At 38.8% G+C, this 288358-nt stretch overlaps 1 protein-coding gene across 2 annotated transcripts; it reads left to right on the top strand.

The window, feature by feature from the left end:
* The first annotated feature begins 47429 nt into the window (after positions 1 to 47429).
* LOC149184029 (uncharacterized) lies at positions 47430 to 280517 on the top strand. 2 transcript variants are annotated; one of them, XM_089418825.1, is made up of 4 exons: positions 47430 to 48008; positions 70482 to 71110; positions 217300 to 217372; positions 279872 to 280517. In XM_089418825.1, the coding sequence occupies exons 1-4, from the start codon at positions 47673 to 47675 to the stop codon at positions 279902 to 279904; spliced, it is 1071 nt and encodes a 356-aa protein (XP_089274951.1). In that variant the 5' UTR covers positions 47430 to 47672; the 3' UTR covers positions 279905 to 280517. The 2 variants fall into 2 exon arrangements, with proteins under 2 accessions (XP_089274951.1, XP_089274950.1); XM_089418824.1 differs by having other exon boundaries at positions 47432 to 48008; positions 279814 to 280514.
* Positions 280518 to 288358: the final 7841 nt, after the last annotated feature.

Raw genomic sequence — 288358 nt, 5'->3', positions numbered from 1 at the left:
TATGTTATCAATGATGACTAGCACTTCTTTGATTCACACAAATTTGGGGTAGAAATGATGGTCAAAGAAGTTCTTTTTTTAGTTATTTATTTCTTCTCACATGTCTATAATGATATGTTTATTTTTTAGTTGTTTATTTAAAAAATATGTAATGATACAAAACAAGCAACATGGAATTCTAGGCATAAGGCTATTTGATTCCCTCAAAATATACACACAATGTATTTTTATTTTGACTATAAATAAAAAAACGCGTTGTTTTTCCTTAGAAAAAAATATAACATAATAAAATATACCAAATCATAATCATTAATTAAAACAAAATCAAATATAACAAGTTTAAATGTATACAAATGCCATTAAAGTATGATGGATATTGTTTAATTTTTATTAAGGGAAGCCACAATAATATTGATCCTTATCCTTGAATGATATGCTTATATCCTAGGGTATTAAAAGATGTAGTCTTTCTAATTACAAGAATAATTTATGTAGGAAATAGATGATAAATTCATCAAAAGGGTTTTTTTAACACCACTTATGTTATTTTATTTAGATTGGACAAGCCATAAATCATGAAGGGTTAGGGTTTTTTTAGCAACACTTACGTCATACAAATGATATATCATGAAAGGTTATGGTTTTTCTAGCACCACTTATGTCATCTTATTTAGATTCGATAAGCGATAAATCACAAAGGGTTACCCTATGTAAAATGGCTTTGTTGTAAGGTTAAAACAATATATCGTTTAATGTGTTACTTCATTAAAAAAAAAAAACCACACAAATCTTCCACAAGGTACCACCAAGGTACTCATGTTATTAGTTTTTTAAACATTTAATTCACAAGTACCTTCAACCTTGTATTAACACAATATAATTATCCATTTTAAGATGGGGGAAGAGAAATTTGAATTTTTCATCTCTCTTATTCAAGGACATGAGAGTAGGTTTTAAGAAGTATATAAGTATGGGATTTAATCCACATATGTGGATGATGATAATGCTACATATGACTCACACATTTAACCATTACATTTAGTTCCCTATGGAAATCTTAGGATACCATAGGAAAATATCAATTCATAGTCCTTGAGGTGATTATGGGGTGGGATTTGATCTACTTAAATGTGTGAGTGGTAGTTTTATCCACGCCTCACTTGCTTGACCCCAACCATAAGATGTTCCATGTATAATATAAGTGTTGAGATTGCAACAAGATGATGGAGCTTAGTGAAAAGAGTCGCCTTCACTAAGTGGGCCCGCAGGCTATTTTTGGCGCAAGTCTATTTTTAGACTATGTCTATTTTTAGACATATGGATCATGTCTATGTTTATGGATGATTGATCAAGTTGGGAAAAATAGATGGACTTCTATTTTTGATGAAAGTGTGAGTGATCACAGTGTGAGTTATCAAGTCTATTTTTAGACTGGCTGTCAAAAATAGAAAAGTCAAATATTATTATCTCACAATAATATTTGGAATATAAACTTAATCTTATTCTCTTGGAGCACTTCAGTTTGAGCTACGGAAGTGGCACATACAGCTGTCAGAAGGAAATTCGTTTTTCTTATGAGTCAGTTGAGTTGTTGCATGCATGACTTCAGTTAGAACTCAAGTGAGTTGAGTTTAGTGGACTGGAGGTATAGTTGATGGAGTTGTGTTCAGTTTAACTTAGTTAAACTGGTTGTAGTTAGTCTAACTGCAGATAGACTAATGATGAGTTGTTAAACTAATTATTAACTCATAATACAACTAAAGAATACATCAGTTAACTGAGTTGCATGTCAGTGCATGTTCAGTTCAACAGGGACAGGTGGTAGAGAATCAGATTGCTATCAGTTGTGACTATAGTTGTGCACCAGATCTTGCACAATCAAAGGATTGAGTATGCCAATGAGTTTGCTCACGTATTTGGCCCACATTTTAGCCTTTGCTCACGTCCACAAAGAGTGAGTGACTATTTTGCAGGTGAAAATCGAGTTTGGGAAGCCAATTCTCATCAGTTCTTGAGCAGGTATTGAGCAGTGGAGGCAGGCAAGCAGTGGAAGAGATTTGGAGATCAGATCTGAGCTGTATTGTGTGTAACAGAGGTGGAGATACTTGTGAGAAGTATTATGCTGTGTAATGTTACATGACTCAATCATTAATATACAGATAGTGTGGGGTTTTTAGCGAGATGCTTTCCCCGTGATACATACTGTGTTAATGTGTGAATGCTCTTGATGTTTTATTGTTATTGATGCTGCTATATTCTTGATCAACGTAGAGGAGCTTATGTATTGTGTATTTTTTCTGCATTAGTACATGATCAGGATAATCTCCATTGAATATGTGTTAAATTATTCAAAATTTCTACATGGTATCAGAGCTAGATAATTGTAGAAAAAGTTTCTACATGGTATCGGAGCAGCTTGATTTGTAGAAGAGATTTTTACAGGATATCAAGCGAGGGTTGATCGAAAGCAGTTGAGTTGGTTGCTGGTGGAATTCGAATTTGCAGCAGTGTTGTTGAAAATGTCTTTCAACGGATTGCAAGTGTTATTCCAAAGCAAGAGCGACTTGGCGCTCAAGGATAAACTCAGTAACAATAAAGGTGAGAATGGATCTTCATCAAAGGTATCTGATGAAGAGAATTGTGCTTTGGCTACCAAAGCAAAGAAAGGGAAGAGCAAGAAAGCTTCTCAGTCTGGTGTGAAAGGCAAGAAGCAGGATATGTCCAAAGTGAAGTGTTTTCACTGTCACCAGCATGGACACTATGCCACAAATTGTCCGCAGAAGAAGAAGAACAAGCAAGCTGCTGGATCTACAGGGGGAGGGGCTTTAGCTTCTCAGTTTGAGCTTTATTTTTCATTGATCGCATGCTTGGTTTCAAGTGTGATGGGATCAGTATGGTTCCTGGACAGTGGTGTGTCTTTTCACATGACGGGAGATAGAGATTTGTTCTCTGATCTGGAGGACAAAGATCTTGGAGTGCACATCGAGATGGGCGATGATGGTAGATACAGTGCGACCGGTATCGGTACCATTTCCTTTGAGAGGGAGTCTGGTAAACCCTTTGTATTGAAGGAAGTCATGCATGTTCCAGGATTGAAGAAGAATCTCATCTCAGTGGCGATGTTAGAAGACAAGGGGTATGATGTTGTTTTCAGTGAGGGAAAGGCCTTCCTGCGCAGCAAGACAACTGGTGAGACCCGGAAGATAGGGGTTCGAGTGAGGAACCTTTATCAGTTGCATGTAGATGGATGCGCAGCAATGGCAGGCAAGGCAGAAGGATTGGTGAGCCGGGATGATGGCGAGTTGTGGCACAGGAGATTCGGTCACCTTCACCATGGAGCCTTGAAGATACTGCAGCAGATCACTACAGGGCTTCCTAAAGGCACACTTGCGCAGTCAGATCAGTGCAAGGGGTGTACTTTGGGGAAGTTTGTGAAAGCCACCTTTCACGAGAAGGATAGTCGCGCCACGACGATCCTTGAGAGAATTCACACAGACGTGTGTGGACCTTTCTCAGTTGCTTCGACAACAAAACACAGGTATTATGTGATTTTTGTTGATGATTTCTCTCGTAAGTGCTAGATCTTCTTCATGCAGAAGAAGAGCGAGACATATTCAAAGTTCTGTGAATTCAAAGCACTAGTCGAGAAGGAGTCGGGGAAGAAGGTGAAGGCTCTTAGGAGCGATAATGGTGGTGAATACATCTCGGACGAGTTCAAGGATTTCTGCAAGGCAGAAGGGATTCGTAGAGAGCTCATAGCTCCCCATAACCCACAGCAGAACGGGGTAGCTGAGCGGAAGAACAGAACGATTGTGGGTGCTGCACGGGCAATGTTGCATGATCAGGGCCTACCCCTTCACTTGTGGGCGGAAGCATGCAATACAGCAGTTTATGTGCAAAACCGTTGTCCTCATAGGATACTTGGCATGAGTACACCCGAGGAGGCTTATTCTGGTAAGAAGCCTGATCTTTCTCATTTGAGGATTTTTGGTGCTAACGTTTACATGCATGTGACGAAGGATGCCAGAAAGAAGTTGGAGCCGACTGCAGAGGTTGGGATATTTTTGGGGTACACTGATACGCCCCACAACTATCGTGTGTATTTGCCAGACAGTGGTAAAACTGTTGTGCGACGGGATATAAAATTTCAGGAGGAGAAAGCCATGAAGTGTTCGCTTGAGAGGGAGCTACACTTGCATGCAGATGAGGAGCTATTAGTTCCTAAGGATGAGCTTCAGGACGTGGATCAGCCACAGGACGAGGTTCATGGAGTGGAAGAGACCACTCATGCAACGCCAACGATCAGAGGGCGAAAGCGCTTGACAGAAGCTGAGCGACTGGCTCAAGATGCAGAGAAAGTTGTAGGACCACCTACAGCCCAACGCAGGCAGAGACAGTCACCTGATCGGTACACTGGATACATGGCTCTTATGAGCAAGTGTGTTGTGACTGAGCCATCCTCTTTCGAGGAAGCTGTGGAGGATCCCACATGGGTAGATGCCATGGTGGAAGAGTATGATTCTATTGTCAGAAACAGTGCATGGGAGATTGTTCCTAGACCGGAAGGGAAATCAGTGGTGGGTTCGAGATGGATCTACAAAGTTAAGCAGGCAGCTGACGGGAGTGTGGAGAAGTACAAGGCAAGATTTGTTGCCCGAGGCTTTTCACAGATTGAGGGGATCGATTATGAGGAGACCTTTGCACCTGTCACAAGGTATTCTTCCATACGGACGATTCTTGCTCTCTCAGCGCAGATGGGATGGCACATTCATCAGATGGATGTGAAGACTGCGTTCCTCAACGGAGTCATTGAGGAGGAGGTGTACATTGAGCAACCCGAAGGCTTTGAAGTCTTCAGCAGCGAGTCGCATGTGTGCAGGCTCAAGAGAGCGCTATATGGGTTGAAGCAAGCACCACGTGCTTGGTACACACGGATAGACAGCTATTTCACAGGACTTGGATTCTCCAAGAGCGAGGCGGATCCGAACCTATACCAGATTGTGGTGGAGGGTAAGTTGCTTATCATTGTACTGTATGTTGATGATTTGATTCTAACGGGTGATGAGCTGTTGATACTGTCATGCAAGAAGGATCTTGCTACAGAGTTTGAGATGAAGGATTTGGGCCTCCTTCACTATTTCCTAGGATTGGAAATATGGCAGCGCAGTGGTGGACTATTTGTTTCTCAGGGCAAGTATGCTCGGGAGATACTGGAGAAGTTCAACATGCATGGCTGCAAGCCTGTTGATACTCCTCTTCCTGGAGGTTGGAGGAAGGAGGATGCCACTTCGGGAGAAGAAGTGGATGCCACTGTTTATCGACAGTTGGTGGGGTCGCTGATGTATTTGGTCAATACACGACCTGATATATGCTATGCAGTTAACCAGCTTTCACAAGCTATGGTTAAGCCTACCAAGCTCTTCTGGAAGGCGGGCAAGCATGTATTGAGCCACTTGAGAGGCACATCGGGATATGGATCTTGGTACAGACAGGAGGATGAGGTGAAGCTATGTGGCTTCACGGATGCAGATTGGGCAGGGAGCCCAACGGACAGAAAGAGCACATCAGGAGGGGTCTTCAGTATCGGATCGACAGTAGTTTCTTGGTACAGCAGGAAGCAGAGATCTGTGTGGATGAGGATGATTCTGGTCGGGTTTTTCAGGTCCAAGCACATCAGGTACCATCATATCAGAGATTGTGTGCAGCGGAGGATCATGTTACTTTCGTACATTCCAACGGAGGATCAGGATGCTGATATTCTGACGAAGGCTCTCACCAGGAGAAAATTCGAGTACCACCGAGGCAGGATAGGGGTTGCTGATAATCCATATCTTGTCGAGAGGGAGTGTTGAGATTGCAACAAGATGATGGAGCTTAGTCAAAAGAGTCGCCTTCACTAAGTGGGCCCGCAGGCTATTTTTGGCGCAAGTCTATTTTTAGACTATGTCTATTTTTAGACATATGGATCATGTCTATGTTTATGGATGATTGATCAAGTTGGGAAAAATATATGGACTTCTATTTTTGATGAAAGTGTGAGTGATCACAGTGTGAGTGATCAAGTCTATTTTTAGACTGGCTGTCAAAAATAGAAAAGTCAAATATTATTATCTCACAATAATATTTGGACTATAAACTTAATCTTATTCTCTTGGAGCACTTCAGTTTGAGCTACGGAAGTGGCACATGCAGCTGTCAGAAGGAAATTCGTTTTTCTTATGAGTCAGTTGAGTTGTTGCATGCATGACTTCAGTTAGAACTCAAGTGAGTTGAGTTTAGTGGACTGGAGGTACAGTTGATGGAGTTGTGTTCAGTTTAACTTAGTTAAACTGGTTGTAGTTAGTCTAACTGCAGATAGACTAATGATGAGTTGTTAAACTAATTATTAACTCATAATACAACTAAAGAATACATCAGTTAACTGAGTTGCATGTCAGTGCATGTTCAGTTCAACAGGGACAGGTGGTAGAGAATCAGATTGCTATCAGTTGTGACTATAGTTGTGCACCAGATCTTGCACAATCAAAGGATTGAGTATGACAATGAGTTTGCTCACGTATTTGGCCCGCATTTTAGCCTTTTCTCACGTCCACAAAGAGTGAGTGACTATTTTGCAGGTGAAAATCGAGTTTGGGAAGCCAATTCTCATCAGTTCTTGAGCAGGTATTGAGCAGTGGAGGCAGGCAAGCAGTGGAAGAGATTTGGAGATCAGATCTGAGTTGTATTGTGTGTAACAGAGGTGGAGATACTTGTGAGAAGTATTATGCTGTGTAATGTTACATGACTCAATCATTAATATACAGATAGTGTGGGGTTTTTAGCGAGATGCTTTCCCCGTGATACATACTGTGTTAATGTGTGAATGCTCTTGATGTTTTATTGTTATTGATGCTGCTATATTCTTGATCAACGTAGAGGAGCTTATGTATTGTGTATGTTTTCTGCATTAGTACATGATCAGGATAATCTCCATTGAATATGTGTTAAATTATTCAAAATTTCTACAATAAGGTGTGAAATAAAATCCTCATGAGAATTGATCTTGTGTTTGATGAGCCCCCAAATTGGGTAACCTATTGGGTTCATTTTTCCTAACTATCCTTGTTCAGTTCTTGTTCAATCCTCCATTTTTCATAGCTTATGCATTATTTTTTAGTATGTTTATGTCATTTGTACGAATAAGGGTGGTCACTCTTCCTAGGTGGCTAACACATGCTTATTTCGGGTTTTTTGACACATGTTGGAGCAAAACCGAGCAATCATGGGCTAGAACACAGCCAAGCTTAAGGTGAGGATTCGTAGGGGGGTTGTCTATGACATTAAATAGCCCTTCCTCGGGATCTTCACCCCCAAACTCCAAGCTCACAGGCCACCAAAACTGGATCTTGAAGGCAGCCAAGCAGATTTTGGAAAAGGGACTGTCTACTAACAGTTGGACAGCTAAGTCCCCCAGATTTATGAGGCCTACTAGGGCCCTCGTGGTGTATAAATGATAAGGCCTCAGCCTTCGTAAGGGACTTTTTGAAACCATTGCATATTTTTGCACTACAGTGCTGTCAGCTTTAGCTCGTTTTCTTGTAGCCATTTTGGCATAACTCTTGACTGATGACTATTTTTTGATAATGATAAGCAGTCCTATTTCATATCAACTCTGAGTTTTCTATAGGAGCCATAGCTCTCAGGGTTGGGCCCAACCTGAGAGCCTAGGGCCTCCTTTACGTACTGTTATCTTTCCTTTAAGCATCGTTGTTTTCCTTTTGTGCATTTGCAAACGTATTTTTGTTAGGCAGATTAAGTTGTGTGGATTAACTAGGTCACTGTTTATGAATAGAATGCTTCAGATTTTTAGAATAGATTGGTAGGATAATAACAGGAAAAAGGCTCCAAAAAAGGGTCAACAAACACTTTTGGTTTCACCTCTTCCTTATTGGATCAGGGGCTGGAATTGAAGTAACCGTGTTGTCCCAAACAAAAACACTAGTTTGCTTTACCATGCAATCCTTAGTGTACTGTTTTCATTTGCAGAAGTTGGTTATGTGTTCAGATCTCTGAAATGTTTCATTGCATAGTTGATATACATGGTTCTCTTTCAAATAAAGTTGTTGTTCATTCACTTTATTGTTAGTTAGATTAGATTAGCTAGGACTTTGATTACTTGCGAGACTTTGTTGATTCAGTTGAATGTATACGGTGCAGAGCATCTCTACCACTCTTTCATCCACCTAAGCTTCATCAGAGCCATCTGCTCCATCTCCTAGCTAGGTTCCTCATCTCACATCTGTCCTCTTGCCCACGTAACCCTACCTTTTTGTGCAATCATTGTTTCAGCCTTCTTTGAGCCAATTTAGCCATCTACACCTTCTCACCACTCCATCCACCAATCCCTGGGCCACTTCAGACCCCTATCCTACCTCCATATCCATTCATGCATCTCCCCTCACTCACCCATCCTCCAAAATCCAATTCTTAAACATCCTGTAAAATTTCTGAACACCCTGTAGAAATTCCTGAACAACCTGTAGAACCCCTGCAGACTTCCTGTAGAAGCTCACAAATGAGGTTTCTTGATAGCCAAACTTTGTGAAACTCTTTGTAAGGGTGTTAGGGACTCCTTAGACCCTCTCTGAACCTTCCCGACCTCTTCCAAGAATTTCTCCTCCTTGATCCACCCCTACACAGTCAAAGAACAGTGAAAACATATGCATGATGAAACTGACGACTTAATCAAAAATACAAAAAGATTTTTCTTCAGATAGAGGTAGTCTAGACACATGTATTTTACCTTCATAGAAGTAATGGCATCTCTTTCAGTAGTTTGCATTCTCTCCTTTGCATCAGTAAGACTAGCTGGTAAAATTAGGGTTTGCGTTGTCCTTCAGTTTTTCAATCTCTTTTCGCAAATAGATTAGCTTCCTTCAAGTTAGCTTTCATCCATCAATTAAAAAGCTTCTTCTAAGAGATCATAGAAGTTGGCTTAAGCTCCTAGCGGACTTGTGCCAGCTGACCAAGTGACAGCTGCAGCAAGAGCTAATACTTGTGCATACAGCACCGTCGCTTCCAAGTTTGTTATGAACTACCGGGTTGATAAAAGTAAAGATGGGAGTCGCAGGAGTTGCAGCATTATTGCTACAATACTGGAGCCCACCATCTTTTTGGCGTCATTGCCGGGGAAGCGTCAGAATATTTGTGATTGTTGTTTTTCTTCTATTTTCCTACTCTCGCCTTCTGCTAAGTAGTTATTTCATTTCCATTCTGCAATTTCATTTCTGCAAAAGTAAACTAGACATTTCCTGCTTTCGTAGATTAACCTTTCAATTCTGCAAGCGTAGAATAGAATTTCAATTCTGCAAGTATAGTCTAGTATTTCCTTCTCGCAATCTGATTTCAGCAATATAGATTAGTCTTTCCCTGCTTTGATTTCAATTCCGCATTTTCATTTCTGCAAGATAGATTTTAGTTAGTTGCAATTCCATCTGTTTCAGTTTTGCAGGTACAAGCAGAAAAAAAAAAAAAAAAACAAAAACAAAAACAAAAACAAAAACAAAAACAAAAACAAAAAACAAAAAACAAAAACAAAAAACAAAAAACAAAAACAAAAAACAAAAAAAAACAAAAAAAAACAAAAAAAAAACAAACAAAACAAAAACAACCAAAAGTCCTTTCATGCCTCATAGGAACAGAGATAATACTGGAAAATTCCTACCCAACACCCCCACCACTTCACTAAGTCACCCTTCACTCTTCTTTGGTGGTAGTGATCCAGAAGAACCTATAGGTGAACCTCCTGAGATATACGAAGATCCTATAACAGAAGAAGAGCAAGAAAATATTCCTTGTGAGACTATGGCTGACAACAGAAATGGTAGAGACGATGATGAAAGAATAGAAGGTACCTTCCCCATCCGAGAGACTAATGGGGACATGAAAATGAAGAACATAAGTCCCTCAGCCTTACCTCATTTCCATGGATTGACCACTGAAGACCCTGATACCTTCCTGTTTGAGTTTATTGTCCTTTGTCGAACTTATGACTATACAGAAGACGAGAAAAAGTTGAAACTTTTTCCCTCCACCCTCAAGGATGCAGCATTATGTTGGTTCATGGGGTTACCTGGAAATAGTATCACTACTTGGGCTCAGATGCAGCAAGCCTTTAACAACAAATACCGAGATTACTGTAGGTCAAAGGAAACCAAGGGGGAAATCTTTCGAATGACCATGGGAAATGATGAGTCTCTAGAGGACTATGAGGAAAGGTTCCAACTTATCTATAAACGGGCCAGGTGCACACTTGACCCTGAATCTCTAAAGCTGGTTCTGCTCCGAGGAGTCCCTGAAGACCTTCTAGATACCCTTCACATGCTAGCTGGAGGAGATATTTACCAACTACCTTATGAGTATATAAAGACTGTGTTTAGAAACCACTCTAGGGCAACTCGGAAAAGAGGTAGGGGGAATCCACTTTCAGCTAGTACTACCTTCTCCAAGCATGAGTTTGCTAATCAGCTAGAAGACCTCAAAAGTGAAGTGAGACAGACCATTGCCATGCAACTTGATACATTCCAAATCCAACATAATAAGGAGGAAGTTGAGAGGGCTTTCGCCATTTTCTGTCCCAAATGTACGAGGAAGCACCCTAAGAACGAGTGTCCATTACACTCGGTGGAGGTATGTTTCGTTTGTGAGGAGAACCACCCTATAAACCAATGCCTAACCTTGCCCGGATTCAAAGCCATGTACCAAGGGACTGAGGCAGCCACTGAACCCCTCTACTTCCTCAACCAAAGGCGACCGCATGGACCTAGACCTTACCAGCAAGGGATGCAAGGGACATCCCAATCTTATTATAGCCCCAACCAATCTGCTCACATGCCTTCTTGGGGTTCCCATTCTCATCCTTCCTGGTCTGCACCTCCTCCGTGGTCTTATCCACCTCAATACCATTCTCAACCCACTGCTCATTCGTTTCACTCACATGTCCAGCCACAGCCTCAGTGGAATGCACCTCAACTGGGGTGGAGGCCCCAATACAACTCTCCTCCTGCCATTCTTCCTCCACCACTGGCTCAACCACAACCATTACCTCCTGCTCCTCCAAGACAACCCCAGATGCCTGCCCAACCGAACCCGAACCCCAACAACCGACAGGCCCAGCAGGTATACACTGGGGAAACAACATGTCCTACCTATGCTGTGGAGATCCAGGAGATCAACCTGCGATCCGAAAAGACCCTTCTAGATCGCCAACCTCCTCCCCCAGAGGACGAGGAGGAGAAACAGGAAAGTGAACCCAAAGCCATTCCACCCTTTCCTGAGCGACTAACAGTAACCACACAACCAAACCCAGAGGAGACTGAACTTCTGGGGGAACTAAAACAGTTGTGTGTGAAAATACCCCTTCTCCAGGCCATCAAAGATGTACCGATATACAACAAATTGATTAAGGAGAAGTGTTTCAGGCACCCAGGTAGGAGAAAGAGAGATGCCTCGACGATCAATGTCATAGGACAACTGTCTGATCTAATGTTGGGGCAAGTAATCTGTCCAAAGTATTTGGACCCTAGGAGTCTTGTAGTTGATGTCCACATCAATGGCACCATTATCCCCCATACCTTGATTGATCTAGGGGCTGCCATTAATGTGATGACCAGGGACACCATGCTTCAACTCAACCTTCTGGGTTCCTTAAGGAAGACTTCGACAGTCCTGCAATTGGCAGATCACTCCATCGTGACTCCCGAAGGGATTGTGGAGAATGTCTTGGTCTCGGTTGACTCTTGGGAGTATCCTGCGGACTTCTTAGTCCTTCAACCAAAGGCAAAGCTTACTGGATACCCTCTCATTTTGGGAAGGCCTTGGTTAGCCACTGTGGATGCTTACATCAGTTGCCAAGCTGGAAACATGACCATAAAAAATGGTCCTATGTCCAAGCAGCTAGTCCTATACCCTCCTGCCCAGCCCCTGCTAGAACATGACTTACCGCTCTGGCTAGAAGAAGGAGATGAGGATGAAGTATACTCTGCACCCTTGTGCACCATAAAAACCACTAGGGGAGGTCGTTAAACCGAGGATGATTTGATTGAGACCTTGATTCAGAATCCACCTCCCAGTGCACTGTCCTTAGAGGAATTGGTGGAGGATACCCAAGCCAGCACCTTAGTGGACCTCTGTGTGACTGATCCAACCACTCCTAGAGTTAAGAATGTGGATTTTGACCCTGAAATAACTTTAAATATCAACTCCTCTCTCTCTCCCTCTCAGGAAAAGGAGCTATGTAGCCTCTTGACCCGCCATTTGGAGGCTTTTGCCTGGAACTACAAGGAAATGAAAGGAATCCATCCCTCGGTCTGTACCCATCATATTTACATTAAGGAGGACTATAAACCAGTCAGGCCTTTAGAGGAGAATGAATCCAGCCCTTAAGGACATTGTTAAAGACGAAGTGAAAAAATTGTTGGATGCAGGATTCATCTATCCCATCTCAGACAGCGAATGGGTTTCCCCTTTGGTGTTGGTACCCAAGAAGAACGGGAAGTGGAGAATCTGTGTAGATTACCCGGAACTTAACAAAGCCACTAAGAAAGACCATTTCCCTTTACCTTTCATAGATCAAGTGTTGGATGGACTGGCAGGGAAGAAGTTTTTCTCTTTCCTAGATGGGTTCAGCGGGTATAACCAGATCCAAATCAGCCTGGAAGACCAAGATAAAACCACCTTCACCTGTCCTTGGGGTACCTTTGCCTATCGTGTCCTTCCCTTTGGGCTATGCAATGCTCCTGCCACTTTCCAGAGAGCAGTATTGAGCATATTCTCTAAGTTGGTTCATGATTCGGTAGAAATCTACATGGATGACTTCACTCCTTATGGGTCCAACTTCCGAGAAGCATTGACCAATCTGGGAAAAGTTCTAACCAAGTGCATTGAGATGAACCTGTCCCTTAGTCCTGAAAAATGTGAATTCCTAATGACTGAAGGGACCGTGCTAGGACATACCATTTCTCGCCAAGGATTACAAGTGGATCCTAATAAAATTGCTATCATCCAAAGGGTCCCACCTCCTCAAAAGGTAAGGGATGTTCGGAGTTTCCTAGGCTTAGCAGGATATTATCGAAGATTCATTAAAGACTTCAGCAAGCTAGCCTCGCCTTTGTTTGGACTCTTAGGAAAAGATGTTGAGTTTAAATGGATTGACGACTATCAAAGGGCTCTGAATGAGTTGAAGGATAAGTTAGTGTCCGCCCCAATTTTGAGAGGCCCAAACTGGGCCCTACCATTCCACATCCACACTGATGCCTCGAACAAAGCCACCGGGGCAGCCTTAGGACAAATTGAGGAGAAACTCCCATATGCCATATACTTCGTCAACAAAAACCTGTCCAAGGCATAAATGAACTATACTGTAACCGAGAAAGAGTTCCTGGCCGTAGTCCATTCCCTAAACAAGTTCAGACACTACATCACCGGTTATCAAACATTTGTGCACACTGATCATGCTGCGATTAGATATTTAATGAATAAGCCTGATGTGAATGCTCGTATTATTAGATGGTTACTTTTGTTGTAGCAGTTTGATTTGACTATCGTTGACAAACCAAGTAAAGAAAATGTTGTTGCTGACTTCTTGTCTAGATTGGATTTGCCTGCAGGTGAAGAAGGAACAGTGGATGACTAGATGCCAAATGAACATCTATTTGCTATCTCAGTACTCTCTCCATGGTTTGCTGATATAGCAAATTACTTGGTCTCAGCACAGTTCCCTCCGCATCTGTCCTCAAAAGGGAAGAGCAAAATTGTAAGGAAGAGTGCCCCGTTCACATGGATCGGGGGAAACTTGTTTAAGCTTCGTCCAGATCAGATCTTGAGACGTTGTGTTAGGGAGGAGAAAGTCTTTGACATCCTCCTAACCTGTCATGATGGACCTTGTGGAGGCCACTTTGCAGCAAAAAGGACTGCCTTCAAAATTCTACAGGCAAGCTACTATTGGCCTACTCTCCATCAGGATGTCAGAAGATATGTCAGCCAGAGTGACCGATGTCAAAGGATGGGGAAACCGACTCTAAGAGATGAAATGTCTCTCCAACCTCAAGTGACCTTTGAGCCATTTGAGAAGTGGGGCATGGATTTTGTGGGTCCTATCAACCCTCCTTCAAAGCAACGGTCTTACATCATTGTGTGCACCGAATATCTGACCAAGTGGACAGAAACAAAGGCAATCAAAGCAGGAACAGAAGAAAAGGCTGAGTTTCTGAGGGAAAATATCTTCTACAAGTTTGGCTACCCAAGAGAGTTAGTCACAGATCAAAGAAGCCAGTTCACCTCCAACCTGATTGAAGATTTGCTCGCTCATCACAAGATCAAGCACAAGACTTCCACCCCATATCATCCTCAAGCAAATGGGCAGGTGGAAGTCACTAATCGAGCATTGGAAGGGATTTTGACCAAGATTGTGAGCAGCAATAGAAAGGATTGGGCAGATCGCCTGGTTGAGGCCACCTGGGCCTACAACACCACTTGGAAGACCACAACCAGTTTCACACCTTATGAGTTGGTCTACGGGAAGAAATCTTTGTTGTCCATATAGTTCGAGTACAATACATTGAGGGTGGTAGCTCAGCTGGACCTAGATCTCAACCATGCTCAACGTGAGATATTATTGCAGCTGAATGGGTTAGACGAACAAAGAATGCAGGCCCTCCTCCACTCAGAAGTAGTTCAACTCTAGAGGAAGATATGGTATGACCGACACCTTAATGAGAAGCAATTCTGGCCGGGAGATTGGGCGCTGCTGTATGACTCAGGATACAAGGATTTCAAAGGGAAGTTGAGGACAAGATGGTTAGGACCATATACAGTGGAGAAATGTAACGAAAATGGTTCCGTCCTTATCCGGACCATTGTTGAAGAAGCCATCCCCATGCTTGTCAATGGGCATCGACTAAAGATCTACAGGAAACCTCTTTTGAGGCAAGAGTTCATCGAAACTGTGGAAAAATCAGTGCTGGTAATAGAGAAGGGTTCTGCCTCTGTTTTGGCCACACCTTGAGCATCATCATAAAAAATAAAATAAAATACAATAAAAAAGATCCTTGGGTGAAAACCTCTCTGAGACGCCCAACGCAGATGGTAGGGGTGAAAATCTCATTGAGGCACCCCTGCTGTCTCTCTGAAAAATAATTTGAATAAAAAGACCCTTGGGCGAAAACCTCTCTGAGGCGCCCAAGGCAGATAGTAGGGGTGAAAACCTCATTTAGGCGCCCCTGCTGTCTCTTTAAAAAAAAAAGGGAGAAAAAGGAAAAGAGAGAAAAAGAAGGAAGAAACAGAGAGAAAAAAAATAAGTTTAATCCCTAGAAATTGTTGCAGGTTGCAGGAACACAATGCAGAAAGGAGGCCTCCCAACACAAGGACAAGGGTCCCTACCAAGTTACCAGGCATCCTCACATCCACTCCCTCCATGAACACTCATTTTTTTTCAAGGTTCGGACACAATCTAGTCGTGGTTCAACCTCCTACAGGAAGCTACAGGAAGTTTTGTATTTCTGCAGGAAACATCCTGTAGAGCCTTTGGGCAGGCCAGAATCGATTATGGAGAGGGATTTGAAGATTGAAGTTCGTTGAGGAGGCATGCAACCACTCCTTTCTTCCATCTTCCACTTGTTTCATCTCCTTTCACCACCATTGCCACCATCTGGTTGAATATACCTGCACAGTCATACCAAAACCTTGTTTTCGCAGATAAAAAAAAAAAAATTCAAGTGAAAAATAAAGCATGCAGAGGCCCTCACACTGTACCTGTCAAGGCACCCTCAGGACCCTTCATCCGTGAATGCAACTTTTTTTGTTTCAGCATGCACCCCAGGAGGAGAAACGGCTACAGGATGTCCTACAGGAATCCTGTAGCAGCTGATCCAGTTGGGGCACATACCATGGAGACACCAGTAGCTCACATCAAACGAAGTCGGTGCATGCATCATTCACCACCAGAGAGTCGGGTCTCAAGGTCTTGGAACCAGCATCAGCCAATGGAAGAGGAGCTCCAGCACTCTGCGCGAAGCAGCAACAAGCAAATCCAGCATTCCTCGTCCTGAAGCCTGGAAAAAACGTCCACGACCGCACAGGTAAGTGCCTAACCTTATTCGTCGAATTACATGAACTATACTCTAAAATTTGCATGACTGTGAGAATGGGCGGATTGAACAAGGTTGGTGGCCATTCAACTAGCCACCCACAGCCAGTCAGATGGCCTCGTAGGATCCGAATGGGCTTGGTTATGCCAAAAAGACAGGCAGTTGACACGTGGGAAGTGTCCAGTCAGGGAGAATCGGCAGTATGACAGAAATGGCGGCAGTGAATGTAGAGGGAAGGATTCGGCGGTGTTATAGACATTTTTGTGCCTTACAGCTCTAAGCATGAAATTTCCATAAACCAAGGGCTCCTAAGTCCCTAAAAGTGTTATTCTGACTCCTAAAGGAACAAGGTCAACAAAATACAGCTTCTCCCAGAAGTTCTCCACCAGAAACTGCTCAGAATAAGTCAAATCAGGATCATTTCAGCTGCTCCACTAGCCAAGTGCATTGCATAGCACCTAGGTCCACTAGCTAGGTGCGTTGCAACGCACCTAAATGCACTACCAGGGTGCGTTGATTAGGAAGTGACAAGTGGCAGAGTCATTCCACGAGGTGGAGAGACAATGGAAGCTTCCAGAATCTTCTCCAATGACACTTGCCTCACTGAATTCGACCAAGGATGAGTAAGAGGCTCTCAGTCTCCAAGTGGAAGCAAGAACTGACAGAGAGAAGCCACTAATCAATTCATGAGCTGACTCATCCTCCTTGCATACATCTATATATGGATCCCTCATCCCAGAGATCCAGAGGTTGGAATTTTGCACATTGTAAGGAATTGTTGTTGGTTTTGAGATACATATCAGAGAATTGGGTGATCTATGCTTTTTTGGGGTTGAAGAAGGAACTTCTTTGCTGGGAGGTTGATGCTGGGTCAGGAATCATCGGTTGTAACTCCTCCTGGATCTTCTTGTATATCAATAAAACTATTTGAGTTTCTTCTCCATGCTTGTGTTTCATTGATGTTTGTTACATTTGTATGGTTAACTTAAATCTGATCCTAAGTTATTTATGAATATAAGCCCATGTCTTTGTATAGTTTCTTCCTTCTGTGATCTTGCAAGTACTTGGTGAAGTTGGGCAAGCAAGGGAGTAGGTAGCTGGAAGCTGTCAAAGAGGAGAGAGATTGGATCGAAGGACTAGCGCAAGACACAGGTTGGTTCATCCAATTCCTCTTCGTTTATAGTTCATAAATAAGAATACAAAAGTAGTTTTCTCTGTTTGTTTCTAAGGTAGCTGTCACACCTTAGTGGGATAGAGTAGATCTAAATGGACACTTTTCCCGATAACAGGCGGTCAGAGACATGCCGAGGAATGATGGCTATGACATCGGCCAACAGATCGACCTAGACAGCTCACCCCTGCGCCATGAATTCTGCAGCATTTCAAATTGGCCGGTCGAATAACTCACGGTAAATTGTTGTCATTCACACTTGCAACCATTTTTGCAGCCGAGTACGCGTCCTCCTCCTCTGGAAGTTGTTAGACTGAGCTTCTCGATCTGTTCCAACGTCCTTCCACAGCTCAGACTCGTCCAGAACCACCGTAACATCCTCCAGAAGCTGGGAAAGCTTTCTACAGGATGGTGCGCTACAGGAAGCCCGACATTACGAAGAAGCTTGGACTGTTCACGTCGAGGGTGGAAATTCTCAGAGAGGTAGGCCTGAACATACCTTTCCCATGCAAAATAGTTCAAAAGGTGGTGAATTCGATGTGCTGGGGTAGAGAAAAACTTAAAAGAAATTCTGTCTGTGAATCCAAAAGCAGTTTAATTATCGTTGCATGAAATTTTCTTCGTGGTTTGGATCCAAGGTTTTCTCCACGAAGTCCTGATTCAAATTCCTCCTGTAGAGCAATGAGACACTGTCAAGGCTAACCAGTGGAAAAACTGTGAATTTTATATGATTGTGTGTATGTTGGAAACATAGCCCTACACTCTGTTTAGAGAAATCCCGAGTCGTCCTTTTGTATACGAGCAGTCAGGTTTCAAAATGGAGGAACTGATACGAAGAGGCCTGCAGATACCGTTTTTAACGCTCTGAGAAGGAAACACACCTAGAATTCCCTTTCTGCTCAAATCGCAAGCAAAAACAGAGTCTTTTTCACCATTCCAGGAGAGTTTATCCGAAAGGAACCCTTAGACTCCAAGAAACTCCGAGAAACCCCTAAGGTGGTAGACTTATTTTCCCGTGCACACTGGATGACATTCTGTGACAAACTTCAAGGTCACAATGACGAAATTACAGAAGAATTCCTAAGGTCCCTGAAGCCGAAATAGAAGACACTAGCCATTGTCAACTTCAGAGGATTGACCCTAAGACTCACCCCACAGCTCATTAGCAGAGTCACTGATCTACCGATGGGGGTACCCTGGGATAAGGAGGAGAGAAAATTGGGTCAAAAGGCTAAAAAGGAGTTCTTCTTGCAAGAGGAACAATCTTCAAAGGACAAGAATGGGGTCCGAAGAACCAGCCTACAACCATTTTAGAGCGAAGTCAGCCTCCAAATTATGAAGTATATTACCTGTGAGGGGCGATTCATCATCGTATATGGTTATCATTTCCGTTTGCTAACAGAAATCGGGCACCAAATGGATCTTCCCTCAGAACAAAAATTGAGCATTCCCTTCTTCCTCCTGCAATCCTTGATTGAGTGTGCCACAAAGCTAAGGGAGGGGACACCAGACCAGCTGGCCCATCATGGGCTTATCAAGCTCCTCATGGAAGATGCACTCCATACTTACACTGTCTCTCTCTCCTGGGAAATTTTTCAAAATATGTCTAAGGATGACGACATCCGAATTTTGGCCGAGGAGCTCACTTCCTCCAGCAGCGAGGAGAAGGAGAACACCGAGGCCGAAAAGAAAGCTAAAGGTCAAGAAACCTCGAGAAAACCACCAAAGAAAGAACAGAAAGAGCCACGAGAAAAAGGCCAAGTTGCTGAGGCCAAAACAGTGGGTGGTAAAATAACACAAACACCCAGGGAGAAAAGACTGCAGAGCAGGGCAGAAAGGACCGAGAAATTCCAAGCCAGTGAAGGCACCCCTAAGGTAGCCTCAACCAAGCTAAAGGAAAAATCACCCTCAGCCAAGCAGGCTAAAACAGTTCCAACTGGTTCTACAGGAAGCCAGAAGGCCATTTCTACAGGAAGTCTAAAAACTACTTCTACAGGAAGCCAGAAACCAACCACTACAGGCATTTCTACAGGAAGTCTAAAGAAAGGGCAGCAGAAGGAGAAATCGGCTGAGATTCTAACTAGGGAGGCAGCAGCTGTGCTGGCCACCCTAAGCACCTCTCCCAAGCAGAAGGAAAAGCGAAAGAGGGAGCCTCCCCTGTACTTTAAGGCAAGAAGAAGTGTAAGAATTAAAACCGGCAGACCCCAACCTCCATCCAAAGAACCAATTACCATTGTAGACACCCCTACCACACCAAAGGAGAGGTCCCCCTCCAAGGCATCCATCACTTATGAGCGGGGAAGCCCAAAGACGTCCACCTGGAGGGAGAGAATGGAAAGGTTGGACACAAAAACCTCTCTACAGGATGTTGAAACTATTCTACATGAAACATTGGCTAGACTGAAGGAGACCAAAGAAATGGAGAGTGAGGCAGCCAAATCACCACAGAAGGAAGAAGTGGTTGAGCACATTATAGAACCTAGCCCCCAGCCCAGCTTGGGCTGCTATTATAACTTCTTTGAGGCCGGAAATATCATTCCTCAGAAATTCACAGTGCCACTCTTCCTTGCACTAGAGGAAGAGAGGGTGAGGACCCACACTTGGATGAAAATCGCTAAGTCCAAGGGAGTAGCAGATATAGGTCCTCTGGAGGAGCAGCTCAAAGAGGCCAGAAGAGAATTGGCTATGGTGCGACATGTGGAGAGCATCCAGCGGGTCAGGCTACAGGAAGAAAATGAGCAGCTCAAACAACAGCTACAGTCACAGGGACAGAGGCAGGAAGACAGGCCTCACATCTTGGGGGAAAAAAGCAACAGGAGGGGCCCACAACAGCCACAGATACCCCTTATGAACAACAAAGGAAGGAAGGGACACAGACTGAAATTGAGGCACTGAACCAGCAGCTCCAGGAACAAGAACTACAGATACATTCTCTAAAACAGCAGCTGCAAGAAAAGGAGGCCCAACTGGCCTGCATGGCCAGCTGGGCAATGGAAGCTCTGCAGTGCAGGCAGCCTGCCAAATCCTATGCCCTTTACCTCAAGGACCAATGGTTACAGTTTCAAATCAATACCTTGGCTCAAAGGGGCATCACCCCTTTCCAAAATTATCATCAGTTTGCAGCTTTATGTGGCAGCAGTTCATCTGAGGATAGGGCCAAATTGGCAGAGTTCTACTTGCACAACTTTTCCCTTCCAGACATGAATGCATGGGATCCTAACACGGTGATAGGGGATATCCAGCTTATGGCCATGGCCTCTTGGATGAGCCATGAGGAGAAGAGGGCAGCAGAAGTCCGCAATATCATAGGCAGAGAGCTCAGTGAGCCTCTCATGATCAGAGCAAAGCCAGATGACCCATCAGCAGTGATAAGCGCCCACCAGCACTCGGCCAACAATCCTCAGGATCTGTCGGAATACATTGAGCAACAGGCTCAAGCCATTACCCATTTTGAAGACATGGACAGACTACTGGGAGAAAACTGTATGCATGCCTGCACAAGGCGGTGGAACACACTGCCTCACAACCTGAAGATAAGGGAATACCATTCTCCCACTAGGATGAGGGAGGCCTTGGCAAGGGTACCTATCTACAAAAAGTTGATGCAGAACTTGCAGGCCAATTGGATTGGCTTGAAAGTCAGTCCTCCTTTACTTCTGGGATTGCTAGAAGGAGTAAAGGAAGAGGAGGAAGGTAGGCAATGGGAAGAAGTGGAGAGGAAGGCAGGATTCCACGACCGGGAAGAGGATATCACAGCAGAGTCTTGGGACGTGAGGGAGGCAATCAAAGCCATGAAGGATGATGAGCTGGACTAGTTTCTCGGAGGATGAGCAACCGATTCATCAAGGGCTGATGATGAGCCCCCAAATTGGGTAACCTATTGGGCTCATTTTTCCTAATTATCCTTGTTCAGTCCTTGTTCAATCCTCCATTTTTCATAGCTTATGCACTATTTTTAGTATGTTTATGTCATTTGCACGAATAAGGGTGGTCACTCTTCCTAGGTGGCTAACACGTGCTTATTTCAGGTTTTTTGACACATGTTGGAGAAAAACCGAGCAAACATGGGCTAGAACACAGCCAAGCTTGAGGTGAGGATTCATAGGGGGGTTGTCTATGACATTAAATAGCCCTTCCTCGGGATCTTCACCCCCAAACTCCGAGCTCACAGTCCACCAAAACCGGATCTTGAAGGAAACCAATCAGATTTTGGAAAAGGGACTTTCTACTAACAGTTGGACAGCCAAGTCCCCCAGATTTAGGAGGCCTGCTAGGGCCCTCGTGGTGTATAAATGATAAGGCCTCAGCCTTCGTAAGGGAATTTTTGAAACCATTGCATATTTTTCACTACAGTGATATCAGCTTTAGCTCATTTTCTTGTAGCCATTTTGGCATAACTCTTGACTGATGACTATTTTTTGATAATGATAAGCAGTCCTATTTCATATCAACTTTGAGTTTTCTATAGGAGCCGTAGCTCTCAGGGTGGGGCCCAACCTAAGAGCCTAGGGCCTCCTTTATGTACTATTATCTTTCCTTTAAGCATCGTTGTTTTCCTTTTGTGCATTTGCAAATGTATTTTTGTTAGGCAGATTAAGTTGTGTGGATTAACTAGGTCATTGTTTATGAATAGAATGCTTCAGATTTTTAGAATAGATTGGTAGGATAATAACAGGAAAAAGGCTCCAAAAAAGGGTCAACTAACACTTTTGGTTTCACCTCTTCCTTATTGGATCAGGGGCTGGAATTGAAGTAACCGTGTTGTCCCAAACAAAAACACTAGTTTGCTTTACCATGCAATTCTTAGTGTACTATTTTCATTTGCAGAAGTTGGTTATGCTTCAGATCTCTGAAAACATGGTTCTCTTTCAAATAAAGCTGTTGTTCATTCACTTTATTGTTAGTTAGATTAGATTATCTACGACTTTGATTACTTGCGAGACTTTGTTGATTCAGTTGAATGTATACAGTGCAGAGCATCTCTACCACTCTTTCATCCACCTAAGCTTCATCAGAGCCATCTTCTCCATCTCCTATCTAGGTTCCTCGTCTCACATTTGTCCTCTTGCCCACGTAACCCTACCTTTTTGTGCAATCATTGTTTCAGCCTTCTTTGAGCCAATTTAGCCATCTACACCTTCTCACCACTCCATCCACCAGTCCCTGGGCCACTTCAGACCCCTATCCTACCTCCATATCCATTCATGCATCTCCCCTCACTCACCCATCCTCCAAAATCCAATTCTTAAACATCCTGTAGAAATTTCTGAACATCCTATAGAAATTCCTGAACATCTTGTAGAACCCCAGCAGACTTCCTGTAGAAGCTCACAAATGAGGTTTCTTGATAGCCAAACTTTGTGAAACTCTCTGGAAGGGTGTTAGGGACTCCTTAGACCCTCTCTGAACCTTCCCGACCTCTTCCAAGCATTTCTCCTCCTTGATCCAACCCTGCATAGTCAAAGAATAGTGAAAACATATGCATGATGAAACTGGCGACTTAATCAAAAATACAAAAAGATGATTTCTTCAGATAGAGGTATTCTAGACACGTATTTTACCTTCATAGAAGTAATGAAATCTCTTTCAGTAGTTTGCATTCTCTCCTTTGCATCAGTAGGACTAGCTGGTAGAATTAGGATTTGCTAGGGATTGCGTTGTCCTTCAGTTTTTCAATCTCTTTTTGCAAATAGATTAGCTTCCTTCGAGTTAGCTTTCATCCATCAATTAAAAAGATCCTTCTAAGAGCTCATAGAAGTTGGCTTAAGCTCCTAGCGGACTTGTGCCAACTGACCAAGTGACAGCTACGGCAAGAGCTAGTACTTGTGCATACAGCACCGTCGCTTCCAAGTTTGTTACGAACTACCGGGTTGATAAAAGTAAAGACGGGAGTCCCAGGAGTTGCAGCATTATTGTTGCAATACTGGAGCCCACCAATGTTAATGGTGAAAATTATGCGTTCCTTGCCATTTGATCCCACCAATTTGGGCATTGACAAGTGTCACTAATATTCTTTTGCACCAAAAATGTCTACTTCTTCTAGTATTAACTAAAATAATATATTTTTTGTTCGCTTGTCACCCTATACATAAATGCATTTCAATCTCTAGCCCTTTAATTGAAGTGTTACTACTATTCTTACACCATTATTAGGATTTTATTACACATTAGTGATAACCCCTCTTCTAATACATGTTGCATCTTTTTTTTGTCAAGTTGTCTGTGATCCTCCAGGCTTGCCCTATGGCTCGAGAAACCGCGACCCAGGGGCATCTAATCTATCGAAGTCAGCCGCAGATCGCACCTGGTCTGGTCCACACCAACCCTAAGCTAACTGGATTTTTTAGCATGTCTCCTTCCCTTAGCACAAGCGCAAAAACATTTGCGAGGTTTGATCTTGGGTTGCCTTGCTAACGAGACCCATCCTCAACCGGTTATGCTAGTGGGACTTGACATAGATGTTGCATCTTTGCTCTATGTGTGATTTACTAATTAGAAGTGCCATCATATTTAAAATTGTAAACATGAGTTAGTTAAACTGGCAAAAGTCTTTAATTGGGTTTAGCCAAACCCAATTGAAGAATTACTAGACCTTTAATTGAAGTGTTACTATTGCCCATACATCATTATTGAAATTTTTTATATGTTGCATAAGATAAACTAGTGAAAGTCTTTAATTGAAGTGTTACTATTACCCATACATCATTATTGACTTTTTTAATACGTTAATGACAACCCCTCTTCTCACTCATGTTAGATCTTTACCACTAAGTATCCTTTATTAATTGGAAGTGTCATCATATTTAATATTGTAAACATGCATAAGATAAATTGGTGAAATTCTTCAATTAGATTTAATCCAAGTAATTGTTATCCTCCCACCCAAGTTTAATTCTTGAAAAGAACATGTTAAGCTTTCAATAAATATATTATTGTGATCACCTTAAACATTGTATTGATAAATCCATTAACGTTGTCCAGAATCCAATTTAGCTTCAATAACATTCTCGAAATAAAAAGAAACACTTAATAAAAGTTCCCTAAAATATATATTAATAAATAAAATTAATGAAAATCATGCATTCTCTTAAAAGGGATCCATGTTCAAGTCCATAAAAAACATGTTTATTGAAAAATAACTCTTAAAACAATACATGTGATGTAAGGTTCATCGACCCCAAAAAAGTCAAACTTGGTAGGGACTCAATTGATCAAACTTTAAATCAGTTACATCTCCCCATGATAAAAAAGCAGATATACTGATGGTCAAATTTTTAGCAAATATGTAGGTTTTGATGATTACAACAATAACTTAGTATATGTTGTTGCGCTCTACGACACAAAATGGGTAAGATATGTCATGTATTTATGTATAACGTTTCTAAATAAAAGTATATGTAATGCAGAAATATATATAACAAGGCCGCATAGCTAGCGTTTCCCTGCAGCTTAGTTCAATTATTGAATTTTGAAATGTATAAACTAACTATTGTATTTGAACAAGGGCTACTTTGTAGATATTCTTGCTTATTTTAAGTATCCTTAAATTAGAGGCCCATGTCACAAATGTATTATTATAATAAACATACATAAACACATGTTATAAACGTTGATTAGGGCTAACCTAATTTTAAATATTAAATTAGTTTATTTATATGTAGGGCCCTAATAACGTGAAAGTGTTTATAAATAACTTTATAATATCAAATAATAGATATTATATAATTTAACGTGAATTTTAGTAAATTAACCATCAGTTATACATGTTTTAGGATAATATGTACTTTGGCTGATTTGTAAATAAACACAATAATATCATTAGATAGTGATAATATTATAATATTATTATCTCCATAGGATAACGTGAAAGTGTTTATAAATAACATTATAATATCAAATAATAAAAAAATTATAACCTTTTCATTTTTTTTGAAATTTTAAACATTAAAATATAACTTTTAAAGAAAAATTGAACAATTTCCAAGGCATCTTAATGATATAGATTTCTAATTGTGTTGGCCTTTTCCACGAGGAATTTCTATTTTATCAACAAAAGCTCCACGCTATGCTTGGAGAAGGAGGCCAAATAAATTAATAATGATGGTATGTGGGAGGTATTTTGTTAGCTTGAATTTCCAGAAAAGGGGCCCACAATAATGATGGTGATTGCTCTAGGTCAATTATTTAATATATAGTTTTTAGATATTTATGTGGCTGAGAATGAAGCACATACACATCGAGCCTGACGATTGTGAAAGATGGGACCCGAAAAGTTGGTATGTAGTGTTGTACTTAATGCGTAATCCAATGGGGATAACGACTTTACTAAATGAATTCATTATGTGTACATTTGAATGAATTAACATTTTATTTTATTTTTTAGTATGGAGTACATCTCTCATTTTATAGTGGAAGTTGTACATTAAATTGTACAATATTAATTAATAGTGAAGTACATCTGCCATCATTACATAATAAGAGGTGAAAGAATTGAATCAATAATATTTTTGATAAATGAATTTAAATATGGTTTAAAAATAATAAATTTTAATTTATAATGTTAAACTTTGGAAAAAATTCATAAATTTTTGGACAACTTAGATTTAATGTCAACATCAATTTTTTTTTTAATATGTTATTACCCTGCTTAGTTTAATTATTGAACTTTGAAAGGTATGAATCAACTACCACATTTGAACAAGGGCTAAATTGTAGATACTCTAGCTTAGCGTAAATAAAGTTAAATTAGGGTCAAAAACAAAACTTTCATTTAGGGTGATTGAGAGAGATGTAATCATAATAATAAACAAAGTACAAGCTTTAGTTTTAAATTTTATGTATGTAAAACTTTGAGTTTGATTGTATTAATCTTCAGTTAATCATATTTTTCAAGTTCGTTGTTTTGACCAAATATACAAAGTCGTAGACTGTACAAGTACATACAGACATCATATTACATGTAAGTATCGAGGATTTAAACCAGTGGCATTAGAATAGAAAATATAATATTATATATAATTAAATAATAATATTAAAAAGATTTGTTTACATACATATCATATATTGAATTAAATTAACAACAATAATAATAAAATAAAATAAATTATAAAGAAATCCAACTTGATTTAAAAATGGAGTTAATCTAATTTTTCCTTATACTAAGTAAAGTTTTTATTAAATTAATAGAAAATGATATTAATAAAAGTTGTGATTAAGACTTAATAATTATTTTATTATTAAAATAAATATTATTTTAAAAATATGTTTTTTTCCCTAGTGAAATTTAGTGTGGGTTCATGAGAAAATGAAAAAAGATCGCTTTGAAGCTCTGAAGAGAAACGAGAAAAGATTGCTTTGAAGCTCCGAAGAGAACTGCTTAGCAATGAAGCATGCATATATCCAATCAATGCAAGAGATTTGTGAACACATTTACATCAATATAAGTCACCTCTCCAGCTCAATATGTCATCTGGTTCTCTTTCAAGGTCAAAATGAAATCTCTCTCGATTCGGTTGTCGTTTTTCATTACTGCAATTTGTGGAAATAATTTGTTGGCATCTGTCAAGCACTAAAAGACAATTTCAATTAGATCTGCGTATGTCGGTTCCATACTTGACTAGACCTTTCGCATCCTTCGTGTTCATGCCTTCTGGCAGTGCAGCTGTTGACTGCCAGGTGCCTGTCCTTCCAGAATGTTTGGAATCCCAACCCTCGTTGTATTGAAAACGTTACACAGGAAGATCATCTTTTATCGAAGTGACACGTGTCCAACGAGATGATGTCTGTTTGGGTCCAAAGTTTACTCTCCAGTTATGTGGATGACGGTGATGTGACCTTTGAAGTGTCACTTCGCAGTGACATGTAAGACGAATCCCAAGGCATTAAAGTAATAATTCATCACATGGGAAAATTTCCAAGGCAGTGGTAAATCGATGTCGATTCTCGAGCAATCAAATCTTTTGTGATTGTCTCGACTTTATTTTAATAAATACTTTGTTTAGTTTCATTGAATATTCACCCCAAGTGGCCCCTATGAATTATGGATCCATTTTAATATTAGTAAAGTACACTGAAAGAAGGAGGAGAACAATTCATTATTATTCAAGTACATCTGTCATCATTACATAATAAGAGGTGAAAGAATTGAACCAATAACATTTTAGATAAATGAATTTAAATATGGTTTAAAGATAATAAATTTTAATTTATAATGTTAAACTTTGGAAAATTTTCATAAATTTTTGGACAACTTAGATTTAATGTCAACATCAATTTTTTTGAATACGTTATTACCCTGCTACTACAGGGAATAATAATAATAAAATACATTTTTGTTGTTACACTCTACGACACAAAATGGGCAAGATAGGTCATAATAATGTTTTTAAATAAAAGTATATGTAATGTAGAAATATATATTACAATAAAATACGTGATTTTGTTTTATATTAAAAAATTTAAGCGTTAAAAGTCGTGTTTGGATTTTTTTTTTAAGGTAGTGTTTAATACGTTTAGGAATTAAATTTATAAATTTTAAAAAATTATAGATAAAAATGATTTTTTAAATATTAACAAATATTATTTTATTTTAATTTTAAATTGAATCTTGATTTATTTTTTGTTTTTCTTAAATCTATGTTAATTACGTGTTGAAATATATCTTAATTTTGGATTTATCAAGTTTAAAAAAATAAATTTATTGAGTTGTAAGTCTTTTATATATTGCAAAGGATTTTGATTCTTCTTTATGCTTGATAGATAGAGTTTTAAAGAATTATTATTCAATTTTATGAATTTTTTTCATTACATTTGTTCACTATGAGGGACAATCTCATTTCATATTAAGTAGTAGAATGAATATCTAGTCCAATCATCATAAAACAAGTTATTAGGCTGAGAGACACTTAATAGCTCAATATGAGAGAGATGTATAGTGACAACTAAAATGAAATACTAGATAAATAATAATAAAAGAACAAAATGTCAACTCATGAAAAAAATATTAATAAAATTACAAACTCTAAAACATACATATCACATTAAAGTAAATTTAAATAATAATTATTCATATTCGTAACTATAACATTCTAAAACATATAATTAATAAAAATATAAAAACTTAAACTTTATTAAAAAAAAAAATCCCATGGAAAAATCGTAATTTTATTCATATTGAGTAAAACTACATGTTGTAGATGCTGAAATAGCATATGCTTTATCAAAACTTGTCCCGTTGGAAACAAGATCTAAAATGTTTACTGTCTATCTATGCTTTCCTTCCTTTCTTTTTTTCCACTTTCCGCCAACCATCATTGTTGGGCGTCGCTGTTACAATAGACATTTGTGCTTCGTTTATGGCAGTTGGGATTTCTTTTTCAGAATCTGAGCTTTCTGTAGAGTGTGCTCGCTTGCTACCACCTATTTCTTGCCCTGAGATGCGATTCTCACTTTGCTGTTGTGGATTGGTTGTCTTTAGAACTATTGCAGATTCAATCTGATTTTCATCATTCTGTGGGTTGTGTGGAATGCTTTTTTCGCTGAGTTCTGGATTATTTCCTAGATATTCTGCTTCTTGAAATATGTTGGTAGTTTCTGTGTTTTTTCCTCTTCTATGTCATCTGTCCATGTGGCTGAAAACTGCCATCCTTTCAGCTTTGGTGGTTGTCTTCTTTTCCTGTCTTTTTTGTTTTGTGGGCACGCACTTTGTAGATGACCAATTTGACGACATATGCGGCATCTGAAGGCAGTGTTTTCATAGTCCAATGGCTAGGCCCATTGCTTTTTGTTGTGGAGTAAGAGGATGTGGTCTGGTAATCCTTGACAACCTCCACACAGATCCTGGCAAATGTATAGATATCCTTGGAAAGGCGCTCATTGTCTACTTTTAAGAATTTCCCCAAGTCGTTTCCAATGCCTTCTAATACTCTGATGTGCCAAAAGTGCAGATGTAAGTTGTATAGATTTACCCACACTGGCATTTTGGAAACCACCATGGTGTTTGGGTCAAATTCTGGAAACCAGGATGTCATAAAAAGGCCAGCATTACCCCAGAACCATGGTCCCTCATTCAATGCATATTCCTTGTCATTTACTGTGTCGAATTTGACAATAAAAAACCCTTTTGAACAAAGGTGGACATCGCAATTTTTTTTTCCATATAGAGTAAATCCATTGACGAAGAGCTTCCGGTTTGGGCCAAAAACCATTAAACTTGCATATCACTGCTTTAGATAAATAATCAGAATGAATTTCATTTACCTCGGGTATAACAATTGTTAATGCAGGGTTCTGAGTTGTCTACTCGATGATGTAAGCACCAGGGGTTGTAGCTTGTTGTTTTGTTTGTGCTTGAGATTCCTTCTTCCCTTTTACTGCATCTTTGAAAGAAACAAGTCCTTTTGAGCTAGTGCCGGAACAACCTCCGCGGAGTCTTGTGCTGAGGCAGATGGTTGAGTTGTTGCCTATGTCGTATTCTTTTAGTTTGTGCTCCTCCTTCAAAACTTTTCCTGTGTAGATCAGGAGTTTTTTGCAGGGTGGGATTCCTATCTTGTCTTTTATCGTCTATTTGAGTGTTTGTATCTCCTCCCATCTCCCTATCTTGATGCATATTGTGTTCCCTTCCATAGATCTAATAAAGAGGGTACTTTGTTTACCTTCGATCATATCAGGAGCGGATGTTTCAGGATCCAAAGTTGGAGTGTTTGCCTGTTCCTGCACAATTGTCGCATCTCTCTGTTTCCAGATCTGATCTACGATCTGGGGCTGTGATCCAGGGCGTAGAGGAGACTTTCTGTGAGCAGGCCTCCAGATCTGGGTTTGGTGTGGGTTGTTCTGTTTATTGAGCACCAAATCTATTGGATCAGTGGCAGATCTGTGGTTAATACAGCATTTCGGATCCCTTGCAGTTTCAGGAAACACCTGATCTAGGGTATGGTATCGAATCCCCTAGAAATTGTTTAGAGTCGGCGCCCTGAGGTCGTTCAAATAACAGGATCTGCCCTTAAGGACTGCATCAGTCTGATCTGCGCCATCAGTTGTGAGGTCCTCCTTTGATGCATTTTGTTTGTGTACAGTTCCCGATCTAGATCCGAGCGTATCCTCCAGCGTGGGTGGGGTAGTTTGGGATCAGAACCAGCTATATGGGGAGACTAATTCCTCTGCGGGATTGATGGCAAGACAGTCTGCAGGATAGAGGATGGGCTTTGTTGGCTCTTTTAGTAGATTCGGAGTGGAGGCGTTCCGGCCAAGCTCTGCAGCAGCTGCGTTTGCCAACATCTTTGTTCCCTCTTCAACAATCTCAGAAACACTTCTCCACCTCCAAGATTCGATCTGCCATACGAGTACAGCGTGGCCTGACTGCTAGATCCAGTGTTGGGCTGCCAGATCTAACACTATGGACACCAGATCCAGTATTTTGAGTGCCAAAAATCCTTTGTTCTTGTGACTGATACTGTGCAAAAGCGATGACTGCAATAACCCTTACCATCTCTTTCATGTGCGCATCATTTCCTGCATGCCCATCACTTGTCAGGCTGCTCTAGTGGCCGTCGCTGCATCCCATTGTCACCTCTCGAGCTGTTGTTCCACCTTCTGCCTGCCCCAATGGGTTCTTTGTGCTCAAGGGTATGGAAAAATCCGTAGGTCGCCAGAGGATTCGGGCCATGGGCCATTCTGCATGAGGCTCGGGCGTCATGCGGCCATTGAATCCGCTTCTGCTCGATGGCTCCCTTCCCTTGTGACCTGTGAGCAGGCCTGTTGGCGCGCAGGTGATCCTCGGTGCTGCCATCGCAATCCCGTTTCAGAAACTCAGCCGCAAATCACCAAGGTTCTACTTTCTGAGATTTCCAACTTAAACTTTATTAATATTTCTATATATATAAATTGTGAAATATATATATAATATAAATACTAGCTATACATTAATATTCATTTTACCATATAAATTAAAATAATGAATCACATTCACAACCATTATAATTATAATTTTATATTTAAATTTCATTAATAATATATATAAAAACTTAATACATACAATAAACTCTTTTACTAAGTTCTATATATAATTAATGCTATGCATATCACATTAAAAACTTAAATTGAAAAAATTGTAAAATATGTTAAAGAAAAGTCCGTATAGCTATATATTTTATTAAGGTTTGGATAAAATTAAAAATAAAAATATTGTTATATATAAAGACATGGTATGTATATAAATATAAACTAGCCTAGATCTATCTTAACTCCACATTTATCAAGGTTAGAGAGAAGTCAAATCTCTCAAGGTGCAAACCTCCTTTTTTAGTGCAAAATCTGAGGAAATGTTTGAAGCTCTAGAGATTTGATTTCTCTCGGAACTTGATAGATCCTAAGTTAATATGGATCTAAGTTGTTTTAATTATTAATAATTATAATTATTAATTTTTTATTTTATTTGTAAGACTCTCTACAACCTAGTATGATGGAGAAGCTGTCACATAAGGTTACATTTAAAAATAATAAAATAATGCTTACATTAACTACTACTACTTTTACTAATAGTAATTCAATGTGGGCCATAAATAAAATCTTCAATTTCCACATTAAATTTATATTGATAGATAAAGTAATTTAAAGTAAATAATAATAATAATTTACTTTTTGGTACAAGGGAGACATGTAATTCCTTTGCTACTTATTTTGTAGTAAACAAATGACCTGTGAAAATACAATTATTGATAGTATATGATCTTTAATCAATTTTATGTTGACATGTAATATTTAAAACAAAAATATTTTAGTAACAAACATATATATAATTTTATATAAAGAAAAAAAAAAAATGGATTAATTTTTTTCTACATTTTCAGTATTCATTCTAAGGGAGATGTGTAATTTATTTTACTTCTTATGGAGTTGATATATAACATTTGAAAAATATTAATAACAAAAAAGGGTTTAATGTGGATTACAAATCAAATATTTCAATATGCACACTTACTAAAAGATTTTAACATCAAATGAGAGAGATAAATAGTGAGAGATTTCTTGTTCCATTAATAAGTGCTTTCTAATTCAAGGTAGGAGGAAGATTTGCAATTCCTTCAATTGTTGTTGACATGTAACATTTTAAAAGATATTAATAACAAAAGTAATTCAAGTTATATATAGCCCATGAGGTCTAGAGTAGAGGGTGACAAGGTGTTTTATTAAGGCACTCACATGGTGTAAAGGTCACCAATTCAAAACAATGTGGGCAAAAATCCATCCATGCTAAGGGTTGGTGTTGCGGGTGCGATCCATGGGTGATTTTGACAACTTAGATGCCCCTAGGTTACTACTACTCAAGCGAGAGGTAAGGCTTGTTAGTCATCTCATGACTCACATAACCCATCAAACAAAAAATAAAATCAACGTGTACCTGAGTGATTTTTTGACATTTTAGACGCCTCTAGGACATTATATATATACATCTATATATATATATATATATATATATATATATATATATATATATATATATATATATATATATATATAGAGAGAGAGAGAGAGAGAGAGAGAGAGAGAGATGTTTTCTACTTATGAATGTATTAACATTTTAATGTGGAGAATCTAAATCATAAATAAAATATTTTAGTGTCAACTATTCTTGCAGTTAAAACATTTTATTAGTGTGTTTCTCAAAAGAGGGATAGATCCATCTTAACTTCATATTTACTAAGAGAAGATAAGAATCAAATTTATCGACGCACAAATCTTTCCTCAAGTTTTGCTTTCAAAAAGAGGTTTTCATTTTGAGAGATTTGATCCCTTTCGATGCTTGGTAGATCCAAAGTTAAATGGATCTATGCTAGTGTTAATTTTGTTTTAACTTTTATGTAATTTGACCATGTCAAAATGTTTACATAACATAACCTAACCTAACCTTACAACATCGCTTCCTTATTGGGTTGGCGAGAGCACTTCTTGGCACAATAATAACCTTATTAATAACTAGCATAAATGTATCTTAACTACTGATTTACAAATATTTAGAGGAATCAAATCTCTCCAAGTGTAAACCTTTTCTCAAGTTTTACACCCAAAAAGAGATTTGCATCTTAAAGAATCGATCTCTACATAGTGGATCAAAAAATTAAGACGAATTTTTGATAATCTTGTAATAAAATAATTATCTTCCAAACCATAATTTTTTTTAAATATAATTAAAACTCCACCATAATTTAAATTTAACCTAATTTAACCTAAGGTAAAATTCTAACTTTATAAAATCACATAATGCATCTAGATCCCACTATGTCGAATAAAAGGAAGCTGCTATAAAACACGTGTCATCACACCTTCATAACCCTCTCACTATGAGAAATAGCCTTCTCTTCATTATTCATTGTGTCGTCACATCTTCATAACCCTCTCGCTATGAGAAATAACCTTCCCTTCATTATTCATTATATCTACTTATGAAGGAAACTCTAATTCTAAATGCACCCAAATGATGAAATATTCAATTGAAATTTCAAGATAAATTATAACTTTATAAAATCACACAATACATCTAGATCCCACTATACCAAATATAAGGAATAAAACACAAATTTCCAGAAAACATGTGTTGTCACACCTTCATAACCCTCTCGCTACAAGAAATAACCTTCCCTTCATTATGCATTATGTTTTCACACTTTCATAACCTCTCGCTATGAGAAATAACTTTCCCTTCATTATTCATTGTATCTATGTGTGAAGACAACTCTAATTCTAAATGCACCCAAATTATAAAATATTCAATTAAAATTCTAAGATAAAATAATAACTTTATAAAATCACATAAAACTCTAAATCCCACTATACCAAATATAAGGAAGCCGCTATAAAACACAAGTTTCCAGAAAGCAAATGTGTCGTCACACCTTCATAACCCTCTAGCTATGAGAAATAATATTCCCTTCATTATTCATTCTCTCGTCATGCCTTAATAACCTTATCCCTACCAAAAAAACAACCTTCCCTCCTCTATGGGTCAAGACAACTCTAATTTTGAATGCCCCCAAATTATAATATATTTTTTTTCAAATAAATTTAAATAATATTTTTATTATCATTAAAAATTAAAAATCAAAGTAAATAATAAAAAAATCATTAAAACCCTAGGGAGAAACCTCTCTGGAAGAACCTCTGAGGTCATCCAATGGCCATGGACGCTTTCCCATCGATGACCCAGATCACCTCCTCTTTAGCACTCAGTCATAGCACCTATTCATATGGGTGCATTAGGCTCAAGTTTAACCCCATGGCACTTAAGGCCTCCAGCCTTCACCGCGCCTAAATAAGTAATATAGCACTGTCATCATGACCTCTGCCCAAGGCCCCTGGAATAAACACATATTTATATATCTAAACTCCTCGAGCCCATTCTCATGTACACTACTTGCACACAACCACAATCTCTCCTTACCTTAGTAACAACTCGGCTCGGCATGCAGACATACAATTTTGTGTGTGTATGTATAAATGAATGGTTGTCTCTCTTGAGCTTAGTTAGGCCTCATCCCAATCTGATCTCACACACATATACACTATATATGAAAATAGGAGCACTATCCCTTCGAAACTTATAATTTTTAAACCAAGGCATAACGACCATTCTGATAATAGAACAATAGTTATTACGAAGATCGCTCTGCACCCTGACACTTGAGCAACTCAGACATTGCTCCAAACTTAAGAAATAACCAATTTTCATATTCAATTACATACATGAGTCTTAATTGGAATTTATACTTAGACTAACAAAGGGACTTAACTCATTCCAAAACCATGCATGAATTCAGTTCTCTTTGTCATACATCAACTATACCTCACAATATTATCAAGGTTATCAATCACCAACATATTTAAAAAGTATTAAACACTCAATGGATTTAAATGAGTTCAGAGTCATATTAATACAAAGATCCACCAATCTATCCCATTCAAGGTTTCAATCCAACATCTAGGCTCTAGAAGAAGACACCAAAGTCAATCCACTCTTTATATGAACAAACAGAAGTCTTTGAATCCATATTGGTACAGGAAATCCCATTCTTGGCATTAAACCATGCCTTGAGACGTTAATTGAACTCATACATAGCATTCAATAGTAATGGGAATACACAACAAGCATCCATTTGGAAATTTAGGTACACAAGGCATAAGATACACTCATAGTATGATAACCTAAATCAAGAATTTTGTGTGCTTATAGGTTGTAATAACACTTATATGAAAATGAAGGAATCCAACAACTGATATTGGGACTCTAACTCTTCACCCAACCTTAGACACACCACAACCAAGCCTTTCTTGCAATAGTCACCCCTGAGCTAGATTCCAAAGCTTAAGGATGATTGCTTAAGGGATCAAAGAAATTCTTCCGGCTAAAACAATGACTCTAGAGGATTATCCACCTCCACCTACCAACTACTTCAATAAGAAATTGTGACTCTAACATCACAAGCTGAAACAGGGAATCCAGAGGCTCACCTCCACCCAAAACTGAATGATTGCTTTGATCCCCATGTTCTGATAGCAGCAGAGAGATATTTACTCTTTTCCTCCTGCACTATGGCTTTCTTTCTATAGCATAGTTAATTCTCCTCCTCATCTTTCTGAGAGATTTTCTTCTGTCCTCCTCTAGCAAAGCTCTCTTATATTCTTCATTTTTCTCTCTATCTGAATAGTCTATCTCGGTTCTTGAAGTGCGTTGGATGAGAATTACCTCCCCTTATAAATATTAAATGATCTTTACTTATTCTCCTTCGCCAAAGCCTCTCTCCCTCCACTGCCTTCCTGTTGTAACTGACTAGTCACCCTTGTCTTTTCAAGGGTCTTGTCCATTACCGTGTTGCAGCCATTTCGATTGCATGGGTAGAAACTCTTGTCACTTGTCCATGACTCATCCATGATACTTCTCTCTTTTTTGAGTGGTGGTGGAGATGATATTGTGCCAACACTATGCATCCCTCTCCTATTGGTTAACTTTAGGCTTCCAATCCTGCCTACTCTGCCCATGTTTCTTCTTAATCTTCTTATCCTTTATGCCTTGTGAATTTATACAAGGAATGCATGGTTCCTTTATCATTGTTCCTAGCTCAATTAATAATTTGATCGGCCCAATTTAAAGTATACCTACCATCTATTCATGGCTATAAAACAAGTCAAGCTTCATTCAAATCCCATGCAACCTCCTTCTTCAAACTCTGGAATTTGTGTCCCAATTTTCAAGCATTTTTAATTATAATCAAAATATATTAAATATCTATAATGAATGGGAATCAACCTAGGGCTGTCACAAATCCCCTCTCCCTCTCCCTCCCCTCGATGGGTCCTACAATTGACTCGTTCAATTAATTCATCCTAGAGCTAGGTGGGGGTTTGGGTGCATCTGAGGATTTGGGGCCCATCGGTCTGGGCAAAGGAAGAAAATCTTATATTTCTATAGCCACGAAGCAAGCTTCATTTGAAATCCATGAAGGGAAGCATAAATCAATAGTTGGGGCCCTTAGAGAAAATTCCCCTTCGAAGGGTGTTGAATGAGACTCCTCTCTTACAACATTTGACGTTTGGCAAACCTTGCAAAAAAATTGGCTCTAAGACACGTCATCTACTTACATTCCCCACAATATCATTTTTATTAAGGAAACTATGATCGAGGGGTCCATGGAAGCATCTATTTTATCTACTCTTCTTCATGCTTGATCTTTCCACTTCACGAATGTTATTGGATGCTTAGGAGGCCTAATTACAAGATGGAGAGAAATTTTGTTTATTTGCACGTTGGCCTAGTCCTCATGGTCTTGCCTAGCCACTTCCTTCTTATCCAAGGACGATGTTATATCTTTCATAGGCCTAAATATTTATGGTCCCTACTCTGATAGGAAGTTGTTTTGGTAGAAAACATTTAATCTCCCATGTTTCTCATTTTAGAAGTTCATTGGGCCTGCTTATCCTGAGTTCCTCTAAACATACTTCATAAGATAAATCAACTTTCATTGCATTTTCTTTGGGTATGGAAATAAGAGAAAGGGCCTTTTTCTTTGACTGTTTGGTCTACTATTGCTATTCTAAACGCCCTACGTGGATGTGGAATAAAAATCCTTCTATGGTTTTCCAAAGCCTTAGTTACAGAAGATTTCTAGACATTGATAAAATGATCACGCCTTTGGTCACATGTTATGGTGCAAAAATATGTATCTCCTTCCACTACTCTTTATTAGATCTAATCCCCAAGGAAATATGCACATAATGGATACATCATTTTGAAATCTATAATCAACTCTTTCAACATTATTGAGAATGGCCTCAGATGGAAAATTGGAAATGGTACTAGGCTCCTCATTGGAAAGGATCCCTGGATTGGTAGCCAAAATTCACATCTTTTCTCGACTGAATTGATTTAGAAACTAAATGAATAAGGTGTTTTTTTATCTCCATCAAGTCTCCAACAAATTTTGGCTTGTTGGCCCACAAACTTGGATCTTCCTAAAAGTTCTAAATTTGGAAGGAGATATGGTTGCAGAATGGTTGTCTTACACTAGCTCTCTACAACAATCCCTTTTCACACTATCTACCTCTGAAGAGTTGATCGTTTGGTCAATGATCCCCTCTGGAGAATACACTCCAAAATTTGGTTACATACATTCTCCAAAAAATATCTTTATGTGGCTAAAATAGATGTCTTATTTACCTTGAGGAATCTGAAATGACACCACATCTTTTCATTCATTGTCTCTTCACGAAAATTGTTTGTAAAGAAAGTCAAAGGAAAGAGGTGAATCAACAAATCTGGCAAGGGGAATCTATTGAATACTTCCTCAAATCATGGCTTGCAACAAGACCAAAAGAACCGTTAAAGGTGTTTCCTTTGATAGTAAATTAGGGAATATGGCTGGAAATAAATAATGTTATTTTTGACAATCAAGGAAAATCATAAATCCAAGTAACCATCCACAATCTTGCTCTTCAAAAATCTATCCCACTTCACACAAAACCTCAACATACACATAACACATCCAAGGTGGTCTTTCAAAAGGGTCTCCCCTAGGCATTTTTTGACGGAGTGACCCAACATAATCCAATTATTGGGGATATTCTATTTCTATAGGATGTGCACAAATTCTCATTTACATGCAATATTTGTTGTAGTACAAATAATTATGCTAAGTTATTCACTTTAATACTCATTCTAAAACTTGTTGAAATTTTACACATCCTCTCTCTGTATATTTATGGTGACTCCAAGCTAGTGATTGATTGGATGAATGGCCTGCTAGAATGAGGAATCACACTCTTATCCCTCTTTATCATAATTTTATTGAAAGAATGGAAAGGCTCACTCTTGTTACTTTCACCCACATCTACAAATCAAGAAACAAAGAAGTGGACATTCTCTCAAAAACATGATTGGAAATGGACAAAGAAGTGTGGAAATTTACAAAAGACCAAGAAGGCCACATCATCGAACATCTTCACAACCCATGGGAATTATTGACATCTATGCACTACTTATATGTATATTATATTGTCTACATGTAATTACAACTATATTATCAACGATGATTAGCACTTCTTTGATTCATACAAATTTGGGGCAGAAATGATGGTCAAAGAAGGCCTTTTTTAGTTGTTTATTTCTTCTCACATGTCTATAAGCATGGTTTATAGAAGAACTGTAAAATTTGAGAGTTATGAGCTCCATGAATGGTTTTACAGGGATATTTTATGGACTGGAAAAGAAACGAGCACATCAAACCAATGTAAAATTTTGCAAAGAAGAATCATTGATAATTTCTTTTGTTATTTAGAAGATATGTAATGATACAAAAACAAGCAACATGGAATTCTAGGCATAAGGCCATTTGAATGCCTCAAAATATACACACAATGTATTTTTATTTTGACTATAAATAAAAATACATGCTTTTTTTCCTTGGAAAAAAATATAACATAAAAAAATATACCAAATCATAATCATTAATTAAAATAAAATCAAATATAACAAGTTTAAATGTATACAAATGCCATTAAAGTATGATGGATATTGTTTAATTTTAATTGAGGGAAGCCACAATAATATTGATCCTTCTCCTTGAATGATATGCTTATATCCTAGGGTATTAAAAGATGTAGTCTTTCTCATTACAAGAATAATTTATTAAGGAAATAGATGATAAATTCATCAAAAGGGTTTTTTTAACACCACTTATGTTATCTTATTTAGATTGGACAAGCCATAAATCATGAAGGGTTAGGGTTTTTTTAGCAACACTTATCTCATACAAATGATATATCATGAAAGGTTATGGTTTTTCTAGCACCACTTATGTCATCTTATTTAGATTGGATAAGCGATAAATCACAAAGGGTTACCCTATGTAAAATGGCTTTATTGCAAGTTGAAAAAATATCCCATTAATGTGTTACTTCATTAAGAAAAACCACACAAATCTTCCACAAGGTACCACCAAGGTACCCATGTTATTAGTTTTTTAAACATTTAATTCACAAGTACCTTCAACCTTGTATGAACACATTATAATTATCCATTTTAAGATGGGGGAAGAGAAATTTGAATTTTTCATCTCTCCTATGCAAGGACATGAGAGTAGGTTTTAAGGAGAATATGAGTATGGGATTTAATCCACATATGTGGATGATGATAATGCTACATATGACTCACACATTTAACCATTACATTTAGTTCCCTATGGAAATATAAGGATACCATAGGAAAATATCAATACATAATCTTTGAAATGATTATGGGGTGGGATTTGATCTACTTAAATATGTGAGTGGGAGTGTTATCCACGCCTCACATGCTTGACCCCAACCTTCAGATGTTCCATGGATAATATAAGGTGTGAAATAAAATCCTCATGAGAATTGATCTTGTGTTAACAGTGAAAAATATATGTTCCTTGCCATTTGATCCCACCAATTTGGGCATTGACAAGTATCACTAATATTCTTTTGCACCAAAAATGTCTACTTCTTCTAGTATTAACTATAATAATATTTTTTTTAATTCGCTTGTCACCCTATACATAAATGTATTTAAATCACTAACCCTTTAATTGAAGTGTTACTATTATTCATACACCATTATTGGGATTTTAATACACATTAGTGATAACCCCTCTTCTAATACATGTTGCATTTTATTTTATTTTGTAAAGTTGTCTGTGATCCTCTAGGATTGCCCTGTGGCTCGAGAAACCGTGACCCAAGGGCATCTAATCTGTCAAAGTCACTCACGGATCGCACCCAGACCAGGCCACACTGACCCTAAGCTAACTAGATATTTTAGCATGTCTCTTCCCCTTAGCACAGACGCAAAAACCTCCGTGAGGTTTGATCTTGGGTTGCCTTGCTAATTAGACCCATCCTCAACCGGTTGTGCTAGTGGGACTTGACATACATGTTGCATCTTTGCTCTAAGTGTGATTTACTAATTCGAAGTGCCATCATATTTAAAATTGTAAACATGAGTAAGATAAACTGACGAAAGTCTTTAATTGGGTTTAGCCAAACCCAATTGAAGACTTACTAGACCTTTAATTGAAGTGTTACTATTGCCCATACATCATTATTGAAATTGTTTATACGTTAAGTAAGATAACCTGGCGAAAGTCTTTAATTGGGTTTACTAGTCAAACCCAATTGAAAACTTACTAGTCCTTTAATTGAAGTGTTACTATTACCCATACATCATTATTGAAATTTTTTATACGTTAATGACAACCCCTCTTCTCACTCATGTTGTATCTTTACCACTAAATATCCTTTATTAATTAGAAGTGCCATAATATTTAATATTGTAAACATTTGTAAGATAAATTGGTGAAAGTCTTCAATTGGGTTTAGTCCAAATAGTTATTAGGAATGTTATCCTTCCACCCAAATTTAAAATTTAATTCTTGAAAAAAATATATTAAGCTTTCAATAAATATATTATTGTAATCACCTTAAACATTGTATTGATAAAGCCTTTAACATTTTCCAAAATCTAATTTACCTTCAATAACATTCTCGAAATAAAAAGAAACACTTAATAATTTTTCCTAAAATATATATTAATAAATAAAATTAATGAAAATCATGCATTCTCTTAAAAGGGATCCAGGTTCAAGTCCATAAAGAAACATGTTTATTGAACAATAACACTTAAAACAATACAAAACATGTGATGTAGGGTTCATACACTCGAAAAAAAAGTCAAACTTGGTAGGGACTCAATTGAAATCAGTTACATCTCCCCATGATAGAAAAACAAATATAATGATGGTCAACTTTTTAGCAGATATGTAGGTTTTGATGATTACAACAATAACTTAGTATTTGTTGTTGCACTCCACGACACAAAAATGGGTAAAATATGGCATGTCTTTATATGCATAATGTTTTTAAATAAAAGTATATGTAATGTAGAAATATATATTATAATAAAATACGTGATTTTGTTTTTATATTAAAAATTTTAAACATTAAAAGTTTGTGTTTTGATTTTTTAAATCTATAAATTAAAAAAAAATGAAATTTCTTAAAATGTATATTTTTTTAAAATATGAATTAATATATATATATATATATATTTTTTTAAATTGAATCTTGATTTATTTTTTATTTTTCTTAAATCTATGTTAATTATCTGTTGAAATATATGTCTTAATTTGTTTTAATTTTAGATTTATCAAGTTTAAAAAATCAAATTTATTGAGTTGTATGCCTTTTATATAAGATAAAGGATTTTGATTCTTCTTTATGCTTGATAGATAGAGCTTTAAAGAATTATTATTCAATTTTATGAATTTTTTTCATTACATTTGTTCACTATGAGGGACAATCTCATTTCATATTTAGTAGAATGAATTGCAGTCCAACTATCCTAAAACAAATTAATTAGGCCGAGAGACACTTTATAGCTCAATATGAGAGAGATGTATAGTGACAACTAAAATGAAATACTAGATAAATAATAATAAAAGAACAAAATGTCAACTCATGAAAAAAATATTAATAAAATTACAAACTCTAAAATACATATATCACATTAAAGTAAATTTAAATAATAATTATTCATATTTGTAACTATAACATTTTAAAACATATAATTAATAAAGATATAAAAACTTAAACTTTATTAATATTTCATTAAAGTAAATTTAAATAATAATTATTCATATTCGTAACTATAACATTTTAAAACATATAATTAATAAATATATAAAAACTTAAACTTTATTAATATTTCTATATATAAAAATTATGAAATATATATAAAATATAAATAGTAGCTATAAATTAAGATTCATTTTACTATATAAATTAAAATAATGAATCACATTCACAACCATTATAATTATAATTTTATATTTAAATTTCATTAATAAATATATAAAAATTTAATACATATAATAACTCTTTTACTAAGTTCTATATATAATTAATGCTATGCATATCACATTAAAAACTTAAATTAAAAAATTGTAAAATGTGTTAAAGAAAAGTTGCTATATATTTGATCAAAGTTTGAATAAAATTAAAAGTAAGAATATTGTTATATATAAAGACATGATATTTATATAAATATAAACTAGCCTAGATCTATCTTAACTCCATATTTATCAAGTTTAGAGAGAGGTCAAATCTCTCAAGGTGCAAACCTCCTTTTTGAGTGCAAAACTTGAGGAAATGTTTGAACCTCCACATATTTGATCTCTCTCGGCACTTGATAGATCCTGAATTAATATGGATCTAAGTTGTTTTAATTATTAATTATTATAATTAATAATTAATAATTTTATTTGTAAGAGTCTCTACAACCTAGTATGATGGAGATGTTGTCACATAAGGTTACATTTAAAAATAATAAAATAATGCTTACATTAACTACTACTAATAATAATAAATCGATGTGGGCCATATATATATATATACAGAGGAATCAGCGACTGGAGCAGCCTCGCAACTCGCGTTACACGGGGTCGATTTTGACCGCTACCACTATAACCCCTGGAAAACTGCGCTCGCCCCTCTCCACAGCTTCCGGGCTAGTCCGGGGATTTGAACTCATGACCTTCAATATAGAGCCCGCCTTTCTAACGAACTTCACCGCATTGTGATTACCAACTCGCCTACCCCCGTGGGGCTATAAATAAAATCTTCAATTTCCGCATTAAATCTATATTAAATTTATATTGATAGATAAAGTAATTTAAAGTAAATAATAATAATTTATTTTTGGTATGAGGGAGACATCTAATTAATTAGTAGTAAACAAATGACCTGTGAAAATACAATTATTGATATTATATGATGTATAATCCATTTTATGTTGACATATAATATTTAAAACAAAAATATTTTTGTAACAAACATATATATATATATATATCTATATACCATGATTTTAAATAAAGAAAAATAAAATAATTGGGATTAAATTTTTTCTACATTTTCAGTTTTCATTGTGAGGGAGATGTGTAATTTATTTTACTTACTATGGAGTTGATATATAACATTTGAAAAATATTAATAACAAAAAAGTGTTTAATGTGGATTATAAATCAAATATTTCAATATGCACGCTTACTAAAATTTTTAAATCAAATGAGGGAGATAAATAGTGAGAGATTTCTTGTTCTATTAATAAGTGCTTTCTAATTCAAGGTAGGAGGAAGATTTGCAATTCCTTCAATTGTTGTTGACGTGTAACATTTTAAAAGATATTAATAACAAAAATAATTCAAGTTATATATAGCCCATGAGGTCTAGAGTAGAGCGTGACAAGGTGTTTTATTAAGGCACTCACATGGTGTAAAGGTCACCAATTCAAAACTCTAGGGGCAAAAATCTATCCATGCTAAGGGCTGGTGTTGCGTGTGCGATCCATGGGTGATTTTGACAACTTAGATGCCCCTAGGTTACTACTACTCAAGCCAAAGGTTAGGCTTGTCTGTCATCTCATGACTCACATAACCTATCAAACAAAAAAATAAAATCAACGTGTACCTGAGTGATTTTTTGACGTTTTAGATGCCTCTAGGTCATTACTACTCAAGCCACAGGTTAGGATTTCGAGCCATCTCAAGACTCACATATTCTATAAAAAAAAATCAACGTGTGTGTGTGTGTATATATATATATATATATATATAGAGAGAGAGAGAGAGAGAGATATATATATAGAGAGAGAGAGAGGGAGAATTTATATATATATATATATAGAGAGAGAGAGAGATTTTCTACTTATGAATGTATTAACATTTTAATGTGGAGAATCTAAATCATAAATAAAATATTTTAGTGTCAACTATTCTTGCAGTTAAAACATTTTATTAGTGTGTTTCTCAAAAGAGGGATAGATCCATCTTAACTTCATATTTACTAAGAGCATATAAGAATAAAATTTATCGACCCACAAATCTTTCCTCAAGTTTTGCATTCAAAAAGAGGTTTTCATTTTGAGAGATTTGATCCCTTTCAGTGCTTGGTAGATCCAAAGTTAAATGGATCTATGCTAGTTTTGATTTTAATTTAATTTTTATGTAATTTGACCATGTCAAAATGTTTACATAACATAACCTAACCTTACAACATCTCTTCCTTACTGGGTTGGAGAGAGCACTTCTCGGCACAATAATAATCTTATTAATAACTAGCATAAATCTATCTTAACTATTGATTTACCAAAATTTTAGAGGAATCAAATCTCTCCAAGTGCAAACCTTTTCTCAAGTTTTACACCCAAAAAGAGGTTTGCATCTTAAAGAATCGATCTCTCTGGATACTTGGTGGATCAAAAAATTAAGATGAATTTATGATAATCTTGTAACAAAACAATTATCTTCCCAACCATAAATTTTTTTAAATATAATTAAAACTCCCCCATAATTTAAATATTTAAATTTAACCTAGGGTAAAATGCTAACTTTATAAAATCACATAATACATCTAGATCCCACTATATCAAATACAAGGAAGCCGCTATAAAACACATGTGTCATTACATCTTCATAACCCTCTCACTATGAGAAATAACCTTCTCTTCATTATTCATTGTGTCGTCACACCTTCATAACCCTCTCGCTATGAGAAATAACCTTCCCTTCATTACTCATTATATCTACCTATGAAGGAAACTCTAATTCTAAATGCACCCAAATTATGAAATATTCAATTGAAATTTCAAGATAAATTATAACTTTATAAAATCACACAATACATCTAGATCCCACTATACCAAATATAAGGAATAAAACACAAATTTTCAGAAAACACGTGTTGTCACACCTTCATAACCCTCTCGCTACAAGAAATAACCTTCCCTTCATTATTCATTATGTTTTCACACCTTCATAACCCTCTAGCTATGAGAAATAACTTTCCCTTCATTATTCATTGTATCTATGTGTAAAGATGAAATATTCAATTAAAATTCTAAGATAAAATAATAACTTTATAAAATCACATAAAAGTCTAAATCCCACTCTACCAAATATAAGAAAGCCACTATAAAACACAAGTTTCCAGAAAACAAATGTGTCGTCACACCTTCACGACCCTCTAGCTATGAGAAATAATATTCCCTTCATTATTCATTTTGTCGTCACGCCTTAATAACCTTACCCCTAAAAAAAATAACCTTCCCTCCTCTATGGGTAAAGGCAACTCTAATTCTAAATGCCCCCAAATTATAATCTATTTTTATTATTTAATAAGATTTTTAAAATAAATAAATTTAAATAATATTTTTATTATCATTAAATAAATAAATAAATTTGAATATTATCATTAAAAATTAAAAATCAAATTGTTATACAAAAAATAAAGTAAAAAAAAAAAAATATTTTTTAGAAATTAAAATTAAGTATCGTTTGAACCTTTGTCTTCACGATGGGTCTTGATTTAGAGACCTTTGTCTTGACGATGGGTCTTGACTCAGTCGACATTCAAAAATGTGTATTATGGAGCAATTTTGACATCTCACATTCTAAATAAATCAAATTATTAAATAAAACATAAATTAAATAATAAAAAATTATAATTATCATAAATTAAATAAATCAAATTATTATACAATTTAAAAAAATGGTCAAATTATTATAAGATAAATAAATTAAATGATCAAATCATTATCTAGAAAATAATTCATTATAATATTAATGGAAAGCCATCTTTTTTTATTTGTTTGTCAAGTTGTCTGTGATCCTTGAGCTTGACATGTGGCTTAAGGCGGTGCGACTCATGGGCATCTAATGTGTCAAAATCACCAAGGGATTGCGCTCGCATGGGCCACACCAGCCCTAAGCTGATTGGATTTGCATCTAATCCGTCAAAATCACCAGGGGATTGCGCCCGCATAGGCCACACTAGCGCTAAGCTGACTGGATTTTTTAGCATGTCTCCTCCCTGTAGGACAAGGCATAACCACCCTGTGAGATTTGACCCTGAGTCACCTTGCTAACTATACCCATCCTCAACCTATTGTGATAATGAAACTTGACAAATAAAAAAACATTTTACATCAATATATTTTCTAATTAAATTTAACCTTCAATTAAATTATTTTATTAAAATTCATTTACAACTTCACTTAAATTATAAATTAAATAATCGAATTATTATATATATATATAAATATAAATAATAAACTAAATAAAAATCTATTACGTTTTAGTTTTTGGATTAAATATAGCTTCTAATTAAATTATTTTATAATATTCAATTAAATTTGACTTCTAATTAAATTATTTCATTTCATTTCCAGCGTTTAAGATTAATTTACAACTATTCTGCATCATAAAATTAAAAAGCCAAATTATTATAAAAATAAATTAAATAGTCAACTCACGGCAGATAATCCATTGGAACACAAACCAAAAAAAACACTTATCAATTTATTCTCCAAGTAAATTAAAGCTCAGCGAGAGATTCTCCTAAGCTATAGCGTATTTATGATCTTCCCAGTGCAATAAAATATTTTGATATTAACATTTTACATTATCATCGGAGAATACAACATTTAAGTTAAAAACATTTAATCGTCAGCGAACCCGAAGTCAAGAGAGTCGAACCTGCGATCTATGTCTTGTCTCGAGGCTTCCACGTTCAAGCTTGAAGTACAGCTGAGTGGGTAAATGGAAGACACAAGGATAGTTACTACGACCGTGCGAATTTAATTTCACCTTATCAAACAACTGACCTGCCATTTCCTTTCATACGACGTCACACAGCGATTTCTTTCACCACCCAACATTTTTCATTCACCCTGCATGCATTTCACTATGCCATCACCGTCTCAGAATCCTCAGAAGCCCACCCCGTTTTCCTGCAATTAGCTGCTTCTGAATTTCAGCATGACCCACGCCTGCCATCCCAGGAGTGTCGACAGTGGTCTTGAATTCCGGCCTGGCAACGGTGACGATTCATGGTACTTCGTTTCCCTTCGGCTGCAGTATGGCAAACTCATTGTTCGTCACGAAGGTTGTTCTGACAAACGTGGCAAAGAGTGGGAGGTTGCGGATGTGAAAAACGGGAAGGAATTGTATGACAAGTTCCGTCCTCCGTCGAGGCGCCTTGAAGATGAGAACTGCCAAGAAGTAAACCCAGGGTGTAAAGTCTGCGTGTCGTGCTACCCGGACGAGCAAGAAAGCCCCGAGAGCATTCGGTATTTTGACGCTGAGATTGAGAAGGTCAGATTTTCATTAATTCCTTTCTTTGAAAATTTCAAGCTGTTTTTAGAGTTGATTAAAATCCTTGAGCAGCGTAGTGTCTAAAGCTCTGGAGACCCACATTCCAAAATCCAAGACAGGGTATTGTGCTCCCTTATTTGAAAACTTTTAACCTGTTTTTAGAGCTGTTTAAAATAATTTGGCAGTAGTGCCTAAAGGTCTGGAGACTCTTCACCATCCAAGACAGGGAATTATGCCCTGGATTGTGGGCCTCATTAGGGTTAAAGTTCAATGTGTAAAATGAAAGAAGCCTAAAGATTACTAGAGAAAGCTTAAACGAAGGGAACTAAAACTTACTATAAGAAGAAGCTTAATGGAAAGGAAGGAAGGATGGCCAACTTCCCGATTTTATTGCTAAAAAATTGCGAAATTGCCATTTTCCTGGCCGAGATGAAGTTTGCTGATTTTTACCAATATTTCAGTAATATCTTAATTTTGCAGATGTTTGCCGATTTTTATTGCTATTTTCTTGATTTTTTAGGAATTTTGGAACTTTTTCTGGCGGAGATGATGTTTGCTGATTTTTACAGTAAAATCTTAATTTTGCAGAGGTTTGGCAATTTTTATTGCAATTTTCTTGATTTTTAGGAATTTTTGTTTTTTTGGACCCTTGCGGATTTTATCCCGATGCCCTGTTTGCAACATTCATAAAAGCTATTCCAAGATGTTACGACTTACAATCTAGGTATATTTGACTGTTATTATCCCTGTAAGGATATTTTATTGTCATAGAAGCTATTCCAAGAGGTTACAATATATAGGTATATTTGGCTCTTATTATCCCCGTAATAATTATTTTTGTTACACAAGCCACACAGAGGAGGAAGAGGTAGGCAGGGGAGGCAAACATGATTTTTTTTCAAAGACAAAAATTCTTTATTCGATATTTTAAGTTTGAAGAGGTAGGCAGGGGAGGCAAACATGATTTTTTTTCAAAGACAAAAATTCTTTATTCGATATTTTAAGTTTGAAATCAAAATATACGTTGTTCTGCACAGAAAGGCCTCACGTTGTGTATTTTTGATAAAAAATACAGCATTGTAAGTTATTTCTTCAGTTCTGTGCCTACTTACTGATATTCTTACCAGGCTCCTATGAGGCACCCTTTACTTCTCAAAAAATATTCTTTAAGATCTATGCCTACAACAAAAACCAAAAACCAATAAAATTACTGAGATAGCGTCTTTGTGTTACATTTACAAATAAAGAGAAGATTTCATGATAGAGATGTGGGTCCTTTTCTGAATTCCTGATTAGTTAAGGATTACTTTTGCATTGGCACAACTTCTTTAGATAACTGATCAACTCCTGTGCTGAATTCTCTATAAATGCGCACAAAGGTGTAATGTCCCAGTTTCAACCCTCTGGGATAATTTGAATTTAATTATGTTGAATTGTTTTTGTGTAGATATTTTTATTACTATGCCTTATTTAAACTATGAAGTAGACATGCCATGGTGATTTTGAATATTTGTAAACATTGTTATTTGCATTTAATAAAAAAGCAAGGCTAATTGATCATGAACACCTAAAGAAGTTATGATACCAAAAGAGGGGAAAGGTAAGGGGGTTGAAGGGAATTTTTATATGCCTAGTTACCTATATCTGTCTTCCTACTCACCTTGCCATTACTTGAACCTTCACTCTTCTATGATGTTGATGTTGAGCCTAACCTATAGTTTAATAGGAAATGTGAAAAGTGGATGTAACCATCCCCTAGATCTAGGAAACCTGAACCACCTCCAACATTCTCGTATCTTGCTCCCCTTACATCCTTGGAACTAGGAGGATTTAGATTAGGACTCTCTTGTCACCTTTCGCTTATACCAAGAGAGGAAATTCGAATGGAAAAAGAGGGCCTGCTTTTGGAGAAGCATAGAGAAGAGAAAGAGGGAGTTTTTTGTTTTGTTTAAAAAATAGTCTCCATGCTATGTTATTGGAGAGATTAGGGCTGCAGGGGATCCCTCCCCCCTTCGCACCTGCTCTTGAAGTGCACTTCGAATGGAAGTGCCTAGGGAGTGACCCAAGGAGTGCGTTCTTGCCAAATAAAATTCATTCCCTGGTTGCTCCTGCCAAAAAAAATTCACTCCCTCCCTAGTGCTTTCCCAGGTGGTTAAGATTCTCAACCCTAGCAATGTTGGCTTTCCTTTATCTTTCATTTCATCCTTTTACTAAAATTTTAACATTATCCTGAAATGACTCAGGATGTTTGAGAGTGGTTTCTACCTCATTGGATTTCATATGGAGAAACTAGATTTTTAGATATCACTCGAAATCTAGCAGACTTAATGGTTTCGAGATTTCAAGATTTAGGGGATTGCAATGTTTCCAATTGATTTTGTCATGCGTGAGGGTATGAGATTGGCATTTGATCAAGAGCATGAAGCCCTTTAAGTACCTTGATGTTGGTGTCATTGATTGTTGAACTTCGTTGATGTTGGTGGTATTGCTTGTTGAACTCCTCTACCATGGCCTTAACTAAAATGTACCCTTCACTCAAAGGAAAATAATTGGTTAGGCATGCTAAGATTTTTCTACCATATTATAAGGTTGAGGAGATCCTTCACTCAAACCTAAATCATTGGTTACGCATGTTAAATTTTTTCAATTTCTACCATATTATAAGGTTGAGCAATCCAAGTCTGAAGACTTTGAGCTAGATGATGTTTATGTAGCTCTTGTTGATGATCCCATTTCTAGTAGTGTTGAATCAATGATGAGTTTCATGAGTGATCATGTTGATTAGTGATTTGTAGTTTTGATGTCTAGTTTTGCTGCTATTACTACTACTGAGGTTGCAAAGGAGTTTGGGTAGTCCTTAGACTCTGAGCCATATGATGTTTATGTAGCTCATGTGGATGATCCCATGTAGTGGGATCCACTGTTGATGATCCCATGTCTACTAGATGATTGATGTTATACGGTTTAATCCATTTTTTATGCTTTTTATAATTAATTCATCATTCCACATGCTTTTGTTGACATATATGCATCAAAATACATATTATATAAAGTTCACTCTCTATTCATTCCCAATCACAAAGCTTCTGAAAATTGTCGCTCCCTGTTCCCGTGTCTGCTTTTTCTCCCCTCTTCCGCTCCCCTCTTCTAAGCAACCTTGGAAGAGATAATGAAAGAAAGCCATTAGAGCCTTGGGAAGAAGAGGAGAAGGGAGGAAACCATAGAGAATATGAATGAAGGAATGTTGTGTGTCAGGCCTGGCATTGGTAACTTCACAAATGGTGCATTCTATTTGGAAAATCATGAATATATACAAGGAGAGGAAGACTGTTGGAATTCATATTCCAATATCTCTTCATCTTCTCATTCTCATATTTCAATTATTTATAATGTTTTCCTAAAACCTAAAGATTAGGTGTTAACATTCCCCCCCCTTAATCTAAAAGGATGTTGTTGAGTCCAAGCATCATTCTGAATCTTTCAAACTTTTATCTTCCAAGTGCTTTGGTGAAGATGTCTGCAATCTGCTCTTTTGTGGAACAATGGCATAGTTGAATAGTCTTGGCCTCAACATGATGTCGAATCAAATGATACTTTGTATTGATATGTTTGGTTCAATCATGGAACTTTGGGTTCTTGGCCAATTTTATTGCAAAAGTATTGTCAATCAAAAGAGGAGTAGAATGCACTTGTTTCTCTTGCAAATCTTCAAGAATTTTCTTGAGCCACACAATTTCTTTCATTTCTTCTGCAACTGACACATATTCTGCCTCTGTTGTGGACTCTGTTAGAATTGATTGTTTTTGTGACCTCCCGGAGACAACTCTTGATCCAAGACTCATAACATAACTTGAAATAGATACTCCATTTTCTTTATCTCCATCAAAGTCGGAATCAGAGTATCCAATCAAGCTGAAGTCATCCACCTGTGTATACTTGAGTCCAAAGTCTTGAGTTCCCTTCAAGTACCTTAAAACTCTTTTTGCAGCATATCAATGGCCCTCACAAGGCTTTTGCGTAAACTTGGAGAGCATTCCAATAGAAAATGAAATGTTTGGTCTGTTAGTAGTCAGGTAGTTAAGACTTTCTATGAGCTGTTTGTACTTTGTTTCATCCTCAAATTCATTTCCTTTAGTGGATGTGAGCTTTAAATTTTGTTCCATTGGAGTGGTCAAAGGATTGCACTTAGCCATGCCAAATTTTTCAACAAATCTCTCATGTACTTCTTGTTGCCACACAATCTAGCAGGGCCCTATGCGGGGAACCTATGGGACAACAACTAGAGACAACAATGGGACAAAGATCCATTGTCACCTCAGTCAATGTCCCCTGCTCACGGACTTCCACCGATGGAAGAATTCCCGGTAGGAGGAAATCACTCGAAATGGATATGACTATGTATACAATGATTTCACAAGGCCTATTCAAGGAGAGACTCAGTTAGGGTTAAATGCTTCAAAGATGCTAAAGGCTCTCCAAGAAAGACCTAGGAGGAAAATATAGACTTAGGGCTTGAGATAGTCAATGATGATTGAGTATGCCTAAGGTCAACACTTCCAAGATGAGGTAAGACCTCTCAAGAAGCTTTGGACGATGATTGGACACTTTAAATAGGCTTTCGCTCCCCTTGAAAGACCTAATTTAGGGCTTACGCTAGACTTAAAGTTTTTAGATATGACGTGGGAAGATATTCCTCCAAAGTATTCACTAGGTCAAGGTAAGACGAGAAAGGGTCTTGTAAGATTTATTCTACCGAATGCTAGGTTCATATGACCCTTAAAAAGACCATCTTATAAGGAAAACTAACTAGGTTTCCCTTCTAGGGCACACATAGGGCGTAAGAATTTCTGGAGAATTAATCATGAGAATTCCACCAAAATTTGAGGTCTCCAAGAGGAAACACTAAGGAAGAGTTATATCCAAGTGGAATATCAAGATTCCTTCTCTAATAGATTTTCGCTGGATGTCGTAGGGAGCCGTCTAAAAAAAGGGGCCAAAATTTTTGGAGAGAAGAAAAGAGAGGGAAGGAAAGGTTGATCACCAATTTTTCTTGGACCAGTGCCTAATCCTTGGGCTATGGAGTCTATGATGATTCAAGATTTGCCAAAATCGTCTTCAAGGAGGCCAAAGAATGATGCCCTAGCAACCACTCTTCAACAATTACCTACTCAATATCTATGGCTTTTCATGGAAGAAGAACAAAATCCCATCCACTAGGAACATTCATCTATTGTCATGCAATGAGTAACATGTGCAATTTACAACCAAATAACCTTCTACAATGATATTCAATAAATTAGGGCACAAGAGAATTAACTAGTTGCAATAATTCCACACATTATACATTAACCAAGAGAAATATCAAAAAAATGTACTTAAGCTGACAAGAGATATGTACAACCATAGAAAAAGATATCTAAAATTTATCTTCCAAAGATATTGAAATGCATCAAATAATATCCAAGTAGCATCTCCAACAAACCACTGATAATCTTTTGAACAAGTTTAATTTCACTCAGGAAATATGGTTCTATGTTCTGCAGTTTTTGGGCATTAATGAAGATATGAAGAAGTCTTCTTTTGAAGTAACTCTTTTTACTTGGGTGAAGAAGTACAAACATCTTAGTACTCTGCCTATATTTGTTGTCTGGAGTATTTGGCTGTTGAGAAACAAGATAATCTTCAGAGATGCTAAGATATATATTCTGGTTCTAATCTCCAAAATTGTTTCACATTTCAGGGAATTTCTTCCCCTTCAAAAAGCATCATCATTGAGAAGAGTCCAATTTCCACTCTTTCCACAATATCTGCCGATGGGTTTCTTTGATGGGGCAGCTCAAGGGAAAGTGTGTGGAGGAGGAGGGATGATCAAGTTGACCGAAAATAGATCCATTCATTTTAAAATTGGAATTGGCTTTGGATCAAATACCAAGGCTGAATTGATCGCTGCATGGACTCTTTTGATGCTTGCAAAGCACAAAAACATTAATCATTTGCATATTCTCGGTGACTCTAAATGTGTTGTCGATTGGATGAAAGGAGCGACTTGCCTGGAGCTGCTTCATTTAGAAGCATGGAAACTCAGAATAAGAGAAATAAAATCAAAGTTTCAAGCTATTAGTTTTCAACACATTTATAGAGAGTTCAATTCCAAAGTAGATGTTCTCTCAAAGAGAGCTCTGAAATTGGATCCTGGTTTAATTATCTTTGAAGAGCTCATTGACAACAAGAGTCAGAGCTCCTACTCCATTACAATTGATCACTTTCCATAAAGCACATCACTCAGTGGTTGTAAATTGCATCAAATATGATCCAAAGTCTACAGGCCAGAATGGACATCACATTATAAAATGCTTTATTAAGTATCTCTGTTAAATGGCTATATTATCCAATTCTGTACTTGCTGTATTCTCTAGCTGTTCCAGGAACATAACATTCAGGTTATATTGTCTTTTTATTTCAGTCAATATAGCTTCATAGGGAGCATAGATCAATGATTATCATATGGGTATGAGTCTTTTTCTCTACTTTGCTTCTTATAGAGCCATGCCCAGTATCTGTCTGGATTTTTTTTCTAACTTTGAAAATGTGTACTTTTTTTGATTCATAATGAATAACAAAAAAGTAACTCTTTACAGTGAAAAAAAAAGTAGCATCTAAGAGAAAAGTGAAAAATTCTTGTACAAGAGAAAAATTCCAAGTGGTGATGATGCTCTCTCACAATGAGAGCTAGTTCTATTTACATGGGACCTTTAGGAGGTCGAATTCCTATTCTAAGTCCCTAACATTAGTTTAATGTGCAAACTAACAAGGCCTTGGTGACAAGTCCACCAAGTAACTTCATAATTATGAATAAACCATCCAATAGTAGGCCAAAAATGATGACGTCATGACGAAATGAGGCCATTGGAAGGCCGAGTTGAGTCCTCTAAGTGCCAAGATGAGAGAGAGGGCTCCATAAATGGTGCACGAGGGGATGACCCCTTAATGTCCATGTGAATCATCATGTGGTGCTCCAAAGTGGCTTTAGGGCACAAATACTGGTCCCATGAGTCTCCTAGTGAAATAAACATCCATATCAACAATTGAATCATATTTGTCTATATCACCTCCATTCTGTCTAGTAGAAGTTCTCATTCCAGTCTTTCTAACCTCATCAGCATGAACACTTTCAAGTTTCTTTGTGAGCCATTTTGGAGGACCTTTCTGAGATGGCCCAGGCTATTCAGTTAACTGAGATGACGCTGAATCAAGATCGAACCTTCCAATTCTCTCAATCACATTACTCAAAGCGTCTTCTTGATTAGTGTTTGGAGCTTCATGACGGGGAGAGAGTGCCTCAGAAGGAGATTCCATAGATTGATTTAGAATAGGGTTCCCCCCTTCAAGATGTGGAATCTCATTATCAAATTCCTGAAAAGATTTTACATGCCCAAATCTATCCAAGCGATCAAGCTACCGCTCAACAACATTGTTAGTCTTGGAACCTTCAAGAAAAATTACATCTTTAGATAGTATAAACATCTTAATTACTTCATCATAGAGATGATATGCTTTGGAGGTATCCGAGTACACCACGAAGATACATTTTCAACTCCTTGCACCAATTTTGTTTCTCTGTTCCTTAGGTATCAAGGCATAATAGGTGGAACTAAAAACCCTGAGATGCCTCACCAAAGGAATGTGGCCTTACCACATTTCATAGGGAGTCTTGTTTTTGAGAGCATGAGATGGATACCTGTTCTTAATATACACTTGACATGGAACTGCATCAGCCCAGAAAGTCAACTTTACATTTTTGGAAAACATCATTGAATGTACCATATTTAAGATGGTCTTTTTCATTCTTTTAGCTACACCATTATGTTGAGGATTGTAAGGCACTGTTGTTTGATGTTAGATCCCATGCTGGCGGGGATAGTTTTCAAATTGATTTGAAGTATATTATTTTCCACTATTAGTACGAATAGAGCCAATATGAGATTGTGTATTATTTTCAATGCATGTATGAAAGTTTTTGAAAGTTTCAAAAGCTTCAGATTTTTTCTTCAACAGATATACCCAACACATTTTGGTATGGTCATAAAAAAAAGCCATCATATATGTATTTCCATTTGCAGAAGGAACATGCATAGGGCCACACAAGTCAGACACAATCAATTCAAGATTCCTATGTGCTCTGGAATGAGAATCATGAAATCACTGTTTGTTGTGTTTTCCTAAGATACATGCATCACATTACTTAAGTTTCCTAGGAATGGTGGCAAACCAGTAACACCATTTCTCTTCAATAAACGAAGACTGTCATAGTTCAGATGCCCAAATCTAGCATGCCATAAGAGATTGGATGGTAGTGTACCTTCATCATACTGAGAACTGTATGCACAATTTTGTGCATGAGAAGAGGTTCCTTGCAACTTCAAGACTATTTCTTCTTCTAACCAGTCATGACAAGTGAGTTGTTTGATGATTTACTCACCTCAACCCTACCATCAAACATGTGAATGGAGTGTCCTTGCTGGCGAATGTGAACCAAGGACAACAAATTTCTCTGCAACTTTGGGAGGTAGAGAACATCATGTAGAAGAAAGTCAGGGAGTCTAGGCAATTTGAGTCTGATGGTGCCAAGTCCAGATGGCTTGAGTTTAGACCTGTCTGCAAAGTAGACTACTCCATCTACACTGTCACTGAATTCCTCAAAGAAATATCTTCGAAAGGTCATGTTGTAGGTTTTTCCTGAATCAAGCAACCATGCATCTTTTCATGAAGCAAGTGAAGCATTAAACGAGTCTTCAGTTACTCCAATATTGCAATGTGCCACAATATCATGAGCGGATTCAGGTGCTTTACCTTTCGCTGGATCTTGTGATTTTCCTTTCTCTTCATTCTTTTCTTGTCTGATTTCGTCCAAAGAGAGCTTGCATGTGGAAGAATCATGTCCATTTCTATTGCATTGTATACAATGAAGATCAGGACTTCCTCCTTGATAATGTTTGTGTTGAAATTTGGTACCGGAGGACAGGTGGTTCCCTTAGGCTTTGATCTTTGGCCTAGGGAAAAGTGTCCAAAAGAATTTAATTTTTCTCCTAAAGTAACTTTATAATTTTTATAAAGTTAAATCTAATTTAAAAGTGACTTTAAGTGATAAAGTTACTAAGTCTAATTTTAAAGTGACTTTTATAAAGTCATTGAAAAATTAGAAAGGAAAAGTGACTTTGGAAATAAATGACTAAGTGGGTCTTTATTAAAGTGGGGTGAATTAAAAAATAAAAAGTGAGATTTAAATGAGCATTTAATCTCAGCCTTAGATCTCAATCTATTTCAGCCATTGGATTTAGGGATCACCCAAAAGTCACTTGCGGTTAGATTAAAGGAGGAAAAGGAGGAAAAGGTCATTCATTCTTTCATAAGCAGATTGGGAGAAGGAGAGCAAGAGAGCAAGAGAGATTTCTGAGCAGGGAGGAGAAGGAGACAGCAACTTGGCACACATTCCAAGGCAGCGGTTGAGCAGATTTGTACAACTGGTTCAACACATAGTGAAAGACATATTTTGGCACGATTTTCGAGGAGTGGTTTGCACAAAAATCGAGGAGCAGTTTGCTGATTTTTCTGCACACAAAACGAGGGCCATACAGCGCATTTATTACAGTTCGTACAACGCATTTAATGCTGGCCATACAACAGCATTTAATGCTGAAAGTGGGCACGAAAATCGAGGAGGCCGTACAACATTTATTGCTGTCCTGTTTGCTGTAATTTCCAGTTTGCTGTGAGGCATGGGAAAAGAGATAAGTTGTAAATTTGCTTGCTGATTTTTTTGCTGAATATTTCTCACTGTGAAAAAGGCAATTTTCAGAAATAAAGAAGAGCTCTCAAACTGGTTTTCCCCAAGAGTTGTAGGGGGTTTTTCCAGGGTCAAGTTGACCAAAAATCTCAGTGTTTAAATGTGTTTTAATGGCTGTTTATTACTGCTGATTTTTATTTCTGCAATTTCCAGCGTTCTGTAAAATTTCCAGAATTTGTGTTTTCAGCAATATTTATTTTTTTCAGCTTGTTAAATGTATGGTTATGGGAAAGGGCATTTAACTACATGGGAGAAATAAGGTGAAACTGAAAACCGGGGTGGGAAAACAGAAATTTCTACAGTTTGCCCCCTGCCTCTATTATTCTTCTTTCCACGTCCTCTTCTGCCACCTCTTCCTCTAGAAGAATATTGTGCATGATTCTTCTCTTTCTATGCAAGGTACACAACTTCTTCAGAAGATCGAGCAACTGTCTTCTTCTTCCCAAAAGCTTTCTCTCTTTCTGCAAACTTCTCCACAAGAGAGTTGAAGGAAATCTCCTTAAGTTTTCCACTAGCTTGTAATGACTCAAGATAATGAGAATATGTGGGATATAATGCCTTGACAAACGTTGTGAGAGAAACATCTATTTAACTCCGGTAGCTTCTATATCATGCATAATAGCTCTAATTTCAGAGGCTAGGGAAAGGGGATCATCATCTTTCAATTCAAGATTGAAGAGTTTGATCATTAATTGGACTACTTCAAGCTTTGAGTGTGAGTCATATAAGTCTTTTAGCTTCTTTAAAGTTTCAAAGGAATTTGTAAATGGTGCAATGTGATGACTCACCTCTTCATTGACTGATGCAACAATCAAGGCATAGGCCTTACTGTTCTTGTTCTCCCATATGGCAAGTCCTTTGTATGAAGTGGGGTTTCAGGTGGATTCCCAACTTCTTCACTTACTCCTTTCCACAATTCATTGAAAATGAGGGTTTGCTTTATTTTTATGGACCATTCATGGTAGTTCTCTTTGTTAGAGAGAACTACTCCAATGATAGAAATGAGAGAATGCATCTTTAACAATAATTACACCTCACAGTACATCTTCCTTCCTTGAGATTACAATTTCAAATTGTATACTTGTGCTATCCTTAAAAACAACGCTTATGAAAATAAAATGCTAACCAATTATGCTAGCTTTCAATTCAACCATAACTCATGGCTACAAAGAGCACGTATATACCAATTCAACACTGCAAAGTTTAACTATTCAACTGACATTCAATTGCAGGACTCACGACATTCAACTCACCATAAACCAATTCAATGCACCATACATATGATTTAAACCAACCAACCAACACACGTTACACTATAATTCAACCATATAACATTGACCAACGCAATCAACCGATGTATATGACATACTAGCATATAATAAGAACTGACGAACACATACTAGTGCTGCAGATAAGGCACAAACTCAATGCTGCAACCAGTATACACAACAACCAACATACATGACAACCAATGTATGCAACAGTGACCAATTGCACAATGTCTTAACCACAATCCACAACATTCAAAAATAAACGCAGAGAATGGATAGTGCACAACTTTCAACATAGGGTTCTAACCAACAATGACCGACATATTTAAATAGAGCGACTAGCCAATACATACCATCATACCAACACATACCTCGACCATTAAAATTTCAACGCATAGAGATGCAATACTACATTGTTGCATATAACTGAGGTGTTCAACGCAGAGATTGACCAACATAGAGAATCACACAGAATATAAATAGCACTAGCGTTCAAACCAACGTTCTAACCAACGGACCAACGTTCTAACCAACATTGAGGAACAACGTTCAACGCAAATAATTTAGCAGAGAATTCAACAAATAATTAATGCTCCAACACATTTTATTGACTAACGACAACACATAACTCAACACACAAAAAATCGACTAAGATAGATTTAATCAACGCATAAGGAATTAATCGCTTCAAGTTTCACAAAGGGACAATGGACAGAGTAGGGACAACTCTGAATGGAAGTAGAGAAAATGGTAGTAGATAGGAGTTACCGGGCAAACAATGCTAAAATGGGACTCGTGCTCTGATACCATGTCAGGCTAGGCATTGGTAACTCCACGAATGATGCATTCTATGAGGAAAATAATGAATATATACAAGGAGATGGAGACTATTCGAATTCATATTCCAATGTCTCTTCATCTTCTCATTTTCATATTTACATTACTTATAATATTTTCCTAATCCCTAAAGATTAGGTGTCAACATTGTGAAACATCATAGGTGAAGTTGACTTAAAAGATAATCTTGTTATTCCAAGAAGTTGATCATTTATCCAAGAACCAAGAAAATGCCATTGGAGTTTGTTATCGCTTAATTTGTCATCTTGAATGTGTAAAAGCCCTGAGCACTAAGATGGTAGACTTTGGTAACTAGGAGGTTGGCCACTGTCTAGTGTCACCTCACCAACCCTCCTCTGTGCTTCAGGCCAGATCTCCTTTGGCTCAAGGAAGGCTTCCCTAATGAGGTTTTTTGGAAATTAAAGCTATGAAGTGCAAGGTGATGTGAAGGGTAATTTTCAGCAACGCTGGTTTGAAAGTTGAAAGAAAAATGAAAGGATGGTGGACACAGGTAATGAAATGGTCTCTAAGAGAGTCAATGATGATTTTCTTGGCCTTGATCTTACCCTTCTTGTACTTGGTCTTGGCACTGGCATTGGCATTCTCAAGGGGCTCAACTACATGACCCTGTACATATTCCATCACATCATTTTCTTCAAGTGTGAGATCTAATCTAGCCCTCCATGCTGCAAAGTTGGAGGCATCATTCAGCTGTCATCTATGCACAAGACATTTGATCACCAATCAGCAAAAAGAGTGTCTCAAAGGGGTGCTTTGAAACAAACAAAGTTAGTTCTTAAGTTAAACACTCTAGAAGATTTGGAATATGTAGATCTCCATTGAGATACAATAATATATATTATAAGGATAAATAAGAATTATGATACAATGAGAGTGAGGGGCCTGCTTATATATTAAGTAGGTGCCTCTTCATGGAGAGTCATGTCCCATTTAGACATGCCTCTTCAACCTAATTACTAATTAACTAATCATTATTACAATTATCCTCATTATTTATATTTATATTATTTATATATATTTTATTCGTAACATTGCCTTCCTCCTCAAAAAAGCTTTGTCATCAAAGCTTGTTGATGCAAAAGGTTTGATCTCTTTTTCGGTTTCGAATGTCTTCTCGTCTTGGCACTGTCATCTTTGTTGATACAAGTTGACATGATCTTCTAAGTGTTAAACAAAATTGTCGCATTGAGAGGGGATCAGACCATCCTTGATTAATCTTCTGTGGAATATTCTGATCACTGGAATTTCATAGCGAATTGTCATCATAGAACTAGATTGAGGTTACATCAATATTCTTTGGAACATTGGTTTCTTGTTTTTGTTCTGAATGGTCCCGATACATAGCTTGGTTGAGTTGTCTACTCTCATGATGGAACTTTTTTGGTTTGACTTTCCCTTATTAGGTGTGTGGAATTTTTTTTATTTTCTTCTCGTGAGGATGTTGTTGAGTTGGTTATAGAACCTTCACTTGGGATGTTCATCGTCCGAACTGCAACATCTAAGTGTGTATTTTCTTCAACTTGCTTGTCTTCTTCTTGAGTTGTGATATTCACTAGATTGGTATCTGCTCCCTTATCTTCAACCTGGACTGTTACCACTAGAGACTTTCATACTTCTTGAGCAAGTTGTTCTAACTTGCCTTTTAATGACTTCTTGTCATTCTTAAGCTTTTTAATTTGTGTTAGTAATTTTTCGCTATGATCCTTAAGTCGTAAGACTTCTTTATTTCTATCAACAGTGATTTTGTCAATTTCATTTTGCATATTTTGTAATACTTTTTTACCTTGAGAAATTACTTTTGAAATATCTGATATATCTTATGGCGTTACTGAATTTGGCTTTAGTGTAACATCTTGGAGTGTTATTTTCTTCTTCCTGTAAGAAAATGTTAAAAACTTTTTCTTCGTATTTAAGATGACGGACCCTACCGCTTCCATCCAGGGTGACCCCAAAATAATGTCACCTTGATTGCTCCATAGGGTTTGAACTGAGAATTGCGATATAAATGTATAATCTTCAATGTTTAACTGTAAATTAGTTATGTCATTTTTTTGTTGCCAAAGCAGTCTAATTTTCGATTATATTGGACTCCGAAATCACTAATTGGTTCGTGATTTTAGTCGTTATATAATTTTTATCTTCGGCGGGAGAGATAGAAAGAGTAACATCTTTTCATGCGCCTTAGCATAGCTGGGTAAGGTTTCTAAAAATCTTCCTTCCTTCAATTCCGAATTAGATGTTAGTTTTCTTTGTCAAGATAAACTTACTTCAAATTCCTCCAATAGCCTTTGCCTTCCTCAAACATCTCTCTTCAATATTTCAAAATAATCCCTTTCAATAAAAAAAAATCACCTTTTTAATAAATCAAAAAATTTAATAAATTTTTCTTCTTTTATTTTTTTAATTGCTCCCTGTTTTTTTAATAATAATTTATTTCATCCCCTCAAAATACCTAGTTTCACTTTTCTAAATAATTATTTCAAATGGAACTTTTTGTAACTTCAAAGTGATGCTTAGAGAATAATTTAATTAGTATATATTCTAATATAGTATCCAATTAAGTTTGAATGGTTAATATTCAATGTGAATTAGTATTTTTTTATTTTCTAATTAATTTTTCACATATATTTAGTCGTTGAGTGATATACCACCATGGAGGGGCGTGATTTTTCACAGGTTTTCAATACTGCCAACCTACGAGACTTCCACTATTTATTTGATGGTACAACCTTTGGAAAAATCTATGAACTGCATTGTTGTACGGTCGATTTCAAATTTGTCACTATTTAATTCTATTACTATACGGATTGATTTAAATTCATATGATGGTCGCTGTACTAACACAAAATGAACGGTGGCCACTTGTTGAAATGCGAAGACAGGGGTCGTGTGGGGCTTGATGGTGGTAGTGGAGGAGCAATCGATCGTTGGAGCAGGCAGCCAGGAGGATGGTGGCAGCGGAGGAGCGGTTGATTGTTGGAGCAGGCAGCCAGGAGGATGGTGGCAGTTTGGAAGGCAACAAGGGTGGCTGTGCTATTTGAGATCAACATCAGCTACTTTCAAGTGGCTGCGGGCTGGTGGCGACTAGTTGTTGGTAGTGAGCGAATTGCGTAGCAGTTAGTTGTGGCAAGGTGAATGGACGATGATGGTTCGATGAATACGTTGGATTGGGTGGCGTAAGGTGGCTGCAAGGGTCTGTGTGGTGACTATGTGCGGATGGGGCTACAAGGGTTGAATATTGCGGCAGGGATGGCTGGATGATGGCGTAGGCGGGTCTGTGAACGATGGCATCTGCAATCCTGCGTGGCTTATCCACGATGGGTTGTCAGTTGATTGGATATGTTGAGAGTAGGGGTGGCTGTAGATATAGCACGTAAGAGGTAAGTGCGATTTTATTATTTTTATTTATTTATTTTTAATCCTTTGTTTTATATATATATATATATATATAAACTGTTTTTTCGATTTTTTTTTAACCAATTTTTTATTTTTTATTTTTTGAATTTAATATATTTTTTTCTTTTATGGCCAAGGGCCTATTGGTGAAGATGGAGAAACTCCAATTTGTTTAGCAAATGCTTTAGTCACGACGGCAACAAGGTTGATGGTTTTTATGGCCAAAGCCCTGGATCGAAGAATGAGGCTCTTGTGCAGCGATTGAGCTTGCTAGAGGATCGAACGCCTCTGATACCAAATGAAGCGAACAAAGTTTGTTCTTAAGTTAAACACTCTAGAAGACTTGGAATATGTAGATCTCCATTGAGATACAATAATATATATCAATAAGTATAAATAAGAATGATGATGCAATGAGAGTGAGGGGCCTGCTTATATATTAAGCAAGTGCCTTTTCATGGAGAGTCATGTCCCATCTAAACATGCCTCTTCAACCTAATTACTAATTAACTAGTCATTATTACAACTATCCTCATTGTTTATATTTATATTATGTATATATATTTTATTCGTAACATGCTCTTTGGTCTCCTTATGCTAAACTTCACCTCAGCTCTGATACCATGTTAGTTTTTCACAATGTTCTATGTTGTTATAATCACTTTTAGACAATTTATTCCAATTTCAATCACACCAATAACAAATACGAAATTATAGATAGAACAATAATCAATAAATTCACAATAGAAGATAGCCAAGCACAATGAGATGCAGATATTTGGTTAAAGACCAGGAAAAAACCCCACAAGGGGGAAAACCCTTAATTCTTCTTCTTCTTCTATTAGTCAATCAATGTTTAGCATGAGATACATAGTCCAAATAGTACATCCAAGAACCAGTCAAAGTCAAAAGCCCTGACTTCGCAAATCAACCAATCCAAAATAAGTCAATAATGAGAGAGAGTCAAATGTGGTCCAAGGTACCACTCTGCAATTTTTCAGCCTGTGGAGGAACAGGCAACAGAGAGTCAACAGTCTGCCCTAATCAGTCAAAGTCAATGGTCTAACCTGCTCTGAAAAATTAGGTCAACCCATCAATAAATTCGGCCTTCCTGAGTCAAACTTGGTCAAAACAGAGAAAATTCTTCTTGCAATCCTGTCAAAGTCCACTGTCAAGCCTGTGGTCGAACCCTAGTCAATCCTGCGATCAACCTCAGTCAAAGTGCGCAGAATATTTTGGTCAAAGTCTCCCTGAATTTGGCCTCCCAAAACATTCAAGAAATTCAGTCAAAACAGAATCAAAGTGCCAAATTCAACACTGGTCAAAGAAGCCCAAAACAGAAAGTCAACGCTGGTCAAACAGAAGTCTCTCTCCTCCTTCGCATATGTGAAGACTCCCTGCGGTATCTCAGATCAGATCGAACCATTTGATGTGTGAGTGATGTGATGGATGAGTCTCCAAATGAGGTCAATGATGGTCAACATATATGAGAGTTTGGAGGACCAATTTCACATGTGGGGCCAACTTGAAGAATCATGAGGCTGACCTGTCAAACTCAAAAATAAGAATTTTCCTTTATGTTTTGCCAATGAAATTTTGACTGAAGCTGCCCAATTTTCAACACCTCTAAATCACTTCATCCAATGTTGCTTGGGAGCGGGAGCGGGAGCGGGGAGCGGGAGCGACCATTTTCAGAAGCTCCCGGTTTGGGAGCGAATTCGGGAGCGATTTTTTAAAAATATATATATTTTTTTATATTTTTTAATTTTTGATACATATATGTCAACAAAAACATGTAGAATGATGAATTAGACATAAAAAACATAAAAAAACATAGATTGATCATTGAACCATATCACATCAATAATCTAGAAATTATAATCGTCATCAACCATGTCCACAAGTTAGTAAAATACATATTACAACTGCAACATATTGAGTCTCATCATCATGAATCATGATTCATCAAATTCAATCTTAAAGTTTCAACTTCAAGCTTTCAAAATTGAAAATTCAATAACATTTATCATCATTGATCACCAAAGTTGTACTTGTAAGCTAAGTTTAACCATTACAAGAAGTAATATCTAAGATATTTCTAAATCCTACTTCTAACTGTTAACATGATATGAAATGTTATAAATTTATAAAATGAAACATGAATAATGAAATGAAATGAAACAACTTTAGTCTTTCACAAAGCATCATATTCATAATTCACATCATTACCAATGAGTTATAATTGCCAAGGCCCAACATCAAACTTCAAATTTTCATTGTCACAGTGATATATTGTTTACAAAAAATATCATTATGATATGAAAGAGTCAAGAGTCAAGAGTCAAGGACTCAAAACTCAATAGTTATGAAAACTAAAGTCTAATAGAAACTAAAAAAGACAAGTAAACTGTAAATCAGAATCTACATGTGGCCCTTGCCATGAGAGTCTCCAGGAGTATAAGCAGGTCGTGGTGGTCTTCTAGGAGTCTCCCGCACAGACCGACGACCAGAACTAGAACCTCCACGTGAGGGTGTAGATGGAGGTGGCGACAACAAAGGAACAAGACTCGGACCTCGAGCACTGCTACTGGATGGTGGAGGTGGAGGTGGAGGTGGCATGGCTGTTGTAGTTGCTTCATCTTCATCCCCTACAAGTTCCTCTTCCAGTTCTTCAATATGTACAATGCCATCCTCCAAATTGTCATCCTCTGGGTGATTGTCCCAAACTTTATATGTGGGATCCTCATAAGCCCGATCACAGTAATGACTCAACAACCTCAAGTTGTAGTGCACATAAACCAGGCTTTCTGCTCAGTTTTCATTGAGTCTATTTCTTTTCACATTATGTATGTAGCTGTAGGTGCTCCAACACCTCTCTGCAAAAGAAGTATTTACAACCTGTGAAAGAACTTTTTTTGCCAATTTTGGCAAAAGTCCATGCCCGCCATATGTTTCCCACCATGTGAGAGTGTCAAATCTATCTCTGTCGTCCATTGCATGGAAGATACCATACAAACCAGTGCCACTGAAGTATCTGCCTATTTCAAGGCGCACAGCTGCACATTCCTCTCTGTTAGGTACCAACTTTTCTAATGCTTCCAAATATCCTTTAGTTACCTCTAGATCTAAATGGGGTTTGGTCCTAACCCCACCCCCTGCTGCAGGTTGGCCCAACCAAGATGTAGAGTAGTATTTTGGCGTAAGGATATACGCCAAGCAATGTAGTGGAAGATTAAGCCTATTCCACCGTTCACACACACAATCATGAATCAGTTTGTACAAGTTGGGATCTCTATTATGAACAATGTCTTTTATTTCCCCCAACATGGTATCCATTTGCTCATACACCTCGCCAATCACTGGTTTGTCTGTATCTGCAAACCGAATCATGTGATAAATTGGCTTGGTGAAATCCAATACCTGCCTCACAGTTGTCCAAAACTGCCCATCAAGAGCGGCCTCCTCCACCATTTCAAAACCTGCCATTTCAACTACATTTGTAGCCCTTTCCTTTAATACCTGCCAATGTGGACTTGATACCATGCTAGCTAATGCCTCTCTTACCTTCAAAAGGCGCCTGAAGGTGAGGTAATAGCTACCAAATCTGGTCTTCGCAATCTTCAACAACTCCAATCTCGAGTGACTGCGGAAAAGGCCATGGGTATTGCTATGATTTGTAATAAATTTTATCATTTGTCTGCCTTTCTTGTACAAAACACCAATCCATTGGTATTGTTCATTTTTGTTCTTGACAATATCATGCAACAGAAGGTTCAATGTGTGAACCAAACATCCAGACCAAAATATGTTCGGGTATTTATCCTCAATAATTGTTCCCGCTGCCTTACAATTAGGAGCATTATCAGTGATGACTTGGATGACATTGTATGGGCCAATACGCTCAATTGTTTCAAGTAATGCTTCGGCAATGTTGATGGCGGTCTTGAACTTGTCTGAGTAATCATGTGCAGCTAGAAAGATGGGACCACTAACAGACACAGCAAGAACACTTATCAATGGCTTGCCTTTTACATTTGTCCATCCATCAGATACAATGGACACCCCATGGTCAGTCCAAGAACTTGTCATTCTATTCAAAGAATGTGATATTTTTGCTTTTTCATGATCAAGGCCAACGGTTCTTGCCTTGTCATACCCAGGGCTCTTGTATCCTTTAGGGGCATCATTTATGGCAGAAACCATTTCGTGCCAATAAGGTGAGCGAAGAACATTGAATGGTATCCCACATGCATAGAGAAACCTGTAAACCTTTGAATCCACATAATTCCTACACCCCTCATCAAGGAAATCTGATATGGTTCTACGCCTTAAAGATGATGACCCTGTGCCTCCATATCCACTGCCTTGGGAGGATGCTGAAGGAGTTCTTTGTGAGTGTGAGCTTGGTTCAAAGAAACCCCTTGATTTTTTTGATCTGTATTGGGCTTCCTCCTCTTCTCTTATGTATTTGGCTCTATCCGCCGCTGACACCGCTGTACAAGTTTTGATTCCTATTTGTTTGTCTCCATCCCATGGCCTTTTCCCGCAGAGGTGTCTTCTAGCACGGGTGTATGAACCTGTGTAATCAATGTTGCAATGGGGGCAATGAAATTTAGTGGTTCCACCCCCTCTCCCTGTTTCAGCCCTGTTAACATATTTCCACAATGGAGTTTGGTCTTGTTTAGTTTTTTGAGGGTCATGTTCACCCTCCTCCAGCTCCTCACCGGGGTTTTCACCAATTTGACTTTCTCCAGCTTCTTCATCCCCCTCTTCAGTTTGGCCCCTCCGTTTCCTACTCTCCAGCACCATAATAACCATAAAAGGGATTAGGAAGAGGAAAATGCCAAGAAATATAGCCAGGTCCATGGTGTTTGATGTTTGTAGGGTTTTGATTCCTGAATCTGCAAATTAATTTAATTTATTGGGATTAATTAATTTAATTTATTAATTTAATTTAAATTTATGATTTTTAAACTCAATAAACTAAATTAAATTAACTAAATCACTACTTAACTAACTAAACTAACTAAATTACTAAGTTACTTACCTTTGCAGGCTTGCTCCTTGCTTCTTGGCACTTGCTCCTCGCTCCTCAGCACTTGCTCCTCGCTCCTTTGCTCTTGCTCTTGCTCCAAACTCTTGCTCAATGAAGTCACAATGAAATTTTTTAAGGCCCATTGGGCTTTTAAAACCAATTTTTTTTGTTTGTTTGTTTGTTTGTTTGTTTGTTTTTTCTTGTTTGTTTGTTTGTTTTTTCTTGTTCTGCCGGATCGCTCCCGGAGCAATTTTTAACGCCCGAGAGCGATGGGGGAGCGATCGCTCCCCGATCGCTCCCAGGCGTTAAAAATCGCTCTGGGAGCTCCCCGATCGCTCCCGGGCGTTAAAAATCGCTTTGGGAGCGATGGAGCGATCGCTCCCTAAAACGATCCCGAACAGGGCAGGGAGCGTAAATTTTTTTTTAGGGAGCGCGCTCCCGAGCCGCTCCGGCCCGGAGCGCGATTCGGGAGCGGGTTCGGGGGGGGGGGGGCGCTCCCCGCAACTATGACTTCATCACTTGCTCTGAAATTTCAGTTGCAGAGAAGATAAATTTGATCACAAGTAGTTATTTTTAGCTCTAGGCCTGTGGGTGGAGAGGTGCTTCGAAGTTGAGTGCTTCTAGCTCTAAATGGTCTTAATGTAGGAGTTGGGACGTAACACTTGGAAAGAAGCATTCCCATAAGTAGCAGCTAGACAATTTCTATTTGTGCGCAAAAAATTCCTGCAGGGAGCGTAATTTTTTTTTTGGGAGCGCGCTCCCGAGCCGCTCCGGCCCGGAGCGCGATTCGGGAGCGGGTTCGGGGGGGGGGGGGGGGGGGGGGGCGCTCCCCCGCAACTATGACTTCATCACTTGCTCTGAAATTTCAGTTGCAGAGAAGATAAATTTGATCACAAGTAGTGATTTTTAGCTCTAGGCCTGTGGGTGGAGAGGTGCTTCGAAGTTGAGTGCTTCTAGCTCTAAATGGTCTTAATGTAGGAGTTGGGACGTAACACTTGGAAAGAAGCATTCCCATAAGTAGCAGCTAGACAATTTCTATTTGTGCGCAAAAAATTCCTGCATGCATTTAATGGAAGTAAGAATGAATGCATGGCCTAAAAATAATTTAAAAGCTACTTTGCAAGAAAGACTCTGTTGTGACTTTTAACAAGTAAAGGAATGCTATTAGTAGCAGTGCCTAACATGGTAGTAACAAATGGATTTAGCTTTGCTACTAGAACATAGGAATACAAAGTTTAACATACTTTGGAGCTAAAGCCGTAAGTGTCAATCATGTGTGGTCATAGGCATTGGTCGCTCTTGGTAATTGCTAAAGTTAGGGTTCTGGTTAACAGATCTGGGTCTCATCCATGAGAGATACATGATTGTAAACAAGAAGACAAACAATTTGTTGTAGCACACAGATACAATTAGGACATCTTTTAGAATCATCCGAGAACATAAACCTCAGTGCATACATACTTTTGTATGCTTCTGCAAACAAGTGAAGCTCTGAAAATACTTAAGAAAAATAAATCATAAAATATCTAAGAAGGAAAGGGGGAACCAAAATAAGAAGTTTCTATGGCAAGATTCTGGAAGCCAAAGTGCTCTGGATGGTGTTGTTTGGTTGATTTAAATTTTAGAGACTACTTCGATTTATGTTAGCTGTCTCACATTCAAAAGGATTCTAGAGACCCAATTTAAATTGGGACCAAAATCATCGTGTGATGAGACTTCTGCTGTTTTAATAATAATTTTTTCATGTCATGGGAACACAATGCTGCTCTTCTTGTATTTCCCACTTTGAATCATTGTGAAGAAATAACTTCATGCTGCAACTTATTGCCTTCTGAAAATTGGGATTTTGTGCGTTTGAAGTTTGAACACCCACTCTAAATCTGAGTTACTGTTGTCAGTTTCTATGTTCTACTAGGAGATGTAAAGTATTCTACTGCCTTGCTAAATTTATGATAATGTTTGAAACAATGAGTTTGTAGGTATCTATTGTTCCCTTAGCATATAGCAATAAATCTGTTTTATTTCATGCTTACCCAAAAGTAGTGACAATTGAGTATTGCTGGGTGCAGATCTCCCGGTTGAAACATATTATTGTGAGTGGTGAAGCACAGTGTATGTGTACATATGATATTGTATGGCTTGCTGGCCCCAAAGAGGGGCAAGGAGACACCGTTCACTGTGAGAACATATATTTGCTACAATCTGGTAGTGTTCAAAGTCACCCTGTGCTCAAGGACTTTGTAAAATTCTTACGACATAAAAAGGATTGTAAAGCACAATATATTGTTGAAAAATCTATGATTAAAAGGTACAACTTAAGGAATGCAGGTAGACCTCAAGCAGATGAGTTGATACGTACGAAAAATGGTTATGGATGGAATATTGCCCCAACACCTGATTGCTTGAAAACACTATATTTCGATGGTCATGAGAGGGAGGATATGAAGAGTGAGGAGAATTTCTTTCCTCGCTCCCAAATTCTTTTGCTAGATAATTTGGAGAAAGATGTGACCCCATCAGATGTGTTGGGCGTCATTCATCAAGCAACTGCAAGTTGGGTAAAGGTTTATATTTCACCAAGCCGTAAATTTGAACCTTTTACAAAAGGATTTGTTTGTTTCAAAGATCAGGCAAGTTTCCAAAAGGCGTATGACTATTTACGAAGTGAAAGAATTTCTATTGTATCTTCAAAGGGCAGGTACTTGCTTATCACACGAGATGATTATGCTTTCAAAATAATTGCTAAAGTTGGATTGTTGAGCAGAAACTTGATGAACATTAGACAATAGATGGTATGGTATTATGCTTTTCTAGCATTTGTTAAATAAATGGATTTTGTGCTTTATAATTGATTGGCAAAGCTTGGTATGCTGTTTCTCACTAATTGCATCCATATGATTGTTAATAATCTACTTGTTAAATCTCGATAATTTTTCCTCGTTGCTGCTACAACCAAAAGATTCTTGATGGAATTAGTATGAAATATACAAGGTTTGGAATGTTGTTGCCATGTCTTATGTCTTGGTATGGATATGTGTGTGTTTGTGTTAATTATACTTGTATGATTGTTGATAATCTACTTGTAAAAACTTGACAACTTTTCCTTATTGTGTCTATAGCTAAAAGATTCTTGATGGAAATACTATGAAATATATGGCATTTGGAATATTGTTGCCATGTCCATAGTTTTAAAATCCCACGGGGTTGAACCAGAAATTGGCTAAACCGGCCAATTAGAGGCCCGAGCTTGCTATCTGGAGCAATAAATCCGATTCATGGGCGGTTACGACCGGTTTGTGGAATTGCCTCCAAAATGGATACAAAAACGAACTTGCAGGCATTGGTGTTTTAACTCATGAAAGCACGTAAACAGAAAGAGTGGTTAAACAATGGTCATTAGACTAATCAACTTAGTATGAGTACATAACTTTAATAATGCTTGTATCCCAAAGCTTGTACTAGAGCTTGTATTCGAGCCAAGTAAACTAACAAAAATAGTAGAGATACACCCATCATGCTTATTCAATGGGAATAGTAGTATAGGGGTCTTTATCATCCATGATTTTGATCACTTCGAAGTTCGTTGTAGTCTTTACACCGGCTAAGTCAACTTCTACGTACCAAACGGGTCGTAACCGGTCATGAATCGGGTTTATTGCTCTGGTTAGCAAGCTCGGGCATCTGACCGACCGGTTTGGCCGATTTCCGGTTCAACCCGGTTGGTTTTAAAAACTATGGACGTGGAAACAATATTTCAAATCCCATAGATTTCATAGTATTTCCATGAAGAATCTTTTAGCTGTAGACAGAATAAGGAAAATATAATCAAGTATTTACAAGTAGATGTTATGTCTTCGTATGGAGAAGTGTGTGTCTATGGTAATTATACCCGTATGGCTGCTGATAATCTACTTGTAAAAACTTGATAGCTTTTCCTTATTGTGTTTACAACTAAAAGATTCTTGATGGAAATACTATGAAATATATGGGATTTGGAATAATGTTGCCACGTCCATAGTTTTAAATACCAATTGGGTTGAACTAGAAATCGGCCAAACTGGTCGGTCAGATGCTCGAGCTTGCTAACTCGAGCAACAAACCCGATTCATGGTTGGTTAGGACAGATTAGTTACCAAATTAGATGGTTTTGTTACTAAACCGACGGGTTTGGTACCTAACCGATCGTAACCGATTGGGTTTGTAAAAAACCGGGCAACTTGGAATAAGTATGCAATGGTTCTATAATTCTAAAGAAAAAGACTTGTTGTTGGTGAGAGGGATAGAAAGTCTAAAGTGTTCACTCCCAAGGTGCTCCCTTGACGCTCCTTGCCACTTCCTAGATGATCCCTAATGGTAATGTTAAATTCTTAAAAGTAATCCTTTTACTTAAATTTTTAACCAAAAATAGAAAACATAAACTGCATCTGAAAATTGACAAGATGCACATGCAGTGGAGCTCAACCTTATTTTATTAATATATAATATGCTGGTACAAGAAACTTGAAATGGCTGAGGTGATGGCCTCAAAAGGATCTACAATAATGCTGCAACTGGCTTCCCAAATAAATTAATTTGATCATTGCACTTGTGAATTCCAGATGAATTCACCAAGGGGAGAGATGGGTTCTCGCCCACTCTCACTGAATCACTAGAGGGTTTTTGTCCTAGGGCTACTAAGTTAGAGAATTGAATTCTCTAATCCAGATCAAAGACAAATATTCAAAACCATGATGTCCCCAGTTTTTCTTCTCCTCCTTCTTGTAAATACTCAATAGATAGATCTCCATGCTTCTTGAAGCATCTTATTTTGATTATTTTAATATTATTCTAAAAGCTCCCCTTTGACTCCATCTATGGGACTTTTAATTTTATTTTATTTCACATAAGTCACTCTTGGCCTTTTTCTCTCAATTAATTATTTTCTCCTCCTTTTATTTAATTAAGTGACTAATTAAGGTCATTTAATCTAGGAAAATGGTAAATCTTCCACCATACTTTATCTAGCCATTGTAAGTCTCTTTTCATCATCCCATCCTGTATATCTTCTCGTTCCGGTTCCAACGAGCTATTCCACTGAGGTGTTTCATCAAATATACCTCTCGGAATCCCACCTCAAGCGTAATTAATTAAGTCAGGTTAGTAATAAGCCCATTTTATGAAAGTTGTTGGAATGCAACCAAACATAAGGAAAACTGTGCGGATGATGCATACGTCAAACGAATGCCATTGGATCCCATGAAATCCCCCAAAACTCCTCCGGGACCCTTGATGATATAATCTTGCTCCTTGTGACCTGGCCATCTTAACCTTGGAAATCCATCATCCCTGTACTATAGAGGAAACTTGTTAAATTTAGGTAACATGTTCTTTGCTTAGAATAGTTATTTTAACATTAACAGTAACTAATGAAAGAACATAATTGATAGATGCAAAAGACAAGCCAAGACAAGAGAACACAAAGATATGGCTCAAGCCAAGGAAAAGCCCCATGATGGGGAAAACCCTTGAACAATTCTTCTTATTATTCTAATAAAATGTTCAATAGAGAGAGAGAGAGAGAGTACAATAAGGAGTCAAGATCGACCTGCCAATACCATTGTCCAAATACTAAGGAGATAGCCCAGTCAAGTCTACACTTCAGACTTGTGCCCTAACCAGAGATCAATGATGGTCAAAGCAGTTGCAAAATTGACTTCAAAAAGGAACCTGATCCTGGATCAATAAATGCGGCTTTCTGAGATGAAGATAAAACACTCAAAATAGTTTGAATCTAGGCAGAATTATAGTTCTTGTTAGGGCACATATCAGCCCTAACGTACAGCAACAAACCCATGAGAACATCCTCCAGATACTTCACTCTTTCTTGTTGTAGGTGCGGTCCTGGCTAGGCTAACATTTAGGCTTCATATCTTTCATTTAACATATGTTCAACCCCTGTAATATTCATAGAGGAACTACGGCCTGCAAGAGAAATAAACGCAACCCAGAATAACCCTTAAACACATATTACTTAAGCCCAAACTTCCTCTAAACAAACCTCGACCTCCTGCCTAAGAAACTCAGCTCATAAGAAGACTAAACAGATCACAAACTTGCCCTTGATATCTTCGCTAGAGATCTTCCTCTTCTGCGGCCCAATTCAGAGAGAATAAAGAGACAATGGATGTGTCTAATGAGAATGGAGGGCACGTATATATATAGCAATTTGTCCTTATGGAGGTGAAGCCAACCTTTACATTTGGGGGCAAATTTGAATTTCAAATTTTCAATTTTCCCGCCTTAATAAGGTCATGTCTTATAGAATTGATTCGAATTAGATCCACAAAAGACTGTCAAGAACCTTGACTGTATCGAGTTGAACAAATCCTTGAAAATTCCAAAACAGCGATCAAAAACGCCTTGAACTAGTGGCAATGGCCGCCAACGTAGAACAACGAGGACCTCGGTCAAAGCGCGTTGATCGAGGCCCATGGAGACTGCGTAGGAGGTCAAAGTAGCCCCTGGGAGCCCTGGATCAGGAAAAGGAGGCGATTTTGATGCGCAATTAGCGCTTTAATCGCGCATCGCTGGGCAAATAGGGCCAAAATGGAAGAGCCTTGAGCACTCGGTCGCGTTGGGAGTCGGAGAACCGCGGGCGGAGAAACAAAAACACTAAAGGACAAAAGTGGGACTCGCGCTCTAGAAAACCGGCGGTATTGATCGGGGCGCCCTTGAACGGTAAGAGGTTTTGGAGGAGAGCAGAGCGATCCCACTTCGCGACCGACGCGTGGCAGCAGAGGTGAGAGAAAAACCGCCGTTGATCGCGCGCTATCGGTCGAGTAAGTCAACCGCACTCGGCGTGCGTATGACGTTGGATCTGGAGGAGCCCAGATCGGACGACTGAGATTGTGCCCGATGGAGGAATCGGAATCGACAGGGGATTAAGTCGAGTTCTAAAGAGATTTGGAGTCCGTTTGACCGCCACGGTGGAGAAAGAACGCATATACGACGTAGCGGAAGAAACGAACCGACGGAGCGTGCTGGCACCAGTGAGGTGGAGACACGTGGCCATTGCCAGAGCATTCGTGTTGACGCCGAACAAGGAATTCCAAGCGCAGCTGTAGAAGGCGAATTGCCGTAGGCGGGAGAGGAACCGAACAGGCATAGGGATCGAATGACTAAAGCCATGAACAGAGACAGTTGAGCACAAGAAAAAAAACGGGGAGAAGAGTTAATTGGAAACCCGAATTGAGAGGAGTCCAAGCAACTAAGAGAGACAGTGAACACAGAGAGCAGTAAAGCCAAGCAGAGGTTACAGAGGGCCGAGCTGACCACAGGCAACATCGAGCACCAGAGAGCTTGAAGATTCAAGCCTTCCCATAGAGGAATCTGTCCGGATCGAGCATCACAGTTGGCTATTTCCACTGTAGACCAAGGGTCACAGAGCTGGTAGGAAGAACAAGAGTCTGTGTACTCCGAGTGGCTTGGGGAATCCAAGAACCACCTTGCCAAGCAAACCTGCTTCAGGAGAACTCGCATTGAGTCCCTGTATTTGTAATTCTCTGCTTAAAGACACAATAAAACAAGGCCACCACTGAGAGTTGGACCGGAGATGTGGCCCTCGAGAATAGGGTGAACTCCTTATTAAAAATTCTTGCGTCTTTGTGTTGCTTACTGTGTTTCTCTGCTGTCTTTCCACTTATTTTCTCTGTATTGGCAATCTAATCGATCCGTTGTTCAATAACACAGAACACACACACACCAGCACATGAGTCTGTAATACCTTTTGTTTAATAAATTTTCAAACTGAGGTTACTCATAGGGTGATTATCAGATCAATAATTTCTTTTAAGTAAATAAATATTTTCCCTTATCCAAATTTGGTGATCTTAAGGTCGATTTTGGACCTCTCGAAAAGAGGAATTCAATGCCACAAAAATCTTCCTCAAAGGAGTAGACTAGTGGAATTTGGCCCTAGTTTCCAATTTTAACAAAACTGAAAAAGGGGACATTACAATGCCGCAAAGTCTGCAATCTCATCTTTAAATTCATCGCTTTTTGTGTCGTGCCGAAATAGAAACAATTCCTTTTTTTTCATTCAATATGGAGAAACTCATAAACATTCAGAATCCCTTTATTATCACATATTTCCTTGACATCGTTTTTCTAAGATGAAGGTTCATGGGTGGGAAGAGAGGGAAGAGCCTCTTCTTGAAGATTTTGTTCAACCTTTAGGATAAGAATTTCACCATACTTACCTCTGATATTGTAATACAAGATGATGTGTGCATCCTTACTTTCTTCTATTTTGTCATATAGATTATATGATGGGAATTGATCATATGTTGCCATTAGGTAATAGATCTTTTGCTCTAATCTTCTTTCCAAGTTGAGAAAGATACGAACATCTTCAATTGCTTCGAAATTCCAAATCTAGTGCTTTTGGAACTTCTTCATTGATTGTGGGAATGAGTTGATCTCTTTGGGCTTGAGGCTACAATACCAATCCTTCCATCTTTTCCTTTCATTGAGAATGCTAATGCTTTCATCAAGACACCTTCATACACCATATTAATGTTTACTGCATACTCCATAAAATATGTTGTGTTTCTTGAAGCCAACCATGGATTTCCATTGAACTTTGGGACGTCTCTAATGTTGGCATCAATACAGAAATCATGGGTGTACCTGAGAAATCTAAAGGAAAAAACAATTCTTCCAAAAAATCTCTTTTGTTAGGAGACATAAATATAAATACCAGAGATGTGGAGTCGCTAAATACAAATGAAAAACTTACCCAAATATTGTCGTAACATCAGATTGAATAATATTATCCCCGACAATGGTGCCAAAGAATGATAACCGTGGACGAGAACAATTCAACTTTGAAATATGTCTTTAAAATACTGCTAGAATGCTAGATTGAAAAACCTTCTCCCCAACAATGGTGCCTATTGCCTGAATCCACACTTGGGATTATCGTGGAGAAAATCTTTAACTCCACTTGGTGTGGCCTTGGGGGCAGGTTTTGAGTTGAGTTGTTGTCACTTAAATCTCAACTCCTTTGTCTAGGCTTACTCCTAGCAAAACCAAGGGGGTGGACCCTACAAAAAATAAATAAGGCTTAACAATCTAAGCTAGATGAGTTAAGTTCTAGGAGTTAAAATTTATGATCAAAGATACGTCAAAGTAAATTCAATATATGAATTGCAGCAAATGAATTTAAATCATCATAATAATAATAACCATCTTCAAGGAGATATTGCAATAATTTAAAAGATGGATCAAGGTAGACCAGTCAATGCTTTAAAACTCCGACTTGGACTCCGACTCAGCCGAGGGTCGACTTTGACTCCGACTCCGACTCGGTATTGACTCGGTCGTTGTAAAAAATACATTAAATATTTATTTATTTTTTATAAAAAAACATAATTTTAAAGATTTTCATTCATGTTTTCAAACACACAGCATTAGAATATAGATAGAAGACAACATATGATCAAAGTAGGCTCATGAATATATCCATTATATCAAAATGGCACCCAGTGCATTGTCCAATACATACATGATCATGATATAGAGATCAAAACAAAAACACATAACCAAGGAGGCTAGAAATGGCCTTTACAACAAAAGTACACTGTGACCAGTACTATTGGCTACTGCTAGAGGAGCCAAGATCATGTGGATCAATCTTTGGATCATCATCAGAGTCAGACAAGGGGCCCCATGGCTCTTCCTCATCATCATCTCCAACTGCAACTGTAGAAGTGGTAGCACTAGCAGGCTATGCAATAGCTACAAGCTGAGATAGACGAGATATGCGCTTTTGTCATGGCTGAGCAGAGGAAGCGCCTGCAACTAGAGGACTTGCTGGCTGTGAGGCTGAGGCTGGTACAAGTGGATCAGGATCTGCATTCAATTGAACATTATGTTTGAGTGATGCTATCGTCTGTAATTAATCCATATCCTCATCAGAAGCAAACTCTGTTGGATGACTCTCCACTGCCTAATCTGATGTTGGATCAATGTCTTCCAACACAATGGGATTTGAATCAGGTCTTTTGTTCAGCGATTGGTTGCGCCTGAGCTAGAGGTTGTATTGGACATACACTAGATCATTTAACCTTTTTTGATCCAAACGGTTTCTCTTATTTGTGTGAATCCTCTCAAAGACAGACCAATTGCGTTCACACCTAGTAGCATTGCGAGTTTGACTCAAAATACGATTTGCAAACTTCTGCAATTCAGGACAATGGCTACCAAAAGCCTCCCACCATTGTGCTGCAAAAAACATAGGAGTGTAATGAGTTGGCTCAACAAAATTACAAATTATGTCCAACTTTCAAATTATAAACAATTTAACAAAATAAGTATTAAGAATTTGAAAATTGAAATTTTTGTTTACCTGGCTCATCTGCTTCCCTTGCAATCTTATTTAGGTTCTTCCCAAAGGTACGTGAGGCATTAGTGAAGGTTGTGACCTGTCGGTGTATCTCCATCTGATCACACTCCAATGGGATCGTGCGATCAATGTAGTCAATCAGTCCATCTCTAACCTCCCCCCTCAAAGCTCCTGTCGCTTTAGCTTTATAATGATACCGTGGGTTCAAAAAATACCCAGCTGCATGTATAGGGCGATGGAATTGATTGTTCCATCTTTCATCAATGATTGCCCAAATGAGCCCATACTTAGCCACTTTATCCTTGTATGCCCTCTTTATTTGCTCCTTTGCTTGATCCATAGCCTCATAAATGAAGCCCATAACACCAACCGCAACACCTTAACCAGTGGCTCAGCAAGCTTCACAATCTCTGCTGCCTTTCTCCAAATTATTTCTTCATTAACTTTCTTTTTCAATTCTTTGCCTTCCAGTTTGTGAGACCATTGGCTTAGATTTCGTTCTTCATTGGAAAAAATCTTTTGCAAGTTTCTATGTTGTGAAAGCATATAGATTGCAATGTTAAAAAATGAGTAGCAAATCTAGTGATGGCAGGCCTAATAATATCCCTGCCACCTGTGTGTTTCCTCATGAGGCTCAAAATCCATGAATCATTGTAGATAAATTTTGTTATGCTTTTGGCATGATCTACAGTGTTTTTGACCCAATCTTGTTTGCCAATATCCTCAAGCATGAGGTCTATGCAATGTGCAGCACATGGGGTCTAAAAGATGGTCCTGTGTTTTTCCTCTAACAGTTTACCAACAAGAACATAGTTGAGGCATTATATGTGATGACTTGAACAACATTAGCCACCCCCACCTCCTCAACAACCTCATCCAATAGCTGACACAACAATTGCCCATCTTTTATCTTATCAGATGCATCAACTGATTTTAGAAACATGCTTCCCTGTGGGCAGAAGATAAGAAAGTTTATGATGGTACGGTTTCTTTGATTAGTCCATCCATCTGACATGATGGTACATCCTGTTCTTGCCCATGAGTCCTTGAAATCTTTCAAATAGTCATTAATGGATAAATTTTCTTTCTGCAAACAATACCCCCTTAGATCATGCATAGTAGGGCCTTTGAAGCCTTTTCCAACAGCATGTATGGCATCAAACATAGGCTCATAATATGGTGAACGAGAAGCATTGAAGGGGATATCAGCATCATACCAACATCTAGCTATGTAATCACAAGCAGTCTCCCTCAATTCTTTCTTCCAATGGTCATCTAAAGTGGGCTGCATTTGACTACTACTAGCTTGAGGACCATGTGCATCTGATGGAGAGGAGGGAGAAATAACTTTTGATATTCATATCACCCTTTTTCATTTTACCCTTTCCCTTTTCTTGATAGATTCAAAAGAGGGGGGAACATATCGGAAGGGGTTGGATGCATCAGTACAAGGGATAGAGGAAGAACCCTCAAAATCAAAATGGGGGTTGGTAGCCAACATTTTTTGTATATTCCTCTTCCTCCCAATTTCAGCCTCTAACTCTTTTTGCCTAGCCTTATCTTCTTTAAACTTCTCAAAGCTGGCTAACAAATTCTTCCTAATCTCCCCAATTTCTGGTGAGGTACATGGAGTAATTTGGCCTTTAATCCCCGCCAAGTGTTGTTTCAGCCTATTAATGCCCCCAGGACCTTCCTTAATTTTCTTATGGCAAAATTTGCAATGCATTTGACTATCAACCATTTCAACATATGCCCAAGCAGCATCTTTCACTCTAGGTGCCATTTTTTGACTTGGAAATGAAAGCAAAAAATCTGGAAAAAAAATAAAATGATTCAATGTTCATTTCTTTCACAAAAAACACTCTTTAGGATTTCAAGATTTGCACATAAAATTTAATAAGAAAAAATAGATTGCTACAAGTGAAAAAAAATACCTCTAGGCACAAACTGCCTCCTCAAGCTTGCTCCAAGAAACCAACTCCTCAATGCTGCTCCAAATGGCTGCCCAAGAAGTTCCTCACTCCAGCTACAATGCTTGCCCAAGACTCCTCATTGCTACTCCAAAAACAAACTCAACAACTCCTCACAAACTCTCACTGAAATTCTCACTCAAATGCATGAGATGGCTATGAGGAAATGAGAGGGGTTGGGTGAGTTAAATAAGGTTTAGGAGAGGGGAATGGACCCCAAAGACCAAATAAACAAAAAATAAATTGCTTTGGAGTCCCCCACACATAACATTTAAAAAAAACACAGTTTTTATGGGTTCTAGGGCCGCTGTATGCAACTCGGCCGACTCGGTATTAACCCGGCCGGCCGAACCGTTTCCTAGGTTGGGTCAGTGTTGGGAGGTTTGGCTTGGACCAACTCGGCCAAGTCGGTTCCGAGCTGGCCGTTTTTAAAAACAGTGTGACTAGTGCCAAATATTAAGTACTTGCGAAAGTAAATATTCCAAGTAAAGAGATGTCTTGAAAGTAATGGTTGAAAGGTAAATGTGGCAGTGAAGATAAGAAATTACAATAATGTTCAATGTGGAATGCTTAGAACAAGATGCTTTGTTAAACAAAATGTATGTACTTGAAATAATGACAATTGCTTCAAGAATATAGATACGTTTTATGAACTTAGGAAAGTAAAATGAAATGAAACTCCAAGTGCCATTGCTCCAAGATGAATGTATTGGAATCTAATCTTGATTTATTTTAAAAGTTAAAGTTAGTGCCAATTAGTTAATTGCAAAAATTGAACAAGTTTCAATTGAACTCTTTCCTCGACCCTTATTCTTGCTAGTGCCCCAATCAGAATAAGAACATTGAGTTACTACTTCAACCAACAAAGTTGGAGGTAGATTGATTCTGCAAAGACAAACTTAAAAAATTAAGTTTAAGCTAGAAAATTGCTTGAAATGTAAAAATTGACTTAATTAAAGAGCAAATGACTAGATTGGTGAATGAATTTGCAACTTAAATTTAATGCATAAAATATTGCAAAATAGAAACTAGATGCAAATTAGTGAGATGCTCAACTCTACCTTAGTTTAGCAAAAATGGAAATCACTCAAGCATCACAAGAGAGATTTCCCCAAATGGGGAAGGGGGGGAATGCTTAGGGGATAAAATTCCCTAACTCTCAAGAAAAATGAATTCTTTGTTAGATCCCCCTTATAGGAATGGGGGATAGAGACATCGTTTTGACAATGGGTCCCTTTGGGAAAGGGACATGAAGAGGTGCTTTGGAGAGGATTTACAATGGGATCCCTCGAAGGGATCAAGTACTCTTCTCCTAAAATAAATTTGCAAGTTCGAAGAAATCCAAAAACAAGTTACAATTGGCCCCTTTGGGCAAATTCCAAGAATGAGAGAAAATTCTCTTTGCAAAGTTACAATGGATTACAAGAGGCTATTTTGTCAATCCCAAAAGAGAGCCTTTTTCTACAAACTTCAAATCGTTTCCTTGAAATGATCTTCGGGTGGAAGAAGCCCTTTAAAGGGGTTTTGCAAGGTGCAAATGATGATTTTAAATCAATAATCCAACGAAATGATGATTTTAAATCAACAATCCAAAGGTAATCTTTTGACTGCTTCAATCCTCCACCGACTTTGCTCTTGCATTGTCCAAGTTTGCAAGAGATCAACAAGACAATTAGTTTAGAAAATTGTAATATCCCCATTTTTGATTTTCTGCATTAGAGACGATTTTTGGAAGAGGAGACAATTCCGGTTTTGGGACTTAGGAGACAAAGGGAAAATTGCAGCTCTAGTGGAATGTGGGGGCCACAAGAAAGAGAAATTTGACCCAAGGAGGGAACTCATACTCTTGGAGGAGAGAGAAAAGAAAAGGAAGTGTGAATTAGGAGAGAGAGAGAGAGTGGGGACCACAAGGGGAGAAGAGAAACAAAATATGAATAGAGCTTGAGGGTCTCACTTTGGCATCTTTGATCATTTTACAATTTCAACATTAGTTGTCTTGAGCTACATAGCCAAGACAACCGTGTTGTTCAACACAAGGAATTTTTGAGCAGGAATTCCACCTCTAACTTTAGTGGATCTCGAGTGTCACCCTAGGGGAGTAAGAAGGAGTCCATATTAAGGCTGCTGTAGGAGCTACATTGCAAACTATTTCTAGCTGGAGTGTGCTTCTCTTAGAGCACAGAAGGAAATTCTAAGGCGTTGAGAGAAGTTAGCAAATTGTGGAGTTTTGGATGAAGAATTTGCAGAGATTTATCCATAGGGAGGATGAGATTTTCCTTCGTGATTTGCAGGCCGAGAGTGTTGCATTTTGGAGTGTCGAATCTATCTATTTCAGGGCGTATGAAGGGGTTTCCGGACAACTATTGCGTAGACATTTTGACAGGGAGATTTGGGGATTTCGGGCTAAGGAGAAATAAGGATGTTTGGAGGAGTGATCTGCAAGGGTTGGAGGAGATTTTCTAGGAATTGATTTGGCCTCCTATAGAAGGATTCTTTCTACAGGGCATTTTTCCAGCTAGTTGGAGCCACACGCACTTCTTGGGGGTCATCGGGGAATGTTGGATTCATCCCAAACCCTTTCTGGGTTTTTATGGGCTTATTGAGAGGAGTCTCCAATTAATTTTACCGAAATTTTTGGGCGATATTCAAGCTTGAAATACTCATTCTTATAGTAGGGCGAATTGCTAGTTAGCTGGGGAATTTGCATCACTTTGTGGGTTCAATTTTGGCTTGGATATAGGCCAAACCTTTTCTAGGTATTTTCGGGTTTGAGGAGAGGAGCTCGTGGCTACAATTTCAGAGCATTCTGGGCATTATTTTGAGCAGAACTTCCAGTTCCATTTGGCAACCTATAACAAATTTTCTGGGCAGTGTGCATTATCAGTTTGGAGCCATTTCAATAGTTGGGTCAGTGAGATTTCACCTAGGGTTTGCATAGCTTGCATAGCAAGCCCAGGTTCCATTGTTCTTACTCATTATGTACTCAGATTCCCATTGATTAATAAAATGGCTTAGCTATTCTGCTTCTTTTTTGTGGTGTTCTGATTTGGGTGCTTGGACTTTAATTTTAATTGTTGTTCCTAGTTTATGTTTTTGGATTGACTGTTATTTTCCAATTATGAATATTATGGTGGTCTCAGAGCCATGATTTTGGCTAGCTGTTGGGTAGCCAACTAGAACATGGAAAAGATTTGGGCATGTATGCACAATGACGGGTTAAACCATAGACAACCCATGGCTCAAGGAAGATTTAGTATGTAGGAATTTTGGGGCGGAATCCGCTGGAACGATGAGAGATTGGCTCAGTTGAGGAAGGTGTCGGACTAGATCCATCCTCATCCTTACAGTAGAGACACTAGATGTGCGCAGGTCATGGGAGTGCAACCATCTACACTGAGTGGGGAAAGTTGAAAGAATCAGGGCACCATATCTCCTCAAAAGGAGCAAACAGGATAGGGACAGTTAGAGGGTTAGACTAGGAGTCACTTTTGTTGGTGGAGACCTGGCTTTAGATATCAGGAGCCCGAGGAGGAGGTTGAACATGAGGTTGTGGGAACACAGGAGTGTGAGGAGCATGTCGATGTGTCAAGTATGACGCAGGAGTTTCCCTTGTTGGAGATCCCTTTGGTAGCTTTGATTGACACCCTAGTGGAGAGAGTAGAGCATACACTCAGAGGGCCATCTGTTGATGAGGTGTGCAGGGCAATGTTCGAGTTTTCAGGTGGTAGTAGCCCACAACAGATTAGTGAGGTGCCCAAAGACATGTCTAGTGACGAAGTACCAGCAGGCGCAAAGTCATCCGGAGCCGAGATAGAGTTTCCAGACGGTAGCTACCTATCGTTGATTTTTGAGGGCATTATGCATGATGAAATATCTGTGGAGGGGCAGTTAGTGGCCCATGTTGAGCCCATGGTGGAGGAGGATGAGCAACCATCCTTGGAGTTAGTCATCGATGAGGAGCAATCAGGTGCATTGGAAACCAGCAGAGTTGTCGTACTTTCAGATGACAATCCCTTTCAGGCATACATTGATGGGGCTTGTAGCACTATTTCGCCGCCTCCCGCATGGTGGTGAGAGAGAGGCTGCATTACCTAGGAAGATTACATGGATTGGCAAGACTAGCGAGATGAGGCGACATGAGTTGCGAAAGGTGTAACATTTGCAGGATGGAGGATGTTGATTTGGGGTTAGCATCGGATGTGCTCTAACCACGAAATTTGGTGGAGAGGCTGGGGCACATGAGATCGCCAATACCCAGAAAGGGTTTGGGCCGAAACAGATAAGGAGATATTTAAATAATTAATATTTTTAATGGAGTCCCTAAGTCTAAACTTAGGGAAAATAAAATATTAATGTGTATTAATATGAATCTGTGTTAGAATGGCCAAAAAGACATGGATCAAGCCAGATCTAATCTTAGCCATTGATTAGAGACTTAATCTTGGCTGTTAATATGTCAACAGGAAAAGTATAAGAGGAGGCTTGAGGGTCACTTGGAGAACACACCAGAGTGATCAGTCATTCTATTCTCTAGAGCGGGGTTTGCTAAGAGAGATAGAAGCAGTGATTAGAGTTTCAGTTGAGGGGCAGTGAATACAGAAGCAGAGAGGCAGAGATAGTATCGGGAGGACCAACGCAGTAGCCAGAGAGAGGGACGCAGAAGTAGCCAAGGGCTCACACAGAGCCAGCCAGAGCTCACGCAGAGGTAGCTAGGAGCTGCGCAGTGCTTCAGAGGGCCAGCGTGGGTGACACAGAGGGCCAGAAGGCTGACTCAGTGCCTCCAGAGGTTGACGTTGGCTAAGCCGGGGTGACACTGGGCTAATGCTGGGCCAGAGAGAGGCTGATGCAGTCCCTAGAGGCTGATGCTAGGGTTTCATGGGGCAGATTGGAGCTGTGGAGCTGCTGAAGTGTTTATCCGGGGTTTTAGCTTGAATATCTGCTTCTGAGTAGAGAGATACTACTGCCGATATTTTTCTCTGTTGGGTGAGCCGGATTTGGCACCCAGATTGTATTCTGAAATTGCTTAATAAATCAAACCCTTAGATAGCTGCTCCGGTTTTCCCGCATTGGGTTTTTCCGGGGACATTAGTCCCAAAAGAACGGTGTCACTTGTGTGCTTGTTTTTGTTTCCTTCAGTTGATGATCTGTAATATGTTGAGCATGTACTTGTGTTTATTTTCAGTATTTACATGGTAAATAACTTGTTAATTAATCAGAACAAGTAGGAAGAAATAAACCAGTAAGTACATGGAGGGTTTCTAACATGTCAGGCTTAGAAATTCCAATAGAGGACTTGTTCTGTGTATGGTTGTTTGTGTATTTGATCCCTCTCTCGGGGTTCGATAGAGGACTTGTTCTGTGTATGGTTGTTTGTGTATTCGATCCCTCTCTCGGGGTTAGATGGAGAGAAATATTGAGTTGGTATCCGGTGGAGCTGGCTAGGTGGTTAGATGCATCCATGGCCACATTTTTGCAGAGGTTGTGGATTACCAGAGGGGCTCGAGGGTTAGACTGTTGTTGGGGTCTAGGTGGGATTCTCCATCACATCGTGGATTTGGTAGGTGATGGTAGTAGCTACGTGATGGATTCAGTGATTGGGCGCACACACCTTTTCATATCCCCTTCAGATTTTCTGACAACACTAGTGACAAGATGGATTAACAGGGGAGCAGGCACATTTCATGAGTTGTCATGGCATGTTGGGTGTACATGGGATTGTAGGATGATTAGCTTACTTTGGCAGGAGTTGGTAGGAGGAGGTGGGATTGACGACGAGACAAGGTGTTGTATGGAGACAATGCTCTCTCACTGGTATATTGGACACAGGAGCTACTGAGGATGAGGAGATATAACTCACATCGTGGAGGGCTTACTAGTAGAGTGGTGGATGCATTGGCACATGCGGGGTAGCCTATGGTACAGGGTGGTACGACAGGAGGCGATGGTACCCAGGGGTGCACAGAGATATTTCGCAGAGTCTAGTGTTATGAAGAGGGATGCGACCTGAAGGATACAAACTGAATTTTAGACCATAGCATCCGATGTTGTATAGGGGTATGGAGTGATGAGCAATGGCCTGTAGAGGAGCATGGAGATGCATGGTTGTTTGCTGTAGCATGTTGGTTTGCATTGTGGAGTAGGAGGATCGACTCACATCGCATTGAGTACACGTGGGGAGTGTCAGGTATACTGACATAGGTAGGTATGAGATTGTTGAAGGAAATGTAACTAGGTTTGGTCTTCATAAATGCACTTTTGATATTTGTATTTGAGTTTCTTGCTCATTGAAATAGGTTTAGCACATGTTAAAGTGCTATAGGTGAGTCAAAGAGTCAAAATAATTATGTTGAAGAACTTAAAGGGCATGTTACTATAGGTATACTTATGTGTTAGAGTCAAAGAACACACCTCCAAGCAAATTCAAGCCTTCTCCAAGCATGTGACACCACCAAAGAAGCAATCTGAACTATGTATGTCAAGTCGGCCTAAAGGAGGGACAATCCTCTATATATAGAGGCTGTCCACTCCATCATAACGTCAAGCATTCATCTTTGAAATTAGCGAAGGTAGGAAGCCAAGAAAAGGGTGAACGAAGGATGAAGAAAGGGTCTCCAAGTGCAGCGAAGAAGAAGGGTACACAGCTGAGCTTAAGAGGTCTGTTTCTAGGGCAAGATGCAGTCACACGTGCGAAGATAAAGAGGGTATCTCTGCTGTCATAGCAACCCTCCATCACAGTCTCACATATCTCATTGGTTGGGCTAGAAAAGTAGGCCTACAAGGCCTCTCACTCAAGCGAAGAAGAAAAGAGGACGTCCACATAAGAATCTTGAAGAAATCCCCTCACACGTGCAAAGAAACAATGATACACTGCTGTCATATTAGACCTGCAACTACATCTCAAGAAAGGGCTCCGTTGCAGGAGGATAAAGTACTCTTCATATGTAAAGGAATCTACCAAGGAGCAAAGAGGAATATCTCTTATAGAAGATACGTAACAAGGAATACTATCAGTTGTTGGAAGAAGGACGAAGTGCTCGGGAGTAAAGTGTCGGAAGAAGGAAGACCAAGTGCTGGGGAACAAAGTGCAGAAAGGAGGAAGGACTTGACTTGTGCTTGGAGGATATTCTTGTCAAGGGTCAAGGGTTTGGCATTGATCAATAAGAAGCTTCAATAAGAGAAATTTACCTAAGGGTTTTCCTCTCAAGAAAAGAGAGGTTTTGGCCCTGGCAGAGAGCCAACATCTTTTTTTCTTGTTCTTATGTTTTTGGTAGAAGTTTGATGAAGTACATACACATGCATTAGTAATAAGAAGAAGAAGATTAGGCTAATAAGAAAAAGTAAAAAGACTCCACAAATTGTTATCAAGTCAAGAAGAATCACACTACACCTAATTGCCCTTGGTTCTTCTACATGGTATCAGAGCTTAAGGTGACACATCAAGGAAAGGGCATCTCAAGAACACTCATCAAGGAAGGACATCTACAAAAGTTTAAGCATCAAGCCAAGAAGTCTCAATCACTTCAAGGACAAGAAGGTCTACCTTTGATCATTCATCAAGGAAGACTACAAAGAAAGAAGAAGAGCCTCACATAAAGGCACCTACAAGTAGAGAAAATCAAAGAAGGACCTACATCAAGCTACAAGTCATCAAGAAAATCTCATTATCAACCAAGCCCACTTGGAAAAAGCAACTTGAAGAACATCAAGATCTAAGGAAGGCAAGCCATCAAGTCTTCAAGGAAAACGCAAGTCCACAACATCTCAAAATCTATCAAGTAAGTATATGCCCCTTCTGAATATACATCAATGTCTTTTTGCAATGAAAGCAACAAATTGGTAGGTACCAATAACTTTCTCGCATGGAAGAAGAGGATTGATTTACTTCTCAAGGAGAATGAACTTCTAGAACACATCAAAGGGAATATCATTATTCCTGCGAAGGAACAAACTCAAGCCTTAACGAAGTACAATAAGGATGAGTCAAAGCTCAAAGGATTCTAACAGAATTCATTAAAGACTCTCTCATTCCTTATGTCTCTAAACTTGAAACATCAAAAGAAATCTATGACAAGCTAGTAGAGCTATTCTTGGTAACCACAATTGGAGAAGTGATATCTCTATGAAATGAATTGTACAAAATGAAGATATCAAAGGAAGGAATATCTCCCTACTTCATGAAGATCTCTGAGATGAGGGATCAACTTAAAGAGCTAGGGGAAGTCATGTCAGACAGAGAAATGACAACTGTAGTACTCAATGCTCTACCTGAGGATTGGGGCAACTTCACATCAAGCATATATGCCAAGAAGGAAGCCACCCCATTAAGTAAAATGTGGTCTCTATGCAAGATAGAGGAAACAAGACTCGAAGCAAAGGAAGATGTGGGATCAAAGGAGCAAGCATTTGCTACCATGGCCAAGAGAAAAAAAAATTTGGGCAAATTTGGTCTACGAAGAACAAACAACGAAGATATGTCCAAAATCCAATGCTATGGATGCCAAGAATATGGACACTACAAAAGGAATTGTCCTAAACTAAAGAAGGACAACAACAACAAAAGAAAAAGAGAAGAAGATCATATGACTCAAGAGGTGAAAGAAGAAGAAAAGAAGCAAAAGAAGGAAGATCCTCCAAATCTCTACTATGAGTAAGTCAAACTTTTTACTTAAAGTCTTCTTTCAAAGTTTTGAGTAATATAGGAGCATGTAGGAATAGAATAAAAATGCATGGCTAGAAACATCTTCTAGAATCTAGAAGCATCATGCACATAGAGTTCTAAATACTCATGTAGAAGGAGCATTTATAAATAGAACAAAATGCATTTTTAGAAATATCTTCTAGAATATAGGAGCATGGTAGATATAGCTCAAGATATTCATGTAGAAGGAGCATACCTAGCATAGGATCTCATCCACAATGAAAGAAAATTGATCATGATTAAGAATCTTAGAAGATCTTTATCATCAAAAGAAAGAAACATTTGTAGAGAAAGGGTCTTCAAGATCCTCTGATGGAATCTTCAAAAGAAGATTCATAAACAAAAGTAGATGTCTCATTGGGAGTCCCATTCATGGGATTCAAGAAAAGGATGATATGCAGACAAGATAAGATGAAGCAAGAAGTGCTACAACAAGGACAACCAAATGAAGCTAAGATGATCAAAGGAGAATCAAGATGAGGTATGTATGCATCAAAGTTTAGTCATGTTATCATATGTATATTATTGAGTCATGGGAATAGTTCTATGACATGATCAAGTATGAAAGAATCTCTTTCACTAATGACATGCTTGAAGGCATGTACTACAATGCAATGAAGGTCAACAAAAGGAAATACTCACATAAGGAGTATAAAATTACTGACTAAAAAGCAAGTGAAGAAGGAATGCTGACTAGTCCTAGAAGCAAGCAATGAAGAAGTGCTCCCACAAGGAGCATAAGGTGGTTGACCAATCTATCCAAGAAGAAGCAAATGAAGAAAGAGATCAAGCATGAGAAGAATATCATGAATCACTATCTGACAAAGATTCATTGAAGACATCTCCCGAAAGAAGGCATGACAACTATGACAAAGGAAGGAAAAAGATCAAAGGACCCTTGACACCTGTGAGGGCCTTGGAGATATGAAAGGTGTAGATAAATGATTCTACTCTACAAAGATGTCATGATGAAGAAGCCATCCAAAAAAAGCACCATTTAATGTTGAAGCAATATTAGGATGAAGTCATGAAGGGCTACTAGATCGAAGCATGTAAACAAGCAAGTACAACGAAGCATCCATGAGAAGAGTATTCCGAAGCATGGATAGATGACAAAGGAGTAGCCAAATGAAAAGAGAACCTGATATATGACAAGAAGGCCACTTTCCACGAAGGAAGCAATAACATGACAAACCAGGAAGGAAAGTGTTCAATGGATTGTGCCCTACCAAGAAGAAGTTTGAACAAAGACTTCATGACATCAAAGGAAAGAAGGAGACCAAGTAGCTGGAGGACCCACGAAGAAGAAGTTGTTGATGAATGGAAAAGTCCCTAGCTAAGAGGGAGTTATAACAAGTTCCCAATTACAAAGGAACTTTGACAAGTACCTTGTCAGAGGATACTTGGGCATGTCTTCCTCAATTGAGAGGAAGTGATAGTCACAACATTCTTGTCTTCACTTGGGAAGAAAGAATGGGAGGATTGGGTAATCATCTGGCATCCAATACTCTTTGACGATGTGTAGGGCATCCAAGACAAGAGTAGGCAAGAGGATCGATAATCTTCGAGGGTTGGGAACCCAAGATAAGAATAGTCCTAGAAGGTCATACTCAGTGAACACCCGGGTGGGTATGTACCTTGAGAGACAATGACTAAGGTGTCTATAAGTCACTGGTCTCGCCAACATTGTGCTTTGATCTATTGAGAGATAGCACTATCAGTCAAGGCCTTGCTGTGGAAACAATGTTGGTTACTATGATGCTATAACAGATGGATTGGCAATCCGGTTTCTCTTATGTGAATTCTTTAAGATTGAAACATAGCCAAACACCTTGTAATGTTGTATGAATACCTCCCTAGTTAAGAGGGAGTGTTGAAGGAAATGTAACTAGGTCCGGTCTTAATAAATGTATTTTTGATATTTGTATTTACCAGTGTGGAAAAAGTCTGCAAAAAATCCCGATTTAATCCTAAAAATGCGATTTTTTAAACAAAATGATTTAATCCCCCGACTTTTTGGCGACTTTTTCAAAAAGGAAAAAATTGCGATTTAATCGTTATAGAGTCGACTCAAAAAATCGGCCTCCCTCCCAAGCCACAGATAAAGAGGCCGCAAAGGCGAAAATGATATAATTTTCTCCTGTTTAATCTTAAGGCAGAGAGTGGAATCTTTCAAACATAGCCCTAGAAATTTGATGATAATGTTGTGCTGTGCAATTTGTTTTGTTGTTGAATCTTAATTTCGAGCATTATAGTTGGTTGGTGTTACTGAGAAAATTAATTGCTTGGTTGCTATATTCTGTTGAATGTTGAAACATATACGGCTATTATTGGTTTGCTCTTGTTGGATGTTATGTCTGCAAAACAATGGGGATCTATTGAGATGTGCAAAAAAATATAGAGAAGAGACATTAGCCAAAGGCTAAGCTCTTAGAAGGCTGCTATAAGAAACTGAGAAGACTATGAAAAAGAAGTGCATACCTACCTCGACGAGCATGATTGTGAGACATAAGAGCAAGAGGACAAGGAGTATCCAGACTAGCAAGCAAGGAAGTGTAAATAGCTGAAGAACATTCCCAAGAATCAACACTGTTATGATCATATTTTTTGTGGATAATGTTGAAAAACATTGGTGGTAAAATGCACTTAGAATGCAGAGTGCAAGAGTGTAACATCCTTTTAGTGATCGAATTCACATGTAAAGAATGACATTGTAGTAAAACAATGAAAACACCTCTAAACTATGAGTTCGAGTCTAGATGTTAAAAAACTAAAAAAAATGAATGATTTTGTGTTTTTTTCATTTTGTCGACTTTTTGCCGACTTTTTAAAAAAACTCCAGAGTTTAACGAGTTTTTCAACTTTTGGACCCTTGCCGAATTAATCCCGACTTCGACTTTTTCCACATTGGTATTTATTCAAGAAAAGAAATATTATTTTTATAATATATGTCAATGAGTTTCTTGCTCATTGAAATAGGTCTAGCACATGTTAAAGTGCTATAGGTGAGTCAAAGAGTCAAAAGAATTATGTTGAAGACCTTAGAGGGCATGTGCTATAGGTATACTTATGTGTTAGAGTCAAAGAATACACCTCCAAGCAAAGTCAAGCCTTCTCCAAGCATGTGACACTACCAAAGAAGCAATCCGAACTATATATGTCAAGTCGGCCTACAGTCTTCTAGTCGGCCTACAAGTCGGCCTAAAGGAGGGACAGTCCTCTATATATAGAGGTTGTCCACTCCATCATAACGTCAAGCATTCATCTCTGAAACCAGTGAAGGTAGGAAGCCGAGAAAAGGGTGTACGAAGGACGAACAAAGGTTCTCCAAGTGCAATGAAGAAGAAGGGTACACAACCGAGCTTAAGAGGACTATTTCTAGGGAAAGATGCAGTCACACGTGCGAAGATAAAGAGGGTATCTCTACTGTCATAGCAGCCCTCCATCACAGTCTGACGTATCTCATTGGTTGGGCTAGAAAAGTAGGCCTATAAGGCCTCTCATTCAAGCGAAGAAGAAAAGAGGACCTCCACATAAGAATCTTGAAGAAATCCCCTCACATGTGCAAAGAAACAGTGATACATTGCTGTCATATTAGACCTGAAACTACATCTCAAGAAAGGGCTTGGTTGGAGAAAGGATAAAGTGCTCCTCATATGTAAAGGAATCTACCAAGGAACAAAGAGGAATATCTTTTATAGAAGATACCTAACAAGGAATACTATTAGTTGTTGGAAGAAGGATGAAGTGCCGGGGAGAAAAGCACTGGAAGAAGGAAGACTAAGTGCTGAGGAACAAAGTGCAGAAAGGAGGAAGGACTTGTCTTGTGTTTGGAGGATATTCCTGTCAAGGGTCTAGGGTTTGGCATTGATCAATAAGAAGCTTCAATAAGAGAATTTTACCGAAGAGTTTTCCTCTCAAGAGAAGAGAGGTTTTGGCCTTGGCAGAGAGCCAACATCTAGTGTTCTTGTTCTTATGTTTTTGGTAGTAGTATGATGAAGTACATACACATGCATTAGTAATAAGAAGAAGACTAAGCTAACAAGAAAAAGTAAAAAGACTCCACAAATTGTTATCAAGTCAAGAAGAATCACACTACACCTAATTTCCCTTCATTTTTCGACAGAGACAATACAGGATGGTACAACAGTGGCACGGGGTATCCAGTGGTGTACATGGATAGGCCGCAGGGTATAGTGGCATGCCGAGGAGTACAGGGATACTCGGTGGTGTGCAGGGGCGTATGTTGATGCACATCAAGGTCTTAGAGTGTTGCGTCCAAGGAGACTTATGGACGGGGACACCAGGTACACCTTTGGGTGTAGTTCACCCCATTGTTTTAAGAAACGGCCGTTTCGAAACCGAAACGGCCTGGTTGATCCGAGTTATTGGCCCAAGTTATGACCCGACCATGGAAACGGTTCAGTTGGCCGAGTCACCCATGACTCGGCCAACTCGGCCGAGTCACAAAAAAACGCCCAGTATCACGTCAAACTGCGATTTAATTACTTTCCTTGGGAAAAAAATGTATGTATTCATTCTTGAGTCTATGAACTAATAAAATTCACTTATCTGTCTTTCCCGAACTTAATAGCAAATTTTATTATGCTTTTTTGCACTAGTGAACTCTTCAATTTTCATTGCCCCCGGAGGTGACATAGTATTAAACTATGAAACAGGCTACAGAATTGTATGCAATGTGCATCCAGTTTTGCACATTGACCCAAATGGGTACCACAGCTGTAAATATCCAGTTCCGTGAGTTCATAATTTTGTGTCAGAAGCTGTAGGGATTGAATAAACTGGTATCAATTTTGATCATATAATTTAGGGTATCAAATCTTTTGTTTATCTAGTTTATAATGTGTGAGTGATCTTAGTTTGGTATTACAGCCGCTTAAATCCGGTATTGTTATGAATATAGATCAATTTTTAAAATTTTTGGTATCAAAGCATTGTGCATATCCAGAGCATTAATGCCTAGAGAACAAGAGGCATGAGAGCTTTGAAAAATCGGATAGTGATAACAATATAGTTCATTTATTACTAGTCTGCTTATTCAAACTATTGATACCTAGGTCCTGAAGATTGAACATAATGTTTGGTATCTTTAAAATTATGTTTTTTTATAAAAAAAATAAATATTTAATGTATTTTTTACAACGACCGAGTCATTGAAATCGAGCCGGCCGAGTCATTACCGTTTCGGAGTCGGAGTCGGAGTCGATCCTCGGCCGAGTCGGAGTCGGAGTCGGAGTCTTAAAACATTGGTTCACCCAGGATCGATGAGGACGTAGATGAGCGACATTTGATGGTATCCATGGGGACTCATATGCCTATCCCTCTTCTACATTGCTTGCAAGCACAAATGATTTGACTGTTGTCCTTTGACACTCTGGGCATGAGCAGCAGGGTGTGGGGAGCTCACCTGAGATATTTGGATGCAACTCAACGCACCAGGGGAGAGACTTCTCAGCGGTGGCATTGGGTCAGGGCATGAGCTGACAGGTACAAGTTTGGGGAGTGCATGGTTTGCTGCGGAGGTAGTGTATGTTCCACCCTTGAGTTCACACTTAAGGGGATGCATGACACATTTTGGGCGAGGCACTCTGAGGTGTCACAAGAGCATATACAGCAGGTGGTTGACCTTTCTTATGAGCGGATGTTTAGTCTCTGGGCAGTATCGGGGTGCGCTTCCAAGAGGCAGGATAGCAGATCCCACAATGTGGTATGGTGGGCGCAGGGCAACTTTGTATGCACTAGATTGATTCATGATGTATGGAGTCTATATATCAATTGCATGTAGGGAGTAGAGATGTGGGGAAGATGGATTCCAGTATTCATCAGGACTACGCTGCAACATATCTGGTTATGGGATCCATGGATTCAGTTGGCTGACTGAACACTCCATTTCGTGAGGTGTAGGACCATAGCAGAGGGTGATCTAGCTCACTTTGGGGTCGAAACATGGGGGATCGCAGAGGCCTCCATTGTATGATGAGGCAGGTTTTTCTAGTTGCAACTTAGGATCGGGATTAGCCATGGATGGGTAGATATTGACATCATAGAGATACCCGGGTAGGATGAGCTTGGTCGTCATCGATATTTCGTGATCAAGTTTCAGGGGAGGAGGATACAGTGTGTGCACGATGGGCTGTTTGTTAGAGTCAGAGTGGTGCAACGAGAACGTGGTGGCACCTTGTAAGACTAGCATGTGACCCGAGCATCACAACACTTGACAATTTAGTGACCGTTAGGGATATGCTGGCTACTACACGGGGAGATCTCTCAGATCTTCCGTTGGGCTTCAGTGATTCGCTGATGGTGTGCGAGACTTCATCAACATGGCAGGTTGGTCAAGAAAAAGATATTAAGAGGATCTCATGCGGGAGAGCCTTTGTCCCCACAGGATTGGGTTTTATCCTCAGGTGTTTACTCTTGGTGTGCATGAGGTGGACTACTTGGTAGGGAAATTTCATGGGGAGTTGGACAGAGTTCTACATTATCATGATACTCTACTTATTCAATAGTATGCGGAGGGCTTCTGGAGCTTATACCTGGTTGGACAGAGAGCGGAGCAAGGGGTGCTTCACAGTGATCAGGATGGTTTGGGATTCGGGTATCGAGGGATTCTTCCATGACCAAGCATTGCAGAGTTAGGGGATGACTTAGTGGCACATTTGGGACCCCAATATTACTGGTGGTGATAGTGGTGATCAACTGTCAGAGGGGGCATTTGTTCAGGCGGTTGCTTGAGTTGAAGCAATTTTTGGCAAGGAGAACTATAATATCCCAATTTTGATTTTCCGCATTAGAGACGATTTTTGGAAGAGGAGGCAATTCCGGTTTTGGGACTTGGGAGAAAAAGGGAAAATTATAGCTCTAATGGAATGTGGGGGACACGAGAAAGAGAAATTTGACCCAAGGAGGAACTCACACTCTTGGAGGAGAGAAAAGAAAAGGAAGTGTGAATTAGCAGAGAGAGAGAGAGAAAGTGGGGACCACAAGGAGAGAAGAGGCTAGCAAATTATAAATAGAGCTTGAGGTCCTCACTTTCAACATCTTTGGTCATTTTACAATTTCAACATTAGTTCTCTTGAGCTCCTTAGCTAAGACAACTGTGTTGTTCAGCACAAGGAATTTCCTAGCGGAAATTCCACCTCTACCTTAGTTGAAGTTCAAGTGTCACCCTAGGGGAGTAAGAAGGAGTTTATCTCAGGGCTCCTCTAGGAGCTACATTGGAGACTATTTCCAGCGGGAGCGTGCTTCTCGTAGGGCATAGAAGGAAATTCAAAGGGTTGAGAAAAGTTAGCAAATTGTGGACTTTTGGCCAGCGCATTTGCAGAGATTTATCCATAGGGAGGATGAGATTTTCCTTGGTGATTTACAGGGTCGAGAGTGCTGCATCTTGGAGGGTTGAATTTATCCATTCCAGGGCCTATGCAGGGGTTTTTGGACAGCTACTGTGCATAAATTTTGATAGGGAGATTTGGGGAGCTCAGGCTAAGGAGAGATAAGTAGGTTTTGAGGAGATTTTCTAGGAATTGATTTGGCCTCCTACAAAAGGATTCTTTCTACAGTGCGTTTTTCTAGCGAGTTGGAGCCACGCACTTCTTGGGGGTCATCGGGGCATGTTGGATTTAACCCAAACCCTTTCTGGGTTTTTGTGGGTTTTATTGAGAGGAGTCTCCAACTAATTTTATAGAATTTTTTGGGCGATATGCGGGCTTGAAATCATCATTATTATAGCAGGGCAAATTGCTAGTTCGCTGGGGAATTTGCATCACTTTGTGGGTTCGATTTTGGCTTGGAGATAGGCCAAACATTTTCTGGGTATTTTTGTGTTTGAGCTCATGGCTACAATTTTAGAGCATTGTGGGCATTATTTTGAGCAGAACTTCCAATTCCATTTGGCAGCCTATAGCAGATTTTCTGGGCAGTGTGCATTATTAGTTTGGAGCCATTTCAATAGTTGGGTCAGCGGGATTTCACTTGGGGTTTTCATAGCTTGCATAGCAAGCCTAGGTTCCATTGTTCTTACTCATTATCTACTCAGATTCCCATTGATTAATAAAATGGCTTAGTTATTCTTCTTATTTTCTGTGGTGCTCTGATTTGGGTGCTTGGACTTTAATTTGAGATCACTAACATGCAAAAGGGAAAAGATTCTAAGTTCAAAAGATCAAGTTCCCATTATATTTTGATAAGGAATGACCAGGTAAACTTGGTCTTTCTTAGAAAAATGGATTGTTGTTGGGACAACAATCCAAATAGAGGGCTAAATGCGTTTTTTTTTTGGTTATGAAGATTAAAGGGAAAGATCATGAAGTTTAAAGTTGCGGGTAAAAGAGAGAAGAGTGTGCTTGATGGCACTGATCTTCAAGGTTTGGCTTAGTCCACCAATGCTACTCCTCTTGGAATTTATGGTCTGCAAAACAAACCAGCAAATAAGCAAAATGATAGATGCCAAAGCAAACTTTGGACATCTGCGATATTAGTATCAAATCTTGATAAAAAAATTCTTAGTAAATATTAGATAAATTGAATGAAATTTCTACTCTAAGACAACCAAGAAGATCTGAGTTTAATCAACTCTTTTTGGCTGATTTGTGACTGTTCACACCTAATCCTCAGCGGTTGGGTAAACTGGAACGTGAACAGTCATCAAGAAGATGAACTGATCCGTCTCATTTATGTATATAAACAATAGTTATCTAATGAAATAATCAATCAGTTTTCTTCTGCCCATTCTGGAGTTACCCTGGCCTGACATGGTATCAGAGCGCAGGTCCCAGATTCCTTGTAACTCCTCTGTCCATAACGCCTCTGCCTGAACGTTTGTCTGGCCATAACGCCTCTGCCTGAACGTTTGCCTGGCCTGCCCAGAAATGATGGTGCACTGCACTACCTCTGTCGCTGCCCAGAGATGCGTTGGACCCAACGCTCATTGAGGCACAATAGTCTGATCCGCTATAGCCTACCAGTCTTCGTCCGAGGAGGTAGACGGTTCGCTAGCTGCTGTTTCTTTGGAGTTTTGTCTACGAAGGGCGAAGAAGCGCCGACAACTGAGGGCTTTGTTGTCCTCTCCGCCTCCACCTCCAAACGGCAGCACATTGCATACTTGGTCACCAGTTTGGTTGCTAAGAAAATGTTTTGATCCAACCCCTGAATAAATATATGGGCATGGATTTGCGTTAATGTTTCTCTATCTGCACAGAGCTGCAAGAGAGATGCGTAAGTATTGGCGTTGTATTCGACTGCGAGCTCGACGACATCCATAATCCTTTTCAAGCGATCCTCTCTGAGCAATGACAACATTGGTATCGGCTCTTACCTTTAATTGCAAAAATTTTTTGATAGATTTTCTGGAGTTAAGGTGAATTCACACTCGGATTTGTGAACTGAGTATAGTTTTTGAGACTTTGAAACTAAACTCGTGGAGATCAGAAGCACGAACCGAGCAGGGATATTCTAGTTTTTGTTTTTGCGTGATCAATTCTTTGTATCTGACTACGTAAAGTTCTGGCACCGTGCGTTGAGCTATGGAGCAGCGTCTTCTCGTTCCCGATTTCTTTCACGATTCTACGCGCTTGTCTATTTTGGCTTTGTTGCAAGTTCTTTCAAGATTCTGTGCCCCTGTTTTTGGCTTGTCGCAATTGCTTGTTTCTTGATTGTTATAAGAATTCAGTGAGCATCCAGCTATTTTATTAGCTTCACTTAAAATGGCTGGTTATGTTTCATGGCTTGGACTGGCTGGGATTGTGCAGATGGCGGTGTGTATTGTGATATTATGTGCATCTCCTGCTACTGCTGGTGGACAGTTCGAATAACCGCGCGACTGGAGCAGCTGAGAATATTCATGAGATTCAAGTAGATCTGTGGGTAGTAAAACAGTTACATCTTGCAGACAGAATTGATAATAGACGGGTGCATTGTGTCAGCGTTGTGAAAAGTTTTTTTTGTGATCTTCCTGTCAAGAGCGACATGCTTCTGCCATTACGAAAGCAAATTTTTGAATAAAGGATGTGCTGACCGATTGGTTTCTGGTATCAATTGGTTTCAGTCTTTTTGAATGAAATACTCTTCAAACTCTTTGAACATAGATTTTATCATTTAATAGCAGCAATTAGTCAAGAAAACAGAGCTCCTGCCTGTCATCCTTTCTTGTGAAATTTGGAGAGAATGTCTGAACTTTAACACCGTCATATTTTATTACTGTCTAGAGAATCAAAGGGATTTATGGTGATTTGATTGATTATTTCCCACAGAGGTTTTTTTTCACTATATATCAGCAGAAGTAACTTTTTTACAGAATGCATTCAATCACCTCTATGGTAGGAATAGTTCTCACTGGCAAGGAGAACTATTCTGAATGGTCCCGGATGGTAAAACACACCCTCATCTACAATGAGTTGTGGAAAGGAGTGTGTGACGGAGAAGAAGACAAAGACCATGTGCAGCCTACATCAGATAAAGAGCTTGTCATTTGGGAAAACAAGAACAGCAAAGCCTATGCATTGATCGCAGCATCTGTAAATGAAGAAGTAAGTCGTCATATTTCATCTTATTCCACTGCCTTTGAAGCTTTACAAAAGCTGAAAGAGCTCTATGACTCACATTCTGCACTTGAAGTTGTTCAGCTCATGATTAAACTCTTCACTCTTGAACTGAAAAATAATGATCCTCTTGCTCTTGCATCTGGAGTAAAGTCTATAATGCATGATATTAAATCCACTAAGGTTGAGCTGGATATCCCTCTTATTGCCTTTCTCAAAGCACTCTATCCTACCTACTCCAATTATCTTGAGTCATTACAAGCAAATGGAAATCTTAAAGATATAACCTTTGACTCTCTTGTGAAAAAGTTTGCTGAAAGAGAGAAAGCCTTTGGAAAGAAGACAGTCCCTGAATCTTCTGAAGAGACTGTTTGCCTTGCTCATAAAGAAAAGCATCCTGTTCAAGATTCTACAAGAGGAAGAGGTAGACGAAGAGGAAGAGGAAGATACTTCAGAGGAAGGGGGGGTAGACATTCTCAAGGAGAAAAGGCAGATCTGCATTGCATTCGCTGCAAACGAAATGGATCACATGATGCTTCTACATGCAAGCTACCATGGGACAAAATTGAGCAGAGAAGAAATCAGCAGAAAGGTAAAACTGATGATACAGACAAAGGTAAAGCACTTGAATCCGCTCACTATATTGAGGCACAATGTAACATTGGAGTAAATGAAGATTTGTTTAATGCTTCACTTGCTTCTTCGAAAAATGATTGGCTGCTTGATTCAGGAGCAACCTGTCATATGACTCATAGGAAAGATTTTTTTGAAGATTTCACTGACAATGTTGATGGAGCAGTATACTTTGCAGATTAGTCAAAAATCAAGCCATCAGGGCTTGGCACAATCAGGCTTAAACTGCCTGGTCTTCCAGACTTTCTTCTGGATCATGTTCTATATCTCCCACAGCTCAAAAGAAACTTGCTGTCCTTGGTCCACATCCGCCAGCAAGGTCACTCCATTCATATGTTTGATGGCAAGCTTGAGGTAAGAAAAGCATCTGACCACTCACTTGTCATGAGGGGAATAGAAGAAGAAAGACTTCTTAAACTGCAAGGAACCTCTGCTCATGCACAACATTTCTCATATATTTCTCATCATGAAGAAGGTACACTTCCGTCAAGTTTATTATGGCATGCTAGATTTGGACATTTAAACTATGATAGTCTCCGCTTGTTGAAGAAAAATGGTGTTGCTGGTTTGCCTACAATTCCTAGAAAACATAAGCAATGTGATGCTTGCATTCTAGGAAAGCATAGCAAACAGTCTTTTCATGATTCACATTCAAGAGCACATAGGAAGCTTGAACTCATTCATTCAGATTTATGTGGTCCAATGCCTGTTCCTTCTGCAAATGGAAATAAATATATCATGACATTTATTGATGATTACACCAGAATGTGTTGGGTTTATTTATTGAAGAACAAATCTGATGCTTTTCAAACATTCAAGAATTTTCATAAGTGGATTGAAAATGATGCACAATCTCATATTGGGTCTATTCGCACTGATAATGGAAAAGAATATACATCAAATGAATTTGAAAACTATCTTCGCCAACATGGGATCAAACATCAAACAACTGTGCCTTATAATCCCCAACAGAATGGTGTAGCTGAAAGAATGAATAGAACAATCTTGAATATGGTACGATCCATGCTTTTCTTCAAAAATGTAAAGATAATGTTTTGGGCTGATGCTGTTCTATGTGCTGCATATATAAAGAATAGATGTCCAACTAGTGCTATAAGAAACAAGACTCCTTATGAATTGTGGTATGGACATGTTCCTTCGGTAAAACATCTCAGGATTTTTGGTTCCACCTATTATGCTTTAATACCAAAGGTACATAGAAACAAACTTGGTGCTAGAAGTCGTAAGTGTATCTTCCTGGGGTATTCAAACACCTCTAAAGCATACCGTCTCTATGATGAAGTAAATAAAAAGTTTGTTGTATCTAGAGATGTCATTTTTCTTGAATCATCCAAATCTGACAGTGTTGTTGAGTGGTAACTTGATCGCTTGGATAGATTCACAAAAACGAAATCATTTCAAGAGTTTGATAATCAGATTCCACATCTTGAAGGGGGGATTCCTATACTAGATCAACATGTGGAATCTTCTTCTGAAGAACAATCTCCCTTGCATGAAACTCCAACACCGGTTGATCCTTTAAGTGATGTAATTGATATAATTGGGAGACTTAATCTTGATTCAGTCCCAACTCAATCAACAAAGCAGCCTGGACCATCTCAGAAAGGTCCCCCAAAGTGGCTGACAAAGACACTTGAAAGTGTTCATCCTGATGAAATTGGAAAAACAGGAACCAGAAATACAAACCGACAAGATGGAGGTGATGTAGATAACTCTAATTTACCTGTTGATATGGATGTTACTTATGATTGTGAATTGAACTTGTCTACAGACTTTGAACCAACTTCCTTCAAAGAAGCTGCTTCTCATGATGAATGGAAAGAAGCGATGCAGAAGGAGTATGATGCCCTCATAAAGAATGGCACTTGGAAGCTGGTTGATCCTCCATTTGGAACTAAACCAATTGGCTGCAAGTGGGTCTACAAGAACAAATACAAAGCTGATGGCTCACTTGACAAGCACAAAGCCAGGCTTGTGGCAAAAGGTTTTGCACAGAAGGAAGGGGTCGATTATGAGGAAACTTTTGCCCCCACAGCAAAATGGGCCACCATCCGGACACTCTTTGCACTAGCTGCTCAGAACGGTTGGAAAGTCCATCAAATGGATGTAAAAACTGCATTCTTGAATGGAGATCTAAAAGAGAATGTTTTTATGTCCCAGCCTGAAGGATTTGCTGTGAAAGGACATGAACATAAAGTATGCAAACTTGTGAAGTCCTTGTATGGCCTCAAACAAGCACCACGAGCCTGGTATGAAAAACTAACTGAGCATCTTCTGAAACTCAACTTCAAACATTTTGATCTTGATGATGCAACTTTATTTGTCAAGAAAGTTGGCAAAACAGTTGTATATCTTGTGGTATATGTAGTTGATCTTTTAATGACAGGGAACAATGAAAGCTATATTGCATCCATAAAGAAAGAATTAGGAAAAAGTTTTGAAATGACTGATTTGGGCTATGTTCATTACTATCTTGGCATTGAAGTAACCCAACATCCAAAATCCATATTTCTTTCTCAAAAGAAATATATTGGAGATTTGTTAAACAGATTTGGCATGACAGAGTGCAATCCTCTTTCTACTCCAATGGAACAAAACTTGAAGCTCACATCTATTGAAGGAAAGGAATTTGAGGATGCAACAAAGTATAGACAGCTTGTAGGAAGTCTCATCTACCTCACTACTACCAGACCAGACATTTCATTTGCTGTTGGAATCCTCTCCAGGTTTATGCAAAAGCCTTGTGAGGGACATTGGTCTGCTGCAAAAAGAGTTCTAAGGTACTTGAAGGGAACTCAAGACCTTGGAATCAAGTATACATAGGTGGACGACTTCAGCTTGATTGGATACTCTGATTCAGACTTCGATGGAGACAAAGAAACTGGGGTATCTACTTCAGGATATGCTATGAGTCTTGGATCAGGAGCTGTCTCCTGGAGATCACGCAAACAATCAGTTCCAACAGATTCCACAACAGAAGCAGAATACGTGGCAACAGCTGAAGCAACGAAAGAAATTGTGTGGCTCAGGAAAATTCTTGAAGATTTGCAGGTAAAACAAGTACAATCAACTCCACTCATGATTGATAACACCTCTGCAATAAAGTTGGCCAAGAACCCAAAGTTCCATGATCGTACTAAGCACATCAATACTAAATATCATCTGATCCGACATCATGTGGAGGCCAAAACAATCCATCTCTGTCATTGTTCCACAAATGAGCAAATTGCAGACATCTTCACCAAAGCACTTGGAAGAGAAAAGCTTGAAAGATTCAGAACGATGCTTGGACTCACCAACATCCCTTCAGATTAAGGGGGGGAATGTTCACACCTAATCCTTAGCGGTTGGGTAAACTGGAACGTGAACAGTCATCAAGAAGATGAACTGATCCGTCTCATTTATGTATATAAACAATAGTTATCTAATGAAATAATCAATCAGTTTTCTTCTGCCCATTCTGGAGTTACCCTGGCTTGACAGTGACTGCTAGGACAACCAGCAATTCAAGCCTTTAATCTGCTAAATTTGACAAGGTAATACTTGCAAATGGAACCAAGAAAGTTGATAGAATTTTATGAGAAGGAATGGGGGATGCTGGGTTCTTTGAAAGAACTTTGGTAGCCTTTGAAAATCCTTTAGAATCCTTTGAAATTCATTGATCTGGGTGGGAATAATGCTTGAAAAATGTGCTTGAAGATGGCTGATCCAACCAGGGATTTCCCCAAATCCAAGCAAGAGGAACATTTAAAACACGTAAGATCTTGCTCAAGGGATTAGTAGCATAGGTGTAGCTTGCATAATGAAAGAAATAAACATGCTATTCAACCAATAAATACATGTGATATTAAATTCTAGGATGCAAACCAACAAGAAGATAACAAGCAATTGATATCTTTTGCTTTGGACAACAACGTCCCTATCAAAGCCTAAGCTACTAACTTGGAGCAATGGAATGAAAACCAACAAGGTTACCTCATGGGACACCAAGCAAATAATAAAAAAACAAAAGATCATGGACTTCTAAAGTCTTTTGTATTAACAACGAATAAAATTACATTATATTTCACCCAAGATCTTGAGCTTCTTCCCTTTCAAAATGAGAGCAAATGGGTCTATTATATATAATTTGGGAGATGAGAGAGGCCCAACAAATTTTCCTTAATTGCTGGTATGATTTCCTTGATTTAGGCCTGTGTACTCTCCCTTCATTGTTGAGTGTAGACAGCCTTTGATTGGTGGATGTTAGGAGTCAGGACTGTCAAATGGCAGGCCTGCCTCCTCAAATTAGGCAGACTACTTTCTGTCAGTATTAGGATGTGTACTTCCCTATATTTCCTTGATTTGGGCCTGCGTGGGACTCTCATTAGGCAGCAATAAATCAGGCCTGATTTCCCCTTTATTTGCTGCCATAATCTCTGTCAAATCAGTCCCAAATCTGCCCCTTTTTAGCTGTAAATGGCCCTCAAAATGTGGGATTTGGTCCCTCCTTTTAGTTGTTGAAAGGGGCAATTCGTCCCTCCAAAATTGGCAGTTAATATTCCCCAAATTTCTTGGGCCTACTTGGCCTCCAAATCAACCTTTGAATACTACTTTGGATGGCCAAGTCATCCCTTGACTATTTGACTGGGAAGTATGACTTTTAACATGTTGCAATTTTCTTGCCCTTTTATCCTCATGGGGAAATAATCAATTTTTGACCCCAAAGCTGGTCTTAGAATAATGTTGGAATTCTGAGCATAAATTTCGAGTTCTCACACGCCATAAACATTTCCTAAGGTCACTTATTTACATCATTACATAGAAAATTAATTAAAAATCCCGTTTTGTGGGTATTTTTAATTATTTAAAAAATCCTAGAAAGACACTCAAATTCTGTAAGACTCTAGATATGACCTAGCATGGTAATATACATTGACCCTAGGCATTAGGACGCATTCAAGGCCTAGTTATTAAGCCACACTCTAGCTTTGGAGATATATTGGGTGAAAAAACTTGACTAGTTATTTATCGCTTAAAAGCGAAAATAGTTAGTCCAATAAAAGAAACACCCTAGCGTGGAATCATTTAGTAACTAGTTCCCAAATTGCCTAAGCATGTTGCATAAGTTCATCATGCTAGTGTTCATTATTACAATTCCCCTGTGGGTGTATGAAATTTGAGAGAAGAAAGAAGTAGAAGAGAGAGAAGAGGGGTCAATAATGCCCTGTTGGACTTCTAGTCATTTGAAATTTTTTTAGTGCCTCCTCCATTGGTCAATGGGGTCTTCATTCCCTGCCATGTGAACATGAGCAGGTAACATTTGGCTACACATGGGACACGTGCTTGATCTTCAGGATAGCACGGAGAATCCAAAATCTGCAATATATAAACATCTCACCACACAACATTAAGCACATCCACCATAGAAAGTCATTATTATTTTATTAGGAAATGTTAGGATATTTCGACACATAGGAAATAGTTAAGTATAACTTGCTCTAGTGTATAGTTAGGTAAAGTGTGTTTCTTTACTATGTACTTTTTGTAACTTACAATCCAACGGTCACGATTTGTTCTAGACATGAAGTGATCCGACGGTTCATTCTCTCCCCAGTATTACCGACACTTTATCTGTGGCTTAACACCCGATTGGTCCATGATCTCTATTTAAAGAGCATGTAGGGTCATTTGTAAGGTGATCGTTCATGAAAGAAGCTTGTGTAAATTTTCTTTCTTTTACATTAATAAATTGCCTGAAGTGGCCGCTTTGGCTCAGGTCATGGATTGTTTCTCTCTTTGAGGGTTTTAATCACGTCAAGCATACTGGTGAACCGATCTGTGATCTGTTTGTGAGCGATGTCCTTTGGTGTTCTATCTAAGGAACTTACCCTGTGTTAAAATTGTCAACTAGGGCCAAACTCCATGTGGGTCATCTTATTAATGATATTTTTCTTGGATCCCTCTCATCGAGAGGTGTAGGATTGATCTAAAGATCATCCGATTCCGATAAATATTCATGGAGATATGAATTTATTTGTGTTATGGGACAATTCGTCAAGGTCGGCGAGCAACCAAATAACCCCCTCTTGTGCTCAACATTTTAGTATAAAAGGAGGTGGCATGATAGCCATTTAGACACTCTTGAGATCTCTCCTCTCCACTCGTCTGGGTTTTGGTGGAAGGAGACATCACCAAGAATCTACGCTGCCCTAATGCAAAGATGCTCTACGCTAAGGCTGTCATGGTAAAGAAGGCCTAAAATGCAGACATGAAGACGATGAGGATGCCCTAGCTAATACGTTGTCCAGAGAAGCCTAGCCGCAGTCATGAAGGAGATCTGGCTACAGTAAAGAGGCTCAAATACGCTACCCAAACCTGCCCTAATATGTTGCCTAAAGGATGCCCTAAACCGCAGTCAAAAGAGGCTTCTTAGCTGCAGCAAAGAAGGGAGATCTACCCACTGTTTAGGGGAACTTCTACACGCAGCAAGGCAGCCCTAATCCGCAGATCTAAGGAGCCCTATACGCAGCCAAGTGGAGGCCCTAATCTGCAACAAAGAGGGAGCCCTATATGCAGCCAAGTGGAGGCCCTAATCTGCAGTTAGGAAAGGTCCTAATACGCTGTCCAAGAGAAAATCATACGCAGTCCAGAAGGAGCCTTAATATGCTGTTAACGTAGGCCCTAATACGCTGCCTGAAATAGCCCTTATCCGCAGTCCTAAGGGAGCACTCATTCACTGTCAATAAAGTCCTAATTCAACAACAAACACAACAATGTTTGTTGTAGGTGACTGAGTGTTAAAGGAAGCTGATATAGACATTAAGCCACAGTTATACAGTGAAGGAAAGTGTTGAAGTCTGCTCCTTTGTGTTGCTGCGTTAATTTACTTCAGAGTTGCTATGTGCTAGGCCATAGGCCATAGCATCATAGCAAGGGTTTCTTAATGACTGCGTGGAGGGTTGTTAAATGCTACAGCTAGGCCGAGTTTGAAGAAAGAAGGACGCAGGTCTGTGTGGACAGTTTTAAGGTAAGGAAAAAAGCTGATTTGGTTGGCTGTAGGTGACAGATAGTGTAGTAGCATGATGATATGGTGCAACAACATGATGTGTGCAGCGTGATGATCTAGATGCAGCAGTTGGATGCAGCATGGAGTGAGAAGCAGCAGGATGATGAGGTATTGCAGCATGCATTTGGATGCAGCTTAGTGCAATGAAGAGCTCAGCGTGGTGCAGCATGAGGAGATGCAGTAAATGATGATTAGTGAAGCATGATGAAATGCGGCATAGTGATGATGAGTGCAGCATGGTACAACACGGTGAAGTGCAACATGATGACGAGATGCAACACAATGATAGGTGAAGGAGTCACCTTGGAGAATTAGTTGAAGCAGTGTGTCTTCAACTGATTTCATGTATCATCATCCTAGGAGATGATCTATGCTCTGATCTAGATAAGTCAAAGTGATGACTTTTGTTGTAAATGTACTATCTCTCTCTCTCTACTGAACTATTGAAGAACATATAAGAAGAATTGATCAAGGGTTTCCCCACATTGGGGTTTGTCCCTGGCTAGCGCCACATCTTGTGTCCTTTTGTCTTGGCTTGTCTTTTGCGATTTATGTTTATTTTCTATCTGCAGTTTACTTTAATGCTGATGTGATTGCTAATCTGGAAAAGGTATTGAGCTAACTATGAAAATTGAAATAAATTGCTCTAAGCATAGAACATACCTAAAATTAACACCCTGTAAATTCCTACATTGTATCAGAGCTATTCGAGGGCCGCATTTGTTGGTGATCCAAATCTGAAGCCTATACAACTGCATCTGACTGTTGTTTCCTATATCTACTGTTTCTGTCCGCTTTCGGGCTGAGAGGATTGTTGTATTGTGTTAGGAGCATTTGTTTCAGTGAGGAACCCCTTTCATTTCACGCGAAAAGGTTTCCTGTAGTCCTAACTATGTCATTTTTAAGATTTGGAGGTATACATGCTTTATTTGCAGTTACAGTTATTTATCTCTCTATTTGTTTCGGTTTATAGTCCTCTATAATTTTTTTTTATTACTGGATCTATACCTTTGATTTCTGCGTATGCTCTTTACCTCGCGATTTTGTGCGATCTGGGCAAACCAGAAACAGAAAGAAAGGTTTTTTCTCATGCGCATGCTCTTTTCCGCTGCGCCTTAGTATGATATCGGAAAATCAGAGACATTGAGGAAAATATTTAGTTTCCGGGCAAATCTAACTTTAAGCGGTGAGGCTTGGGTTTCTTTTGCATGTTCGTTTTGGGTTGTGTGGTTTTTTGTTTTGTTTTGTAGGGAAAAATAGGTTTTTCAAGTAAACATGCACTCCAAAGCTTCAGTGAGCAAAAAAAAGAAGAAAAAAAACCCCTTCCTCCTTTCCAAAAATTATTAACCTTTTAAACTAGCTCACTTGGTCAAAAGTTACTTTATGAGAATAGAGGTCTTGGGTTCAAAGTCTTTCTTTTTGTTGAGTTACTTTTTCAAAAAACACATGTAACTTATGTTTTAAAGTTACTTTATGTAAAAGTGTTCTCACCCATTATAAAAAGTGAGTCACTTATAATTCCGAAGTCACTTTATCTTTTATTCAAGTCACAATTTAGTGGGTAGTTCATAAAGTACCATTGTAAAAGTGACTTTCACTTATTTATAAAAGTGAGTCACATAAAGTAATCTTTTTTTAAATGTGAGCTAATTAGGTTAAGTTTGGAGGGGGGGTGGGATTTTTTTTTTAACATTATCATTCACCTCCCAACATTCATGTAGTTTGTTGGCATCTTCAACAACTTTTCTTCAAAAAGCCATAACTTCTTCATCCGGAAGCCATTTTTTTGAATCGGCCTAATTTTTCGAGATCTTTCCATTGGAACACTTAGTTTCAGCATTTTCAGCTTCAGTTTCTTTTAAAATGGAAAGTCCATGCCTAGTTATTCTTGATAGCACCAGCTACTTCCAATAGTTATCCTACATTGTGGATTTACTTAGAAGTAAAGGTCTTTATAGAATAGGTTCATGCCAAGAATCTAAACTTAAAGATGAAGATAAGCTAGCCAAATGGAAAAATAAGAAGGATCAAGCACATGGGTTGATAGGGATGTCTATTTCTCCAGACCTTAGATTCCATATCGTAGAACTTGATACCCCTATTGAAACAATGAAACAACTCAATAAAGTTTTTGGAATTAAAAATCAAATTAGAGCCCATCAACTCAAAAATGAGTTGCTTATGTTGGACCCAATAATTTTTCTTCCATTGAAGATTTTTTGTCCAAGTTCAAGACCCTTAGACTCTCTTGGAAGGTGTTAAGGTTAAGAAAGAAGATGGTAGCCTTATCTATTCCATTCTAACTAAGTTAGGACCAGTCTACTCTGTGTTTGTTTCCACCTTCCGTTCTGCTAGAGAAGCGTTTATTTCTCAAGGACAAGTCTACAAGTCCCCCTCTTTTGATGCTTTTTGTGATTCTTTAATAAGAGAACAAGAAAAAATCTTACATCTTGGTCTTCTTAATACTGGAAACTCTTCTAAGAAAGCCTTAGCAGCCCAACAACAACCAAATTCAAAGAATCCTAAGAAAAAAGAATGGTCCTAAACCAAACAAGGGTCTTAAGCAATTTCAGTGTCAAAATGAAAAATCAATTCAACAAAACGATAATGCAAATAAAAACAAAGGGAAGAAGACTGATAGGGATTGCAACTTTTGTAATCATGATGGCCACTTAGAATCCAAATGCTTTAAGAAGATGGAAGCTTTGGAACCATCAATGAAGAAGCATAACATCCATTTGGAGCACGCTTCACCTTCAACTTCATCTTTAGGAATAACACTTTCTGCATGTGGTTGTCAAGCATCTCGGTCTGGCTATGCACTAAATGTATATTTTTCTTTTCATTCTCATGAGTGACTCATTGATTCTGGAGCTTCTTATCACATGGCCAAAAACAAAGACATGTTTTCTTCTTTAAATGATTGTAACACCAAAAACATATATGTTGGTGATGATAGATCTCTTAATGTTGTAGGGACTGAAACTATTCATCTCGACAATGGTCAATTTAATGATGTATTATGTGTTCCTACCTTATCCTGCAACCTTCTATTTGTATATCAGATAACTCATTCAGGTGAAGGTAAAATCGTTGAATTTTCACCTCATGATGTTGTAATTAAGGACCTAAGAGATCGTAGACAGATTTTAGCTACTGGCGTTGTTGATGATTTTACAAGGTTGTATAAGTTTAACAACTTTGGGTCATCAACTCTTCCCTCGGTATTTGTTTCTCATAATGATGAAGTGAGCAAACTTTGGCATGAACGATTTGGTCACTTAAACTATCGCTACCTTCAAAATCTATGTAAAGAAAATATGGTGACAGGTCTTCCTATGGTATCTTGCACAGATGGTGTTAATTTTACATATGTTCTATGCTTAGAGCAATTTATTTCAATTTTCATAGTTAGCTCCATATCTTTTCCAGATTAGCAATCACATCAGCATTAAAGTAAATTGCAGATAGAACATAAACATAAATCACAGAAGACAAGCCAAAACATGAGGACACAAGATGTGGCGCTAGCCAGGGACAAACCCCAATGTGGGGAAAACCCTTGATCAATTCTTCTTATATGTTCTACAATAGTTCAGCAGAGAGAGAGAGAGAGAGAGAGAGAGAGTATGTTTACTACAGAAGTCAACACTTTCACTTATCTAGATAAGAGCATAGATCATCTCTAAGAAGATGATACATAAGATCAGTTGAAGACATGCTGCTTCAACTAATTCTCAAAGGTGACTACTTCACCTATCGTTGTGCTGCATTTTGTCATCATGCTGCACCTCACCGCGCTGCACCATGCTGTACCCATCATCACTATGCTGCATCTCATCACGCTTCATTAATCATGATTGTACCCATCACTGTACTGCATTATGTGCCATTGCTGCACCATGTTGCCGTCCTAACCTATGTGTTGGTTGCACCTTGCTTGCTTGTTGTCCCTTGCTTGCTTGTTGTCCTTAGCATGCTTGTTGTTGCATGCTAGCTATAACATTGCATGCTTCGTGTATTTGCTGCTAAGTACCATACGACTGTCCCAATGTTAGTTAGTTGTCCCTTCCATGCTTCTCTCCTTCAGAGACAGATGCTCCCACTGTTTCGACAGTTCCTAGTAGTTCCGACTGTTCCCGGCAGTTTCGACTGTTCCCGACAGTTCTGGCAGTTCTGGTTGTTCCCGACAGTTTCGGCTTTTCCGGCAATTTCTGCTTTTTCAGCAGTTTCGAATTTTCCGGCAGTGCCGTCATTTCCGGCTTTTCTGGCAGTTCCGACTGTTCCGACATTTTCGGCTTTTCTGGCTTTTCCAGCAGTTCCGGCTTTTCTGGCTTTTTCGGCTTTTCTAGCAGTTTCGACTTTTCCAGCATTTTCGGATTTTCTGACAGTTTCGACTTTTCCGGCAGTTCCGGCTTTCAGCCCTCTGGATCAGGGCAACGTTATTCCTTAGGATCTCTCCTCCTACTAAAACCCAAAGACAAGTAGAGAGAGGAAGACTTTTCTGGCAGTTTCGGCTTTTCCAGCAGTTCCGGCTTTCTGCCTTCTGGATCAGGGCAACGTTATTCCTTAGGATCTCTCCTCCCACCAAAACCCAAAGACAAGTAGAGAGAGGAAGAGATTCCAAGTGTGTTGAAATGACTTGAAGGCCACCTCTATTTATACTAAAACGTTGAGCACATGTGGGGTTTATTTGGTTGCTGGCCGACCTTGACGAATTGTCTTATAACGCAAATAAATTCATAACTCCATGAATACTTATCAGAATCGGATGATCTTTAGATCAATCCTACACCTCTTGATGAGAGAAATCCAAGAAAAATATCAGCTGCCATAAATAAGATGACCCACATGGAGTTTGGCCCTAGTTGCCAATTTTAACACTCCCTCTCAACTAGGGAGAACTCCATCCATTGATCCATATGCCCGACTGTACTATTTTTGCCATCAGTGCCCTGCACTGCTCTGCTTTGCTCTGATCTGCTGAGCTCTGCGCTGCTCTGCTGAACCATGAAGAAGAAGAATTGATCGGGAATGTCTCATACCATTCTCTACTGACCTGAAGTCAGTTTCATCTGAAGAGAGTGTGTCACATCACTCTTACCGACTCGAAATCAGTTTTATTGATCCCAGATCAATATCACAAGAGAGTGTCTCAAACCACTCATACTGATCCCAGATCAGTTTCATTGATCCCAGATCAATGTCACAAGAGAGTGTCTCAAACCACTCATACTAATCCGGATCAGTTTCATTGATCCCAAATCAATGGAGGTCATCCTAGCATAGGGAGTATGTTAGATACAACGATGCGTCCATCGATAGTACTACTATGGTATCTATCCTCATTTCCCTGCTCATTGATAAGATGAGAGGTACTTCCCATGAGTCCCAGACTGCATGGGTAGGATGCCTCGACAGGAGAACTAATCATCCTGTCCACAGGAGAACGAATCATCCTGTCAGTGGATGCTACAGAGAACTAATCATCCTGGCCCCCAGGAGAACTAATCATCCTGTTCCACAGTTGCTACGGAGAACAAATCATCCTGGCCCACAGGAGAACTAATCATCCTGTTGCATAGTCGCCACGAAGAACAAATCATCCTGGCCCACAGGAGAACTAATCATCCTGTTCCACAACTGCCATGGGAAAACTAATCATCCTGGCCCATAGGAGAACTAATCATCATGTTCCACAGTTGCCACGGGAGAACTAATCATCCCGACCCACAGATGAATTAATCATCCTGTTGATAGCGCACCACCAGGGGAGGGTGAGTTGCCCTATGGTCGTATGTTGCTCCAGTGAGTACCCCAAGCCCACCAGAGCTCCTAGAGCTCAATGCATGCAACATGCAGGACCCTTATAAGAAGGTCTCTGAATGACTCCAAGTCATTCGAGAAAGTCACAGATTTGACTTTTCCCTGGGGCTTTGACAAAATGCCTGCGACCTGTACATCAGTCTCAATGCAATGGAGCCTCCTCGCTCATCGACTTACCATATTGCAGATAAGGCAGTATCTGATGTCTATCTGTTGGAGCAATCATCGAATATGGGATTCCTCAATAATCAAATTCCCCCCTCTGGTTGTCACAGAGAATCACAGTGGTATTCATCATGTGTACAAACAACTCACTTAAGAGCTTCTGCAACCATGCACCTTCACACGAGATCATACTCGTAGCTATGTATTCGATCTTGGCATTGCTTATAGCAAGCAACTTCTGCTTCCTGCTCATCCATGATACCGAAGCAGAATCCAAAGAGAAGCAGCACTAAGAAGTGCTCTAGTGATCCTCCACACTGCCTGCCCAGTCAGCATTCGAATAACCATGCAGTTTCATATTTCCGGCAGGGTATCTCAATCCATGAGAGATTGTGCCTTGAAGATATCTCCGAAGATTTTTGGCACCAATCCAGTGAGGCTCAACCAAATATGAGCTCACCATGCTAACTGCAAAACATATGTCCGGACGGAAGTTCACCAAGAACATCAACGTGAGTGAGTTTGTGAAACTTAGGGGCATTTCCCAAATCTGGTCCAACATCACTACCATATAACTTCTGAAAGTTAAGATCCTTGAGGTAGTTATAGGCTTGCAGTTTATCATTCCACATCCGGAATCCAACTCCCTCTTACTTCTGCAAATGAGAGGGTTTGCACCTGTCAGAAATAGGTTGTCCTCATAAGGTGCCAGTATGAGAGGTCTATCATCCACAACCTTCGGGTAATGGTTTGGATTGGTTTCACTCCTAGTGAATCTCAGCTTCATCAGACAGCTATCAATCCTCTCATACTACGCTCGGGGTGTTTTGCTTCAAGCCATAGAGGGCTTTCTTCCACTTGTATACATGAGATTCTTGATCACGAATCTCAAACTCCTCGGGTTGTTCCAAACCTGTGAACCTATTGCATGAGGGGAATGGCCCCCTTATAATATTTTCCTTCGGTACATCTCAGATATGTACCTTCATGCTCTACTTGAATTCAGACATCCCTATTACCATTTGACTCACATCAAGTAGGGCCCCATAGGTAGAACTTCGGTGTTATAGATGTGATACGTCAATTGACATGATCCCCAATGGACCATCCTGCAACTTGATACAAATTGCCAACCCTGAACCCATGAGAAAAAGCATCTTTGAAAATTATATTTTTTAACACGTACCTTTCCATCGATGAATGCCACCCTGAAACCTTTGACTTCCATTTCGGAGATTGACACTAGGCTCTTCCTGCGATTAGGTACATAAAAGAGATTCTGTAAATGAATTGAGTTACCCTTATTCAATTGAGAGTTAACATTCCCTACACCCTTTCCGGGATAGGTGGCATCGGCTCCAAGTATAATCCCATGATTGTTTCCATCTCTACCAAATTAGAGAGTGCACCCATCTATTCGATGAAGTGCCTTGAAGCACTACAATCTATAAGACAGATTCCCAAAGAATCTGAAGGAGAGGGCCAATACAAGATAACGCTTCTTTATCTTATCAGAAACAGCGTTTGATTCTTCATACCTGGGGTTCCTTGCTTTCTATGAAGAGTCGACCATTTCCTTGATGACTTGCATTACCTGTCATTCCTTTGATCATTGAAGATGTCCCTGGAATGATTGTTATCATCATCAAGTGATGTGTCCCTGCCATTTGGACACTCCTTCGCATAATGGTCGAACTAGTTATCTGCCTTTCCTTCCACCTTGAGATTCGGTCTTCCAATGAAATGATCTTTAGGTAGGGCATATTCCGCTACGCCATTCTGATGATATTCTCTGCTTCGACTCCGTATTCTGCTGCGCCATTCTGATAATATTCTCTGCTTCGACTTCACCTTTGGTGAATTTGAAGAGGGATGAGGAATCCACTGATCCTTTTGTCCTTTCCCAACTGTCTTCAGTGATTGCTCTTTCACTCTTGCTTGGGCATTGTCTTCACCTCACCTCTGATACCATGTTAATTTTAGGTATGTTCTATGCTTAGAGCAATTTATTTCAATTTTCATAGTTAGCTCCATATCTTTTCCAGATTAGCAATCACATCAGCATTAAAGTAAACTGCAGATAGAACATAAACATAATCGCAGAAGACAAGCCAAGACAAGAGGACACAAGATGTGGTGCTAGCTAAGGACAAACCCCAATGTGGGGAAAACCCTTGATCAATTCTTCTTATATGTTCTTCAATAGTTCAGCAGAGAGAGAGAGAGAGATAGTACATTTACAACAGAAGTCAACACTTTGACTTATCTAGATAAGAGCATAGATCATCTCTAAGAAGATGATACATGAGATCAGTTGAAGACATGCTGCTTCAACTAATTCTCCAAGGTGACTCCTTCACCTATCGTTGTGCTGCATTTCGTCATCATGCTGCACCTCACTGCGCTGCACCATGTTGCACCCATCATCACTATGCTGCATCTCATCATGCTTCATTAATCATGATTGTACCCATCACTGTACTGCATTATGTGCCATTGTTGCACCATGTTGCCATCCTGACCTATGTGTTGGCTGCACCTTGCTTGCTTGTTGTCCCTTGCTTGCTTGTTGTCCCTAGCATGCTTGTTGTCCTTAGCATGCTTGTTGTTGCATGCTAGCTATCCCTTGCATGCTAGCTGTAACATTGCATGCTTGGTGTATTTGCTGCTAAGTACCATACAACTGTCCCAATGTTAGTTAGTTGTCCCTTGCATGCTGCTCTCCTTCAGAGACAGATGCTCCGGCTGTTTCGACAGTTCCCGGCAGTCTTGGTAGTTCTCAGCAGTCCTGGTTGTTCCCGACAGTTCCGGCATTTTCGGCTTTTCTGGCAGTTCCGACTTTTCTGGCTTTTACGGCTTTTTCGACATTTCCGGATTTTCCGGCTTTTTCGGCTTTTCTGGCAGTTCTGACATTTTCGGCTTTTTCGATAGTTCTGGCTTTTCCTGCTTTTCCGGTAGTTCCAGCTTTTCCGACAGTTCCGGCGTTTCCGGCTTTTCCGGCAGTGCCATCTTTTCCGACAGTTCCGTATTTTCCAGCAGTTCTGGCTTTCTACCCTCTGGATCAGGGCAACGTTATTCCTTAGGATCCATCCCAAGTGTGTTGAAATGACTTGAAGGCCACCTCTATTTATACTAAAATGTTGAGCACATGGGGTTTATTTGGTTGTTGGCTGACCTTGACGAATTGTCTTATAACGCAAATAAATTCATAACTCCATGAATACTTATCGGAATCGTATGATGTTTAGATCAATCCTACACCTCTCGATGAGAGGGATCCAAGAAAAATACCAGCTGCCATAATTAAGATGACCCACATAGAGTTTGGCCCTAGTTGCCAATTTTAACAGATGGTGTTTGTTCCAGATGTGTACTCGGAAAACATCACCGGGATAGTTTTGAAAAACGTGCTTCTTGGCATGCCTCAACCCCTTTACAGCTTGTGCATAGTGATTTATGTGGTCCACTTCCAGTTGTTTCATTCTTTGGCTACAAGTATTTCTTAACTTTCATTGATGATTTCTCTAGACGCACTTGGGTATACTTCTTAAAACTCAAGAGTGAAGTCTTTAACATGTTCTTGGCCTTTAAGGCCTTTGTTGAGAAACAATCTAGACATCAAATTCTTAAGCTAAGATATGATAATGGTGGAGAATATGTTAACAACAAATTCATCAACTTTTGCACTGAGCATGGAATTCAATTGCAACATATTGTTCCATATACTCCACAACAAAATGGTGTAGCTGAAAGGAAGAATCGCACCTTAAAAGAAATGGCTAATTGTATGCTTCAATCTAAAGGACTTAGTCTTAAATTTTGGGCAGAAGTAATTAACTGTGCAAATTACATAGTAAATTGCACTCCTACTAAGGTTTTATAGAATATGACTCTAGAAGAAGCATGGAGCTCAATTAAACTAGATGTAAGTCACTTTCGTGTTTTTGGAAGTGAAGCATGGGCCCATATTCCAGATGAGAAACATAAAGCCTTAGAACCTAAGAGTGAAAAATGTATTTTTGTTGGATATTCTGAAGATGTCAAAGGATATAGACTTCTTCAACCTAAATCCAAAAATGTTATCATTAGAAGAGATGTAAAGTTTGCTGAAAATATATCGCCTACGAGCCTAGTTTAGCGGATGTGCCACCTCTCTCTATCCCTTCTACTTCTAAAAATATTTCTTCTTCAGATGATGACAACGAGGATGATGTTGGGACTCAGAAATGTCATATTTTCATCCACCTTTTTCTTCACTATTCCTTACATTTCATCATCCCATTAACCTTTTATCATATCATTTTCATAAATACATTTGGGTTTCACCTTCTTATTTTCCATTTTATTCATTTTTGTATTACAAGTGAATTTATGATTAAATATTAGAAAATATACATATTTTTATATATCTCAAGAATATGTGAGTTTTGTGATGTGTAGGAAATATGTGAAGAATTAATTCCAAGAGACTTATCCATATCTCCTCCACTATATTAAGGAGATAATTATGCAAGCCTATTCCTAAGGAGAAAATCATGGAGAATTTGGTTGGCATATCTTATCCTATTCCTAAGGAGAAAATCATGGAGGATTTGGTTGGCATATCTTATCCAATTCCTAAGGAGAAGATCATGGAGGATTTGGTTGGCATATCTTATCCAAGATATGTGAGAGATTTGTGGAGGATTCAAAGGGATCATATTTTGTAATAATGGGAAAGTAGTTAAAAATGGTTGCGAGATTTATGGAACTAAAGAGAGATTAGTGGATGATCATTATGAGTTTGTTACTCATCCCATTGTATAAATAGGAGTACAATCTCCTCCATTTGTAATCTGGAAGTTTTTGTAATCTTAGAATTTTGGAGTATGTAATCTTAGAAGCTTAGAGTTGTAATTTTAGAGTTGGTTTGTAATGGAGATTTTGAAATAAAGGATCATACTTCAATTTTGCTTCTACATCTGAGTCTCCATTGAAGTGGCGTGCTTGTGGAGTTATGGAGGGCCCCCATGGCCTCACTTGCATGCTTAGTTGTTTATAATTTACTTTATAGAGTTCAGGCTTCTGTGATCCATATCAAGTTTGTGAGAGATTTTTCGGCGAAAATCACATGGAATACCATTTGTCAAATGGTATTCCATGTGATTTTCGCCGAAAAATCTCTCACAAAATTTACTTTATGTTTTTGTTTGATTTCAGCTTTCAAGTTTTATTAGATGTTCTAATATTGGAAGGATCTTATTTGAAAGTGTTTTTGTAAAAGAACCATAAGATCTCATACAATGATTAGATCTAGGTTTACTTCATTTCCTCTTTTAAGTTCTAATTAGATGATCTAATTTTGGAAGAGATCTTGTAGAATATGTTTTTGTAAGAGAATCATAGATCTCAAACAATTGTTAGATCTAGGCTTGATTAGTTTTTGAAAGAGATCTTAATGAATATGTTCCTGTAAGGGGACGTTAAGATCTTGGACAAATTAGGAATCTTTCTAGATCTATATATTTTAGATAAGCACTTCCAAGTTTACCTTCCCGGGTTGACATTAAATTAAACTCTAATTTGCATCCGCATTTTAGACCACACAGATGACAATCCTCCCCCACCTTCTCGGGATCCTCTTGCAGTTCCTCAGCTTCCAAAATGTGTCCGTGCTACTCGGGATGCAGCAAGTGCTCTTGAAGGTGATCCTACAGATAAGCATCGTACATGTTCTCAGTTCGATAGAGCCTCTTCTTTACTGGCTCAAGCGTCAACGAATTATGATCCTGACACCTTTGTAGAAGCTTCAGGCCATCCATATTGGGATGCAGCTATGAATGAAGAATATCGTTCACTATTGGCAAATGATACATGAGACCTTGTTCCTCTTCCAAAGGGACGAAAACTTGTTAGATGCAAATGGGTTTACAGAACCAAGTTTGGACCAGATGGAAAAGTCGATAAACATAAAGCTCGTCTTGTTGCTAAGGGTTTTTCACAAGTTGAAGGCATTGACTATATTGAAACCTTATCCCCTGTTGCCAAAATGAACTCTATCTGCCTTGTTCTTTCCCTTGCTGCCTCTTTCAAATGGGAAGTCCATTAGATGGATGTGAAATCCGCCTTCTCGCATGGGGACTTGCATGAAGAAATCTATGTGGAACAACCTCCTGGCTTTGTACAAAAAGACTCCAGCCTTGTATGTCGGCCTAAGAAATCCCTTTATGGTCTCAAGCAAGCCCCTCGGGCTTGGTATGCCAAAATGGATAGCTTTCTTTTAGACACTGGCTATTCTAGGTGTCATTCTGACAACACTGTCTACACCAAGAAAGTGGGTAAGTCTCTTATCATTCTTGTTCTTTATGTTGATGATCTTATCCTTACTGGTAGTGATCCCAACCTTGTAAACCATGTGAAGTCTAGCCTTAAAAAGCAGTTTGAAATGACAAACTTAGGACACTTGCGTTATTTTCTTGGTCTTCAAGTCTTGCAGTCCAACGAAGGTATTTCCCTTTCCCAGTCCAAGTATGCCTATGATCTTCTACGCCACTTTCACATGAAGGACTGTAAGCCAACCCCTTCTCCCTTTTAGTCTGGAGCCAAACTTTCAGTCACTTGTACTTCCCCTAAAGTTGATGCTACCTTATAACGTCAGCGTGTTGGAAAACTTTTGCATTTGACCTATACCCGTCCTGACCTTTCCTTTGTTGTTGGCCTTATTGATCGGTTTATGCAAAACCCACATGAAAGTCATTGGAAAGGAGCTAAAAGAATACTTCGTTATGTTGAGGTACAATTCAGTTTGGGATTCATTATAGTGCAGAAACATCTCCTCTATTGGTTGGTTTCATTGATTCCGATTGCACTGGTGACTCTGATGATCGAAAGACCACTGCAGGTAATGTCTTCATTCTTGGTTTTGGACCTATTACATGGGCTTGCAAGAAACAAAGTGCTATTTCTCTTTCTTTAGCAGAAGCAGAGTATCATGGCACTGTAGAAGCTAGTAAGGAAGCCCTGTGGCTTCATCAGATCCTGGCAGGGTTTGATTTTCAGCAGCAGCAGCGTCTGACTACACTTTGATGTGATAATCAAAGTGCCATTCAACTATGCAAAGATCCAGTCCAACGTCAGCGCAACAAACACATTGAACTACACATGCACTTCATCAGAAAGCTCATTCATGACTATGTTCTTGAAGTGCAATATTGTTCAATCGATGATCAAGTTGTAGACATCTTTACAAAGGCTCTCATAGAGGCAACGTTCACTAAACTTCGATTTATGGTTGGAGTTCAGGAAGTTGTCTCTAAGGGGGGATAGGCTCTAATGCCTCCTTTCTTCTCCTATTGTGTCATATTTGTACATCCTTCAATCCTATCCCAAGTTGTTCTTAAGGGGGGATGTTAGGATATTCCGACACATAGGAAATAGTTAAGTATAACTTGGTCTAGTGTATAGTTAGGTAAAGTGTGTTTCTTTACTATGTACTTTTGTAACTTACAATCCAACGGTCACGATTTGTTCTAGACATTAAGTGATCCGACGGTTCATTCTCTTCCCAGTGTTACCGACACTTGATCTGTGGCTCAATACTCGATTGGTCCATGATCTCTATTTAAAGAGCATGTAGGGTCATTTGTAAGGTGATCATTCATGAAAGAAGCTTGTGTAAATTTTCTTTCTTTTACATTAATAAATTGCCTGAAGTGGCCGCGTTGGCTCAGGTCGTGGACTGTTTCCCTCTTTGAGGGTTTTAATCACGTCAAGAATACTGGTGAACTGATCTGTGATCTGTTTGTGAGCGGTGTCCTTTGGTGTTCTATCTAAGGAACTTACCCTGTAAATTCCTACAGGAAAAATAAAACAAATGTGTTGAGATGGAAATACCAAAATGAAATGTTGAATGTAAAGGTGCAAAGGAAAATAAGGTATAGAAATACATTACAAGAATTCCCTTTGAGTATGAAATTTTTCCAGTGAAGTCCATCTTGAGTACTTGCCTGGTCACAGGCAGTTTCATAGGTTTTTTTTTTATGTGCCTGTTCCCATTCTAACCAATTTGGGACTTTGACTTGTCCCAATACTAACTTGTTTGTAGCCATCATATTTATTTTTCCTTTTTCTTTTTCTTTTTTTGGGAGCCAACCCGCTGATGATATGCACTATTCAATATTTACGGTCTAGCACTATCACTCTTTTTTATTTTTTGCTTTTTTGTTGTTTTTTGTGTGAGCTGATGTGATGATGCAACCTTGCTAATCCATTTCCCTTTCTATTTGATTCCTTAGATATTATTATCAAATTTTCTGATCTACGATAGGTGCTACAAAATTTGTCAAGACTACATAGCTCCCTGGCTTATATGACCCATAAATGATCTCATTATTTTGTTCCCTAGAGTTCTCAACATGATATCTTCTTTCAAACTCCCTGTCAAGCCTGACCAATGTGCCATCAATGTTTGGGTTAGTGGCATATGACAAGTCCATTTGGAGGCTACCACCCAAATCTGCTACACTTTTCCTGGATAGGAGCATGCCCCATGCATCTGGCACATATATCACAGCAACACCCATGGTGATCATGATATTTGGGTAAGCTGCTAAATGAACTTGTAATCCTTAATTAACCCACACACTTCAATTTTCTTGGAGTCCATAGCACATATGTTATGATAAGGCCTAGAAATTCTCAAATTCAGTTGCTCCATCACCTTTTTGGTCATGACATTAGATGAAGCACCAGAATCCAGCATGCAATTATGCAAGAGAAGATCATTTACGAACAAAGTTATGAAGAATGTTTGATGTTGTTCATTACTCATATACCTATCCATATTCTGCAAGATTATTGGAGCATCTGTTGGTACATCTTGTGACATCCTCTCACTATCCCCTCCTTGAGATACTTCAATAGCTTTTAACAACTTTGACCTCTGAGATGGTATCTTCAAGAGTTTTGATACTAGAATCGACACCTTTGCATTGCTGATCCAATCACCTAGATCAAAATTCAAATCTGAAATGGGGGAAGTGAAAACCTTAGGTACACTTTGATCTTTATTTTCTTTCCTTTGATATGCCATCCCCTTTTGCTTGGCCATTGCAAGGATCTTTTCTTGCGTAGGCTTTTCACCATAAATTTTTGTGACATTATCATTAACACAAATCATGTTATGAATACTTTCAACTTTTTTTGACAAATCATCAACCTTTTGGCTCCTTTCAATGGTTTCCATCCAATTTTCCATGGAGAGAGTAAACATGTTGATTTGTTCATTGGTTCCTGCATATTCCCCTCCAACTATCTGACAAAAAATTGGGCAAGTGGATTCCTTGTGGAAATCATCACAAGGTCTACAATAGGGAGGATCCTGAATCACTTAGTAGATTCCATTAGATTAGGTGGCCTATGGTCTTGTGGAGGACCCTTCTTTTTCCACCTATCATTGGGTCTTGATTGAAATTTTCCCTCTTGTGACCTCTCTATAGCCACCAATTTGTTCTACAAGGCATTCATTTGGTTGGCATGATTCATTTCCATAGTCTTGATCAATTGAGTTAATTCTCTGATCGGGTCACTTGCTACCTCCTTATCTTCTTCCTTGGCTTTTGACTCTTGAGACTTTCCTCTTGTGAAGCTAGGAATGTCTTATTTTCCTAAAGCTTGTCTCTATTTTTCTATCTTTTTAGCCATACGTTGAGCTTCTCTTAAATTTGTAGGCTCTTTTCCCTGCAATTCATAAGAGGTATCAACATTGAATGCATCAATATAAGAAATGAGAATTGACTTTTCTGGGGGTTTGATATCTCGAGGCAAACTCTTCACTATGTCATTGAATTGTTTGTTGAATTCCTCCATTGTTTCATTTTCATTCTTCTGATTCTGTCCAATGCAACCAAAAGGTGGCGCTTTTCTTTCTTACCCCCCACTTAGTGTTGAAAGCAACTATAATCTTGTGCAATATTTGTGAAGCTATTATCATTATGTTCTAAGAACCAATCCAAGGCATCTTCTTCCAAGGAAAAAAACCAACTTTATCCTCAAGTCCTCGTGGTTGTGGTTGATGCACCATTTGCTCACACATAGGTTGAAATTCCTAATGTTCGTCTTCACACTTATTGCATTGTTACCTTGGAAGGAAGACAACTTTTCTATGGCCTTTTCAGGAAATGCATGAGGATATCCTTGAATGTTAGCAAAATTGATATTTCTATGCAAATCATCCATATCTTGAACTTCTTGATTATTAATAACTTGAAAAAGAAAAAGGATATCAAAAATTGCTTCCTGTCCAAGATTGGCAAGAAGTCTACTAGAAGAGAGTTTGTTTAACCTCCTCCTACTAACCCTTTTAGGTTCAAGAATGGGGTCAAGCAAAAAGATTGGGTTTCTTCTAGTAGAATACCTTGCAATGTTTGATTAAGTAGAGTCACCACTTGGACCCAAACCAATCTCTAAAAACCAATCTGCATAAAACAAAGCAAAAACAAAAAGTCAAGAAACTAAGCCATATTCCAGGTTTAAAAAGATTAATTCCTCGACAATGAAGCCAAAAGATGTTGTCTCTTGAATCCACACTTGGGATTATCGTGAACAAAATCTTTACTTCCACTTGGTGTGGCCTTGGGGGTAATTTTCGAGTTGAGTTGTCACTCAAATCTCAACTCCTTTGTCTAGGCTTCCTCCTAGCAAAGCCAAGGGGGTTGGACCCTACAAAAAATAACCAAGCGTTAACAATCTAAGCTAGATCAGTTAAGTTCTAGGAGTTAAAATTTAATGAATTTAAAGCATCATACTAATAATAGCCATCCACAAGGAGATATTGCAATAATTGACAAGATAGATCAAGCTAGACCAGTGCCAAATATTAAGTACTTACGAAAGTAAATATTCCAAGGAAATATATGTTTTGAGAGTAATGTTTGGAAGGTAAATGTGGTAGTGAAGATAAGCAAGTACTAGCAAAGCCAAGGGGGTTGGACCCTACAAAAAATAACCAAGCCTTAACAATCTAAGCTAGATCAGTTAAGTTCTAGGAGTTAAAATTTAATGAATTTAAAGCATCATACTAATAATAACCATCTACAAGGAGATATTACAATAATTGACAAGATAGATCAAGGTAGACCAGTGCCAAATATTAAGTACTTGCGAAAGTAAATATTCCAAGGAAAGATATGTTTTGAGAGTAATGTTTGGAAGGTAAATGTGGCAGTGAAGATAAGCAAGTACAATAATGTTCAATGTGGAATACATAGAACAAGATGCTTTGTTAAACAAAATAAATGTACTTGAAATAATGACAATTGCTTCAAAAAGATAGATAAGTTTTATGAACTTAGGAAGTAAAATGATATGAAACTCCAAGTGCTAATGCTGCAAGATGAATGTATTAGAATGTAATCTTGATTTATTTTAAAGTTAAGTTAGTGCCAATTTTTAATTGCAAAAATTGAACAAAGTTTCAATTTAACTCTTTCCCCAGGGCTTATTCTCACTGGGGTCCTGATCTCAGAATAAGAAAACTTAGTGGGGAGAGGGTCCCTAAGTTACTACTTCAATCAGAAAGTCAGAGGTAGATTGCTTATTTCAAAGACAAATTTGAAAGATAAAGTCTAAGCCAAAAAATTGCTTAAAATGTAAAAATTGACTAAACTAAAGATCAAATGACTAGATTGATGAATGAATTTGCAAGTTAAGCTCAATGCATAAAATATTGCATAATATAAACTTGATGTAGATTAGCGAGATGTGTTACCCAGCACCTGTGGGTGAAACCCATAGGAGAAAATTTTAGACGGTAGCCAACAGCTCCTTGCAGTCACCAGATAGCTCGATGTGCCACCATCTCCACCACTTCCAACCATTATGCACCCTCTCCCATCTATCATGATCGTATGTTTGAAGGTTGGCCTCCCAACCTCGAAGGTATGGCTTTCATTATGTAGTTGGGTATTTTTGCTTACTTATCATGGACACTTTTGGGCATGGATTAGTGGGGAGATTTAGTGGAAAAAATGGGCTTGGTCTGTACTCTTGTCCCCTTGTCCAACTTGGTGGTTAAACTTGAAGTTGAGGTTAACTCTGCCTTTTCCAAGGATACTATTTCTCATAATCCGCTCTTTGAAGACCTTGGAGAAGGTGATCTCGCTCCCCCTTTGAACTTTGATATCAATGATTACTTACATATTGAAGAGGGGAAATGGGAAGTTCATGGGCATTGTTTTGACAAGGACCCTATCTATGACACCGATGATGATGATATCAATAGGACCCTTGTCTTCCCTCACGATCCTAAGGGTATAGTTGAGTCTCATATGGACCCTTTCCTCAACCCTTCTTACACTATCACTAATAATGAGGAATTCTCTCTCTCTTCTAAGTGTGATCATCATGGGAAACCTGCTTGTTGTGTCTCTCTATATCATCAGTCTCCCTTTCTTTCTGATCATGACCTTGTGGTGGCCACAAAACCCGATATAAATGATAGGGATCATGATGAAGATGATATGCCTGAGGTTGCCATCCATCAAAGATTTATGAGCTTGATTGTTGATATCTCTATCTTTTGGTTGAAGGAGAGAATCCTATGGAATAGACTGCATCCCTTTATTCCCTTTTCACCCATGATCTTCCATGTGTGGTCATTCTATTTTCCCACCTCCCGCCCTTGTGACCTTCCATATGGCCATTCTTGCCCGCACCTCTGGATTTATTTCATAAGTAATCATATAGGCAAGAATTCTTATATTCATCTAATGATATGTTGGTTGCATTGGCTATATGATTACACTTAGCATTTGCTTAATGTAATATGCATGTTAGGGTAGGATGCATTCCATGTTGATTTTGCATTAGAACTAACATCATATTATGTTATCATGCTAGATTAGGTGCATTTAGAATTAAAATTGCATTTAGAATTAGATTTTATTTCTTGTTGATTTTTATGGCCTAACAAAAGCATGGGCGATCATAAGACGCCACAAAAACATGTTGCCCCATGTGCTTAGTCTTTGATGTGCAAGTAACAGGTCTATGGTCCCAAGAGATTGTTGGTGTTCTCATGACCTCCCCGTTCGAGTACGTTCATGCACTCTACTAAGAGATCATGTCCCAGTTGGAGCCAGATGTTACCCACCACCTATGGGTGACACCCATAGGAGAAATTTTTCTCCTAGATTGTCTTCAGCCGGAAACCAACGACCACTTGCAGCGACTATTTAGCTTGATGTGCCACCATCTCCGCCACATGAGCCAACCATTATGCACCCTCGCCCATATGTCATGATCGTATGTTTGAAGGTGGACCTTCCAACCCCGAAGGTATGACTTTCATTATGTAGTTGGGTATTTTTGCTTACTTATCATGGACATTTCTGGGCATGGATTAGTTAGGGGATTCAGTGGAAAGAATGGGCTTGGTCTATACTCTTGTCCCCTTGCCAACTTGGTCGTTGAAATTGTATCCTAGTCTGTGGGATCTCCTCTATTGGCTAATAGCTTTAGGAGTGGCACTACATGGGAAACCTTGATTTTGGTTGCGTGGACCCACTTCCCAACACCACATACATCATTCCCCTCCGCTCATCATAACCCCTTTTTCACAATTTCCCATCCGGTTCCACATTTGTCCATTGGGCCTACAAGGAGTTAGTGTTAAAATTTGGCAGCTTAGGGATGAATTTCTCCTAGAAGAAATCATATTTTTCAGTTTTGTTCGAACCATAGTTGCGGGGGAGCGCTCCCCCCCCCCCTCGCTCCCGCTCCCCCCCCCCTCGCTCCCGCTCCCAATCCGCACTCCAGGCGGGAGCGACTCGGGAGCAGGTCAGGAGCGCGCTCCCTAAAAAAAATTTCGCTCCCTGCCTTTTCGGCAGCGTTTTGCCTTTTTTGCATTTTTTTTTTGTAGTAATGTTCGAAATGCAATTTTTTTTGAAAGAAACAAATAGTTTTTGAGTGGGGCAGCTTAATGATCAAGTCTAGGCCCTAGTATTGATATGCTATTCATGGTAATGTTAAATTCTTAAAGGAAAAGTGACATTTTCTTTAATTTTCATTTTCATCCTTTTACTTAAATTTTTAACATTACCATGAAATGACTCAGGATGTTTGAGTGGTTTCGTCCTCATTGGATTTCATATGGAGAAAGTAGAATTTTAGATTTCATTCAAAATCCAGCAGACTTATCAGTTTTTCAGGATTTCAGGATTGGGGGATTGCAATGTTTCCATTGAATTTTGTCATGTATTAGGGTATGGAACTCGTATTTAATCAAGAGTACCAATCCCTCTATGTACCTTGATGTTAGTGACATTGGTTGTCGAACTCCTCTATCATGACCCTTCTAAAAATGTACGCATCACTCAAACAAAATCTTGACTTGACATGCTATGCTTTTTCTATCTTATGTTAAATGCTTAGAGGGTGATATTAATGACAAAGATCCCTATACAGATACAAAGGTAATGACAAAGATACCTCTGGATATTAATGCTTGGAGGGTGATATTAATGACAAAGATCCTGATTTTGCAACAAGACTAAAAAAATTAGACATTTCTCGTGGTGGCAAGAGGCCCAAGCATAAGAAATAGATAATAGATTTACTTCTCTTTTCTAGTTTCTAGTAGCTTTTATAACTATTGACTCTTTCATATTTATTATGATATTTTTTTAAACAATATATGACAATTTAAGTTTGAAGTTGGCAATTATAACTCATTAGTAATGAAAGTTGAAAGTTGAAAGTTGTTTCATTTCATTTTATAACATTTCATTTCATGTTAGATATTATTTGTTGTAATGGTTACACTTAGCTTACAAGTACAACTTTGGTGATCAATGATGATAAATGTTATATATTGAATTTTGAAAGCTCTAAACTTTAAGATTGATGAATCATGAGACTCAATATGTTGTATGTTACTATGTTACTAACTTGCGGAAGTGGTTGATGAAGATTATAACTTCTAGATGATTGTTGTTATATGGTTCAATCTATGCTTTTCTATGTTTTTTATATCTAATTCATCATTCTACATGTTTTTGTTGACATATATGTATCAAAAATTAAAAAATATAAAATATATATATTTTTAAAAAATCGCTCCGGGATTCGCTCCCAAACCGGGAGCTTCTGAAAATGGTCGCTCCCGCTCCCGTTTTCGCTCCCGCTCCCGCTCCCAAGTAACATGGGTTCGAACCACCTATAGTAAAATTTCATTCTTGACAATTCTAATGTGACTTTCCTAAAATAGTAAGTCACATCTCAATGAAAGTCATGTCTAAATGATCAAGGATGATTTCGACATATGGAATCCACTTTAAAATCAAATCAATCATGATTATACAAGTCAAGAATTAATATTTTTATCCTTACTATTATCATTATTATTATGATATTATTATTTATAAAATAGTCTAAAGTCATTCACTTTTAATTCATTTTTGATAGATTAATAAAAATGATTTCTCTCATTGAATAAGTAAATTAAATTGAGAATCTCTTACTTGGAAAATCGAACCTCTCTCTTGGAATAAAATAGTAACTCCACACTTAAGAGAATGTAATTCTCCCTCACTAATTCAATGTATGGCAAAAGTGTAATTCCTCCTCATTAAATGCACTTGTAACTCCCTCATTCAATTCGATTTGTAACTCTCACCAAATATTCTCTCATGTCTAAGTGTAACTCTCTCTCTCCCTAATTTGAATTGTAACTCCTCAAGACAAGTGTACCTCTCTCTCTTTTCTTGGGATGAGTTACAATTCTCCTCAAATAATTCCTCCCTCATGAAATTCGATTCTCCTATTATTGACTCAAGGCATTAATTCATTTTGTAACTCCTCTCCTTTCTCATTGATTTAAGCAAGAGCAAGTGAGAGTTAAGAGTAGCATGCTCATTGTGAAGAAGGATAACAAGTATTGAGTGTGTGCAAGAGAAGTGTGAGAAGTAGTGAAGAGAAAAATTTAGGGAAGAGTTGGAGCAAGTGTGAAGGACATGATCTGATCAAGAGAAGGAGGATATCTTTAAGAAAAGAGCAAGTGCACTTCATTTGCAAGTTGATTAGACATTGGTGACTTTATTCATTCTCATTCTCTCTGTACTTAGTTGAACAATTGAAGAAATCTAATAGAAGAAGAATCATTTGAGTTTTCCTCCTTGAGGGGTTTCCCTGGTCATTGGACAAAAATCTCAATGTTTCATATTTGTGTTTGGTTGTCTTTACATGATCCTTAAGTTTATGTTTTATCTACAATTGTTGATCTGAAATGTTTTGAAGAAGAAATCTGCATTCTAAGTAATTGTAACAACATAGAACATTCATTTTTTTGCAAAGTACATTCAATTCCATTCAGTTTTCTGCAAAGTATATTCAATTTTCTGCAAAGTACATTCAATTTTCTGCAATGTACATTCAATTTTCTAAATAGAACTTTCAAGTTTTTGCAAAGGATTTTTAAATTTCTGAATAGAACTTTCAGATTTTAACAGTTAGCCTCCCCCTCCCTTTACACTTTGTGTCGGGCCTAGAACGATGCCCCAGATGTTGATTCAACTAAAAAGGAAATTTAAAAGCATGATCTGGCTTCTTACAACAAGGAATGTACCATAAAATGCAAAAGATGGCCAGGACATAAAAATTTAGCAGGTGTTCAAAAGCCAAACATGAGCTCTACCCCTTATCATGTCCATCACCTTGGTTCCTTGGGCCCCTGTGTGAGCCCCTTGCATCATTAAGGAACCCATGATTGTCCCAACCCTTGGTAAGTGATGAACTTCCCCAACCTTAAGGGGGTATTCACTTCTATATCATTCACATCATGCTCTCATTCCCTTGAACCCCGAGCAGTTATAAAAGAAAAATCAATAAAAGACAAAAGACATATGAAGAAGGGTGGAAAAACAAAGGCTGGGGTAACTTATGTACCACGATTTCTCCCTCCTACATCTATACACCCAAGTGTGGGCTTTCCTCATTAGAGTTACCCTTGTACCATGGCATGGCTTGGAATCTTCCTTATTACCCCACTCTGTTCCATCACTATTACACATGACACCTGCCATCTAATGGATGTACCATGGCCCTGTCACTCGCTTAGAGGTTGAAACAACCTAATAGGATCCTTGCTTAACCTCCTCCTTGAACCTGGGGACACCTATACATTCTAAAGCCCATTACAGAAGGGCATGTCACCATGAAGTGCCCACTTGGTTCTATGCTTTGTAATCTCATTTGCTCAATTGCACTAATGAATTGTTGTACTGGAAGGTGAGGAGACACAAGGGATCTTATACAAGATTGCAGATGGGTCTCCATCTTGGGGTTTTGGTCTCCCTATATGGGATCCAAGCCCTCCAAAGGGTCTTAATGGAATTTTATAGGGTGAGCATTGAGAGCTGTGGGCCTCCACTAGCAGAGAGTAGATAACCATGCCATGGGATCCTCAACACCACTTGTTGCTTACTTGTGTCCCACTTGTTCAATGATGATGATGCACCTAGACCACCTTGCCCAACCAGCTACACACTTGCACCACACACATGGAAGTTGATCTAGGGCCCCGTTGGTGTTTTGTCTCATTAGGCTAAATTAGGCTATTCAACCCCTTAGAGGATTGTATAAATATAAGAGAGGTGTTCTCTCTCATTCATCATCACTTGGATTTGGGATATATCTTTCTAAATATTTCGGACCTGCAATTTGTGGAATGATTTGGATGATTAAATGCATTTTGATGTATGGAATATTTTTGCTATTTCTATTGGAGCTTCTATTTGGCAAGTTTATGGATGGATATATTCCTTTTGTCATGTAAGTGCTCTTTTCATGTGAATTTCATAATGTTTCATGTCTAATGTATAGAATGCTATGTCATGATTTTACTTGTGCCCTAAAAATTAATGCGAAGTTATGAAACACTTGTAATTTTGGCTCATTACATGTGTTATTCATCTTGGCAAGAAGAGCGAATTCCTATGGGTAGGTTGTGCGCCTTTTACCTTGAAACAACATCAAATCTTGCATATCGAAGTATAAAAGTCTAAATTTGTTGTGAAGCTGCATCCACAAAGAGCGTCGCTGCTTCTTTAGGCCTCCTTGAAGAGCAAAGTTCCTAAATCTTGATCATTTCGACTCCAATATTTCCAATAGCTAGGCACTGGTCCTATATCCTTGGTGATCAAATTAACTTAATGAAATATCATTCTTTCACCTCTTTTCTCCCTCTTTTCTTGGTGCTCTAAGGTTAAGGAGATTTTCTAGGGCTTGGTGCGAAATTTTAGGGAGGAAAATTTTTAGAATTCCATAGTTTCTTCATTTATGTCTCCTCTAGGCATCCTCTAGTTTTGAATGAATTTCGACTGTGGAATTTTAGATAAATTGATGCCCTAGAGGAGCCCTTGATGCTGCTTTGACTTGGGGATTTCTTGCAAGTTTGCACTTTGTAGTTCATCATTCAAAACCGTTTCTCTTAAATATAGGTTATCATTGGATGAGCCTTTACCACGATATATCTCTCAACCCTTGGTCTCTTATAATATTTCTCTTAAGGGTTTTTTTGTGGAAAGTCACCCCAACTTCCCCCAAAGCTCACACTTCAATTGAATCTTTCCATTGAATGAGCCATTCTTGCCCCACTTTGAACCCTAGTATAAACACATCAATCTGAACTTCACAAGTGAGGGATTTTGGAAGTTTTGATCTTAGGCTTTCATCATTATTGAATATTCCTAAGCTCGAGTTCATCCTTCATAGGTCTTTCTTGGGTAGCCTTTAAGTTTTTCTTTAAGCATTTGAACCATTAACTGAGCCTCTCCATTGAATGGACCATGGAAATCACGTTATACTTTGCCATTGATCCTATCATTCAAGTGATTTCCTCCATATCGGTACTCCTCCCATTGGTGAAGGTTCGTAAAGAGCATGGGATATCGACTGAGGTGACAGTGGGTCCTTGTCTTGTTGTTACCATTTGGTTTAGTAGTTCTCTGTTAGGTACTCCTCCTAGGGCCCCTGTTAGATTGAGAGGTAATAAGACGCTCAACTAGTCTTCCCTTCGGGGTTTTTCCAGGGACCTGTTGTCCAAAAATATTGTGTCCATTTTGTGATTGGTGTTCTATTAGAGTTTCCACAACTTTTTTTTTTCAATATTGCAGTCATGTTTTTATTTAGTATTTGCAATATATTAATTTTGCTTAGAATTAAATACATTGGATAATTGCCGGTTGATTGCAATAAGTGATATTTTTATCGATTTTTCACAAATTGCTGGTTGTTAGGACTATCAAATGGCAGGCCTCCCCCCTTAAATTAGGCTAATTACTTGTTGTTAGTATTGGGATGCATACTGCCCTATATTCCCTTAATTTGGGCCTGCGTGGGACTATATCAAGCCTAATTTCCCCTTTATTTTCTGCCATAATCTTTGTCAAATTGTTATGCTCTTAACCTGCAGAAAGATACCCAAATACAGAATATGCGAAGAAAGATACCCAGAACATAGAATAGTGAGAGACAACAGCAAACATTTTATTATTCAGAAAGCAATGTTCACTGGCCTCTTCGAGGGGGCAACCTCCAATAGAGTAGAGCTCGATTCAAAAATAAGACACGATGCTCCTCGCAGGGAGTCTCTATCCTTTATATATGACTCATACATGCAATACCATGGATCAATACCATGGGTTTTATTAATACTATCTATCTAATACCATGGCTCATTTGCAACTAACTGTGGTCCCGTCATTAATTGCGGGTTAACCACTTACAATTATTAATATGGGCTTTATTGACTCTTTACTATGACTCGATCCCACTACATAAATAAGGGGGTTAGGGTGGGACCCTAACATGCCCTCCCCCTTAAGAATAGCCTTGTCCTCAAGGCTGAAGCTGCGGAAACTGCTGAAGAATAGTGGCTGGTTCCCAAGTTGCATCTTCCGGAGAGGTGTCTTTCCACTTGACGAGAAATTCTCTAATCATGCGGCCACGCAGATGCCTTTCTCGTGTGTATAGGACCTGTTCAGGTTGGAGCCAGATTGACCCTTCCTCGTCCAATTCAGGTAGATTGGTTTGAATTCTGCAATTGTTCCCAATCACTTTCTTGAGGCATGAGACATGGAAAACTGGATGGATTTTTGCAGTAGGCGGCAAAACCAGCTTGTAGGCTACTTCTCCAATGCGCTGAAGTACTTGGTATGGTCCGTAGAATTTTGGAGGTAGTTTTTGACAACCCTTGTCTTTGAGTGATGTTTGCTTATATGGTTGCAGCCTCAAAAAGACCTAATCCCCTTCTTGAAATTGGCGCTCTTAGCGATGTTGGTCTACCTGTTGCTTCATGCGGTTTTGAGCTTGATGAAGATTCTCTCTAAGATGGGCGAGCATGGTTGCGTGGTTTTGTAGGAGTTGATCCACTTCTTGTACCTTTGAGCACCCCTTGATATAAGAAGTAGGGGAAGGAGGGAGTTGACCATATACTGCTTCATAGGGAGTCATTTTGGTGGTGGCATGATAGTTGGTGTTATACCACCATTCAGCCAGAGGTAACCACTGTACCCAAAGATGTTGCTTTTCTGAAGCAAAACACCTAAGGTAGGTTTCCAGACATTTGTTGACGGCTTCCGTTTGACCATCCGTTTATGGATGATAAGAAGTACTGAGTTTTAGTTGGGTGCCTTGTAGCCTGAAGAGTTCCTGCCAAAAATTACTGATGAAGATCGGGTCGCGATCGGACACAATAGAAGTGGGCATGCCATGCAATTTGAAGATCTGATCCATGAAAGATTGAGCGACCAAAGTCGGTGTAAACGGGTGGGGTAGGGTGCAGAAATGAGCATACTTTGAAAGTCTGTCCACAACCACCATGATGACTGACTTGTTTCCTGACTTTGGAAGACTTGTAATGAAATCTATAGAAACCTCCATCCATATTGCTGCCGGGATGGGCAACGGTTGTAATGTGCCTGGTGCTTTGATGGTCTCCCCTTTGTGGCGTTGACAGACATCACTTTCTGCTACAAAAGTGAGGATGTCCTTTTTCATGCCTGTCCAAAAAAATGATCTTCTGGTGCGAGCATACGTCTTCTGAAAGCCTGAATGTCCTGCAATGGGGGATGAGTGCAATTTTGCCAAAATGCGACTTTTGAGGGTGGATGTTGGTGATATTACGACTCTGTCCCTATAGCGAAGAATCTCATCCTGCCACGAGTAGCCCTTGGTGGAATTTGGATCTGCATGCAATTGAGAAATGAGTTGGGAGATCCCGGGATGTGAAAACCATTCCCTTCGAGCCTCTTCAATCCATTCTGGAATGGGAAGGGAAATTGCTAGCAGGGTACTTCCCTCCTCAAATTGGCGAGATAATGCATCTGCTACACTATTTTCTTGCCCTTTCTTGTAAGTGATCTCATAATCATATCCCAGCATTTTGGCGAGCCATTTATTTTGTTGTGGGGAGGATAGGCGTTGCTCCAAAAAATATTTAAGACTGTGATGCTCTGTGCGAATTTGGAAATGTCGCCCCAATAAGTAAGGTCGCCAAGTCTCTACTGCATGTAAAATGGCCATCATTTCCTTCTCATAGGTAGATTGGCCCAGATTCTTCCCACTTAGTTGTTGGCTTGTGAAGGCCAAAGGTTGCCCTTCCTGCATTAAGACCGCCCCAATACCCGTACTCGAAGCATCACATTCAATGACAAAAGATTTGGTGAAGTCAGGTGGTGCTAAGACTGGAGTGGAACCCATGGCATTTTTGAGAGCTGTAAATGCCTGTTGTGCGTCCTCCTTCCAGAAGAATGAATTTTTCTTCAGGAGTTGAGTGAGGGGCTTCGTTATGCGACCATAATTGCGGACAAATTTGCGATAATAACTTGTGAGACCCAAAAATCCTCTCAGGCGCTTCAAGGTCTTAGGTTGAGGCCAATCCTGCATTGCCTGGATCTTTTTGGGGTCCGCCTTGACACCTTCACGCCCCACAATGTGGCCCAAATACTCAACTTCTTCCATGCCAAACGAACACTTGGACATCTTAACAAATAATTTATGCTTGCGGAGCAGTTGCAAGAGTAGATCTACATGCTGAAGATGTGCGGCCCAAGTGCAACTATAGATGAGGATGTCATCGAAGAAGACAAGGAAAAATTTCCTGAGATATGGTTTGAGAAGGTGGTTCATAAGGCTCTGAAAAGTAGATGGGGCATTACAAAGACCGAATGGCATGACCAGGAACTCATAATAGCCTTCATGAGTTTGGAAAGCAGTCTTTGGAATGTCGACTTCCTTCATGCGAGTTTGGTGGTAGCCTGAGCGAAGATCCAGCTTAGTGAAGAATTGAGCCCCATTGAGTTCATCCAGCAAATCATCAACCACCGGGATGGGAAATTTATCTTTGACTGTCAACTTATTGAGGGCCCTGAAGTCTAGACACATCCGCCACTCCCCATCTTTCTTGAGCACCATGACCACCGGTGATGAATAAGGACTAACGCTGGGACGAATGACACTTGCTTCCAAAACTTCCTTGATTATTTTTTCTATTTCATTCTTTTGGGTGAACGAATATCTGTATGGGCGCACATTTGGGGGTTGGGCCCTGGGAACCAAGGTGATGCTATGATCATGTTCCCCTCTCGAGGGTGGAAGCTCATGAGGCTTGTCAAAGACCGGCAGATGGTTATTTAAAATTTGTTGCATCTCAGGATGAATCAGCAGAGACTTGGTTTCGACTGCCTAGATGGCATAAAATTGAGCTATAAATCCATGATGGCCCTTTTTTAGCAATTTTTCCATCCTATGCGAGCTGATGATAGAGGGAGCTCCCGCCTGGAGTCCACGGAGGGTATGTGTGGAGTTGTTCTGCTTAAAACTCATATATAACTCCTGGAAATCCATTGTGATTGGCCCAAGAGTGCGAAGCCATTCAGCACCGAGGACAATGTCGCACCCTCCCATGTGTATGGCAAACATGTGGGTCTTCAACTGATAATCCCCCATTTGAAGTTTGACATTTTCACAGCGGCCTTCACATTTCATTGTGCCCCCATCCGCAATTTGGACTTGGAAGTTAGAAACTGCTCGTACAAAACAATGCACTGCTTCCGCGACTTTTTGATGGATGAAATTATGTGTACTTCCACTATCAATCAAGACTACTACTGGGCGATGTTTAATAAAACCTCTGATTTTGAGAGTTTGAGGTGAAGAAATCCCTGCCAAAGCATGCAGCAAAATAACTGGTTCGTCAGGGACATTGTCCTTTTGGTTGTCCTCTTCTACCGCCTCATGTTCCTCCAGTGGTGGATCTTCCTCCGATGAGCTGTAATCAGTGGCATCAATTTGAAAAAATTTGGGCTCCTTGCATTTATGACCTGGGGAGTATTTTTCATCACAGTAGTAACATAATCCTTGCTTTCTTCTTTCGGCCATTTCTGCAGGTGACACCTTTTGAACCTTAAGTGTTTGAGTCGTGCTGTGAGCCTGTGGGGGGCGACCCTTAGCGGTGAAATTTGGGCGACTGTACTGGGCTGCTAACACACGTTCCACGTTACGAGCTACCTTGCAAGCCTCCGTCCATGTGGGAGGGTGGTGCAGTAGGACGTGGGCTTTTATGGCTTCTTTAAGACTGCTGATAAAACATTCCGTGTAGAACACATCTGAGAGACCCCTAGTTTCTACCATGCACCGACTTTATGTTCTTGAAATTTGGGACCGCCCAAATTTTTTTTTCATTGAGAATTGAATGGTACCACCGTGCTCAACTCGTCGTCCTGAGTCTGATGGGCTAGATCACCAATAAGCGCCCCGGGAGATCTCAGACTCTTTTTTTTTTTTTTGTTTCTTTCCTTTCTGAAAACTCCGAACGGAGTTTTACTCCTTCCTTAGGAATACTGCAGTAGTCGAATCCTCAAAATGTCAATGCTGCCAAATGTCCTGCGAAAATCATGCCCCGGTATTGGAACCCCACACAACTACTCAGATCAGGTGGATCTGAGAGATATGAATGGCGGATCGGATAGCTGCTGCGGATCTGATGGATCTAATAGATCAGAATGGCTGTTCTGCTAACTCGGAACTGCGGGACTGATGTCTGCTGCTGCTGCACGTCTTTGCGTGAGCGGATCTGGCAGAGATGATGCGTGATCCCAAGATAGAAAAGGGAACTATGGTCTCGAGGAGTGTCAGGTGCTATAGATCGCAATATACGTAAGGGTCTGACAGTAGTACTCGGCCCAATGTTTCAGGGCTCTAACTAAGGAGGATCAACCGTACCCTTAGCCGTACAACCCGACTACCCTATCGTACGGGCGAGTAATCTCTCCGAGTGCTGTTATCGGTGTACTATAGTAGCAAGACGGCCGACGGTTTATCTATGGCGAGGTTGCAGAGGAGCTAAGGGGCTTCCGATATACCTAGAAGGTACTTGGAAGACAGTTCGTACGCGGTTCTATCTAATGCGCTACTACTCGAAGGGGTACCCACAGGGGTTACAAGGGAGTCCAACAAGCGTGACCACCTCTTGTATTTCTTGCGTGCATGCCTCCCCAAATCCGCAGGTTTATGCGCTCAACGACAGATCCCGTGGTTTAAAGACGCTGGAACACGTCTCTAGCCAAAAAAAAAATCTGCTAAGAAATGGAGATCCCACCGGCCCTGGAAAGTGCTCTGATACCACTTGTTATGCTCTTAACCTGCAAAAAGATACCCAAATACAGAATATGCGAAGAAAGATACCCAGAACATAGAATAGTGAGAGACAACAGCAAATATTTTATTATTCAGAAAGCAATGTTCACTGGCCTCTTCGAGGGGGCAACCTCCAATAGAGCAGAGCTCGATTCAAAAATAAGACACGATGCTCCTCGCAGGGAGTCTCTATCCTTTATATATGACTCATACATGCAATACCATGGATCAATACCATCTATCTAATACCATGGCCTATTTGCAACTAAAGCAAGGAGTCTCTATCCTTTATATATGACTCATACATGCAATACCATGGATCAATACCATCTATCTAATACCATGGCCTATTTGCAACTAACTGTGGTCCCGTCATTAATTGCGGGTTTACCACTTACAATTATTAATATGGGCTTTATTGACTCATTACTATGACTCGATCCCACTACATAAATAAGGGGGTTAGGGTGGGACCCTAACATAAGTCAATCCCAAATCTACCCCACCTTTTCACTGTAAATGGCCCTCAAAATGTGGGATTTGGTCCTGTTGTCTCTCAGATTGTACAAGCATGGTGTGACAACGGCTTAGGCCGAGGGCTGTCACTCTGATCCCCGATCTGTATGTTCTAGCTGTCTCCCAACAACATGCTATGGGGGGTAATCCCTAAGGAATATGAGGATGCAAGACTCGTTGGAAACCAACAAGTTTGAGAGACATGATTGAATGGCCTAGCCACTTGGTTGATTTTAACAAGTTAAAGGATTAGGTTGAATTACTTATGAGACCAGTGCCTTATGGATTCAACTACTTGCTTTAGATCAATTAAATACCAGGTGACCAAATGAACAACTGTTGCTTAAGGAATGCTTAGCTATCCTATATGAGATGCAAGTCCTATAATCTAGGCGAAATGCAAGATCTTGGTTAATTTAATTATATGCCTAGCTAACTAAATCCCTTAATCCTTAACTATTTTGAAGCTAGTCTCTAAAGTAGGTTGTAGAGAGAAATCAAGGTGAAACAAGCAAAAGCTTGGTTAATGATACCTCCCCTTGAAATCTAACATACCTGGTGCCTCCGACACTACAGAGACTGTAGCTCTGACGAGTGCAAGGTCACCATTTTGACGGCTAGAGAGGGTCTATCCTTTGCAAGCTACAAGATGAAGGGTGGCCCAATTTTTCTATCAACCAAGATTAGGCTTGGAGGTAAATTGGTTAATGCAAAACTAGGTCTAGAATGTAATGCAAGATGATTGAGTGCTCTTGATTTAAGATTGCTTACGATCTTTAGTACTTAATCACAATTGATCTTTAGTTATCACACAAGAGTACTTAATAAATGAAGGTCAATCTTAAAACAAAAGATAAAGTGCTCAAAATCACTAGTGCCCACAAGATGCAAAGATAACCAAGAGATAATTGTTCGAGTGTTAGATGGCAACAAGACAAATGCTCTTAGTAACAATTCACCACTATGCCAAAGATAAAATTATCATCCACAATAGATATTAACCATGAAACTATAATGACAATGAGGGCAAGTAAAAGAGATTATAGCACTTATCCACAATGATATTACTTAAAACAATTAACCAAAGTTTTTTGAGAGACAATGCAATAAACGATTGCTTAAGAGATTGACAACTACATAATTGATGCTCTTTAGAGAATTAGAAGCTTTTCAAGTTATGTCAACAAGATAATGCAAAAATTGTAATTAGATCTTCAATGCTAACAAGAGGTGCTAATATCCAATCAGTTTAAAGAATCAACAAGATATTAGATCTTAGGATTATGTGCTTATGTGAGTGATCTTATTAAGTGAAAAATTGTAACTTTGAAGATTATGAAACTCACAAGAGACAACAATGTGTTAGTGTTCTTATTAGCAATGAAATAACTTCACCAATTGCCAAATCACTTCAACAATTCAATGTAAACAATGTAAGCAATGTAAACAACACCTTTCCACAATGAGCTATGATTATTAATAAGGCATGAACCAATGCTAGAAACCTTATGCAACTTAGGCTCAAGTGTTATGACAATAGTAAGTTAATTTAATTTAGAGCACTTTAGGATGCAAAGATGAAGTGCATATGAGTGCAAAATTGCAAATGAGGTAGCCCAAATGCTAGACTACTTTGCCAACACAAACTTCTCAATGGATTAGGTTCTTTTAGATGCCAATGCCACTGTTATGATCAGACCTTATTATGCTTATGACAATCATCAAATTTTCATGAAACAAGCCAAATAATGAATGCCCAATAGATGCAAGTGACTTAGAAATATGTTAGGAAACTTGTCAATTATTGATATGTCACTTAGATGCATATTTTACCACTATTAGATAGATGTAAACAAAATAGTGAGGAAATGAGGGTTAGAGGAAGCAAACCAATAGGCCTCTTGGCCTAGAAGACGACTAGAGAAATTTCCCAAAACTTGTCCAATGAAGTGACCACCCGCAACCATAACATTAGCTTGAAATTCACTGCAAACACCAAGTGTTAAAGGCAAAAATTCAAATGATAACCCAATGAATGACTGAATGAGGCAAAGAGGCTAAGAGAAAGGCTAGAAGAGGGCTGAAATGGTGGTTAAAGGACAACGTTAGGCCTAAAATGAGTAGTGGCTAGGCTAGAGGCCTTGTAGGCCTATGCTATGGTAGAGGAAGGCCTTAGAGCTAGAGGCCTATGACAACGCTAGGAGCGGCCTTTAGGCCTGCTGTCCAGGGCATGGAGGGCCTGTGGCCTCAGGAAATGAGGCCTTTAGGACTGTGACATAGGATTGGATGCTGGCCGAGAAGGAAAGGAGGGAAAACAGAGGAGGGAAAGGGTATTGGGGAGGAAGAAGAGGCAGGTTGAGGGGAAAAAATCCAAGGGAAAGCCTGCGGGTAGGGCTTGACAACCCTTTAGAATTGACGACAAGGGAAGAGAGGGAAAGGGAGGCCCACGACAAGGGTTTTGGAGGCCTATTCAGGCCTGCGACTAGCCAAAGAAGGGGAAAAAGGCTGCGTCTAGGGTTATAGGAGGCAATACTAGGCCTAGGAGGCCTAAAAATATTTCGGAATCCTGTGAAATTGACAAATAATGCTTCAACTCTTCAAAGTCGTCAAAAATCAACATGTAATTTCCGCAACAAGGCTAGCGACTTGCTTCTTGCTTGAACGTTGAGCTTGGAGGAGAGATAGAGGGTGGATTTTGCCTTCCTAGGCCTAGATCCACCTTTAAAAATGCCAATGAATTTTTTCCAAGAATAAAAACCCTTGAAACCCTTCCAAAATTTCATATTTGGCTTGAGAAATCACTTGCACAAATGAAATAAATTTTTCCCAAAACCCCAATATATACAAAAATGAAATTAAACCCCCAAAACCCAATAGCTGCAAACAAGGGTTAGAAAATATTTTACAAAATTATTTTACAACATTATATACAAAATATTCACAAATTTACAATGCTTATAATTTTTTTTTGTTTGAGAAAATTAATTCTGAACAGTGGCAATGGATCAATGTATTTTTTGAAAGTTAGAATATTGGCCACACCCTTTAGCAAAGTAAGAATATCATATAGAATTTCTTGGAGCCCAAACAAGGTTGGCCCTTGCCCACAACCTGTGAAATTGGAGCCCAAGGGCTAGTGTACCTGTAGATCTCTATAAATTTTCTCAAGAAAAATCGTTAGATCATATAATGAATCAGATCACCTATAAATGTCTAAATCTCTATAAATTGACTCTCTTAACCACACCCAGTTGAGCCTTGCTTTTCTCCTTACAGCCATACACATCTAGTTTGCATCACGCCTAGTACCAATTCAACTTTGTTCTATCTTGATACAAATTTTCCCAATTCAACTATGTTCTCTCATCGGTTATAAAATGACCTCTGTAATAGCTTATTTGCTCAAGTGGCTCTAGTCAATATGGTCTCTCTTTAAACAGCTGGTTTAGTAATCTATTCTATGCTAATGGGTGTCTATTAGTCCTGGTATATCCTCGGATAAAACCAAATTTTACCAATAGAATGCTCCTATCATTGAAAAATGAAATAACAATTTTAATAACACTGAAGCACAATATAGGATTAGCACATAACTAGCACGTACCAAAAATTGGTGAGACAAGAACACCATGAATTGAACCCCAAAGATATTTTTATTATAATATCAAACATTCCTAGTAGAACAATGGTTCAATATCAACATTACAAATTTACATAGCCCAAAACCAAAATTATTGTGTCTATATAAACAAAATGGCTTTTATTTATAGAGAAATCCCTCCAAGTGGAAAATAACAACTAGTTGGCTTGCTCCCTGTGAAAATAATCTCGACCGTTGATAAATACTTGATCATTTTTTAATCTCCACCGTCCAATATTTTTATTTTGAGGAAATTTTCGAATTTCACTTAAAACCCATTTTTAATTAATCCAAAAATGAATATTGTGGATTAATTTCTTCAAAATTTTGACTTTGACTTAACTACCAAGGTCCAAGGTCTTAATTTTTCTTAAAATATCCATTTTTTCCTTGGTGGGGGACCCTCAAAAATTAATTTTCCTTTGACCCATGAACTTTTCACTTGGAGAAGAATTAATTTAATTTTGACTCTAAATTAATTAATTTTTTGGTTTAGGATTTAATTTTATTTTTGCCAGAAAAATTAATTAATTGACACTAGAGGGGATTAATTATTTTTCCACCCTCAAATATTTTAGCCATGGTGTCTGAGTACGAGGGACTATGCACTAAAATATTTTTTACATAAGATATTACAAATTCAACCTTCAAAGGGGGAATACTCTTTCACATATAGACCAAGTTACACAATATGATCTAGTAGACCCAGTGATTTGTAATAAAATAATTTAGCCAAATAGCTTAAATTATTCCCAAGTCACTTTTACAAAGGTTAGATATAACGCTAAGATTCACCTAAGACTTTGACTATGAACTCCACCCTAGATTTGGGGTTTAAGTTGGAAGGAAAAAACTTTGCCGATTATCCGTGTTTAGAAACACATATAATTCGGCGAGGTTTAAAAACCTCCTAGGATGAAATTCATTGCTAAATTCAAAGGCTTACCTAGGTGTTACATAATTTAAACAGTCATACTAGCATCATTTACATAACAACTTGCAGAAATTGGGTTTATAACGATATATCAATGCGTTGGCTGATTGTGAATTTTGAAAAATTTTGTACACTCCTTCCTTGGACTTGTGACAAAATAGGTGCGTCAGGTCCCTCCTTTTAGTTGTTGAAAGAGGCAATTTGTCTCTCCAAATTGGCAGTTAATATTCCCCAAATTTGTGGGCCTACTTGGCCTACAAATCAACCTTTGAATTCCACTTTTGATGGCCAAGTCATCCCTTAAATCTTTGACTTGGAAATATGACTTTTGACATGTCCCCACTTTTTTGCAATTTTCTTGCCCTTTTATGCTCACCTTTGGAAAAGTGGGTTTTCATGGGGAAATAATCAATTTTTGACCCTGTTAAAATTGGCAACCAGGGCAAAATTTCATGTGGGTCATCTTATTCATGGCTAATAATATTTTTATTAGATTCCTCTCGTCGAGAGGTGTAGGATTGATATAAAGATCATGCAATTCCGATAAGTATTCATGGAGATATGAATTTATTTTGATTATGGAATTATTATCAAGCCGACCTACAACTCATGTAGGCTCAGAAGCCCAATAGTCGCATCTATTCACCCACCAACGTTGTGTATAAATATAAGAGGACTTTTCCTCATTTAGACTCACTCATCTCATCACATCTCTCTCTCTCTACTGCGCAGATATGAGTCTCTTCTCTACTGCGCTGAAATGGGTCTCTCTCTCTCACACATGTGAAGCCGGAAGCTGTTGAATTTGAAGCTGCAACTACAGAAGTAAAGATTGACTTGCGTGGCCTAGAAGATCTCCTCTTTGGAACTGCGCTGTAGGTTCATCTGAACCTCCTTTGAAAGCCGCAACTTTTGGTGGTGGAATGAAGTCAATCCGACGAACGGTTTGCAAGATATCGACTGCCATAGTTTGAAGCCGGAAATTGCTGAAACTGAAGCTGCAACTGCAGAAGTAAAGATTGACTTGCGTGGCCTAGAAGATCTCCTCTTTGGAACTGCGCTGTAGGTTCATCTGAACCTCCTTTGAAAGCCACAACTTTTGGTGGTGGAATGAAGTCAATCCGACGAACGGTTTGCAAGATATCGACTGCCCTAGTTTGAAGTCGGAAATTGCTGAAACTGAAGCTGCAACTGTAGAAGCAAAGATTGACTTGCGTGGCCTAGAAGATCTCCTCATCTGAACTGCGCTGTAGGTTCATCTGAACCTCCTCTGGAAGCCGAAACTTTTGGTGGTGGAATGAAGTCAATCCGACTGTCGGTTTGTGAGATATGGTCTACCCTAGTTTGATAATGAAGCCGCTAATGCTGATGCTACTGATCTAGGGTTTGCTACTGCTGATATGAATAAGATTTATTGTACTATTTCTCTCTGCTGAATTATTGAAGATAAAAGAAGATTTGATCAAAGGGTTTCCCCACACATTGTGGGGTTTGTCCCTGGCTAGCCGCCACATCTTGTGTCTCTTGTCTTGGCTTGTTTTCTGTCGATCGTTTAATGTTCTATTTGCACTTTACTTTATGTACATGTGATTGCTAATCGGTGGAATATAATAAGAAAAGGAAGTAAACTGTTATAAGCATAGAACATACCATAACTTAACATGGTATCAGAGCTGAGGTGAAGACAAAGCCCAAGCAAGAGCAAGAGCAATCATTGAAGAGAAGATTGGCAAGGCTATCCTAAAAGAACTATGGGGTCCTCAACACTCTTTCCTTCCGAAGACAAGCTCCGTGAGAAAGCTGACTATCACGGATGGAAGATGTCTATCGATCTAACCCTTGAAGATCAAGGAGTGCTGGACCATGTAAGAGGCAATATTGTTGAGCCTTCATCAAATGCATCTGCTGCTGCTTGGAACAAATGGAAAAATGGAGAAGTCAAAACAAAGAAGATCATCCGGGACTCTATCGACAAGTGCTTGGTGGCCTACATCTCTGATCTAGACACCTCCAAGGAAATCTATGACAGACTGGTGAGTTTATTTAAAGTTAATGATGCAAATCAAGTTTTGTTTCTTAGAAATAAGTTGAGGGAAATCAAGAAGGGTAAAGATGAAAGTATGCAAGCATACTTCTTAAGAATCACCGAGATCAAGAACGATCTCTTATCTATTGGGGAAACCATTACTGACAAAGAAATGGCACTCACAATTCTCGGAGGATTACCATCTAAATGGTATGTGTTCGGGACTACTCTTCTGAACAATAATGTAATTCCTAGTTTCGAGGAATTAATGGCTAGATGCATTCAAGAAGAAACAAGGGAAGAAGTGCAAGAAATGCCCATGCCTAAAGGTCCTCCTGCTGCGTTTTCTTCTCATGCAAAGAAAAGAAATAATTCCGGGACTAAATCAAAAGGAAAGGCTGGACCTAAGGCTAGAAGAAAATGACGATGTTACATTTGCGATAAAGCAAGTCACTATGTATGAGATCATGAGCATCATGATGAATGAGATCATGGACATAAAGGGCAACATGAGATCATGGACATATAGGATAGCATGATGATGATGCACACTAGTTTGCGCAGCATTATGATGGATAAAATCATGGACATGGGCAGCATGATGATAATCATGATTAGAGAAGCATGGTACAATGTGCAGTGGTACAACTCGAAATCCCTCTGATGGCAATCAAACGAATGACAAATTCAACAGCAAAGGTAAGAGGAGAGCTGGGAATCAAGGAAGAGGACAAGCATTCAAGAAGGCTAGAAATTCTAGGATGTATTAAATGCACCTGACCTCAAAAGGAACCTAGTGTCCATCTTGGCAATGGAAGACAGAGGCTACAAGGTAACCTTCAGCAATGGCAAGGTATGTATATGGAAAAATAATGTTAAATATGACTTTACTCTTGGGTTTAGTGTTGATTCATTATATCAGGTCGATGGAAGTCCGCTAGGTGTCATGTCTTGTGACACAACTCTTTAGTCCGAACTTTGGCATCGGATGTTTGCCCACCTTCATTACAAAGCTCTACCCGATGTAAGACAGATGGTAATAGGGATACCCAAATTCCAAGTAGAGAAAGAAGGTGTATGTCCGGGATGTGCCAAAGGAAAGCAAGCTCAAAAGGGGACCATTTCCCTCAAGCCAAAGCAAGACCTCCGATATATTACAATTGGTTTACTCAGGCATACCTGAGGTTGGCATTAAGAGGGAGACTACTACACCACATACTCCTGAGCAGAATGGTGTGGTGGGAAGGAAGAACCACACGATGATGGAAGCTGTCCGGGCCATGCTACATGATCAAAGACTTCCAAAGATTCTATGGGCTGAAGCTGCAAACACTGCCGTATATGTACAAAATCGATGCCCTCATCAAGCATTGGGTTCCAAGACTCCTGAAAAAAAATTCACCGGTAAGAAACCTGATGTTTCTCATTTTAAAATTTTTGGAAGCCCTGTATACTTTCATGTGCCGAAAGAGAAAAGAAATAAATTGGGAGCATCTGGAAAGAAGGGAATTTTCGTGGGCTATGGTGAAAATACTAAAGGCTATAGAATCTATGTAGCTAGTCAAAGGGAAGTCATAATTAGTCATGATGTCACCTTTGACGAAGATATGGCTCTCAGCAAGGTGATCAATCTTCCGACTTTGAGGAGCTCTCAAGAAGCCGACACCAGGGAACCGAAAGAAAAGGATGATGAATCAATGCCTGATGTAGAAGAACCCATGGATCCGATTGATCCTCCTCCATATGAGCCTTCCTCTTCTAGGAAGAGGCCTTCATGGCTTAAGGGGTTACTTGATGATGCTGAAGGACATGCTGCACCCCGAGGAACCTTTCGTGAAAGTAAGAAATCTAATAGGTATCAAGGATACCTGACCATCATGAGCACGATCATACAAAATGAACCTTCGTCATTTTCAGATGCCGTCAAGCATCAAGTATGGAAGGATGCTATGACCGAAGAATATGAGTCTATCATAAAGAATGATGTTTGGGAAGTAGTTCCCAGACCCCAGGACAAGACTGTTGTTACTTCCAAATGGCTTTACAAGATAAAGCATGCAGCAGATGGAAGCACGGAAAAGTATAAGGCTCGTTTTGTTGCTCGAGGTTTCTCCCAAAAGGAAGGTATAGACTATGATGAGATATTTGCATCTGTTGCCAGATATACGACCATCCGCTCGATCATAGCCCTTGCCGCTTCACAAGGATGGAACCTACATCAGATGGATGTCAAGACTGCGTTCTTGCATGGCTCGATCAAAGAAGAGGTCTACGTGGAGAAACCCGAAGGATTTGAGATTTATGATCGAAAATCTCATGTATGTAGGTTGAAGAAAGCTCTCTATGGGCTGAAGCAAGCACCCCGAGCATGGTATGAGAGAGGATCGATAGCTACTTGATGAAGCTGGGATTCACTAGGAGTGAAGCCGATCCTAACCTTTACTTTAAGGTTGAAGATGACAAGCCTCTCATACTGGTGTTGTATGTGGATGACCTCTTTCTAACAGGTGCAAACCCTCTCATTCACAAATGTAAGAGGGAGATGGCTTCTGAATTTGAAATGAAAGACCAAGGACTTGAAGTGTGGCACAAGCCAAGGGAAATTTTCCTATCTCAAGGAAAATATGTGGTAAATATATTGGAAAGATTCGGTATGATGGACTGCAAGCCTGTGACTACCTCGAGGATCTTAACTTTTGGAAGTTATATGGTAGTGATGCCGAACCAGACTTGGGAAATGCCTCTGAGTTTCAAAAACTCATTCGCATTGATGTTCTTGGTGAACCTCCGTCCGAACATATGTTTTGCAGTTAGCATTGTGAGCTCATATTTGGTTGAGCCTCACTGGATTGATGCCAGGAATCTTCTGAGATGTCTTCAGGACACAATCTCTCATGGATTAAGATACACTGCCGGAGATGTGAGACTACTTGGATATACTGATGTTGATTGGGCAGGAAGTGTGGTGGACCGTAAGAGCACTTCCGGGTACTGTTTCACCTTGGGATCTGCTTCGATATCCTGGATGAGCAGGAAGCAGAAGTCGGTGGCTTTGAGCACCGCCGAAGCAGGATATATTGTTGCTAGCATAACCTCGTGTGAGGCAGTCTGGTTGCGAAAGCTCTTCAGTGAGCTGTTTGGATTTACATTGGATACCACTGTGATTCTCTGTAACAACCAGAGGTGGGATTTGATTATTCAGGAATCCCATATTCGTCAATTGCTCCAGTAGATAGACATCATCTGGGATATGGTAAGTCGATGAGCAAGGAAGCTCCATCACATTAAGATGATGTACAGGTTGATACACCTTGTCAAAGCCCCGAGGAAAGATCTAATCTGTGATTTTCCCAAACGACTTGGAGTCGGCAAGAAACCCTTGTACAAGGGTCCTGCATGTTGCATACATTGAGCTCTGGGAGCTCTGAGGGCTTGCGGTTCCTACTGGAGCAACATATGACCACAGGGTGACTCACCCTCCCCTGGTGGTGCACACTGGAACAAGATGATTCGCTCTCTTGTGGGACAAGATGATTCGCTCTCTTGTGGAACAGGATGATTCGCTCTCCTGTGTAGCAGGATGATTTGTTCTCCTGTGAGGCCTGGATTGATGTGTTCTCCATGGCAGCCTGGATTGATGTGTTCTCCATGGCAATTGTAGCAGGATTGATGTGTTCTCCTGTGAGGCCTGGATTGATGTGTTCTCCATGGCAATTGTAGCAGGATTGATGTGTTCTCCTGTGAGGACAGGATTGATTAGTTCTCTTGTCGAGGCATCCCACCCATGCAGTCTGGGACTCATGGGAAGTACCTCTCATCTGATCAATGAGCAGGGAAATGAAGTTAGGGACCATAGTAGTACCGATGGACGCATCGTTGTATCTACCGTACTCCCTACGCTAGGATGACCTCCATTGATCTGGGATCAATGATACTGGTCTGGGACCAGTGGTAGGAGTTGTACCATACTATGACGCTGACTTCGGGTCGGTTGAGACTGGTATGGGATCAGTGGTACATACTCTGAGACTGACTTTGAGTCAGTGGAGGATGATATTGGTCTGGGACCATTGGACTTGTACTCACTATGACGTTGACTTTGGGTTGGTTGAGACTGGTCTGGGACCAGTGGTACATACTCTGAGACTGACTTTGAGTCAGTATGATACATCCTCGATCATTTCTTCTTCTTCATAATTCGGACAAAAGCAGAGTAGAACAGAACAATGCAAGAGCAGAGCAGAACAGAACAAAACAATACATATAAGTGCAGGGCAGAACAAGACAAAGCAGAACAGGCAAAATAGAGCAGAGCAGGGCAAGGGTCAGGCAGTACAAGGCAGTGCATTTGATGGATGAATAGTAACGACCGATAGACAGATTGCAGATGAAGTTCTCCATGGTTGAGAGGGAGTGTTAAAATTGGCAACCAGGGCAAAACTTCATGTGGGTCATCTTATTCATGGCTAATAATATTTTTATTAGATTCCTCTCGTCGAGAGGTGTAGGATTGATATAAAGACATCCAATTCCGATAAGTATTCATGGAGATATGAATTTATTTTTTGATTATGGAATTATTATCAAGCCGACTTACAACTCATGTAGGCTCAGAAGCCCAACAGTCGCATCTATTCACCCACCAACGTTGTGTATAAATATAAGAGGACTTTTCCTTATTTAGACTCACTCATCTCATCACATCTCTCTCTCTCTACTGCGCAGATATGAGTCTCTTCTCTACTGCGCTGAAATGGGTCTCTCTCTCTCACACATGTGAAGCCGGAAGCTGTTGAATTTGAAGCTACAACTACAGAAGTAAAGATTGACTTGTGTGGCCTAGAAGATCTCCTCTTTGGAACTGCGCTGTAGGTTCATCTAAACCTCCTTTGAAAGCCGCAACTTTTGGTGGTGGAATGAAGTCAATCCGACGAACGGTTTGCAAGATATCGACTGCCCTAGTTTGAAGCCGGAAACTGCTGAAACTGAAGCTGCAACTGCAGAAGTAAAGATTGACTTGCGTGGCCTAGAAGATCTCCTCTTTGGAACTGCGCTGTAGGTTCATCTGAACCTCCTTTGAAAGCCGCAACTTTTGGTGGTGGAATGAAGTCAATCCGACGAACGGTTTGCAAGATATCGACTGCCCTAGTTTGAAGCCGGAAACTGCTGAAACTGAAGCTGCAACTGCAGAAGCAAAGATTGACTTGCGTGGCCTAGAAGATCTCCTCATCTGAACTGCGCTGTAGGTTCATCTGAACCTCCTCTGGAAGCCAAAACTTTTGGTGGTGGAATGAAGTCAATCTGACTGTTGGTTTATGAGATATGGTCTGCCCTAGTTTGATAATGAAGCCGCTAATGTTGATGCTACTGATCTAGGGTTTGCTACTGCTGATATGAATCAGATTTATTGTACTATTTCTCTCTGCTGAATTATTGAATATAAAAAAAGATTTGATCAAAGGGTTTCCCCACACATTGTGGGGTTTGTCCCTGGCTAGCCGCCACATCTTGTGTCTCTTGTCTTGGCTTGTTTTATGTCGATCGTTTAATGTTCTATCTGCACTTTACTTTATGTACATGTGATTGCTAATCGGTGGAATATAATAAGAAAAAGAAGTAAACTGTTATAAGCATAGAACATACAATAACTTAACAGACCCCCAAAGTGGGTCTTAGAATAATGTTGGCATTTTGAGCATGAATTTGAGTTCTTACATACCACCAACATTTCCTAAGGTCACTTATTTACATCATTACATAGAAAATTAATTAAAAATCCCGTTTTGCAGGAATTTTTAATTATTTAAAAAATCTAGAAAGACTTAGTCAAATTCTGTAAGACTCTAGATATGACCTAGCATGGTAATATACATTGACCCTAGGAATTAGGACACGTTCAAGGCCCAATTATTAAGCCGCACTCTAGCTTTGGAGGTATATTGAGTGAAAAAACATGTCTAGTTATTTATCGTTAAAAAATGAAAATAAATAGTCTAGTGGAAAAAACACCTTGGAGTGGACTCACTTAGTAATTAGGCCCCAAATTGCCTAAGCCTATTATATAAGTTCATCATGCTAACGTTCATTGTTACAATTCTCCCGTGGGGGTAGAAAATTTGAGAGAAGAAATAAGTAGAAGAGATAGAAGAAGGGACAATAATGCCCTGCTAAACTTCTGGTTATTTGAAAATTTTCTAGGTGCCTCCTCCAGTGGGCAATGGGGTATTCGTTCCCTGCCATGTGCACATGCACAAGTAATAGTGCCAAAGAATGTTATCACTCAAATTAGTATGACTGGAAAGGTTCAAACAAGTTTGCTAAAAGGTAATCTCTATTAGGAATAAACCAATGATAATCACAACATATTCCTCTTGCTTTAGGCTAACTCCCATGAAACACCAAGGGTGGTATCCCTACAAATACACACTCAACCAAAAATATAAGTAGACCAATGCCTAATCACAAGTATATGGAAGAGGTAGGAGTTAATTTAATAACAAAATCTGATCTAATAAAGGATGCAGTAGCATAACAATATTGCAGACCTGCAAAGAATCTACTCAATAGATCAATGAGATAAGCTTGGAAAATGCCACAAATTGAGTATGGAGACTTCTTACCACAATAGGAATTGAAATGAATTGTAAGTGTTATATCTGTTTTGTGTGGTTATATGAAGGAGATAAGCAGATAAGCTTGTTTTTCAAACCTGTAACTTTTGTAACTCTAAAGATTGCACCCGGGCAACAGGTAGAAAACCGCTTCAGGGGCATGAAACTAACTCTTGGTTGACCTGAAATTCAAGGAACTTAGCTGGAAGTGTTAGTATTGTGAAAATAATTTCCATTGAGCACAAGAAAACCAAAGTTGGATGAGGAGTTGAAAATATATTCATTTCGCAAGTTAACTACTCAAAAAATGGCCCTCAACCATGAGGACTGAAAATTGACTTAGCCCAAAAGAGTGATCAGACCTGCAAATTGTTTTCGACAGCCAATAAATGATCTAAAAGCAATGAATAGTCAATAAAAACTCCTTTATATCAATTGTAAATGATACAATAGAGTTAAGCTTGAATTTCACATATCCCAAGGCAAGGGTTTGCCTCTAATTGCTTCCATTTGCTGCAAATAATTTCCAAAACCTGTAATAAGCCTTGAAACACTTGGAAATGATGTTAGCACAACAATTTAGAGAAAAATAAAGGGGGTTGTACAACCTTATGGATTTCAGGCCTTCCCGAAAATGCAATTTGTGATAATTTATCCAATTAAATAATCAATTAATGCAAATTAAACCACAGGTTAGTGAAAAAAACACTAATGAAATATTTTTTATTTTCTTACATGATTTTTTTAGAAGTTTTGGAATATATAATTTTTGAGGGTTTTTTATATTTAATGCTAAATACAAATCTACAAAAAATTACAATAAATTTTGAAAAATAATTTTGTAAACAGTTTGGTTGTAAATTGTTGAAATAAGGATATGATGCCTTTTCCACAAGAGTCAAGGACAAGGAATTATGTCAATTCTTAGATTTGGTATCACAATGCTTAAGGTTTTGATATTAGGTGGAACACCAAGGATATGAAATGGAACCAAAGTCCTACTAGGAGGGCTTCTTGTGGAATGGATTCTCCAACCAAGAAATCACTAATTATAGAAGATTTGGTTATTTACGCTCTAAGGGGAGTACAAAATATGTCCCAAATGTTGAATTTTTGAGCAATTAGGGAGAAATTTCCCTAGAAATCACTTTATGTGGTTAATCCCCTTCATCCTTGAAGCAAATTATTTCTCAAGAGCAAATTATTTGGCATAAGAGAAAAAGTTATTTCAAAAATGTTTTACAAAGCAATTAGACATGTGCAAAATAAAATCACCTAATTGTTTCAATTAGACATGTGCAAAATAAAATCACTTAATTGATTCAATTAGACATGTGCAAAATAAAATCACTTATGTTATCTAATTCGAATGGATCACTCTAGGAACTTCCAAAACACTTAATTCGAGGAAGGGATATTGCCTCAAAGATTTCTATATATTGAAGAGAATCCTTCATTTGCAACACATCACATTCTCTTTCTCTCTCTCTCGCTTTGGTGATCTAGCTCTCTCATTGATGATCAAACCCTCTCCTCAATAATTTATCTCTCTTATTATCAGTAGCAGATCTATTACATATTTGTAGATATTTTATCATCATTGACAAATCCCTTATTATCAGTAGCAGATCTCTTATTATCAATTACAGATCTATTGCAGATTTGCAGATCCCTTATTATGAATAGAAGATCTATTGCAGATTTGCAGATCTCTTATCATCATTGGCAGATCTCTTATTATTAGTAGCAGGTCTCTTATTATTAGTAGCAGATATATTGCAAATTTGCAGATCTCTTATCATCGTTGGCAGATCTACTATTCGACAGATCTATTGTTTGGCAGATCTATCATCTGGTAAATCTATTGATAGATCTCAGAACTCTCATTCAACTCTCGCATTAGTGGTTTCTGCTTTTGTTATTTACTGCTGTTAATGCTCTCTCTCCAGAGAAGTATTATTGCAGTTGATATTACTCTCACACTAGAAGTATTTAGCTCTCGTATTGATCTCCCTCCAAAGATATTCTATTCTTGATATTGTGCCAGATTTTGATTGCTGTTATATTGCCCTCGCTTCAGAAGCATTTTGATCTTGCATTTGGAGAATATTGCTCTCAATATTTAACTCTCGTATTTGTGCACTTTGTTCACGCACTTGTGTTTATTGCTATTGCTTTGGAAGCCTTTGGAGGCTTGTGGTGGTATTTTGAAGTTGTCATATTAAACAGGGTTGTTTCTACTGTTATTTGTAAAAGGGGTTTTGTACTCTGATTATGTATCTTTGTTGAACATTTGAAGACGATCTAATAGAAGAGCATTTTAAAAAGGGTTTTTCCCTGGTCTTGGACCAAATCCTGTGTCTTACTGTTCATTGACTGTCTTTTATGGTTTATGATCTCAAAAATCAAATTTTAAATATGCAAGATTTAACATGGTATCAGAGCTGTGGTGAAGATAAGCTCAAGAATAGTAAGATTAAGGAAATTATTTGTTGAAAGACCTTATTTGCTGCTCAAAATACAACAGTAGATCAGTTCATATGGCTACATCCTTCTTCAAGGACAACGAGAAATTTACAGGGGCTTCAAATTATGTTTCTTGGAAACTCAGACTGGACACCAAGTTGGACGGAGAATATGTTCTAGAGTATGTCCAAGGAGGTGTACCCCAGCGTCCTGAAAATGCTTTTTCTGCTGCTAAAGCAAGATACAAGAAAGGTGAGATCAAAGATGACAAAATTATCATTGATTCTTTGAAAGACCATCTTCTTACCTGTATCTCCAAACTAAAGACATATAAGGAAATGTATGACAAGATTGTTGGCTTGTTTGAAGTCCAAAATCTAAATCACGTCCTTGACCTAAAGAAACAACTCAAATATATCAAATTGAATAAGGGAGAATCTATTCAGTCTTATTTTATAAGGATTACTGAATTCAAGGACCAAATTTTGTCTGTTGGCGAGCCCTTGTCTAATAGGGAATTGGTACACACAACACTTGATGGACTTCTTGCAGCTTGGTAAGTATTCATTACTACTATCAACAATAACAATGTTCTGCGAACTTTTGATGAATTGATTGGAAGATGAAAGCAGGACGAATCAAGGATGATTTCAAGGGGCAGAATTCAGAGACATGAAGAAGGAGAACCATCCGCCTTCTGTGCACAAGCAAATAAGAAGAAAGGAAAGGGAAAATCTTCTAAGCCAAATACCAAACCTAAGGTTTTCAAGAAGAGCATGAGGAATGTTGAATGCTTTAACTGTCACAATCATGAGCACTATGCTCGAGATTGTCCAGAAAGAAGATCCTCTTATAATCAAAGGAATAGAAACAACTACAATAATCAATTTCCTGATCGAAAAAGGAGGAATTATGGAGGAAGAAGGTATGAAGGAAGAAGCAATGCTCACAGTGATCATGATCAAGTACCCTGTCCTCAAAAGAGATACAAAAATACAAGGTATGAAAATAATGCTATTGCTTCTCAATCTGAGTACTTTTTGATTTTAGCTTTGTCTAGTGCTTCTCCTCTAGATTCTTTAGATAGCTAGTTAGTGGTGCCTCTAAGCACTTCTCTAGTTATAAATAAGTCCTCTCTAATTTGGTTGAGAGGGAGACTGGTTTAAACATTATCCTTGGAGATAACACTGCATACCTTGTAAAAAGGTTTGGTTTGGTTTCTTTTCATTTGGATCTTGGAGAAACTATTCATCTTCAAAATGTTTTATATGTACCTGGTCTAAAGAAAAATCTTTTATCTGTATTTGCTCTAGAAGATAAAGGAATGAAGGTGGATTTTATAAAAGGAAAGGTGTTAACTTGGCTAGAGAAAACAAACACGAAAAATGCTTTTACTCTTGGATCGAGAGTCGAAGGGCTTTACAAGGTCAATGGGATACCTGTTAAAGCTATGGCTCAAGAATGCAATTTCAATCAAATCGAGTTATGGCACCACAAATTTGCTCATCTTCATTATAAGGCACTTCCCAAAGTAAAGAAGATGGTTTATGGAATTCCATAAATCCAATCAAAACATGATGGTGTTTGCCTTGGTTGTGAAAGTGGAAAGAAAACGAGAGGGCCTTTTCCCTCTAGCAGTACCAAATCTCATGATATCCGGTAGCTAATTCATTTAAATTTGTGTGGACCTATGCCAGTGACATCCATAGGTGGATATTTGTATTATATCACCTTTGTGGATGATTTCTCTAGAAAAACGTGGGTTCAATTTCTAAAGCACAAAGATGAAGCCTTTGATATGTTTAAAAATTTCAAAGCATTGATTGAAAATCAAACTGGAAAGAAAATCAAAGTCTTCAGATCAGATATTACAGGAGGATTCATTTCAAATGAATTCATTGACTTTTGCAGAGAAGCCAGTGTCAAGAAAGAGACCATTGTACCATATAATCCTAAACAGAATGGTGTGGCAGAAAGAAAGAATAGAACTATCATGGAGGCTACTTGTGCCATGCTACATGATCAAAATGTTCCAAAGTTCCTATGGGGAGAAGCTGCCAACATTGCCGTATATGTACAAAACATGACTCCTCATTTAAGGATCTTTCGCTGTCCTGTTTATTTTCATGTACCAAAAGAAAAGAGGAACAAGCTTGAGGCTTCAAGTAAGAATGGTATGGTTGTGGGCTATTGTGAAGATTCTAAAGCATTTAGAATTTATATACCTAGTCAAAGAACAATAAACTTCAGCAGAGATGTAACATTTGATGAAGATGCAACTTTTGAAAAAGTAAGAATTAGTCCTCCTGTCTCTTCTAAAGAAACAAATGATGATGTGGATCCCTCTACCAATGAACCTGGTCATGGGGACCTAGATGAACCCGTTGAGCCTATGGATCCATTAGATCCTCCTCCATATAGGAAAATGCCTCTATGGCTTCATGATACTCTACAGGATGCTGAAAAACATACTGCTCCCAAGGGCACTTTTAGAGAAAGCAAGAAGCCCAGTTGATATCAAAACTATGTTGTTGCTATGAGTTCTATCATACAGAGTGAAGCTGAATCATTTGAAGAAGCAGAAAATCACCAATTATGGAAGGATGCCATGACAAAAGAATATGAATCGATTATGCAAAATGATGCATGGGAAGTTGTTCCTAGACCTCAGGGCAAATTAGTTGTGACTTCAAAGTGGATGTTCAAAATAAAACATGGCATGGATGGAAGTATTGAAAAATATAAAGCAAGGTTTGTGGATCGAGGATTCTTTCAAAAAGAGGGAATTGATTATGAAGACATATTTGCTCCGGTTGCTCTCTATACCACCATTCGCTCTATTATTGCTTTAGCTGCTAGTCTAGTTAAGAAAACTCTTTGGAGAGTTATTTGAGCAAGTCTTGGATACTACAATGATATTTTGTGATAATATGAGTGGGATCCGTTTCTCTGAGAATCCTGTATTTCATGGTAGATCCAAGCACATTGAAATCAGATATTATTTCATTCGAGACATGGTACAACGAGGAGCAGTGAGAGTCCTACACCATATTTAGACTGACACCATATTCAGACTGATGAGTAGATTACTGATACACTTACCAAAGCACTGCCAAAGAAGAAATTTCTAGTCTTCAAAGATATGCTTGGACTAAGGGATGTACCTCTTCCGGGTTTGGGACTCCATTGACCAAGGATGCTAAGATGTGTGCTTGTCACCCTCGGTTGAGCTCCCAGGGATGAGGATTAAGCTAGTGAGCTCCTGGGGATGAGGGACCTCCAATCAGGAGTATGCCCCAGTCATGCATTTTGTTTCCCACCCATTTGGCCAATGGGTGTTGGCTACTTGAGATTGGATGGTGATCCTTACTAGTCATGGTAAGTTGTATTTCACCCAAGTTTGAAGATGCTGGTGTTCTTGAACCTCATGGATTCTTTGCCTTTTGATGCAGGAGCATCTCTTATTTTGTATTTACATATTTATTTAATTTGGAGAATCTAGAAAATTCTAGATTTTATGGGGAGTTCTAGAAACTGTTAGAGATTAAGTAGTTTGGATCGATTCCTAGAATTGAGAGGATTTTTCTCAACTCCCTCCAAATATCCAAGAAGGAGTTTTCTCTTTGAGGAATTCGAGAGTTTTCTTCCTCCAAAATAAATAGCCATGTAATTCATTTGTAAACCCAAGTTTGAAGAGAAAAATGATTTAATAAATGTCATGTTTGCTTTTTTTTTGAATTCCTCATCTGGTCTCTGCGTCTAATTTTGGTATCAGAGCGGAGGGGACTCTCCCTGGGTTTTGTGTCCGCAGAGAATGAAGGATGAAGTGTGTTTAGTTTTACTGCTAGTTATGGTAGGTTGTGGATCCCTACTACCATTGACGATGATATCATATGTGCTAGTATCTTTGTCATTGTTTGTACTGTGGCCGTGGCTGTCCTCTGTTGTGATCGAGTGGTGCTCTCTGAGCGGTGAAAATGGTTGCCACTATTCTTATCATTGTTATTACTATGCGATCTCTGGCGGAGACCGTCTTGCTTGCTGTCCATTTCTGAGGTTGATTGAGGCATCACAGAAATCCTCTCGGAAATGTTTGAAGTGTTTCAAATTATTTTAAGGGACGAGTAGATTTTTGCACTCGAATCCCACGTTTGCACCATGCAATTTTGAAGATGTCGCTCACAGTAAAAGAGAGTTGAGAAAACAGAACAGACCGGAGAACGTGTTTTCGACTGAATTAGAGAGTTCTTGACTTACGCACATTTGCTAATCAAGGGATTTGTCGTGTTCAGTCTTATATCTCAATACTTCTCCATAGCTACAGAATATTGGAGAGCAGTGTGGAGACATGCGTATGATGGTCGAAACCATGGCAATGGGAAGCATGTGCAGCATAAGTCGAGGAGCAGAACTGGTCAATTGAGCATGGAATTCTCTGTGTGAGAAGGAGCCAAAAAAAAATTATGATCTGGAGCGATGAAGTCGTGGGACATTTTCTGTGTGGAGACTTTGTGTAGATGTCATGAAGCGTGTTGAATATCCTGTGCGTAAAGGTCGAGAAGAAGAACCACGTAAGAGGAATTAATTTTTAAATGATAGGCCATTATTTTTAAAAAGTGTTCCGTAAATAAAACTATATATGTATTAGTGGACAAGAGTGAATGCATTGTTTTATATATGGTGGTGCTCCCTATTTAATATTCTAATTGCATATACGTATTTGGTAATAAGTGGATTATAAAGGAACTTTATTTAATTCCAAAAGGCAGGGGCTTTGTACCTTTATATTATTGTCATTAAATTATTAATTCCATATAGAAGGTGTTTCGTTACTTTACTTATTAAAGGGGAGAATTTAATTGAGGAATATGTAAAGTTCAAGAGTTATGGCTCTTATTTTAATTAAAAAGATAAAGATGGTACATAGAGCTAGGGGAGCCAGGGGAGCGGGAATTGGTTGAGGAAGACCAGTTGCCAACCAAGTCTTACTCGATGAAGTAAGACATATTCGAACGAGATTAGATGCATTGGAGACAATGTGAAAATTTCTGAATCTACACATCAGAAATCCTATTGCAATAGCTGGTTTATCATCTCCTACTTGTTTTTACATTCAACAAGTTATTTAATTATTTAGATAGCGATGAAAACACTATTGCGAACTACACATACATACAGATAATGAAATGAAATAGATCGAGACAAATACATAAGGGACACAGTTACTTTTGGACAATCGTTTCCGGAAAAACCCAATGTGGGAAAATCGGTGCAACATATATAGAGGGTTTGTATTATTAAGCAGATTTTTGAATACAACTAGGGTGCCAAATCTGGCTCACCCAACAAAGAATAAACCCGACCAGCACCTGGATGAACAAACTCCACAGATGACTGTGCTGTTTGTAGTGTTGGGTAGCGATCACTGCTCCAAGCTCTGTGCTGGAATTGCGTCACCTCCTCTAGGCGCTGCTCGCTGCGACACTGCATCATTGAGACCCCTTAGCCTCCACTGCGTCAGTGCGACACTGCGTCTCTGCATCACTGCGACACTGCATCAGAGCGTCACTGAGACCCCCTAGCCTCCATTGCATCATTGTGTCAGAGCTCTCCCTCTCCGTTGTCTCTCTTGGTGCTGCTCTGCCTCTCTGCTATGTATTCTCGGTCTTGGACTGAAGTCCCTATGTCGAACTGCCCCTCTCACTGCAACTCATATCACCTATTCAATTTTTTTAGCAAGCCACGCCCCAGAAAGATCGAACTCACTGATCTCTCAAGTGTGTCTCCAACTGACCCTCAAGCCTCCTCTTATACTTTTCCTGTTGATGAATCAACGATCGAGATTAAGTCCCTAATCAACGGCTAAGATTAAAACAGACTTGATCCTTGTCACTTAGAAGTTTCTCACCCATATTCTTATTAATACCCATTAATTTTTTTTTTATTTTCCTAAGTTTAGACTTAGAAACTCATTAAAAATATTAATTATTTTAATAACTCCTCATCCGGGTGGAATTTCTCCAAACAATTTCTGGGTTCTGGAGATCTCATGTATTCTAGCCCCTCCACAAAATTTCGGAGCTAGAGCACATCCGATGCTACCCAAAATCAACACTCCCTCTTAGCGAGGAATGTGCTCTAGTAACACTTCTCAACAAAAGTACTACACTGATCCACTGCATCGGTCCTCTGTGCTGCTGATGCTTGGCCTGATGCCCTTCATCCACTGTACTGCTGCGCATGACTCTGCCACTGCCACTGCTACATCTGTACTACAACTCCCTCTCAAAACACTGCCTCATGTTGCCCATAACACTGCCACTGCTAACTGCTGAACTGCAACTCAGTTGCTGAGAAGTAAGCAACTGAAACTTTCACCCAAAAACTGACATGTTGGTCAGTATGGATGCCTCGTAATGTTGAAGCTATCTCTGCTGCTAATCTGTGCTAACCCTCTGCTGCTACTGCGTTGTTGCAAACTGCTCTGTGCATCTTGCACTGCTACAACATCCACTGCGTTGCCTCAGACTTTAGCATTCTAGCTCTGCCATTGTCGCTCCATAACACCTCGCTCCAACCGACACCCTTCATTTTGCTACTATCATTAAGGGCTTCCGTAGTCGTTTGTGATCCAAGAGTTTGGGCACCTCAAGGATCGTGCCCCCTCCATGCAGTCCTCTGGACTACAACTCCATGTTGCCCCACCTCTTCTCTAGAGGCGCATGAGCACTCATGGCACAATCGTCATCCTCGCCTTCCCTGTCAGCTTTCGCTGGAGCAGCCTTCGATTCAGAAGCTTCCTCCTTGCCCTTCTTCCGGGGGCACTGAGTGGCATAATGTCCAAGTTCCCCACACTTGAAGCATCTGACCTTGGAAATATCCTTCTTCTTCCGCTTTTGCTGCCCTTGCTGTCCCGATGATGTGAGAGTTGCATCCTCCTCCTCCTCCTTCTTGACTCAGGCTCCTTTGTCGCTACCCCCTGCCTTGGTCAACCTCCTGATCTCTTCTTGTCAAAGAGATACCCATATCTCCTCTCAACTGGGGAGAGTCGCTCTGCCTAAGATACTTTGGAAAAATGTCTCCCAGTCCTCGGTGACTACATTCAGGGCAGTCTTGACCATGAACTCAAGATCTAGTGTAGACCCCAGGGAAGTCATCTGGTCTCTAATCCCTTGCAACCTAAGGAGGAAGGGATTGATCTCTTCTCCCTTCTGCATATGGTACTGTCTCAGCTGATTTTCTAATAACATCTTCCGCTAGATGGAAGTGCCATGGTACAAGGTGGTCAACGTCTCCCACATCTCCCTTGTTGTTTCTTTCTCAACAATGTGTGGTACTACACCCTGTTTTAAGAAACGGCCGTTTCGAAACCGAAACGGCCTAGTTGATCCGTTTCGCCAACAAGGAGAGTGACCCGGCCATGGAAACGGTCCTGACTCGGCCGAGTCATTGAATGACTCGACCGAGTCATGGGTGACTCGGCCAACCCGGTCGTTTCTGATATGACTCGGCCGAGTCACAAAGGAACGGCCCAGGCACACATAAACAACAAAAAATATATTTTTTTAATGGATTTTTTAATTGTTTTTTGTTTGGTTTGGACCCCAAACAGTTATATGAATATGATAAATGATTTTTGGGGTCCATTTCCCCCTCCCAAACCCTATTTAACACACCCAAGTGCTCTCATTCACTCACAGCAGTCTTATGCATTTGAGTGAGAGTCTTCTTTGAGAGTTAGTGAGCAGTTCTTGAGCTTGTTTTGGAGCAGCAGTGAGGAGTCTTGGAGGAGCATTGTAGCTGGAGTGAGGAGCTTCTTGGGCAGACATTTGGAGCAGCATTGAGGAGCTGATTCTTGGAGCAAGCTTGAGGAGGCAGTTTGTGCCTGGAGGTATTTTTTTCCACCTCTATAAATCTGTTTTTTCTTAGTAAATTTTAGGTGCATATCTAGAAAGCTTAGAGAGTGTTTTTTGTCAAATAAATGAACATTGAATCAATGTTTTTGTTTTTTTGTCATTTTCAGATTGTTTGCTTTCATTTCCTAGTCAAAAAATGGCACCTAGAGCAAGAGATCCTGCTTGGGCATATGTTGAAATGGTTGATAGTCAAATGCAATGCAAATTTTGCCATAGGAAAATTAAGGAAGGTCCTGGGGGCATTAATAGGCTGAAACAACACTTGGCAGGGATTAGAGGCCAAATTACCCCATGTACCTCACCAGAAATTGGGGAGATTAGAAAGAATTTGTTGGCCAGCTTTGAGAAATAAAAAGAAGATAAGGCTAGGCAAAAAGACATACAGGCTGAAATTGGGAGGAAGAGGGAGATACAAAAAATGATGGCTACCAACCCTCACTATGATTTTGAGGGTTCTTCCTCTATCCCTCAAACTGAGGCATCCAACCCTTTCTGATATGTTCCTCCCTCTTTCGGTTCTGTTCAAGATAAGGGAAAGGGTAGAATGAATTTGAAAAAGGGTGATGTGACTATCAAAAGTTATTTCACTCCCTCCTTTCCATCAGATGCACATGGTCCTGAAGTTAGTAAAACTCAAATGCAGCCCACTTTAGATGACCATTGGAAGAAAGAATTGAGGGAGACTGCTTGTGATTACATAGCTAGATGGTGGTATGATGCTGATATCCCCTTTAATGGTGCTCGTTCACCATATTATGAGCCTATGTTTGATGCCATACATGCTGCTGGAAAAGGCTTCAAAGGCCCTACTATGCATGAGCTAAGGGGGTTTCGTTTGCAGAAAGAAATTCAATCCATTAATGAGTATTTGCAAGAGTTCAGGGACTCATGGGCAAGAACAGGGTGTACCATCATGTCAGATGGATGGACTGATCAAAGAAACCGTACCATCATAAACTTTCTTGTCTTCTGCCCACAGGGAACCATGTTTTTAGAATCAGTTGATGCATCTAATAAGATAAAAGATGGCCACATGTTGTTTCAGCTATTGGATCAGGTTGTTGAGGAGGTGGGGGTGGCTAATGTTGTTCAAATCATCACAGATAATGCCTCTAACTATGTTCTTGCTGGTAAACTGTTAGAAGAAAAACACAAGACCATCTTTTGGACCCCATGCGCTGCACATTGCATAGACCTCATGCTTGAGGATATTGGAAAATTAGATTGGGTCAAAAACACTATAGATCATGCCAAAAGCATAACAAAATTTATCTACAATCATACATTGGTTTTGAGCCTCATGAGGAAACACACTGGGGGCAAGGATATTATTAGGCCTGCCATCACTAGATTTGCTACACATTTTTTGACATTGCAATCTATGCTTTCCCAACATAGAAACTTGCAAAAGATGTTTTCCAGTGATGAATGGAATCAAAGCAATTGGTCTAACAAACCAGAAGGCAAAGAATTGAAAAGGAAAGTCCATGAAGAAACTTTTTGGAGAAAGGCAGCAGAGATTGTGAAGCTTGCTGAGCCACTAGTTAAGGTGTTGCGGTTGGTGGATGGGGAAAGGTTGGCTATGGGCTTCATTTATGAGGCTATGGATCAAGCAAAGGAGCAAATAAAGACGGTATACAAGGATAGAGTGGCAAAGTATGGGCCCATTTGGGCAATCATTGATGAAAGATGGAACAATCAACTCCATCGCCCTATACATGCAGCTGGGTATTTTTTGAACCCACGGTATCATTATAAAGCTAAGGAGTCAGGAGCTTTGAGGGGGGAGGTCAGAGATGGACTGGTTGATTGCATTGAACGCATGATCCCATTGGAGTCTGATCAGTTGGAGATACACCGACAGACCAATATCTTCAGCAATGCAGCAGGTACCTTTGGGAAGAACCTAGCAAAGATTGCAAGAGAAGCAGATGAGCCAGGTAAAAAAAAATTTCAATTTTCAAATTCTTAATAGCTTTACTTTTTTTTTAAAGTTTGTTAAATCGTTTATAATTTGAAAGTTAGATATAATTTGTAATTTTGTTGAGCTAACTCATTACACTCCTATGTTTTTTGCAGCACAATGGTGGGAGGCCTTTGGTGGCCATTGTCCTGAATTGCAAAGGTTTGCAATTCGTATTTTGAGTCAAACTTGCAGTGCATCTGGGTGTGAGCGCAATTGGGCTGTCTTTGAGAGGATTCACACAAAGAAGAGAAACCGTTTGGATAAAAAACGGTTAAATGATCTAGTTTTTGTCCAATACAACCTTCGGCTCAGACGAAACCATTTGCTGAACAAAAGACCTGATTCAGATCCCATTGTGTTGGAAGACATTGATCCAACATCAGATTGGGTAGTGGAGAGTTGTCCAGCAGAGTTTGATCCTGATGAGGATCTTGATTTAGATTTAGATCTGGAGACATCAGTTGAACTTGAACATGTTGTTCAACTTCAGCCTATTCAGTTGAATGCAGATCCCAATCCACCAACCTCAGTCTCACAGCCAGCAAGGACTCCAGTTGTAGGTGCTTCCTCTACTCAGCCACGACAGAAGCGCAGCCGCATATCTACTCTATCTCAGCTTGCATCTGCTGCAGTTGCACAACCTGCTAGTGGTACCACTTCTACAGTTGCAGTTGGGGATGATGATGATGAGGAGGAGCCATGGGGCCCCCTGTCTGACTCTGATGATGATGATTCAGAGATTGATCGACATGATCTTGGCTCCTCTGGCAGTAGCTACTAGCCAGTGGCCCAGTAGTATTGTAGTACTAGTACTGGAGTCTGGTCACCGTCACAGTTTACTTTTGTTGTAGAGGCCATTTCTAGCCTCCTTGGTTATGTGTTTTTTGTTTTGAGTCTTCGATCATGTATGACAGTTGACTATGTATTGCCATTGGGTACCATTTTGATATAATGGATTGGTTCATGAGCCTACTTTGATCATATGTTGTCTTCCATCTATATTATAATGCTGTGTGTTTGGAAACATGAATGAAATTTTTTAAAATTATGTTTAAAATCTTTAAAATTATGTTTTTTTATAAAAAAATTAAATATTTAATGTATTTTTTACAATGACCAAGTCATTGAAATCGAGCCGGCCGAGTCACTACCGTTTCGGAGTCGGAGTCGGAGTCGAAGTCGATCCTCGGCCGAGTCGGAGTCGGAGTCGGAGTCTTAAAACATTGGTACTACATGATCTTTGACCTCGTCTAAGATCATGCACTTGGACTTCACCTGGGCCTCCTCGTACTTCTTTAATGGATCAACGTCGACCGGAACCAACTACTTTCAAGGCATAATCTTTGATGTGATTTTTGTCCTGGATTGCTAGGATCCTGGCCTTCTGGATGACAAAATTGGAAGCTCCATCCAATCTTTCTTGATCCCTCAGTCCATTAACTACCATCTCTGCTCAACAAATATAGGACAGGTTCTCTTCTCCCTCTCCTGCTAATAATCTAGCAAGACTTGGATTTGGATTTCTTTGGTGCAAGAAACCCTCTAAGGAACAAGCTCCTCTAGAATCCCTCTGAATCCTGATTTCCTTAAAGGAAATCCTCCTGCCAAATGTCGAATCACTCCTCTCCAATCCTCCTTTGTTGCTGTAGCTCGGATCTAAATTTCTTTGGCTAGAAATTTGTTAAGGTAGTGACTCCCACTACCTTGGCTCCGTCTCCACAGGCACTGTTCTGCACCAACAGCAACATCGTCCCACCAGATCCTTAGATCAAATCTGCTCTGCTACCTCGGCCCTAGCAACTGAAGAATCTGAGCTCCTCTGGCTCTGCGCAATCACTGTGTGAGCTAGATCAGCTCCTCCTAGCCACTGCGTCACTCCTTCCTGGTCCAGAAAGATGACATGGCTCTACCCCAACCATGGCCATCACCCTGGTTCCGTAGGCCCTAGATGAGCCTCCTCTATAATACAGGAACCCATGATTGACCCAACCCTTGGAGGGCAATGAACTGCCCTACCTTAAAAGGGGTAATAACTGCAATATTATACACATCATCCTCTTGTCGTTTGAGCCCCGAGCAATTAATTAAAGGAAATTCAAAAGGCAAAAGGCATATAAAGAAGGGTGGAAAAGTCAAGGCCGGGGCACCTCATGTACCACGATTGCTCCCTCCTATACATTATATACCTAGGTATGGGCTTCCCCTTATCTAGCTACCCCTATGCCCCATTATGTGGCCCAGGGCTGCCCCTCTCATTCCCTATTCCATCTCACCTATCTGTCACGTGCCACCCCCACTAGAAGGATGTACCTTGGACATACTATCCTTTCTAAGGGCTGAAACAACCTAATAGGGTCCTTGGCTAACACCCTTTGGAGTTTGGAGACACCAGCACATGCCAAAGCCCACTACTGAAGGGCATGCCATTATGGAGTACCCACCTTGTTATCCATGGTTTGTAAGCTCCTTTACCCGACTATTTTATTGACTGATTGTACTGGAAGCCTAAGGGATGCATTGGATCTTATGCAGGATTGCAGGTGGTTTCCATTTGGGTTTGGCTTCCCTATATGGGATCTTGACCCCCAGAGGTCCACATTGGCACATGTAGGGTGTGCATAGAGAGCCATGGGCCTCCACAACAGTAGAAAACACTCTATATATCTTCATGTATGTTTAGAGATTACTAGTGATCCACTTTTGGGACAATGGTGACACGATTGGTATACTATGCCTAGCAGGCCCCCATAGGAGCCCCACACTCTTGGAAGGTGTCCCAACACTTGTACGATGTCATGGCAGCATTCATTCCACTACCTGGACTATTGCAGAGGATCTACAGAGATCTCCGATTCATATGGAGACCCATGGGGTCATTAATGTGCCCTTAGACCCACTGAGAGCACCACAGGTCCACTACTTGGAGAATAAGGGGTCACCCCCTTGTCCATCATATTCCGAGGAATTTATTCCTCAATATGGCACTTCAGGATGTTATTGAGCCTTTGGAGGGCCCTATGACATGCATACATCATTATTTGGCCCCTTATGGTGGGCTTGTCACCATTAGGAGTTATTATTTGCACATTATTTTATCTTTAGGGAGCCCATAGGCTAATTCAAATTCATTAGGAGGCTATATATTGATGTTAGATACATTCATTTGTATCATCACTTGATTTTGGATCTCTCTAGCCTTAGAGAATTTTCATACTGTTTCCTTGGAGGATATTTGTCGGAGATAGATGAATTTTGATGCATGGATTTGTGTTATCTTTCTTATCTTGGAGCTTTGTTATGAAAACGAATTGTTGGTTGGATATACTATATAATGTTGTAAGTTCTTTTATCGTTGTTATTCTTGTTGTCCCATACAGCTAAAATTAGGGCTAGTTGCTGCATTATTGTAATGTGGAATTGAGCTATGTTTTAGTTATTAAATGTATGGGCCAATGTTATATGAATGAAATGTCCTAGAGATTACTTTATCTCGAGAAGCTTGCATTGTTTTCTTTAAAGTATAAATGCTGGAAAGTTTCTTTTCTTTTCTTAGTCTCTACATTTGTTGAAGTTGTCTTTCTAGGCCTCCTTGATCAAGAATCCAAGTTCTTATTCAATACCATCCTTGACTCCATTTCCCCAAGGGAGTTAGGCACTGGTTCTATAAAAAGGGTGATCACCTCAACTCTCCTTTTACCATTTTCCCTTTTTTCCCAAGTCTAGCCCCATTAGGTCACCTAGGGCAACAATTTCCTGACAATTGGGCCAAGGAAAAAATTTGATCTCCTCTAGGCTATTGCGTTGGTGGGTCCCATCCCTCTCTTTCAAATTTGAGGCGATTCTGACAGTGGAATCTCCAGGAATCCCAAGCCCTAGCTCTAGGACCGAATTTTGCGTAGGTATCCCCAAGGCTAGACCTTAGTAGGATCAGTTCAACCTTTTGAAGTGAATATTCTTGTTTGTCCCTTTCCCCTCACCTTGTCCAGGATAGGAACATCATTGGTTGCTATATTCCATCACCGAAATTGGGCTGGGTCCACTTGGCCCTGTGTGGTCGCACTTCTCAATAACGACTATTTGTCAAAGACCACTTGGGAATCCAAGTTTCCAAGGATTATAAGGATTGAGAAACTCCTTTATAAGCCCATTCTTTCTCCCTCAACCCTCCAATCCTCGCCCCTTATCCCTGGTGGACCAAGTCCCTTGCTTAAAGAGCAAGCAAGATCCATTCTTCACTCCATCCTTGGGAAAGGGTTTTTAGGGTCACTTCTCACCTACCATTGACATATACTTTACAAGTGAATCCCTACACTACCGGGACTCTTGCCATTGATGAAAGTTCATAAAGAGTAGGGAGACTTAGCTGTGGTGACAGTGGACTAAGCCTCGACAATTGCCCTCTTAGGGAACCCCTTTAGGCCCCTTGCTGGTTTGAGTGGTAACATTTCTGGCGCCGTTGCTGGGGATTGAAGTGTGTGTTTTGTTCCCCATACAACATATTGACATATCATTATTGGCGACTCCATTCGAAGAACGAAGCCCTAGTTCTTCATTAAACTTTAAGGTAGATGCTTGTAGGGTGAAGCAAACATTTTTCTAGGCATGGTTAATTTCACCCTGGCGACTCCTACATATGTTTCATGTATACCTCAAATAGGATGTCATTCTTTCATAAATTTCCCGCTTTAGACATTGCTAGTATCCTTGGACATCCTAATCATGTTGCGTGAAGGATGTTACGTGGGATGCCCGTGTTTGATGGTGACCCAAACTTCGCAATTGACCATGTGGAAAGATTTAATGCACATATTTCAAAGGAGAAAGTGGTCCACCGGGATGTCTTTATGTTGTTATTCTTTAGTTCTCTCTATGGTCATAACTCATGGTTGCAAAATCATGAGCCTAGGAGCATCTCATCTATTGAGGAGTTCGTTGATGGCTTTCTTTGGCATTTTCAAGTATGCCTCGAATTGAGCACTCAAGAGGAAGGCTTCATCGAGCATCATCAAGACCTTGATAATCTATGTGATGAATGGGAATATGAGTCCTCCTTGGGTCCACATGATGAGAAGAATGAATTTGATAACACGTGTTGGGAAGGATGAGTTCATGGAAAGTGAAGTTGAGACCAACCTTACCTTTATCAAGGATATTACTCCTGATGAAGCCTCTTTTGAAAACCTTGAGAAAGTGATCCCATTAGCCCCTTGGAATATGACATTGAAGATTATTTCCACATTGAAAAGGAGAAGTGGGAAATTGTTGGTCGTCAATTTGATTGTGTTCCCATTTACAACACCGACAAGGAGGATGAGGATGAGATTGATCTTCCTTTACCCTCAGGCACTACTTATGATGACATACCCATTGATACCCTTGTGAAGGAGAATCTTCATCTTCCTTTGCATAAAGAGGAGCAGTTGGAAGTGACCAATTTTCCTTTTAGAAGAGACCTAATATTTGGTACTGAGGACATTGATAGGGCTCCCACTTCTCTTGAGTATGATTCTATGTTCAAATCACTTGAGTCTTTAGATTATGATTTTGGGAAAGCACAACCCATTGAATGCAATATTTCTTTCTCCCTTTCTCCCATTGGTCATCATCTTGAGTCTTCGTCAAGTGATTTCCTCACCCTTGGTCATATGATGTCTAGTAACTGTGAGCCCTTCCCCCTGCCTGAGTATGGTGTCAAGGAAAAGCCCTTCATCGATTATACTTTTCATCCTTGGATGAACCCTCAGGGTCTTGATCACTCCATAGTTTCCCCTCTCCAATTCAATCATCATGGGCAACCTACTGGTGTTCCTCCATCTTGTTGGCCTCCCTTTCCCACTAATCATAACCCAAAAAAAGCCATAAGCCATGACATAAATAATAAGGACAATGATGGAAGTATGCCAGAGGTTGCCATCCATCAAAAGTTTATGAGCTTGGTTGTTGACATCTCTATATTTTGGTTGCAAGAGAAGATCTCACAGACTAGATCACATCCTTCTCTCACCTCTTCTCACATAATTATCCATGTGTGGGCATCATGTTCTCCCAGCCCCCGCCCACAACATTCTCCATGTGTTTGGGTTTCCATTCGCTTTGGGATTTTCTACATGAGTAGTCATACTGGCAGGCATATGTATAGTGATATGATGATGTGTTGGTTGCACTAGCTTTATGATTACACTTAGCATTAGCATTATCACATGCATGTTAGGGTAGGATTCATTGCATAATGATTTATACATTAGAACTAATTGCGTATGATGTTTCTCATGATAGATTAGATTGCATTAAAAAAAATTTGCATATTTTATTTCTTGTTGGTTTATGGGCTAACATTAAGCATGGGTGATCATAAGACACCGTGAAAAGCATGCTACCCCGTGGCTTTGATCTTTGATATGTGTAGATAACAGGTCTACGGTGACCAAGAGATTGCTAGAGTTCTTGTGACCTCCCATTCGAGCAGCCTCGCTCACTTCTTTGAGAGATCACGCCCCAGTTGCCAGATGTTACCCACCAATTTGTGGGTGATATATTCTGGAGAAGTTTTTCTCCATGATGAGCCTCACCCGGTAGCCAATAACCCCTTGATGCCTCCTACTAGCACGTTGTGCCATTTCTTTGCCACTTGAGACAACCATGTGGTCCCTCACCCATTTGTACTGATCGTAGGTTTGAAGGTGGGCCTCCCGAATTTAAAGGTATGTCTTGTCATTTGGTGATTGAGTATCGGGTTTACTTATCATGGATACTTCTGGGTATGGATTGATGGGGGATTTTGGTAGAAAGCATGGGCTTAGTTTGTGCTCCTGTCCCCTTGATCTCGTTTGGTTGTCACCCTTGGATCTTAGTCCCGTGGGATCTCCTTTATTGACCATTTGGTTCTAGGGTGGTACTACTTGGGAAACCTCGACTTTGGGTATGTGGTCCCACTCCTTTATTTACCCATATCACTCCCATTCCACTCACTACACCCTGTTCATCTTTTCTCCCACCTAGGTCCACATTCCCATTCTGGGTCCACATAGGGCTAGCCTCTCTATCCCCTTGCCCCCACCTTGGGTCAGGCCTAGAATGATGCCCTGGAGGTTGAAGCAATTAAAAGAAAAAGTGAAAAGCATAAATGGCCACATCTAACAGGAAACTGTACTGTTGTCGCACAAATTGTCACGACAACGCTTAGACCGGGGGCTGTCACCCTGATCCCCGATCTCTCCGTTTAAGCCTGTCTCCCACGGCTAAGGGGGGTAGACCCTATGAGATAATGTAAACCAACTGTGGACCAGTTGGGTTGGGAGACACGAAGAAACAAGCACTAAATTTGTTTTGTTAAGTTAAAAGACCAGTGCCTTGTGGGTTTGATGTTTAGACGATTACTTACTAAATGTTGCAGAAATGTAAACCGTGTATAGTAATCGTTTATCATTAAAAAACTTGAACGATGCAAGATATCCAGTAAATTCACAATGATTTAACGATGATCTAGCAATTTAAAACTTCGAAAGATAAAGCTCGATACACAACCACGTAATTTTAAAAGCTAACCAGATATTACATTTAAGCATGCCAAATCACATAAAAGATGATAAACATTAATCCCATATCAAAATTTTAGCCTCAGCAGGAAAAAATGAAGCGTGATAAATCCCCGAGCCAAGACTGCATCTGGCAAAATATTTCCGAAATATTTTTATGTTTTTCAGATAAAGCAAAATTTTAAAACTAAATGAAACTTAAAAAAAAAATCAAAATGGTATTAAATCAAAATCTAAACTATAAGAAAACAATTTTTTTATGATTTTTTTGAAGTTTTATAATTTTTATAAATTTTAATTCTTAAACTCAAAATGAAACAGATTTAAGATCTAATCTAATCTAAAACTAAAATAAAAAAAATCAATTCTAAATTAAAGTCTAAAGCTTTTAAATCTAAAATATATATATATATATATATATATATATAAAACCTAAACCCTAACTAAAATCTAAAAAGGGACTTTTTTATGATTTATTTTATTTTATTTTATTTTATTTTTATTTTTATTTTGCTATACTTTTAAAAGAAAATTTAAAATTCAAACCTAAACTAAATACGATACTAACTCCTGAAATGAAATTATACAAAATAAATTAAATAAAGGTCTAACATAAGAAAAATAAAATGAAACCAAAATATATCTAAACTAAACTAAACTAAAGAAACTTTTTATGATTTATATATATATATATATATATATTTATTTATTTTTTTTCTTTTTAAAACCAAAACTTTATATTGAAATCTAATCAGAAACTTAACAAAAACGTGAATCTAATAAACTGATCAATTTAAATCTATTTAAAAATTAAACTACGCTGATTTCTAACAACGCAAACAAAAGACTATGGAAACCTGAAATAAAATTACCATTCAACGCGTGAACTGAAACTGGCCCGTATACAAAAAAAAGGACGTGTTCTTACGGCGTGCTGCAGGTTTCCTTCGACGGCGAGAAAGAGAAATGCGGATGGGACGCAGCACGCAGGCAGTCTTTGCAGGTGGCTATAGGTTTCAGATGCGGGCTCTGGACGGCGGTGTGGATATAGTATGCGAGCAGAGGAAAATTGCAGGACAGCGTGAGGTGCGTGGAAGCCAGAAAATCGGCGCAGGAGGGAGCACGTTGGAGATTGAGTGAAAATAGATTTGCAGGTTGGGCAGTTGAAAATGCCAGAAGGAACTGCGTGAAGGTTTGACAAATTGTGGATTTGGCAGCTATGGAGATGAAATGGATTACCCAGATTGCCAAGAGAAACCACTGAAGCTCTCCACGAAATTTATATTTGAATTTCCCTGCCCCAAAAGCACCTGTAACCTGCAGAAGAAAGGAAAACCCTAATATAATATGTGTATAAAACAAAATTGAAACCCCAGATCAGCTAAACAGCATAGATAAACCTTGGAAATCTTCAGAGACCCTGCAACTTGGAATGGAAAATCACCCAAAAATAATATATGCATAAACAAGAATAAAAACCCTAGATCAGCTAAACAATTTACAGCTTTTGACTCTTAAACAGCCAGATTTGATCAATAATCAGCAGTAATATTATCGAAAATTCTAGATTTACTATGAAAAACTTCAGAAAATCTCTCATGCAATTCAGAAAAATAAACTAAATGATAAACCCAGGATCAAAACTAGCTGGGCTCTGCAAGAAAATGCTTGCGGGAGTTGGCTGGTTCAGCCGAGAACTTCCCCAAACGCCCGCTGGTTTTCTTTGATAAGGGTTTCCTGCACAGCTCACTTCAACCATCAATAAAGAGAGAAAAAGCAGTACTAGATCTCAAAAGCAATGGAGATACCTGCCATTACTTCAGAAAATCTAATACCATTCAAACCCTAGCAAGTGAACAAGATACCTATGCTCAACAATACTCTTCAAAAAGCTGTTACTAATGGCTGAAAATTAAAATATGCAGAAAATAAAATAGCTCACAGCACTTCCAGAGAGTAACACCAGCAAGATTTCAACCCCAAAGTCTTTCTTTATTAGCACCAGAAAAAGATTACAAGAGAGCTTCTTCAGCACAAGACTCACAGATCGAATGATCTCAAATGACCCCTAGCACCCTATTTAAAGGAAAAATTCCCAACAGCTAGTTCGAGTGATCCACGTCAAAATGATCTCGACCGTCGATGAGGATCAAGATATCTCTTAATCTCATCCGTCGAATTTTTAATGTATTAAAAAATTGAAATTCTGCATTTATTTACTCAAAATATTATTATTTTATTATTTTTAGGGTTTTTTTACTTTATTTATTTATTTTTTATTTTATTTTTTATATATATATTTTTTTATTTTTTTAAATTATTTTTAAATGGATCCTCGAACTTAGCTTTTGGAAAAATCACCTAGGACCTAGGACTTAGGACTTATGAGGGGATTAAAACATTTCTTAACCCTCAAGACACTTTACATCATGACTTTTACAACTTTACATCCAAAGGGGGGGAAAACCCATTTGACATAGACCCTCATAAACCACCCAGTTTTGCGACACAACTATAATCTAGCAGATTAACACACTAGGATTCTCCTAAGATTCTAATGACAAAATCCATTCCGGCTTTGGGGTTAGGCTAAAGGAGAACTCTGTCGATCATGGATCGGTGAGACGAAAAACCTTCCGGAACGTAGATTATCACTTAGAAAATTAGGTCCACCTAGGCAATTTACATACATGACTCATATCTGCTAAGATTATTTACAATTTATACATGCAGACTGGGTTTACAACATAAATTGATCAAGCTCTCAATGACTGTCGAATGGCACGGACATGTCGATCAAGCGCTACCCTTTTTGCAAAGAAAAGGGGGTGTATTGCTATGGGTAGTTGACCGGTAGCGTCAACATCTGGCTCTACTTGGGGACACATTGTTGCACTGTAGGAATGTGAGAATTCAGAATCTGCATCCACGCAACACACAACAGAAATAAGTAGCGTCCATTCAAAAATCATCATATAACATTTAAGCACATAAAAGATAGAAGCTCCTTAACTATGAAAAGTAAATCTAATCTAAAACAGAAATGAAATGCTGAAATGACAAGGAGTAGGGATAGAAATACAATACAAAGGATGCCCTATGGCATCAGATATCATCTTTGAAGAACAGCTTGAGCATTTGGCCATTCGCTGATAGATCAAGTGGTTCGCCATCCAGTCTGCTCAAGTGGAATGAGTTTGGTCCAGCTATATCTCGAATGATGTAAGGTCCCACCCACAAACTGTCAAACTTATGTTTTCCTGGTTTCTCATTCTTGCGGTCCCAAAGCAATACCATATCTCCCACCTGCAAAGATCTAGATTGGGAGAATTTATCAAAGCTTTTCTTAATGTTAGATTGATTTTTACATATAGCATCAAAAGCTGTCCTACGAGTTTCATCTAACTCCACAATCTGATCTATTATATTCTGAACGACATCTTTATTAGTAGAAAAATTTTGGAGGAGCTCATAAGCTGGCAATTTGAGGTGCACAGGTAAAGTTACATCCAAGCCATAAACTAATTCAAAGGGAGATTTACCAGTAGCTTTCTTCTTAGTGATTCTATCTGCCCATAAAGCATACTTGATTTTGCTGTCCCATGATCTCTTATTATCTCCTACTATCTTCTTGATAATGGTTATGAGATTCTTGTTACTTGATTCAGCCAGACCATTACCCTGAGGATAGTAATTTGACGAATGAGATAAGACAATGCCATACTTGAAACAAAAAGATGAAAACTCTAAGGAACTAAAAGCTTTGGCATTGTCAGTAGTGATCTTAGCGGGGACACCAAATCTAGTAATGATGTTATTTTCAATGAAATCCATAATAACCTTTTCAGTGGCATTCTTAGCAGGAATGGCTTCAACCCATTTAGTGAAATAATCCGTAGCAGTTAAAATCCATGAGTAGCCATTGCTAGAATTTTCATGGAACTTCCCTATGAAGTCCAGACCCCAATGCTGAAAAGGTGCCTCTACAATGACAGGTTGTAGAGGCAGGGCAGCAAGCTTCTGTTTCCCAGTGAATAGTTGACAGGCTTGACAGGCTCTAACAAACTTGTGCACATCAGAAAAAATTGAAGGCCAATAATAGCCAGCTCTCAGGATTTTGTGGGCGGTAGTTCTAGCAGCATAATGACCACCACAAAATCCTGAATGAAACTCAGAGATTAATTTCTTGGACTCAACGTCATCAACACACCTAAGCACTATGCCCTCAGGATTTCTCCACCCAAGGCCATCCTTCATAAGGCAATACTTAGTGGCTTTTAGTCTAGGAGCCCTTCTCTTATGAGCAACTAAATGGTTAGGACATGCAAGATTCATCAAGTAATAAACTATGTTCTTGTACCACTCATGCTTTGCTAATCTTTGCAACTCCGGCGAAGATAGATCGCTAAGACAAAACAAACCAAGAGTCTTTTCGTTACCTTCAGTCAACATCTGAGCCAATCCTTGGCCTTTGACTAGCTTGGTGGGTCTGATTTCTAAATCATATTCTTGTATTTTAGTAACCCACCTAGCACGAGTTCCTAAGCAATCGGTTTGAGTTAATATATCCTTAACAGCAGAATGTGGAACGAAAGCAATGATTTTAGAATAACCCACATAAGTTTTAAAGTGCTTAAGAGACTTGACCAGGGCATAAGCCTGCTTTTCCATGGTATTGTACTTCAATTCGGAATTTTGAAGTGCTCTACTCATGAAAGCAATAGGCTGCTCGTGACCATCTTTATTCTTTTGAAGCAGGACACCAGCAATGGTATCTTCGGAAGCGAAAGAAAAAATCATGAAATCCTTGGAATAATCGGGACTAACTAAGACAGGAGCTCTTGCGATAGCACATTTGATTTCTTGGAAAGCCTTTTTGCTGTCTTCTTGCCAAACAAATTTTGCATCTTTCTTTAGAAGACTTTGAATAGGCTTCGCTATTTCTGCGTAATTTGGAATAAATCTTCTAATAAAATTTATCTTTCCAAGGAAAGATTGAAGGGATTTAAGATTATGAGGGAGAGGAATCTTTTGGATTGCTTCAATTCTTTCAGGATCAATCTTGATTCCTTCCTTAGAAATGATATGGCCAAGCAATTTCCCTTCCGTTACTCCAAAAACAGACTTAGCTGGATTCAAAGAAATCCCGTATTCTCTACATCTATCGAAGACCTGCTTAAGATGATTTACATGACTGATACCATCTTTAGAAAAAACAGTAAGATCATCTTGGTAAATTTCAATAAATTTCCCGATTAATCCTTTGAAGGCATAATCCATAGCCCTTTGGAATGTAGCCCCAGCGTTTGTTAATCCAAACGGCATTCTGATGTATTCAAAAGTACCCCATGGCGTTGTGAATGTGGTTTTATGACGATCTTCCTTCTTAACCCAAACCTGATTGTACCCAGAAAAACCATCTAGCAGCGACATCATTCCAGAACCGGTTACTCTTTGCAACAAAGTCTCCATGTTTGGCAAAGGGTAATTATCTTTCTTGCATGCTAGATTAAGGTTTCGAAAATCGACACACAGCCTTATCGTACCATTCTTTTTCCTAACAATCACCAGATTCGAACACCATGTTGAATGCCTTGTTTGGGCGATAATCCCTGCTGCAAGCATTTTCGCAAGTTCTTTCTGAACCAAGGGGGCTAATTTAGGATTAATTTGCCTAAGTTTCTAACGAAAGGGTTTAGCATTTTCATCTTTTAAGGGGATAGTATGTTCCATGACATCTTCCCTATAGCCCTTTAATTCATCATAAGAAAAAGCTAAAATATCTCGATATTCGCGAAGTAAATCAGTTAACCTTTTTCTTTCCTTCACACTAGTACCTCTGCCAATTTTAACGATCTTTGGGTTTTCAGAAGTACCAATGTTTATCTCGAGATATTCGCCTGGGTCTATCTTATTTTCTTCTCTCAGCTTCGTGGCATCATGCCAATCAAAATGTTGCTCTAAGGAAACCACATTCCTAGGAGTAGGATTTATGATATGCTCATGATTTAAAGATCCGTCCTCCTCAGAAACTATCCGGAAATCCTCAAACTCATCCAAACTATTAAGAAAACGAATGACTTGCTTTTCATCATTGAAGACCTGCCAATGCTCTGAGTTATCTGGAACAGATGGTCTGAATATTACTTCCATTTTGATCTTATCTTTAATTAGCTCATCAGATAACTGGAAAGTAGTAGCAGCTACGGCAAGTTCATCTGCCAAACTATTTTGCTCTCTTGGAATTGCTTCGAGGTCAAGGGCATCAAAATGCTCCATAGTATCCCACACAGCGTTTCGATAATTTCTTAATCTTTGATTTCTGCATGTGAATTTATTTTTAAGCTGCATGATAACTAAATCAGAATCCCCCTTAATGCTAAGCAATTTAACCTTCAAAGACTTGGCCAACTCAAGCCCCAACAATATAGCCTCATATTCAGCGACATTGTTGGTTGCTTCAAATTCTAATCGATAGGCAAACTTGAAAATGTGACCAAGGGGAGATTTAAGCACTATTCCAGCACCTTTACCATGCCTAGACGATGCACCATCGAAGTACATATACCAAACTTTACCCTTGAGATCCCTAATCTTATCATTGGGAGGAATTATAAAATTAGACATGATGGCATAGTTCCCAATGTCAGATTGCTCTTTGATTATTTCGTTGTGAGGTCTCTTAGGATCTTCAACATGAAATTTTCTTTCGGGCTCTCTATTTAGTCTTACAAAACCATCACCCCTAGGAGAAGGAATCATAGCATATGACCAATTCATTTGAATACTTCCTCCTAGATCAGAGGCCCACTTTCTAGATAACAGCATACCCCAGGCATCAGGCACATCCAAAACAACAATATCCATGACAACCATGATGTCTGGGTAAACTGAAAGATGAACTTGCAAATCTTTGATTAAACCATGTACTTCGATTTTCTTAGAATCCATGGCGCATATGTTATAGTAGGGTCTAGAAACTCTTAAATTAAGCTGTTCCATGACCCTTTTAGTCATTACACAAGCTGATGCACCAGAATCCAACATGCAATTATTTAATTTATATCCATTAACTAATAAGGTGATAAAGAAAGGTTGGTGATCTTTGTTATCAGCATCTAAGCTTTGCAGATATATGGGAGCATCGTGATAGTCAACTTCCCGAGTCTTCTGTTGAGAAGTATTTACTTGAGGACCTTGAATAGCTTTTAGTAACTTGTCTCTTTGGGAAGGGATTTTAGCAATCTCGGAGACAGGAACCCAGATTTTTGCATTGTTAAACCAACTTCCCAAATCGACATCTAATCCAGAGTTTACACCAGGGTTAAAAGTTCGAGGGGGAATTTGATTCCCACTTTGATCTTTATCCCTTCTCTGATAGGTCAAACCCTTATCTCTAGCAATTTCCAAGATTTGCTCGGGAGAGGGTTTTTCACCATATAACCTAGCCAAAATGTCATCTTCATTTTCAAGGTTATTTATACTAAAAGCTGATGAAGGATTCATAACATCATGACTCTTTTCCTTGACCTCTATCCAATCATCCATAGACAAAGGAAACTTGCTGCCTACTACATTTATTTGATCACCTGTTCCAAACATTCCATTATCTAAAATTCTTCTAACGATGGGACAAGTGGCCTCTTCATGAAGAGCATCACAAACCTGACAGTAAGGAGGAGCATTATCAACCAAATTAGTTAGCAGATTAGGAGGTCTCTGCTCACTAGATTGACCCTTCCTTTGCCAATTGTTATTTCTATTATTATTATTTCGAGGTTGAAAATTCTGCGTTTGCGCTCTTTCCATTTGGATCAACCTATTCTGCAAAGTGGTTATCTCCTTATTATGATTAATTTCCATGGTTTCAATTTTTTGAAGCAATTTGAGAACAAGCTCGCTCTCAGGTTCTTGAACTGCTTTTCCTTTAGGTTCCTTTAGTTTCGTAGCAGCCCTATCGAAACCTGGGATCTCAGACTTCCCAGACGCGGCCTTGTCCTTTTCAAGCTCTATAGCTAAGGCTTGGCAATCTCTATAATCATTAAGTTTAGCACGCCTTAATTCATAAGATGGCTCAGGACTAAAGGCATCAATGTAAAAATCTTGGAGAGTTTTGTCTGTAGGTTTATAGTCTTGAGGTAATTCTCTAACAATACCATTAAACCTTTTATTAAATTCTTCAACAGTTTCATCCTCTCTCTTTTTTATTAGGCTAATAGCTTTTACGAGGTGTCTTCCTTCTCTCTTATCTCCATATTTTTCTTTAAATGCATTAATGATTGATTCTAAGGAATCAAATGAATTCTGGGGCTTTTCAGTAAACCATTCATGAGCATCACCCCCCAAGGTTAATGAAAAGAGTCATTCTAACATCTTCATGATCAAAATCAGGAGATCTTGCATATTTAGCTATCCATATACTAAAGTCTCTTAGATGCGAATTTGCACTAATAGCATTATCTCCCTAAAAGCTAGGCAATTTATCTATCCCAACTGATGGAATAGCATTGGGACACCTTGGAATGTTAGAAAAATTGCAAGGGGCATACATATCCATGATGCTGTGCCTAACTTGACCATTAAAAAGCAAATGGATATCAAAGAGGGCTTCTTGTCCAAAGTTAACAAGAAGTGTACGAGAAGAGAGTTTGTGTAATCGTACCTTGAGGACCTTTTCAGGATCAGGAGTAGGATTGCACAGACTGCTTGGATGTCTTCTAGTATACACTCTTGAAGATAATATATGAAGTGGAGTCGCCACCTGAACAAGAAGTGAAACACGAAAAAGCTCGAAATGAAAGAACCAAGGACAGAAAAACTCTATCCCCGGCAACGGCGCCAAAAAATGTTGTCGCACAAATTGTCACGACAACGCTCAGACCGGGGGCTGTCACCCTGATCCCCGATCTCTCCGTTTAAGCCTGTCTCCCGCGGCTAAGGGGGGTAGACCCTATGAGATAATGTAAACCAACTGTGGACCAGTTGGGTTGGGAGACATGAAGAAACAAGCACTAAATTTGTTTTGTTAAGTTAAAAGACTAGTGCCTTGTGGGTTTGATGTTTAGACGATTACTTACTAAATGTTGCAGAAATGTAAACTGTGTACAGTGATCGTTTATCATCAAATAACTTGAACGATGCAAGATATCCAGTAAATTCACAATGATTTAACGATGATCTAGCAATTTAAAACTTCGAAAGATAAAGCTCGATACACAACCACGTAATTTTAAACGCTAACCAGATATTACATTTAAGCATGCCAAATCACATAAAAGATGATAAACATTAATCCCATATCAAAATTTTAGCCTCAGCAAGAAAAAATAAAGCATGATAAATCCCGAGCCAAGACTACATCTGGCAAAATATTTCCGAAATATTTTTATGTTTTTCAGATAAAGCAAAATTTTAAAACTAAATGAACTTTAAAAAAAAATCTAAATGGTATTAAATCAAAATCTAAACTATAAGAAAACAAATTTTTTTATGATTTTTTTGAAGTTTTATAATTTTTAATTCTTAAACTCAAAATGAAACAGATTTAAGATCTAATCTTATCTAAAACTAAAATAAAAAAATCAAATCTAAATTAAAGTCTAAAGCTTTTAAATCTAAAAAAAAATAAACAAAATATAAAACCTAAACCCTAACTAAAATCTAAAAAGGGACTTTTTTATGATTTTTTATTTTTATTTTTTTATTTTTATTTTGCTATACTTTTAAAAGAAAACTTAAAATTCAAACCTAAACTAAATACGACACTAACTCCTGAAATGAAATTATACAAAATAAATTAAATAAAGGTCTAACATAAGAAAAATAAAATGAAACCAAAATATATCTAAACTAAACTAAACTAAAGAAACTTTTTATGATATATATATATATATATATATATATATATATATATATTTATTTATTTATTTTTTTTCTTTTTAAAACTAAAACGTTATATTGAAATCTAATTAGAAACTTAACAAAAACGTGAATCTAATAAACTGATCAATTTAAATCTATTTAAAAATTAAACTACGCTGATTTCTAACCACGCAAACAAAAGACTATGGAAACCTGAAATAAAATTACCATTCAACGCGTGAACTGAAATTGGCCTGTATACAAAAAAAAGGACGTGTTCTTGCGGCGTGCTGCAGGTTTCCTTCGACGGCGAGAAAGAGAAATGTGGATGGGACGCAGCACGCAGGCAGTGTTTGTAGGTGGCTATAGGTTTCAGATGTGGGCTCTGGACGGCGGCGTGGATATAGTATGCAAGCAGAGGAAAATTGCAGGACAGCGTGAGGTGCGTGGAAGCCAGAAAATCGGCGCAGGAGGGAGCACGTTGGAGATTGAGTGAAAATAGATTTGCAGGTTGGGCAGCTGAAAATGCCAGAAGGAATTGCGTGAAGGTTTGACAAATTGTGGATTTGGCAGCTATGGAGATGAAATGGATTACCCAGATTGCCAAGAGAAATCACTGAAGCTCTCCACGAAATTTATATTTGAATTTCCCTGCCCGAAAAGCACCTGTAACCTGCAGAAGAAAGGAAAACCCTAATATAATATGTGTATAAAACAAAATTGAAACCCCAGATTGGCTAAACAGCATAGATAAACCTTGGAAATATTCAGAGACCCTGCAACTTGGAATGGAAAATCACCCAAAAATAATATATGCATAAACAGGAATAAAAACCCTAGATCAGCTAAACAATTTACAACTTTTGACTCTTAAACAGCCAGATTTGATCAATAATCAGCAGTAATATTATTGAAAATTCCAGATTTACTATGAAAAACTTCAGAAAATCTCTCATGCAATTCAGAAAAATAAACTAAATGATAAACCCAGGATCAAAACTAGCTGGGCTCTGCAAGAAAATGCTTGCGGGAGTTGGCTGGTTCAGCGGAGAACTTCCCCAAACGCTTGCTGGTTTTCTTTGATAAGGGTTTCCTGCACAGCTCACTTCAACCATCAATAAAGAGAGAAAAAACAGTACTAGATCTCAAAAGCAATGGAGATACCTGCCATTACTTCAGAAAATCTAATACCATTCAAACCCTAGCAAGTGAACAAGATACCTATGCTCAACAATACTCTTCAAAAAGCTGTTACTAATGGCTGAAAATTAAAATATGCAGAAAATAAAATAGCTCACAGCACTTCCAGAGAGTAACACCAGCAAGATTTCAACCCCAAAGTCTTTCTTTATTAGCACCAGAAAAAGATTACAAGAGAGCTTCTTCAGCACAAGACTCACAGATCCAATAATCTCAAATGACCCCTAGCACCCTATTTAAAGGAAAAATTCCCAACAGCTAGTTCGAGTGATCCACGTCAAAATGATCTCGACTGTCGATGAGGATCAAGATATCTCTTAATCTCATCCGTCGAATTTTTAATGTATTAAAAAATTGAAATTCTGCATTTATTTACTCAAAATATTATTATTTTATTATTTTTAGGTTTTTTTACTTTATTTTATTATTTTTATTTTTATTTTTATATATATATATATATATATTTTTTATTTTTTTAAATTATTTTCAAATGGATCCTCGAACTTAGCTTTTGGAAAAATCACGTAGGACCTAGGACTTAGGACTTATGAGGGGATTAAAACATTTCTTAACCCTCAAGACACTTTACATCATGACTTTTACAACTTTACATGCAAAGGGGGGGGAAACCCATTTGACATAGACCCTCATAAACCACCCAGTTTTGCGACACAACTATAATCTAGCAGATTAACACACTAGGATTCTCCTAAGATTCTAATGACAAAATCCATTCCAGCTTTGGGGTTAGGCTGAAGGAAAACTTTGCCGATCATGGATCGGTGAGACGAAAAACCTTCCGGAACGTAGATTATCACTTAGAAAATTAGGTCCACCTAGGCAATTTACATACATGACTCATATTTGCTAAGATTATTTACAATTTATACATGCAGACTGGGTTTACAACATAAATTGATCAAGCTGTCAATGACTGTCGAATGGCACGGACATGTCGATCAAGCGCTACCCTTTTTGCAAAGAAAAGGGGGTGTACTGCTATGGGTAGTTGACCGGTAGTGGTCAACATGTACCATAAAATGCAAAATATGGTTGGGACAAAAATAATTAGCACGTGGGAAAAAACAACTACATGAGCTCTACCCCAACCATGGCCATCGCCCTGGTTCCATAGGCGCTAGATGAGCCTCCTCTATCATTCAGGAACCTATGATTGTCCCAATGCCTGGAGGGCAATGAATCGCCCTACCTCAAAAAGGGTAATCACTGCTATATTATACACATCATGCTCTTGTTATTTGAGCCCTGAGCAGTTAATTAAAGGAAATTCATAAAAGGAAAAAGGCATATAAAGAAGGGTGGAAAAATCAAGGTCGAGGCACCTTGTGTACCACGACTGCGCCCTCCTATACATTATATACCCAGGTGTGGGCTTCCCCTATGCCCCATTATGTGGCCTAAGGCTACCCCTCTCATTCCCTATTCCATCTCACCTATTTGTCACTTCCCACCTCCATTAGAAGGATGTACCTTGGACATACTATCCTCCCTGAGCGTTGAGACCACCTAATATGGTCCTTGGCTAACCCCCTTTGGATTTTGGCGACACTTGCACATGCCAAAGCCCACTATGGAAGGGCATGCCAATATGAAGTACCCACCTTGTTAGCCATTGTTTGTAAGCTCCTTTACCCAATTATTTTAATGACTAATTGTACTGGAAGCCTAGGGGACCATTGGATCTTATGCAGGATTGCAGGTGGTTTCCATTTGGGTTTGGCTTCCTATATGGGATCCTGACCTCCAGAGATCCACATTGGCACATGTAGGGTGTGCATAGAGAGCCATGGGCCTCCACAACAGTAGACAACACTCCATAGATCTTCATGGATGTTTAGAGACTACTAGCGATCCACTTTTGGGACGATGGTGACACGATTGTTACATTATGCCCAACAGGCCCCCCAGAGGAGCCCCACACTCTTGGTAGGTGTCCCAACACTTGTACGATGTCATGGCAACATTCATTCCACCACCTGGACCATTGTAGAGAATCTACAGACATCTCTGATTGATATTGAGACCCATGGGGTCATTGATATGCCCTCAGATCCATTGAGAGCACCACATGTCTACTACTTGGAGAACAAGGGGCCACCCCCTTGTCCATCATATTCCGAAGAATTTATTCCTCAATATGGAAATTCAGGATGTTATTGAGCCTTTAGAGGGCCCTACGACATGCATACATCATTATTTGGCCCCTTATGAGGCTTGTTTTTACATTATGAGCTGGTATGGTGGGCTTGTCACCATTAGGAGTTATTATTTGCACATTATTTTTTCTTTAGGGAGACCATATGCTAATTTGAATTCATTAGGAGGGTATATATTGATGTCAGATACATTCATTTGTATCATCACTTGATTTGGGATCTCTCTAGCCTTAGAGAATTTTCATACTGTTTCCTTGGAGGATATTTGCTGGAGATGGACGAATTTTGATGTATGGATTTGGGTTATCTTTCTTATCTTGGAGCTTTGTTATGCAAAAGAATTGCTGGTTGGATATACTCTATAACGTTGTAAGTGCTTTTATCGTTGTTATTCTTGTTGTCGCATACGTCTAATATTAGGGCTAGTTGTTGCATTATTGTAATGTGGAATTGAGCTATGTTTTAGTTATTAAATGTGTGGGCCAATGTTATATGAAAGAAATGTGCTAGAGATTATTTTATCTCGAGAAGCTTGCATTATTTGCTTTAAAATATAAATGCTTGAAAGTTGTTTTTCTTTTCTTACTATCTACATTGGATGAAGTTGACGTTCTAGGCCTCCTTGATCAAGAATCCAAGTTCTTATACAATACAATCCTTGAATCCATATCCCCAAGTGAATTAGGCATTGGTTCCATAAAAAGGGTGATCACCTCAACTCTCATTTTACCATTTTACCTTTTTTTCCCAAGTCTAGCCCCATTAGGTCACCTAGGGCATCAATTTCCTGACAATTTGGCCAAGGAAAAAATTTGATCTCCTCTAGGCTACTGCACTGGTGGGTCCCCTCCCTCTCCTCCAAATTTGAGGCCATTCTGATGGTGGAATCTCCGGGAATCCCAAGCCCTAGATTCTGGACCGAATTTTGCGTAGGTATCCCCAAGGCTAGACCTTAGTAGGATCAATTCAACCTTTTTAAGTGAATATTCTTGTTTGGTCCTTCCCCCTCACCTTGTCCAGGATAGGAACATCAATGGTTTGCTATTTTCCATCCCTAAACCTGTGCTGGGTCCTCTTGGCCTTGTGTGGTCCCACTTCTCAATAAAGACTATTTGTCAAAGACCACTTGGGAATCCAACTTTCCAAGGATTATAGGGATTGAGCACCTCCTTTATAAGCCCATTCTTTCTCCATCAACCCTCCAATCCTCACCCATTATCCCTGGTGGACCATGTCCCTTACTTAAAGAGCAAGCAAGCTCCATTCTTCACTCCATCCTTGGGAAAGGGTTTTCAGGGTCACTTCTCACCTACCATTGACATATACTTTACAAGTGAATCCCTACACTATCGGGACTCCTCCCATTGATAAAAGTTCGTAAAGAGTAGGGAGACTTAGCTGTGGTGACAGCGGGATAATGCTCCAAAGTTGCCCTTGACCTAACAATTGCTCTCTTAGGGAAACCCTTTAGGTTCCGTGCTGGTTTGAGTGGTAACAGGTCTCCAAGCATTTGGACTTAGACAAAATGCTTGGAGGCTAAGTCCAAACTTAATTTTTTGAAAATTATGTTGAGTAAAACGCTAATAGAGGCAAAAATGCTACATCGATGTGGCCAAGTGGTGCCGTTTTTGACCCTAGAGTTCTAATTGTGATTGCATGGTAATGTTCCTTGAATTTTCTCCATCATTGTATGCTTGAACAACTTGATTTGACCGTGTAGAAGGTTTAAACAACTAGGAGAAAGGTGGATGGCTTGACAATGAAAAACTCCAATAAAGGATCAATTACTACTTATTATCCTTGAAGATAGGCCTTAAATGATGGTCCATACCTATACTATAAGTTAAGGCTTTTCTATGAGGCATGGGAATGACTTTCCAAGCTTAAAAATTGGTCATAAAACCTTAAACATAGAAGAAATAAATTTGCCTTGAGGATGAAACATTCCTTTCGATTCTCTTTTGATTTGGCTTTGAATAATTTTAGGGATGCTTGGAACCTGGAATGACCTCCTCGACCTTGTTTATTTTCCTTGAATGATGGATCAACCTCTCTCCACTTGTAAAAAATCAACAATGTCTACTTTACTTGTTGAACAAACGCTTGAAATGTGAATTAATTTTGCTTGATAATGCTTGAATTAGCCCTTGGGGGCTTAAATTACTCCATAATCCTTACATTGTCTTCCATAACTTGCTTAATTCACTTCCTAGGATGGCTTGGCCTCCCTTTCTTCCCTTGGAATGCTAGCGGCTAGGCTGATTTGGAGTACTTTGTCCTTTTCTCAAGTGAATTTGAGTTGAAATATTGACCTTCTAGCCCTTGGGGGCTTCAACTTGCGTCATAAGACTTCAATGTTCAAATATTTGTCTTGATATTTGCTTAAACTTTATTCAACAACCAAGAAGAAGATGGCATCATGCCCCACATGTGGTAATAAGTGCTTGAAAGTGCTTTAATGGTGCCATATAGCTTGAGCATTGGGTTGATTTGGAATGGAGATGATACTTGCTTGACTTTGCTTTTTTGTCCACCTCATCATTGGTCTTCAAATATAGTGCTTGCAATGCCACATGGAAAAACCTCTTGGAAACAAAAGTGGGTCCACTGCTGTAACTAGAGATTTGTGAAGGCATTTTGATTGCTTTGAAAGACAAGTGGTTCATCTTGGCATGGAGAATCAAATGGACACCCTCGTTTCCTCAAAAGATGTATCATGATGCCTTGAGAGACCCAAATTCATTGGGAACTAAGAGACTATTAGGATGCAGAGACAAGGCTAAAGCAAAGTGCAAAATACATAAAATACACAAGGTACATATAGGGTAAAGGGTTGCATCGAGATCAAAAGGGATATCGTCAGGGAAAAGTACATATGGTGATCACCCTTACAAGACACTATGATGCAAGTGCTTCGTAAAACTATGAGTCCTAGTAATGTCTAATCCATGATACCTACAACAACATCCTAGGGGTATAAGAATACCCATCAAGGCAGGGAGCTACCACTCACCAGGGGGAAGTCAGTAGTTCCACAAAGCTAGACATACCATGAATAAAACAAAACCAGGATTATCCATGACCATCGACACCAATGGGGATTTAAGTCACTTTCACAAGAATAACATACACACACATGGCTTTATAAGGATATAAGGAATATCCTTTGGGCTTATATGGCATGGCAAAAACGTTGTGGAGTATCCTTGCTGAAAGAGGGCTAACAGGTTTCACCCATGAGGTGTAGATCGTTTGGTTCATGTGGGGTTTAGTCCCCATTAAGTCAGTGGATCAAATGGTTGACAAGTCAAAGTTATTGTAGATTAGGGTTGATTCCTCTTAACTTGATAATTACTTGTGAATGTTGTTGGCTTTTGTTACATTAATTATGTTCTCTTCATCAATCAATTACCAAAATATTCACAACATGAAGATGACAATAGACAAAGTGTTGAAAAATGTGTAACTAGGTTCAGTCTTCATAAATATGAAATGTACTTTTGATTCTTGTATCTTGTAAAATGAAAGAAAAATTATTATTATTATTTTTGGAGCATGTGTTTCATGCTCAAGGTCTTTTATTTTAGAGGTCAAGCACCCATTGAATGTTTCTAGGATTTGTCCTAGGTCAACAAGTCAAAAGAGTCATTGTCATAAGTTGAAGACCCCATCGGGTACATTGTAACTTGTAAAGAAAATTATTTTTGTCATTAAAAGTGTCAAAGCACCCCACAAGACCAAGTCGGCCTAATTTGAGGAGCCACATCCACCTTAAAAAGCCTATATAAAGGAGTGAACTCAACCTCCTTCGAAGACATTCATCACTCATTCACTCAAGCAAAGGAGGAAGAGGAAGAAGGCAACGAAGAATGAAGAGGACGAAAATTACTTATTTCTTGGCTATTTCTCTCTCACACGTGCGAAGGAAGGCTAGGGTTTCTGTTGTTGGTCTAGGGTTTTTCTTTTGCAGGTTCGATCTTGAAGAAGGAAGAGAAAGAAAGTCATTGAAGGTCACATTAGGCCATCCTCAAGCACTAGAAGAAGGAGAAAGCCAAGCGAAGGTCTGAAGAAGTCTGGGAGACCAAAAATGCTCAGACGTGTGGCAACAACTACTATTGGGAGGGCCAAAAATTTCAGACATGCAGTAGAGACCGAAATTCTAAAGTTGGGGGTCGAAATTGTGTTGCTGGAAGAGATTTAATTAGGTTTGACTTGGAAAAAGGAAGCACATCATCCAGAAGGGTTGGACTTTGTCTTGGGGGGTATTGGTCTTGGTCTAAAGGTCTTGGAATTCATAAATTGAAGAATTTATAAGAAGAGGAGATTTGCAGTTTTTCCTCTCAAGTGGAGAGGTTTTGGCCTTGGCTTGTAGCCTACATTTTGTGTTCATGTTCTTCTTGTTTTGGTCGCTGTTTGATGATATAAAACATAATAATAAGTAAAGAAACTAATAAAAATGTAAAAAGAGATCACAAGCAGCTATCAAGAAAAGATAAATCACTCTAATCATTGCCCTATAGATTTCTCAACTTGGTATCAGAGCTAAGGTTGGCTAAGTGCATTATGAAGATCTCTACTACACTGAAGAAGTTTCTAAAGAAGTATTCGGTAGCAAGTCATCTCAAGAAGGGCTTCAAAGAAGTATGGAATCTTCTATTTACTCGAAAGAAGGAAGTGATCAAGGCAAAGGACAAAGGACTCTTCTCATCACTCACTCACATTTCAGGATGATGGCTTTTGGTTGATTGATAGTGGAGCATCAAGACATATGACCGACCATCACAAGCAACTAAAAACATTGTCAAATGGAAGTCCTCTTACTTTGTAGAGCTTGGTGATAATAAGAGCTATCCTGTGAGAGGAATTGGATCAACCTCACTAGAGCTGGAGAATGGAGGAAATATTCATCTCAACAACATCCAATTTGTTCAAGGTTTGCATAAGAATTTACTTTCCATTTCAAGTCTAGAAGACATAGGTGATAGAGTGGCTTTCATTGATGGAAGAATTGTAGTATGGGGTAAAAATTCAAGAACAGAAAATGCAAGAAGGATTGGCATTCGTGAAGGAAGACTTTACAAACTGCTAATTCCCCTTGCTCAAGCTTTAGTTCACATTGAAATCAGCCCATGTGAAATTTAGGATAAAAGATTTAGTCATCTCCACTTCAAAATCCTTCCAACCCTAAATTCAATAGTAGATGGAATCCCCGAACTGAAGAAGATCACGAATGAGTATGCAAGGGATGTGCATTGGGTAAGAACACCAAGAGACCATTTGGAAGTAGTGCTTCAAGGTCAAAAGAAATCTTGGATCTTATTCATTCTGATGTCTATGGTCCTATGACTCCTAAATCACTTGGAGGTCATCTATATTATGTCACATTTATAGATGACCATTCAAGGAAAACTTGAGTTTACTTAATGGAATCCAAAGATGAAGTATTTACCAAATTTCAAGAATTTAAAGAAAACCTTACAGAAAGAAGAATCAAGATATTAATGTTTGATAATGGAGGAGAATACACATCCAAGGAAATTATAGCCTTCTGTAAGGACTCTGGGATTAAGAGGGAGCTGATTGTCCCATATAATCCTGAACAAAATGGAGTTGCAGAATGAAAGAATCATACCATTGAAGAAAGTGTAAAAGCTATGCTACATAATCAAGATTTACCAAAATTTCTGTGGGGTGTGTTGTCGCTCAGATTGTAAAGGCACCACAACAACTGCTCAGGGTGAGGGCTGTCACTTTGATCCTCGCCCACCCCGTTCTAGTTGTCTCCCAACAACAGGGTTTTGGGGGTAGTCCCTATGGAGATGATGTGATGGAAATCAAGTTGGGAACCAAGTTGTCCGGGAGACACAGTTGAGTGGCCTAGCTACTTGGTGAAATTTTAGCAAGATTAATGATTTGATTAGATTCTATGTTGAGACCAGTGCTTGATGGAGTTAATTTTTTTCTTATTAAGAATTAGAGCCAAGTAATTGGATGGACAACTGCTGCTTATATGATGAACTAACCTACATGAAATGCAAATCCTAAGATCTAGGTGAAATGCGAGGATCTTGTTTATTTTAAGTTAAATGCCTAATCTAAGTTGGACCTTTCGCTTAACTGTTTTGAGAAATAGTCTTTAGAGTAGGTTGTGGGATGGAAGCCAACGGGAAGCAGGTAGTGGCCTGATTAACGATACCTCCCCGTTTATTCCAACCACCTAGTGCCTTCGGCGCTGTAGAGACTCTGGTTGTGACGACTGCAAGGTCATTGTGTTAACCACTCCCTCTTGAGAAAGGGTTGTCCTAGGAGTCTATCAACCAAGATTATGCTTGGAGGTAAGTTATTAGTGCAACTAGTCTTAGGATGCGTATGCAACGATTATGAGTGAAACTCTTAGAGATTATCTTGAGTGTTCAAGTACTTTAAGTTATGATGCACTCCTATGACCAAAGTACTTGTCAATGATTTATATGTAATCTTACAACCAAGAAAAGTGTCAGTCAACTTAGTGCCAAAAATGAACCAATCCACAAGATGCTTAACCAATGATACAACTGAAAGAAGTTGGAGCACTTATCCACCAATGATTATCAATCAGAAGATGCCAATAACAACTTATGCCAATATCACCATGCTCTTTAGATGTTTAATTAAATTCATATGATGCCCAAAATGATTAAACCATCAGCAAATTAGAGTTTATATGTGTGAGTGTTTAGTGCAAGTTTTGATAGATCTTTATAGCCTAGGACAAGATAAGCGAATGTTAGATTTTCAGTAATCAAAATCAACAATAACACTTCAGAAATTTCAGCAACTATTATCTTATGGAAATAGTAAGAAAATCACTTTAAATCCAAGAAATTTGCCAAACACATGAAACACAAGATGACCAATGAGTTTCCAACACTTGTCTAATGTAAAACAGTGAATTTTAGCCCACTTTAAGATGCAGTATCCGGAAAATTCCATATCTGATCTATTTATTACAGCAGTAGGAGAAGATGTAAACAATGAGCTATTAGTGCTTGAACAAGTGCCAAAAATTGCCCAAAACTTAGAGATAGCTTGCCACACTGAAAAATAAGATTTTAAAGCCTTCTTAGGTATGTTATTCTGAAATTTTCAGATCTGATATACTCGGTTATGCAGTGAACTCCAGCGAGAAAAAATCAGATCTAGGCTAGATCTTCAACGCCAGAGTGGCCAAAATTTACGAAAATTCAAATTTTGCAATTTTAGAGCATTTTGACCAACTTAATGTGATTTTAGGACTTACGTATCACTGTTATAATGATGAAATTACAACAATAACAAAACAGTGAGAAATCTAGAGTTTAGAGAGCAAACCCTAGGCCGAAGGCCTTGTAGATCACTTTTTCCAAATTTGCTGAAAATTTAGGATGAAGTTGCCACCTGAAAATCAAACCTTTTGAGGCCCAAAACCTGCAAGACCACCAAGTATTCAATCCCAAAAATTCAGAAGTATGCAGAGGTCAAAACAGGGCTAACTAGGGCCAAAGATGGCCAATGCTAGGCCCAACAGGGCTAGCGTTGAGGTCTAGAGGCTGAAGGAAGGATGATCAGGTGTCAAAAATAGCCAAGGAAGGAAACACGAAGGGAAAGGAGGAAGGAAAAGACCTAAAGGGCTGGATGTTGGGGCTAGAGGGCAACTTAGGGCTTGAAAATCCCACGGTTAGCCCAAAGGGCAACCGTCTAAGGTAATGGAGGGGGGCCGAGGCCTCCTAGGTCCACAGCCATGTTGAGAAATCTAGGGCATTAGACTTAGGGGATTTCTCTTTCATAGTGACTGCTTGTGAATGTTTTTTACTTATTTAGATTAGTATCTACTTCGCGTTAGATTATTAGTGTTCTTCTTCATCAAACAATAACCAATGCATGAACATAAATAGACAAGAGACACAACATGTAGGCTATGAGCCGGGGCCAAAACCTCTCACTCTTTGAGAGGAAAATCTGCACAGATTCTTCTTATAGAGATTCCAATTGACGAATACCAAGACTAGACCCTTGACCTATTAGCCACTCCAAGACCAAGACACAAGTCCTCTTTTGCTTATGTCTTCTAGATTCTTCTTCCACTGCGTTTACCTTCTTAGCATTGTGACATCGTCATGACACCGAGATATTCTTATAGTTGCATCGAGACTGTAATAAACCTTCATCTGAACTATCATCTTTTATATCACTGTCCATTCAAAGTTCAGAGAGAGAGACATCCGAGTTGTCTCATGTAGTCCTTCCTTACTCTCCCTTGAAGTGTCTTTGCTGCCCCTATAAAGGTCCTTGCTGTCCCTTTGATGTCTCTTCAAAACCCATCCGAATTTACCTCCTTTCCATGGTCCGAATTTCAGAGGAATTCGAGCTTGATGACTGTGGGGATCCTGAACCAACCTTTGTTGTCTCTTCTCTTTTGTTCGAATTGTATGCTGTGATATAACACCCAAAATCATATCTCAACACAGAGATCTGAATAATGTACTCTCCATCGAAATCATCCAAATTGGTTCATTGTAACTAGCACTGAAAATCTCAGAGTTGTCCGAGTTCTGAATTGTATTATGCGAAGTTCCTTGACCTGGTATATATAGTGGTTGGTCCTCCATAAATGAGCTGACATGTTCATCTGAATAGGTGTGTCTATTTCAGGTGAGCTGACATGAATGTCTTACTCTTAGTTGAAGCCGACATGAAGAGGAGGGTCATGCTTGTCATTGGAGGGCTATTTAGACATAGACATAGACTCATACACTTTTTACATATGCTCAAGAAGAACCCTTCATACATGACATTAATTCTCAATGACAAATCCTAAGGCTCTCAATGGGAGCCATTTAAAATAAAATCACTTGCTCATGAAACCCATGAAGCAAGGCTTACAAAAATAATTTTATCTCCTTTTATTACATCATCACAATTACATGTCATTATGAAGACTGAACCTAGTTACACTTTTAAACACTCCCTCTTAACTAGGAAGGTATTCATAAGGGTACTTGGTTATCCTCAATCTGAAGAATTTGTCATAAGAAGAATTCAGATAAGTAACTCATTTGTATAGCATCATATCAACCAACATTGTTATATAGCAAGGCCTTGACTAACAACTCCATCTCTCCACAAGATATTGAGCCCAATGCTGGCAAGACTAATGATTTAGACATATTCATCATTGTCTCTCTCAAAACATACCCCACCTAGGTTCTCTCAGGATATGCTCCATAAGGACTATTCTTTTCTTGGACTCCCCAGTTCCCAAAAGAATATCGGTCCTCCACGACTATTTCATGGGATTTCCTATCTCATCCAATAAGAGGATCAGATGCCAAATAATTACACAATCCTCCATTCTGTCTTCTCAGGTGAAGCACATAACAACATGTCTACCACTCCTCCTTATACAATGAGGTCCTGTTCCATTAAAGTAATGTACTCATTCCTATCACAAAGGAATGTACCTAAGCTTCCAGCTTAGGAATTTCTGAGTTTCTTCCAAGTAAGAAACTTCTTCCTAGACTCCCTATTAACTAACGACCTATAGCAGCTCTTCATGTGGAGATCCTAAAACAATCAGTTGCATGAAGAGCTCCTTTCTTTGATGTCATGAATTTCTTTAAGGAGTCTTCAACTTTTGGGAACTTCTATATATAGGGCACAGATCATCCATCACTTTTATCCACGAGTTAGTCATGTCTCTAACTCATCATAAAGTGATCCATCAGATTTTCTATCTGGCTTTGCTTCGTGTCATTCTGATTTCATGCCATATTTCTCAGAAGGACATTACATCCTTCAATATGGTCTTCTTGGAAGTCATTCACAGATCTTCCCTTTGACAGTGCTACACAAGCTCAACCAGATGTTAAAAAATAATCACTAAGCACCTCAAATCATATTTACCTTTGTGATGATCTTTCACCATGACATCTTCCTGTAAGTATCAACATCCTACATGCAGATTGACACATCTCCCATAGATGTTCAGTGTCAAGGGTCTCTATCTTTTTTCGACTTCCATCAGAGTCTTCACATCCTTCGAGAGATCTTCTAGTCGAATATTCTTGGGGATGTTGAATTCCTTCTAGCTTTGTTGCATATATCACGATTTCTTCCTACCTTTTCACACACTTCATTCCTAGGGACTTCCAATAAGAGATCCTCAATCGTACTCAACCACCTCATACTTCCTATGGGGACATATTATGTTGATTTCCTCTAGTGTGGCTCATGCCTTCCGACATTCTTTCATAGGAGGAGATTCCTTTCCTTTGATTATGCTTCTCAAAATAGAAGTAGTGATCCTTGTTACCTGCAACCATACGACATGTCATTATAATAAGCATACATACTTCACACACTTCATTCCCAGGGACTTCCAATAAGAGTTCCTCAATCGTACTCAACCACCTCATACTTCCTATGGGGACATATTATGTTGATTTCATCTAGTGTGACTCATGCCTTCCGACATTCTTTCATAGGAGGAGACTCCTTTCCTTTGATCATGCTTCTCAAAATAGAAGTAGTGATCCTTGTTACCTGCAACCATATGACATGTCTTTATAATAAGCATACATACCTCATTTTACCTTTAGGTCATCTAGGCTTCTTTCAACAACTTCCTTGATTGAAAAGATCTTCAACCCCTTTATCTACTTCATCTCTCATGTCATCATACCATCATCCCATGCACTCCACAAGTTGGAGTTCCTGATGAAACACTTGCTTCTTTTCTCGATCGGTGAATCCTCCAATTAGAATTCCATCTCGCATATCCTTATTCAGCAGATATTTTTCTTTTAAACTGATGTATGATGAGACTTGTCCTGGATGACTTCTTCCTTTGATCTTCCAATGAGGTCACCAAGAGCTATATCCTCCAAAGTTTACTACCATAGATTTTGTTTCAATGGTCCTTCATGTTTTCTTATGGTGATGTCACGAGCTCTTGCTTCTAATGCTTCTACTTCCTTGGATGTCCTTCTTTCAACTTCCTCCACTTCTTCGGTGAAATGGACTTCTTCTCTATTCTTCTTGTTATTGTCCTTCTTAAGCTAAGCACACTCTTTCCTGTAATGTTCATAGCATTGAATTTTTAGCTATGTTCTTCTTTCCTTTTGACAAAGTGTCTGAATCCTTTCATTTGATCCTTCAACACTTTTGCCCTCAACTTGTCTTCTTCTTATCTTGCATAGAAACCCCAAGTTGTCAAATGAGGTAACTTTCTTATCCTCATGGATATTTGTTACCTTGATTATTAGTTAGTGCATTATAGATCAATGATGATTATCTTCTTATCTTGCATAGAAACCCCAAGTTGTCAAATGAGGTAACTTTCTTATCCTCATGGATATCTGTTACCTTGATTATTAGTTAGTGCTTTATAGATCAATGATGATTATCTTCTTTCCTAGATCTCGTAGATGAGATCTTATGAATATATCCTTCATCCTTTGATACCTTTACCTATTGTGCAAATCAGATCTAAGTCATGTGACCTTCTTTACCGCATCTTCAGAGAGTGAGTTTATCATATGCATCTCTTTGATGTCTCCAATATTTCTATATGAGCGGATCTTTCACAAGTATCCCTTTCCATGAATTCAGAGGAGACCTTTTGATATGTTCAATGACTTCAACTTCTTGGAGGAATATGTCTATCCTCCTTCATGCAAGGAATTTTGATGACTCATCCAATTTATATATATCCTTGCAAACAGGAAGTCATTTTACCAAATTGATTAAAGAATCAAAGATACTTGACAAGTGAAGATGAAATATTCACCTTGATCACTTTGATGATGGTTGAAGAAGATGTATTTGAGCTCCCTCTTAGATGATCTTCTTCCAACATGAAGTCATTTTACCAAATTGATTAAAGAATGAAAGATACTTACTTGACAAGTGAAGATGAAATATTCACCTTGATCACTTTGATGATGGTTGAAGAAGATGTATTAGAGCTCCCTCTTGGATGATCTACTTCCAAATGAAAAAGCCTTTCTTCAGTAGAGAAGGTTGCTCCTTTTGACGAGAATGATTTGTTGCTTCTTTGGATGAAATTCTTCAAGGACAAGGAGAGGACCCTTGCTTTATAACCTTGAAAATGCTGACAATGCCTTCTTGCCTTCAATATACTTAGACTTTTCTTGTAGTGTAGATAAGAAGTACTTCTAGGGTTTCAACTTTCTCCAAGATGATGTGATATTCATCTTTAATGTCCTTCGAGCTATCTTGCCTTGTAGACAACTTGATGAGGGTCTTTGCGGCTTTTTGATGATAACTATAGAAGCAAAAGCTCTTGTTGTTGCAGACCGCTTTTTCGATCTAGGGTTTGATTCATTAATGTAGATCTTGCTCTTTTTCTTTGATATCCTTCAACTTGATTTGATGCCTTTCCTTGAAATTTGATCCTTGAATGTTTATTTGAATAGATGCCCTTCCTTTCACTTCAACACCTTAGCTCTGAAAACATTTTAAGAAATCTAGGGCATTAGCATTAGGGGATTTTTCTTTCGTTAGTGACTACTTGTGAATGCTTTTTACTTCTTTAGATTAGTATCTACTTCGCGTTAGATTATTAGTGTTCTTCTTCATCAAACAGTAACCAATGCATGAACATAAATAGACAAGAGACACAATATGTAGGCTATGAGCCAGGGCCAAAACCTCTCACTCTTTGAGAGGAAAACCCACACAAATTCTTCTTATAGAGATTCGAATTGACGAATACCAAGACCAAGACCCTTGACCTATTGCCACTCCAAGACCAAGACAAAAGTCCTCTTCTGCTTCTGTCTTCTAGATTCTTCTTCCACTGCTTTTACCTTCTTAGCATTGTGACATCATCATGACACCGAGATATTCTTATAGTTGCATTGAGACTATAATAAACCTTCATCTGAATTGTCATCCTTTATGTCACTATCCATTCAAGGTTCAAAGAGAGAGACATTTGAATTGTCTCCTGTAGTCCTTCCTTGCTGTCCCTTGAAGTGTATTCACTGTAGAAAGGTCCTCTTTGTCCCTTTGATGTCTCTTCAAAACCCATCCGAACTTACCTCCTTTTTGTGGTCCAAATTTTAAAGGAATCCGAGCTTGATGACTTTGGAGATCCTGAACCAAACCTTCGTTGTCTCTTCTCTTTTGCTCAAACTGTATGTTGTTATATAACACCTGATAAGCATCTCTCAACACAGAGATACGAATACTATACTCCATCGAAATCATCCGAATTGGTTGACTGTAACTAGAATTGAAAATCTCAGAGTTGTCCGAGTTCTAAACTGTGTTATGCGAAGTTCCTTGACTTGGTATATATAGTGGTTGGTCCTCCATAAATGAGTCGACATGTTCATCTGAATAGGTGTGTTTATTTGAGGTGAACCAACATGAATGTCTTATTCTTACTTGAAGCTGACATGAAGAGGAGGAATGTGCTTATCATTGGAGGGCTATTTAAACATAGACATAGACTCATATACTTTTTACATATGCTCAAGAAGAGCCCTTCATACATGACATTAATTCTTAATGACAAATCCCAAGGCTCTCAATGGGAGCCATTTAAAATAAAATCACTTGCTTATGAAACCCATGAAGCAAGGCTTACAAAAATAATTATATTTCCCTTTATTACGTCATCACAATTACATGTCATTATGAAGACTGAACCTAGTTACACTTTTCAACAAGCAAGCCTAAAAAGGCCTTAAAACCCCAACGCATGGCTTAGAAGGGGAGTCTGAGGCCCCTAGAGGGTATGACTTGCCCTAAAAATGCATGGCTTAGAAGGCGATTTTGAGGCCCCTAGAGGGTACGACCTGCCCTAAAATAAAAGGCTGATGCATAGAGAAAAAGGGCTTACGCAGGGGGAATAGAGGGAATCATTGGCCTTGGGAGGGCTGGATCCAGGCCAAGGAGGGCTAAAACTTGAAAACCCAATTTTAGAAAAAAATTATTCCGTCAGCTCTGCAATTTTGCACAGTTTCTTCAATGGCTAGCCCAACAAAAAAATATCAGAGACTAGATCTTACCCTTAAGCGCCTAGATCTAGCTTTATTTCAGTGTTCTCCACTAGATCTCACCTGCAAAAATAGATTCAAAAATACCCAAAACCCCAAATATATACAAAATCTCAAAACACCAAAACCCCAATTAGCAAAAATAATTTACAAATTTAATTTACAATTTAATTTACAAAATTTACAAATATACAAGGGTTTTGAAATAATTTTTATGGAAACTTTTCTTTGATAAATGGCTAAAAACACTTTAGAAAAATCAATGCACGTTATAGCCTTAGCGAAGTTTAAATCAGCCACATAAATATTTGGGATCCAAACAAAGTCGGTTCATGCCCACAGGTTGTGAACTTGGAGACCAAAAGATGGGGAACCTGCAAACGCTATATATTATATCTCGAGAAAATCTGTTAGTCATATGGTGAATCAAATCATCTAAGATAAGCCCAAAACTATCAATAGAATGGTTTTATCCCCATCTAATGAAAAACAAATTTTAGCATTTACTAGCGCATTATAGGAAAACCCGTATCCAACACATAGCACAAATCAACAAACATTGAACACCTCGAACTGCACCCGAAAGTCTTTATTATGATTCAAATAAAAGTTCCTAGTGGGACAATAGTGTTACATCAAATGCTTCAACAATGATTTCTTAGCCAGACATCATATGGCTTTAGCATACAAATGACTCTCTATATATAGATAAATCCTCCAAGTGGAAAAATAACGGCTAGTTGGCATGATCCTTGTCAAAATATCTTGGCCATTGAAAAATACTTGATCAACTTCGAATCTTAGCTCTTGAATTTTTATTTTTGAGGAATTTTCGAATTTTTCTTTTGATCCTTTTTTATTAGCTCAAAATTAATTATTGAGTTAATTTCCTAAAAAAATTGACTTTGACTTAACCATCAAGGTCCAAGGGTCCAATTTTTCTTGAAATATCTAATATTCTCTTGGTGGAGGACCTCCAAAAATTAATTCTTTCAAGACCCATGAATTTTTCCACTTGGAGAATTTAATTTTCCTATCAATTTAATTTTGACTCTAGATTAATTAATTTTTTGGCTTATGATTTATTTAATTTTTTAATTAATTAATTGACACTTGAGGGGATTTAATATTTTTCCACCCTCTAATATTTTAACCATGGTGTCTAAGTATGAGGGACCATGCATTAAAATATTTTTTACATAAGATTTTTTACAATTCAACCCTCAAAGGGGGAAGCCCGTTTGGCTTAAACGCTCAAAATACATACCCAATTGCGACACAACATGATCTAGTAGACCAAGTGAGTTGTAATGAAATAATTTAGCCAACTAGCTTAAATATTTACCAAATCACTTTTAAATAAGACTTTATTAGAACACTAGGACTCACTTAAGACTTTGACAAAGAATTCCACCATAGCTTTGGGTTGAAGTTGGAGGAAAAATATATGTCGACCATCCCTGTTTAGAAACACAAATGAGTCGGTGAGACAAAAAACCTCCTAGGATGAATCTCTTCCCAAAATAATAGGCTTACCTAGGTTGTGACATACATTCATGGTCTTACTAGCATCATTTACATTACATAACTTGCAGAATGGGTTTACAATGACACATATGACTGCAGAAAGGTGATCCAATCACTTGAAAAATCTTTGGCATATCTCCTTCCTTGAACTTTGATAGAAAGTGTGCAATAGGGTGAAGCTACAAAGACAATTGTATACATACATACAAAATCGAAGTCCCCATAGATCACTAGATAACATGACTCCTGAAGAAGTATTCATTGGGAAGAAACCAAGCGTGGATCATCTTCGAATTTTTGGTTGTCCTGTCTATATTCATATACGTAAGGACGAGAAAGAATTTGGATCCATTTGGCATGAAAGGAACATTTGTTGGCTATAGTAATTCTTCTAAGGCCTATAGGATCTACATAAAGGAAGGACACCGAATAGAAGTTAGTCTAGATGTGATATTTGACGAAAGTATTACATTCAAGAAATCAAAGGATCTCCCTATGGACTCTGATGATGAAGAACCTCCGGTATTTGAAGCGGAATTTACTAGGGAGGAAGAAGATGTTGATTTGGGGTAGCATCGGATGTGCTCTAGCAATAAAATTTGGTGGAGAGGTCAGGGCACATGAGATCTCCAATACTCAGAAAGGGTTTTGGCAGATTCTAAATAGATCAGGGGATATTAAAATAATTAATATATTCAATGGAGTCCCTAAGTCTAAACTTAGGGAAAATAAAATATTAATATGTATTAATATGAATCTGTGTTAGAATGGTCCAAAAGACATGGATCAAGCTAGATCTAATCTTAGTCGTTGATTAGGGATTTAATCTCGACCGTTGAGATGTCAACAGGGAAAGTATAAGAGGAGGCTTGAGGGTCACTTGGAGAACACACCAGAGTGATCAGTGACTAGTCATTCTATTCTCTGGAGCGGGGTTTGCTAAGAGAGATAGAATCAGTGATCGAGAGAGAAGCTGAGGGGCATTGAGTACAGAGAGACAGAGAGGCAGAGATAGTGCCGGGAGAGCAGCGAAAGAGAGAGATGCAGGAGCAGTCAGTGCTCACGAAGGGCCATGCAGAGGCATCTAGGTGTTGCGCAGAGCACTAGAGAGACCAACCTAGTTGACGCAGAGGCCAAGATAGGCTGATGTAGGGCCAACGTTGGGCTAGGAGAGGCTGACGCAGTCCAGATTGGGCAAATGCTGGGGTTTCTGGGGCAGATTGGTGCTGAGTAGCTGCCGGAAGGATTATCCGGGGTTTCAGCCAGTAGATTTGTCAGAAATTGAGAGGTATTATTGCCAAGGAAATTCTCTATTGGGTAGGCTAGTTTCGGCACTCAGATTGTATTCTGATATTGCTTAATAAGAAAACCCTCAGATAGCTGCACCGTTTTACCACATTGGGTTTTTCCGGGGACATTAGTCCAAAAATAATGGTGTCATATGGTGTGTTTGTTCTTGTTTCTTTTAGTTGTTGATATGTAATATGTTGAGCATGCACTAGTGTTTATTTTCAATATTTACATTGTAAATAACTTATTAAAGAAAATAACAAGTAGGTAGGAATAAATTAGATAAAGTGCATGGAGGGTTTCTAACTGAGTAAACTTAGAAACTTCAACAAAAGAAACAAATCATGATGATGAAGGTCCCAGTGAATCTATACAACCTGTGGTAATTCTTGAAACTAGAAAGAGACCTAACTAGTTGACGTCTACACTACTTGATGCAGAAGATCATGGATCAGTTCTAGGCACATTCAGGGAAGGCAAGAAGCCCAAACGATATTCCTGGTATGCAGCCTATATGAAAAAATTGATAGAAGCATAGCCATCCACCTTTAAAGAAGCTGTCACACACCAAGAATGGAAGGATGCCATGAATGAAGAGCATCAAACGATAATAAAAATGGAGTTTGGGAGATCATACCGAGGATTGAAGACAAATTTGTGGTAACTTCCAAGTGGCTCTACAAGATTAAACATGCAAGGAAGTATTGATAAATATAAGGCAATATTTGTTGCTAGGGTCTTCTCTCAACCGGAAGACATCAATTATGAAGAGACATTTGCTCTGGCAACAAGGTATACAACTATACGTTCGTTGATCTCTTTGGCAACATCGATGGGATGGAACATCCACCAAATGGATGTCAAGGATGCATTCCTGAATGACACAATTGATGAGGATGTCTATATAGAGCAACCCTTGGGATTTGAAGTTAAAGATGGAGGGGCATGTGTTTGCAGATTGAAGAAGGCATTATACGGCCTCAAGCAAGCACCAAGGGCATGGTATGCTAGGATGGATGCATACTTATAGAGATTAGGCTTCACAAAGAGTTCTGCTGATTTGAACCTTTATATTAAGGTTGTGAAGGGAGAGTCAGTAATCATTCTTTTGTATGGGGATGATCTTCTCTTGACAGGCGTGGAAGGTCGAATTGAAGAATGTAAGAAGCAACTAGCAGCAGAATTTGACGTAAAGGATCTAGGGTTGATGCACTACTATTTGGGACTAGAATACTGGCAAGGACCTGATGACATCTATCTATGTCAAGGGAAGTATGTGATTGAGATGTTGAAGAGGTTTGACATGATGGATTGCAAACCAATGATAACCCCGATGATCACAAACTTGAAAAGACTAAGGAGTTTTGAATCAAGTGAGACAATTGATTGGCTCACTGATGTACTTGGTGAATACATGACCCGACATATGTTTTGCAGTAAATGTTTTTAGTCAATTCCAAGTGGAACCGAAGCATGATCATTGGATAGCAACAAAACTTATATTGAGATATCTGCAAGGAACAATCCACTACTGCCTGAAATATCATAGGAGGAATGGTGTCCGTTTGTTTGGATATACAGATTTTGACTAGGGAGGCAGTGAGCATTATGGAAGGAGCACTACAAGAGGATGTTTTAGTTTGGGATCCTTCATGATCTCATGGATGAGCAGAGAGAAAGATATGGTTGCTTTGAGTAGTGTTGATGCTGAGTATATTGCACCCTGTTAAATAAGCAGAGAAGTTGTTTAGTTGAGAAGTTATTGTTCGACTTGTTTGAAGGACCAATGGACATTGTGATAACACCAGTTGTATAAGATTGTTTGAAGACCCAGTGTTTCATGGAAAGACAAAGCATATAAACAACAAGTATCACTACATTTGGACGCTAGTACAAGATGGTGTATTGCAGCTACGGTATATCTCCATTGATGAACATGTAGCTGATATTTTGACAAATTCTCTTCCAAACAAGAAGCTTGTGTATTTGATAGACAAGTTTGGTTTGGTTGATATATCATCCCTAGTTGAGAGGGAGAGATAGGCACATCATTCTTGTCTTCACTGGGGAAGAAAGAATGGAGGATTGGGTAAGGATCTGGCATCTGATACTCTTTGAGGATGTGGTAGGGCATCCAAGATAAGAGTAGTCGTAGAGGACTGATATTCTTTGAGGATTGGCTATCCAAGATAGGACTAGTCTTGGTGGAACATACTCTGAGAGAACCTAGGTGGGGTATTTTCTGAGAAAGACAATGATGATGGTGTCTGTAAATCATTGGTCTCGCTAACATTATGCCCTGATCTTGTGGCGAGATAGAGTTTTTAGTCAAGGCCTTGCTATATGACATTGCTGGTTGATATGATGCTAAACAGATGGGTTACAAATCCGACTCTTCTTATGAGATCTCTTCAGATTGAGAATGTCCATGTACCATTTATGAATACCTCCCTAGTTAAGAGGGAGTGTTGAAAAATGTGTAACTAAGTTCAATCTTCATAAATATGAAATGTACTTTTGATTCTTGTATATTGTAAAATGAAAGAAAAATTATTATTATTATTTTTGGAGCATGGGTTTCATGCTCAAGGTCTTTTATTTTAGAGGTCAAGCACCCATTGAGTGCTTCTAGGATTTGTCCTAGGTCAAGAAGTCAAAAGAGTCATTGTCATAATTTGAAGACCCCATCGTGCACGTTGTAACTTGTAAAGAAAATTATTTTTGTCATTAAAAGTGTCAAAATACCCTTCAAGGCCCAGTCAGCTTGACAGCTGGGAAGTCAGCCTAATTTTAGGAGCCACATCCACCTTAAGAAGCCTATATAATAAAGGGAACTCGACCTCCTTGGAAGACATTCATCACTCATTCATTCAAGCGAAGGAGGAAGAGGAAGAAGGCAAAAAAGAAGGAAGAGGATGAAGAAGACTTGTTTGTGGGCTATTTCTCTCTCACATGTGCAAAGGAAGGTTAGGGTTTCTGCTGTTGGTCTAGGGTTTTTCTTCTGTAGGTTTGATCTTGAAGACAAAAGAGAAATAAGGTGAGCGAAGGTCACATTAGGCCATCCACAAGCACCAAAAGAAGGAGAAATCCAAGCGAAGGTTTGAAGAAGTCTTGGGAGGCCAGAATAAGCTCATACGTGTGGCAACGACTGCTGCTGGGAGGGACGAAAATTTCATACCTGAGTAGAGGGCGAAATTCTGAAGTTGGGGGTCGAAGTTGTGCTGCTGGAAGAGATTTGATTGGGTTTGACTTGGAAAAAGGAAGCACATCATCCGGAAGGGTTGGACTTGGTCTTGGAGGGTATTGGTCATGGTCTAGAGGTCTTGGAATTCGTCAATTGAAGAATCTATAAGAAAAGAAGAGCTTTATGAGTTTTCCTCTCAAGTGGAGAGGTTTTGGCCTTGGCTTGCAGCGTACATTCTGTGTTCATGTTGTTCTTGTTTTGGTAGCTGTTTGATGATATACAAACATAATAATAAGTAAAGAAGCTAATAAAAAGTGAAAAGAGATCACAAACAGTTATCAAGAAAAGAGAAATCACTCTAATCATTGCCCTATAGATTTCTTAACACAAAGAAACAAGATGTAGGCTTCAATCTAGGGGCCGCAAAACCCTACAACGGGGAAACCCAAAATCCTATTTTTATAGAATTAGATCAAAGTGAGATATCCAAGACCCAAGACCAAGACAAATATTGCCACATAGACCTAAGTCAACCCTCTTTCAAAGCTTCTTCACCAAGTCAAAGTCAACAAAAGTGAACATTGGTCAAACCTCAATAAATCTGGTCAAATCTCAAAGTTTGGACTTGCAATGTGGACCTGCAATTTTCAGATTTGCAATTTTATAAAATATGCCCTAGAATCTTCGCACATTTGAACAGAAAGCAAGCAAAAATACTTGAATTCTCTCTTCGAATTTTCTACTCTCTCCCTTGACTTTGCTCTTTTTCTTCTTCTATTTGGCACATAAATCGATAAGTGTGATGAGTGAGCAAATGAGGTCCAAGTGTCTCCTATTTATAGCCATCAAGGAGGTCGAATAGGTGTCTCTTCTAGATTGACTTGTCTAGGAGGGCCGACTTTGTCTTGTGGTGACAAAATTTGACTTTTTGACTCAACAAAAATGGTTTTTCTTCAAATAGTCCTGTTGATAACTGGAGTGGCACTTGAAGATTATTTGAAGACTCCATGCCCAAGGATGTACCGAAGGCTATTTGTACCATCATAGATCATCATATTACTAAAGGTTTTCAACTCTACTTCTTCTTATCATTTTTTGATGTATCCAGATTCCACAAGCCCTACAGGGATGATGTAAAGTGATCCTAGTATGATGAGTTTTAGTCATGTAACAGGCCTAGGTAGCTTGGGACCTTGTCATCAAGTGATTATTACTCTAGGAGTTTTTTTTTTCACTTGGTTAATTATCATCTCCTTATGAGGACTTAATAATTAATTGAGTTTTTTCCTCCAATCATAACCCCAAAGCCGAAGTACCGATTGATGGTGAGGCCTTCGCCGAGTCCTAGTGTCCGAGTCATTGTATATTACCATACTATATCAATAGTAAAGTTTCGTGTAATTTGGTTATGTCTAGGGGGTCATTTCTTAATTTTTTAAATTTCCCGCAGGGCAGAAATTGGAATAAAATTTGTCTCTGAAATGTGATGAGTGATGTCTAGAGAAGATGTATGGGGTATGAGTAATAAAAACTGCACCTCTCACTCTCAAATTTCTACTAAGACACACTTTGAGGGGTTAAAAATGTGTGTTCCGGACCCTCAAAACCCATTTTTCCTAAGTTTAGTGGAAAATGTGGCAATAAATTAAACCAACAATTAAATAAATGGAGAAAAATAAATATCCACACATGCTAAATGATGTGGAAATGAGGTGGAAAATCATGGAGTTAAGGTGAAGTCCCAAGGTGATGTGGACTCCTAAAATAAAGGAAAAGACGTGCTCCAAGAAAATAAGATTTTTGGAGGGGACCACGAGTTTCTCAAAGGGAAAACACATTTATTGAGGAGAGGAATTCAAGTTTCCTTAGTGAGTCATCATTTCGGTGGGCTTTGACTTGGAGTTTCACTGGAGATGAGTGGAGAGTGGTCTCCTACCACTCCACTCCCATATACACTTGTCCCTCTTTAACAACGAGTTGGCCTCTCAAGGATTGCGTGGGCCTCTCTAGGGAATTCGAATTGCATGAGGGAGCTTTTGGATCATCATCATCAAACATGGCACTTGGTTCTTCATTGGGATCTCCACCCATTCTCATATATAATTGAGCCTTGGGCTCTCATATTGTATCTTTGCAACGAGCTATTGTGCTCGAGGAAGCTTTGCTTCTATTACTCTTGTTCTTCATTTGAATAAAAATAATTTGGGGTTCATTCATGATTGTTATTCCATTGGAGCATTTGCTTGGTTCATTGATGGTATAATCTTCTCTACTTGTGCCTTTGAGTTGTATTTCATTTGCTCATATGATTTTATAGAATTGTAGATGTATAACTATCTTACATTTACAATTGGTTTATGAATATGCTCTAGGTGTAGGCTATATATAGTTGTTTTCATATAAATCTCTAGAGTTATCTCAACATTGTTTATTGATTTAATCCATATGAGCTAATGTGTGTTGGAATTTTTGTAGAGGACCATTGTTGGATCAACTAGCAAGCGTGAGGGGAAGTTTCAAGAGACCAACCCACTCTTACCATTGTTTTTCAAGGAACTCTCATCGTTATTTGAATTTCATAAGTCTAATCTTTCGAAGTGCTTGTTCTTGCAGGGTTCTCCTTTTACATAGTTTATGCATAAGTCAAAATATCAAAAAAATCATTTATATCTTTTGATCTTGTGCTTTCATTTCCTTGACTAGTTAATTAAAAGATTTTCACAAGCTATTCAAGTGATGGGGTCCTTTCCCATCATTTGATTTAGTCTTTTTTACATTATTTTGTAGTATATTCACATAGTTGCACGCTCTCTTTTGCACACTAACTATGTCTTTGTTTTGCAATGCTAATGTCTTTCTTGTAGTCTCCTTTTTCAAAGAGGTTGTGGGTATTTGGAGGGCCATTTAAGGAGGCTAGGCTGTGTGCCTTTTGAGGAGCTTACTCTCTCAAGTTGTAGAATCATTTCATCCCTTGAGGCTCCCATAGTTTGAAGGGAATTTTGTGTTATTGCAAAATCTTACATTGTATCTTTACATTATTCCTTGGGCAACCCTCTAAGAGGCTCTAACTTTATTGTAACACCATAATAATAAAAATTTCTGCTTTTGTTGTGGGAGTGTGGATTTTACCCATGGCATCTTCTTTCTCCATTTAGGGAGAAAGGCTTGTGGGTGGATTGATTGTTAACATTTCCATTTCTCTCATTTTTCACACATGCATGCTCTAATTGGAAAGTAACACAAATCACATTTCCTTTCTTAAAGCTTGCTACAAGCTTGCATCTTTTATTTTTGTTGCTATAATCTACAAGTTCATATTTTATTTTAAAGCAATTTACTCTCATGCAAGCAATTCTTTTACTTCTAGAAAAATTTGATACATTTAGCTTGGCACTTGTTTGGTAATCACTTATGCCTCATTGTTATGCTACATGTTAATCTTCTTTCTCCATTTAGGGAGAAAGGCTTGTGGGTGGATTGATTGTTAACATTTCCATTTCTCTCATTTTTCACACATGCATGCTCTAATTGGAAAGTAACACAAATCACATTTCCTTTCTTAAAGTTTGCTACAAGCTTGCATCTTTTATTTTTGTTGCTATAATCTACAAGTTCATATTTTATTTTAAAGCAATTTACTCTCATGCAAGCAATTCTTTTACTTCTAGAAAAATTTGATACATTTAGCTTGGCACTTGTCTGGTAATCACTTATGCCTCATTGTTATGCTACATGTTAATCTTGAATATTGAAGCATTGTGTATTGGGCAAGTTTATTTTCCAAAGAAACCACTTACTTTCATGTCAAGCTAATCAAACTTTCTCAAGTAAAGTTCCTTTTTGCAAAGCTATTGTGGGAATCAATCTCATTTTAATTCATTTTTAAGCATTGCAATTTACCTTGTGAAATTTTTACATGCTTTTTATTTGCTCATGTTGCAAGCACATACATTGCAAGCTTCATTTGCTTTAGTTGGTTATTATTTGTCAAAGCAATAATTTTTTTTAGCAACTCACAATCTTACATGTTTATGAAGCTTATGTATCTTATAATCTTGTGGAGCATATTTACTTGAAGCAATTCCATTTTTTACATAGCACCTGCAAACTCACTTGCATATCATATTAGACATTCTAATTTAGTTGCATCTTAACTTAATATACCTCCAAGCTAGTGTTTTTAAAACTGGCCTAACTAACCGGTTACTGGTTTAACCCGCTGGTCAACAAGGCCACCGGTTGGAACCGACTGAAAAACCCAGTCAAGAAGGCAATGTGGCGATGTTTTGGCCCTAACCGGTCCGAACCAGCCGGTTTGTAGTCAAACCGACTGGTTCAGTCCTAAACCGGCTGGTTACCTGCCATGCCAGCCTCCACCATTTGTATTGCTGGTTTGGCATGTGGTGTGAAGAAAGTTTGCTATGGAAACTAAAATTGTGTCACTCTATGGTTGAAATTTGCATTATGGTTACGTTACTCGGTAGCAGGGGATTCTTCATTACAAGTTTTTTTAAGGCATGTTGGACTGTACAAAACATAGACAGTGTACTGATTTCATGTCCGTTGTTCCACTATGGTATTGGCAGCCTGTAGGGCACGTTGAATTCCAACCGATTGAGGATGGTAAGTTTGGAGAATTCACAATTTAAAGGCTGTAAGTGCACTGTGTCTGGTCCTGTTTCAACATCTCAGACAGCCTGCAGATTTAACATTGTTTCCAGTAGTGAAGTATATCTCTAGGAATCATGTAACAAAATTCAAGTAGCAAATGTATCAACAGAAAGAACACTCCAGTACAATGTTTCTTTTCAGATTATAAATGAATTCTGGTTGAACCTGATTTCATGCCTAGATCATCCTTCGGCCGAGCAACCAAAAGACTAGAAATAATCTCCAGTAAACATGTAACAACAGTCAAGTAGCAAAATGTATCAGCAGAAAGAGCGCTCCAGTAGAATGTGTTCTCTAGTTTAGAAAGAATACTGGTTGACCCTGATTTCATGCCTGGATCATCCTTGGTCCTAGCAGTGAAAAGAATAGAAACAATGGTTGCAGTCACCTTTCAGCATGCAACAAAGAATACTTTGAGCCTGTCTAAGGGAACACCTCACCTCTTATTTCTCACACTTTGGTTACAGTAAAAAATAAGCTCAATTTTGAAGGAAAAGGAATAATCAACCCTTGTATAGATACTTTATGCTCAGTCCTGTGCTTGGCAGCAAAATTACAGAGGGCGCACGATTTTGGAACATTTTTGTGGTTATGGTTATATATATATATATATATATATATATATATATATTCCCAGCCTTCTTTCGTGTTTAAGCGCTGAACTAAGACAAGATGCAAGAATGTTTGAGAAGACATATAGACTGAAGATTAAATTGATTTAAAATAGAGTTTTAAATCTGAGCCGACCTGTCCATATAACCAGAAGCAGTTTAACTTGAGACCATGAAGAGCTTGAAAGAAAAACATGTTGACCCACTTGTCCATATATAAAGGTGGATTTGAGGTTTAGTTTACATGATGTGTACAAATTTGTAAGGCATAGATGGCATTTGTATTACTAGTTTGTTTGTGGAGATCCTATCTCTGACATGGATATTGAGAGTTTAATAGAGAAATGTCTAATTGGCATACTCAATTACTCCAATTCCAATTAGCGTCAAAGACCATCTCATGAAGCACAGAGAAAGCATTGTAGGGTCTATCTTTGATGATCTGAGAGAGCCAAACATGGTGGAGGCAGGTGAACCATTTTTCTTTATTAATGAACAACCATATCTTTTCATCGTGGTGATTCAATGCAAGATAAAGGGTTTTTTTATGGCAATAAAATTGCAAACTAAAAAATTTGTTTATTTGAGTAATTGCTTAAGTATTTTACTATTTTGTCGATGATATGTATTGCACTCGGTGCCATTTTGATATATTCCACTTTACATTTTATATAAATGAGCAAACTTTGGATATTTTGTCTATATTGGCTTGGAATCATGGTTTTAAATCTTAAAAATAATTTTGTTTCATTAAAAATTATTTATTTTATGTATTTTTCTAAAACCGGTTCTTTTAGACCTAACCAGTCCCGGTTCGACCGGTTTTGGTCAGTAAACCGGTTCATTAGGTGGATGGGTCCGGTTACTAGTTCCGGTTTTAAAAACATTGCTCCAAGTAGAAGCTTGGTTGGAAGACATTTTTAGGGACCCCTTTCTTCCATCACTTTGAGGGACATAGACCCTCTTATGTGGTTAACACGGTGACCTTGCAATCATCAGAGCCACAGTGTTAGCAGCGCCGGAGGCACCTGGTGAGTTGGGTAATCCAAGGAAGGTATCGTTAATATAGTCGTTGCTCTCTTTCTTTTGGACCCCTTCCACAACTCACATAAGAGACTTGTTCCAAAATAGTCGGGAGGAAGGATACATCTATAATAGGCATTTAGAATTTAAAAGTAACCAAGATAATTGCATCAAATTTTAGTTTAGGTGCATTTCATTTGTTTTACTTGCAAATAATCCATACACTTGTCATTTATGAATATGTGTTGAATTGAATACTTTGTTTAGGCAAGTATCATCTCATTTTGCAAGTAGAATTCTAATTGGTTTCCTTTGCAAGATATTCTTTCCTTTCATGCTTTGGATTGATATATGATCATATATTTTGAAAGCGCCTTTTGAAAGCATTTTTATGTCTTGCATTGATATTGTATTTTGCTAACATTTTTGTTTAATTGACACAGTTGCTTGTGCTTTAATTTGAAGCATTTTATTTTATTTTGAGAAAGCAATATTTATTTTTAGAGCAATATTTGAAGGCACTGGTTTCATATATGCTAATCTATATCTCACGTTTTGATGGTTATTGAAGTTCATTTCATGTTATATTGCTCTTTCTATTAGCTCATATCTTAAAAGTAATCCATTACACTCTAACATCTCCTAGAAATCTTCTACCTTAGTTTTCCATTTAGTGACCACCCCCCTTAGCTAACCTAGGAGATAGCTTAAATGAAGAGACTTGGGAATAGGTGACAACCCTTTCTCTTAGTTGTGCCACCAACGACACCTTGTGGGGTTAAAGGCTTTTCTCACTAACTAGTAGGTGTGTGTGACAGGCAACAACACCAAGTCCAAATGGGAGTTGTTGTCACTCAAATTGTACAGGTGAGATGCGACAACGATCAAGTCGGGGGTTGTCACTCTGATCCCCAACCTCTCCGTTCTAGTTGTCTCCCAACAGGCTATGGGGGGTTGTCGCTACGAGATGTGAAGATGAAAGACTCGTTGGCAACCAACAAGTTTGGGAGACACAACTGAATGGCCTAGCAACTTGGTTAATTTAGCAAGTTTAGAGATTAGATAATATTACTTTGTAAGAGTAGTGCCTTAATGGAGTCAAAATACTTGCTCAATATACATTATTTACCAAGCCATTGGATGAACAATTACTGCTTTAGGATGCTTCACTATCCTATATGAAATGCAACACCTAAAAAACTAAGTGAAATGCAAAGTCTCGGTTAATTTTAAGTTAAATGCCTATCTAAGTGAGTCCTTTTTCTCAACTATTTGGAAGCTAGTCTCATGTGTAGGTTGTGGAGAGAAATCCAGGGGAAGATAGCAATGGCTATATTAACGATACCTCCCTTGGAGTTCTAACCCCTTGAATGCCTCCGACGTTGTAGAGACTGTGGCTTTGACGACTACAAGGTCATTGTGTTAACCACAAGTGAGGGTTTAAACTTCGCAAGCTAGGTGAGAAAGGTGTTCCTATCTTCTTACAACCAAGCTTATGCTTGGAGGTATATTTTAACAGGTACTTCTAATCCTAGAATGAAATTCAAGATGTGGGTGAAGGCTTCAATGAGGCAATTAATTAGATTTAAGTATTCCAACAAGTTATATGAGAGCAATTTAGATGAAACAGTAAATTGACAATTATCTCAAATGAAGCAAGGTGAAAAACAAGAGAGATCACAATTAGCTAAAGATTGATAACGCTTAAAGAGCCAGTGAGGGTTTAAACTTCGCAAGCTAGGTGAGAAAGGTGTTCCTATCTTCTTACAACTAAGCTTATGCTTGGAGGTATATTTTAACAGGTACTTCTAATCCTAGAATGAAATTCAAGATGTGGGTGAAGGCTTCAATGAGGCAATTAATTAGATTTAAGTATTCCAACAAGTTATATGAGAGCAATTTAGATGAAGCAGTAAATTGACAATTATCTCAAATGAAGCAAGGTGAAAAACAAGAGAGATCACAATTAGCTAAAGATTGATAACACTTAAAGAGCCAAGATTAGCTAACAACTCCAAGAGCTTATCTTATGGTTAGCAATATCAAGCAAGCTAAGCTCCTTAACAAGATTTACTTATTCCACAATACTTAGCAAGAGGAACTTGAAACTTTAAGATATGATGCCTTATTTGCAATGTCAAAGTGGAAAGATCCTCCAAAAGAACACACTTTGAATTACTCCAATAGTCCAATGCTCAGCAATGAAGTCTCAAATACAAGATAATAAGATCAATATGAGCAAAAATTAATGGAACACTTAAAGAGCAATCTAGCAATTCCGATTAGAGCTTGTTTAGAAAGACAATGATGAGGGAAATTATGTTATTTAGCAATTAAGGACAATACCGCCTCGCTTACTTACGTCATGAACCAATTAGATACAATTTCTCTCGAGCATAATTAATAACAAGCATAAGAAAATATGAAATTGCTAACGGTGATCTCCAATGTAATTACAAAGGTGAGATACCAAGCGCAAAAAGAGATACAATGACCATACAAGGATGCAAATCTAAGGGAGAAGATGCAAAGCAACTAAAGATTAGTACTGCGTAATGACATGCAATGATTTAAAAAGGACGAGAAAGAATGTTAGTAATCAATGGCTATACACAAGATACAAAAGCAACCACTGCAATCAACTTACCCAATGCACTGTTAAGCTAAATCAGTTATGAGATTTGCTTTCAACTCAACTCTGTCTTCAAGAATGATGCCTGAAATGCATTGTAATGCTGATCATACTCAGAAAAATGTCATGGTTTGAGCAGACCAGCCACTGTAACCTTCAGATCAGACCACAAACAAGTAAGATCAGCCACCTAAATTGCAAGGAAATAAGAAAAACACTTATTACACACACCTGTGATTATTCTTTGATAGCTTTCAAGCCTTAATATCATTATTTTTGTTGTGATTAGGGTCAAAATCAGGAGTGCTTCAGATCTGATGAATTGTGACAGAGAGTGATAGGTCACAGTTATAGAAAATATAAGCTCACAAGGCCTTGCGGACTAATCAGATTTGCCCAAAAACACTGTGGGTGGGCTATTACGCTTCAAAAAGGCCAACAATCAAATCCCGGCCTCACATCCTGCATTCAAACCTGCAGTCACAAACTTGTTAGCCTCGTACAAATTTTTTACAGTGGAGTTAGACCTATAAAACCTAGCGGCCAAGGAAAAAGTGGCCCACAAACCCCGCGGCCTTCTCAAAATGCCAATAATGGCCTCAGAAATGACACTTTAAGCCCCAGGATAGATGAAAAATTCCTTGAGACACCTGCAAAATAAATTGTTAGCCTGAAAACCCTTGGATCTGCAATTGAAGGTATTAGTTTCACAAAATTTCAGAGCCAAACCAAATCATAAGAGGCACAAAATCATTTCTCAACAAGAACTATACTGAAACCCTCACAGGAAGGCTGGATTTAGCCTTGTAACCTTGCGGCCACCCTGCAATCAAAACTTAGCCCTCAAATAATTGCTTGAAATCCTCCTAGGGCTTGCGGTTAGGCTAATTTAGCTACTTTATGGCTGCGGCTGCCCAATTAGGCCAGATCTAGTCTTAGGACAAATACAACCCTCCAAAAATGACCCAAAAATTGCTAATGCCCTTCAGGAAATTCAGCCTCAAACCCTAGACGTCTAGGGTTTCTGAGGTCACCAATGCCAATTTAGTTCTTGATCCTTGAAAGATTTCACCCACAAAACAAATTTAGAATAGAAACCCAAATACCCAATATACAAAAATTTCAAATAAACCCCAAAACCTAGATAAATATTTAAAAATGGGTTAGTATTAAAATACAAGGGTTAGTGAAGAAATAATGTACAAGTATTTACACTATTTACAAAATCCAAATATTAACTCTCATTAGAAAATTAAATCTTTGTAGCCGAGGATCAAATAAAAATTTTGAGAATTTTTTAAATAAATTTCATGGATGAATAATTTTGAAAAATAGACCAGCCAAAACCCTCCTGCAAAATTATCTACCACAATGAAAGCTTAGAGCCCAAACAAGGTCGGCTCTTCCCCATAGTATGTGAACTTGGAGCCCAAGGGCTAGTGTTCTTGTAAATATCTATAAATTCTCAAGATAAATGTTAATTCATATAATGAATCATGTCATCTAAGATAACTCATACCAATAGAATGTTCTTATCGCCGACAAAAGAAATAACAATAAAAAAATATTCAGCACAATATAGGATAAACACATAGCCAACACATACCACAGATCATCAGATAGAAGAACACCATGAAGTAAACCTCAAAGTCTTTCTATTATGATAAAAAATGTTCTCAACAAAGCAGTAGTTCAATACCAGCGTTACAAAATTACCTCGTCGAAAGATGGGAAAATAGAAGCTCAATAGCTTCTTTATATAGAGAAAACCCTTCAAGTGGAAAATAATGGCTAGTTGGCTTGATCATTGTCAAAGTAATTTCGACTGTTGAAAATAAATAGATCTTTTAATCTTGACTGTCGAATTTTAATTTTTGAGGAAAAATTCAAATTTATCTTAAAAACCCTTTTTAATTAATCAAAAAATTAGTATTTTGGATTAATTTTCTAAAACAAATTGACTTCGACTTAACCACCGAGGTCAAGGGCTTAAATTTTCTTAAAATATCCATTTTTCCCTTGGCGTGGGACCTCCAAAAATTGACTTCCTTTGACCCGCAAATTTTTTAATACTTGGAGAGAAGTTAAATTCTCTAAAATTATTTTTTGACTCAAAATTAATTAATTTTTTGGCTTAAGATTTTTATTTAATTTTGTTAGAATAATTAATTAATTGACACTAGAGGGGATTTAATAATTTTTCCACCTTCAAATATTTTAGCCATAGTGTTTGTCTGCAAGGGGTCATGCACTAAAATATTTTTACATCAAAATAATTACAATATCAACCCTTGAAATGGGAAAACACCTTTAGACACAGATCCTCAATAATTTAACCAATTCTGCAACACAATATGATCTAGTATGAAACCAAGTGTGTTTATAATAAAATAATTTAGCCATTGTGTCGCCCTGGCCTAGGCTCAACGTATTTGGGGGAAAAAAGGAAAAAATAAAAACTTTACAATGGTATCAAATATTTAGTTTGTTGATTAGACTGAAATAAGAGCTAAATGTCCATTGGGCGAGGCTAGGGATGTGCTTTTCTTGGTTTGTGATCAGTGATGTTCATTAAAAGAAATTTGGTACCTTGATGCTCTTATGCTTCCATCTACTTTGAAGGTTGAGAGTTGGATATTGGTAGACCGTAGAATATCATATGCATAAGCCACAGGGTTTTAGCAAAATGTTTACAGTTCACAAAGATACATATATAAAGCTAGTGATATGTTTTACTTTTTTATAAAGCCAAATATAGATGTTACTCAAGGAGATTGTATGAGGAACATATATTGAGACAAAGTCCAACAAGTAATAGGAGAAACACAAAAAACATATACTAGGTGCTACAATGCTTAGTTTCAGTATTATCATTTTTATACAAGTTGACAATATGCAATATTTTGTGTCAGTAGCCTGTTATTATACTTTGTATTTTGAATATTCAGGTACTTAAGATTAATGATAACTAGCATTTATGAGTGCTGGTGCTTTTTCTTGTTCTGAGCTGTTTACATTCTTTGCAAGGCTCTGTTTCTAGCAATTTACATAAGAGTTATGTAACTATTCTGTGGAATTTGCAGACCGTGGGTGGTCTTTGATGCAGAGGATGGACTATGTGAAGGTTCATTTGGGGGTTTAACTACAGGGACTGAGGTTAGCTCTGTTACCTTTCATATTTCAGTTATTAAAGCATATGGATTGTCTCAAACTTAATTGTTATGGTTGAACTTTTGAAGATCATGTTAGAAAAACCAATAGCCCTGTCTCTGTCACACAATATATGCTGGTTGGTAGACAAAATGAAAATATAGGTTTTGTTCATTACTGCATGTTAAATTTGAATCTGGAAGGTTCCAAGGTAACTAGAAGCAGTACACTGCACCATTTCCCTGCACTTCAGGTTAGTGCTTGTTAACCACAAGGGGAATCACTAGGTGGCTTTAGGAGTTGACTAAAAATACAAGAAACAATCAGTGACACTTAAATTGAAATAAAACCTTGCTGCCCTGAATAATTCTGCTTATAAATATGAAAAAACAAATTGTCTCTGCAAAATTTTATCTAAATGTTGGGCCACGTAACCCATTGCAATTGCTGAAGTTTGTCTCTATGTTATGCGCTAAAAATGAAACTACAACAAGCTAATTGTGCTGTAATTTAACAAAAAACTGGACTAAAGTGATATTAATGCCTAATTATATATCTAGAACCCCTAAGATGCACAAATTTTGATGTAGATAAGATAGTTTGGTTTTATATGAGGAATTAATCAATGGACCAGTGCCTTCAATGGAGTCAAGAATGATGGAAAGAAGGAAAAAGTGAATAGGGTCTGTTACCGCTCAGATTAACAGGCTTGGAGATGCTCTCACAGTTCACTGTCACCTCAGCATTCTCTCTTCTCAGTTTTGGTTAACTCCTCGAACACTACGAGGGGGTAACCATACATAACACAACTTTACCAAAGGCCTAAGAGAGACTAGTGTCTACAAACACTTAAATGATGAAGCTGAGGAGTTAAATCAAAAGAATAAATCTGCTCTAACATAAAATATTTTATGGCAGAAAATGCAGACTGGAAAGGAAAATACTCAAGTAGACGAATATTTAACCATGAGAATTGCACTGAATTTGAGTATGAAGCCCCTCACCAATATTAGAGATGATATCCTTTATAAATACCTTGCGCTTGGGGCTGAAAATGATGATTAAACTTGCTTTTATAACCTGCAAAATCTGTAAATTCTGTAAAAATCTGCAGAAACCAACAAGAAAAGGGCCACTTAGAGGTTTCAAACGGGCCCAAAGATGCTCTTAAAACTTGGAGCTGATGATTGGATATGTCAGAACTTAGTACAATCTATAAAAAACAAAATGAGCGTACTAGCACTCCAATTGACTGAGTATTCAAAGAGATTAAGATTTTGGAAATTATCGTTTAGCTTTGGGGTCCAATCCCTAAGGGATGAAAATTTAAAGTGTCCCAACTAAAGATGAAACCTGTTGCAATTGTTAGGAAAGCCTAAGATGTTTCTAAAGATGAATAATAATCAATCAAATTGCTTTAGAAATGAAGCTCGGGGGAGTAACGGTTAGAAAGCACCTCTATGTATCCCAAGGCAATGGATTTGAGTCATTTAACCAACCTTTTAACTGCAAATGCAGAAGACCAAAATCAGATTGTTGAAATTACCTTCAAAACCCTCAACATCTCCAGCAGGATCATCCTCCTCAAGTCTGTCCTCCAAGCTATGCCCCTCTACTTATTCTCTGTCCTTGGTGCACCAAAATGGGTCCTCAAGAGCATAAGGATCATCCAGCATGCTTTCTTCTGGGGAGGAGCTGATCTCAAGCAAAAATGACCTCTAGTCAAATGGGATACTCTTTTCCTCCCCAAAACACACAGTGGTTTGGGGCTTAGGGATCCGGAAAGTGTCAACATAGTCATGGGAGCCAAGATCTGGTCAAAATGGATCAAACACAAGCAGGAACCATGGGCCAGACTTTGGCATGCAAAATATGCCAACAATACTCCCTAGCAAGATTTGGTCCGTCTATCTCACGTACTCTTGGGCTCTCTAATCTAGAACTTAGCCAGTCAAGGACGCTTCCTAATCTACTCCCACTGCTTCTGGGAGATCAGAGACAGATGCTCAGTTGACTTCTGGAATGACTCTTGGAAGAAACAACCAAGTTTGGCTACTGTCCTCCCCACCCCCCTCAGGCAAGCTCAAGCTCTTAGCACGGGGCACATCACAGTTCAATAGTTCTGGTCAAACTCAGAAGGGCTAGTTCATTGCAGCTGAGCGACAAACATTCTATGTCCAGAGGAGGACAATGATCACAACCATTCACGCCTTCATCAAGAACTACTCAAAAGAACAATTGACAAAAGGGACAGGAAGGATGTTCTCAGGTTGGGCTACACAAATTCAAGAAATTCACAGTAAAAGAAGCTTACCACCATCACTCCTCTCCTCTCCCCCCTGAGCTAGACCCCTTCTGTTCCAAGTTATGGAACTTCAACATGTGGCCAAAAGTCAAAACTTTTTTGTGGCTTATTTCCAAGTGCCGAGTCCTCACTTGGGACAATCTAATAAAAAAAATCTTTCAGGGGCCTTCTAGATGCCCCCTTTGTTAAGACCAACTTGAGACTCTGGAGACCTATGGTGCAAGCTGGAGCACAATTTTCTTAGATCTAACAGAGATTTGTGTTGTATTGTCTGCACCCTCAAGCAATGGCCTGCCTCACCTTTCAACAATGCCATCTTCAGCTGCATCTGGTCTTGTGCATCCCTCTTCTCGGCACGTGGGAAGTCTGGGATGAGTGCAACCACAAAATCTTCAACCATTCCTCCAGATCCCCTGATGATCTCTGGTGTCTCTTTCGCAAAAATCTAGAGGAAACCATAGCCCTAACCAATTGATCTCCTTAGGATCATCAAGCTCTCTCGTCCGAAAAGGAAATCCTTGTCTGGTGGAACCTCAAGCCGCCCAATCTCTGCCCCTTTGCTTCACCCTCTCAACCATCCTCCATTTTTGATGGCCTTTTTTATGTTTTTTGGAAATTTTCATATTTTTCTAACTTTAGGGATTTTTAAATTTAAATGAAATAAAATATAAATACAATTTAAAAAAAAAGGGTGATTGGCTTGTTTGTTAATTTTTTCTTAGGGCTAGTGTTCTATGCTGAAGATTGTTGCATTTTTCCGATTATTTGACATTCTCATATTACATTCACTCCATAACATTTTAAGCCACAATATAGAAGAACATTAGCATCAATAATGCATTAGAAAAATACGTATCGATAGAAGAAGAACATACACAATAGAGACACCATGATTTGGTCAGAGACCAGGGAAAAACTCCACAAGGGGGAAAACCCTTTCCAAGTTCTTTTATTAGATTGTCATCAAATGTTCAATAGAGAGATACATAGTACAATACATTAGACCACCAAGGCCAAAAACAACAACATATACATGAGGGAAACAAGGCCTTCAACACAAAGTTGACAACATAGTTACCCGACTTTCAATCATTGTCATCTTAGATTCATTCTTGACTTTTAATCACTATCATCTTAGTTTTATTATGCGAGATAGAGATATGACAACCTTTACAATGGCTGTCATATCTTAGCTACTACAATATGGCATCGTATAACTGTAATCACAATCTCATGTCCACTGATCTTATCATATCCCTATGAATACAAAGCAACATATCATGGTCATCACAAGCATATTCCAACTGTCATTATGGGAGCAAGACTTCATACAACAGACTAAATGCTAGAGCATGGTTACTGTAACATCAAGATTACTGTAATGCATCATTCATAATCATGAAAGTAAGACATGGAGTATCAAGATGTCACTGTCACACTTTACTTCCAAATCATGACTTTTTTTTTTCTGGGTAAAGGCTACTTCTATATTAAGAAAGAATAATATTTACATAGATTACATCATCCGAGGGGGACGAGGCCACCCTCTAACAAAGACACCTGAGACATCTAAAACAGACTTTCAGACCACTGAGCCGGCATAACAAAAATGTCCAAATGAATTTCTTGGACCCCATATAGTTTCGGATAGCCAAAAAGAGACATTTTAAGCTTACTGACTCTGACTTATAACAAACTGCCCCTATAGGGCTGATAACAGAAACTGAACAAGGGGAAAGTTTAACCAACACAGACATGAACAAGTGAGCAAAAACCTTGAGAAACACCTCCGAACGGGTTCAGGTAAGGTGACTGGGCGACACAGGTGGCTGCCTCTGCTCCGGACTAGGCGGATCAAGCCAAATGACCGACTCCTCACCATCCTGCTGCTGGCCCTCCGAATCCGGATGAACTGAATCTTGGCCTTCAATTCTATTCTGATCTCGGTTCTGCAGAGGCAAGATCTCCTGCACAGAGACATCACGGAGTGCGTCGTCCTGTTCCGGAGCCGGCTGAGGCGGGTCATCTTGATCTGCGGCTGCGAACGGACGGGCCATATGATAAACTCTGCCATTCATATCCCCCATAAGAATTTCGCTGCCCTGGAGGTAAGCAGAAGCAGGGGAAGACCATGAGGGGCTGACCGAGGGCGCTTCAGAGAGATACACAAAAAAATTAACGATTACATCCGACTGCAGGATCCTTCGAGGAATTCGGAAGCGAAAAGTCTGGTAGGAGTCCGGCAAGAACAGGAATTCCTCCTCTGAGCTGGATGACGAGAGGGGTCTGGCCGCCATGGGAGCTATGGGATGCGACACCTCCTCATCCCTCACAATGCGCACCCCAGAACGTCCGCCTCGACGAGGCACTCCCCTCCGCCGCATGACTGTATCTAACTGGAGCGTCTGGAGCCTTTACTCCGTTTCTTTGATTAAAGCTTGCAGCACAGTATCCTGCCCTCCGCGCACATCAAACGACATTCTCTGAGGCTTGTAGGTCTGGGCAATATGGTTAAATAACCAGGCCCCTGCAAAAACCATATGCCTCGTACCAAATTCCATAACGCCCAAACTCCTCGAGACCGGAGCAAACTCGTTCGGCATCAATGCAGTAGTTGCCATGCTCTGCCTCTCCTTACCATCGCTTGCCCTCAACTGGTTGCCATCGCTGTCGTGTACCTGCGATCCTCCTCGGCCTTGTCAACAGGTGTTGAGGTGCGGGGAGGCCTTAATGGCCCGTCGAAACACCCGCATCTGGGTGCATTTTCTCCATTTGAGCTATGTCCTGAGAAATTATCTCTCTTAGCTGAGTCTTTTGTTCTCTGGAAGGTAAGCAGTCTATTGTTCCTTCGAAGTGATTGCTTTTTGCCTCCACTCCAAAGTTGGCAAGTAGATCCGCCAGCCTATTCCCTTCTCTTCTAGTGTGCTTAAACGTTATGGCCTGGTTCTGAGAGAGCCAGTAATTCAGTGACTCTAACCTGTGAGCCATCCTCCAGCTGCTACTTATTTTGTGGACTGGCGATCCATTTTGAAGTTTTGTAGCTATTCTTATCAGGATCTGCGAGTCTCCTTCAATGATGAGGGGGAAGAGTTTATTCCTGTGAGCAAGAATAAGGCCTCTCCAAAGCCCTTCCAGTTCCGCAGAATTATTAGTGTCCCAGCCTATTGATCCCATAAATATAGCAATAGGATTACCAGCGTGATCTCTGAACGCTCCTCCGTAGCCAGCTTGGCCTGGGTTTCCCTTAGAAGCTCCATCGAAGTTTAGTTTAACCATGTTGAAAGTAGGAGGGGTCCATATTCTTGATTCCTGATTGAGGCTGATAGGTTTACTGCTGTTGATTGAATGGAAATTTATCCTCATTTGCCAGTTGTCCCAGACCGCTTTTTCATTTGGTAGGGAGGGAAAATCTTCAGGGTACCAATTTTTGAGAGAAAGGGTTTCCATTAAATTTTGATGAAAATTGTTCCACAGTTTGTCTGGCGGCATTGATTTGTCTTTAAAGATTCTCCTATTTCGTTCTTTCCAGATATTCCACATCAAAAGCCCTGGAATGAGTTGCCATAATGCTGTGAGAAGAGAGCTTTGGTAAGGTGCTTGGCCGCCTTTGTTGATGGTTCCTTTGAGATCGTTCTGTTCTCTTCGTTCATTTTGGCAGCGGAATGCAGTTTTTTCCCACAGGATTTTGCTTACTGAACAGTTCTGCATGAGATGGAGAGCTGTCTCTTCCTCCTGTCTACACATATGACATATGGACGGCCCTGCAAAACTTCTTTTTCTTAAGTTATCCCATGTTAAGATTCTGTTGTGACAGAGTAACCAAAGAAAAGTTGAGACTTTTGGCCAGTTTGATTTATGCCAGACTTTTTCCCAAAGGCTGCTTTTATTTATTTGATTTTGGATGATGATATGGTATGCTTCTTTGGTGGAAAAAGTGCCTTTTTCTCCATAGCCCCATCGTAGTATGTCCGCTTCCTCTGAAATTTTTATTGGCCTCTTTTGTAATTCATCTTCTAGGTGTTGCTGAGCCGGCTCCGAACTGTGAGATAGTAGCTGGTTGGCTTCTTTCCATTTCCGATGATTCTGTCCAGTATCCTCTGCCCAGAAATCTTTTACTTTTGCTTGTTGTCTTATCTCCCTTTCCTCATTGAAGAATTCCTGAAGTATATCTTTCATTTTTGGCATCTGCTGCCAGGAGTCGTTCCAGAAACGAGCTGATCTTCCGTTCTTTATCTCCCAGAAGCAGTGATCTTGAATTAGAGATCTGTGTTGAATGGCTGCATTCCATATTGCCGATCCAGCACTTGTTTCAGTCATTCGAAGTCTTTCTTCCACTGGTAAATTGCTAGCATATTTGGCTGTCCAGAGGGAAGCCCAAGGGGTGCTGGGAAAGGCTAGCCATCGCCACCAAATTTTAGCTCCCATTGCTTTATTACTGTGTTCTGGATCTCTGAGTCCAATGCCACCTGTATGTTTGGGAAGGCAAACTTTCTCCCATTTAATTAGCGCCCATTTTCTGTTTTGTCCAGAGCCTCCCCATAGAAATCTTCTTTGGAGGTTCTTAATTTCTTTGAGGACCCATTTGGGAGCAGCAAGAATGGAGAAAAGATAAAGCGGCATGGAATTGAGGACAGCTTTGATGAGAACTATTCTACTTGCCATATTCAGCGAACGATGAGTCCACAGGAGAAGACGAGCTTCTAATTTTTCTAAAAGCAGTTTCCAGGATGAGTGCTTGAGAGCTGAGCTCATGAGAGGGGCTCCTAAGTATTTGGAAGGCAAGGATGCTGAAGTGAAACCAAGAATGCGTTCAACAGCTCTTTGAGTGGTGACAGGGGTGTTGAAGAAGAAAATCTGAGATTTGACTCGGTTTATAAGAGCACCAGAAGCTTCAGAGAAAGTGTTTAGAATGGATTTGACATTACGGGCTTCTTGGACTGAAGGGTGGCTAAATAACATATTGTCATCTACAAATTGCTGGTGGGTGTGGGTCGGGGAATTGTGAAAAGAGAGCCCTTTTAGTTTTCCACCTAACTTGGCAGCAGAGATACTTCTACCCAGACCTTCCGCCATGATAATGAAAAGAAAGGGAGATAAAGGATCTCCCTGCCTTATGCCTCTTGTAGGTTTAAAAGTAGCTGAGGGGGAACCATTAATTAGCACAGAGAAAAAAGCTGATGAAATTAGACTTAAAATCCATCTTACCCAAGCATGAGCAAAGCCAAAAGCTGTTAGAATTTTTTGGATATAGACCCAACTAAGACTGTCAAACGCTTTTGAAAGGTCTAGCTTGAGGAGCATACCTGGCTTTTTGGTCAGCTTTAGGGAGTGAATTAATTCATGCGTAAGAATAATTCCATCCGTGATTTGACGCCCTTCAACATAACCTGATTGCTCAGGCGAGATGATGAGAGGGAGGACCTTCTTGAGCCTAGTGGCAATAACTTTAGAGACTATCTTGTATATCATGTTGCAAAGGGCGATAGGTCTGTATTTGTCCGGCGTACTGGCGTCCTCTCCTTTAGGCACAAGGGCAATAAAAGTAGCATTTAGAGCCGGGTACATCCATCTGAGCTCTCTTGACTCTTCGACAACCTGCCAAACTTCGCTTTTGATCAAGTCCCAGAATTTGTGGAAGAAATTAGCAGTAAACCCGTCCGACCCTGGCGCTTTCCCTTCCTTCATGTGCTGCACGGCCTCTTCCACTTCCTGTAGGCTGATAGGTTTGAGTAAAAGACTGTTGTGCTCTTCCGTTATGACATTGGGAATGTTTTGGACAATTTGCTGGATTGCAGGCATTCTGTCAACATCAGGCTCCTGGTGGGCGTTTTTAAAGAAATTTGTAAATTCTTTTTCTATGCCTTCATGTGTTTCTATCTTCTCGCCCTGCTCATTATGCACATGAGTGATTTGGTTTGTCATTCTTCGCTGGACAGTAGATTTATGAAAAAATTTCGTGTTCCTCTCCCCACTTTTCAGCCAACGAATTCTGGACTTCTGTTGCCAGAGAATCTCCTCCTGCCTGGCTCTTTCTATTAATTTGGTTTCGATGTCTTGTTCTTTCTTGGACAGGTCCTCTGTTCGCTCGCCATTAATAAGGGCTTGCTGTACCTTTTTCATTTCAGCATTAAGTCGAGCCTGATCATCAAAGATATTGCCGAACACTTTGTGATTCCATTGTTTGATGGCCTGTTTGAGGTTTTTAAGTTTCTGTTGAAATCTGGCCATTCTTGAGCCTTCCATTACATTATAAGATGTCCAGGTTGTTCGGATGAATTGGTCGAATTCTGGGTGGGCTAACCAAAATTCCTCAAAGCGGAATGGGCGTCTAAGATTGTTACCTGGCCGATTCCATTGCAATTCTATGGGCCAGTGATCGGATCCTGAGCAAGGGATGATAGAGGCTGTGAACTCTCCACCAACACTGGTAGCATTGTCGGAAATAAGGAATCGATCCAGGCGGGAGGCAATATGTTGCGTTCCCGATCTTTTGTTTGTCCAAGTAGTTATGCCATTTCTAGTAGGGATATCCATCAGCCAATTGCTGTTGATGAAGTTTTTTAGAAGGCCATCATCACTGCTCGTATTGAGTCTGCCTCCCCTTTTCTCATCCATGCTGGCGATCATGTTATAATCTCCTCCAGAGATCCACAGGGGAAGAGTTCTGTTTCTGTTGAGATCTGACAGAGAATTGAGGAGAATGCTTTTTTGGGCTGTTTCCTGAGGAAAATACACGTTTGTTAGTATTCCATGTGTATTTGTGCCTGAGAGGTGGAAAGTGGCCTGTATGAAATTCTTGTTAGCTAGAGTATTGCTGAGATTGATGATCCGAGCGTCCCAAAGAATTGCTAGGCCGCCCGAGGCCCCCTGAGCATCTACTGCAGTGACTAGTCCGCCTGGCCATGCCGCTTTAGCTATTTTTTCTAACATTGTGGAGCTACACTTCGTCTCCTGTAGGAAGAGGATACTGGGTTTTTCTTGTTTCAACATATTTTTTAAGATTTTTCTTTTCCTAGGGCCATTTAGCCCTCTGATATTCCAAGAGATAAGCTTCATTGAGAAGGGTGGGGGGTTGTATGGTAGTACTTAGATAGCTTGGCATATTGCCCTGACTCAACCAGTATTTCTCCTATTTTGATTGTTCTCTCTAAGGTTGTTTTCCTTCCTCTCTTCTTGTTATCCTTAGTGATAAATTTTCCATCCCATTGACTGCCGATCTGGACCCCCAGAGAGTATTTTTTCTGAGCTCTGCCTAATACTTCTACTAAGTTGTCCAGCTGCTGTTCTGGGATCCGTTCAAAATTCTTCGTGCGGCATGCCTCTTCCAACCCAGGGATATCCAGTTCCCCTATATCCAGGGATACCGGGTCTTCCTCCATGATTTGGGGCTGTTGAAGTATGTCATCTGGAGCACTTAAGGTCTTTCCACTTTGCTTAGGGAACTCCATATCCATTTTTTCCACTTGTTTTGACATTGTAGTGCCTGGATCTGTCCTGTTATCAGAGTGTGTTCCTTTTTGTCCCCCTTGCTTTGACGTTTCACCTTGTTGCTGCGGTGAAGCTGCATCTTCGTTGTCCTGGTCCTTTTCTGAATCCCCCTGATCAGTGTTGTTTAGTGGGGTGTACCTGTTGCTTGTGTTTACCTTGTTGTTCGTATTTGTCTTGGGAGTACTGGTATTTTTTTTATTTCCTCTTCGCCTGTTGACCACTTTGGTGAATCCATCCGTGGAAGGAGTATTGGCTATCTTATTTAGAGGGCAATCTCTGTATAAATGTCCAATGTCATGACATTTCCTACATCTGAATGGCACCTGCTCATAATCTATAACTTGAATCCATTCGGTGTCTTCATGAAAAAAGCTTACCGTGTCTGGCAAGGGTTGCTTTAGATCCATGTAAACACAGATCCGAGCGTAAGAGGTGTGTAGGCAGAGTCTTGTTTCCTCTGCTATTCTTACAAATTCTCCTATAGAGTTACCTATTTCCTTTAGTGAGTTTTCTTCCCAGTATTCCAAAGGCAAGGAGTAAAGCCTTATCCACACTGGCGAATAGCTCAGATCTATTTTGTCTGGGTTGAATCTTTCTACCCAGCCTGTAAGAAATAGGCCTGCTGAGTTAAAAAAGTAAGGGCCGCTTTCAAGGATCCTGGTGCGATCTTCCAGGCAAGTGAAGTCGGCTGTAAAGAAGCCCTTTGCTCCCAAATGCAGGGTTATCTCTCCTTTTGGACGCCAAACCGCGTTGATCCAGGCTCTGAGAGCACGCTCTGTTGGCCAGATCCCTATGAACTTTCCTATCAATGCATGATCACGCATGTATTGTATTCGAGCATTGATTCTCTCACTTGGAAAGAAAACCTTTGGTCTATTAGCAGCTACAGGTTTGCAAGTTGAGGAACTTACTGTTTTCCTGTTCTCTGTCTCAGATTCCTGATGGTACTGCTGGTCGTTGTCCAGGTTGCCTCCGCCATCGTCATTCGCATTGTCCTTTCCTGCTGCTCGCCGTGCTTTGTCATTCGGTGAAGGGGGAGGCTCAGAGCCCTCCCCCTGGGTGGGCATCATTGTGTCTGCCCGAATGCTGCCGTGCGTCTGCAAACTGCCGCCCTGCGGCTGCTCTTGGTTCAGTCTTTGGCAGACCTGCCGCCTGCAAAGTCTGTCAAAACCCTAGAGACGCGCTTGCTGTTCCTCCCATCGCCCGTTGGTCGCCTTTCGTGTTTCCAAATCATGACTGTTACCCAACAACTGCCGCTGTTATATAATATTGTTATTGACATCATGGTTTTTGCTACAGGGTTACAGTTATCAAAGTCATCGACTATTTAATATAGTTCATATATCACTGTGCCACATGAGATAGAATAGCTATCTATGTCGTTGAATCTAGGGAGCGAAATTAAGTCAATGTGAGCAGAAACCATCATGACATGAATCTCAATATAAGCAAAAATGTATGTGATCTTCAAAGTATACAAATAAGACAATAGTGCAAGATGGAATGCAATTCTTAACGAAATCAGGAAGTGACGAGACCAAGCCTCAGTGTTATCATGGTTCAATTGTAGGTGTGAGTTTATAGATCGAGCCATCATGAAGTATAGACAAGTCACTATGATATTATATCAAACCATAGAGAAAATAGACGATTGCCAATACAAAGATCCGCATTATGTAGGTAGAGATATAATCACATATCACAGTGATGAAAGGAAAGCCAAAGTCGTCACTTAATTCCCAACGAAAAACCCTTGTAATAAGCTTCAGAATATACTCGCATTCTTCTTCAGAATTTCGCATTTAGCCTTAGAACCTTCCACAAAAGGTCAATTGTTTTTTTTTTGGTTGGAAACTAATGAGTTTATATGTATATTTATAGTAGTTTGATGGGTTCGAAGAGTTGCCATTGAAGGGGTAAACCAACATGGATAAGTGAGGCCGACTTGTTAATTTTAGTTAACAATGGTATGTTCTATGCTTAGCACAATTACTTCAATGTCCTTTAACAACCCAATGACAATTTCCAATTTAGTTTCTAATAACAATCACATTAACCATTAATCACATTGACAGTAACTGTAGATAGAACATGAAATAACAAAATGCAAAAGACAAGCCAAGACAAGAGAACACCAGATTTGGCGGATGCCAGGGAAAAACCCCAAGATGGGGAAAACCCTTTGATCAATTCTTCTTATTATTATATCAAATGTTCAACAAAGAAAGAGAGAGTACAAAAGTCAAAATTGACTTGCCAATAGATGTCCAAAACAACCCTGTCAAAATCTGCAATGCTGTTCTTAGTCAACAACAGTCAAATCAACCCTAACCAGTCAATGGTGCAACAACAAATAGTCCACAAAAGAGCTCAGTCAACCTTGGTCAAATGCTACTTGATCAACTGGTCAAGATGCCTTGAAAACAGTCCCAAAATTCCTCCTTAAACTTGGTCAAAGTCAAAGTCAAATCTGCTGCAGAAACCCTAGTTGCAGGTTTGAAGTCAACACAGTCAAAGTCAACAGAAAGCCTCGGTTTTTGTGCCAATAAATGCGTCTTGCTGAGATAAAGATCCTCCCAAAATATCGAAGTCAAAATCTACCTGGAAAGTCAAAGTCAACGCTGGTCAGCACTGGTCAAACTGCAGGAAAATCTGAAATTTTTGGCCCTGTAATTCTGTCTGAAATTCATCCTCCTTGCCACACGTGTGAGAGAAAAAGGTATGCCCAATAGTTGTATGAACCAATGAGAGAAGGAGAGAGAAGAATGTGAGTGATGATGATGCCAAATGAGGTGAGAGGTCACTTATATTTATACAAGTCGTTGAGGGTGAAGTGACATGTCTATTGGGCTTCATGAGCCTACATGATGATGTGGCCAACCTTGTCAATTTGCACGTGTGGGCATAACTTCAAAAACACATTTTTGATTGTCCAAAATTTATGATCTTTAGGTTGATTTTGGGCCTCTCGAAAAGAGGAATTCAATGCAATCATCTTCTCCATCAAATGCACTGTCCAAAGTGGAATTTGGCCCTAGTTGCCAATTTTAACACTCCCTCTCAACTAGGGAGAATTCCACCTGCCAATCCATCTATCATCATGCCATCCCGTCGTCATGTACCATCTCTTCATCTCATCTCAACTCTGCTGAACAATGATGTAATAATGAAGAAGAATTGATCAAGAGTGAGTCACAAGACCTTGCCACTCTCCATTGACAAAAGTCAGTCCAGGGGTAGAACCCCAATAAGATTTGATCCTGAATGATCAAGGTGTTGAACACCATGAATCCTAGACATAGGGAGTACAATAGTACACGATGTGTCCATCTGTAGTGCTATGGTCCCTATCCACTTTTACCAACTCATTAGCCAGATGAGAGTTACTTCCCATGAGTCCCAGACTACATGGGTAGGATGTATGTTGGGGCATCCGCAGGAGAAGGTGAACCACTCATCTTGCTCACATTCTATAGGAGAATGTGAGCCACTCATCCTATGCATATATCATCAATCGTAGGGGAAGGTGAACCACTCACCCTACACATGTGTCATCAATCGTAGGGGAAGGTGAGCCACTCACCCTACACACATGTCAACCATAATGGGGTATCACAGGGGAAGGTGAACCACTCACCTTATACAAAACGCACCTATAGGGGAAGGTGAACCACTCACCCTGTGGTCGCTCATAGCTCCAAGAAGTACCCCAAGCCCCCAGAAGCTCTTAGAGCTCAATGCCCAATTCAAGCGGGGCCCTCATGGGAGGGTCCTTCCATGACTCCAAGTCTCTCTCGGAAGGCTAAGAAGTTGACCTTTCCCAAAGGCTTTGTGAGGATGTCAACAACCTGCTCATCAGTCCTGATGTGTTGGATCCTTATTTCTCCTTGTTGTACCATATCCCGATAAAGTGTTACTTGATATCAATGTGCTTGGGGCAGTCATGCAACACGAGATTCTCTGAAAGGTGAATCCCACTCTGTTTGTCACAGAAGATCACGATGGTATCCAACATGTGCTCAAATAGCCCACTAAAGAGCTTCCTCAACCAAATAGGCTCATGATAGGCCATACTAGCTGTAATGTATTTGACCTCGGCGGTGCTTAGAGAAACCGATTTCTGCGTCTTTCTCATCCAAGAAATTGAAGCAGAGCCCAATGAGAAGAAACATCTAGACGTGATCTTACGATCCACCACGTTGCTAGCCCAGTTAGCATTAGTATATCCATGTAATCTCAAATTCACAGCAGTGTATCTTAGACCATAGTTGATTGTGCCACGAAGATACCTCAAGATATTCTTAGCAGCAATCCAATGTATGTGATGAGGCTTGACCATAAATTGACTCAACGTATTCACAACGAAGCATATGTTGGTTGAGAGTTTACCAAGAACATCAGGGGCCCCACAAGTTGTCTATATTCAGAAAGGTTAGCTAATTCAGGCTTGTTGCACAATATTTGTCAAAGTTCCAAGGAAGCGAAATTACAATTTTTTTCATCAAGATTGGATCATCTGTTGGCAACTTATGTGTCATTGTAAACCCATTTTGTAAATTATGTAATGTAAATGATGCTAGAAATACCTTGAATGTATGTAACAACCTAGGTAAGCCTATTATTTTGGCGGAAAGTTTCATCTTAGGAGTTTTTTTGTCTCACTGAGTCATTTGTGTTTTTAAACATGAATCGTCAACAAAGTTTTTCCCTCCAACCTCACCTCAAAGCTAGGGTGGAATTCTTCGTCAAAGTCTTAGGTGAGTTTAGTGTTCTAATCGAGTCTTACGTAAAAATGATTTGGGAATAATTTAAGCTAGTTGGCTAAAATCACTTGGTTTAGTAGATCATGTTGAATCACAGATTGTGTATGTATTTTGAGGCTCTAAGCCGAATGAGTATTCCCCCTTTTAGGGTTGAAATTGTAAATCTTATGTAAAAAAATATTTTAATGCATGGTCCCTCGTACTTAGACACCATGGTTAAAATATTAGAGGGTGGAAAAAACATTTAATCCCCTCAAGTGTCAATTAATTAATTATTTTGGCAAAATAAAATTAAATCCTAAGCCAAAAGATTATTTAATTAGAGTCAAATAAAAATGTCATAGGAAAATTAATTCTCCAAGTGGAAAAATTTATAGGCCTTAGGAGAATTAATTTTTGAAGGTTCTCCACTAAGGAATATTGTATATTTCAAGAAAATTTGGACTATTGGACCTTGGTGGTTGAGTCAAAGTCAAATTTTTGAGGAAATTAACTCAAATAATTAATTTTGTGCTAATAAAAATGGAATTAAATTATAAATTTGAAAATTTCTGAAAAATAAAAATTCAACGGCTAAGATTAAAAGATAATCAAATATTTTTTGACAGTCAAGATTACTTTGACAAGGATCAAGGAAACTAGCCGTTATTTTTCCACTTGGAGGATTTATCTATAAATTAGAGAGTCATTTGAGTCTCTAACCGTCTGATCTCTGGCTAAGGAATTGCTGTTGATGCATTCATGTAAACTATTGTCCCTCTAGGAACTATTTTTTCTATCATAATAAAAACTTTGGGGTGCAATTCATGGTGTTCCATGTTCATTGCTTTGTGGTATGTACTGACCACATGCTTTCCTATGTTGTGCTGATAAATGGTAAGATCTGTTTTTTCATTTGGTGGAGATAAAATCATGCTATTGATAGTTTTAGGCTAATCTTCAGTGATTTGATTCGCCATATGATTAACAAATTTTCTTGAGATAAATACATAGTGTTTGCAGGTACTCTAGTCCTTGGTCTCCAAATTCACAAACTGTGGGTAGGAACCACTTTGTTTGGATCCCGAATATTTATGTGGTGAATTTAATCTTTCGCTAAGGATATAGTGTGCATGGGGTTTCTAAAGTGTTTTTAGCCATTTATCAAAGAAAATAGCGATAAAGAATTTTATTTCTCAAATTTTCAAAACCTTTGTATATTTGTAAATTTTGTAAATTTAATTTGTAAATTATTTTGCTAATTTGGGTCTTGGGGTTTTGGGTATTTTATTTCCATTTTGTAGGTTAAATCAAGAGAAGGGGCCAAAGTACAACTAGATCTATGCCCTTGAGAGTAAGATCTAGTCCCTAGAAATTTTTGCAAGGCCATCCACTGAAAATTTTGTAGCACATTTCAAATCTAAAGGAAGAAGAATTTTTTGAAATCGGGTTTTCTAGTTTTGGGCCTCCCAAGCTTAGATTTGGCCTCTCCAAGGCCAATGCCCCACTCCTTAGTCCCTGCATCAGCCTATTAAGACTTTGTGTCAACCTTTTAGCCTTGTTTAGGGCTGGTCGTAAGCCCTAGGGGCCTCAACATTCCCTCCTCAGCTCTGCGCTGGGATTTCTAGGCCATTTTTGGCCTAGTCGTGGCCTCAGGAAGCCTCGACCTCCTTCTTCCACTCTAAATGGTTTCCTTTGGGCTAACTGTGGGCTTTTCAATCCCTAATTTGCCCTCTAACCCTAGTCGTCCAACCTTGTAGGCCTTTATCCCTCCAGCATTGACTTTTCTTGGCCTTATTCTTCCACATTTTCCCTTTCCTCATCCTCCTAGCCTTTTTTTGCCCCAAAGCTAGTCCTATTAGGCCTAGCGTTGGTCCTAATTTGCCCTAAATCCATCTCTGATTTTTTGGACTAAATACTTTGTAGTTTTGCAGGCTTTTGGCCTAAAATTTTTATTTTCCAAGTGGCAACTTGATCCCATAATTTCAGCAAAATTTGACCAAGGGATCTTCAAGGCCTTGGGTTTAGGGTTTGCTCTCTAAACCCTAATTTTCACTACTGTGTTACTACTGTAATTTTCAGTTTATAACAATGGTATCAAAGGCCTTAAAATCACATTTAAATTGGTCAAAATAATTTAAAATAACAAAATTTGAATTTTCGAAAATTTTGGCCACTAGGGCATCAATGATCTAATCTATATCTAAATTTCTGTTTGCTGGAATTTACTACATAAATCATTGAATCAGTTCTGAAATTTTCTGAATCACACACTCTAAAATCCCTAAAAACATGATTTTTCCAAATTTGGTAATTTTTTCTTAGTTTTGGGCATATTGAGTATTTGTTGTAGCATCATTAAGTGGCTGATTTGCTGATTTGTTTACTGCTATAATAAGTTACTTCAGATCTGATATATCACTGAATACTTCATCTTAAAGTGGGCTAAATTCATAAATTTACATCTTGCTAATCATTGGAAAATTTTCTTTTTCATATGTTTGGTAAATTCTATGATCTAAAGTGATTTTCCTACTGTTGTCATAAGTCTAATAAGTACTGGAATTTCTGAAGTAGTACCGCTGATTTGGATATTTGAGATCTAACGCTTGCTTGTCTTGTTTTAAGTTACAAGAATTTCTGAATTTTACACTTAAAGCACTCGTACACTTCAGCTCTAAAGCTCTGATCTTGTTAATGATACAGGCTGCTTTGGTATTTGAAATCTAATTGGTATTGTGATAAGAACATCTTGAGTAATCTTATTGCCATTGTGTAATCATTGGCTAATTGGCAAATTGGATAATTTATTCTAAGTATCTTGTGGATTAATTCATTGACATTTGTATCCTTGAGCACTTGTCTTGTTTTAGGATTGTCTTCTAATTGTTGTTAAGTACTATTGTCATAAATAGTAATCATACCTTGAGTACTTAAACACGTAAATAATCTTAACTCAAGTAATTTCATTAATCATCGTTGAATGAACATTCTAGGATCTAGCTTGCTTTAAAAACTTACCTCCTAGCATAAGCTAGGTTGATAGACTCCTAGGGCAACCCTTTTTCGATTAGCTTGAGGGATTCAATCCTTCTTAATGGTTAACACAATGACCTTGTAGTCGTCAGGGTCATAGTCTCTGCAATGCCAGAGGCATTGGGTGGTTGGAACACAGGGGAGGTATTGTTAATCAGGGCTTTGCTTGCTCCCTGTTGGCTTCCATCCCACAACTATTTCTCAAAAATATCAAGGGAGAGATTCAACTTAGACTAGGCATTTAATCTAAAATTTACCAACATCCTTGCATCACACCTAGTTCTTAGGACTTGCATCTCATATATTAGTCTATCATAACAAGCAACGGGTGCCCATTCAGTTATTTGGCAATAATTTATGTTAAGCGAGAATTGTGACTCCATAAGACAGTGGTCTCATACTTAAAATCTAATCTAATTATAAATCTTGCTAAATTTAACCTAGTAGCTAGGCCACTCATCCATGTCTCCCAAACAAGTTGATTTCTGATGCTCTCATATTTGACAAAGTTACATGGAAGCAGATGTACCAAATTTCTCAAATGATTGGATTATCTTTTAGCAGCTTATATGTGTTATTGTAAACCCATTTTGCAGTTTTGTAATGTAAATGATGCTAGTAAGAGCATAAATATATGTAACAACCTAAGTAAGCCTATTCTTTTGGAAAGAGTTTCATCCTAGGAGGTTTTTCGTTTCACTGACTCATTTGTGTTTCTAAACATGGATGGTCGACAGGGTTTTTCCCTTTAGCCTCACCCCAAAGCTAGGGTGGAATTCTTCATCTAATCTTGGGTGAGTCCTTGTGTTATAGTCGACTCAGATGTAAAAGTGATTTGGGAATAATTTAAGCTATTTGGCTAAATTATTTTATTACAAATCACTTGGTCTACTAGATCATGTTGTGTCGCAGATGGGGTATGTGTCTTGAGGGTCTAAGCCAAATGTGTATTCCCCCTTTGAGGGTTGTAAATGTAAAAATCTTATGTATTGGAGGATGGAAAAACAATAAATCCCCTCATGTGTAAATTAAGTAATTTTTCTTACAAAATAAAATTAAATCTTAAGCCAGAAAATTAATTAATTAGAGTCAAATTAAAATGTCTTAGGAAAATTAATTCTCCAAGTGGAAAAATTCGTGGGTCTTAAAGGAATCAATTTTTAAAGGTCCTCCACCAAGGGAATATTGTATATTTCAAGAAAATTTGGACCCTTGGATCTTGGTGGTTAAGTCAAAGTCAAAATTTTGAGGAAATTAGCTTAAAATAATTAATTTTGAGCTAGTAGTAATGGAATTAAACAATAAATTAAAAAATTCCTCAAAATAAGAAATCAATGATCCAGATTAAAATATAATCAAATATTTTTCAATGACCAAGGTTATTTTGACAAGGATCAAGGAAACTAGCCATTATTTTCCACTTAGAGGATTGATCTATAAATTAGAGTCATTTGAGTCTCTAGCACGATGATCTTTGGCTAGAAAATTGATGTTGAAGCATCTCTGTAACACTATTGTCCCGCTGGGAACTATTTTTTCTATCATAATAAAGACTTTGTGGTGCAATTCAAGGTGTTCATGCTTAGTGATTTGTGGTATGTACTGACTACGGACATTCCTATGTTGTGCTTGTTAAACACACATGGGCAGCAACAGAATCTGAAGGATAAAACATGAGAGTACAATTTTATTAACAAATCATATACATTTATAGTACATGGTTTGACCGTTGGGTTTCACATCCCAAGGTCTCTTGGACTTCTTTTTGTCTATTTGGATTCCACACTAACCCATTGAGGATTAGGTGTCCAACATTCCCCCTCTTAATCCAAAGGGTTATGTATGAGTACAAGAAGAGAGCTGTAATACAAAATGTGCAAAAATGCATGGCAGCACTAGGCTGAATGTGCTCTCTGAAATGTTGGTATAAAGGGTGGTGGTTTAGTGATGACCACCAACACTGGAATGCTTAGTGCAGTTCTCGGAACTGTTCCAAAACTGGCAAGAAGCTGAAGTCTTCTGCTAGAAGAAGTGCTCCTATTGTTTTGAAGAGGGAAACCTTCAACCATGAAAGGGAGGTCTCACCTCGCATAAAAGGGAGAACTTCAACCTGAAAAGGGAAGTCTCAACCTATGATGGTTTAAGGATGACCAACAACTCTGGAATGCTTAATGCAATTCCTGGAACTCTTCCAAAACTAGCGAGAAGATGAATTCTTCTGCTAGAGGAAGTGTTCTCAATTTTGTTCCTGGAATTCTTCCGAAACTGGCAAGAAGCTGAAGTCTTTTGCTAGAGGAAGTGTCCCAGATTACCAACTGAAGGCATGTTCAGGGGCATCTTTGTTTCTGGCTACAACTCTGAAACTGGTGTGGCAGGTTGTGGCTCAGGCTTGCTTGATGTGACTTTGAAGCTTGTAGATGACCATCATTTCCCCCCTTGTCAGATACAAGGTGAGATGATGGAGAAAACTCAACTGCAAGACTGTTCAATACTCTGGAACAAGTTCTGACATGTGACTGAAATCTTCTTGGCTGTTGATGCCCATTTTGCCAAGAAGCCATCCATCCAAGATGAATCTTTGTTCTTGCAGGACGTTTGTTTCTGAAGCATCTGTGTGAAGAATGGGTGGTTTTATGACAGTGCTTACATGGATGAAGATCAAAACAGTGATCTTTCAGATGGCCAACTCGGTCACAGTGTTGGCATTTCACAATCTGTTGTTGCCGTGGAAGATGGGCAGAATCTGGAACAGCTGGAGGTGAACTGTCATGAGGAGCAGGTGAACTGTCATGAATGAATCCAACACTTTGAAATTGGATTGGTTTGGAGTAGTTTGGAATATGAAAGGACAAGTCCTTCTCATATCCGAGACCAGTTCTGTGTTTGTTGTGGACAAGCTCTTCCCAAGGTCTGACGATGGGCTTGGGAAGTGCACGCTGAACTTCTGTATCTGCATGTAACCTTGCTACTTTATGGGATTATGTTTCAATCTTCTGAACAAAAACAGGTTCAAAATGACTTCTTTGTTTTAATTCTTCTTGCTGTAGCTGAGATTCGAGCTACAGAAAAATCAATTTTCTCTTGTGCATTTTGTAGACAGACCTGAATGTCTATGAGAGAAAATTTGCTGACTTTTAACATATCATGAGTAGTAGACAATATCAGATTTTTGAGGAACTCTAATACTTCATTGATTCTGGCCATTTTTTCTTCAATGTCAGAATTACACCTTAAAAATTGATCACAACTACTACTCAATGCAGAAAAGTAATACCCACTCACAGTACACAGTAATATCCTTTATAAATGTGCAACAAACGATTCGTGTGCAACCAACAAGCACCAATTACAATCCATTACATAAAAATAAGAGTTTACTCATGACCAGCACTATGTTCTGACAATACAACCAACTAAACTTTTCTCCACAAAAGATTACTTTTATTTGTCAAAACAATCATTGCCTTTATACAGCCCACCAAACTCTTATGCAGCAGTCGAATGAAGGAATCAATGCATATATATGTAGACTAAGACTATAATGAGTTTTATATACAATGCCACACCTTGGGGCAGCAACTACTGCAAATTTGCTTGGATCCTTCAAATACTAGAAAGAGCTGTCATAGTAGAAATACTAGCAGTAAATTTCTCTATTAGATCATCCTCTATGAGATCAAGAACTTCAGGATCAAATATCGATCCATTGTTGTATACAGACTGCACAATCAATCCATAGGAAAATGGCCGAATGCTAAACACACAATTCAAGTGGTTTATTATTGGAAGTTCAAGAGATTGAGCATATTACAACTTCACATTCAATGTTGGAGGTTGCCTTGGAAGAATTTGACAATAATGATGCATAGACAATGGGAGAGAGCTTACGGTCTTTAATTCAATGTTGCATACATAGTCAATGCTAAACACAGAGAGGGTATGTTGCAGGCTATTGTTTCAATGCTTCCAGTAGCGAGAATGTTTATAATTTCATCGCCGGACGTAGATGGAGGTGGACAACTTCACCATTAATGCTTGATGTTGAAGGATTGGAATCTTCTGCCGCTATAGCTAGGGAACATACTAAAATGTCAGAACATCCTACTTCTCTTCATCAATATATTCAAGCTGAAAGAGTCCCATTGTTGGGATCAATATCTGCAACATCTACACAATCACTAGTTCACGAAGTTGAAGAAATAGTGCCACCTAGATTAGTTAGTTCTCTAATAAGGGAACAAGACGAATTTTCAAGATCTTTGCCATCGGCTGTCAATATCAGAGCTGCCAGGTCTCTGCCATTAGCACCAAGAACTAATAGAACATCTTCACATATGATCGTTGATGGAGTTGAAGAAAGAACACCGTTGCGATTGGAGACTTCTCTGCACAAGGAGGTGGTATAATGTTGTTTATCTTGTTGGATAAACATTCACAACCTTGAGCTCATTCATCGGCGACTTAATCAATCACTCATGCCCAAAACTCATCTCATCTGCTGATATGAATCCCCACGAACATTCACCCCAGGGTTTACAAGTATCCTTGCAGATCTAGGATGTTGGAAATTTCTGAACAAAAAGCAGAACAACACTCCATACTATATGCACCGGAAATAGCGATATTAAACTTCAATGCGATAACAGGGATATCATAACGTGCAGTGAACAGAAGCAGCCTGATCTCTATTTTGGTGCACTTGGAGGATTGGGTCAATTTGGAGTGATTACTAAAGCAAGAACCATTCTTGAACGTGCTCCTCAGAGGATGAGATGGATAAGATTGGTGTACTAGAAACTCCAAGACTTCATGCACGACCAGGAGCTCCTCATTTCTCTACTACCTTTTTTGCCCAATCAATCCTTCGATACGTCTCTCATTCCATCCACAGCCGGCCCGCTGCTGTACGCTATTGAAGTTGCCCACTACTACAACCCTGGAATGGACATCGATAAGATAATCGAATCCTTTCTTTCGAAACTTGGCTTCATTAAGGGCTTACAATTCAGCACTGACCTTTCATACTTCGATTTTCTCTATCTTGTACACCTACAAGAAATAGTAGAGAGAGAAAGCAGTATCTGAGAGAGAAAGCGTTCTGAGCTGCAAATCTTCAACAGACTTTGATGGCAGTGTTCGAGAACTGTATTAAACTAGACCAGCGTTCAATGGAACCAGCGTTATAATAGAGAATCCAGTTTTCCATGACAGGTTGAAGCGCATCGAGATAAAGTATTACTTCATCCGTGACATGGTGCGAAGGGAGCAATGAAGCTCTATTATGTTTCTACTGATGAACAAATTGTTGATATTCTTACAAAGCCTCTGTCCAGGGCAAAGTTTGTATACTTTAGGGACAAGCATGGACTTGTTGAGAATGCTTTTCTCATTGAGAGGGAGTGTTGTTGAGATGGCATCATGGAATGACATTCTACTTGTGTAAAGTATATTGACCCAAATTAGGGAGATTGGTCCGATAAAGGACAATTATTCTTCCTGAGTCTAGTATGTTGACCCAAATGAGGAAGAATGGTCCTAGAGCATCAAGTTCGTTTAGCATTGGGCCTTGGATTATGCATTTAGGGTTTTGGCCTTCGAAGATTCACCATGTGTCATTGACCCGAATGATGGTGGACCATGACCATGACTAGTCTGGATGCCATGTGTTTGGTATCGACCCACATTATGGTGACTAGTTGAATGCTAAATGATGCACCATGTGCTTGAAGTACTGATTTGAATTATGGTGAGGATATATCATAGGTCTGAAGCACTGACCTGAATAATTGTAATTGATTGATATCATTGGTTTACCATGTGTCACAATTGTGACCCGGTTATGGTGATGATTTGTTATAACCTTTTTTTAGATAAATGTGTTCAATTAAAAGAACATCTGTCTAGTCATTATGAATACCTCACTAAGCTAAAAAGGGAGCATTGAATTTTGTAGTTATGGTTGGTTTTCATAATTTATATTTTAGCCCTTGTAATAGGGTAAATGCATGAAGATGGGTTACACTTTTGGGCCAAATGTGGCGATGAAGTTTCAAAATTTTACTCTTTTATCGAATTGAAGCTCCCACAATTCATATAAGCATTGTGAATTTTGATTTGGAGTAAAAAGACAATCTATGGAGAATTATGTTGTTGTCCTAATGATATTTTTTGCAAAAACATTTAGTGTCATATAATATGTCAATTTTCCATTAAATGAAATGCTTGTCCTTGCAAATTTTCACAAATCTTAAGAGGTATGCATTAGGGAAATTTTGAGGTCTAAAATGGGTTTCGTAAGGAAATTATAAAATAATAGTGGAAATAATAAAATAAGATTACATCATCAAATTTTAGAGGGAAAAAAGAAAAAAAAACTACTTTTTCAACTCATCTCCCTATGGGTTTACTCAAATTTCAGGCGAGAACACTCATTGGATGCATAATTTGATTTCTCATCCAAGGAGTACCCATGTTACATACTTTCGATGGACCTTGCTACACGAAAAATGAGAAATACATGAAAAACATTATTGCAATAATTGCTTTTCATGTATTTCTCATTTTTCGTGTAGTAGGGTCCATCGAAAGTATGAAACATGGGTACTCCTTGGATGAGGAATTGAATTTTGCATCCAATGAGTACTCCTGCTTGAAATTTGATTAAAAACTTAGGGAGATAAGTTGAAAATACAAGTTGAAAAAGTAGTTTTATTATTTTATTATTTTTTAATCTTTTTACCCCAAAAATGGTGAATCATCCCCCATGGTTGACATCATCATCTTGAATCTTATTGGTTCTTATAAAGTTTATTTTGGTTGTACATTTTTCTTAGGAGGCCCATTTTAGACCTCAAAAGTTTTCTAATGTGTGTGTTCACGTAGCATAACTTAGTCTAAAATGTGTGTGTCTATATATATATATATATATATATATATATATATATATATATATATATATATAAGCGTGATCTAGATGGAGAGAACTAAGTTTTTCATATTAAAAAAATATTTTTCATGCAAAATTATATTTTTTATTTTTCGAAGTTGGCGAAGTAATATTTCAATTGCATTTTGCAGACACGTGTTTGCGTAAGATTTTTTCTACTATTTAAATAAATTCAAAAACCAAGAGCACCCTTTTGTAGAGGGCCGGTGAACAAAGATATTTGTATTTTTTGAAGTTTTTTCGTTTTGTATTTATGTTATTGATTTTTTATTTGGGCCGGTGAACAAAGATATTTGTATTTTTTGAAGTTTTTTCGTTTTGTATTTATGTTATTGATTTTTTATTTAGCCCCTTCGAAACTGTCCAAAAACTTTTCAAGCATTATGCTTAAAAGAAATTAGATAAAAAATATCATATGAATTTGAAAATGTCAAACTCATATGCCATTGGATAAAGGGTTCCTTCCCGAATCCAATATGATCAACTATGCCACGTAGGGACAAATTCTGCTTGGAGTTCGCTAGGGTACAAAATGGTGTTGCAGAGAAATCTGCAGAAGAGGATGTAAAACTTCGTTTTTAGGCCCTCAACAGCTCGTTTGAGTGCTTAAAGCACTCGATTGAGTGTTTGAAATAAAAGTTCAAATAGCGCGATCGAGAGTTTAAGAAACCTCGATCGAGCCCTTAACGTGGTTAGGCAGAGGCTCGATCGAGCTATCATAATTATCTAAAAAAAAAAAAAAATGAAGCCTCTCAATACTTGTCTTTAAGTGAATTATAAAATTTATTTATTCCACAAAAATAAATTTTATAAATATTCAAATATATTCCAAACTCTAATTTTCCTTAATTATAAATCCAAATTTTATTTTATTTTACCAAGAAAATAATTATAATAATATATAGATAACTTTCTATAAAAGATTTTAACTTTGCTTTTTCAATTTTGAAATTCTTAAAAATGATAATTTGTTTATTGTTTTGATTTTAAATATAATATATTTTTATACTTAAATCATTTTATATTTTCTTAGAATTTTTCAATTAAATCAAATTATAATAATAATAATAATAATAAAACAAACTAAATTAAAATATTTCTCACTAACATTTATGAATTTATCACCATCGAGTGAACTTGAAATATGTTCATAGTATAATACAAAACTAAACACTAATTATAAAGATTTTATAGCAAATTACTCATTAATCATTAAAAAAAACCATATATTATATTTTTTTCAAATCATTACTTCAAATTTATGTAAATTTTATAATATTTATATTTTAAAAATAATTTACGCACATTTAAATCTAGATTAATCAAATTCAAATAATGTTTTAAAATTTATGATTTCTTGTTTTTATTATTTTAAAAATATATATTGCAAACCTAAGTAAGGAGTAAAAATTTCTATATACTTTTTGCATTTGCGCAGACTGAGGACAAAATTGAGTGCAATCACATTTTACAAGTTGAGAGAAATTTATAACCGCAGATACCATTACATCCATTACAATTATATTAAGTATAACTCATAACTATTACAACTACGTTAATTATTATTGTACTGATTTCTTTCCTGAACAAGTGGATATAACTGCATTATATCCACATTACAAAATTGAGTGCAATCACATTTTATAGGTTGAGAGAGATTTATAACTGCAGATACCATTACATCCATTACAACTATATTAATTATAACTTACAACTATTACAACTACGTTAATTATTACTGCACTCATTTCTTTCCCTGAACAAGTGAATATATATATATATATATATATATATATATATATATATATATGAATAAGATTTTAATAGATATGATTATGACTGAGGGAATCGTTGTTCATCGTTTATTAATTCTTCAATGAATTTTATAAAATATACATTTCTAGTAGCGTCAAATTCACATTTTTGAGTTACACTTATTCATATAAAAAATTATAATATTTATTAAAATCAAATTGATAAATTTTCTTATGTTTAATCAATTTATTATTTAAATTATATTTATAATAAATTTATTATTTAAATTATAACATTGAAAATTTAAATCATATTAAAAACTAATTTTTAAGTTACCAAATTATAAATATAAGAATATTACAATTTCAATTGCAAGTGGGATAGAATCCTTTTTCAAATCTATACACCAAAACGCTAGAAATGTAATGAGAAATTAATCCACACCATTGTTAATTACCTATCCAAATGTAATTAGTAATTATATTAGGTATTTGTTCTTTTAAACTATGAAATACTTACAATTTTAAAGTTTGCATATCATTATTGTTATTTACATAAATTTAAATTTTTTTTTTCAAGGCTTAATAGAGCAAATGCTCAATTGAGCCATCGTTTTTCACCTAAACGTGCCCGTTCTTGCCAAAAAGAGTAATCCAACTCCATGCTTTGACCCAATATATAATGTAAGATATGCATATGTCATTTTCATTGTTTAGCCCTTGAAATAATTTATATAAGACATGTTCTTCATGTTGGATTTAAAAGAGAAAATTTAAAATTTAAAAATTGATTTTTTGGCTCCAAATTAGTCAAGCGGGCCCTCCTTCAAGTCAAGTCGGCCCCAATGAACAAACACACCCACTTGTTTAGGAAAAACACTATATAAAGGTATTTGACCTCCTCCACAAAGGCACCATTCGACCTCAAACAAGAAAGACAGTTTCTGGGCATCCAGGCGATGAAGAAAAAGGACGAAGAAGAAGAAGGAAAAAATCATCTTTAACATCTCTCTCTCTCTCTCTCTCTCTCTCTCTCTCTCTCTTCTAGCTCGCATGTGTGTTTTTGGGCAGGCTGAATTTCTAGGCAGACTGGGAGGCCGAATTTTTGGGTTTCTCGAGAGTTTTTGGGAGGTCAATTTTCTGCCTAGGGCAGATCAGATCATGCCAAGTTGTTGGGAATATTGGAAGCTTGAATTAAGGGTAGTTGACCAGGTTTGACCATAAACATCGTTGGTTAGTTTGACCTCGTAGTTGAATCTCTACATTAAATGTATCTCTTGGTGAACTAAAAAATTTCTCTAAGAAAAAGGTTGTTAGGTTTTTCTCTCAAGTGGATTTTCCTAGGGTAAATCTTGTGTTCTCTTTGTGCATTGTGATCTCTATTGTCTTTATGGTTTTATGGTTGAATTTTTGAAGTGTAATTGCTTAATGAGAAACTGGAATTGTTAAAAGAAGATCTACATCATCTGAAGTAATTATCGGTATTTCAGAAATTTGTGCTTGTATCTATTGCACTTGAAACATCAACATATGACTCTTGACAATGACACACATTTATTATTTTTTGTTGTTGATATTTTGCTATGTTGCACGAGTTTCTGGAACATGGGAACATTGGGAACTTGGGTAAGGGTGTCCGGAATGGCTAGAGGTTTCCCCAAAATTTCTAGGAAATGGCTAATTGGGAGGGATAATATTATATAATAAAAAAATTAAAAACTAAAAAATATATATTTTTTTAAATATATAATTTATATAATAATCAAAATATTCAAATATTAAAATCAATTTAAAATTATAATTCAATTTGATTTAATCACATTTTTTTCATCGACAAAAAGAGGGCAAAAAGTCGGCCGATTTAATTGTTTTGATGAAAAAATCGGATTTTTGGGATTTAATCTCGACTTTTCGTTGACTTTTTCCACATTGGTCCTAAGTCAAGAAGTCAAAAGAGTCATTGTCATAAGTTGAAGACGCCATCGGGCATATTGTAACTTGTAAAGAAAATTATTTTTGTCCTTAAAAGTGTCAAAATAACCTTCAAGAACAAGTCGGCCTAATTTGAGGAGCAACGCCCACCTTGAGAAGCCTATATAAAGGAGGAAACTCGACCTCCTTGGATCACATTCATCACTCACTCATTCAAGCAAAGGAGGAAGAAGAAGAAGGCAACAAAGAAGGAAGAGGACAAAGGAGACTTGTCTTTGGGCTATTTCTCTCTCACACGTGTGAAGGAAGGCTAGGGTTTCTGCAGCTGATCTAGGGTTTTCTTCTACAGGTTCGATCTTGAAGAAGGAAAGGAAAGAAGGTCAAGCGAAGGTCACAAGAAGCCATCCTCAAGCTCCAAAAGGAAGAGAAAGCCAAGTGAAGGTCTGAGGAAGCCTTGGGAGGCTAAAAGAAGCTCACACGTGTGGCAACAACAACTATAGGAGGGCCGAAAATTTCAGGTCTGCAGTGAAGGCCGAAATTTTGTTGCTGGGGGTTGAAGTTGTGCTACTGGAAGAGATTTGACTGGGTTTGACTTGAACAAGGAAAGCACATCATCCAGAAGGGTTGGACTTGGTTTTGGAGGGTATTGGTCTTGGTCTTGAGGTCTTGGAATTCGTCAATTGAAGAATCTTTAAGGAAGAGAAGGGATTTGCTGGTTTTCCTCTCAAGTGGGAGAGGTTTTGGCCTTGGCTTGCAGCCTTGGACTTGGTTTTGGAGGGTATTGGTCTTGGTCTTGAGGTCTTGGAATTCGTCAATTGAAGAATCTTTAAGGAAGAGAAGGGATTTGCTGGTTTTCCTCTCAAGTGGGAGAGGTTTTGGCCTTGGCTTGCAGCCTATATTCTGTGTTCTTGTTCTTCTTGTTTTTGGTAGTTGTTTCATGATATACAAACATAATAATAAGTGAAGCTAAGAAGAAAGAAAAAGTAAAAAGACATCACAAGCAATTATCAAGAAAAGAGAAATCACTCTAATCATTTCCCTATAGATTTCTCAACATGGTTTCAGAGCTAAGGTTGGCAGAGGGCATTATGAAGATCTCTATTACATTGAAGAAGTTTCTAAGAAAGTGTTCAAAGGTAGCAAGTCATCTCAAGAAGGGTATCAAAGAAGCATGGAATCTCTTGCTCCAAAGAAGAAAGTAACCAAGACAAAGGATGAAGGACTCTTCTCAGCACTCACTGGCACATTTCAAGATGAAAACATTTGGGTAATCGATAGTGGAGAATCAAGGCACATTACCAAGCATCACAAGCAACTAAAAACATTGTCAAAAGGAAAGTCTTCTTACTCCATAGAGCTTGGAGATAATAAGAGATATCCTGTGAGAGTAATTGGATCGACCTCAATATAGTTGGAGAATGGAGGCAATATTCACCTCAACAACATCCTATTTGTTCCAGGTTTTCATAAGCACTTACTCTCCGTTTCAACTCTAGAAGATAAAGGTGATAGGGTGGCTTTCATTGATGGAAAAGTTGTAGTATTGAGTAAAAACTCAAGCATTGAAAATGCTAGAGTAATTGGGATTCATGAAGGAAGACTTTACAGGTTGCTATCCCCTCTTGCTCAAGCTTTAGTTCACATTGAAATCAACCCATGTGAACTTTGGCATAGAAGATTTGGTCATCTCCATTTCAAAATTATTCCAACTCTAAGTTCTATAGTAGATGGAATCCCCGAACTGAAAGAAGATCATGAAGGAGTATGCAAGGGATGTGCATTGGGTAAGAACACCAAGAGACCATTTGGAAGCAGTGCTTCAAGGTCAAAAGCTAAGTTGCAGGAAACGTGGGCAGGGGGTCCGTTTCCCCAGGGGAAACGAAACGAAACTCGTTTCCCCGTACCGTACGGCCTGGAAACGCGTTTCCGGCCGTACGGCCACGTTTCCCGAAACGGAAACGTGGCCGTACGGCCGGAAACGCGTTTCCAGGCCGTACGTGCCACGTTTCCCCAAAAAAAACACTTGTTTTTTTATTTTTTTTAATTTGTTTTTAAATTTTTTTAGGGTTTCCTGGTAGTCCTAGAAACCTATTCTAAAGTTATAAAAGAGCAGCTTGGCTCATTCTCTCATCACATCATTCATGCTTTATGATTGCACATATATATAATAATAATTTTTAAATATTTTTAATATATATATATATATATATATATATATATATATATTATATATATTCGCGTTTCCCCGTTTCCAAAATTTGGGGAGGTCGCGTTTCGTTTCGCTTCCCGTTTCGGAAACTCGTTTCCGTTTCCCCGTTTCGTGCAACTTAGGTCAAAAGAAATGTTGGATCTTATTCATTCCGATGTTTGTGGTCCGATGACTCCTAATTCACGTGAAGGTCATCTATATAATGTCACATTTATAGATGATCGTTCAAGGAAGACTTGGGTTTACTTAATGAAATCCAGGGATGAAGTATTTACTAAATTTCAAGTATTCAAAGCTAAAGCAGAGAACCTTACAGAAAGAAGAATCAAGATATTAAGATCCTCTAGAAGATAAAGGTGATAGGGTGGCCTTCATTGATGGAAAAGTTGTAGTATTGGGTAAACTCGAGCATATAAAATGCTAGAGTAATTGGGATTCATAGAAAATGCTAGAGTAATTGGGATTCGTGAAGGAAGACGTTACAGGTTGTTATCCCCTCTTGCTCAAGCTTTAGTTCACATTGAAATCAGCCCATGTGAACTTTGGCATAAAAGATTTGGTCATCTCCATTTCAAAATGATTCCAACTCTTAAGTTCTATAGTAGATGCAATCCCCGAACTGAAACAAGATCACGAAGGAGTATGCAAGGGATGTGCATTGGTAAGAACACCAAGAGACCATTTGGAAGCGGTGCTTCACGGTCAAAAAAAATCTTGGATCTTATTCATTCTGATGTCTGTGGTCCTATGACTCCTAAATCACTAGAGGCCATCTATATAATGTCACATTTATAGATGATCACTCAAGGAAGACTTGGGTTTACTTAATGAAATCCAAGGATGAAGTATATAATTGTTAACTTTAGCTATGTTCTATGCTTAGAGCAATTTATTTAAATTTTCTCAGTTAGCTCAATATCTTTTCCAGATTAGCAATCATTGCAGATAGAACATAAACATAAATCGTTGAAGACAAGCCAAGACAAGATGACACAAGCTGTGGCGCTAGCCAGGGACAAACCCCAATGTGGGGAACCCTTGATCAATTCTTCTTATATATTCTTCAATAGTTCAACAAAGAGAGAGAGAGAGAGAGAGAGAAAGAGAGAGAGAGAGTACATTTACAACAAAAGTCAACACTTTGACTTATCTAGATAAGAGCATAGATCATCTCTAACAAGATGATACATGAGATCAGTTGAAGACATGTTGCTTCAACTGATTCTCCAAGGTGACTTCCATCACCTATCATTGTGTTGCATCTTGTCATCATGTTGCACCTCATTGTGCCACTGCTGCACAATGTCATGGTTGTCCCATTGTGCTTTGCCATACCATAGCAGCACCATGAATTTGCTGCACTAAATACCCATGTATCATACCACTATGTACAACCACCAATTTGGCTCCCACAGTCTACCCAACAATCTGGTTCAAACTGATCCTCATCTAGGATCCAACACCTACAAGAGATGTCATAGACAACATGTCTTAGCTCACTGTATTGAGGTCTGATATGTTTGCAACAAACTGGTTAGGGCTTCCTAACAGTCCTTGTTAGACCCCTCCAATCAGCTCCTAAGGCCTCCTACAACTGCGGTCTTCCCTTCTAAGCTTGTTGCTCCAACACGCTATCCTTAAGGCTAATTCCCAGCCCCTATACTACTAGTGTTAGGCCCCTATACTACTAGTGTAACCCCTTATTGTTATTAGTATAACCCACTTATTATATTGATGTACCCATGTAGTGCCCATATTGTTACTATTATGCCACATAGAAGTCCACCATTGTTACTGTTGTGCCCTACAATATAATTGTTATGTAGGCTTTGATTGTATTGGGACCACTTAGACTCCTATATATAGAAAGGAGGTATTGTCATTTGTATCATCCAAGAATTGTTCATTTATGTAATGTAAAGGAGGTTGCCCCCTCGAAGAGGCTGAATTCTAAGGCGTAGATCTCTCTTTTCTATTTTTTTGTGAGCTGGTTTCATAACATTTGGTATCAGAGCTTTGGATCTAGGGTTTCGCTGCTCCAAAAAGGTCATCGTGGCATTTTCGCTATAACCTTTTTTTCTGTGACGTTTCAGAAGTCGCAAAAAAAACCCATTTGAGAAGAATTGGCGCTGAACCTTGGGTCCGAATTTCAGATCTTTTCGCGCGATATTTTCGGAGATATTATCTGCGGAAGTTGGTCTTTTTGCAGACTCCCGAATTACACTCAAAACAGGTGACCTGGGGAAAATCGTCATAACTTTCTTTCTGAGCATCGGATTGAAATTTCGTAAGAAGGTACAGAAAGAGGACGGACTGTAATTTCTGTTTATATATTTTTCAGAGTCAAAGGTTGAAACAGTGACATGTGGCACTTCATAAAAGTTCGCTCTATTGAACTAGTCTATAATCAGGTCACTGCGGGAGATTGTGCATAACTTTTTCTTGGAGAATCCAATTTGGATCATACTTGTGGCATTGGAAAGAGGACACAGAGGGCTACTACAGGTCACAATTTTAGAACTTAAAGATCCGAAAGTACAGAGTTACAGTCGTTTCAAGGTAGAGCTCCTAAAATCAAGAAAAAGCAAGATGAGGAAGTTTGATGGCAAGGATCCGGTAAATTGGATACTTCAGATGGAGCAATATTTTGATATACATGGTGTGAAACTGTTACAAAAGGTATGTATTGCATCTTCATATTTAGAACCAGATCAATTTTTATGGTACAAAGGGCTTTGTTCTCGTAAAAAACTTGTTACGTGGTCAATTTTCACGGAGGAAATGATAGCACATTATGAGGATACAAAGAGCAACACCTTCTTTAGAGCAACACCACAACAACTGGAAAGAGTAAAAGGGCTTTGTGACATAATGGAAAGCAAAATTATGGAAACCAGGAAGCATACCCCTCACAACTATAAAGATGGAAGTGTTGTTTCTCCCAGCCTTCCACAACCTACAAGGGTTACACCACAACAATTGGAAGAAAAAAGAGAAAAAGGGCTTTGTTACAATTGTGATAGCAAATGCACTAAAGGTCATAGGTGTGCTGAGAAGAAATTATTTTACATAGAATATGAAGAGGAGGAAGAAAAGGATCAAGAAACATCAAAAGAAGAGGATATACGTCAGGACACCACCCCAGAGAAAGAAGAAATGAATCAGACCATATCTTGTAAAGCATTGGCAAGAATTACCACTCCTCAAACTCTCAAGATAGAAGGACATATCAAGAAGAAAAAGGTGCAAGAAGTGAAAGATCACATCGAGAAAGAAGAAATGAATCCAACCATATCTTGTAATTTAATGGATGAAATTACCACACCTCAAACTATCAAGATAGAAGGACAAATCAAGAAGAATAATGTTCAAGAAGTGAAAGATCACATCGAGCATCAAGAAATGAATCCGACCATATCTTGTAAAGGACTGGAAGAAATTACCACTCCTCAAAAGATAGAAGGACATATCAAGAAGAAAAAGGTTCAAGTAGAGAAAGATCATATCGAGCATCAACAGCAAGTTCTCCAACTTTTAAAGGATAACGCCACTTCGGTGCAAAATCAAATGAAACAATAGGTAGATCAACATCGTAGTGAAAAATGTTTTGATGTAAGTGATTGGGTATTTTTACTGCTACATCTCAAGCAAGCTATTTATGAGAAGGAAATGTTGGCAATACTACATGCACTTAAAAAATGGCGACCTTACCGAATGGGAAGACGCTTCAAGGATGAGGATGTGGAAGCATTGTTTTGTGCTATTTATATTATCCAACCAAATTGGATAAACGAAACAACGGATGAATGGAAGAAGAACGAAGAAGTATGGCCACTTATTCAAAAGTTGCAAAAGATCCCAATTCAAGCAATATTGCCAGAAATTGAAGAGGAAGGAAAAATCATATTGGAACCTGGAGCAGTCACAGAAACAAGAACCCGACAGCTACGAAATCGATCAATTTCAGAGTATCTCATCAAGTGGAAGAACTTACCCGCTGAATATTCCACATGGGAGGACAAGAATTTTATATAGAAGCATCAAGAACTACTCAAGCGTTGAGGACAACGCTTTTTGAAGGAGAGGGGCATGTTAGGCCCCTATACTACTAGTGTAACCCCTTATTGTTATTAGTATAACCCACTTATTATATTGATGTACCCATGTAGTCCCCATATTGTTACTATTATGCCACATAGAAGCCCACCATTGTCACTGTTGTGCCCTACAATATTATTGTTATGTAGGCTTTGATTGTATTGGGACCACTTAGACTCCTATATATAGAAAGGAGGTATTTTCATTTGTATCATCCAAGAATTGTTCATTTATGTAATGTAAAGGAGGTTGCCCCCTCGAAGAGACTGAATTCTAAGGCGTGGATCTCTCTTTTCTATCTTTTTGTGAGCTGGTTTCATAACATTTGGTATCAGAGCTTTGGATTCTAGGGTTTCGCTGCTCCAAACAGGTCATCGTGGCATTTTCGCTATAACTTTTTTTCTGTGACGTTTCAGAAGTCGCAAAAAAAACCCATTTGAGAGTAAATCGCGCTGAACCTTGGGTCCGAATTTCATATCTTTTCGCACGATATTTTCGGAGATATGATCTGCGGAAGTTGGTCTTTTTGCAGACTCCTGAATTACACTCAAAACAGGTGACCTGGGGAAAATCGTCATAACTTTCTTTCTGAGCATCGGATTGAAATTGCGTAAGAAGGTACAGAAAGAGGACGGACTGTAGTTTCTGTTTATATATTTTTCAGAGTCAAAGGTTGAAACAGTGACACGTGGCACTTCATACAAGTTCGCTCTACTGAACTAGTCTATAATCAGGTCACTGCGGGAGATTGTGCATAACTTTTTCTTGGAGAATCCAATTTGGATCAGACTTGTGGCATTGGAAAGAGGACACAGAGGGCTACTACAGGTCACAATTTCAAAACTTAAATATCTGAAAGTACAGAGTTACATTCGTTTCAAGGTAGAGCTCCTAAAATCAAGAAAAAACAAGATGAGGAAGTTTGATGGCAAGGATCCGGTAAATTGGATACTTCAGATGGAGCAATATTTTGATATACATGGTGTACAACTGTTACAAAAGGTATGTATTGCATCTTCATATTTAGAACCAGATCAATTTTTATGGTACAAAGGGCTTTGTTCTCGTAAAAAACTTGTTACGTGGTCAATTTTCACGGAGGAAATGATAGCACATTATGAGGATATAAAGAGCAACACCTTCTTTAGAGCAACACCACAACAATTGGAAAGAGTAAAAGGGCTTTGTGACATAATGGAAAGAAAAATTATGGAAACCAGGAAGCATACCCCTCACAACTATAAAGATGGAAGTGTTGTTTCTCCCAGCCTTCCACAACCTACAAGGGTTACACCACAACAATTGGAAGAAAAAAGAGAAAAAGGGCTTTGTTACAATTGTGATAGCAAATGCACTAAAGGTCATAGGTGTGCTGAGAAGAAATTATTTTACATAGAATATGAAGAGGAGGAAGAAAAGGATCAAGAAACATCAAAAGAAGAGGATATACGTCAGGACACCACCCCAGAGAAAGAAGAAATGAATCAGACCATATCTTGTAAAGCATTGGCAAGAATTACCACTCCTCAAACTCTCAAGATAGAAGGACATATCAAGAAGAAAAAGGTGCAAGAAGTGAAAGATCACATCGAGAAAGAAGAAATGAATCCAACCATATCTTGTAATTCAATGGATGAAATTACCACACCTCAAACTATCAAGATAGAAGGACAAATCAAGAAGAAAAATGTTCAAGAAGTGAAAGATCACATCGAGCATCAAGAAATGAATCCGACCATATCTTGTAAAGGACTGGAAGAAATTACCACTCCTCAAAAGATAGAAGGACATATCAAGAAGAAAAAGGTTCAAGTAGAGAAAGATCATATCGAGCATCAACAGCAAGTTCTCCAACTTTTAAAGGATAACGCCACTTCGGTGCAAAATCAAATGAAACAACAGGAAATGTTGGCAATACTACGTGCACTTAAAAAATGGCGACCTTACCGAATGGGAAGACTCTTCAAGGATGAGGATGTGGAAGCATTGTTTTGTGCTATTTCTATTATCCAACTAGATTGGATAAACGAAGCAACGGATGAATGGAAGAAGAACGAAGAAGTATGGCCACTTATTCAAAAGTTGCAAAAGATCCCAATTCAATCAATATTGTAGGGCACAACAGTAACAATGGTGGGCTTCTATGTGGCATAATAGTAACAATATGGGCACTACATGGGTACATCAATATAATAAGTGGGTTATACTAATAACAATAAGGGGTTACACTAGTAGTATAGGGGCCTAACATGCCCCTCTCCTTCAAAAAGCGTTGTCCTCAACGCTTGAGTAGTTCTTGATGCTTCTATATAAAATTCTTGTCCTCCCATGTGGAATATTCAGCGGGTAAGTTCTTCCACTTGATGAGATACTCTGAAATTGATCGATTCCGTAGCTGTCGGGTTCTTGTTTCTGTGACTGCTCCAGGTTCCAATATGATTTTTCCTTCCTCTTCAATTTCTGGCAATATTGCTTGAATTGGGATCTTTTGCAACTTTTGAATAAGTGGCCATACTTCTTCGTTCTTCTTCCATTCATCCGTTGCTTCGTTTATCCAATTTGGTTGGATAATATAAATAGCACAAAACAATGCTTCCACATCCTCATCCTTGAAGCGTCTTCCCATTCGGTAAGGTCGTCATTTTTTAAGTGCATGTAGTATTGCCAACATTTCCTTCTCATAAATAGCTTGCTTGAGATGTAGCAGTAAAAATACCCAATCACTCACATCAAAACATTTTTCACTACGATGTTGATCTATCTGTTGTTTCATTTGATTTTGCACCGAAGTGGCGTTATCCTTTAAAAGTTGGAGAACTTGCTGTTGATGCTCGATATGATCTTTCTCTACTTGAACCTTTTTCTTCTTGATATGTCCTTCTATCTTTTGAGGAGTGGTAATTTCTTCCAGTCCTTTACAAGATATGGTCGGATTCATTTCTTGATGCTCGATGTGATCTTTCACTTCTTGAACATTTTTCTTCTTGATGTGTCCTTCTATCTTGATAGTTTGAGGAGTGGTAATTTCATCCATTGAATTACAAGATATGGTTGGATTCATTTCTTCTTTCTCAATGTGATCTTTCACTTCTTGCACCTTTTTCTTCTTGATATGTCCTTCTATCTTGAGAGTTTGAGGAGTGGTAATTCTTGCCAATGCTTTACAAGATATGGTCTGATTCATTTCTTCTTTCTCTGGGGTGGTGTCCTGACGTATATCCTCTTCTTTTGATGTTTCTTGATCCTTTTCTTCCTCCTCTTCATATTCTATGTAAAATAATTTCTTCTCAGCACACCTATGACCTTTAGTGCATTTGCTATCACAATTGTAACAAAGCCCTTTTTCTCTTTTTTCTTCCAATTGTTGTGGTGTAACTCTTGTAGGTTGTGGAAGGCTGGGAGAAATAACACTTCCGTCTTTATAGTTGTGAGGGGTATGCTTCCTGGTTTCCATAATTTTGCTTTCCATTATGTCACAAAGCCCTTTTACTCTTTCCAATTTTTGTGGTGTTGCTCTAAAGAAGGTGTTGCTCTTTATATCCTCATAATGTGTTATCATTTCCTCCGTGAAAATTGACCACGTAACAAGTTTTTTACGAGAACAAAGCCCTTTGTACCATAAAAATTGGTCTGGTTCTAAATATGAAGATGCAATACATACCTTTTGTAATAGTTGTACACCATGTATATCAAAATATTGCTCCATCTGAAGTATCCAATTTACCGGATCCTTGCCATCAAACTTCCTCATCTTGCTTTTTCTTGATTTTAGGAGCTCTACCTTGAAACGACTGTAACTCTGTACTTTCGGATCTTTAAGTTCTGAACTTGTGACCTGTAGTAGCCCTTTGTGTCCTCTTTCCAATGCCACAAGTCTGATCCAAATTGGATTCTCCAAGAAAAAGTTATGCACAATCTCCTGCAGTGACCTGATTATAGACTAGTTCAGTAGAGCGAACTTGTATGAAGTGACACGTGTCACTGTTTCAACCTTTGACTCTGAAAAATATATAAACAGAAACTACAGTCCGTCCTCTTTATGTACCTTCTTACGAAATTTCAATCCGATTCTCAGAAAGAAAGTTATGACGATTTTCCCCAGGTCACCTGTTTTGCGTGTAATTCAGGAGTCTGCAAAAAGACCAACTTCCGCAGATCATATCTCCGAAAATATCGCACTAAATGCTCTGAAATCCGGACCCAAGGTTGAGCGCGATTTCTTCTCAAATGGGTTTTTTTTTACGACTTCTGAAACGTCACAGAAAAAAAGTTATAGCGAAAATGCCACGATGACCTGTTTGGAGCAGCGAAACCCTAGAATCCAAAGCTCCGATACCAAATGTTATGAAACCAGCTCACAAAAAGATAGAAAAGAGAGATCCACGCCTTAGAATTCAGCCTCTTCGAGGGGACAACCTCCTTTACATTACATAAATGAACAATTCTTGGATGATACAAATGAAAATACCTCCTTTCTATATATAGGAGTCTAAGCGGTCCCACAACAATCAAAGCCTACATAACAATAATATTGTAGGGCACAATATTGGTTGTGTAGCCCTCCAAACAGTGATGAAAAGGCTACAAACCTAGCCTTTTCTCCTTCGCTAAGGTGCCTACTAACTTGCGGCCTGAACATAAGATCTCCTCTCCAAAATGCGAGTTCTCCTTATGTCTTCTCCAAATGACGCTGTCCAAAATTTCCTCGGCCTCCCTAACAGCTAGGTTAGGACAGCGTATAGGATTGCTGTCATCCCTTCTTACCTAGGGCACCTAACCCTCCTTGACTATGTGTGTGAGTCTTCTTTAGATTAGCGTTCCTTCCTTGATTGTGGCTAGGTGTCATGGCCTCTTTAGGACAACGTTTAGATCTATCCTCCATAGCTGCATTGAGAGCTAGATCATCCTCCTTAGACTGCGGCTAGGTCATCCACTTTAGAACTGTGTTTAGGGCTTCCTCCTTAGGACTGCATTTAGGGCGTCTACTCCTAGATTTCTCTTCCATTAAAACCCAAGACAAGTGGAGATAAATCAAGAGACAAGTGTGTGTGAAATGACTCTCAAGTCATCTCCTTTTATACTAAAACGTTGAGCACATGTGGGTGTTATTTAGTCACTGGCCGACCTTGATGAATTGTCTTATAACACAAATAAATTCATAACTCCATGAATACTTATCGGAATTGGATGCTCTTGATTCTTTAGATCAATCCTACATCTCTTGATGAGAGGGATCCAAGAAAAATACCAGCTGCCATAAATAAGATGACCCACATGGAGTTTGGCCCTAGTTGCCAATTTTAACACTCCCTCTCAACTAGGGAGAACTCCATCCACTGATCCATATGTCCGACTATACTATCTCTGCCATCAGTGGCCTGCACTGCTCTGCTCTGTTGAACCATGAAGAAGAAGAATTGATCGAGAATGTCTCATACCATTCTCTACTGACCCGAAGTCAGTGTTATTGATCCCAGATCAATATCACAAGAGGGTGTCTCAAACCACTCATATTGATCCCAGATCAGTTCCATTGATCCCAGATCAATGGAGTTCATCCTAGCATAGGGAGTACGGTAGATAAAATGATGCGTCCATCGATAATACTACTATGATGCCTAACCCCATTTCCCTGCTCATTGATTAGATGAGAGGTACTTCCCATGAGTCCCAAACTACATGGGTATGATGCCTCGACAGGAGAACTAATCATCCTGTCACCAAGTCACCATGGGGTATCACAGGGGAAGGTTGAACCTTTCACCCTATACACAGTGCACCATTAGGGGAGGGTGAGTTGCCCTATGGTCGCTTGTTGCTCCAAGCAGTACCCCAAGTCCCCCGGAGCTCGCAGAGCTCAATGCATGCATCATGCGGGACCTTTATAAGAAGGTCCCTCAACGACTCCAAGTTGTTTAGGAAAGTCACAAATTTGACCTTTCCCTTGGGGCTTTGACAGAATGTCTGCAACCAGTACATCAGTCTCAATGCGATAGAGCCTCCTCGCTCATCGACGTACCATATCCCAGATAAGGTAGTATTTGATATCTATACGCTGGAGTAATCATAGAATACGAGATTCCTTAACAATCGAATCCCCCCTTGGTTGACATAGAGGATCTCGATGGTATCCATCATGTGTATAAACAACTCGCTGAAGAGCTTCCACAACCAGGGAGCTTCACATGAGATCATACTCGTAGCTATGTATTTGGTCTCAGCAGTGCTTATAGCAACCGACTTCTGCGTCCTGCTCATCCAGGATATCGAACAAAACCCAAAGAGATCCAACGCTTGGAAGTACTCTTGAAATCCTCCACACTACCTGCCCAGTCAACATTTGAATAATCATTCAGCTTCACATTTCCGGCAGTGTATCTCAATCCATGAGAGATTGTGCCCTAAAGATATCTAAGAAGATTCTTGGCACCAATCCAGTGAGGTTCAACCATATATGAGCTCATCATACTAACTGCAAATCATATGTCTAGACGGAAATTCACCAAGAACATCAATGCGAATGAGTTTATGAGACTCAGAGGCATTTCCCAAATCTGGTCCTGCATCACTACCATATAACTTCTGAAAGTTAAGATCCTCGAGGTAGTCATGGGCTTGCAGTTTACCATTCCACATCCGGAATCCAACTCCCTCTTACTTTTGCAAATGAAAGGGTCTGCACCTGTTAGAAATAGGTCGTCCTTAGAAGGTGCTAGTATGAGAGGTCTATCATCCACAACCTTCAAGCAAAGGTTTGGATCAGCTTCACTCTTAGTGAATCTCAACTTCATCTGATAGCTATCAATCCTCTCATACTATGCCGGGGTGTTTTGCTTCAAGCCATAGAGGGCTTTCTTCCACCTGCATACATGAGATTCCCGATCATGAATCTCAAATCCCTCAGGTTGTTCCAAACCTGTGGACCTGCTACATGACGGGAATGGTCCCCTTGTAAGATTTTCCTTCGGTACATCTCAGACATGTACCTTCATGCTCTTCTTGAATTCAGGCATCCCAGTCACCATCTGACTCACATCGTGTAGGGTCCTATAATAAGTAGACCTCTGGTGCTATAGATGAGATGTGTCAACTGACATGGTCCCCAATGGACCATCCTACAACTTGATACAAATTGCCAACCCTGAACCCATGAGTAAAAGCATTTTTTGAAAATTCTATTTTCAAACACGTACCTTTCCGTTGATGAATGCCACCCTGAAACCTTTGACTTCCATTGCCGAAATGGACACCAGGTTCTTCTTGCGATCAGGTACATAAAAGAGATTCTGTAAATGAATTGAGTACCCTAATTCAATTGAGGGGTAATATTTCCTACACCCTTTTCAGGATAAGTGGCATCGGCTCCAAGTGTAATCTCATGATTGTTTCCATCTCTACCAAATTAGAGAGAGACCCCTTCTATATGTTGAAGTGCTTTGGAGCACTACAATCAATAATCCAGATTCCTAAAGAATTGAAGGAGAAGGCCAATATAGGATAGCGCTTCTTTATCTTATCAAAAACAACATTTGATTCTTCATAACTGGGGTTCCTTGCTTTCTCTGAAGAGTCAGCCGTTTCCTTGATGACCTGCATTACATGTCATTCCTCTGATCATTGAAGATGTCCCTAGAATGATTGTTATCATCATCAAGTGATGTGCCCCTACCTCGGACACTCCTTCGCATAATGGCCGAACTTATTACAACCTAGGCATTTGCCTTTCCTTCCACCCTTAGATCCGGACTTCCCAATACAATGATCTTTTAGGTAGGTCATCGAAAGCTTCCGTTGCGCCATTCTGATAATATTCTCTGCTTCGATTTCATCCTCGTTGAATTTGAAGAGGGATGAGGAATCCACTGATCCTTTTGTCCTTTCCCAATTGTCTTCGGTGATTGCTCTTTCACTCTTTCTTGGGCATTGTCTTCACCTCAGCTTTGATCCCATGTTAATTTTAGGTATGTTCTATGCTTAGAGCAATTTATTTAAATTTTCTCAGTTAGCTCAATATCTTTTCCAGATTAGCAATCACATCAACATTAAAGTAAACTGCAGATAGAACATAAACATAAATCGCTAAGGACAAGCCAAGACAAGAGGACACAAGATGTGGCGCTAGCCAAGGACAAACCCTAATGTGGGGAAACCCTTGATCAATTCTTCTTACATGTTCTTCAATAGTTCAGCACAGAGAGAGAGAGAGATAGTGCATTTACAACAGAAGTCAACACATTGACTTATCTAGATAAGAGCATAGATCATCTCTAACAAGATGATACATGAGATCAGTTGAAGACATGTTGTTTCAACTGATTCTCCAAGGTGACTCCATCACTTATCATTGTGTTGCATCTCGTCATCATGCTTCACCTATCATTGTGCTGCATCTCGTCATCATGCTTCACCTCATTGTGCAGCACCATGCTGCACGTGCTTGCTGTCCCATTGTGCCATTGCTGCACAATGTCATGGCTGTCCCGTTGTGCCACTGTTGCACTATGTCATGGCTGTCCCATTGTGCCACTACTGCACAATGTCATGGCTGTCCCGTTGTGCCACTGCTGCACTATGTCATGGCTGTCCCATTGTGCCACTGCTGCACAATGTCATGGTTGTCCCATTGTGCCACTGCTGCACAATGTCATGTTGTCCCATTGTGCTTTGCCATACCATAGCAGCACCATGAATTTGCTGCACTAAATACCCATGTACCATACCACTATGTACAACCACCAATTTGGCTCCCACAGTCTGCCCAACAATCTGGTTCAAACTGATCCTCATCTAGGATCCAACACCTACAAGAGATGTCATAGACAACATGCCTTAGCTCACTGTATTGAGGTCTGATATGTTTGCAACAAACTGGTTAGGGCTTCCTAACAATCCTTGTTAGACCCCTCCAATCAGCTCCTAAGGCCTCCTACAATTGCGGTCTTCCCTTCTAAGCTTGTTGCTCCAACACGCTATCCTTAAGGCTAATTCCTAGCCCCAAGACTCTCCAACTAGCCCTCTGATTACTTCAGAACAGGCCTCGGTCTCTTGCTGTAGCAGTCGCTGCCCTAGATCACAGGAAGACAACCCTCAAACTCGTCACAAGTAGCCTAGATCTCCCTTACACAACTCAACCCTCTTGCTTGGTTGTGTAGCCCTCAAAACAGTGATGAAAAGGCTAGAGATCTAGCCTTTTTTCCGTCGCTAAGGTGCCTACTAACCTGCGAACCCTAAAACTTGTCACAAGTAGCCCATATCTCCCTTACACAACTCAACCCTCTTGCTTGGTTGTGTAGCCCTCAAAACAATCATGAAAGGCTACAGATCTAGCCTTTTCTCCGCGCTGAGGTGCCTACTAACCTGCAGACTGAACATAAGATCTCCTCTCCAAAATGCGATTTCTCCTTATGTCTTCTCCAAATCACGCTGTCTAGAATTTCCTCGGCCTCCCTAACAACCAGGTTAGGACATCGTAGATGATTATTGTGTCATCCCTTATTACCTAGGGCACCTAACACTCCTTGATTGTGTGTGTGAGTCTTCTTTAGATTAGCGTAGATAGATCCTTCCTTGACTGCGGCTAGGTGTCATGGCCTCTTTAGGACAACGTTTAGATCTCTCCTCCATAGCTGCGTTGAGAGCTAGATCATCCTCCTTAGGACTGCGGCTAGGGCATCCACTTTAGAACTGTGTTTAGGGCTTCCTCCTTAGGACTGTGTCTAGGGCTTCTACTCCTAGATTTCTCTTCCATTAAAATCCAAGACAAGTGGAGAGAAATCAAGAGAGAAGTGTGTGTGAACTGTGAAATGACTCTCAAGTCATCTCCTTTTATACTAAAACATTGAGCACATGTGGGTGTTATTTAGTTGCTGGCCGACCTTGACAAATTGTCTTATAACACAAATAAATTCATAACTCCATGAATACTTATAGGAATCAGATGATCTTTTGATCAATCCTACACCTCTCGATGAGGGGGATCCAAGAAAAATATCAGCTGCCATAAATCAGATGACCCACATGGAGTTTGGCCCTAGTTTGCAATTTTGACAATACTAAATTTCAAGAATTCAAAGCTAAAGTAGAGAACCTTACAGAAAGAAGAATCAAGATATTAAGATTCGATAATGGAGGAGAATATACATCCAACGAAATCATAGCTTTCTTTAAGGAGTCTGGGATTAAGAGGGAGCTGATAGTCCCATATAATCCCAAACAAAATGGAGTTGCAAAATGAAAGAATCGATCCATTGAAGAAAGTGTGTTAAAATTGGCAACTAAGGTGAAATTCCACCTTGGGACAACTCATTTGGAGATGATGATTGCATTAAATTCCTCTTTTTGAGAGGAAAAAAATTGATATAAAGATCATCTCAATTGGACAAGCAAAAGTGTGCTTTTGAATTTATGCCCACATATGTGCAAATTGTTTAGGCCAGCCTCATCATCATTTTGGCTCGTGAAGCCAAATGGATGACACTTCATCCTCAACGACTTGTATAAATACAAGTACCCTCTCACCTCATTTGGCATCTTCATCACTCACACATTCTCTCCTTCTCTCATTGGTTTGTACTACATTGGGCATTCTTCTCTCTTACACGTATGGATCAAGAAGGATGAATTTCAGAAGCAAAATTACAAGGCTGAAATTTCAGAGTTGACTACAGTTTGACCAAAGTTGACCAGTGTTGACTTTGACCTTCCAAGGAGAATTGACTTCGATATTTTGGGTGATTATCTGTTTGGGTAGGCTAGATTTCTAGGCACAAAAATCGAGGGAATCTGGGAAGTTTGACCAACGTTGACTTTAGGGTTGACTGCAGTTTGACCACAAAAAATACAATAGTTTTCTCTCTCCTTTGACCAAGGTTGATTGCACTGTTTTTCATTGACTTTGACCTTATGGTTAGGCTGAGTTTGACTGGGGAAGACCGCTTTGTTTTGAGGACATTCTATTGCTTCTTTAACCAGCATTGACTTTCGGGTTAACCCTGTTGACTGCTGCAGAAAATCACTGATTTTGAGTGGGCTGTTTTGACTTGAATTTAGCTAGTCGATTTTGACTATTGTACTCTCTCTCTGTGCTGAACATTTTGATATAATAATAAGAAGAATTGATCAAATGGTTTCCCCACATTGGGGCTTTTCCCTAGCATCCGCCAAATTTGGTGTCCTCTTGTCTTGACTAGTCTTCTGTAGTTTTTTTCATGTTCTATCTACTTTTACTATCAATGTGATTATTGTGATTGCTATTGTAAATTGGAAATAGCTATTGGGCTGCTAAAGAGCATATAACATACCATTGTTAACTAAAATTAACATGGTATCAGAGCCTAGGTGAAAACAAAGCCAAAGCAAGAGAGAGAAAAGAAATCACTAAGAGAGAGCTGTTAGACAAGAATATTGGTCTAGCTTCAATGGCGACTACATCTTACTTCAAATTTAAGGATAAGCTCAAGGACAAATCTGACTATCATGCATGGAAGATGACTTTGGACTTGACTTTGGAAGAGCATGATGCAATGGACTATGTAAAGGGAAGAATGGTGGAGCCTCCTTCAAATGCACCTGCTACTGTAAAAAAAAGTACAAGAAAGGTGAGGTCAAAGCTAAGAGAATTATCATAGACTCCATTCAAAAGCATTTGGTTGCCTATATTTCTGATTTGGAAACATTTAAGGAGATGTATGACAAGTTGGTTGGGATGTTCAAAATGAACAATGCAAATCAAATCCTCTTTCTCAAGAACAAGTTGAAGGACATCAAAATGGACAAAGGGGAGTCTATCCAATCCTACTTCATGAGGATCACACAAATCAAGAATGACCTTCTATCTATTGGAGAAGTTGTTGCTGACAGGGAGCTCACTCTCATTGCACTTGGAGGTCTTACAAGAGCATGGGATGTGTTTAACACCACCATCCTCAACAATGACAAGATTCCTGGTTTCGATGAATTATTGGCTAGATGCACTCAAGAAGAAACAAGAATGATGGAGATAGACAAGCCTTCAAATGGAAATGATCCTACTAGTTTCTACGCTCATGCTAAGAGGAAGAACAATGCTGGTCCAAGGAAACAAGGTCAAGGATCCAAGCCATGATTCAAAGAAGGAAGAAAAGGAAGGTGCTACAATTGCAATAGGTTGGGCCACTATGCTAGAGAGTGTCCTCACAAGAAGGATACTTCAAGGGATGATGATAATAACAACCACAACAATTACAAAGGCAATGGCAATCAAAGGAACATCAAGTTCAATAATAAAGGAAAGAGGAATGCTCCTTCCGCTCGATATGGAAATGGTCGACCTCCCAAAAGATCAAGAAATTCTAGATATGATGAAAGTAATGTTGTAGAAAAACAAAATTAATTTTATCTTATTTTTGCTTTATCTACTACCTCTCCTCTGGATGCGTTGGATAATTGGTTGATTGATAGTTTAGCCTCAAGGCACTTCACTAGGTACAAAGAGGCCCTTTCAAATTTGATTGAAAGAGGACTAATTTGGAGATCATACTTGGAGATAATGCCACCTATCCTGTAAAAGGCATAGGTACTGTCACTCTTCACTTGAATCAATGTCAAACCATTCATCTAAGCCTTTATCTTCCATTGTAGAAATAGACCCCATTCATTGATGGAAAGGTACGTATTTGGCAAAGGAACCCTAAAAATGCATTTACTCTTGGATTTAGGGTTGAAGGTCTCTGTCAAGTTGGAGGAAGTCCTTTGGGAGCCATGACGTGCGATACTTCTCTTCAATTTGAATTATGGCACCGAAGATTTGCTCACCTTCATTACAAAGCCTCACTTGGGAAGGAAGATGGTCACAAGTATGCCCGAGTTCAACATGGATCATGACGAAATTTGTCAGGGTTGTGTAGCTGGAAAAATTAGAAGGGGACCATTTCCTTCAAGTGAAAGTCAAATTACTGATATTCTTCAATTACTCCATCCTGATCTATTTGGTATGTTTCCCATAACATCATTGGGATGATACTAATACTATGCAATTTTTGTGGATGGTTTTTTTCGCAAGACATGGATCTATTCCTTGAATAAAAAGGATGAAGTGTTCAAATGGTTTCGTTTCTTCAAAGCCTTGGTGGAAAATAAAACAGGGAAGAAGATCCAAATATTAAGGACCGATAATGGAACCAAATATGAATCAAATGAATTTAATGACTTTTGTAGAGAGGCTAGCATTAAGAGGGAGACAATCATTCCATATATTCTTGAGCAAAATTGAGTTGCTGAAAGGAAGAATCAAACAATCATGGAAGCCACACATGCCATGCTCCATGATCAAGGCCTATTGAAGTTCTTATGGGAAGAAGCTACCAACACTGCCGTATATGTTCAAAATAGGAGCCCACATCAAGCATTGGATTTCAAGACACCTGAAGAAGTTTTCACTGGTAAGAAACTTGATGTTTCTCATTTTGGAATATTTGGTTGTCCTGTATATTTTCATTTGCCTAAAGAGAAAAGAAACAAGTTAGAAGCATCTGAGAAGAAAGGTACATTTGTGGGCTACAGTGAAAATTCAAAGGCATATAGAATCTATGTGCTTGGTTAGAGAGAAGTGGAAATAAGCCATGATGTCACTTTCGATGCAGATTCTGCCCTTGGGAAAGCCAGAGATCTCCCTATCCGAATGAAGGACAATGATGATGCTATAGAAAAGCAAGATGAGCCTTCGTCAGATGAGCCTATTCCCGATGTTGAAGGACCGATGGATCCCATTGATCCACCTAGTGATCCCTCTACCTCAAGAAAAAGACCTTTGTGGCTTGAAGACACTCTCCAAGATGTTGAAAAGCATATTGCTCCAAGAGGGACATTTCGTGAAAGTAAGAAGCCGAACAGGTATCAAGGGTACTTTGCTGCTATGAGTACTATTGTTCAATTTGAGCCATGTACGTTCGAAGAAGCCGTGAAACACGAAGTACGGAGGGATGCGATGAATGAAGAGTATGGATCAATCATGAAGAATGATGTCTAGGTGTGTTTCCTAGACCCAAGGACAAGTCTATGGTCACTTCTAAATGGCTTTACAAAATCAAACATGGAGCTGATGGCTGTGCTGAAAAATACAAGGCAAGGTTCGTTGCTCGAGGCTTTTCTTAAAAGGAAGGAGTGGACTATGACAAGATATTTGCACCAGTTGGTTGATATACCACTATCTGATTGATTATTGCTCTTGCTACCTCTCAGGATTGGAGCCTACACCAAATGGATGTTAAGACTTCTTTATTGCATGGCTTGCTTAAGGAAGAAGTCTACTTGGAACAACCTTCGGGGTTCGAAGTACAAGATTGAAGGACACATGTGCAGGTTCAAGAAAGCCCTCTATGGGTTGAAGCAAGCCCTCAGGGCTTGGTATGAGAGGATTGATAGCTATCTTATGAAGCTGGGGTTTACAAAGAGCGAAGCTAATCCTAACCTATATATCAAGGTTGAAAATGATATGCCTCTTATTCTGGTCCTTTGTGTAGATGATCTCTTTCTGACATGTGTGGACCCTCTCATTTATCCATGTAAGAGGGAGTTGGCTTCCGAGTTCGGGATGAAGGACCCAGGTTTGATGCACTACTTCCTAGGCCTGGAGGTTTGGCAAAAACCAGGTGAGATTTTCCTTTCTCAAGGAAAATACATTGTGAAGCTACTCTAGAGGTGTGGGATGGTGGATTGTAAGTCTATGTCTACTCCGATGGAAATCAACTTCAAGAAGCTATGTGGTAGTGTTGTTGGCCATGAATTGGAAAGCCCTTTCGAATATAGACAACTTGTGGGGGCACTGATGTTCTTGGTAAACTCCTGTCGTGACATATGCTTCACTGTGAATACGTGGAGTCAATTAATGGTTGAGCCTCATCACATACATTGGATTGTTGCCAAGAGTCTCTTGAGATATCTCTGTGGCACAATCAACTATGGTTTGAGATACACTGCCGGAATTTGAGGCTACATGGATATTATGATGCTGACTGGGCTAGTAGTGTGGTGGATCGTAAGAGCACGTCTAGATGTTGCTTCTCGTTAGGGTTTGCTTCAATTTATTGGATGAGCAGGAAGCAGAAATCGGTTGCTCTAAGCATCGCTGAGGCTGAATACATTGCAGCTAGTATGGCCTATTGTGAAGCTGTTTGGTTGAGGAAGCTCTTCAGTGAGCTATTTGAGCATGTGCTGCATACCACCATGATCTTCTGCGACAACAAGAGTGGGATTCGCTTGTCATACTATCTCATGTTCCACGACCGCTCCAAGCACATTGATATCAGGTACCACTTTATCTGGGATTATGGTACAACAGGAAGCAATAAGGCTCCAACACATCATAACTGATGAGAAGGTCGCAGATATCCTCACGAAACCCTTGGGGAAGTTCAAATTCTTAACCTTCTGAGAAAGACTTGGAGTCGTGGAAAGACCCTCCTATGAGGGTCCCGCTTGAGTTGGACACTGAGCTCTGGGAGCTCGCGGGGGCTTGGGGTACTTCTTGGAGTTATGAGCGACCATAGGTTGAGTGGCTCACCTTCCCCTGTTGGTGCGCTATGTACAGGGTTAGTGGTTCACCTTCTCCTGTGATACCCCATGATGACATGTGTGTAGGGTGAGTGGTTCACCTTCCCCTACAAGACACATGTATGTAGGGTGAGTGGTTCACCTTCCCCTATGATTGACATATGCATAAGATGAGTGGTTCACCTTCTCCTATGGCATATGAGCAGGATGAGTGGTTCACCTTCTCTTGCTGGTACCCCAACATACATCCTACCCATGTAGTCCGTAACTCATGGAAAGTACCTCTCATCTGGCCAATGAGTTGGGAAATGTGGATAGGGACCATAGCACTACCGATGGATGCATCATGTACTGTCGTACTCCCTATGTCTAGGATGCATGGTGTTCAACAACTTGATCTGGGATCAATTGAGGTTCTACCTCTGGACTGACTTTTGTTAGTGGAGAGTGGTAAGGTCTTGTGACTCACTCTCGATCAATTCTTCTTCATTATTACATCATGGTTCAACAGAGCAGAGATGAGATGAGATACAAATATGGTTCGTGTCGACAGGATGACATGTTGGATGGATTGGCAGGTGGAATTCTGCCTAGTTGAGAGGGAGTGTTAAAATTGGCAACTAGGGCCAAATTCCACCTTGGGACAACTCATTTGATGGAGATGATGATTGCATTAAATTCCTTTTTTCGAGATGACCAAAATTGATATAAAGATCATCTAATTTGGACAAGCAGAAGTGTGATTTTGAATTTATGCCCACATATGTGCAAATTGTTCAGGTCAGGGTCATGATCATGTAGGTTCATGAAGCCAAATGGATGTGACACATCACCCTCAACGACTTGTATAAATACAAGTACCCTCTCACCTCATTTGGCATCCTCATCACACACACATTCTCTCTCCTTCTCTCATTGGTTCATACTAAATTGGGCATTCTTCTCTCTCAAATGTGTGGATGAAGAAGGATGAATTTCAAAAGCAAAATTACAAGGCCAAAGTTCAGAGTTGACTGCAGTTTGATCGAAGTTGACCAATGTTGACTTTGACTCTCCAAGGAGAATTTGACTTCGAAATTTTGGGTGATTATCTATTTGGCGAGGCCACATTTTTGGGCACAAAAATCGAGGGAATTTGGGCAGTTTGACCAACTTTGACTTTAGGGTCGACTACAGTTTGATCGGAAAAAGTTACAATAGTTTTCTCTCTCCTTTGACCGAGTTTGACTGGACTGTTTTGGGCAGACTTTGACCTTTTGATCAGGCCAAGTTTCACTGGGGAAGACCGAGCTGTTTTGAGGACATTCTATTGCTGCTTTGACCAACGTTGACTTTTTGGTTAAGCCTGTTGACTGCTGCAGAAAATCACAGATTTTGACGGGGTTGTTTTGACTTGAGTTTAGCAAGTCAATTTTGACTATTGTATTATCTTTCTCCACTGAAAATTTTGATATAATAATAAGAAGAATTGATCAAAGGGTTTCCCCACATTGGGGTTTTTCTCTGGCATCCGCCAAATCTGGTGTCCTCTTGTCTTGGCTTGTCTTTTGCATTTTGTTTCATGTTCTATTTGCTTTTATTGTCAATGTGATTATTGTGATTGTTATTGTTATTGGAAATTGTTATTGGGTTGCTAAAGAATATTGAAGTAAATTGTGCTAAGCATAGAACATACCATTGTTAACTAAAATTAACAAAGTGTAAAAGCAATGTTACATGATCAAGATTTACCAAATTTTTTGTGGGGTGAAGCTACAAAGACAATTGTATACATACAAAATCGAAGTCCCCAGAGTTCTCTAGATAAAAAGTCTTCGAAGAGGTGTTGAATGGGAAAAAACCAACTGTAGATCATTTCCAAATTTTTAGTTGTCCTGTCTATATACATATACCTAAGGACAAAAGAAAGAAGTTGGATCCATCTGGCATGAAGGGAACATTTGTGGGCTACAATAACTCTTCTAAGGCCTATAGGATCTACATAAAGGAAGGACACCGAATAGAAGTCAGTCGAGATGTGATATTTGACGAAAGTATTGCATTCAAGAAATCAAAGGATCTCCTTATGGACTTTGATGATGAAGAATTTCTGGTAGCCGAAGAAGAAGTTACCAGGGAATAAGAATCAAACCATGAAGATGAAGGTCCTTGTGAACCAATACAATCTGTGGTAATTTTTGAAACTAGAAAAATACCTAATTGGTTGAAGTCTATACTTCTAGATGCAGAGGGTCGTGGAGCAGCCCAAGGTACATTGAGGGAAAGAAAGAATCCCAAATGATATTCTGGGTATGAAACCTACATGACAAAACTAATTGAAGCAGAGCCATCCACTTTTGAAGAAGCTGTTAGTCACCAAGAATGGAAGGATGCCATGAATGAAGAATATCAATCTATAATGAAGAATGGAATTTAGGAGATCATACCTAGGCCCGAAGACAAATCTGTGGTAACTTCCAAGTGGCTCTACAAGATCAAACATGCAATAGATGGAAGTATTGATAAATATAAGGCAAGATTGTGGCTAGGGGCTTCTCTCAACAAGAAGGCAGCGATTATGAAGAGACAGTTTCTCCAACAACAAGGTATACAACTATTCGTTCGTTGGTCTCTTTGGTAGCATTGATGGGATGGAACATCCACAAAATGGATGTCAAGATTATATTCCTAAATGGCACAATTGTTGAGGAAATCTATATAGAGCAACCCTTGGGATTTGAAGTCAAAGACAGAAAGGCATATGTTTGCAGATTGAAGAAGGCATTATACAACCTCAAGCTAGCACCAAGGGCATGGTATGCGAGGATGGATGCATACCCACATTGATTAAGCTTCTCAAAGAGTTATGCTGATCCAAACCTTTATAGTAAGGTTGTGAATGGAGAGCCAATAATAATTCTTCTGTATGTAGATGATCTTCTCTTGACAGGTGTGGAAGGTCGAATTGAAGAATGTAAGAAGCAACTAGCAACAAACTTTGACTTGAAGAATCTAGGGTTGATGCACTACTATTCGGGACTAGAAGTTTGGCAAGGACGTGATGAGATCTATCTAGGTCAAGGAAAGTATGTGATCAAGATGTTGGAGAGGCTTGACATGATGGATTGCAAACTAAGGACAACCCTGATGATCACAAACTTGAAAATACAAAGGAGTTCTGAATCAAGCCTTGTGGATCCTTCCAGGTATAGGCAATTGATTGGCTCGCTGATGTACTTGGTGAATACTCGACTAGACATATGTTTTGCAGTAAATATTCTCAGTCAATTCCAAGTGGAGCTGAAACATGATCATTGGATAGCAACTAAACATATACTGAGATATCTGCAAGAAACCATCCACCGCTGCCTAAAATATGATTGGAGGAATGATGTCTACTTGATTGGATATACAAATTCCGATTGGGGAGGTAGTGAACAACATGGAAGAAGCACTATAGGAGGATGTTTTTGTTTGGGATCCTCCATGATCTCATGGATGAGTAGAAAGCAAGATACGGTTGTTTTGAGTAGTTGACGCTGAGTACATTGTAGCATGTGAAGTAAGCAGAGAAGTTGTTTGGTTAAGGAAGTTGTTATTGGACCTATTTGAAGGACCAATGGACCCTACAGTGATACATTGTGATAACACTAGCTTTATCCGATTGTCTGAAGACCCAATATTTAATGGAAAGACAAAGCATATCAACAAGTATCACTACATTCAGAAGGTAGTACAAGATGGTGTGTTGTAGCTACAGTGTATCTCCAGCAATGAGCAGGTAGCTGACATATTGACAAAATATCTTCGTAATAAGAATCTTGTATACCTGAGAGACAATCTTGGTTTGGTTGATGTATCCTCCCTAATTGAAAGGGAGAGATAGGTACACCATTCTTGTCTTCACTTGGGAAGACAAAATAGAGGACTGGGTAAACATCTGGCATCCGATACTCTTTGAGGACGTGGTAGGGAATCCAAGATAAGAATTATTGTGGACCGAGATTCTTTGAGGACTAGCTATCCAAGATAAGAATAGTTCAAAGAAGGTCATACTCTGTGAACACCCAGGTGGGGTATGTACCTTGAGAGACAATGATGATGGTGTCTATAAATCATTGGTCTCGCGAGGATTTTGCTCTGATCTTGTGGAGAGATAGAGTTGTTAGTCAAGGCTTTGCTATATGAAATGTTGGTTGATATGATGCTAAATAGATGGGTTACCAAGCCAACTCTTCTTATGAGATCTCTTTAGGTTGAGAATGTCCATGTACCATTTATGAATACCTCCCTAGTTAAAAGGGAGTGTTGAAAAATGTGTAACTAGGTTTGGTCTTCATAAATATGAAATGAACTTTTGACTCTTGTAAATTGTAAAATCAAAGAAAATTATTATTATTATTATTGGAGCATGGGTTTCATGCTCAAGGTCTTTTATTTTATAGGTCAAGCACCCATTGAGTTCTTCTAGGGTTGGTCCTAGGTCAAGAAGTCAAAAGAGTCACTATAATAAGTTGAAAACCCCATCGGCCACATTTTAAGTTGTAAAGGAATTTATTTTTGTCCTTAGAAGTGTCAAAATACCCTTCAAGGCCAAGTCGGCTTGGCAGCTGGCAAGTTGGCCTAATTTGAGGAGCAACATCCACCTTGAGAAGCCTATATAAAGGAGGAAACTCGACCTCCTTGGATCACATTCATCACTCAGTCATTCAAGCAGAGGAGGAAGAAGAAGAAGGCACCAAAGAAGGAAGAGGTCAAAGAAGACTTGTCTTTGGGCTATTTCTCTCTCACATGTGCGAATGAAGGCTAGGGTTTGTGTATTGATCTAGGGTTTTCTTCTACAGGTTCGATCTTGAAGAAGGAAAGGAAAGAAGGTCAAGGGAAGGTGAGAAGAAGCCATTCTCAAGCTCTAGAAGGAAGAGAAATCCAAGCGAAGGTCTAAGGAAGCCTTGGGAGGCTAAAATAAGCTCACACGTGTGGCAGTAGCAACTGCAGGAGGGGCGGAAATTTCAGGTCTGCAATAAAGGCATAAATTCTACTATTGAGGGTCGAAGTTGTGCTACTGGAAGAGATTTGACTGGGTTTGACTTGAACAAGGAAAGCACATCATCCAGAAGGGTTGGACTTGGTCTTGGAGGGTATTGGTCTTGGTCTAGAGGTCTTGGAATTCGTCAATTGAAGAATCTATAAGGAAGAGAAGAGATTTGCGTGTTTTCCTCTCAAGTGGAGAGGTTTTGGCCCTGGTTTGCAGCCTATATTTTATGTTCTTGTTCTTTTTGTTTTTGGTAGCTGTTTGATGATATACAAACATAATAATAAGTAAAGAAGCTAATAAGAAAGAAAAAGTAAAAAGACATCACAAGCAGTTATCAAGAAAAGAGAAATCACTCTAATCATTGCCCTCTAGTAGATTTCTCAACTCAAGGTGCCCTACATTACCCTCAAACGAGAAGGGGTGACAAGGCACAAATAGTTCAAGTGTTGTGGATCCATGGTGATGTACAGGCCCTCCCTTGTCATCTCAAGGATGACCATCATCATCTATTCTCTGGAATAAGTGATGCCCATCAAACAGTATCGATGTCAGTCTAGGGTCACCAATAAAATCTACTAAAGGCTTTTTCTTGACTCATGAAGAAAGTGAAGACTTAGAATTTAGGTGCTCTCAATTAGAGAAGAAAGTGAATGAAATGGATGGGTTCACTAGGCAGATCATCAATATCTCCAACACCAAGCTTCATGGGCTTAGCGTTTTAGCATCTTGAGTACCTTGAGGTGTCAAGCATCATTTGAAGTCATGAAATAGCCCAACACTCTACTCTGGGTAGGAAACACTCCATCATTAAAGCCAATCTCTCTCTCTCTCTCTACAATGTATAGTATGACCTTCGTTGCTCTGTTGAGGAGGTGGGGCAAGAAACTGAGAACCATCATAGTGGACGATACTTAATGTTAGGGGTACATTTAATACTTCATAGAAAGGCCACCTTCAAATATCTTGCTAGAGCAAGTCTCATATAAGTGTTCCCTATATTATGTAAGAGATGGCTAGATGGATAACCCTATTAGGTGTTTCCAACCCCCATGGAGAAGTGATAGGTCCCAGGGAAACTCTTCAATACATAGGTTCATGTGAAAATGGTGGTAATGGAGTGGGAATGACTTCAAGGCAAGGTGCCATAGCCAAGTGACCAGCTAATGGTAATTCAACATCCCTAGTGTATAGATATAAGGAGGGAGCAATCATGGAGGCATGAGTTACCCATTTTTTTGGCTTGCGCTTTTCACCCTTCTGATGTGCTTTTTACTTCTTTATGATAATGCTTTGATATGGTGCATAGCTTAGGAGCCCAAACTTGCATTTGAAAGATTTAATGTTTATTACCCCTTAATGATGAGAATTTATTGCTCATCAGGGTCGAGACAATACAAGGGTTCCTTTTTATGGATGGAGCATTAAGTGCTCTAGGAATTGGGTGATCACTAATGAGGGGGGTAGAGCTCATGTTAGGCTTTTGTCCACATGCTAAATTTTGTCCCAACCATCATTTGTGTTCTATCTTTTTTTTTCATTGTGGTGTTCTTTGCTTTTATCTTTCTTTTCGCTGTGTCATCCTCTAGGGAAAAGTTTTTTGGCCCACACTCAAGGATGAGGATGAGAGGGTGCCAATTCCCATAACCAATGACCACAAGCCTGAAGAATGGATATGGAATAGAGGGAATGGTGGAAAGTGGTAAGTATGGAATATCATGGGCATGCTAGTTCAATCAAAGCTTCGGAGGAGGTTCCACTAGGATAGAGTGAAAGACTAACCTCCCAGGTGAAGTGAGGGAACAAGACTACAGTGAAAGATCGGTCAATCATTTGGTTCACCCCTTGATTCATATTAGTATGCCCCGAAACATTAATAAAAGCACATGATTACAAAATGGTTAAAGTATCTTTCGATGGGTGATGTAAGGACCTTCGGTTGTGGTTACGACAGACGCCGGGCGGGCATCGTGCACGAAAGCGAGTCCGGCGCGCGGACGGGCGCGTGGGTGCGCGAGCGGACGAAGTACGACGGAGCTGCGGTAGGACTTGCGACGTTAGTAAAACACACCAAAAATTGGCTAAGTGTCATTCACACTTGAGCGTACACGAAATGAGGGTGCACAAAGGTTTATACGCATTCACGTGGAGCATAAGGTATACCCAAAGCCGACGCCATAAAGATGTAACGTGAGGGCTTCATGATGTCATTTTAGATGTCGGCCCAAAAGTATATGATAAAGTATGGTGCGTATATATATATGAGGTGGCTGCACCTCATTTCATCACCAATCATTCGCACTTCTAAATCAGCGAAAGGGGTAAAAGGGCTGCGCAGGGGTAAAAGGAGAATACACATGTCTTATGTGTAGCTCTTCCCTTATGTGGAGATGGAATTTTGACCCAGGTTGAGAAGTGGAGTTTGTGCAGGCAATTGTGTGCAGGATTTGGCAAGGTGAATTAAGAGGCTCGGGAGAGTGTTTCACTTTGTGCAAAGGTGCACATAATTTGTAAGAAGGCTGTTCTATGCCTTGATGTAAAAATATTCTAAGTGTTGGCTTGAAGTTTGTCAAGCATCACTTGCATTTGTACAATTGAAGTAAAGCTGTTATAATATATATTGCTGGGCAGACTTTCTGGGAGTTGCCCCTCCCTTTGTACTTGTTTATTGTTGATGTTCTCGGTTTATTGTACATGGTTAATGATTGAGAATGATCTTCTTTAAAGTATGAAGGATAACTCTTTACTTGGTTGCAAGAAAACATAAGTTAAAGTAAGTTTGTGTTGGAGTAGGCGTAGCCCATAAACGTTAGTATTGTTAAAAAGAAAGCGTTCGGTGGTGCCGCACCTCGCTACAAGCGGTTGGAAGATCACCGCAGGTGTAGGGGCGTGACAGTTGGTATCAGAGCTCGGTTGGAGCTGGTGAGCAAAGGTTGCTCGTGACAGTGACAAGGGTACTTGCAGGTGAAGGAGACCGTTTCACACGAAGTGAGACAAGGGCCGGTTCAGGTTGCAGGTGAAGATGTCTATCTTGCAGAAATTGGGTTATACATCCTTCAAAGAATTCGGAAGGAGTCTACTTGAAGAGTCAGAAAGAGTAACACAAAGATTTGTAGAATGTGGCAAAAGGATGTTTGAAACAAGGGAAGCTCTTCGTGCCTTGGTTAAGGAAGGGGTTCCTGATATGGGGGAAGCTCTTCGACTTGCAAAGGAAGGAGAATTGATTGAAGCAGAATTCAAGGAGCTCGAGATAAGACAGAAGGAAGTGAGGCATCTCATAGCCTTGAAGAGGGAGGCTGAAGCTAAGAAAGAACTTCTTCAACCCGGTTGGGCAATGGAGCAAGGTGAAGTTGCAGATTGTGCCAACAAGGAAGAGGAAGCCGTGATAGAGGAAGATGCTGCAGACTTGAACATGATGGAGGATAAACTTGAGGCTGATCAAGTTGAACCAGGATCGTACAGTTTATCAACATGTATGGATGAGGTCACTCACATGGAGGAGCCTCATGATGATGAAGTAAGTGATGATACTTGTGTTTCATTTGGGCATTTGGGAGATGGACCGTGTGCAGGAAAGGGCAAAGCCAGTTTGCCAATGCTAGGGAGGATCTCACCATGGTTGACTATGATGGAACCTTGTATGGAGAAGCAAGGATTGTCAAACATTGCAGGGCTTGTTGGGGCTACTTGTGACCTTGTGATGGAAGGTGCAAGAACCCGAGACAAGGGTGGAACTTGATGATCGTTGCGGAGGATTGGGTCATGCTTTAGCCACTTTGGCTAAGTGCCCGGCATGACTCATGGACAGATTGAGGAGGGCACACACTTGTGATGTTTTGGGTGGGCTTCTCATGGCCGAGACCAAGAGATAGTCTTGATGGACACTTTGGTGGAGGAGCTATGATGAAGAGACTCATGACATGATGACACGATGGTGAGATGGTTGAGTGACCGAGTTCACTAAACCGAAGTTTGAAGACTTGGATGAGATGGCCAGATGTTGTGATGTGTCTACTTGGTTGGACTACATGGGCAACTTAGTCATGGACATCAGGTTGGGGACTTGAAGACATGGAGCATGGCAGAGACCTATGCAAGGACATTGTGTGGAAGCACTTGTAGAGATGTCAAGGGACATCCAAGGAGGAGTGCTAGGGCAGGAATGTTATGCAGGAGGACTTGCTAGTGTGACATGGGAACTTGAGGATGGCACATTGCAGATGATGAAGAAGACTTCATGGACCTGAATGGAGCACATCAAGAGTTGATAAGATTGATGACTATGAGGCTGTATTGGGGATGGAGTTTATGAAGCAGTTTGATGCTATGATTGTACCGCATTTGAAGAAGCTCTACATTTACGATGGAAGGGAAGATGTACCTATTGGTGTGCCTACCATTGGTGCAACAAGGCCTCATTGTAAAGTGGGAGCGATGCAAATGGAGGATAAGGAAAAGGAGAACAAGCGATTGTCCACTGTTGAGGCAAAGCTTGTGGAACAATCATTGGTCATTAGATCACTCTCAGATAGCATCTTGGACTTAACAAGAAGGCTAGAGTTGGTGGAGGATGATGATGATGATGAGGTATATGTGAGGCCGGATGTCCAGAAGGAAGATCGGGTTGCTTATCTACAAAGGATGGAGATTGAGGATCCTGATAGATGGATTGAATTGATTAGTGAGGAGGAGCCTTTAGGCTCTGCTCCCTCTACATCTTCTTAGATGAATAAGAAGGTGGGCTCATTGTTAGCTGCTCATGGCAGTGAGCCCTCAAGCACATGGAGCAGGTATGATTGATGGTGGCACATTGCAGATGATGAAGAGGACTTCATGGACCTGAATGGGGCACATCGAGAGTCGGTTTGATGAGATGATCTCTTCAATTTGGAGGAGACACACACATGGACAACATGTTGCAGATGAGATGGATGGAGTTTCCATGGACCTGAGCATGGATTATAGACATCATGGATGATGGTATGTTGTCGAGGACGACAACGATTTCAGGTGGAGGAGAATGTAAGGACCTCCGGTTGTGGTTACGACGGGCGCTGGGCGGGCATCGTGCACGAAAGCGAGTCGGGCGCGCGGACGGGCGCGCGAGCGGACGAAGTACAACGGAGCTGCGGTAGGACTTGCGACGAAACCTGCGACGTTAGTAAAACACACCAAAAATTGGCTAAGTGTCATTCACACTTGAGCGTACACGAAATGAGGGTGCACAAAGGTTTATACGCATTCACGTGGAGCATAAGGTATACCCAAAGCCGACACCATAAAGATGTAACGTGAGGGCTTCATGATGTCATTTTAGATGTCGGCCCAAAAGTATATGCTAAAGTATGGTGCGTATATATATGAGGTGGCTGCACCTCATTTCATCATCAATCATTCGCACTTCTAAATCAGCGAAAGGGGTAAAAGGGCTGCGCAGGGGTAAAAGGAGAATACACATGTCTTATGTGTAGTTCTTCCCTTGTGTGGAGATGGAATTTTGACCCGCGTTGAGAAGTGGAGTTTGTGCAGGCAATTGTGTGCAGGATTTGGCAAGGTGAATTAAGAGGCTCGGGAGAGTGTTTCACTTTGTGCAAAGGTGCACATAATTTGTAAGAAGGCTGTTCTATGCCTTGATGTAAAAATATTCTAAGTGTTGGCTTGAAGTTTGTCAAGCATCACTTGCATTTGTACAATTGAAGTATAGCTGTTATAATATATATTGCTGGGCAGACTTTCTGGGAGTTGCCCCTCCCTTTGTACTTGTTTATTGTTGATGTTCTCGGTTTATTGTACATGGTTAATGATTGCGAATGATCTTCTTTAAAGTATGAAGGATAACTCTTTACTTGGTTGCAAGAAAACATAAGTTAAAGTAAGTTTGTGTTGGAGTAGGCATAGCCCATAAACGTTAGTATTGTTAAAAAGAAAGCGTTCGGTGGTGCCGCACCTCGCTACAAGCGGTTGGAAGATCACCGCAGGTGTAGGGGCGTGACAGGTGACCTACCTTCCTTCAAGAAGGAACGTCCCATGAGAGAGAGTAATCTGATGGGAGCAATATGTGGAGGCTCTATGGCATCATGTCATGTGCTGATCAATATGGCAGCTGGCTGGCTGGCTGTCCAAGGAAGAGGAAAATTTCTCCTATAGGTTACCCGCCTTTTGGTGGGTAACAGGGAAGGCAACTTGCTCTAAATGTGTACACCTGAACTTCCTATATGTGCTCCTACAACAGGTTCACCATTTCTTTCTCTAAAGAAAGAAAAAATCATATCTTTGTTAGTGCTACACTTCACATAAGCATAATCTTGAACGAATTCCCCTAATGATTCCCTATTAATGGTTGGAGGCTTTTGAATACTCTCTTGGTTACATTTTTTATTTAATGCATTTTTAGTACAGGTTGTTTTCTGCAGTTCCTTTCCATTGCTCAATCTTGTACTAGTTAATCCTTGAAAGAATTGAGTTCATATTTCCTTTCGAATTGTCCAGGATGTTGATTACAGCAACCCGACATTAGATAGGGTTTCTGTCAGGTATTGTGCAAAACTCTTGCATTTCTTGATTTATTGATACGTTACCTGAAATGAGGTAGCCTTTTTTGATAAGACCTGCGCAAAACTCTTGCAATTATTGATGCATTATGGGAACAGAAACATATCTGATCCATTTTTTAAGTTGTACACTTGTGTAGAGTGCCATGGCACCCTCGTGGCAGGGGCTAGGGGATATTTAACATTAATAATTATTGCAAAGGGACACAGGTACTTCTTGTTTGCGTTGATTATATTGATGTGCGCCATACATTGTCTTTGGTTCCTCCAGAAGGGGCAAACCAGCTTTTGCATTGGGAACTGGGAACCAAACTGTTCATTTCTGGTGCAGGCATAGATGTTCCTTGCATGCTTGTCTCAATTCACCTAACTGTTTTTTTTTTTTGTTCTTTTCATTAAAGACGGGCTACAGATAAAGGTTGGGGAACTCTATGAAGGTTTCTGTTACAAATTGTTGTAAACAATTTACCTATTTCAGTTAATGAGCTTTCATATGCCATCTGACCTATATCCTCTTTTACAGTCATTAGTATATTTGATATCATTCTTGTGATAAAAAGTTTTATTCCCATGGTGATTGTTTTGCACTAATTTGCAGTAACAGTTGTTTTTATGGGGTGTCTTTAAGCATGTATTTAACTGGTCCTCTTACCGTTTTGAGCTGTCAATATACTCAATTTCTTCAAACTCGAAATCAGCAATGTTTTACTTTGTTCTTCCTGTGTACTTGCTTGCTACAATATTATGCGGGACAGTATTTGGCTATTGTGTACTGCACGTCGTAAATGTCATGGTTTGGTTTTTTGCTGACCAGTTGGGGCACTGAATCTCATAGTTGTTATTGCAGGTTCTGCACCCTTCCTTTGGAAGCTTAGTGTCTAACAAGATTCGGATTTTGCATAAAGGTACTCCCGAGTATGAACAAGCTGAATTATTGAAACAGAACTTTTTGGACTGGAGGAGGTGCCTCAAAAAAATACACAACAGATTAGGTGAAGAGGAAAGTGAAATAGAAAGAGAATAAGTCAAGGATTACACACCTACCGGTTATATGATGGCATTCAAGATGCCAACTGTTTTAACAATATTGGTAAATGTATATCTTTGATCATGGCAACCTGAGGATGACGTTAGTGTTCATTACTGTACGGAGCTACAAGTTATAACATAAAACAAAATATATTTGTATCTTTTTGGTTTGATGCTGCTAAACATCTTTTATAGGATTGAACAAATGGTGCGGCAACAGTTGGGCTTATCTGTCCGATGCATGTAATTTCTCCAGATTTTGATGTAACATTTGCTGCTCTCTGGCTATTAATTCAAAATGAGATAGCTAAGACAGCGCGATACATGAATAACAGTTGTATTGGTATTGGTGCATGCACAGCTATGCCACAGTAGTGTAGGTCTGCATAATAACTTAAACTTGCACAGCTATGCCACATTTTCAAGATGATAATTCCCACATCTACAATACAGTGTAAACGTTGTACATCTGTTTCAATAATACGGGTAATGTTATTGGAACGAGATCTCAAATATGATCAGAGTGTCAAGCCAGCGAAATTTGTTATTATAATGCTGTTTTGCTGCTTACCAGTTTTGTTTGAAAACCAGTGTCATTAGGCATAGCATTGTGCAACGCGTTTATCTTACAGGTGTTACTTATCATTGAATTTTTTGGAATAAATTCATGATAATTGAAAGAAATACATGAAGAAGCAAACATAATGAATGTGAGACCAAGATTAAAATATTGCAAACAGAAATCATGTTAAATGAAAGAAATATATGAATATGCAAGCAGACAAAATATACGATCAATTAAAATGTTGCAAACAAGGGATTTGTACCAGCAGATGCAGTGTTTAACCTCCATGTTATATAATCCAAGCCTCTCTCTAAACTGAAGGGTGTTATATAATCCAAGCTTCTCTCTAAACTGAAGGGTATAAATTATTGTTTAAAGAGGAAATAATGAAAATGTTTTTTTTAACAATTTTTTGTTAGATTTTTAGGCACTTACCCTTATTTGAGGATGCTATCTAGTGTAGGTGTTGTAGACTAATGCACTTGACCTTGAGGGAATGGATTACTGATAATGTTTGGGAAAGACTAGAAACAACGGATTGAGTTAACTCTTTGGGCTGAAAACAAAATTATGTTATTAGCCACTTTAAATCTAATTAGGTCAAAGGGACCTGAAAATAAAGGGAGTAGAAATTATAAAACAGTACCTTATATTAGTCAAATGAACATTCAAGGGTGTTGGGAATCCTAATTCTAATCATTCTAAGGCATCCAAGTGTGCTTGGGAATCCTATTTCTTAGCCATCCGAATGCAAAAGCACTGAAGATTGCTGAAGTCATTTGATTAGCAAATGCATAGAAACTCCTTGTGGGTGATGTGCATGTAGACACTTCCGTGCATCAGCTCTGAAACAACCACCTAATAAACTTTCACATGACCTGCCATGTATCAGCTGTGAAATAACCACCTAATAGGTCATCTGAATAGCAGATGCATAGAAACGGTGATGTGCATGCAGACACTGCCATGTATCGGCTGTGAAACAACCACCTAATAAACTTTCACATGACCTGCCATGTATTAGCTTTGAAACAACCACCTAATAAACTTTCACATGACCTTCTATCGGCTATGCTCAGATCCTTTGTATTTGAAGTCTTGCCCATTTAAGTCATTTTGGGTTGAGAAAATATTGTAATTTAATAATTTTAGAAAGATGAGAACACAAAAGTACTCTATATGGTCAAACCAATTTTTGCCCAAGTGGGCATATGGAATTTTATCTTGTTTTCTATGTGGACCATGCCTTAGTTTATGTGAATGTTTTCATGTGTTGTTTATATGCCATATTTTCATGTTTATGTGATTATTTTAATGTTTTCTTTGTATCATTAACAATTTTATTGTCATTAGATATGAATTAATTGCAAGTTAAACTGTGTTGTTTATATGCCATATTTTCAGGTTTATTTTAATGTTTTCTTTATGTATCATGTTTTAATTTTATTGTCATTAGATATGAATTAATTGCAAGTCAAACTCTTTTAATGGTATATTCAAAAAGTATATTTGAATATTACATTGTAAATATAATGCAAATATTTTATCGTTAGTTTTTTCAAATTTAAACAATTTGATTATTTATCTCTTGATATATGGGGTGGATATTTCATCAAATTGATATTATAGATTAAATGCTAATAATTTACAATGTTGATGTAGTTGTACACATTGTTTATTAATTACAACATTGTTAGTAGCACTTTTTTGAAATTGTGTTTGTAACACTATTTTTATGTGATTTATGGGTTTAAAATATGTTCTTTGTACCCAAAGTCTTTTGCATATTTTCTTTTTAGACACTAGTTGGTTGATTAACTACATAAATGATTTGTTAGTCAAAGTAGCTTTGTTGCGTGAGTATATATTAATTGTCTCATTTATCATTTTACATTTTTATTCATGAGAACTATTAATTTTCCATTGTTCTATGTTGTTACAATCACTTTAGCCCAATTCATAACTTCAATTAGCAATCAAATCAAGCTTCTAGTAATAAATAATAATTTTAGATAGAAGAATAAATGAAATGTACTTGAAGACGAGCAATAACAAGAGACACCAGAATTGGTCAAAGACTATGGAAAAGGCCCACAAGGGGGAAGAGTATTTCAAATTTTTCTTCTTATTAGATTGTCATAAAATGTTCAACAAAGAGAATATGATGATCCAATTCATCAATCGAGAGCCAAGGTCAATATTTTGACTATCCAACAAAACCAACCACACAATATCCAAGAGATGAGCCCAATAAACAAATATGATCAAAGTCAAAGTCTCCAAAACTGATCCAAGTCCGTGGCCAACGGTCAAAAATATCTTAGGTCATAGACGTAGGGACATAGTGATCATCAATTTGGTTGTAGCCCTTTGGCCACAGGGAACACCCTATCAAGCGAGCAATTGTAGTCAAGTTTTCCTTGAACCAACCCTACGACTCTAGACCAATTTCTTCTCCTCGCACACGTGAGCTCGAACCTTGCAATTTCAGACCTATATGAACCAATCCAAATAAGAGAGAGATAAGAATATGCTTGATGTGATGTCCAAATGAGGATTTATATGCTTCCAAGGGGTGCCTAATTTCTCTTTAAAGTTGACTTGTACTTTTGTGCACATATGGGTTCACAATTTAAAAATACATTTTTCCTTAACCAAATTAAATTCTTCCAAGAGCTAGGAGGGGCCTTCTTGAAGAGGAAAGTTGTCCAAATGAGGGAATTTGTCTCTAAGTCGCCAAATTAACAAGAATTCCTGTTAGTTCTAGATATTTAAGACTTCAAAAATTTTGGAAACAATGCTGCTATATTTGTCTCCCAAAATGTTTTCAATTTTAACAATTAAATTCTAAACAATGCTACTATATGTTCTCTCAAAAAAATTTCAACCCTAACAAATATATTTGATAAAAATATAAGCAACATGGAGTCCTTCCTCCCCTAAATGGCAAAAGATAAGACTAAGGAGTTGATTTTGTCTATAACATTGTTGTAGATGCATTTGATTTGTGCACATTATCATTATGAATAAACGATGCTACTTTGCTTGGTAACTTTGGTAAAGGAAGAATCAAGAGCGTATTAGAGCAAAATAATGTATTTTTTAACAAAGCTTTAAAGTGTATGGTAAATAAGAGTTTCACAATGCACAACAAAGTGCTACAAAGTTTTTGATACATGGGTAGAGAATGGAAGATAAGAGAGGTGCACATTCTAGTTGATGCTTGGTGTTTGTTGAATAGGAAGGATTTATTGGAGTGGAAGGTTTATTCTTACAAAATCAAGGTAAGAAATATGGAGCAATACACTCTTACATAGAGTTAAATATCTTTTTTAGATTCAGTGATTGTATATGTAGAGATTTTAGGCAATATGTTGTAGCCAAATTAAAACAAATGATAGCACAATTCAAATTCTCCAATAGGATTGATAAGTTATTCCAATTCTTAGATCTATTTTAGAGGAGAAAATGGTTTTAAAAATGGAGATGATTACATATAATTTTCTATATGTTTTTGAAGTAAAGAGGAGAGTAGAACGGTTAAAGGCCATATCCACAATTTGGGCCACATGTTATAAGAATGAAGGAATATTTGACCGAAACATTAAAAAGCCCATTGACGAACGTACTTTGGTTTAGGACCTACATCTTATTGGCATTGTGATGGAGACAATATTAGGTATAAATGGTTCTTATGTTGCACGAAACTTCTAAATGGTACCTGTACCCGAAACTACAAAACTCGGACAAAACTCAACTAAAATTTGACCATGATGTAATCATCTATGAGAGTTAATATAGACTTGGTTTTCCTTCTAAATTGTCATCTATGGGTCTTATTCCCTTTTTACTTGCAAGATAATGTGTTATTCACTTGTATATATATATATATGACATTTTAGTGAATGTTTTGGCTGATGTTTTCATTTTTGGGAGGTGACGTTTTTAAACGTGCCCATTTCGAAAACTCTGAAACGTCTCAGCATTTCGTTCAACTTAGAAAATCACTGACATGGATGGAAAAAACTAATGAAAAGCTGCCCTAATCTAATTTTTCCAACACATCTAATATAGGCATGCCTTTCATTCATCAAAAAGCAGAAACTAGTAGAATGTGTCAGAGATCAATGTATTAATTGGACTGGTGACAACAACAATTGATGAGTTTCTGTAATTGTTATGTTTATTATTGAAAATCAAGCTAGGAGAACTATTGTAGGGTTATTTCTAGCAGATTTCAGAGTTCACAGCGTGTAAACAACAACCTATTACAAGAAGAACTACCTAATTGAGCATGTTTGACCTTACAACATATGCATGTGTGCTATACCAAACAAAAAGTAGTAAATTGGTTTAGGATTTATGCATTGATGATGTTGTTTCATGGGTTTTTCCATGGTTTTAACGTGACATTGGCTATATTTGTGAAGGAGAAGTTATCTAGAGAAGGTTTGGGACTTATGATTGTTGAACAACAATGTTATTGTGGAAGAGAAAATTTAGGATGACAACTTTTGCATGATAGTTGTGCAATAGTGGTACGATCACTTGCACACTATAGTCCTGCAAAGGTTATGTCTTAGTGCCTTTTGGGCTTGCTTGAGGATTTGAAATAGTAGATAACACATTATTCCCAAGTTTCTTTTTAGCATATTAGATAGCAAGGTCAATGGGCATGGGTGTTTTGAGAAGAATTTTCTTACAACATGTTGATGATTTATTCTTGGCAAACAACAAGTCACTCAGAGTTAGCACTACATGCAGAAGTTATTAGTCTAGTTTGATCCTTTTTCCCTCATGCACTACTAAGGCGTGATTCCTTTCTTCTGACTTCTTTAACGATAGAGTTGAGATCTCTATGCAAGGGATAAACATTTTTCTTTGGTAGCTTACAACAAAAGGTTGTTTTCATTGTTCTTCCATCTAGATTGAACAAATTGTTTCCACCACAACATACCATGGAACTTACACAACGTGTAATGTGTTGATCATTATGGTCTGATTTAGTCTCTTGATTAACACATTGAATAGATTCAACTATGCTGTGTCATTAGCTCTTTGAATCCCATTGTTGATTATATGTTCAATTGTGTTTCCAAGGTTTTGGTTTTCTTTTCCGTGCACTTATTTTAAACTCTTGTTTTGTCTTAAGGCACACATTCATTTCATTTCATTTTTCTGATCACTGTTGGATTTAGTTTAACGAATCTGATCTCAACCATAACAATTCAAATCATGAATTGACTCTTGTTCTTGAGTGCTTCTGGGCATCTCAAGGGCGGTTTAGTGTGCTAATCTGATTGGATTGTTATGTAGATTTGCGTATTAGTTAACAACATTAACAGGGTTTAGGGACAAACCCCCGAGACTAGAAAAACACCAATCCAAAGAAGAAGACAGTAATGGTGACAGGTGTTTAGAGTTATTCCCTAAGTCAATTGGTGCAGATTCACGTGATAACACATCCAGATTTCTAAGTCTCCAACTTGTTGATCTAACCGAGTCTCCTCATCTAGTTTTAATAAAGATATGCTTGAATCTCCAATCACATAACCTACCTATATACCATGTTGATCAAATAGATTGCAAGTAAGAAACCATGCAGTATGTATTGTATATTTTATTAAAGAAGAAATCCTTTAATACATGATTTCAAACATAACAACAATAACTCCCAAAACTAAGGGAGTATGTTTGAATGACTTTATTAATTTAGTTAGTACCTACACTAAATTTATTAATTAATCTAGATATTAAGTATTTATACAAAATTAAGTTAACGATGGTCATTAATCTCTATTAGAGTTGAGGATCTCCAAAGGAGAAATACCCTTCATCCTAACTATAAAGATGAGAGAGGAAGCCCATTCCTTTTAGAAAGAGCAAAAAAGGGTATTCAAGACGTATATGGGGTTGTGACACACTTAGTACATAAATAATCAAATTGAGAAGGTACTTTCAGGATGACCTCAAATCCTCCATCAGACCTGATAAAGTTGTGATCATCGACCAAAAGCTTCTTCAAAAGTAGAGAAAGCAAGTAAAGAGGTTGAAGCTTAATTATATTTTCAAGTCTAGGGGATTTGCAACAATACAGGGGAACACAATTTGGGATGAGAAAAGGGCTATCTACAATGATCTCCTCTGCCTGATCTAGTGGTAAGTACAAACTTGCACTTAAGGAATCCAAGGATATAAATGTATCATAGGTATAGTAGTTTGGAAAATTTGACAACCCTAATTTTCTTCATCTTATGATGGAAATCAAATATGTAGTCTCAGGTTTCGGTTTGCATACAATGAAGGCCTGAAGTAAATACTTTGAATTTTAATAGAATTTTATTTTCCCTTTAACATGTTCTTTCATGTTGATATTATCTGAAAGATAGGTCTTGTCATGAATTAATATTATCCCATATAAATTGCTTCATGGAAAACTCTACTACTCAATAACACATAATAATAAATTTGATCTTTATTAAATGTTTCAAACTAATAATTAAGTATATTCATTCATGATAAGATAAGATAGGTTTATTAGTGTCCAACAAATGACCATGTAGAAAATCTTCTAGATTCACAAGATAATGAAATTTCCTAAAGCAAGAGACAAGAATATACTTCTACTCTTTACGACAGAAGCCCATAAACATAGAGAAAACAATAATCAATAGAGGAAGAGAATCAAAGGCACATAGCACAATAAATATCCAGGGAAAGCCACACCTCAAAACCCCACTATCTATTTTGTATTAATTCAAAAAATCAAGATGAAATTACAATGCTTGTTTTCTCTAGAACAATCCCAGCACTTAACAAATTCAATCTCCAACTCATAAGCAAGCTCAAGGCCAAAGCTTAGCCTCTTCACAAGCTCTCCAAGTCTCTATTCCAATGTGTAATTCCTATGAAGGATAACTTGCATTTAAAGGTAAATAAAGCCTTTAAAAAATCCGCAATCCCTCAAGGATCAATTCCTAAATGCATTCACTATCAATGCAACTGAGAAAAATATAAAACAAATAGTACACTATCCCCACACTCTAGTTTCAACTGGGTTTTTCTCAGAATCGACATGCATGAGTTTTCGATGAGTAAATATAAAGTTAACTAGAGTAGCACTGGTGTTCATTAGTGTCACCATTTACTGTTAACTAACTATTAGTTCTCTCAATTAGTTTGAGAACTAATTTAACTGAACTGACTCATGAAATTGAGTCTTCTATTTTACAACTCATAATTAACTCATATTGGACTCCTACAAAGTAGGGAGAACATACAAATGACAACAGAAAGACTTCCAACTCGAATTTCCTAAGTTAAGTAAGTTTAATAAACTTAATTTAACTATTTTAAGTTGCTATGAGAATATAATTCGAATTTAATTTCTAGTTAATTCAAGGACAAATTAAACTAGACTCTCTTGTAGCCATTTCTCAACACTGGCTCTCAACAAGAAGGGGATTATCAACGACCCCAATCTTGTCTCTGTGAAACTCAAATTTACATCTTGACAATGCCTTTGTCAAGATGTCAGCATCTTTCTCCTTCGTGGGAATGTAGTCTAAAAACATGATCCACCTCAATACACAATCTCTGAGATGATGATACCAGATATCAATATGCTTGGATCGATCATGAAAAATTGGATTTTCATAGAGTTTGATACAACTTTGATTATCATAGTAAATCACTGTCGGATCCATCTGCGGACCAAAGAAACCGACCATGATCTTCCTCATCCAGATAGCCTCACATGCTTCCTAACTTGCAACCATGTACTCTACCTCTATCGAAC

The sequence above is a fragment of the Pinus tabuliformis genome, chromosome 3_2, assembly GCF_031772625.1.
Source record: "Pinus tabuliformis cultivar Carrire ecotype Pingquan chromosome 3_2, CPIR1, whole genome shotgun sequence".
Taxonomy (NCBI): domain Eukaryota; kingdom Viridiplantae; phylum Streptophyta; class Pinopsida; order Pinales; family Pinaceae; genus Pinus; species Pinus tabuliformis.
The sequence above is the reverse complement of the archived record's forward strand: the minus strand, read 5'-3'. Positions and strand labels throughout refer to the sequence as shown.

Coding starts and splice junctions, on each gene's coding strand:
- LOC149184029 (XM_089418824.1), top strand. CDS start 47,673: ATGACCCACGCCTGCCATCCCAGGAGTGTCGACAGTGGTCTTGAATTC. Junction 71,111..217,299: donor ATTGTATCTTCAAAGGGCAG/GTACTTGCTTAT, acceptor TGGAATTTGCAG/ACCGTGGGTGGTCTTTGATG. Junction 217,373..279,813: donor GTTTAACTACAGGGACTGAG/GTTAGCTCTGTT, acceptor TTGTTATTGCAG/GTTCTGCACCCTTCCTTTGG.